We start from the raw sequence: 216,337 nt of genomic DNA, 5'->3' as shown, positions 1-216,337 counted from the left end.
TATATTTAATTTACTTCCCAATAAATTTTTAAAATTTCCCTGAAAAGTCAGTAAAAAAATCTCAAAGGTTTTAACACAGTCTGCTATTAATACCAGGGTCGTCAATCTAAACCAGCGTAACACACAGCCAAATGATGGTCAGAACTTAAATACCAGATTTGTAACACATTCCTCTGATTACTTCACATGATTTCTCAGGGATGCTACATATTGCATTTTTGAAAGGGTCAACAGAATCACAATCTTCCCATGCTCAGCTTTTCATCCTAATTTTAATTAAAGCAGGTACACACTGCAGTAGATCTGCAGCTGACTTACACTGTCAGGCTTCCCACCACAGGAATATTAACAGTGGATGGGGCCCGTGGTCAAAACATTGCATAACAGATACCCTACACAAAGCCAAGAGATTGAAAAATAGGGAGGGATATCCTCACCCCACAGAATTTTTCCTGTTGATTTCACATCAACTTTTTGAGTGCACTATTAATTCAACCATTGAGAGTCATTTGCCTCTATTCAGGAAGATTTTTAATCCACTGAGAGTAACTTGCCTCTGTTGAGGAAGATTTTTAATACTTCCAACAATATTAAAGGTTTCCAAAACAAAGGAAAATGGTACACAGTACCACTGGGTTGCTAAGGCTTAGCATATTGCTAATTTTCTGTCTCCAGTGTTAAAATTAGTCATGAAAAAGAGACCTACACGCTTTAAAGAAATAAATTATGAGGTTGCAGTGGCAAAAACAGTACAGGTGAGAAACTGCAAAAGGGCCTCAAAATAATTTTATACCTAAAGATGAAACTCTCCCTTCAGAAATTTCATTTCTGGGATTCAGCCATAATACTGTATCAGAGGAAAAGGTCACAGCAGATAAATGAAATAGAAATCATAATAGGTTTTTTACTCACTAAGCAAAACATCTATTCCTTAAAATTCCAATTTACATTATTTTTAACAAACAGGTCATGAACTGAGTATTCCGAGCATGAAAGATAGACACAGGAAACCTTAGGATTGTGCCAAACTGATTAGTAAAAACATTTACAAGAAATTGTGATCTCACAGACAACAGGGAGAACTCAGAACAACTTTATTGACTCAACAGACACCAGCCCAGTGGAAATCAGTCTCTCACCCCAGAACTGTGCTCTGACACTAAATCTGAATTTTCCTTTTCCAATCCCCATCCACCTGCTAACACTACAAGTACATTTACTTCCAGTAAGGATACCAAAAGTCTTTCTGGTTAAGGTTAAGCATTTGCAGCCACTCCATGACCTTGTGGAGGACAGAAGAGAAAAGATCTGTGTTTTGTAAGAAAATCTGCTTCCCTGGCTGCTGTTACTATTAATTTTCGTGCTTTCCTTTCAAGAGCAAGCAGCCTCCTCAATACACACAATGCCTGAGGAGAGACCCTCAGCAGAAGGTAAATCCTTGTCATATTCAGCCCAGGGAGACCCTCTGGTTCCCGTGTGCTTTCTGTTTCAGTAGTAAGTACTTTGATGCAGCCTGGTGCTGTTTGGAGGTTCATCACTATCTGCCAAATGTTTTTTTACATTCATTACAATTTAACAGGAAAGTCATCCTTGCTTGGGCCTCTGAGCCTCTGTGCATTTCTACAAACACCATGCATTAACACTTGCCAGGTTCTAATTATCAAGCACACATTGAGACCCTCTCTGGCACAAATGACAGTTGAATATCCTCCTTTAGGATGTGAAAAATGTTATTGCCAAAAACTTTAGGGTGCATGACCAAACATGGACACCTCAGCTGCCAGGAGGCTCACTGGGGCAGTTGGCATGCTTTGCAAGTGTGACAAAGCTGAACGCAAATGCTAAAAATAGAGTTTGAAATTTAATTAGGAAGAAAAAAAGGCCTCCAGACAACAATGGTATATTCTCTATCTTGTGTGGCTCAATATAAAATAAAGGCAATTTATGAAAGACAGTGGGGCTGCAGCCTGTTGGAGCTCATGGTAGGGAACTGACGGCAAACACATGGGAAGATGTGACAAAACATACACCCTCATCAGCAAGTGGAACGTAACAAGGAGTGAGTCACATCCAACTCCAATTGCATGTTATCGGTTTCTTGAAGCAAACCTTGGAAGAAAAGACTGCTACAGGAATGACAACCATCATCAGAAGTTAAAAACACTTTTACCATGTGACTTTCGCATTTTGTAGAGAAATGTAATTAAATGAATAGCTTCTTCATTCATTGCCAGTTACTGGAAATGCATCTATTGAAACTACCTGGTCTATTAAATCATTAGCCATGCCTATGTGATATATCTGCCACCTGGCCACAGGAATTGCAACAGCATTGAAACATTTCCCTCAAAGGTCAGTAGATCATTAATTGTAAAAATGCTCCAGCACTTCTGTATCCTCCATATATCTTTGAGCACCAAATTGTTGTGGCTATTGTCAGAATTTTTGAACAGTAGCTCTGAATCTGATAGGAAGAGGGTAAAAAATTGTCAGGCAAATGCAGTTCCCATGAATCATGTAATGAAGTGATGGAACCAAACTCACCTCATTGAAAGGTATAACCTGGGCTGCTGTATGAAATGCAGGTAAACAAAGGACATCTATGTCAGAACTATTTCTACTTCTTTTTATGAATATTAAGTTTACCCAAGAATATTCTGAAAAAATATCTACACATCTCCAATAACAGTGATAAAATATATTTACTAGGAATCTTATTATTAATTTGTATCAGCAGAATTTCCTTAAGACAATCACAAAAATACAAAATAAATTATTTTAAAATATGTTTAAATCTACGTCATGTATCTAGGAGCTTCAAAACGTATCTACCAATTCATTTGGCTAAATTAAGGGAATTATTTTCTATTAGCCATTCTAGGCACCTTGAAATAGGTTTTGTGTCTTTTGAAAGCTGAGTTTGATGCAAGGGAAACTGGTTTTGGGTTATTTGGCAGAAACTACATTTCTCTACAGTACTTGAGGGTTCATCTGTCTGCCAAAAGTGATTTACCAAATACTTTGTCCTGGTTACTGCCTCTGCCATGGGACTCTACCAAGAAGGCATCATCACATGGAGGTTCCATGTACAAATACCTACCCAATATCATTCTCTGTAGATAATTCTAAATAGGAAGATATCTGGATGGTGATGAACAATATGTTTATATTATTGCTACTGTGATGAACAAATCATTATTGACCCAGCACTTCTCCCAAGACTCCTCTTCCCAAGTCCTTACAGTACTTATCATAAAATTTATGTAGTTACATATTTTACTGCATAAAATAATGAATGGTGTTAAAATAGTGGATTCATTGCAGGGAAAGTAGCATCCATGAAGCTAATGGACATACTGAAAAGCCAATAACAAATATCTTTGCTTAACAAAATGCTTTGTTTAGATCATGTTTTTCATATTGTGCTTCTGCACTAGTCTGCCAAGCAGATAGTATAAAACAGACTCATGACTCATTCATAAAGTACAACATACAGGATCAACACTCTGGTATTTTCAACCTGAATTCAAATCAAGAAGATCTCATTTCAGTGAAAAAAACCCAACAAAAACCAACACACCAAACATCCTTTATCACCTGAATAAGAATACAGAAACTTTGTCCATCATTCCTACATTCAGCCACAATCAGGAAATTAGAGACTACAAGAAGATCAAAGGATTTTATTGCTCAAGGTACCAAACACTATTTTCTACAAGTTTAATTCCACCCCTCCCCACCACCTTACTAATACCCCTAAATAGCTAGGTCAAATTTTATGAGGAATAATTTTAAAAGCTGGAATAGTTCTCTCTGGAATAAAGCCATCTGTTTGAAGTGCTCAACTGCAAGATCTGAAACGCTTCCCAGCATTTTTTCACTTCCCAGATGTACTGTAAGTTCCAAATATCTGAGCATAAAGTGACAGATTTGCACAGTTGCAAGGGAACTTCTGTTCAGTAGTAAAGCAGAACTGAGCAGTAAGCTGTCAGATACAGGGGATCTGAACAAGGAGGGCTGCTGCTTTGGCTTATCTATGTTTTGCAATGCCAATGTTCTGTTTTTCATGTATGTGAAAGGTATCCACAAATGCAGACACTTAATTTGTGCAGTGGGTTCTCTTTAGGTACAGATTGCATATATATCGCATCTTCCCACAGAGCCAAGCTACACTTAGAGAATATGAGAGATGATCCTTGGCCTACAATCATAAATCAAGACAAGGGAAAACTGATAAAACACTGTTGAAATACCATCAAATCCATCCTACCTCTGTGATCAGCTAACATCAATACACTGCTCAACATGAAGGTATTAACCAGCAACACAGACCACTGCATACAGCTCAAAAATCAATCACTCTTAGGAAGACTTGTTAAGGAAATTATGAACAAAATTATTTGTGATTAGGAAATACTGAAAATTGTAGAAATGTCAACCTAAAAGCCTCCTTGTTTCCTTTCATGATGCTTCTAATCAAACGCTCCTCTGATTAAACAGCTAATGAAAATTTCAGCCTGCTATGATAATGCCTAGTGCCAAGCCTGAAGAGGAAAGCTGACCTGAGAATTAGCAGAAAGAACCAGTTTTGAAGATACAAGTTTTCCTTTATTATAATGAATACTACTACCTAGTTTGGAGAGAGTGCTTTTCATAAATACATTTCAAAGCACCTGCGCAGAAATAAAGGGCTGGAAGATATGTCAGGAGATTATTTGGTCCAACCCATATCACTAAGATAGGGTGAACACACTTAAGCTGCCTTGGCAAACATTTGTCTAATGTTTTCTTTTAAAAATACACTTGTACAAGTTACAAGGATTTCAAGGTTTCATTATTTGTATAGTGTTAAAGGTTCTTCTGGATTTCTTTTCTAAATCTTTCTCACTCGGTATGAGACCCATATCCTTCTTTTTGCCCCAACACTGGCTACAAAAGCAACAAACAGCTGTCAGGTTATCTATAGAAAAAATTTAAGCAAAGATGCCCCATCTTAATCTTTTTTTCTCATTAAAAAGTTCTTTTCATCCCTTAATCATAGCTTTTATTTTCTTAACATATTAAGTTTCTTCTTGCTGGTTCTTCCCAGTCTATTTTTATTTCTATACTTCTAAAGTGTGGTGCCAAAGATAAACTTGGTACTCTCAAAATGTACCACTTTATAGAGTGATTACGTCAGTGGTTGTGTTGCTCACAGCTAAATTAAGTCACCAATAATATAACCCAAGTTGCCTGGACAAAAAACATACTACAGCACATTATGTGCTTAGAGGTTTTTTTCGACAGGTTGAGAACGGTGACTCTAGGTGCAAACAAGGCAAATAAACAACTTGCTTGAGGATCGTTCTGGTCATACAAGTTAGATGGGTCTGCAACACACTGAGTCCTCTTTCTTATTAGTCTATATCATGCTTTTGTCTTGAGATTATGTCCCTCCCCTAATCATACTCTTTTGTGATTATTTTAGTTGAACTACTGCAGTCAGGAAAGCTGCCTCAAGAGGACAACTTTTAACCAAGGAGCTACAGCAAAGCCAGGAGCAGGAACTCAAGCTAGTTGGAACTCTAATCCTTCATCCCTTGGCCTGCATTGAAAGAATATTACATTCATTTTACATAACATATATATTTGAATACATATGTATTTAGTGGTTTCACACTTCCTTTGTCTCTATTTTAACTAACTTTGATACATTAACTTTGAATAACTTGCATAATCCAACCACGCAATACCAAAGAATGAGAAATCTCTGGCTTAAAAGGGAGCTGTACAAAAAGTAATTTCTTGAGCACTTATTCATGGATGGGTCAGGCAGAAAACAGGCCAGATTCAGGAAGCAGAGCAAAGCTAAGAGCACAATAGAGACATTGTTCATGGTGTAATAGAAGGTTATGATATTTGGAAAGATGGAAACATTAGACTTGGGAAGGTAAGGGAGGAAAAGCACTAAGGCTCCACGTTTGCTATGTTATACCAACACTCCTGCCACTCTCTTTCCTCACGTCAAACCTGATGCATGGAAAAATGCCCAAGGGCCCCAGAAGGTGTTTTCTTCTAACTAGTGCTCTCTGAGGCCACTGACCCTGACAGAGACTTCTGTGAGACCAGTAGGCAAGGGATGGCGTTCTCTCAAACTCCTGAGAGTTCTTCAGCAGTGCTTACACACACACACTGGTAATGGCATATTCTGTACAAAGACTGGCACAGCTGTTAAAATTCTCAGGCACCCGCATTGAGCATCAACTCCCTCTACTGTAAATACATTGGGATAAGTTCTTCTGTCACCCCACTGCCCCCCAGAATGGTCAGATTTGACAAAAGTGCTACTCTGAAGTGCTGTGACTAAGACCACTGGAAAAATGGAGCCTGTAGAACCGGCAGACAGGAAGACAGCACAGATTTTTCTTTTCAGTTCTTGTGGTTATGATAATTGAGTTTTCAGTCTTCTTGTATGCTGAATATATCCATCACTAGTTTGTCTCAAAACTAGAATAAATTTCATGATCTTAATCTAATATCTTACAAACAACTGTAGGCTACAGTCTACAGAAGAGTCTGCTGTAGTAACTGCAGTCCTGCCTTTATTAGCCATAATATTAATTTCTGACAGAAAATATAACGGTGTGGACCTCAACCTCTGCTGATCATTTTCCTAATTATGATGTTTTGTCTTCCTGAAAAGGTTAAAATTCTGACAAGTTTAATATCTGATGGCTGTGTCTATCTATCTGACGGCTATTCTTGGTTCCAGCAGAAATCAGAGACATTTGCAGCACAGCTCAGTAACATAGCTCCATTAATTGATAAGATTTACTCAAAAGTATGACTTGAAAGAACAGAACTATTTGCTTAGTCCAGACTGAATTAAATTAATAGTTTAAACATAAAAATAGAAGAGTCTGGCTTTTTTAAGAGAAACGGAAATATTTTTTGTTTTGAAATTGACCTTATTTTCTTAATGTTAGACTAAACAAAAGTTTAATTTAAGATTAAACCAGTGCCCATGGTTTTACTCAGCATGAAATCCAATTAAACGATCAAAGTATCAAAAGTCAGCCAAGAGATCAACAAAGATGAGGACAGCAGAGAGGCTCTGAGAATTGCCCAAGAGTGGATAGTCAGAGTCTGTAGTGAAATTTTTATGTAATGGAAAGCAAAGACACAAGATCAGAAAGAATCCAAACAGTCTGAGAAGTGATCAATAGCCTATCCATGAAAATGGCTCATTTATTGATTACAAAAGGGAGAAGGAAGGTGTTAAAGTTTTAAGTCTGGGATAGAGAGCAGAGCACTGAGATTCCAGTTTGCTTGAATGTTGAAGAACAGAGACAAAGAAGAAGATGACAGAGTGAACAGATGAAAATATGATCAAGGAAGGTTAACTCAGAGGACAAGGATGCATCAAGGGGATGGGCTTAAAGCACTGCAGGAGCACTGAAAGCTAGCAAGTATCTCCAAGTAAGGAACCTGAGAGACAGACAGAGCTGCCCTAGACAATAGGAGAAAGGGATAGGAGGCCAGGACACCATCATATCTGGTGACAAGCATGGGTTGGAGAGATTTCAAAAAATACCCAAGCTTCTCATGCCATCCTTCCTATATGCTGTAGTACAGATGGTCACATCTCGTCCTTAGCCATGGGCCTCTAGAGCCCCCAAAGACAGATAATGAGAGAACAGGGATAAAAAACAGAAAGTCAGTTTGATCAACTTAATGCTTACTTTGATTGGAACGGAATAGTCAAAGCAAATAAAGCTGCTTTGAAATAGGAATTGACAGGACAAAATATAGCAACTGCATGAGCAGAACTTTATGAGAATTATGCCACAACTCATTAATCTGTATCACAGTAATGGTGTTACTTTAAAGTTAACACCAGTATTTCAAAGCAAAAGGTCTTCTGGATCTCTAGCAACTCTGCAAACCCTTTACAGCTAATCAGTATCATTGCTTCAAAGGAAATTAAACTGTCTCCACCCAGTAACTCTAGTGGCATTTGATCTACAATTGGCTTGAAGTTAAAAATTAATTACCCTTCCAACATATTGATTACATGACTATAAATATAAAAGCAGCAGCCCAGAACAATGTACACTGACCCTCTGTTGAAACAGCATGTTTGTTTTCAAAAGGAGCTAATTAAGACAAGTTCCCGAGGAGAGGCAGCAGTAAAACTAAAACCAACAGTGCCATCTAGTGCATTGTTGTGGTCAGAGCGTCACACAGAATCACATAATTCTTTATTTCAGTATTTCCTAATGCTTACGAAAAAGGACTGGTAAATTAATGCCACACTCTATATGCTTATGAGGTCCCGAGGCTTACCAGTGGGAAATATATAACTTCCAGGCAAAGGCAGTCTTATGTCATATTTACATTTGTATTATTAATGAAACCTCACAGTTAAATCTACTTAGTAGAAATTAATTTAGTGACTGTGAGTTAACTGAAATAGAGTTCTACATTGACATTCTCAGGTTCTAAATAATTTTGTTTCAAAACTACTACACTGAAACACTTCTCTTATTTTTAGATGTTATCTAGGCTGAGAGGAGTTGTTCAGCCTGGAGAAGACTCCAAGGAGGGCATACAGCATCCTTCCAGTATCTCAATGGACCTACAAGAAAGCTGGAGGGGGACTTCTTACGAGGGTATGGAGCGACAGGAAAAGGGAGAATGTCTTTAAACTGAAATAGGATAGGTTTAGATTAGATATCAGCAAGAAATTATTTACTGTGAGGGTGGTGAGACAATGGAATGGGTTACCCAGAGTAGCTGCAGATGCCCCATCTGTCCAAGTGCTGAAGGCAAAGCTGGATGGTACTTTGAACAACTTGCTTTAGTGGAAAGTATCACTGAACTCTGCAGGGGCAGGAAAAGCAGCAGGGGGAGGGTGCAAGTAGGTGATCTCTAAGGTCTTTTCCAACCCAAATGATCATCTTTATAACATGCACTAAAATAGATAAAAATTTCTGCATATGTTTCAAAGCTTTTTGTTAGAATCACAGAATATGCTGAGTTGGAAGGGACCCACAAGGATCATCCAAGTCAAACTCCTGGCCCTGCACAGGACAACCCCAAGAATCACAGCAATCCCTGAGAGCACTGTCCAACTGCTTCTTGAACTGTCAGGCTTGGTGCAGTGGCCACTTCCCTGGGGAGCCTGTTCCAGTGCTTCAACCACCTTCTGGGTGAAAAATCTTTTCTTAATATACAACCTCAACCTCCCCTGACTCAGCTTCATGCTGTTTCCTCAGGTCCTGTCACCGGTCACAAGAGAGGAGAGATTAGTGCCTGCCCTTCCTCTTCCCCTCAGGAGGAAACTGAAACTGCAATGAGGTCTCACCTCAGTCTCCTCCAGGCTGAACAGACCAAGTGACCTCAGCCACTCCTCATACAGCTTTCCCTCAAGGCCCTTCACCATCCTTGCCCCCCTCCTTTGGACACTCTCTCATAGCTTTATATCTTTCTGATACCGTGGCACCCAAAACTGCCCAGAATATTCAGGGTGAGGTTGCAGGAGTTCAGAGTAGGGCTGGCCATGCTGAGCCTGATGCACCCCAGGACAGGGCTGGCCCTCCTGGCTGCCAGGGCACTGCTGGCTCACATTCAGCCGGCCATCAACCAGGACCCCCTGGTCCTTTTCTGTGGCTCTGCTTTTTAGCATCTCATTCCTCAGTCTGTACTTACATCCAGGGCTCCCTTCCAGGTAAACAGAATACAGATTTGGCTCCCTTTTCCAAAGCCCTCCCACTGTATCTAGCGTCATACTTGGCCCTCTACACTAGATTAAAGTACATTCATTGTCAGCTTTTAATATAGATTGCCTTAAACCACAAAAGAGACCCTAAAATTAAGGCTGTATAACCTGCAGCAGGAAAAGAAAGATTACAATCTATGCCAATTGCCTCAGATTCCCTTCTACCCTAAGGACTCATATTTCAATGGGGATTTTTGTACCTAAAGCCTGGTATCACTAATCTTTAATCCATAAAATAGAGTGTCAGGCACATCTCAGTTGACATTGGGCACACAGATGTGTGCAGCATGCACAGAACTCAATCACACATCCTTCAGACTTTGCAGCTTTATTCATCAGCTTCTCCCTGACATCAGGGGAATTAGTCCATTGACATTCACTGAAAACACTATTTGTTTTGGTTTCCCTTTTGTTTTATTTTGGTTGGCCATGAGAAATTCCTGCAAATGTTAAAATTCAAAACCCTTGGTATGACACAGACCTGGCCCATTTTAGTCTATTTCCCTCCACCTTGCACCATGGGCAGGATCAGGCCCTCACCACTGTCCATCTCAGCCTCTGCCATGAGCTGGGCTGGTCAGCAGCATGTGATCACCAGGCTGCCCACTGTACACACAACAAAACCCCAATTTTCCCAGGTTTAGAGACTTTTGTGGCTCAATCAGGGTTAACAGACCATTTTGAAATGGTAATTTTGAAAAATCCTTCCCTGACTCCTCTTCCACAAGAAGAAACAGGCTATATTGCATGGAAACTGTGAAGAGCAATATGCCATGAAAAAAATTACATGAGACCTGCCTCTCTTTTCTCCCTACCTTCCTGTTTCCCCACTCTTTTCCTAGGTCTTCTCTTTCTTCCCTTGCCCCCAGGAAAATTCCCAGCAGACAAGGCAGCAAGCTGTGGTGGAATCAGCAGTCTGATGTGGCTCAGAGCAAAGACTGTGACTAAAAGGAATGTAAAGCCAATCCCAGAAACAAGCGGCAATAAAGAGCCAAAACTATGAGAAATTAGCACATACAGGTCTAACCATCATGTACTACACAAGGGAACAGCCAGAAAACAATGCATGATGACACAAGTTGTATGAGGAAGCTCGACTCAGGTACAGCAGTTCTGTAAGTAAGCTCAACCAGGTTTGGAAACTGCTCTTCTTGTCATCGTGGTAGCAAGCAACACCGGAAGGCAGTGGTCCACCTGTGTCTTATCTCCTCCACCATCTTTCCTTCTAGGTCTTTCATAGGTTATCAAACTCTCATCTTCTGCTACCATTAAATTCCAAGAAAATTCTGTCTTGTCCTGTGTTGCACCTGAAACATCTATAAAGGCACCCTGCTGCTTTTCTTTCCCTCTTTCTCTAAAAATTACTTTTGAAGGCCACAAAAATTTAAAAAACAAATAATAGGGAGACTAGAGAACCCTCTTCATCATAGTAGATGGTGTTACTTTACATATCTAGATATCCCACTTCCGCTTGTAGCTCCTCATCACTTCATCCTACACATCACAACAGAGACATGAGACTTCTTTTTTTTGCTGCATAGCCTGATCTGACATAAGAGACTAAAACCAGAACTTCAAAATTTTACTGTGAGGAAGGAAGTGGAACACAGTATTTGCATTAACTTTCCACAGATTGCAAAAGCCTGAGCTTACCATTTAGAAAGAATGTTCACGAGGCTTTCCCTCCACCTAATACTGATCCATATCAATCAGGAATATCACTGTAGCACAGCAACAGGAGTTAAAACAGGCACAGATAGGTAACAAATGCAATTCTCTAAAAATTGTAAAACTGGTTAAAGCACGTGTGAAATAAAACTTTGCTCGTTTTCATGATCAAAAGCATTTTCTTTGGTTCAAAATAGTTCATCTAGATATTAAAAAATTTTGGTGAGTTATTAATTGCTGCCAAAATACAGTTACAGTTCTATGGTTTTCCATTCCCAGATAGTCCACACAAAATTCTTTCTAAAGTGCCACAAAGAGGAAAATGACAGCATTTTTTCAAAGTGTAATGGTTTATTCCTCTGTGCATTTCTTGAGCTTGTAGAAATAAAACTAGTAAAATCAGACCTTTAATCTTTGTGTTACATTTTCTCTGATTTGCTCTTCTTAAAAAAAAAATTATTTCCTAGAGGGTTGTTGAGGACATTATGGTGGTATGTGTTTTCTCTGGGTTTGCATTAGAGGTTTGTCAATTTTCTTCATGACAGTTGAAGGAGAATGATCCCTATAACCCAATTTACTGCAACAACAAAAAGTATTTTCCCTTTTTACAAACTTCTCGGGAATAAACAAAATTGTTAACCTAATCAAAAACTCATTCCCATTGAGATAATCAACAGTGGACATACTTGGAGGAGGGGTGTACAAATTCTTCCTTTAAACAACTGAATAAGGGTTTGTCAATATGAAGCCTATGAAGTTAGTCACAGCTAAGTTCAAAACAAGCATTTGTTGACTCATAATCCTTGTTTTGAACTTATTAAAGTAATAATACAATGGATATGTAACTTTTTTACACTTCTGATATTAATCTTGCTCTTTGCAACAGACCTCTGTACCATTATAAACCAAATTAAGTGTAAAACTGTGGCCAAAAATTAAAAAAATGTAAGGGGTTTAAGTCAAGCAAGTGGAATGCTATCTTGGGACAATGTAGTCATATGAAACTCAGCATTGCTTCAGACACACTGCCCATTTATCTGTAACCTTCCTTGGGTCCTCCTCATTTAATTTACCTGACCCACAGTTCTCATCAGCTTCAGAATCCATGTTGATAAAATCTTGACTCTCTTGTAGCCTCAAATTTCTATGACAACAGAAAATTGAGAACAATCCAATTACTACAAGCATATATAGGACTACTTTTGCTAAAGTCAAATGGCAAGATAAATTCTCCAGTATCTTTTATATCCAATGGTGTTCACTGCTCCAATGTTAAGAAATGACAGATCTCCCAGGGAAGCACACCTTGGGCTCTAAGGCCACAGATGAGTCTTGACTGCTATAGGCAAATTGCACCACTGTCTTAACCAGCCTTTGATTAAACAGAACACTGCAGAACAACAACAAAAAAAAAAAAAAAAAAAAAAACAAACCAAAAACCAACAACAACAACAACAAAACAAACAAGAAACCCAAACCCACCACAAACAAAACAAACACATTTTAATACATCAGTGTGATTTTATCAATACACAACACGGTAACTGTTTCAATAGCAGATAACAGAAGCAATGTTCCTACATGAACATTCAGACACTGTCCTTGTTTTACAAGTATTTAGCATTCAGGACTTTTATTGAGGTCAGAAGTAAGTGTACTCAGGTACTTACGCTGCATATCATTCAGAGGCCAAACATTCAAGAATAAAATTTTTACTTCAAAGTCCAACCTTCCCTTTCTACTATTTCTTCCGATATGTGCACAAGATCAAAAATTAAGGCCCCACACCACTGCTAAGCAGCATAAAGTACCACTGACTCTGTGGGGCATTTTTCTCTACAGTAGCCTAGAAATTCCCAGCTCTTTACTCACATCTGCTTGAATGGTTTATCTTTATTGAGATTTTATCTATATAAGACATTCAGTTCTACAGAGAGTAAAACAAAAAAGGAATTTGGACTCCTACAGTGAATCTCAACTTCATTAAACAAATCAGCACATTTACCATTTCCTGTTGAAAAATAAAATTGTCAAACAATGTCTCCTTTAGAACAAAAGTAAATAAATCCAGTAGAACACTACACTTCCCTCTTCTTTTTTTTTTTTTTTTTTTTTTTTGTGAAAGGAATAACTAAAAATATAAGCAAGAACCTGGCTTAGTGTGAGGCAAGGAACGGAATTTTTATGTTTTCTCATGAAGCTTTTCAAAATCAGGTGGCTGCTCAAGTCCTGTGAGCTACTGTTCTATTCCTGTAACAGTTTGATGGCTGGGGCAAGCAGTGCTCCAGCTCCTTTGCTCTCCTCAGTTTTTCTTTCTCCTGCTTTCTCAGTCTATCCCGATACAGAGCAAAGGCAAACAAATAGGTACACCAGAAGAGAGCAAGACTGGTTTGGGCTGCAGAAGTTTTGGACGTGTTGTAAGGCACACTGTTATCTTAAGGGTCTTCTTTAGCCTTTATGGGGTGCAGAACCCTTACACTTTGATTCTGGTCTGTTTCCTAATTCCCAGCCTGTCCTCTTCCTTTGTTAATCCTAATCCTGCTCTATCTCCATATTATCAATAGCTATCAATAGGGCATTCCTGATGTCTGAGTAGGAGCTGCAGTAAAGGCAGTACAGAAGTACAGCCCTCTTGGTACAAAGTCCTTTGTGCATAAAGATGTGATTTCCCTCTTTGAGTACAGCTTCCCGAGGGAGCACAGAGCAGTGCTGAACTACAAATTCCTCTCTCCTTTCCTTAGCTTTCTAACTTCAGCTGTCCCTTGTGCTCTTCCCTTAGCCCTTGTGCCTCTTCACTGGCCCATCACCTTCTTTCCTTTTGATGTTCTAACAATAAAAGGGGATTTGGCTGTCATAATACAGGTACCTAATATTTAGACAGCTGGGCCTGAACTCATATAGACAATAAGCTTGTCCTAAGACAGGTGTCTTAACTAGGTCAGATGAATCTCACATTTGGAGTGCTTATTTCTCCCTGTTGATGGAAGATGAGAGTCACGAGCTCAGACTCATGTGTTTATCAGCTAAGTAACAACAATACTTCCCAATAATCCAATTTTAAATACTCAAACCTTTTTACAGATGATTCATCTGACAATGATATTCCCCATTTCATTAATACCCACTCTATCCTCAGTAATTTCCCTGGTACATATTTTTCACTCCTTTTTGTATGCCATTCTCACTGAATTAATTTCATTACATTCAAACTATCCTCTCTGGTATTCTTTCTTCTAAAACATCCTAAGTGCTATCTAAGAAGGAAGCTCAGTATCAGGCTTGCTCTACAGATATACTTGTTAATATTTTCTTCCTGTCACAGCTTTCTTTCCAACACTATTGTAAGGATTTATCATTCAACTTCTCTAGAACAAACCTATTTGCTTTTGCTGCTAAGGATCTCTAAGGTACAAATAGCAAACTGAGAGGTTTGCAAATACTAAGTCCCCAAACATACAGACACAATTTGGTAGGCTATTCCCAAGGCCTTAAGATCTGCTACATACTTGTACATACATACATGCTCAGGAACTGGAGTATGTCCCCTACCAACTCACAGGAACATGAGGATTTATTCCAACACCTATCAGGATGCAAGAATGTGCTTCCCATGGAAAGGAGCAGGCATCAGGGACACAGGCTGCCACGCCTTTCTGGGCACTCCTCCTCTCCTACTGCCAGGAGCACCACCTAAGCCAGGCTCAGAGTTTGGCCAGAGTCCATCCTTGTATAGGAAACAGAATGCAGTACATCCCCCAGGTTAAACAAGTATGCCCCAAATACACCTCTTATGAGTCTGTCCTTTCAGCAGATGCAATAGATAAAATGTCAATCACCTGCCTTGATGAAGAAGAATGAAAACGTTTTGGGTTTTTTTCTGCATTGCTTATATCAATGTTCAGGGCCAGTGCAGAAGGACAGAGGTGTGCTGTGCTAACCACTGTGCCCTATCACCTCACTGCCAATCTTCAGGATGGCTTCAGCATAGAAACTGCACTTCTCTCAAGCCCTATTGGTAGCCCTGCAGGGAGACCTTGCAGTAAGGAGCTCTTTGCTCTACCTCCCAATGCTACTCAAGGGCCATGGGTCTGGCTCTACAGAGTCAATACAGAAAAAAAAGACAGAAGCAGTGCAGAAAAATAGCAAGGTACTTGACTGGTAGCTCTACTACATCTGATTAGATTAAGTAAAATTCAATAGCTGTTGTTTGGGGCATGGGGAGGTGGGTTCTTTTTATAATTTATTGGTTTTTTTCTCTCACTACACTAAACCACATGCTGCTCATCAGTCAGATCTGCTAGCCCATGGTGAGCTTCACATAGTGGAACTAGACAACTGCTACGATATGAGCTAGCTACGGGATATTTTGCTGTTCTGTATGTGATTGTAGTGCAAATTAGCCTTTGATCAATGTGTAGAGACACTGACACATGAAAAAATATGAATTTCATATATGAGATTTACTGGTTGGAAATTGGATGTATTAAATTTAAAACAGCAAGCAGAGATACATGACTTCATTGAAGATGTGTTTAAATTCTAAACTAACTCATGTATTACTGCTATATCCAAAATCACATCTCAGACTTGGCATCCTTAAGCCTCATATCCTGATTTTTTTTCTGCATCTCCAGGATTATTTTTAGTCCTCCTTTAAAATCCCTCTGAAATTTCTATATTCTTCCTGAGAAGACATACAAACACCCCAAAATAACTTTAGTCACAAAATACAAAGTCACATTATTTCTGCATGATTATTCATTTCCCATTAAGTCCTAAGGTCACAGTAAAGTACCTGTAAGGGTACTATTAAGAAGTTTCACATCAGTTTCTACGATGACTACACCATCCTCCTCTGAATCATTCACTTCATTATGTTAGTTTCAGCAAACTTCCAAGAAAAATCTGCTGTAAACATAGTACATCCAACAGATAGAGATATTCATTTATAAGAAAACTGTTCACATTTATCTGAGAAGACCTACTTTTATGAACTATCTTCCTGATAGATGTTAAATAAAGCAATACCCATAGCAATATCCCCCAGATGGCAAATCCAAGGTATGTTAAAAATTAACAGGAGCATTTCACAGACCTCAAGTAGTTACTCTTAAGACTTCTGGGTGGAAGTTATAAAGTACTGTTGCATGACACAGAAAGCTGCACAATGCTGTTCCCTGCTACAGACCATTACCTTTTATTATTGAGTCCAAATAATATATGTAAAATGTTCAAAATCCAAATATCCCTTAGATGCACATTTTCTGTTCTATACTTTACTCTAAATCTAGCAATGGTCTTATTAAACATTAGGTTTGGTTGTCATTTATCTTCTTCCTGACATAATACACTACTGTTCATTATCTTTATCCTCCATGGCTTCAGGTATTTTTAAATCTTTCTTCAACTGCCCTGAACCAGCCAAGTTGTCCAACCTATACATTAATTATTCTTTACTTATTTTTATTTACATGTTTTCATTATGTACTGACTTTTTTGGTGCCATTATAATACCCACATTTGGCTTAAACACCTTATTGTCCAATTTCACTTTCTGTCATTTTCACGTGACAATCCTCTTAAAGCATCTAGAGTAACAGCCCTGAAAAATCCTACAGGGATAGGCATGTTTTGATCTACTGTGCGTTGGCAGCACTTGTGCAGAAATACTCCTGCAAGAAAGACAGACGTGGATGAAATCCATAGCCTAAGAAGATCCTTTGGCTTGAAGCTGGCTACATTCACACCACTAACCATGACTGATGGAGGTGTATCTCAACACCTGTGATTTTCCCATCAAGGGTCAGCTTTTCCTCATTCATCATAGCTGAGGTGAAGTACACTTGCTGGACATTAAGTTGTAATTTTAAATGTTACCAGAGTAACCACTAGCACAGAGGCGATCCTTGCAAGTCATCGGCCCAAATCCCTGTGTACCTGCGACGTCACACTGCTGGATGACATTCTTCACAGTTCCTGACTGGAGGTAAAAAACTTCCAATATACTTATTTTTGTCCCACTGACCTCATTCCATGTGCAATCTTCTACAGTACAAACCACTTCACACATTTCTCTGTCGCTGATATTAGACTGAGCTTCCCACAAGCTCTCCCAGCCCCTGTGAGGTGCCCGGGCCTCAGGCCCAGCATCCACGGACCCGCACGGAGCACCGGCCACGGCGGGGGCTGAGAGCCGCCTGAAGGGAGGCTGGAGCCAGCTGGGCGTCGGCCTCTTCTCCCGGCAACCAGAGACAGGACAAGAGGACACAGCCCTAAGCGGTGCCAGGGCAGGTTTCTTTTGGATGTTAGGAGGAATTTCTTCACAGAGAGCGCGATTAGATATGGAAATGGGCTGCCCAGGGAGGTGGGGGAGTTACCGTCCCTGGAGCTGTTTAAGAAACTGGATGTGGCACTGATGCCATGATCTAGTTGAACAGGTGGTGTTCCTCATAGGTTGGACTCGATACCTGAGGTCTTTTCCAACCTGATTTTGTGAGTTTTACTTGTGATTACCCACAACTCCAGTTGCTGTTCAAACCCTTCCGGGATCGCTCGCTCCCGCTGGGCCCCTCCACCCCGGGGTCCCAGGGTACCCCCCGCTCCCGGCCGGCCCCTCCGCCCCAGGGTCCCCGCCCGCCGCGCGCGCGCACAAGGCACCGCCTCCGCACGGAGCGCGCGCGGGTCCCGCCCTTCCTGCCGGGAAGGAGGAGCGGGAGGGGGCGGGCGCAGCCGGACGGGAAGATGGCGGACCTGGAGGAGCAGCTGTCCGACGAGGAGAAGGTAGGGATGGGTGGATATTCTGCGCCGAACCGTGCCCCTCTCTTGTCCTCCGTCCCTGCGAGCCGGTGGGGCTCCTGTTTTCAGCGTGGCCGCACAGCCGGTTCTGGCCGCGGGAGGGGCGGGCGGAGGGTCTGGGGGGAGGCCGGGGCAGGGCCGGCCCGGCCCGGCCGCATCTCCCGCCGCGCCTTGTACGGCGCGGACCCGGCGGGGGCGGCGCCCGGGGCCCGGCGGAGGCGGCGGCCGCTGTGCCGGTCCCCGCGGCCGCCCCCGCCCGGCGTGCGGGGCCCGGGGACGGCAGGGAGAGACAGAAGAGACGCGGAAGGGCTTTCCCTTCCCCCACCTCCACTTCCCGTTCCCGAGGCGCCGTGCCCGTGCCGGCCGGCTGCTCCGAAGCGCACGCCTGCCGTCCCCAGGCACCCCCGCAGGCTCCGGGAGGAGATGGGATACATGTGATTTACGAGAGGAAGGAGCTGTGGGGATGATGAAGGCTATTTGGCTTCCTGCTACGAGGCAGTAATTGGGGAAGTGTGAGGTCAAGGAGCAGAGGGACTGTGTTGGCGAGATGTACCATGTACTCTTCTTGTGGCATTTGGAAATTTAAATTTGAGGTAGATTTTTCCAGAGAAGTCTCAAAAGAAGCAGGATGTTTTGTGAGACCTGTTATCACTGTTCCTTGTCGTCCTCTGTAGGATCCAGCTTTATGGCAGCTGCCTGTTTCCAAGCTAGGGTGTGGTGTTTTGTGTACATGGTGCTGGTGCACTGCTCCTGCCTTTATGTAATACATGCTGTTACTGACTTTCCACTTTAAAACTTAATTTTCATTGCTGTGGAAGTTGTGAGGTGACTCAAATCTGGAAGGCATTAATAAATGATGTTTCAAACTTATTTGAAGTATGTCTAAAATATCTAAGTAGTTACAGTAAAGCAGATTTTCTGTTTAACCCTGTTTTATAACTAGAGATGCACTGATATGCCTATGGGTACACAGCACCAATTTCTTGCTATCCTCTTCCCAAGACGTTTGAAGACTGCCTTCCTCTTCTTAATTCACATTTCAATGCCACCTCTCTGTTGATACAAGTAGTAATGTGATGCAGAAGTATAAGTGGTAATTTCGTTTTTTCTAGCCCCTTATAGAAAATAAAAGTAACACCTATCAAGTATGTTGTTCCAGAAAGTATGCAAAAAATACTTTGACTACAAGTTATCTTGACATCACTCAGTGGTTTAGATTGGAAGGGATCCTTGGACATCATTTTGTAGGGTCATCTAGAGCAGGCTACTCAGTACCATGTGCAGATGGCTTTTGGAAATCTCTAGGGATGCAGATTCCACAGCCTCCTTGGACAACCCATGGCAGTGCTTGGTCACCCTTGCAGTGAAAAAGTGTTTCCTTGTGCTCAGATGGCACTTCCTGTGTTTCATTTTGTGCCCATTGCTTCTTGTCCTGTCAAACAATAAAAGACAGAATGACAGTTTTATCTTGTATGATCTTGGAAGCACCGCCTGTGCTTTTTTGGCTGATGGAGTTAAGTTCTGAACTTTGTTCCACTCACTAATTTCATTTTTTCTTTTCTGCAAAAATGGGTGCAGAGACTCAGAGACTCTTCCTGCCTTGGTATAAGTGAACAGAATGAGCACTCCTCCATTGTAAATTTAAATTGATTTCTCTATCAGTCCCATATAAAATTGACTGTCCTGCATGAGTGGAATTTTCCAAGCCTGAGAGTATATTCTATTGGCTAAGAAATTAAAGATGGATAACACTGTAAACTCATGCAAAATATACATGTGGCAATATACATGTGATACCTTCAGATTTTGTTTCTGATGCATGAAGTTGTGCTGTTCTTGTACAATAAAAATGTTATTTCAAGTATTCCGTTTTACTGAGCTTAAAAAAGAATCAGCTGGACAGCATTTGACAAACACACCCTTCTCACTCATCCAGTTGGGACTATAAATAAGTGCAGGAGTAGGTGCGAAGAGGCATTTCATGAGAAAGAAATCACGTTGCTCCTTTATATATTTTCTTCCCATGATACAGAACTGATATTATTGAAGGCTGATGCATATGATGGTGGTGATGTAGTTTTGTAGATAATTTCAGTAGAGACATTACTAGAACCCTGAAAGTCCTAAAATTCAAGAAGGAAAGAAGGTGAACCAAATAACAGAACTTGTTGGTCTCAGACTTGTAATAATTATGTATGAGCACAAATAAGTAGGAGATCGAGTGATGTAATGATGGGACAAGTTCAGAAAGGTCTTTGATTCATATTTCATGTTTCATCAAAAGATTTAAGTGTTGCAAAGGCAGTAAGCAGATCCATGTACCTTACTATTGCTAGATTTATGATTACTGTGTTTAGCTGTAGCATAATTCAGGTTTAAAACTCACAATGTTCAGTATTACTGAGAATATAGAAAGGGGCATAATTGAAATAATGGAAAACAAGATTATTACAGTTCAGGTAAAGAATCTTTAAAACCAAGGAAGGAGAGGAACTAGAAAGAGCATTTCAATATTCAAGACTGCATAAATGGTTTTGAACTCAATCTTGTCCCTTAGATTCACATTTTTGAAGATATTTTTGAAACTTTGTTTTTCTTTCAGTGATGCAGTGAGTGTGACAATAAATTTGAAGAAGCATTTAAAAAGAAAAAAGACTATTTGTAACAAATAAGGTGTGTAAGATTTGTGTAGATCCAAAGATCTGAAGTTGGACCATTGTCAGTGAAAGTTACAGGTTTTAGCATCCAGGAGCAGCGATTTTTCAGTGCTAAAGACAGCTTTTGTGATCCAGAGTGTTTTGTAGTTGTGTTACTCACATAGGTCACTGAAAGTTTAGAAGCTTTTAGGTGTGTTGAATAACGTAAGTTTGTTTATCAATTCAGTTTGTTTATTTAAAAATGGGGTGTGAGAGGTGGAAATCTTGAAGCCCTGAAATCTCAAGCAACAAAGTCATCACTTCTGCACTTTTCCTATAGATAATGCATCATCACTTAACAAGTTTTGAATGCAATACCTATTTATGTACATGGGATATTTGATGTAGTTTTGTTAAAGTCTAGTAACCATTTTTGCAGTTCCATTTCAGTCCAGTTTAGTTAGAAATTGTTTTCTTACTAGCTACAACAAACTAGTAAACACATATAAAATATTTCAATAAGCATATTAGTGGGAATATTAAAGGTACATGAATATCTACATGAATATAGGCCATAATTGATGAATGGTTCATCAAACCGTTGATTAAATTGATTATGATTACTGTAAAAGTTGCATTTGCTAATATAAATATTCATTTACAAACAATGGCGCAAATGAAAAACAGCACAAAAACTATTTAAATCATAAAACATAAGCAGTGTTCTCTACTCCATTTTTGGTGACTTGAAGGGACATGTTTTCTGTAGGTTTGGTTGGGGTTTTTTGTTTTTAACATGAATCTACAAAGCACAGGAGTTAAATAGATCTGTATGACTTGAGATAAAGCCTCAGAAAATCAGCATGCCTTCAGGGAGGAAAGGATAACACATGAAGTTTTTAAATACTAAATTAGCTCTTACATTCCTCAAAATGCTGAACATAATAAATATGGGAATTGTCAAACATTTTTTTAAAAAAAGGAACTACACCTCTTTCAGTAAGCTTATATCTCAGTAGTTTCACTTTTTCAGAAAGATGGGTTTGACAGTGTGATTCGAAGAAGACTTCTCTTATAATGAGGAAGTAGTCCCATCTGTGAAAGTGAGCCTGGATGGCTTCCAGGTATTTCCTGGTGCATTGGGTAACTTTGTAACTTCTTAGATTCGTATATTTTAACACCTAATTTACCTAATAAAGTTAAACTAAGCTCTGTGGTATAGTTTTGTCAGATTAAGAAAAACCAATCTCTTATGTCAGTGCTTTGGAATGAAAAATTTGTGCCAGTAAAATGAATCTCTCACCTGTAATGCTATCCTTAAAGCATAATACAGTGAAAGCAGATTGCACTTACATGTATGAGCCCACCAATGTGGGAGGCTCAGGTGCTTTTCTCAATGCAAATACAAACTTTTTTCCTAAAACTGCTTTGAAAGCATTAGCAGAAATTTTGACAGTAAAGATGTTACTTTTCTAATTTACATGTGTTAAAGAAATTCTAGTGCTCTACATCACTCATTTTGAAAGGATTGAGATTTGTGTCTTTCAGAATTGTTTCAAATGAGGCTTGGAGATTGTAGATGAGTAGGAGCTGCATTTGAATAACCTTTTCCTGGGTATAATTGCACTGTAATCTATAAAGTAAACTTAAAGTCTTGCAAGTCCTTGATAACATTTTGGTGGAATTCTTCAGTAAGAATGAGGAAGTTAGGAGGGCCTTTAAGACTGACATGTAATTTTGAATATTGGAGGCCTTCTAAGATCTAAGATTTTCATGTCCATCTCAGGATATATATGAAAATGTCTGTGAAGATAATGTGTTGTCTTGAGTTAGACTTTTGGTTTGTTTGGTTTTTTTTTAACTAAAAATTCATCAATACCATTGAGATTGAATAGACAGAATAGATATTTGAATCACTTTCTTGGGAAGATGTTAAACACTGTCTGAAGAAGCAATCATATACTATGTGTGTAACTGCAAATAGTAACTTGATTTACTTCTGCAGTCATACTGGCTGGAGGAAATTTCTGAAGGTAACTCAAATACTGCTTAGTCAAAATGAGCCAGCCTAGATAAGGTTGCTTAGGGACTTGCCCTTTGAGTTTTGGGTATTTCCAGGGACAGAGACTGTACTGGCTCTATGGGTGGGATGTTGCAATGTTTGTCTAAGCCCATGGTCAGAAACTTTTCCTAATTTTTAATTGTTGCAACTTGTGTACTGTGCTGCTTGTCTTTCACTGTGTACCTCCACAGTAAGTTACTGTACAAAAGCAAAATTGTTTGTCTTTCTGACAAGTTAAAAGTACTTACTTGAAGCTTGAAGATGAATACAAACGAAACCTGTTATTATAAATAAAATATCAGTGATTTCTAAAACTTCAGGTCATATATTCTTTCCTTAATACTAGTTCAAAGAAAACAGGTACCCTTTGGGGATTATGACTTCTACCGTGTTAAGGAGTATTCATAATGCAGTGGCACCTCGAGACCATCAAAAGCCCCCCTCTTGCTGTCTTTGTTCAAAATTTGTTGCAGAAGCTTGCTACCTAGGAAACCTAATAATTCAAGAAGAAAAACAAATTGAATCAAAAATAGAGTAATAGACAAGTTATTGGCAAATACAGTGATGAAACTGGAGACAATAATTTGAGATGTAATAGATACAGTTCTGTTGCCTACCAATACAGTCTTCAACCTACTGTTCTGCTGAGAAATTCTGTTTTCTGTTGGTTTCAATTTTGGCAGTCAAAAAAGGGTTTTAGCTGCATTATTTAGCAAGCCCATGTATTTTTTACAGGCAGCCGTGTATGCTGTTCACTTTCAGGTTCTGGAAGTGGAATGTAAACGAGTTTAAAGTGCTCGTTGTGAAATGAAAGCAGGTTTTTGAGCATGTGGCAATTACTTTTTTAATCCTTGAGTAAAAAAGCTTCTGAAATGTAAAATACTTCAAATGCTTTCTTAGCTTGACAGAAGGCCTTAAAACCATGAATAGGTAACTTTGAGAGAGAATTGTAAGACACTGGAATTGGGAGGGGGAGACATAACAGTTAAGATGATGACTTATTCTGTCAGTTTTCATAGAGCAACTTCTGTTACGTTCCTTTTCTCTCCCCGCTGCTGTTGAATCTGGGCTTAATGTCCTTGGGGTGCCTCATTATAACAAATAATCTTGGGACAGGAGAAAGAATCACCTTAAAAACTTGGACTTTGTAGTAGAACACTTCGTGAATATTACCCAAGTGCTTTTTAGCTTAGTGGATACCGCTTTGTAAAGACTACTGAGAAAGGGAGGCCTCCATGCTGCAACTGAGGATCATGTGTGTTGATGTCTTTGTAACAGGACATCTCAAGTTTTTGTGTGGGAGATGACACTGTTGGTTTCTTGCTTTGTGAAGTCTTAGTTAGTCATTTCTAATACCATTTACTTTTCAAATAAAAGTTAATGCTTTTGGTTTTCATTAAATGTAAAATTTTACTACTTTTTCAGTTTCCAGTGAATGACTTGCAAGGAAATAATTTTTTATGCTGCTGATCTGTTGTCTATCTAATCCATAAGCTAAGTATGCAGTTCCTCAGCTGTTATTGTATATATTTATATATAATTATAAATAGTTGTATATAATGTATACATTATACAGTATATACATAATAGCTGTATATAAATATATATAATAAAATGTTTTGAATTTTATATACTCAGGATTAATAAAAGTAACTGCAGAATAACATGGGGGAGATTTATCTTTAATTTTTTTAATGGTTAGTCTTGTATATTACCCAAGTAACATCCATTGCTTTCATATTCCTTTCTGCTAGCTGGGCATGATAGAATGACTCTTAGGAGTCCTGTCTTGAGTTTGGGTTTTTTTAATCCTTCTTAATATGATGTGTAAAGTGATTTTAAGATGGAAACTTCTTATGATATTTAGATACTCTTCTGCTGAAAGGCCCTACAGTGAAGAATCCACCACCTTTCAAAGTGGTTATTTTTTTGAAATTAAATCTCATTATTCAAGTCAGGTTGTCAGGTAGAAAGGATGCAATGAAATTAGCCCACGTTGTGTAAGATTCACTTTTTGCACCACTGTTAATTGCTGGTACTGTTACATATTCTTAAATACTTGTGTATTAAAAATAACTGAGGAAAACAGATTCTCCAGTGTTCTCCAGATGCAATGCAGCTTTAAGCATTACAATTAAGGAAATGTCTGTTCAGTTGCAGCCATAGGTATGGAATCTGCCCCTCCTTTCCTGTGCCACAGAACCACATTTTTACAGAGTTTTTTCCTTAGCTCTTCTAGAAGCAGAAGTGAATTGGACACTACTGTGAATTTTCAGTTGAGCTTGGTAGGAAGGTAGTTTCAACATTACTTTTATATTCATTCCCTTTCTACCAGAGTCACTGTCTTTGTTCCATGTTTGTGTGAGATGATGCATGTTCTGGGATGCTCCTTCTGAAGTTATATCCATGGGTATGGTGAGGTTTCATAAGATGCTTTGAAGGCAGTTTCCTACTGACATGGGGTAATCCCTTTCTCAAATTTTTGTTCCCAGAGCTTGTCCAGCTGTTTGAAGGCTTTTTTTGCCTCACTAAACAGTTAGCAGCAGGAAGCAATAATTTTTTAAAGCTCTTTTTTAGCTAAATTGGTTGCTATCTCCTTGCTACCTTCTTAAGCTATTCTTTACCTACATCAATTTGCTTGTCTGAATACTTACAGAAACAGATGAGCAGCGATGATACATAGGAGTTTGTAAAAATACTGGTGTAACATCTTGGGAAGTACCTAACCTAAAGACTTAATGAGCAATTGGAGGCAGTGCTACTAAATATCTAGGTGTCCGCAGGGTAAGCCAGTTGCATTTTCTTTAAACACTGAAGGGTTTGCAAAGTCAAAAACTATGTTGATGTTTGGATAGAGCTTTTCAAGCATTGTATCTTGCAAGTACTTGAACCTTAGACTGTGCTCCTTAATGTGTTACATATATCAATGCAAAATTCATTTTGAGTTGTAGATGTCAGAGACGTTTTTCTTTATAAGGAACAACAAAGCTGCATATTGAAAAATCATACAGCTCAAGCTGAACTCAAATCACAAGTTTGAATCAAACTCAGAACTAAATAAAGCTAGATAACTGTTATGTCCAGTATGTCCAGTGAGTACAAGCATTAATCCCTTTTTTTTAGTGTGACTGACTTACAGATATTGAGAGAATTCAAACTTGCCTTATTTAAATCAGTCAGCGTTAATATTTATGTGACTATGAGCTAAATGTGAGAAAACCCTGTAGCTACCTGTAAATAGACTTAAGTGGGTCAAGACAAACCCATTTGTATAGTTGCAGACAGGTTTTCAACAGGAGTTACACAGAAGGCATGACTGAGAACAGAGCTCTCTAGACTCTACTGTTCCTGGAGATCCCTTCTGGATGTGGTTTTTTTTTTTATTTTTTTTTTCTGCCAAACACAGGTTTCTGCGAGTGGGAGATTTATTGTGTGTTGTAAGATAGCGGGGGTATCCTCAGGAATCCAGAACATAAATGCATGATGTACAATGTTTTGAGCCTGCTCTAACAGAGCTAAAAGTAACCTGAGGAAGCTCTTTTTAGTCCCCTGTGATTAGCAACAAAGTTGTCTTTCAGTGGAAATTATTGTGCGAATCTTTTGCACGCCCTCCCTCTTCCTCTTTTCCCTCCCCGCCCTCCCAAATTTCATGCAATTTCATAGGTAAAAAGGGCTTTTAGTATCTATTTCTCTATTTAATTTTTATTGCTGTGGAGCAGTGAACTTTAATCTGAGTGTAGAGGAAGAGGTGGGTCTCGCTGCTGCAAAGAGTGCACAGCTGAATTTCTGAATTTGAAATAAGAGATGTGTAGGAAAGAGAGTAAGTGTAAGTTTCCCAGGTTTCACAGCATCCTGCTTATCAGCATGTTTTTTCTGTGCAGCATGGATGTTGATTGAAGGAGTGAGCTGTCAGGGTGCCTAGCAAATACGACTGTGAAATAACTGTGTTTCAGTCGAGTTAAAAGCGGGGCGGGAGGGAGGAAGAAGAACGGAAGAGGGAGAGTTTTAATGTCTGTGTTACTGTCAGATGCACCTTAGCGCAGTGCGAGGCGGAGCTGGCAGTGGCCCTGCAGTGGCAGCAGTGACCATATATAGGCACAGAGAGCGCACAAGGTCGGGCTCCTCCGACCACTGGCGCTTCTCGTGCCAGGAACAGGAAGAGAGATCTCGGGGCGTTTGAAGCTGCTATGTATAACTTCTTCAAAATGAAGCAAACTTCAGAATGTCGTAGGCTGGAAAAGATAGAGAAGTAGGATTTCTCTGTGTACTTGATGGGTATCGTGCATTGAGAAAAATTAAATTGTGAATTAAAGGCAGAAGTATGGGAAAAAAGATAGATTTAGCATAACCGCCACCATTCTGTACATTGCTACATTGCTCTTTGCTTGTGTAGTCTGAAAACTGCATGTATTGTAACTGAGTATAGGCATTTGTTGAGAGACCAACTGTTTTAATCTCTAGCAGAATAAAGAATTGGGCATAATGCCTAATAATTATGTTCATCATATACAACAATCCTGTCCTTTTCTCTTTTGCTGGGCTTCTCTGTATGAATTTTTACCTTAATTGAAATAATTTACTTTATAAAATCAATGAGGTTGTAGGTTTGATATACTTTTAACTGATGTGATGGGTAGCATTTGGCTTCACTTTAATTGTGAAAGTAAATCTTGCAAGCTCTTACCTACTGAGAGCAGACTTCAATTTAAGCAAGACTGGGAGTGGTGTAAATGTGAAAACTGGATAGAGAGTGGTTGCAATGGGGAATGCTTCCCTTCTCAGTGTTTTAGAAATCATTTTCATACATGTTTTTTAAACCTGCTCTCAGCTTCTGTATGATTTGTCCAAATTAATGCTCCAAACTGTACAAAGACACGATTCATAAAAACATGTATAAATCAGGGGGTTTTACATTCAAGAAATTTAATATAGAAAATAGGTGATTCCTTACATAGGTCTGTGATAAAAGCTGGGTTTTTATAAACCACTGGTAATCAGATGTTCTGGATTAGTGGTGTCTGAAGTTTCTTGCCACTCTGAAGACTTGAAGCTGTAACTGTCTGTAAATCAAATCTACATCAATAAAATACTGTCTTAAACTTTAGGTAGTGTTTTGGCTGTAACTACAGTAATAAGTGGAGAAACTTCAGGTATTTTATGTGTGAATTTTCTAAAGGAAGACTCAGCTGTAACAATTCTTTGTTACTTGCTGATACGTGTGTAAGTTTCTTGTACTGTGTGTAAGGGTGCAGTTCTTTTGAACGGAAAAAGATTTTGTCAATTGGATTCTTAAGATATGATGTTTCTGTTTTGGCTTGCTCAAATCAATTTTTAGGAGTCTCAATGCATTGAATAATCAGCATTAGTTGCAATTGTAATGCACCTGATTTGTTTTCTTAAAACAGTTTAAAGAGCAGTTTAGCTTTTTGCCTGTCACTTTGTATTACAAGTTATGTGCATTTTTAATTTATCTTTTTTTAGTTGCCATGAACATCATATTTTATATGGACTATCCCTTTGTTTTAATTGTGCTTTCCCAAGTGACAGCTGAGCCAGAGGCTTTTTGCTGCCAAAAGGGGGAGATATTCATCTCATAGAGGCTCATGGAAGTGTATTCATTTATCCTTCAGTATCAGTCTGGGTTTGAAAAACAGAAGCCTCCTTTACAGCATTTATTTCTGGGAAAATTCAGTGTCAATAAATCTGTAAGTGCTTTTCAGTTCTAATGTGTTAAGTGAGACTACTGGATTTAATTCTTTTATATGAGCTTCCTGTATATAGGCATTGGGGAAATAATGACTTTATCAGATACTCATCACAGAGAAGTTAATTCAGTTTAACTGCTGAAGGAAAGTGGATTACTTTTAAATTGGCTTCACAAAGGCAGATTAGTAAAATATGGAGAGTGTCTTAGCTGATGCACTCAACTTCTGAAAACACATTAGATTTTTTGCTTTTGTAGGCATGAATATACTTTATACTTGATGAGGTATTTATTGCAAATTTGCATGATTGTGTTTTTCTTTTCTACAAAAAGTATCATCTATGATTAATTTTCACACCAAAAAAACTATCAGTGAGAAATTGAATTTACCGGTAAAATGTTTGTAAAAAGTAATGTCTAGGTTGGTGTGTCCTGAGGACATCTGTTACTACTGAATGCTTTTGAATGAATGTTATTTATAGTATAGCTAATCTGATTGATAAGACTGATAAGAATAGTTTTTACTGGTAATGAAAAACATAAGCAAAACTAGATTTATATTACCAAAACACATGAAAATGTGGTAGTGGTCCAGTTTTAGTATAGACCTAATGTCTCACCTTACAGATATTACCAGTTTAAAGCATGTGGTCTTTCAGGGTGCAGTTTGGGCACCCATGTTTTGCTTAATTTTGCTTCTATAGCTGCTGCCTGCCCAAAACTGTTATTTCACAACTCCAAATATCTCCAAGTCTTGTTTCTTTGCTTGCCCAGAGCTAACCTGGCCTTGGCAGGGGTATGCAGTCCTGTTCACCTGAAGTCAAGGAATCAAGAAATTTTGTACCTTCATCTTGAGCTGGGAGTCAGCCAGGTGATAGTCATGCTGAAATCTTGCTTTTCAGGGCTGATCCCTGACCCTGTTAATTGGTGTCATGGTTTAACCCCAGGCAGCCACCAAGCCCCACAGAGCCACTGCCCCACCAGTAGGATCAGAAAGAGAATCAGAAGAGTAAAAGCAGGAAAACTTACAGGCTGAGATAAAGACAGTTTAATAAGGAAAGCAAAAGGCGTGTATGCAAGCAAAACTGAACAGGGAATTAAGTCACTACTTCCCAGGGGCAGGCAGATGTTCAGCCATCTCCAAGAGAGCAGAGCCCCATCACATGTAAAGGTGACTTGGAAAGTCAAATGCCATCACTCCAAAATCTCCACCGCCTCCCCGTTCTTCCCCCCACTTTATATATTGAGCATGATTTGACGTGGTGTGGAATATCCCTTGGTCAGTTTGGGTCACCTGTTCTGGCTGTGTCTCCTCCCAACCTCTCATGCACCCTCAGCTCCACTGCCAGTGTGTCAGTATGAATGCAGAAAAGGCCTTGGCTCTGTGAAAGCCCTGATCAGCAACAACAAAAACAGCTATTATCACCACTGTGTTCAGCACAAATCCAAAACACAGTCTCCTACTAGCCACCGTGAAGAAAATTAATTCTGCCTCAGCCAAAACCAGCACAATTGATCATTTGCTAAAATGTGCTGGTGATAGAAACTTGGAGCCTGTCTTCTCCTTCATAAGTACTTTAATAATACCATAGATTAGCTTTATTTCATATTCTTTATATTACTTTGGCTTGAGCATTGAGCTGAGTACTGTGCCTTGACTTCAGCAAGATGTGGAGGAGTGTGCGGATTGGTGACTTGGATAATGTTGGTAACACAGGTAAATTTACATTCTTTTAATTCAAAGGAGACAATCCAGGTTGTGTTCCTAAGCAGCCATAGAAGAAGGTGCTCTGGCCTCTCTGTGTGTCTTTTGAGAAGAGTGAACTCTGTGGCATTTATCTCAGTATAATGCAAATTCATGTTTACATTAAAGGAGCAGTTCTGATGTAGGTATCTGAGGTAGTAGACAAGGCTATCTGCAATCCAAAATGCAGCATTTAGGTTAGAAAGTTGGGAACTGACAACTTTTCCATTTTCTTTATCCAGCTCTGAATGGTGGTGTGATCTTAGTGATCTGAAAGCTGCCTGGGCTGGTCACATAGGATCTCATTAGGGTTGAACACTGCTAATGAGGCAGCTAAGTGGTCTCCCAAGACTTTAACTTGAACCACCTCTCCTGGAGAGCCTTGTCTGAAATTTGGGCCCTGTCAAGGAGCAGGAGCCCAAACACTGGTTGTATTGCTACCCTCAGTTGTAAAAGCAGTTTTCTTGTCAGTTCAAGAGCTCTAGCATGCTCACACAGTTCTTTTGTAGTTTCAAATACAAAGAAATGTGTAAATGTGGTTCTTCGTTCTTTGGTTATTTTTGGATATTTGTTAATGAAATGCGTGTTTCTCAAACACATTAATTTCAAACAGTGCTCCCAGACACTGAATCTTCCAGCTCTTCATTCCATGGATACATGATAGAAGGTGTTGGAAAGGGAAACTCTGGTTCAGGTAGTATCCTGTATTTGAATAACAACACCATATCAAGGATGCAAGAGAGCTTTAAGTGTCTGGGAACTTGGATAACTGCAAAGGATAGGAACTTCTGCCAGGTTAAGTTAGGGAACCAATGTTTAGTTAGTTTTTCTAATGGGTGCCTCTAGCAAGGGGGAAAAAGAATTACTGAAAGTATGTCTGCTAAGTGACATTCTGCAAGTAAGGTAATAGTTGAGAAGTTTAAATGTTGTTTCACATTTAGAAAGTATTTTTGTGGGGTTTTTGCAAAAATATGTGTCTGTAGCTGTGTAGTTAACCAGCTTGGGGACCTGGTCTGAAAAAAAGCAAGAGCAGTAACTTTCTGATTTTGCACTCTGTGCTGTTGTACAAGGGCTTGTGCAAGCAGAAGAGAGAAAGCCAGGGGAGGTGTGCATACTTTTGGTGGAAATACTGGCTTATGCTGTGTTTTCTCTGCAAGAAGTTGTGGCTGAAAGCCATTAATGACTAATTCAGATCTCAAGGGTTTTTTAAGCTTTATCTACTGGTACTGTGGTATTAAGAGGTCTTAGGTAGATGCAGGTGAAATTACAAGCTTTAGTGTCTATGCAATGTTTTTAAGCTTAATCTGTCAGTTTGGACCTTCTGAAAAGTATAGAACCATATGATACATGGTACAATTGGGAGAGGCTGTGAAGATCAAATGCATCTTCATCATGCTTTTTGTCTCCCTTGGATTGTGTATTGATTCCCAGGCATCCATGGATTAAAAGCTGATGTAGATTGTGAATATATTATTGATGTTATATTCATCTTTTCCTATTTTCCCGTAATAGAAAACATGAATGACTCAATTTCACCATCTGCTTCCATCACATATGATCTCTAATCTGTTTGAAGAGATGGAACTTTATAGTCTGTGTTTTTAATAAAGACCAAGTAAATTAAATAATGGGAACAAATATGTGGGAGTTGTACAATTTCATGTCTGACTGTTAAAACTACATAATGCATAACTGTTTTGAATAGGAATGAATGTAACTACATAAAACCACATGATTGTTTTTGTATTTAAGGTGCGTATAGCAGCAAAATTCATAATTCATGCTCCTCCTGGAGAATTCAATGAGGTGTTCAATGGTGAGTATCTGTCTACTCTGTCCTTTCATTTAAGGCATCTATATCCAAAATTGCATTGCTGATTACTCTTCTGAATTTCATGTGGCTCATATTGTAGCAGCTCCCTCACTGTAAGGGCTGGTTTTGTAGCTGGGCATGATAAGCTTTGCAGTCACAAGACAGCTTGAAGTTTAAATGCAAAACAAGGGAAGCACTACTTTTTTTTGTGATGTGAGAACAATCTTTGTCTCTGTTTTCAATGAGTCATGAGTTAACAGTTAAAAGGGTTTCTGTTTAGAACACACATACTCTTATTTTTTATCTTTGATAAACAATAATATTTTTCAACAAAAATTAAACTAGCTGACATTAAAATTGTCCTTTTTTTTAAGAAGGAATATCATTACAAATACTTAACCTTGAATACACAGAAGACTACTGCCTAATGCCAGTTGTGGAAAGAATATTAATCTTCTTCAAACATTTCTAACCTTTAAATTCTGGGCACATTCTATTTTACTGAGTGTATTGGTAAACTGAAAGGAAACTTAAAATAAGCTTCTTTCAACTATTGTTGTCTGAACTTTACCTAAGATGTTATTTTTTAAAAAAAATTTTGTTTGTCTGCCATCAAGATATTTGGGCATACATATAGTACAGAAAGGCAGGCTTTATAATTGTGGCTTACAAATGTTCCTGAAGCTATTCAAGTAAAAAAGTAAATTTGGTATACTAAACCTGTAGTCAGTGTCAGACTGGAGAGAGTTTAAGTGTATTAAAGAATGCAATACTTTCACAAGTACCTTGTATTTTGTTAAACTGTGGCCAGCTGATTATTATTTAAAATTAATTGCCACTTCATTTTTGAAGTGAGTATCTTACTAACTCAACTTTCTGAAGATTGTTACAATTTCTTAGAGTAGTACTGCTTATAAACTTTATTGTTAAGCTAAGTCATAGTTGCGACTACCTGCTCAATACCAGAGTACAATGTGTTTGAACACACATAGCAAACATATGATCACAAATGCCTGACCAGTATTCAGTGAGATTCAGGCTGCTGTCTTAAAAAGAGAGAGAAAGCTTTTCATTCCAATTTTGTAAATTGTGGGTTTGGTTGGTTGGTTTTGTGTGAGGTTTTTTGAGTACACAAGGTGGTTTTTTTCTTTGGGGTATTTTGTGTTTTGGTTTGGGTGGGCAAATTTGGTTTATTTCAGGAGGGTTTGCTTGTTTGTTTTTTAACAACATAAAATATATTAAAAATATTCCATTTTTTTTTCTTTTCACTTGAATGATATCTTGGAAATACTTAGAAGAGGTTTAATATGTTCTGGTGAGACTAATGATTGATTTATTAATGAGCAGTGAATTAAATTGTTATTAAAACAGTGCCTAGTAAAGTCAAGTGCATAAATAAGAAATTTGTTGCACAATAAACGTTAAGTAATTTTGAGGAGAGTGTTGACTTTATTCTGTATTCATGTTTCTTGAATCATGGTAGAAAAAATGGTATTGTGCTGCATAATCCTCTGCATAGGAAGTGTCATTAAGGAATGAGACTAAAAATGGTAAGGCTTAAAAACCAATAAGTTCAATGCATACCATATCAGTGTCATCAGAATACAGTAACAATAATATAGTGTGAGAGAGTTGGTAATACACATTTTAACGGGAACTTGGTAGAATTCTGTGCTGTTCCCATTCAGAGTTTCTCTAAAAACTCAAAAGATTGACAGATTCCTAGACCCTGTAGAATACAGATTATATCTACTTGCCAGATTGGCTTGGAAGAGATCCATTTCTATACTATTATTTTTATTTTATTCAGTCAAAATTATAAAATATGAAGCAATAAATTTCCTACCTAGTAATCTCTGTGGGTAAGGAGTAGTTTGGTTGTTTTCTTTTGTACAGTCTGTTGACATTAGTTATGTGACTGAAACAAGTTTCTGAGTTACCTGTACTTATATGTTATAAATACCTCCTTTCAGATGTTCGGTTGCTGCTTAATAACGACAATCTTCTCAGGGAAGGAGCAGCCCAGTAAGTACCACATGTCACATACTCAGTTGCATAAAAGTAAGATGTTTATTCGGTAGGACTTGCATAATCAGTAAGCGGTTCGTTTCAAGGTGTGTGCTTGGCAAGTAAAACCCTACTGTGTGTGTTGGGCATCTTAAAGCAAGATTAAACTCTCAGCAGAGGAGAGATCTGTATTGTATCTAATGGTTAGAGCAACTTTATTTTCTGTTTCATGGCAGATGTTACTTGAACATCTGTAAGATATTGCATCCTTAGACCCTACTCCTGTATCAGAACATCCTACTGTACTTCCATTCAAAATTAGTTTCATCTGTGAGAGTGGAGATATGTTGCTTAGTAAGTTGATTCCCTGTGGAACTCAAATTTTATCTGTTCCTCCATTTTCTATGGGTTACTGTAAAGCTTAGATGTTTCTCTATATCAGGTTACTTCTGAATATAAATTTTTGCGTAATGGTGGTTGGAATCTGTAATACAAACACTGAACCAAAGTGATTCCAAGAATTTTTGGCCTGCAAGGTAAAGTATAGATATATTTTTTTAATGCATCATTGCCCAGATAATTAGCTATTATTTAGATTCCTTAACTGCTACTAAGGAAAAAATTGTGCTTGATGCAAGCTTTTGTTGGTTTTTTTCTCTTGTAGTGCATTTGCACAGTACAACTTGGACCAGTTTACTCCTGTAAAAATTGACGGTTATGATGAACAGGTATGAATAAAATTAAATACTTGCAATGTTCCTTAAACTGTTAGAGATGTTCTGGTATTGGAACAGTTCTTGGCAAGAAAATTGGAAGAAATTCATCTTCCCTACCAAAATGTAGAGATTGTGCCCCTTCAATAGTACCAGTACCAGTCCCATAAGTTAATCACTCAGGGGTATCTAAAGAGCTTGAAATTTCAGTTTGCAGTGTAGCTGAATTCATTGTTTTGTAGCTGTAAAAACAATTTGCTCCATCTTTAGTAGAAGACGTGAATTTCTGTCTTGCACTGCTTGTTGCAGTAAGAGGGTAAGATTAAAGATTTGTTTTTCTGAGGCAGTGTACCATAATTGTCTTCTCCTCTCTTGCTGTATGCCTGTTTTGTTTAAAATGTAAGTCTTTGGGTGTGATTAAGCTCCCATTAAATGTAGGATATAATTAGATTTGACATGGCTTTTTTTTTTTTTACTGAATAGCAAACGTTATTAACTAATTTTATAATTTAATAAATTATATTATATATATATATAAATGAATTAAATTTTAACTTAAATTTTATAATACAGGTTTTGATAACAGAACATGGTGATTTGGGAAATGGAAAATTTCTGGATCCCAAGAACAAGATTTCTTTTAAATTCGATCACTTAAGAAAGGAGGCTACTGATCCTAGACCCCATGAAGTTGAAAATGCCATAGAGTCCTGGAGAAATTCAGTTGAAACAGCAATGAAAGCATATGTGAAGGAACACTATCCAAATGGTGTCTGCACAGTAAGTGCTAAATTACATAACCACTGTACTACATAGATAGATAGAAATTTTAAAAGGGTGCTATTTGTAAACCAGAAAGGCAGTTTTGACTTTTGGGGCTTCATGAGAAATGCAGGAAAGCTTCAAAAATGTAATGTTTTAGCTATTGGGTTATTAGTGGGTGGTTACTGCAGGTCATAGCGAAAATTTACCTCTGCATTTAAGCATTTTGATTCAAACTTCTTAATTCATTTTGACATTTTATGGGCTACTTCAGGTTGATCCTGCTGATCCTGGCTATCTGACTGGTTGCTTAGAAGGGGAGAAAAATTCCATGAGAAAAAAACATCTTTCTTGGCTTGGTTTACTGACAAAACTGTCTTAGTAAAGCAAACTGGCATTGCTCTGTCATATCTCCTATATATCCAAGTGCTGCATTGCTCTGTCATATCTCCTATATATCCAAGTGCTGCATTCTTACCACTAGAATTGATGGTTCTGATAGCTTCTTAAAATAAAACTTCTTAGTCTGGACTAAAATAGTATTTGCTTACTGTTACAAGCCCTATAACTATTTAAATCTCAGTAAACGGATCTATTGATGGCTGTTCTGTGCTTTATATTGATGTGACAGAAAAATTGACTAGGAGGGAAAAAAGTAACTCAGCTGCTGAGTTAACAAGTTGAATTGGATTCCCAAGCAGTAAGATGAGTTCCAGTTCCTGTAAAGGAAACCAGATTGGATGTTTGCTGAGATAATTTTTAGTACTATTTGATTTGGGGGGATAAAACAGAACAGAGGAATAAACCCACCCTTTTTGCTATTCTATAGGTGTTTCAATTGTCATATAGTTGGTAGAATAACTGGTGTTTGAAACCCAGCTGGTAAGAAGTATATATTGTCTCAGTAGTCACTGTTATAAGGCTTAGAATTCCTGTAGTGGTGGAAAAAGGGGTTTTCAATATATAAAATTTAGTTAAGATGACTGACCTTCAGGTTTTTTAATCTTAGATTTTCTCTGCATTGTAATAAATACTTTATTGTTTCATATACAGAATATTATGTATAACCATAAGGGTTATAAAATAAAATTTTACAGTTTATGTAACAATAGTAGAACCAGATGTATAAGCAGTTTGAGCAAGGTCTACTCAAACTTTCACTCTGTTCTTTTTTTCTTTTTTTTTTTTTTTTCCTAATCAAGGTGTATGGTAAAACAATTGATGGACAGCAAACCATTATTGCATGCATAGAGAGCCATCAGTTTCAAGCAAAAAATTTTTGGTAAGTTTCTATATGTCCACAGACAGTAAAATAGAGCAAACTGAGTAAGTGCCATTACACTGATAATCCTTAGTTCAGAGAGAGTGGATGCATATCTTGTATGGAATCCTTCCTCTCCCTCCACCCCGCTCCCAAGTTTTTCTGCCAAAACTGTAGAAATCTCTTTCTTTGTGATAAGTAAAATGGCAAACTGTGTACCTGCATCTCTTTTGCAGAACTTTGCAAAATTCCATGTCACACATGGGACATATGTGATTAATTTTCCTGTTTATCACAGTGACACCAATACTCATGGCTGTAGAAACTTAATACAGTTTCTTTGGCTTGTTTTCATTCCTTTGTGACCAACAGAATAAAAACAGCTTCTTCTAGTTTGAATTTCTCAGAGAAAGAAGGTGACCAAAAATCACTGTATGGTGGGACTTGAGTTTGGGGTTAGACACATAAAGGTGGTTTTGGATGAAATAAACTCTTACAAACTGCAGCTTTTTTTGGGTTTTTTTTTTTTTTTTTTCTTTCTGGACTTGGTTGAAGGATGTTTTCCACAGTCTGGAGTGAACTTCGGATTGCTCCATACAGGAAACTGGCCAGAGTTGACATAAAATATCACAGTATCAGGAATGGGTTTAAGAGGTTATATCCTAGAGATAGTTTATATATGCAGTTGTCAGAAGAAAGCTATTTCATTATTTGGTTTGCTGTTTTGCATCTGCTTGCAATTTATATTAGTAATCCCACAAGTAATGAATGGAAGTTCAGAAATCTTTGGGTTTTGGTTTTGAAGGTGGCTATTACATATCCACAGTAATTTCAGCATGTGTATGTATCAGTTAAATTATTTTCCCAGTACACTGATTTTTATTGAATTTGCATAGCTAATAAATATTTTTTTCTTATTGACTTAAACTTGACTAGTTAAGTCTGCATGTTTTACTCAATATTAGAAGTAACTTGAACTAATACTGGTTTTCTTTTTAGTTTGGAAGAATGAATGAATTTTGATATTCCAAACAATGAATTTTGTAGTCTTTAAAGAAGATGAATAGATATGCAGCCTTTTATAGATGGAGAAAACATTTCTTGACAGTTTTCTTCATTAAAGTTATGGTTGGTCATCTATGGGTAAATATGACCATATTTTTAAGAGTTTTTCAGGGGCAGTTAGACTCTAATTCTTGTTCTTAGCAAGTTGTAATAAGTGCATATTGGTTTGGAAGTTTTAGGGATGGAGGAATGGATTCCAAGTTAACCAGATTCCTGTTATCCAGCTGTATGGCTGAATACTCAGCCCAAGCCATAGCCACTACTTACTCTCAAGGTGTTCCAGCTTTGTAGGCATTTGGAAGTCCATTGGCTAACTATGAGAGTAAGTTTGTTGGGTGATGGAAAACCAATATATACCAAAGAAAAATACTTTGTGATTATTTGAAATACTATCAATGTAGTAGGATAGATGGCTTCTTAAAGAAAGAAGAGGAAAGTTAACCTCTTACAAAACATTCTAAGTCAGCTGAGTTAAATAAAAAAATGGTGTTTTTACCTTAGAGCATTTCCTATAAAAAAGTCCTTCAGAACTTGAATTTTTTTTTTATTTTTTTTTTTCTAATAGAAACTTAAAGATAAAAAGGATATCCTAGAGGGGAAGCACTGTGGTGATCTTAACATCAAGGGACCACAGAGTGGCTGAGAAACAAACAAATCTGTTAGCTAGTCATTGAATCCCTGGCGTTAAAAAACTAGAATTGTAGCTAAGGTATAATCCAGCACGTAAGCTTTCTCATAATTAGTGGGTCAGTCTGTGAGGCTACTAGTATTTGTGTAACTAAGTTGGGCAACCCTTTCTGTTTTCTTAGCAATGCCAACAAGCTTCTGAATTGTCTTAGTCTATATTTTCAGTGATAACTTGAATATTGTCTGAAGTAATGACCAATGGCTTTAGAGTTGAGTTACCGTTGTTACTATCTAAGATGTGTCATTATACAGATTCATTAGTAGCTCTTAATATTTTATAGCTTTCTCAGCCTTTGTTGAATACACTGGAATCTACACCTCACATTAACAGGATTGGAACACTTTCCTTCTTGAAGTGTGAACAAAAGACAAATCATGGACTGCTGCAGTGCATTCTTAATTCAGCTCTATAATACTAACCTTCTAGTCCACTAACCTGATAGCTAAATAAGAAAATGTCTAGTTTACAGGAAAGAGGTCAGGTGAAACTACACCATGCTGTCCCCATACTGTTTTCCAGGTGTTTGAGACACCCTTTAGGCATTTTGGCAAGGATTCTGAGGCAAGGATTCCTCCTGAATTGGCAAGGAGGAGATAGTTGTCCTAGAAGGGAAATGCTAGAAGACCTGAAAGGATTAGTTACAATTCAACACTGCAGAAAGTTTTGCTACTTTATTTTTCTTTCCGTTCAGGTTTTTGATAGCCTGAGGTGAAGTGTGGCTTTAGCTGATCTAGTAAGTCATCCAGGTCCTAGAAACAAAATATGGACTGTGTGTGTTTAACTAATACTACAAGAGAGAAAGAACACTGGAGGCTTTAGGTATTTTCAGAAGTTAAGTCCTGTTGAAAGGTCCTTAATAACAAATCTCCTTGGTCCACATCAGAAACTGAGGTTAAATATTTTGGGAAACTGTTCTGTTGTTGACTGAGTATGAGGCTGAATCTTTAGGGGAAGATTTTCTGCATGTGTAGTTACACTGCAAATTTCATTCTCTGGTTTCCTTTTTACTTAGTTGTATGTTGGGATGTTTTTCATGACCAGTGGGGTGACATCCAGTTTCTTTTTACTGTTTTTTTTTAAGGAATGGCCGTTGGAGGTCAGAATGGAAGTTTACAATCACCCCTTCAACCACTCAAGTGGCTGGCATCTTGAAAATTCAGGTATGCTTATCTCAAACTCTGTCCTGAGCCATAAAGTCTCCAGTCATTATTGAGGGAGACTCAAGCCAGTGTATCAAATATGTCAAGAGAAAATGGGCACCCAATAAGCAAGGCTGCAATGCTCATTCACTTAAGTGTTACTAACCTAATTTGCATATTTGTCTAATCCTTAAAAATATAAACTATGTGTTTCATGTAGTGATTCAGAGGACTTGAGAAGGTGTATTCACCTCAGCTAGGCATGTACCTATTTGGTTTCCTGTTGAATTCACAGTGAGAGAAGCTTTTCCTGAGGATAGGTCTGTTCTGAAGTAGAAGTTTTCTTTTTTTTCACTTTAACTGATAATGGGATTTTTTTTAATGTTATCATATTGTTCAGAAAGTTGGAAACTTTTGGTTTCACCCATTACACCATCAGAAATTTTTGAGTCTGTGTCTTCTTCATTCAGAATTTGGCTTTCCTGTTGGCTTTAGGGCATTCAGAAGGGAGGAATTCCAAGCAGGCAGAAGTCTTGAGACCAAAGGAAATCTGACTGTCATGTGGCAGGCAGGGAGACTCAACTGCCTGGATCAGTTCCATGTCACATACATTGCAGCAGTTTATTGAAACAATTCTAGAATCAGGAACTAGTAACTTAGTGCAGTCTGACTTTCTGTGTGCCTTTTTTGTTGTTGTTTTTTTTTACAAGGCAGAGTCAGGTTTCTTTTCTTGCTGTTTTTGTGCACCCATGAGTTTTGCTTGACCTTTCTGCTCAGTGATGACTGCAGAAGGAAGATGCAAAGGAATGTTTTTCTAGCCTGAGGCTAGGATGTTAATTTAGGATGTGGTAGCTGTGCTCAGATTCACCCAAGCAGCGGGACCCTGAATCTGCTTTCCCATGCTGGTGCTAACATTTGGAAAGATAGTCAAAATGTGAACAGCCATTATTATGTTGTCAGATCACAGCAGTCATGGTAAGCAGGACCTTAAGTAACTTCAGGGCTTCTCAAGACTTTGTCACTTAAATCCAAGTTACAGCAAAGCAGGTGTTTTCTCCGCAGCATGTGCTTTTCATTAAATGTCTTAAGAGGTTTTCCAGAACAAGGAAGCTGGTGTCCACCTAATTCTTGTAAAGGTTAGGGCAGCAGCCAAAAAAAGTAGTCTGAACGAGGAATTCATTCAGGTTCTAATCAGCTTTTTCATTTGGGCACCAGATGATTTTGTCTTTTAGTACTATTTCACATAATTAATCAAGTCATTATTTATGTTCATTATAATGTGTGGGCTGGAGAGTGATGAAAAATTCTACTTTATGGCTTGCATAGAAGCTATTTATTTCACCAATGACTTTTGAAATCAGTTTTAAATTTTTAGTAATTGTGTACAATTTCTTCAATGTGGGAGTGCTCCCTCTTCACCTCACAAAACAAACAAAAAAGAGCTTTAATTTTTTTTTAAGGAGCAAAATATTTTTCTAGAAAATGAAGTCTCTAGAGCATTAGTATAATTTTAGAGTACTGAAATTTCAGTGTTATTTCCAAAATCTTTGACAGCAATACACTGTCAAATTGTTGCTCTGTTTCTGATAAGACCTTTTATTAATAAGTTGGGATAAACTGCAGCATCACCTGCTATGTTCAGGTGTCTCCAGTATTTTTAAGATCATTTGCACAGTTTCTTTCTTTTTTCTTAAATTCTGTTAACTCTGATGTTTGAGATTTTTAATTGTCACAATCTCTTCTGTATAGTTTTCTTTAATTCTATGTAAGAGGAAAAGCAACAGCAGAGCCTTTTACTAAAACTACATCCCTGTGGCATTTAACATGCTCCAACTGTGCATGGAAAGCAGTGATAAGTGTACTGGTTACTAATTTTATCTCTTAGATAATTTGATATTCTCATCCCTCCTTAGTTAACCTTTCCAAGAGGTTCTGTTCATAAACATCCTCCTTCTTGTAGTCTTCTGAACCCAGACCTAGCATTCTAGAAGGATGCCAGCAGTGAGGTATAGTATAGAACTCCTATTTCGTTCAAGATATAACACATCCCAGAATTAAATTTGACTATCTCTGTTAAGCTTTTAGGTTTGAGTGTTTGCCAAGAATGTGACTCAGTTACACAGATGTTTGTGCTGTGTTGGCCTCAGAGCACAGGGGAGGTTTGTGCTCTCTGCAGTGAATCGTAATGGACAAGAGGGAGCACTTACATTTCTTTGGGTTCTGCTGCTTCACTGGGAGTTCTTAGAATTGTGCACTGAGTAAGCACTTCTCATCTTTTAGGAAAATAATCCCAAAACAAGTATTTGACAAGAAGCAAAGTAATAATTTAAGATGAATCATAGGAAATAATGTTTTACTCATATAGGAAACCTTTCTGTGGTATTACAGCTTCCTACTGTGTGTCATGTTTTTTCTGTTATTTATGAAGTTTGAGAGTCTTTTGCACATATGATAATAATGCATAGGAAATTATACTGTTTTACATATATCTCATATATGCAATGAATCTCAAAATTATTTTATGTTGTCTAATAGGGTGAGACACAAATGTTTAATTTTCTCATAGCATCAGCTGTGTTGGCTATCTTGACTTTGATAAACTTGTGAAAAATATTCAAAGATGCTTATTTAAATGTCACTGACCCGCATCAATTTTTGGTAATGCTCACATGTAATTTTATATATACTTCCCGATTTTTAAGCTTTTCAGCAGTTTTATTAGGAACTAAAGGTTTTAATATCTGTCCCAACTGTATTTAAAAGTAATAAAGTTAGCTTGGGTGGAGTTTTAGTGTTCTCCTGCAAAATAAACTGCATTTCAAGAATAAATAATTTCATTCTGCTTTGCTATCTAACCTTGGGAACTGCTTTGTCTAGAGAAATACCAGCTTTTGTTATGGGAAATACCAAGCCCATACAGAGCTAGAAAGGGAACCTTAACATTGCACTGTTCCTAGAAAGCTGGGACATATTGGGGAAGCAGAAAAACTTCACAGTACTCTGAAAGCTTCCCAAAACTATTTTAATTTTAAATGTATCTTTACCACTTCAAATGGTCTAGTCTATTTCAACAGTTTCTAGTAAGGTCACATAAATAAGATGTTGTCATCTTCATGATGTTAACCAAAACCTAAACTTCTTTGCTTAAAATACTACTTAAGGAACATCAACACAAATTATATTTCCAGACTAGCTTCTTCAGTATTCGCCCTCAAAAAATAATAAATTCTACATTATTTTAGTTTTCCTATTTGCTTTTGTTCTGTAATATTCTGTACGTGGTTTTGACTGATTTGTATAGATTTATTACCATGGTAAACACAACACTTTGATTTTTCTGCATGTTGTTGATCTTTAAAATTAATTTTGTTTAATTTTCTGTAGGTTCACTATTATGAAGATGGTAATGTTCAGCTGGTGAGCCATAAAGACATACAAGATTCTCTAACAGTGTCTGTAAGTGACCTTTAAGGACCTCAGTGGGTATATTGAAATGACTTTTTAATTTAAAAATAGAAGAAAGCTTTAAAAAAAGCTCAGAAGTTTGTTCTTCTAAATGTATGGGAATTAATGTTCAAATTTACAGATATTTTATATTTAATATTTACTACTTCTACCTAACATGTAGCTACTGCTTAAAAAAAAAGTAAAAAAAATTAATGTATGCTTGCATGTGGCTTATATAAGCTACATTATCTTTGATTTTAAAGCTTTAATTAGCTTGTTGTCAGTCTTCCTGGACTTACGTTGTATTTAAACTTCGGTCTGCAGAATGACCTATAGAATTATTTTTTTAATATGAAGGAGGTTTGAGTTAAAACAACTGACTTTAGTAGAACAGTCTCTAGGAGATTGTCTCCTTTGCTTACTGGAAGAAGACCAGTATGCTAAAACAGTAAACAAATGGTACCAATTGAGAAGCAGTGGTGGGTATTCTCCATTTTCTGTCTGTAACTGGTGCTGTCAGTCTTGTTCTGTACGAAAAGCGCTTTCAGAGATGGTTCAACCTGAGAATCATAACACACTTCTTATTTAAAGCATCATTTTTTCCAACTTCTTGCCATATGGATTATTATAGTAAAGAGGAGCAAACAATAGAAATAAAAATTGTTTGGAAATAGTACCAAATCTTGTATCTTTTAAGGATTGATAATGTTCCACCATGAAAAGCTACTATTTCTGAAATAATGTCTATAATGGCATTTATAAGCGATAAGATTTTCTGTTGCAGTGTTTTCTAATAAAATTTAAGACAGTGAGGTTAAGCTGGCAAAGAGAAATCATAAAAGTGAACAGTAGAAGTATTTTAATGATAACGACTAGCAGTGGCCAATTTGGCTCAATAGCTCAATTCATCAATAAAGAACATTGTTTGTTAATATAAAGCAAGGCTTGTTGGCTTTTCAGTTGCAATAGCACCATAAAAAATGAAGGAATGTGGTGCCAACTGATAACAGTTCTGGAGCTGTAGATATAAAATTACTTCAAACTCCCCGGAAAAAAGGGATCTATTTAGTCTTTCATTCAAATAAGAGTTGCTTCAGGGAAGGTTATGTGGATGCAGTTCTTCTGTCAATAGGTTTTGCTTCGCTTAATGTTGGGAAGAGACTTAATCCTGTTTTGCAATTCAGTAAAGCAGCAGCAGACTGATAAGCAGGAAAACATCTTTTACATAACTTATCTGAAACAAAAGCAGGGATGCTGCTGGTTACCATTTTTTAACCTTGGCTGTGAGCTTCATAGAGGGCAGAGGTGTCTATAAGGCCTCTTGTATAAGAGGTTAGAACTTCTGAAATAAGAAGTTCTTATTTCACACAGAAGAGATGGTAGGCAGCTTAAAAGGAGCCTCAATGATTGCTCTTTTTTGTTGTTTGTCAGAGAACCTGTTTTAAAACCATTAACAGGCACAATGTTAATTGTTGCTAGACCTGTGAATACTTTTGCTGAAGATTATTTTCTAATCCCTTGTTTTCCTCTGAGACAAAACTTCATACTTCAGAATTTTTCCTTTCATTAGCAGAGCCTTTGAAAGCATTTTCTTAGTTCACTGAAAAGTCAAAACCTTTTCATTTGTTCGTTTGTTCATCTGCTTGCTCTCTGCCTGCTCCAGCATGGTCTCCTGCAGTGTCCAAGAGCGCTTTCACAGCTGTTAGGTGCAGTTTTACTGAAACTTCAAACCAGTTAGGGAAGCTGTCAGAGTTTTCTCCAAGTCTTTTCCTTTGCAGGAATGAGGGATTACATGGAATAAGAACACTCCTAAATGTCAACAGCTTTTGCAAAAGCACTCTTAAGAATGTCTCCAATGTAAATTGGAAGTTTGGAAATTCATGAACCCTTGCTTCCTGCTGGAGACTTCTTTTAAGCACTTCAGCAAATATACCTCCAGACTGACTGATAGGGGGCATTTTATTTTTAATAAAATCATGCACTTGCATCTCTAAACAGTTTCTTTTCTGACCACATCCTTATCAGTCATGTTGAAATTTGCACTCTTATTTTTGCAAGATGTATTTGCGGATGATTTTGGAATACCAGATATATAAAGTTTAGTGTTTTCCACAGCTTAGTCTCCAGATTCAGGATGTTTAGTGGTAAACAAATCGATTTTGGTTTCTTGGTTATAGTCTGCTGTAGCTTCTGGGTTAGCTGCTGTTCTTGAAGTTTTTTTGAATTTGTACTGGAAATGTAGCATCAATAATGTTATCTGTACCTTTCATGTATGTTTGCAGAGACTTGTGTGGACATTTTTAATTTTTTCTTTTTTTCATTTTTCATTGTTTCATTTTCATTTTTCCAAATGCTGATCTGTTCTGTATGTCTTTTTATCATGCCATAGAATTCTTAATCAAAATATGCCTCATGGCATTCTTTTGCTTGTTACAGTTTGATTTTATTTTTCTAACATCATTGTCATCATCATATGGGATATGCCTTTTGGATGAATGTTGGGTTTCGGTTTAGCCACTGAATGGTCAAGTGCTCTCACCAAGTCTACCTGACATCACTTATAACTATAGGAAAAACATAATCCAGCTGGTTCTAGAATTATACTGTATGAGAGACCTAAATCAAATGCTTTTTTCCTAGAATGAAGCCCAGACAGCAAAGGAATTTATAAAAATTGTAGAGGCTGCAGAAAATGAGTATCAGGTATGTTGAAAGAAATACTGTATTCTCACCCATATTTCTATCATTACCATATACTTAACCAAAGCTTAACCAGCAAGATAAGGCAGTTCCATATGAACAGATTACAGGCTGCTGTGTCTTGCCTTTTCATACCTGGTGATTGTGCTCACCTGTCTAACATTACAAGAGAAGTAATTTTCTGAGAGTAGAAGAGTTCCTTGCATGATTAAGGATCAGCAATTCTGATGTCATAAAGCATTAATGCATTCCATAAGTGAAATTTCTTGTACAGATTCTGTTCAAAGGCTACTCTGTTAGACGGCTTGGCTAAAAATGACTAGCAAATAGGCATTACTTCTTTCAGTTACTCATTTCAAAGTTAGAAAAGTGTAACTGCTCTAGATGCATTCTGCAGAAGTGGACATATGTTCATTCAGGCCAGGTATCTATAGTATGCATTATGTTCAAGATCAAACAATGTGGACTGACTTTAGCATCCCCACAGGATAAACGGTGGAAGACTTTTCTGTCTGGAATTTATGATGTATGAGCTAACTCTGATCAGCATTTTATTCATGCTGCTGATTAACCACACTGTGGTTTGCTGAAAAACCTTGGTTATGACCAGGTTTCTTACATGTCTCATTAATTTTCTTCACATAGAAGAAATCCTCAATCTATATCTAGCAGCTTTCCTTCATTAAATATTATTTCAATTAAGCATGGTTTTATGTTTAGGAAGTAGCAGGCCACGGAGTCACTGAATGTTTTTGTGGCATCCTAGTTCTGTTTTTGACATGTCTTTGTTTTGTATGACTTTGTGTTTGACAGACTGCTATCAGTGAGAACTATCAGACTATGTCGGACACTACTTTCAAGGCCTTACGTCGACAGTTGCCAGTTACCCGCACCAAGATTGACTGGAACAAGATCCTTAGCTATAAGATTGGAAAAGAGATGCAGAATGCTTAAAGTGAACATTGCATGACTGGATCATTTTAGTGTCCTTGTATACAAATAAAAATTATTACAAAAAATATTTGGAACTGTCAAATCACCCAGTCAGCATGGGCTTTTGCCATTGAAAATCACTGTAAGTAGTTTGGTTAGAGCACAAAGCTTAGCTAATTGACTTCTTTTCTTTTTCCTTCCTTTCAGAGGGTTGCAACTTCACTATAGCTGAATATCTTCCTTTAGAGTTTCTGTTGTACCTTTATTTTTTTATAATGAAGAGACCATGCCTTTAGTTTTCAATTACACATTAAGAACAGTTGGAAAAAATATTTTTGCATATGATAACCCTTCCTCTTGCTTTCATGTGAAATGGACAACTTGCAAAATTTGCTGGATTCCTTGTGGAGATGAGTAACATGCATTTCTAGGTCAAGGTCAACATGGAGTTAGCCATAGGTGCTGTTTTTGAAATCATCTGTCCTTTCATTGTATTGTATAATTGGGAAAAGCATTTTCTGTATCACTGAAACCTAGAAGACATACTTGCTAGCCCCATGGTAGCTAATTATTTTTTTTAAAGAAAAGGACAAAGTCTAATGCTGTTTTAAGATTTTGAAGTGAAATAAAAGTACTTACTCCAGAAATGTATTTAATGCTTTGTTCTGACAATTATGAGCTGAAACTCCATCTGCCCTCCAGGTTTTTTTTTTTATCGTAAAGCTATAACTGTATTATAACAAGGCATATTGTAATATATATAATCCTGTACTCATTACTATGTCCGTTTATTTTTTCTTGGATTGAAATGTACTAAAATTCAATGTGACATTAAAATGCAAATTTTCTATTTATTTGAGTATCAGATTGCTTCCTGATATACCCTATTTTTGGTGTTTCTAAATGTTTTCTAAAATTCTGCTTAAAACAGACACAAACTTGTGTACTTAGGGATTGTAATATCATTATTGCTTTCATCTGCATTTAAAAAACATCTGCATATGGAAGTATGCTTAAAACAGGTGTACTTAGCTTCATATTGACTACAGAGGATAGAAGAAATTCCAAGACCAGAAATCAATATATTTGTGCGGAGAATTCTTTCCCTGTTATATCTCATTTTGAAAATGGATGTCAAGTATCTAAAAACACAGACTTCATTACAAATGTGGTATAACACTTCCATGAAATGCATAGATTTCATTTTTAATTGGATAAAAACTTGTTTTACAATATGCTACCTACTTATATGCTCATGATGGAAAATTAAACTGTTTTATTTTTTAGAAGGCAGGTGTTTATGTACACTCCTAAACCAGTAAAGCTTACACAAATGTTTTATATCGTTGTTTACAGCATGATCTAATTACCTGAAACTTTCAAGTTACAACATAGCAAGAGAGTCTAGACTTGTACTGAGTATAAAAATGTACATATGAAGTAGTTTGTTGTTTGAATTTGAATAGCAATACCCCAGTATTCTGTTCTTCAGTGCTCTCTTATACAGAGGTATAGAAGTTCTTGAAACTGCTGCTACTTTACAGTACTAAACTGTATAGTAGAAGAGTGGGATTTGTTCTACCACAGTCTTCCTGGATAGTTGCCCTCTCAATTGCCTTTGTAGTTCAACTCCTGAACCATGTTCTTTTCAAATTAGCTCATAAAACTGCTTGTGAGCTAATAACAAATGCTGAGTCAGACTGTCAAGTCAGTCTGTCAGTCTTAACTAAGATCTAAATACAAACCCTATTGAAGAATTTCTTCCAACATATTTAAGAACAAAGTAAAAAAAAGGCAGTGAATAGACAGGGGAATTGTTAATGGGCATCAGTGGTGCAAATAACTTCTCTAGCTGTTTAGAATGTCACAAATGACCAGAATCAGCACTGACTAAAAGTCAGAATGCTATTTTTCTTACCTGAAATAAAGAGCTAGTTTTAAATATATTCCTAATAAAGAGGTATTTTACTGTGAAGTACTCTATTACTGTATTTCCCTCTCTGTGTGTTCAGTCCTATGATAGTCTTAATTGCTTATCTTGAAAGAATTGCTTCCTTCAAGTTCAGTTCTACCAGTTGGATAACATAAGTAGATCTGTATTACTTATGTTTTTTCTTGTGTTAATTTTTAGTCTGTGAGACAACTTTACACCTTGAATATCAAATTTATTAAGTTATAGCTTCAATAAAGCCATTTGTAAGTAAATCAACTATTCTGTTACTTTTTCAAAATGGTGTGCTGTATCATATTTAGCGGTAATGACTCCCCAAATGAAGCTGAGCTGACTGTCAGCTGAGGTACATGGCACATTTGGAGTTCTTGATTTCTAGCAAAGTTTTGGGCGTCACTTGCACTTTTTTTTTGTTTCTATCCCTACCACTTCTAAATTTTAGAGCTTGCTTGGTAGGCTTTCGGGTATTTTCTGTAGGTAAAGCACTTTCTCAGAAATTTTGCTGTGGCAATTGTCTTAATGTGAACTATTATTTGTTTATATTCTATTTTTAAATATAAAAACAAGCTTTGTATTGTTCAATCTTGATGTAATAGACATTATGGCTTGTAAAATGGACTTGTAAAATGCTTGTGTTTTTGAAGTGTATTACATCTTATGTATCTTAGTGCCCCTTTATATGAAGGAATTTTTAAATTCTGCAAGTAAGCAGCTGTTCTTTGTGAACCTCTGCAACAGGAGTGGCAGTTCGGCTTTCAGGTTCTCCCGAGCAGCCCCTTTTTATATGTCTGTCTTAAAATTCATACTGTGGGTAAAATGAAACTTTAAAATCATTGTAACTTTCATTACATCGCTACTGCTGCTTACCCCTCTATATGCTGATGACAGTTCTGCCATGTAGTTCCACTGGGAACACCGCAACAGAGTTCATTAGGAAATGGTGACTCAGCCAGGGTTAAAAGCATTGTGAGGCATCCTAAGAGATATCTTCTATTTAGGGGATGTCTTCAGCTGCATCTGTGGCAGCAATGTGGTTTGTGCAGTTTGGAAATCCCTCTCATTCCCACATCCCACAGACTGGTTTGGCTGTCAAAGCTGTTTTGGTGCTCTTGAGTTCACTTCCTTTTGGAGAACTCAGAACTGGGACCTGGGCTCTGAGTGTGTACCAGATGCCCTCCAGCTCTGAATGGTGACCCAAATCCATACCAGTGGTTTCTTTCTGGCAGCTTGAAACCACCTACCTATGTGTTGAGGGTGTCTGGAGCTTCAGACAAAACTGGGCCTTCACATTTCCAGACTGTAAATACTGTAGGTATAGAAGTTTCATCAACTGTTCAATTCTGTGGATTTCATTCCTATCATATTGAATTACTTGCTGACACAGACATAGCTGCTGCTGCATTTGTTGACTGGAAAGACTGAAACTGTTCTTCATCTGATGCAAATGTAAACTAGGTTTAGATTAAACTTAGTTTGTTCATAACCTTGAAGTGTCAATTTTTGTGTGAGAGTGTCAACTCTGTACTCTTCTTTTTAAGGGGAAAATTTGCATCAAGTCTTACCCAAAAAGGTCAATTTTTTTCTTTTACAGCTAAGAAAAAGGGAACTGTGAATACTCACTTTATTCCTTCTGTGAAAATGTATGTTTAATACTTGCTAGGTTCTCTCATTAGCAATATTTTCCTCTGTGACTGTGACTTACTTACCTGTAACAGGTATTGCTCAGCATAATGTCAGCCACGTGTTCATCAGAAAAAAGGGTCAGAATGATAATCATTGTCTTCAAGGATACATTTAGACAGCTGTGCATCTTTTCTTTGCATATCAATAAAGTTGTGCAGGGGCAAATCTGTCATGTTTGTTCCTCTTCAGTCTAGAGGAGCATGTAGGGTCTTCTTTGCCTGACTAGCTGCAGTTTGAAATAATGTCAGATCAGAAACAACTTCAAGCTTCTGGGTTGTAAATATACCTACTTAAGTAGGTATGTTGTAGTTGGTTGGATGGTTTGGGAGGGTACTACCATATGTCAACAATGATTTGTAGTAATTTCAAGTTTGCCTTTAAATGTGCTTAATAATTTTCAGTTTCAAGTGTACACTGAGTACAGCTGTTTCAAGCATCAGTGAAAGAAATGAGAGTACTTCCTTTAATAAGTAGCTTCTCAGTATGCAACTCAAACTGAGTTACCCTTCAAGATAATTTCAGAATTTATTTAAAAATAGTAGTATAGAAGGCTGAGCTGCAGCTTTGCCATGGCAATTACCAAACAAGCAGCATTCTGAAAAAGGGTTCAGAAAACTATGCTCACTATCTCTTTCTTAGGAAGTAAAAGTGCCCCCAGAGGCCTTGTTCAGTTACAGTGCAGCAGTGTGCTTGTGGTGTATCTGGAACCTAAGGTACTTTCTTCGAGCACAGAGATCTGAGTTTTAGTCCCCTGAGGTAAAGAAGGGATCCAGCTTCCCTGAAGCAAATGTACTTAAAACTGGCTAAAAGAAAATGAGGCTATCTCCTCTTTTGCAGGTAAAGTGTTTATGAACCTTATTGAAAATTACAGCCGCAAGCTGTCAAGAGCAGGAAAAATAACTTGTCTTTCATTCTCTTAGGCTGCTGTGGATGGAGTGTTTCTTTGTGTCTGCTTGAGCAGCCTCCCTGCCTGGTGTGCAGGGTTTCTTGGGTGGTGGGTGGTGGTGTTGCATCTGTTGCAGAGGCTGGGTACTAAAAGTTAGATGCCCAAAGGTAAAAACATTGAAATTGTTGCTGTTCTGTGAAGGTGCCAGAAGATTGACCTGTGTAGCAAGGGGCCCACAGGTAAGCCCTAGGATTTGGAATGCTCTCATGGAGTGCTGTCGTGCTGCCTTTGTCCAGGTAAGGCAGCACATCCAGTTGTAACTCAAGGTGTGTCAGTAAGATGATAAAAGGTAGAAGGCTGCGATCAATTATGATTTTCTGTAAGGAAGAAAGGTGCCATGTGTTTCCGTTCAGCCACAGTTCCTGCTCAGCCTGTGACAGGGCGCCTGGTGCTGCAGCTCCAAGGAAAGGGGCAGTTCAATTAAAGTTGCACTCCAGGAGCATGAGTTTGATGGAGGCTGGCACAGCACTTGCAGCCAAATCTGCATTGTACAGTGCCTGTGAGCTGCAGCCTCTGCTGCCCACCTGTCTGGGCACATGTGCTGCAAGTGTGGATTGAGCTGTTCTCCCTGTCCTGGCACAGTCTGTCTTAACCCAGGCACAACTAAGGCTGCTTTCCCAAATCCCCTGGTGCCCTTCTGTCAATAACCTGCTATTTAGACAGTGACCTGGGTCTAACCATGCAGTAAGAACTTCCACATAATTTGGAAATTAGGGAAACAGACTTGGAAAAGAAGCAAGGTAATTACTAAATAAATCAATATTCAAAATAGGAACAGATTTTAAAAATATGTACATTTTCAACTTTGCTATGACATGGTTAATATCTGCATGCACACCAGAGTAGAAATTGGAGCTTTCAGGAGCCATTAGCAGTTTTAAACTAAGTAGCAGGAACAAAAATCTGCTTTATTCTTTCCTTTTACATGACACGTGATTGTCAAACCAGCTTTCAGATGCTGTAAAACTGGTAAGCTTTGCAAGTCTGTAACTTCACTGTAACAACTGAAACAATAGGTAGCAAAAACTATTAGCCAAAAGGCAGTTTTGATTACAGATTCCAAAGCTGAATATTCAGTTGCAAGGTTTCTGAAAAATAGTGGTGTGAGAAATCCTTCAGTGGAATGCGAAAGCTTATCTTGATTTTTTTTTTCCCCAGAGTGTGACACCATCAGCTGTATCTTGACTGTATGTGGCAGGACAGGCTTGTCTGCTCTGAAATAAATTGCTAAAGATGATCCTTCCTCTCCAAGTTCTTGTAGGTTTTGGTATTACTAGTATTAAGGTAGATAGTAGGAAAAGATAAATCAACCATCTACCTTTTTTATATTAGCTTGACCTTTTTTATATTAGCTGTGGGCATAAAGAAAGGCTTTTTCCCATTCTTTTTGCAACGTAGTTTATGTATTTGAAGAGCATCTGCAGACTAGCTGTTTGATTAAAGATTGAATACTGCAACTCCAATTTCTACATGAAATCCAATACTCGTAATTAATTTCCTTACATCCTGCTTTTTGGTTTCTGCTTATTTTGAGATGCTTGTTTTTCCCTTCATATTGTTCATTTCAGCCCTGATGATACTGCAGGCTATCATGATGGTAAGCTGGTACTTGGATTTCCTTTTGCTAGAATCTCATCTTGATTGCAATAATATTCTCTAGTATTATTTTCATCAGCTATTAGGAATTTTTATAATAATGCTAAATAAAGGAGATAAAACCAACCAATCAGACACTTCCAGGTATTTGTACCTGATGTTATCCTTCTCTACTGACAAAGCAGGTACTGGAAGTGTACAAAAAATGAGACCATCTTAATAATGTATCTTAGTAATGTGGACCAGTCAGCACATGAATTCTGAACTGAGAGCATCTTGGAATGAAAAGATGGGCTGCTTTGGACTTTTCCAGGGCAATGAACTGAGTCCTTGTTATCTAGGATATTGTGCCAACAACAGGCAACTTGTTTTTCAGTAGGTACTGATGTCAGTTAAAATTGGGGAGTCGAAATGCACCACCCTCTTTTGTGCTAGGAAGCACTTAATATGCTGCTTTCCTATCCTTTTTCTATGGAAAGGAACAGGAATCAATGATCAGTCAGCTGACAAGCTCTGAGGTGCAAGATGTGTTTCTCAGCTGGTGGAAACTGGATGGTAGCTGGTGTAACATCCATGCAAGCATATTCTGTATGTCTCAATGTGTATAGGACAGCTCTCCTCCACCATTTAGCCAGAATTACTTCTGGAGTATCAGAAAAGTGTGAGTCATTCAAGAGCCTGTTTAAAGTTCCTGTAGGCGTGTGCTGAAAGGTTCTTTAGCTGTCCTTGGTGCCAGGAGCTGGCTCAATTATAAAAGGCTAGACCTGAGAGATGCTAAGAAAATAAATGCCATATGCTCATGAAGAATTGAAGTGCTGCTCCTGTTCCAAGGCTTTGCTGCAAGGAAATGGTTTCTGCATGACTGATTCTCTGGGTGCAGCAAAATCTGTTAATCAGTAATTAGTGCATGTCTTTTCCCAGTTCATTACTAAGCTTCCTGAGCCATCATCTTCCCTTTAAGAGCTTGTCTACCTCTCCTTAGCTCTTTCAGCTAGAAACAGTGTGTCTTGCAGTCCTACCAGCAGTTGATATGGTCAGAGTTGTTCCACCTGAATGCAAATGAAGAAGGGGGGCAGTGTGCCAGTATATAATTTCCCAAGGAATAAATCCAGCCACCCTTCACCCTCTTGGTAAGATCCTTTTGGATATAGTGAAGTTGCTACCCAGGTTGTAGCTGCTGACAGAGAGTGGTAACTCAGTGCCTGGTGTCAAAACAGGTGATGACAACACTGAGAAACAGGACAGTAGCAGATGCAATTTGAGCAATCTCACAATCAAGGACTATTGTTCTAGGAATCATGAAAGCTACCAACAAAGTAACATACCCAGTAAAAGAGGTTCCCAGGTTATCTCTAACAGTGGGTTTTCAATGCATCTGATGGGTTTGCTACAACCACGTGGCAGTCCTGTGGTGGAGATCACCACAGAAGGTGAGAAGCAACCATTACTGTATCCTTCTCTCAGAATCCTAGTTTTTTGAAGTAAGGAAAAGCCCCTTCAGTACAGCTATTTGTGCCTTGCCAGCAAGGTTAGGAAATGCTGAGCGCAACAGAACAGAAGTGTTACGGTGAAGCTCCCTGCTTGCCTGCCAGGGTTTTCATCTTGTTCCTCTTCCCTGCTGCCATGCAGAGCAACTGATTCAGTCAGCAGCATGAAGACAAAGTGGCTTCTTTACCTGCACTGATGGTGTCTAAACAGGAAGTGAAGTGAGCCAAGACTGGAGTCAAACATAAATCAGCATCCCTCAGATGATCAGATGTGTGTTCGTCAGGAACCAAAACAGGAACCAAAAAAATTTCTGATGGAACAACCAAGATGAAGATACGCTATTAAAACCAATTAGCCAGAGCAGACTTGGGATTGCCTGTAGGAGAGGCATTCCTAAGGATTTCCAATCTCAAGTGCAGAAGATAAAAGTGTAAAATAGAAAAGATAAAGATTTGAGGAACAGCCTGTATCTCATGATAGGAAAGGCCTAACAGCTAATTTTCAGGAGGGTGAGAGCGCAAGAAAAATACACAAATATCTCTAGTAAATGGAGCCAAAGAAAGTATTTACTTCCTTTCTGAAAATGGCTGAATAGCAGAAGCAGGAATGAAAATAAGTCTTGGTTCTAAGGAATGATGTCTGGGAAGGGCAGGGTATACTGAGAAGGAAAGGAATTGAAGGCTACACTGAGAACTACTACCTTATGCAAGCCTAGAGAAACCCAGATATATAGAAGCACTTTCTCTTTCAAACTGATGTCAGACTAGAGTTCAACAAATGTGATGTTATGAGTGATGTTATCCAGTGATGCCTGAGATCCCACATTAGTGTCTACATTTAGTGTTCTTCCTTCTCAATCACAGCTTTCTGTTTGCAAAAGAGAATATGGACAAAGTCCTTACACAGTCTATGGTACTGTAGTGGCAAGTGTCATGAAAGAAACCATCAGAGAATGAGTAATGCCACATCTATAGCAGATTTCAGTAATAAGTAGTAAATGGGGCCAGGGATATATACAGAAAAATGGAACTGCAGATATCCACTGGTGCTTGGAGTAGAAACACACCTTGTTCTCAACAAGTGGGTGGCGTATGTGGGAAATGCCAATGTTTCCTGGGCTGCAGGCACCCACCTCACTCCTACATCTGTGACAGTCTTGGCTAAAGCCAATCACACTCAGCTGTGTAGTAAATTCAGAGTTGCATGGTAAGAGATAATAAGTAGGCTACCAAATAGCAGTAAGTTTTAATGGAGAAAGTAATTTTATATTGTGCTTACCAACAGTAGCAGGTGTGAGAAGGAAGAAAAATCTTCTCAACCACGTGACCTCATCACCTTACGCTTCTGTGTTCTTCACAATCAGAAGGAGGCTGAACTACAAAATTTTTATATAAAAACATAGATATGTAGAATTAACTTTGGCCAAAGAACACACACTTTATTTGAAAAATGTAGAAGAAAAGATAAAAACTATTGAGATTAAGAGGGGATGGAAGGCCTACTGTGAAATCAACAAAATTAGTGATTAGGTTAGATATTAGGAAGAAATTCTTCACTGGGAGGGTGGTGAGGCACTGGAAGAGGTTGCCCAGAGAAGCTGTGGATGCCCCATTCATTTCTTGGCAGTGTTCAAGGACAAGTTGAAAAGGGCTTTGAGCATCCTCATCCCGTGGAAGGTGGGACAGTGGGTTTGAACTAGATTATATTAAAGGACCCTTCCAACCCAGATTCTATGATAGGATGTTCCATGAAATTTCTTCTTGAAATTATTTCAGGTAACAAATACGAACATCCCACTGCAATGCAAGATATGCCACTGGCAACAGCAATTAACACTAAGCTTTGTTGTGGGTTGTTGGTCAGCCCTGGGCTCTGTACTAGTGGAAGCTTCATTCTCTCTTTCCTGGACCCATCACCTGCCCACATAGGGCCTGAGACAAGCTGCAAGATCTGTCAGATCCTTCTAATGGAACAAAAATATTTTAAAGACAAGGGCTTGCTCTGAAATGCCACTTTTGCAGCCAGGAGACTCGTACTTGAAAAATGGCCATCATGATTTTTCCTTTCCAGAACTTTCTCCTTAACAGACTACATCAGGATCATCAATAAGACTTTGTAAAATGTAATCTGGTACAATGATTGCATCACTACTAAAAGGAGAGGCAGGATGGACTGAATTAAAGGGAAAGGTATTTGGATCTGAAGAATGACTGCTGAGTACAGAAGAAAGAATGCTGTGACCCAGCAAGAACAGACCAAGAAAAACTGAAGAACAAAGGAGGGAAGAAAGTAGAATATGATGAAGCCAACAGACAATTGTTCTATAGTCTAAATTTAAAGACAAGCTCATAGGCACCTTCATCTACCATGTGGAAAGGGTAAGAAGAAGCTCTATGAGGGAGGTTTTCTCAGCAATGGTATACTGGATGGGGGTGGAGAGGAAAGACAAGCAAGCAAAAGAGAAAAGAATTGCATCAGACAAGGCAAAAAGTTATTTTTGTTCTTGATTTTGCAAAGGTTTAACAAGATTTGGCTTGGAGCCAAATCTAGCTGTGGTATGAGTAAATGACATGCCATTTAGATGCTACCTGTTTCCATGGCTCGTTCAATCCCTTCCTGCCTACAGGCAGAGCTGTTCTTGTCCTCTGTAATCATTGCCAGCCTCAATCAGCAATAATTACCTGTACATGATCCGGCAAGGTGACTGCTCAGTTTCCTTCCTCTGAATTTCTGGAGATTAAGTAGAATGTAACTGCCAGTGGATTTCTGTGCTTCTACCAATGCATAGCAGGTAAAGATGCCATGTTGCAAATGCTAAAGGAAAAATAAGCTACACTCTGCTAATTGCAGATTTCAGATGGGAGGAGTTGAGACCTTTTTCTCACTTTGAAATGTCTTTTCATTAAATATAATATGAACACTCACTAAACTGAAGATCACGCTGAACATATTTTTCCTTAAAAAAAAAAAAAAGGTTAAGATAGCAATTAGTGAAAAAAGGCCATGTCTTCTACATCTCCACAAATGCATCTCCGTAAAAAACAAAGAAGAACAAAACAAAACCAAAAAAAGTAGATTTGCTGTTTGGCTTCAGTCCAAGGCATGGATGTGGGGAGCAGTGCTCTTGTCCTTTTCCTCGACCTCAGTAAGGGAGAGAGAAGCCAGTGCTGGTTCCCTCTGGGCTTTTCGCCATCTGTCTCTGCCTCCCTGTTTCTCCCACAGCCTCCCGTGACGTACAGAACATGTGTGGATGCAGATGCCAGATCCTGACTTGTGGAGAGCTCTCTTTTGACCAGGGGCCAACCTTGCAGCTCGCGTGATTCCTTTATGAATGCTAAGCACGTACCATCTTGTACAAATACTGACGTGTCTCGATCCACCAGCTTTTGCAAAGAAGCTTAATAAAATGCCTCAATGAATGTGTGTGTCCACTTCACAAAAAATACCTAAGTGCTCCTGAGGATATTTCCATGGATTTAAAATAACCCCAAACAATTTGCTTTATCAAATGTGTGTGTTTGGGGTGGGGCACTTCCCCACCTTGATGCCTAAGTGTGCTGACAGGGTGAAACTCCTATCTCATTTTCAGGGGAAAAAAGTAATTAGGCAAAAAAGTAGCAGAAGAAAACAGGTTTGGATTTGGTTTGGTTTGGGGGAGTTTTTTTGGTTGTTTTTTTCTTTTTGTTGTTTTTGGAATTTGGTTGGGGGTTTTCTTTCTGGTTATGAAATATTTTGAACAGTACCCAAAAATACTGAAACTCTGCTTTCAGTTGCACTAGCTATCTACCAACACCTTCCTTTGCCCTCTCTTTGCACTGACATCTGATTCTCAACTGAGCCACTTCTAACCTGGATTTTGTTACTTGTCTTGCAATTACTGCGGCAGGTTGGTTGAATTTTTTGTCAGTAAAGATCTTAAAACAACTTTCAGGCAGGCTTTCCTCCTTCCCATGCAACTACCCTGACACATTATACAGCACCCTGTTTTCTGGGAGAGTACCCATAGCCATGGACAACATTTTTGTTCATAATGGAAACAATTTTTTTAAGCTTTTTGACAAGTGGTGCTCAAGGCACATTTGACTTTTCCTCATTAGTATTTGTGGCATGTTTTTAAATATTATGGTCTTTAAGCTGAATATTATTCCTGTAATACTGTAATATCCCACTTTTAGAATGGGGAACAGAAACTTCAGCCTGGGCACGCTGTTCAGAAGTCTGTAGTTGCATACTTTTGCAACATCTTTGTTTTAATAAAAATACATCGATTAAATTGTAAACTAAGCACAAATTTTTATTTCAGTGTTTCTTAGCATATTTTCAGTTCTCTGGATTTTGACTAAGGATTGTGTGTACTTTAGTTGAAAACAGATTTTTGGCCTGTGATTAAGGCATTTTATGCAGACTTTGGTAAAGTGCTGTGTATGGGATCCCATGAACTCTCCTCCAGTGCTTTCACTCACACTGGCACACTGCTTCTCCACCACCGCTGGTTCCAGCTTATACTGCCATCTCCAGTTTAACCCTGATATTGTTTAATATGTAGCTGCTAAATATAGCTAAATAGGTGCACCATATGCTTATTATTTATATGGATGTAAACTCACATCTGGATATAGGCATGCATACGTGTGCATAAGTGTGTTGTTATTTAATGTCTATCTAGATTTAAAAGTGTTGGGATTATGTTTAATGGGATTCAGTTGCTAATGAGCTGGAGGGCAGGGGGATGTCTGGCTCCTTTGAACCAAGCTGACAGTGTTTCCCAGTGCTTACATATGTATGTGGAGCTCGTGTAGGTCTCATTTCTGCCATTGCTGAATGTCCTTGACTAGTGTGCCTGGCCATCTTTTGGCTGCCAAGACCCCATTGCAATCTTATTTTATAGCCAGGTTCCAAGAAGGTTCCACATTATGGGCCTAGAAAAGGTCTCTCATTCTGATCTCTGAAATTATCAGACAAAAGATGTTTTAAAGTTTACTAGAACACCCAAACATTAAAACTCCCACGCTTTGGATCTTGGACTACTTTGGACCCATACAAAGATTGAGTGAGCAAAATTTTCAGACTGGACTTTTGCTGTACAGTGGTCCCATCTCTTCTTTCTTATTTGCCAGGACCCAAGCTCAATAAAATGTCTCTCTTCTGAAAAGAAATAAAACTTCACTGTACCTCATGTATAGTAACTGTCATAGTTTCTGCTTCCTGATTTCATTTAGCAAAGTCATCAACAGTCATATGATGGCAAACAAATCAGTAGTATTTGCAGTTACAGGTATTATTTTGAGGTAGGAACTGAGGCCTTGTGTGAGAAAACTCTAAACAAGTGAGATAACTGAGTGGAAAATTTAGCAGAAAGGTAAAACGCTATTTTCAAAATTATTTGTGTCAAATGATTCACTTCAGCTGTATTCTCTCATATCTTGACTTAGCAAATGAGTGCCTGAAGCCAGATGACACTCAAAATGGTGTCTTTTCATAGTACTGAACAGTTTGCTTCTGACTTGTGAAATGCATATTTCAAGGCTTTTTATTTACTTGGAATTTCATTCCAACAGAACTGAGAGACAAGAGATAATTTGTGTTAAATAGAGCCTGAACAGTGAACTTGCCTTTAATGTCAGCTTAGGTGCTTTTTTAGTACGAACAGCAGAAATGTAATTTGTCATATGAATGCACAAAGCTAGTCATGAGTCAAGATATCCAGCACATAATTGCTTGTCACCTCACACAAACATTTGGATTTGGACACAAGCTTTTTATTTCCTGAGTTTTTTGGGGGGTTTTATTTGGGTTTTTTGTTGTGTTGCATTTTGGGGGTTGGGGGGGGGGGGGGGGGGGTTGGTGCTTTTGTTTGTTTCTTTTGTTTGACTGGTTTTTTTATTTGGTTTGTGCCACTGTTTTTTGCTGTTGTGTTCATTTGCTTGCTTGTTGTTTTTTTGTTGTTGTTTTTTTCTTTGTATAGCACCCAATAAGAAATCCTTATTTTATTAAATACTTTATACTCCCTGTAAAAACACTGGAGATCTGGAAGTGAAACGCATAACATTACTGTAAAGCATTAATAACTTCTGTAATTTCAGGGGAATAAGAAGCAGTGGTGCTTAGAGGAAGGAAGGCATAAAATTAATAACTCTGCTTTAAGTGGGCACAGTTCATAGTGTTTTGAGCTTCTGGTAATACAAGAGATATAAAGAAAGCAGAGCTGGAGGAACCAACACAATTCACTCCTGTCTTCCAATAAAATACAATAGATTGAAAAGTTATTTATAATAAGAAACTTTGGAAAAGCCCTATACACCATCTCTATATTTCATACATAAAATAAATTGGTCATAGTTAGTTTTTTACGATAAGCACTAAATACTGAAAATTAAAATATGTAGAGGAAAATTTATAAAAGTGAAAAATTGCCTACTGCCTTGGCCTTTTTGCTAATACATGAGAAAATGTGAGAGGAATATTTTGATTTATAAATAACTGCATGATTGAATAAGGTTGAGGTTTTTCAGATGTGACCTAATGTATTAAGAATTTCTTCCCTTTATAACTGGAAGGGGAAGCTGAAAAATTTGAAATGCGGTTTTTGTTGGTATGTAATTAAAGTACAAATGGCATTTTATGTAGTTAATCTGTATATTCTAATTTTAAAAGTTTTGTGATTTATTAGCAAGAAAAACTTCAGTCAGTCCTGCACCAATATTCTTATATGAAGACCGTGATCCCTCAATCAGAAGATCCTGTCACCATCAAATGCAGAAGACACAGGCAATGTACCCCATCCAGCTTCAGGTCCTGTAGTAGTCTGGAAGAACAGATTTTGGTGCCTTTGCTATCATGAGAAGGCATTGATTTGTACAGCTACAGAAGTATTTTGGTTTAATGCCGTTGAGTATTATAAACATTCTAGGAAAGCTACTATGTTTTTCTCTGTGATGACTATTTCTTTGGCAGACTAGAAAATCTCAGTCGGAGTTGACTCTACTACCAGTTGGAGACATTTTCACGGATTTTTTGTTCTTTTGGTAATATTTTATAAATAGTACCTGTTTCTTAAGATGCTGAAGAGTGTTATCCTACTTGATACAGACTGTGGAAACACAGGAGAGAGAGAGATCCAAACAAATTGCAGTATGTGGTGCATATTTACTTAAATGTTTGTAAGCTGTGTGACACCAAAAAAAAAAAAAAAAAAAGAGATCAGCCGTGTTTACCGACCTGAATTTTTATCACATTTTGCTGTCAAATATTGTTTCATGAATAAATACCTCATTCATGGAAGAAGCCAAATGCATTTCTCAAAAGTACAATTCAATGACTTGAAGTTTATGCTTCACCGACACTATTTGACTGAGATACATCTCTAGTGGGTGCCTTCCCTGCCCTTGGCAGGGGGCTGGAACTACGAGTGGGTCCCTTCCCACCCATTTATCGCCCTGCGGTTATCTTCAGGGAGGAGAGCTCTGCAGTTCGGGACTCTGCTGGGTGCTGCACACAACAACAACAACACACGCACGCAGGGACTGCCCGTTTCATTATCCCAGCAAGCAGCTCAGAAGAGTCAACAGCAGAAAAAACCATCCTACGCGAGCCCTTTTTAGGCTTAAAGTCCCGTTGCGCGGTGCAAATGCCGCCAGAAAGCATTGCTGAGGGTCGCAGAGATGTGTGTGGGGGAAGTTGCGCGGCCTTTCGGCCCCCGTGCCCCGCAGCCCCCGCCGTTCCCGCGGCGCTCCCGCGGCGGGGCGGGCGCGGCCGGGGCCGGGGCCGGGGCCGGGGCCGGGGCGAGCGCAGGGGCCGAGCCGCGGGGCGCGGCCCAGAGGGCTGGGGGCAGGTCCGCCGCTGCCACCGCAGCACGTCCGCAGCCGCTCGGCCGGAGCGGAGCTCGCAGGAGTCCATTTTAGCGGGCCGGCCCCGGCCGCGGCGGGCGGGGGCAGCGGCGGGGGGCAGCCGCAGCGCCCGGCGGGCGGGGAGAGGCGGCCCGGCCGGCGAGAGGGGGTGAACCATCCCGCAGACACACGCTGAGAGCTCGTGGCAGCAGAGAGCAGCGTTTGCCTTGGTTTCCCCCTACACTCCGTCCCCCCTTTCCCCTCATCATCCCCCCCCCCCCCTCCTTTTTTTTTTTTTTTTTTTCCCTCTTTTCCCTCCAAAAAACATGGCTGAAGCTGGGACGGGCTTTTTGGAACAGCTCAAGTCTTGCATCGTCTGGTCCTGGACTTATCTCTGGACGCTGTGGTTCTTCATCATGCTCTTCCTCGTCTACATCTTAAGGGTGCCGCTGAAGATCAATGACAATCTGAGCTCAGGTAGGCTGTGATCCGCTGCCCCGTGCCCTGCCCGGGGCGGCTCGGCCGGCGGTGCCGCTGGGGAGCGCCCAGCGCCGCCCCCTCGGCTGCTCCAGCGCTGCCTTCGGCCGCTTCCACTGCTCCTATTGCACTCCAGCGGTTTTACTAGCCGGGATTAAAACTTTAACTGTGCCGCTGAGAAAAATTACATCTCAGCTGCTTTTTTTCCGAATGATAAGTAAATAATAGGAGTGCAAGTTGGCTGGAAGATTACCGCCGTTGCGATGGGCTTTGCTTTGGGTGCTCAGACTCGCTAAGGTAGTGTGCCGCTGCTGTACTGAAACAGCAGGAACTTAGGTACTGCTAGCCGGTCTGGACTGAGCACTTAGGTCTTTATATTGAAACTGCTTATTTCTCCTACCCATCTGCTTTGATAATTTAATTTCTGGGCTGCCCACTCTCCCACCCCCATGCTGGAGAAGACAAATTATTTATGGGGCAGATGAGATGTAACCCGTGTGGCATCCCTGCTGCTGGGAAGTCAAACATTATCTGAGCGTTTTTCACCCATCCCTCTGGCCTGTTCTCATTTGATAAGCCTCTGGCAATTCCAGCATCAAAGAAGAATTAAAAAAAAAAAAAAAAAATACAATTCAGCATATGGCAGCTTTCACTTTAAGAATAAACACAATTATAAATTGCTTTTATAAGTTATAAACTTTAAATGCAATTTTGGTTAAATTTTCACAATATGTCTGGACAATATCTTGTTTCTTTTGACATTGCCACATGCTAATTAGAACAGGAAGTAATTATTGTTGCTTGATTCTTAATAATTTATGTAACGCGTACGTCCCAGGTAAACATTGCAGGCCACTCTTGTCAAGCAGAAGTGTCAGAATGCTTTATATTATCACTTGAACTATTGCAAAAATCACAGGCATCCATGTGAGACCTAATCAACCCCCTCTGATTTCTTCCCGAGTTTGAACAAACTACTTCTTGATGTACTTTCTAATTTGAAATGTTACTCTAGCTGAGTCATCTTGGGATTTACTGAAATGTCTCAAAATGCAAGTAAAATGACAGTATGAAATCTTTGAGGAGTTTAAAAACGGCTGCAGAAAGTCCATGAGTGCCTGATGAAAATGAGTTACGAGGGAGAACTATAGGCACAGTATGGCCTTTATGCATTGTCTGTTCCAAAATGGAATTTATTAAAAAAATAGTACTGGTAATTACATGATTGTTCTTCGTTTCCTTTAGTTTTTAAAAGTTTTTGTGAATTAATGAAAACAGATTTAATTTATTGTGGATCATCTTTCCCCTCTAGCCCACCCAGCTAATTACAGTTGGATTCTACTGCCATTAGTTTAAGGTTGATTGTGAAGTACTGCAGCAACTGATGATGTGATTCCAATCATATTTATTTCAGTGATGTGAAAGTAAATGTGTAAATGTTGCTACTAAAACTTCTGTGTGACATAAAGAAATAGTAGAGTGATTAAAAACAGTGACTGGTATTTTACCAGAACAGGATTGGTCTGTTGGTGAGTTGAGGTCAAACAAACTGGTTTTCAGTACCATCAGAGGCAGGCTTAGGCAGCCAGTTAAAAAAAAAAGAGGCAGTTCCACAGGTGCAATTTGTACTTCATGAAATAGCTATTTGGAAAGGTTTTAGAGGTTTACATCAAACACCTTAAACAGAGTCCACTATGGGCTGCTGTGATACGAATGACTAGTGTGGCATGTATGGGAGGGCACCTGCCTCAAGGCCCTGGTGCTTGCTACTGCTGTATGACTTTGTTTTTCCATGCCTAGTGTCAGTATTTTTAAAAGGAAATGGAAAAGCTGGAGGAGATAGTGGAAAAATGATTCCAGGGCTGGAGAGAAGCATCAGAATAAGATTACGGTAAGGTGGTATTGTCATGGAGAGAGAGAGAAAGAAATGGCCTTTTAATAATGAAAAGAATTATAAGAATTGATGACTAAGAGAGGGCAAACTTAATTTCGTCATAATCAGCCTTTGATTTTTAGCAAACTTGAATCAGCTGATAAAGGAACCTTTGGGATTTGCATGTCTGAAAGTCTTCACATCTGACAGTGAAATAGGAATCACTAGTGTTCACGCTGCCTTAAATTGCTTTTTGGCAAGGACAGGGGAGCAAGCTGTGCATCACTGGCAGTCAGAGTCATTGCAGATAGTTTCACCAAATAGAGGGGTGGTTGGTCACTTGTATCAGAAAGTCTGAGTTAGAAGAAGTGTGGGGTCTTTTTTCCATCTTTCAGTGTTCTACAGATGTGCACACCTGAGCATTAGTGCATGTTGGTCATCCAATGTGAGCCCCCAGGCTTGAGGGTCCTCAGTTTGGCCAAGCATAATTTCAGTGTCCTCAGTGGAGTACATTACTGTGATATACCCAAAGGGAAATCTAGGTCTGTCATATAAAAATATTAATGTTAAGTCTGATTGTGGTGTTTCGTGTGGGCTTTTATTTTTCATTTTTTTACTTTGATGTCCAGATCAAATAATAAAATTATGAATGGGAGAGTTTGAACTATTGTACCATTCCATTAGCCAGGAAGGCGAGAGAGGACATTTAATATGCCAGGCTAGAATATTAAATACAGAATAAACAGTTGAGGAAGTGAATGTTATCATCTTATTCCAAAATACTTAAACATGCCTCTTTTATATAACATGCTGTATTTTCTTCCCGTGTCGGCACTTGCAGAACTTCTGAATGCCACACTAATCTGAACTAAGACACACCTCTTCTAAAAATGTGCTTGTTTTTCCGACATAAGAATTTGGATTTCTAGTCAAATCCTAAGAAGGAAAGAGGCTCTAAACAGTTTCTGATGAATTTATTTATCCTCTCAAAGTGCAACAGAAAGACAGATTTAATGACCAGAGCGTTAAGCGACTGGCTTGTGACAAGGCAGACAGGAGGAAACCTCTGGCTTGCCGAGGGTAGAGAAATCAGATAAACTGGTTTCCTAAAAGTGGGAAAAATAAATATAGGGGTATGAGCTCTGGGCTGAGTCTGGCTGTGTTGCTGTCTGTGGAGTATTATTATTCAGCTGTGCTGGAGCAAGGCCCTGTGGTGTTACCAGCTGAGCTGCTAGAGAGGGGAGCCATAGAAGCCTGCAGAATGGAAGAAAAACAAGTAAAGTTGTCCTGCCAGGCCCCTGAGGTCAGCAGGCCACGGGTAACCATGGTTGGAAGAGCAAGACTACATCACCTTGTGGTAGCTAGGACAGAGTTGTTTCCTGAGGAACATGGTATATTTCTTCATTATGATTTTTTTAAAAAATATTATTATTACATTCCTACTCAAATAAATAGCTAAAATTTTAATTAACGTGGGATTTGTGATCAGGTAGTAGACTTCTTAAAGTCCAGCATGTGCAACACTGTGCATGGTGTTGGCCATTTGGAGAGGGAAGAGGCTGGCGTGGAGCAGGGCTGGCAGCACTGGCCATCACCATCACTCACCCCTGTGGTTTGTGTGGCCAGGGCATGAAGTGAACATGTTCAAAGTCCTGTAAATTTAGGACAACAACACTTTCTCTTTGTCCAAGAATCTCTCAGAAGGCACAAAACAGAGAGGTTTTTTTAGTCAGCCTGGCCCACTTCAGATGTGTTCACCAGTGTGTGCATCAGGAAGCAAAGCACTTTGAAAAGACCCATCTTATGAAACTATCTCGTGTTAAACCATGCAAGAAAGCTGAGGGTGATTTCATTAGCAGAAATACTGCGGAAGATGGAGAGATGGAGCCTGCTTCTCAGGTTTGGGCTATGCTGTCTTAGGGTGGTGGCTGCTGTTGGCAAAGCTCATCTCATCTCTCTGAACCTCCCTTTCTGGGCTTCCTGACTGCAGATCTGTACTGTGGATTGGTACTATGTGCCCCAGTAAGCTGCAGTGTGAGAAAAAAGTCACTTTTCATTCCCGTGGTCTCAAATTCAAGTAGCAGCAGAAAACATTTGCCTGTTATTAAAATTTAACTAATTTGACTCTTCTGCTGCTGCTGCTAATTTGGCCATGTGGGTCTGCGTGTGCGCGAGCGGCGGTAACAAAGCCCCCCTAGGACAGAAGGGTTTTTGGGGACTGGACACCTGGAGTGTGTCTGCCCTGGGCTGGGGTGCACGGCTGCAGCTGCTGGGGCCAGCACCTGCTCAGCCTCTGAGGCCACCTCGTGTCCAGGTGCATTTGCTGTGATAGCATCTTGACAGCCGGTCAGGAGGCATTGTTCCCCTTCATAAATTTAAGCTAGTGCAGTTAATCATGAGGGTTGGAAAACATTAACCTGACAAAGGCCAGGGAGTTTCAAATAGTTTGAAAACCAGTGGACAGATTCTTTCTGTTGAATGAAGGACAGTTAGTTTACTTTTGCAGGCTTGCTGGTAATTGTTCGGTTTTCCTTCAAAGCAATCTGCCATCCTCACAATGGGTTTTCCTGTAAGCATCTGCTGTGTGAGCTACAGAAGTGAGTGTGGTAGTGGGTGAGTCAACAGAAAACCTGGAGCAAAACTCTCATGCCACCAAAGGAGATGGAAGAATTCTTAAATCCATGCAAGTGCCATGTAGATTTGTTTGGGGTGTTTTTAACAACTTGACTGTTTAAAGTAAAATTTCAAATGCTTGACCACTTCTGTCAAGGGCAGCATCAATCCTGCATATGAAATTCACAGAATCAGTTACAGACAGTTTGCTTACTGACCTAAAATCACTTGCATTAATTTTTGCTTTTCTTAGAATGTAAATTAAATATTTACTAAATACTGATCTTATTTTCTACTAAGTGGAATTAAATGGTGTTTTCTTAACTGTTGACCCCTTTCTTCAATTGTATCAGTTGCAGCACCACAAAGCATTTGTAGTTGCTGCTGAGCCTCTGGACAGGATTTGGATGTTAGAGGTTTTTTTTTCATCTGCCTTTTTGGGTTTTGCAAAAATTAGTTTTTACTGCTGTAGGCCAATATTCCAGGGGTTATTATAAAACAGGTTTTAACTGTTTTAAGCATGTGTTTTCATCATGGTACTCTTGGAAACTCTCCCTTTAATTTTTTACGGAAGAGATTATGATGTTCATGAAAGTAGTATGTTCCTTTTGACTAAAAGTAGACAAATCTTTGTAGATTAACCTGGACATTCTTAGGGGAAAAGCCATATCAAAACTTACTGAATCAATGCCCAATGGATGCAGTATACAATGATACTCATTTTCTGGGAGTTTTGACATTTCTTCACCAGTTTGAATTTTTGGTTGAGCGAAATTTTTCAGTCAGCATCAGATGCTGGAAACAGAGTGAAGTTTGTAGGAAATGCAAGGTTTTTAGAAAGTACTGTTTTAAGAAGTAGGCTTTCTTACTGCAGAAGCTCTGGAAGATTTGCAGTCAGTACTTCAGGGGAAATGTGTAAGCCAGAGCCTTCAAAATAATATTTGATAACATCTTGAGTGAGCTTACTGTAACGCTGACTGATATACAACCATGGAGGTGTACTTCCAGCTTCTAACTGAAGCTTAATGTCCTCTGTGTGCTGATGAAAATCTGTGGAAATGCTCCTAAAACTGCATATGTGTACTGGGATTTTCCCAAAGCATCTGCTGAATGCCTGGACAAATTTGGCCCAAAAGGATGTAAGCCCCTCATCATTCACAGGAGTCATAGATCCTAATTGTATGAGTGGCTGTGAAAATATCGCCATTCTAAATTAAAGAAAGAACTTAAAATAGATACATTTTTTGTGGTTATTTTGCAAAGAAAATGCAAAAATCTAGATCATAAATTTGCATTTGTGAAGGACAAAAGAAGTGCTAACTGATGTCATTGCCTCAAGGACTGAAAAGAGAGAGAAAAGTACATAGTTCTGAGCCAAGGCTGAACATTAAATGAAAAATAGAAGGTCATGATGCCTGCCTGAGAGCAGCACCTGGCAGGAATTAGGAAGATGATGTTTGATAAAAAATGGATTTTGGAGGGATTGGCCTGCCTGTGTTTTACAGTGGATTCTCTGAGAGGAGCTATGGAGGATCTAGCAAAACCACACTGTTAGCCCAAGGAAGCTCAAGCTGTCCCTCTAATCACAGAGAGGCTTCTTGACAGTAGCTAAGGAGGTGTAGGAGTTTTAGTCTAGTTGACAGACATACAGTGATCTTCCTAAATATTTGGAAGTAAAAATCATGTTAAGTTGTCAGAATTGGGTCCCAAATCATCAGTGAAGAAGCAGCCTGGCTGTGAGACATGCTGTGTGCAGTGTCCTTGCTGTAGTGGAGAGATGCTTGCTTATGCTGTAAACTCTGTGGTGGGAAGAAAGTAGTAGGTACTAAAATAGCCTTTAATATAGAGAAGACAGATCTTTAAAAAGGGGTGGCTGCCAACTGAACCAGAGGAATGCACATGCTAAGTGTAAGTAAGTAATTTTATGAGATTTTTGAAGATGTGTTTTTGGACCCAGCTGATAAGGCATGGTATATTACGCCTCTTCATCTTTGGCTCTCATAGTGCTAAGACCCTCAGTATAACGAGGATTGCCAGGCTCTTCAGTGGGGAAACTGGGAGTGAAATCTATTGGCCCACAGGATAGCTGACTAGTTAAAACACATCATGCTGAGGTTTAAAAACCCCCATACCCAGCTAAAAACAGTTGCTGATAGTGTGCAGGTATGTTGTGCACAGAGGCTCTGACAGTCCCAGATGTGCCAGGACTTTTGTGTGCATGCCAGAGTAGTCCCCACTGAGTCCAAGGTTTCTGTGTGTTGTTCAGTCAGTTGGCAAGCCCTGTGCTTAAGGGAGAGTTGTTTGTCTTGCTGGCAAGTGCTAAAGCAAATAAAACCATTTAAGTGGTGACTTAGGTTGGAGGGCCAAAGCAGTTTCTTCTGGATTGAAGTAATGACGTTGCTGTCAGAAACTCATGAAGCCTTTTGTGTGGCTGTCACAAGAAGTCAGGATTCACCTTTTTTAATCCAAGATTAGTTATTTAAGAAGGTTTTTTATATTTAGCAAAATCTGGCCCTGCTCTAGATACCTGTCAGAATGTTGAATACAACTGAGAGTTCTATTGAACTGTATAGGGAGAACTCAGGCAAAGGGAAATGAAACCTTGATCCTGCAAACCTTCAGTGCACAGGCCCAGGGCTTTACTGCACAGGTAATTAATATACATGAATTCTCAAAGACTTGGGCCTAAATATTTTACTAAGGTACTGCAGTGAGCCTGTAGCAATATGGGGGATAGAGTCCCCAGTCCTTTCTGCCTGAAGGTAGTTTTTCCTCGTGTGGTTTGATGATCGCTCCTAAGTTCTGCTTTTTTTTTTTTTTTTTTTTTTTACCAGAGCTGTTTCAGGAACACACTTAAGGCATCTGTCATAGAATTTAGGGTAACACCTATCCTGGACCTGTGGACAGACTATGAGGTGCTTGTGGGGATGTTACTCCACTGTTGGCTGTTAAAGGGGGTGGCTGAAGGCTCCTTCCACCTGTTTTTAAATTAGCTCTTTGTGGCACTGAAGGCATCTATTGAAAGATTGTGTTATAAACTCCAGTTTGTCCTCATGTCTGTGAAGTGTCATGTGGACCAGTGATGCTGTGTAAATACTAATGAGTTAAAGTTGCTTTGTGAAATCCCAGCACAGACTAATTGGAATTTTTTTGTCTGTGTCTTAGTCGGGCACTGCAGAAGGGCAACCAATTTTAACACTAAGCTGAAACAACAGTAATGCATTTAAAGACAAGAGTTAATGTCACGCTTTCAGCAGACAGAACAAACAAGTTGTAACTGTTAAGCCTGAGGAAAGGGCCTAAATTCAAAGTCCAAATCAAACCTCGCCAGCTGCTGAGAGAAGACAAAGATTTATTATTGTGGAGTCTAAACTGGAGATTTGTCACTGTGGTAGACTCACTGCTTAAGCGATTAAGTGCACTTAAATATACCAATTAGAAGGATGAAAGCTATAGGGCAAAAATGCAATGCAGTCATCTTTAAGATTCCTATTCTGTGTAGTGTGCCAACTGCAACCATGAGAACTAATTTCCAGCTCACTTTCTACAAATAAACTTGGCTTATTAAATGTTAGGTTGAAATATGCAGGGTCTTGTGCACAGTGGCAAGACACTCAGAATTTAAAGCATAAGAAATCAAATTTAAAGCATAAGAAATGTTATCATTATTATCATCTTATTTTGTAAGGCAGCCATTTATTTCTCAAGAAAATATGCTTGTAACCTGAGAGTGTCATAGATGTTGAACTTCACATAACTAAATGTTTTCATGACATGTCCTGTATGTTTGTGCTGAGGGCTGAAAATTGTTTACAGCATGGCTTGGTCTGAAGCAAGGTTATATGATCCACTAATGCACTTAATCTTCCATGTGAAATTTCTTTTGCTATTTTTAATACTGAAGTTAACTTGATAGCAGTGCACCCATCTGGTATGTTTTACACAAATCTCAGCTTAGAGTCCCAGGCTAGTCATTTCCTCAGTTTTCAGAGAGAAGGTTAAACCAGAGCCTGTCAGAGAAGGCTTGCAGCTGGCCTTCTGCACCCCGTGCAGGGGACCAGGGTACACAGAGTCCTCGTGTGAGCCTCAAGATACTTCTTGAGCAGAAGCCAACTTTGTGCAGCAGCAGGATGCTGCAGCTGAGCTGATGAGCTCTCCCTGTGAAGAGAAGGACCTGAGGAGGTCTTGTGCAGGGCTGCACTGATGCACAGTTACTGATCTTAGAAGCCAAAACTGTCTTCTCTATAGTGATTGACTTGATGCATTTATCTGCCTGATCAGAGTAGGCTCCTGTATTGTGCTGCATTGTTATAACAGTGCCTTCTGGTCTCTGTGTCTGACTGTCCTGCTCCTTGGGTCAGGACAAAGGAGGATTGATACAAGCACAAGTGAATCAATTTAGCAGTTAATATTGTCCTACATTCTCCCAGAAATTCTTGTCAAGAGTTTACAGTTTAAAAGTGCTGATGACAGCTGTGTTAGCAGTCACCCCAAAAGCCACATAGTCTTGTGGTAGACACAAGTCCCAAGGAGTTCTGATTAGCTCCAGGATTTCTGAGGGTGTCCGAGCTGCAGGATTTCCTCAGACCTGGCCAGGAGGGTTTGGCCTGTGTTACTGCTGAGTTTTGTCAGTGGCTCCACAGATGGTGGAGTTTCCACCCTTGATGTCCTCCTGAGGAGTGTGTAGGGTCTGTGCTCTCTGGCCCTGGAGAGGTGTACAGGCCTCTCTGGGTCCCCTGCTCCAACACTCAGTCATATTTTACATTATCTTCCTATAAACTGCTGCACTGAAAGATTTTTTTTCAGAACTTGATAATTCTCATGGACAGAAGCTTTGCTCTCACTCTGGCTTGGATGTATTTGTGGCAACAAACATGTTGCACATGTTTGTGCTGGTGACAGTCTCTCCTTTTCCTGCAGAAGCAGCAGCACCACCGTGAAGACTGGTTCCCAGTGCACTTATGTGGGGTCTTTCCTGCCTGTCCATCCCTTATAAGGTTGAGTCAATTGGGTTGTCCTTGCATGTTCTCCTAAAACTGCTGGATGCCCTTGATTCTGCTGGTAGCACTTTATTCCTTCAGTTTTCTGGCCATTTCCTAACTCTCCATCATGTGCCAAGGTAAGGCTTCACTAACTGCCTTATATAGTGTCATTAATCCATCCCACCTTCCAGGGAAAATAGTTTTCCTTCCTGGTTCCTTGCCTTTTGCCCCATTAGCTTTGATATGGTGTTGCTGGCAGCTCATGCCAGGTGCCTTCTGCACCTCTTGGTTTTGGTAATGAAAATACTCTGTAAGGCTCGGTTGGCCGCTCCTTGTGCTCTCCACACTCCAGTGCTCCCAGGCTGGATGCAGGTTTCTCCATCTCCTGTTTTAACTAACTTTCTACGGCACTGTCAGTACTTTACCAAAATCCAGTCATTTTAGAGCTGCACATCTTTCTTGGTAAGAGAACTGAATATTTTTTGTAAAGGGGCACATCTGATTGGTCTGGCATGATTTATTTCTTTTGTGTTTTATTCTATTTTTTCATGTACCTCTATTGCTCAATTTATTGTTATCCTAAAAATTCTCAGTACCTTGCATCTGCATTTTAAAAACAGAAATAAGAAGAACTCTGGCATAAACTGGGGGGGTTTGAACAGTTTATTTCTTTATTTGAAGACCTTAGCTGATAGACTGGTAAAAAGTAGAAAGTGAAATTAAATTTCCATTATTATTTTGAGAAAGTCTGTGTTGCAATTCTGGTCTCCATGAAGCAGTTGGTAAAGTTCCTACTGAGTTAAAGAAATTATAATGTTGCCCCAAGAGTTTTTTTTTTACATTAGTCTCGATAGAAGAGGGTATATAGCATGAATGACTCTCATACACCTCCCAGCAATCTGAAAGAAGTTTGCACATTTGCTGTCTTCCTGGATTTGAAACATGACAGGTATCGAGACACTGAGAACTGATAGCAGTGCAGGTTAAATAAAGGCATTTAGCATGAAAGGAAGTTGACCTGTCTAAACCTAATCTGCAAAATTTCTTAGCTGCTTTTATGTTTAAAACTTTTTAAGCTGTTCTCTTGCCACATGCTTTTATAACTCTCGAAGTTGCAATATAAATTTTCAGTTTTACAGGGTATCGTAGAACTTCTGATGGTGTGATGAATTTTGCACAACATAAGCCAAACCCAGTAATTAATAAATCACTCACTGAAAACTTTGTGTGCTTCAAGTACTATTCTACTCTTATGTAGATCAGGTAGATCTAGAAATCCCAATTTTTCTTCAGGCCAGATTCAAACTGGTAATGACTGATTATGGAATAATACTGTTATTGGGTAATATTTTTTATTTTTGTTTCTGAGTAATACATACAGCAATATACAAAATATGTTCTATGATATAGACTAAAAAGATATTGATATATATTACATTATATATAATATTCATGTTAGTAACATATATGTAATGAAATATATACGTGTCTTTCCCCTTGTGTTTGAGGTTACACCTTTATCCTTTGGGGTGCAGAGTCAGTGATGTGCAGGACTAATTGGCATTGTTTGCTACCTTCCCTAGGTGAGCTATTAATAAGTAAGTAAATAAATGAATAAATATCCTACAAAATCTTCCTTGCAAGTCTGTTCTTCCCTAGGTGTGGTGGAGCTCCTGTTGCCAGATGGCAGCAGCGTGTGGGTCCGGGTGCTGCCGTGCTCTGGCTGTGCTGCTGGGCCCTGCTGGCCCATGGTGTCTGTCAGTGAGAGTGAGAGCAGCCACCCCTCAGTTGTGGTGGCTGGGAATGCTGACCCAGCCTGGGTCACTGGGAGGACAGCTCCCACCCTGGGGATCACCCAAGATCTCAGCTCTTCCACTTCGGGTTATAATCCCTTTGCATCTTGGCAATGGACCCTTAGAGCTGGAGTTTGTGGTTTACTCCAGGCTGAACACTGGAGACTTTCTTAGTCTAAAATAAACAACTAACAATCCAAAAACCAGCCACAGAGAGCCCACAGACAGCTGCTCTGGCCACGAGCTCCCTGGCATGCACAGCCCTGTGTACATTACCATCGTCCTCTTTGCAATGCACACGTGATCCTTCTGCACGGGCACCAAAATCAATAATAAACAGTAAATGAATAACGAGGAGCCTGCCAACCAAAATCTCTCATTTGCCTTCGTGTTTGTTTTCCTTTTTTTTATCTACTGTGACAGAGAAGAATTTAAGGGAAAAGGATGCTGGGAATGATGAAATTTTATAAAGCCTTTTCGTACAAATGCCTTTGTTTTAGGAGCGAGGGAACTTGGTGGTACCCATGGTGGCCGACATTCCCTTGTAAAGCCTTTTGCTGCAGGCTACAGCCGTGGGCTCCTGGGCTTAGTCCCTCAGAAACTCTCTCCTTGTGTAAGCATTAAAAACCCATGGTGTTGATGCAGTAGTCAGGGACATGTCTGGTGTGGGGTGGGCTCTGCAGTTCTCAGGATGTGTTTTTATTTATATACAGAAAGCAGGTTTTATCTGCCTTTGGTCTTTAAGGTGAAGATAAATTCTCATTAAAAGTATCTTTTCTATTGCAGTTTGCAACATTAGTTTGTTTGGGATATGTATTTTAAACACACAGACTGGTATTATGTCTGCAAGGCACTGTTTTCAGAAGCGCCCTGGGTAACTTAATACCTATGCGTTAGTCAGCCATTAGTTTACTTATTAACATGTACTTATTCACGCACTCTTTATTCTAAGCATAGTAATAAACCAAACAATGTTTTTCTAACTGAAAGAAAAGTATTTAATGTCTGATACACAATGTATTAGGTGCATCTGCAATGGCACAGTATTCTTTTATTCGTATGCTAGTGTAATTCTGTACATCCCAGCCGTTGCCTTTGCAGGAAGTTATGCTGTCAGTTTGGAATAAAAGTTAATATTGATGAGAGATGTGAGAATACTGTAAAATAATAATAAACCTAAAATATGTGCCAGTTTAAACAAATCTGGTTATGGTGTTTGCTTTCTGTGAATGCTGTAGTTCAGCAAGAACAGCATTGACTGACTCGGGTTCTCAATGTTGTTCTTAAAATACAAGTCCCTGTGGTCTGATGATCGCCAAGCACTGCATGGCAGTAGAGGGGAAATGTCTGAGGTTTGAATACTGCTCTTAGTTTGTAGTGAACAAAATAAATGGCATATTTACTTACAGAGACAGTTAACATTACTGCTTGGCATACTGCAGTTTTAAGTTTAGTAGAAATTCATTGAATTCATTGAATTTGAAACTGTAGTTTTAACACCCAAGGTGTTCATCATGCAGAAACTAACTAGAAGCCAGTGCACTGGCATTTGAGTCATTCCCATTTCCTAGTGGCTGCTATTCAGCTGAGAACAGTGAGATCAGATTTTTGTTCTGTGCTGTTGGTTTGTGCAAGTTTTTTTTTTCCCCTTGTCTTTGGTGGTGGCCTTCCAGTCCTTTCCTGAGTGCTTGAGCCAGCCCTTCACCGTGTCTTGCCTCAGCTGCTGTAACTAGAATTTGCATTTGACAATCAGTAACGTGGCACAAGTAGAAAAGGCCTTGAGCAGTTTTTGCACTAGAGGGCATCCTTTTAGAGACACGGGAGTCATGCCGGGACAGGGAGAGGCAGCTGTGGCCTGTGGGAAGTGAAGCCTGACACAAACCTGGGCCTGCACCAGTTTCCACAGGCAGCACAAGTGGACAGCCCCAAACATTAAACGAGAGTGGGGGAGCCTAAACTCTGTATTATCACAGAGTAACCCACTGCCTTGGACACAGTCCCATGATAGGTGAGAAATAAAGCTGCAGGACCATCCCACAAGTGATGTAGTTGTACGGCAAAGTCCCAGCCTTGAGCTTCGGAAGTCGGCTTGGGAGGGGGTCCTGTAGATGGCTTCTACACGGTCAGATGAAAGATGAGGTTCATGATGTGTAGATCTCAGGCTACAGAAAGATGAAGGAATTATGATGGCTGTCATAAAGCTGGATTATTTTAAGTAGGACAGAGAATGGAAAATGCAGGACTGGTTGTTGACTGAAGGTGTCTCATTTGTTTTCCTGAAGTGACTGCCACAAAATAAGCTAAACAGCAGGTTAAAACCAGTTGTGGAAAATAACTTTCAATTAGCAGGTGACAGCTGTCATCTGCCCCTCCCTCATTCATTTCTAGTTTACTTTCTCGTGTGAGTTTGCTGTTTGGGTTGCCTTTTTATACTCTTATGGATAGTCTTACTGTAATTCCAGTTTTGAGTTTTCATAGTTCTTGACTTGAGCAGCATCTTACCATACTGACTACTGCTAGTAAATGATGTGTTTAGTGAATGGCTGTCTTCTTGTACAGTTCTCAGTTTGTCCCTTATCTTATTGAATAGCTACTTTTTTGCAATTCTGCTGCTTTATTCTACAGACACTTGCAGTATCCTTTCTCTTTTAACTCTTCTATGGCATAAGCAATACTGATTTTTTTAATCAGTATTAACATGGCTACATCTCCCTCCACAGTCGTGTTTTTGGATAGGTGATAGTACTCATAAGATATAAGTGAACAACAATACAATAAATAAAATATATTACTTATTTCATATTCCTTGCCATTCCTAATATTACATTTTGGTTGGTTAGCGACCCTATTAAAGTCTCTTTTTCTGGCTCTGGATGTAGCTGTTCATGGAGGGAGAGAATTCTGTTGAACTGTGTACAGCAGTGCTTAGATTTTGTGTTCAGTCTGTTGCTCTGTATGGGGAGAGAAGAAAATGCAGTCGTTGTGTTTTAAATTTAGCAACTTCTAGTAATTTTGATGGTTACTAAGATGCCTTTTCCGATTATAAATAAACCACATTGTCTAAAATATTTTTGACTAGACTGAATTATGTCCCAAAATTGGAACAGGCTGAGGAGAGTTTGGGAAAGAAATTACTATTGAGTTTTGCATTCTTAACCGTAAATGGAAACAGAAGGGCATTGACTGACCAGAAGCTTTAATTCTATAGCTTCTCTAGCTAATGTAAAACATTATATACTGAAAATCCTGTCAGATTTAGTTTGTCATGTTTTGGAGGTTCTCCTGGAGGTCTGTAGGTAGTGGAAGGTGACAAGCCCTGCCATCTGTAGCTCATTTGGCAGCCTGGGGAGCACTAAAAGCTGGATGTGAGTAGGTATTGGTGTCCTCTGGGCCAAGCAGAAGAGATAACCCAACATCACTTTCACTGGGAGACCAAGGCCAAGCTGGCAGACACTTGAGGATAATCATGGGTTGTTGCAAAGACAATTTGAGGAGTTCAAGAACTGGACTTCGATGATCCTTGGGCATTCCATCCAACCAAAGATATGACTATGATTTTAAGTCATTGAAAGCAAAGTCTGAGGAATTCAATGTCTTCCTTGCTCAAACTCCTAGGCAAAGGCTGCAAAGTTTGATGAGTAGCTTGGTGGTTATTTGAGCTAAGGAGAGATTTCCAGGGAAAAAACCTAAATCTGGTCATTGGTTTTGTATCTGTCAGAATGTATTGCTTGAGAATCTTGCTTACCTTGCTTCTTTTTATGTATTTCTGTCAAGATTTATGAAATTAGGAGATAGCATGTGGCAGACAGGAGGGTCATTGAGCTGAAGTTACTGATGTAGCTGAATAGGAGCAAACCAGTGGTTTGATATTCTGGGGGGTATCTTTGCCTTCTAAGAGCCTGTTTGCTTTCCTCTGTGTACCATATGTCATCTGTTTTTGTGTGCATGTTATGTGAGTTTTAACATCTGTGAGATGGAAATGAAAGTCTTTCCAGTGTCTGACTAATAAACATGATGGATTTGGGTGTCACTTGTGATGTCTCATTCTGGGGCCGGAACACCTGTCCCGTGAGGAAAGGCTGAAAAGGCTGGGGTTGTTCAACCTGGAGAAGTATCCAGGGGGACCTCATGAGGAGGGCTTATAAGAAAGATGTGGACAAACTTTTTACCAGGGCCTGTAGTGACAGGAGAAGGGGCAGTAATTTTAACTTGAGACATGGTAAGTTTAGATTGAATATAAGGATGACATTTTTTCTGTGAGTGTTGGAGGTATTGGAACAAGGCTCCCCAGAGAAGCTGTGGATTCCCCATCCCTCTAAGTGTTCAAGGCCATGTTGGGTGGGCTTTTGAGCAACATGGTTTAGTGGCAGGGGTCCCTGCCCGTGGCAAGGTGGTGGACTCCTTGAAAAATCTTCACAAACAAGGTACAAGTGTTTTACAGTTTGGGAAATGTCAAATAATGGTGGATATTTAATGTTGTAAAGTCATACACAGGAATGTTTCACCCATAACAATATCTTGACTGTGTGTTGTGGTTTGACTAATTTGTATGATGTAGACATTTGATGAATTTTTCCATTACTCATTTTCTCTAAAGCCACAAAAGAAGTATGCAATACTTGCTACTCCTTCTATGGACTCAAAAGAGTCCATAATCTTGGAAGACATTTCAAACAGTAGGTGTGTTTGAAAAATCCTGCTTCTCTATCTCAAATTACTACATAGGGCTTTATTTTAGGTTAACAGGTTTTTACCAGATATTTTTTCTGCTTTCTGTACTTGATCTTAAAGTTTTTAATCTTCAGCATTAAACAGGAGCAGAAACCTAAGGAATCACTGTAACTTTTTTGTTATTTGAAAATAGGTGAGGAGCTTTTAGGTGTATTTATAAGCATGCATGATATATCCCTCTATGAAGTTATGAATTCCATCTGCTGTATGAAAACCACTGATAGTTGTAACTCCTGTTCTGGTTCACAGCATTTCTGTCTCAGCACAGATGTGATACTTTGTGGACAGCCAGGGCCAGAGATTTTCTGGCACAAGAAGCCAGCAGTTGTTTTCTGCCAGCAAGACCCATGACTTTAGAACGTCTTCTTGGTAGAAACCAGCCATGCTTATGAGCCAAGTTGGATTTCTGCTCTATGAACTGTATGAACAGTAAGAGAAATAGGAGATCCCATACAGATTAGGTCTTCATCCTAACAGACAAAAATGTCAAGATGCTAGAGGACTGCTGGGATTTGAGGTTTTGGGTAAACCCAAAGCTCTAGGATAAGATGAGGTCCAGCTTGTAGGGTGTGTTAGATTCATATTGTTTTTCAAGGTAAGACATTTGTGACTAGAAACATTGTTCTGTTTAGCCAGTTCCTTTGGCTAGATTGCCCCATGTAAGTGCAAGTAGGTCAGTGGCACATCCATACTCCTTCTCTGGGAGACATCTGCCTTAAATACACAGGGCTGCAGGAAACTAGTTTTTTAGCTCTGGGTCTGAAACCACTGGACTCTGGCAGGAATATGAGATGAGAGCTTGTTCATCATATACAAATAATGCAAATTGATTATAAATAGGTTTTCTGAATTAATCTAATTGCAGGTAACTGTGGGGATAGAATTGTTTTTCTTATTTAATGTCTAATTAATGCTGCCATGGAATGTGGGTATCCTTGGGAGCTCTGTGGCCATGGAGATGAATGCCCTTCTTTCAGCAGGTACTCAAACAGGCTCTGGTCTGTGAATGTGTAAGGCTTACCCAAAGGCATGGATCCTCTTCATTGCAAATACATGTGCTTTATTTTCTAATCCTTTCCTTTACACTCACTAAAACACAGTGTTAGCAGGACAACAAAAGCTGTATCTTTTCAACATCAGACTGTCCTGGTTCTGGACAGGAGCAGGATTTATGTTTTGCAATAGTTGGGATAGGGTGTGGCCAGGCCCAAATGTTATTCAGCGCCCTCTCTTGAGTCTGCCAGAGCAGACTCTGTTGCTCTTTAGGAGAGAAGGGGTTACTTTCTATCCAGAAAAGGTGCAGAGGTGTAAATTGTTTCTTTCTTTTATACCTTTTGTTACTAATTAATTGTTACTAATTATTACTAATAGTTGTAGCTAATTGTAATTAATTGTTACTAATATTGTTGCTGTTGTTGTTTATTAATCTCATTGCTGTTTCCAGTTTATATTTTTTTTATCTCCAACTGTGATCTATGCCTTTAGTTCTTCCAGTTGAAGGTGGGGGGAGTGAGAGGCAACTTGGTTTTAGCTGGAGTACTAAATTGGAGAATTCCATTTCTAAGGCATGATGCAGAGATGCTTCATGATTCTGCCCGTGTTGCCTCTGTTAAGCAAATTTTAGAAAACAGTGTGCTTACAACTGCTTTTAACCTCTTCACGGAGTTGAGAGAAAATGCTTAATACAGGTCAGACCACTTTATATTTTGACTGCCATTTAGTTTTTAAATTCCATAGGGCACTATCCTGTTACATTTTTGTCTGAACGGTCTGACCTGCTCACAGTGATGTCAACAGCAACATGAATTAAAAATATGTGTTCATGTTTGGTCATGAATTCGTGGTTTCTGCCTAAGTTTTGTGTGTTTTGCAATAATTTTGTAGGAATAATAGCAACATTTCACATATGGCCTATTCCTACTTGTGAAAGAACCTAAAAATAAAAAGTCATCACAGTAAGCAAAGTCAAAGTCATAATTCAACTAAAGGAAAGAAAAAATGCAGCAATTAAGTGAAACTTTATTTGCAGTAATTTGCAACTTATTTTTTCCCCAGCTGTGCACAGTAAGATACATCTAGTCAATGCAACTAATTTCCTACAAAATCCCTAAGTGCAATGAAGATTTTCATCTGCCTTTGTATTATATGGCAGAAGCACTTTTGTACCAAATTGTAATGCAGTAGTCAGGGAAAGAAGGAATATTTCCTGTTGATGACTGAAAGTTCCTGCCCAGATTCATGATGCAGCTCCATGGCTTTAGCATTTATAAAAACCTAATTTGCAAAACCTTACAATTTGAACCTGACACTTCAGAGCTGACATATATACTCCCTTCCCACAAAATACATCTTTATTTATCAGTTCTATGTGGAAAAAGAAGGAGAACAAACAAGTTCGGTAGAAGCACCAGTCATGTAACCTCATTTTCTGTGCTATGCTTTTAAGAGCAGGTGATGGCATACATACTGATGGTATAGAAGACCTTATCCCTCCCTCCTCATCTGAGATAAAAAAACCTTCTTTACGTTAACAGGCCAGTTGCCATGAGTGAGAATTTATTTCAGAAAGGCAATTGAGTTTTAGACCTATACTACCTCCTAATAAATATTAAACTTTACTTATTTGAAGACCTAGGTCTGTATTGCTCCTAACAAGGACAATGTAATTTAAGCATTCATTTCAGTAGTTGATCAACCATGTCACACTGAAATAGGGTGTACCTTCCAGACAGATCTCCAGCTGTTGATTAGTGCTAATGCAAAGAATCAGTCTTTATCCAAGTTTTTGTTACAGCAGTTTTTTACTATTGTTGAGATTTGAAATGAAGACCTTTTGGACACTTGCTAATATAAACCCATTGTTTGTTTTTTCTGTTGGTGTTGTGAATAATATTTCCCATGAAGGGGTTGAAATATTATGGAAATGATGACTAAGAACATTTGTTTTAAAATATATTATGCTGCATTCTTAGCTGTGGATTTAAAAATAAATTGTCTACTGAGGAAAAAATGTTGGGCATGTTCCAATTTCACAACAAAAAGCGGGGGTGGGGTTAGATACTCTGTACTTGTGCTGAAAAGGGAAAGAGCAGAGATACTGGGTACAGGCATTTCATGGAGACCAAAGAAGTGCAGCTGTATGTCTCGCATAAGGGAAAAGCTTAAAAGACTTTCTCAGTATTTCTGAAAGTCTGTGCAGCTCTCTATATCATAAGAAAAGGAGAGTCAACAGATGGAGTGGCAAGAGCTCCATCACCAGATCAATTTTCTTTTTAATTTAACTTTTTTTTTTTTTATGTTGCTCATTTGAGTTTTATTTATTTTCTGTATTCAGGCTGTGATACAGAGAATTGAGTTTGTCTAAGGGTAAAAGGCCATAATTTGGTATGTTCCATGTCAAATGTAGCACGGGAAGAAACTCTTTCTAGTACTTAAAGCTTCAAGCCTTTGGACATCATCCTTCAGCTTCTGGTTTTAATCCCAGACTTTCATGGTTTGTGTGATTTAAGCATGAACACAACACCTCTCTGTTCTCTTCAGCATTCTCTTGAATATCAGCAATGAAAGGCTTCACTAACAAATGATGTGCATGTGGGTCAGTGTTGGATTGGTTAATGTCTCCAAAATGAAGATACTCTCAAATTCCTTCTATATCATCGTGCATCTGAATCCCATTTTCAGAAGCGTTGTGACTTTCAAGAAAAGCCAATGGTACTTAAATAAAGAATTTCCTTAATAACTTTTGGAAAATGTGTTTGGGTTTCTAAGCATTTCAATGGCACAGCTGAACCAATATTCAAATAAATACATGTAGGTAAGATATGAAGTGTTTTCTGAAACAGTAATAGCAGGGCAATTAACAATCATGGAAGAATGACTGAAAGAAAAATGTATGTACTCCATGCAGAGCACATGGCATAGCTGGTTTTGATACCATTGGATACTGCTTCTTTCCAGGCTGCAATTTCTGTCTGTCTGCAATACATTTTTTTTCTCAATAAAAATCTAGTGGCAGTAGGTAGAGTAAAACAAAGATATGTCTAAAGGTCCTTCTGAAATGAAAAGATCTTCAAGCAGTGCTTTGGATTTTCTGAACACCCAGTCAAAACAGCACGAAACAATGCAAGAAAGCCCAGGGTGCCTTTGGGAAGTGAGTTAGGCTCGGCTGGTTTGCAGGTGCTGGTGGCTTCGTCCTGGGACATGGATGCTTGCTTCACATCCATGATCTCTGCCTTGCCTTGCTCTGGTCAGTTGAATTGGCCAGAGCAGTGCCGTGTAGGGGAAGAAGTTTTGATCAAAGGCTGATCTGCAGTGATCTGAGCTAAAAAAAGGTAGATTGAATGCATCTGGTCATGAAATAGGGTGCAGTCTCTGGTCTGTCTTAGCCCAGGCTAATGCCCTACCAGGGGCTCTGAGGGGTCCTCCTCATGCCTCCTGGTTTGCAAGCCTGTGTGGGCTTCCTTGACAAAGTGTTGCTGAAGTTCATGCACTTTCCTGAAATATGTTGATGCAGTTGAAAATGCTGCCAGCAGAAAAATCCCTCCTTTCTCTTCCAGGGAGACAGTGACTAGGAGGCTACTGAGAGGTATTTATTAGAATTAGACTTATAAACCTGTCATAGTGTAATTTATGCTTTCCTCTCTGTGCAAGCTACAGCTTTCCTGCTGTAAAGATTGTGAGAAGACAGAGAGTGGTCCCAGGCTGAAAAAAACCAAGAGTGTCTGTGAAATCTTGTACTCATATGAATGCTGAGAAAGATGACTTTATAAATATGTAGGAAATAAAATAACAGTGACTATCACATACAAGAAGAATTGTCTAGTTCTTAAGAGGACATGAGTTTTGCCACATGTTAGGGAAACTTCAGGAAAAAGAAAGGAAGAACTCTGAAAAAATATTTGAAAATGTTTGTTTATTTTTTTTAAAGCAGTGACATTTGCAGTGTTGTCTGCATGGCCATCACCATATTCCCTTCCCCAGACAGATCTGTGAGATTGTAGAGGTAAAGAAAGCATTTCAAATTCTTCTTCAGTGTTTCTTTTTTCTTCTTTTTCTTCTTTTTCTTCTTTTTAAAATTTTGTTTTGGTCGTATACATCCATAAGGTTCAGACACTTGTTTTTATCTGATGCTTGGGAGTTTCTGTCCTTTTTTCAGGTTTATTAAGATTTAGTCTCCATTCTTCATTTGAGTTCATGCCACTGTGCTGGCCATGTGGTTAACACATATAAAATCTGCCATGCCATAGTGCAGCCAAAGGAGCACTGATCCTCACCATTTTAGCTGCTTCTCAGAGTTTGTTCGTGGTTGAGGTTGAATGTCTTCTTCCATCTGCTGGAATCTCAGGGACATTACAATGCAATATTGTTCCTGACGCAGAGCGATGAATGTGATCTTTACTGTGGGAAAATTCCTCCGACAGCCGTGCTGGTTCAGAGGAGGTTTGTTGTTGATGCTCTGCTCTGTCACAGGACGTGGCTCAGGCAGCTGTCTGTGCACAGAGGGGTGGCTGATGCTCCCTGCTATATTACTCGGTTGACCTTCTGCCATCTCTTGACATTCTTTTGTGCTCACACCTCAGTCTGCCCTGACTTTGTCTGTCCCTTCCCTGCAGTGCACTTTGATTGCCAGGTCTCTGGCTTTTCAGCACAGCCTGTTCCCTGAAGCTCTCCACCGCAGTCTCGTGAAGATTTGAGATAAAATGGTGTTGCAAATTCAAGTACATGCCTGTAGCAGGGAAAACCTTTGCTGACCTGGGAAATGAACCCAGTCTGCTGTGTGGATTGCTGCCACACAGCAATACAGCAGTGTTTAATTTGGATTCTTCAGTATTTGCTGGAAAGGGCTCTGTATTGCACTGCTGTAATGGCACCAGACAGTCTCTTGCGTAGTACTTTCCTCAGCCTGTTATTTCTCAGGCAAGACCTTTGCTGTCCATTGGTCTGTGAAGACTCCGTGGTCTTTAATAAGAACAAAGTATAGATACGTGGTTTAGCTCCCTGTGAAAGCAAAATCAGGGATTTGAGAAAACTGGGATAGCCAAGTCCATCCTGGGATGGTGAAGGTGGGCTCCAGGGCGTGCAGGGAGGCTCATGATGTGACCATTTTTTGGGGGTAGAGTGAGTGATGGTGACCGATGAGGAGCTCTGGACCCCATCTGGGTCACCTGTCCCCCCATTCCTCAAGTGGTCACTATTCCTTGTCTTAGAAGGAGACTGTGTCTGGACTAGAAGTGGGGAATAGGAGCAGAGAGGAAGAGACTTGCGTAAGGCTTTGGTCATGGCTGTGTAAAAGGTAAGTGCATTCCACAAGGGAGAGCTAACATTTACTGCTGCAGAAACACATCTGAGTACTGTGTATAGAGCACAGATTTGAAATTTGACAAGCCAGCTTCTTCTGGCAGGGTCTGAAGCTTTTAAATAGGAACTGCTTTGGACCTCTTGGGAAGCTGTTCCCTAAGGGAAGGGTCTGGAGGTGAGGGATGTGCTGGGAAGCTCACTGCACTCTGCTGTCAGCACTTCCCAATCAATTATGCAAGTTATAGAAAGGTGGCTTGAGAGTTGTGGGATGGAAGTGGAACAAGAAATGTTTTCTCTTTGAGTGTGGAAAGAAGTAGTAAGACTTCAGAAGGGCAGAAGCCTTCTTAAGGTCCTGCTGGCATCTTGAAGACAGTAAACTCTATGCAACAAATAAGCAAACAAACAAATAAAAGAATAAAATGAAATGTGTGGAAGATGCCTGTTGAGCTCTCTGTCAGCAGTGGGAATCCAGAGGCTGCAGCAGATCCACCTTTGTGGGACTGTGCTTCATTTCCCTGGACTACCTTTGTGCCTTGAGACTAGCAGCTGTCATTTAAGATGCAGCATTCAGGTTTACATTTAAGCAGCACCTTTAAATCAAGATAATTTTTTTAAAGGCTTCATTCAGAAATTACTTCAACCATCATTGAAACAAAAAAGAATGGTTTATATTTCCCATAAGAACTGTACTCTCTTTGAAAAAATAGCTTATAAATACACTCTGTTGGTGTCTAAAGACTATTTTATCCAAAGGCTGGATTCTGCCTGTTTGGAGAACAGCATGTTACTTCTGTTAGTTCCAGAATAATGGTCTGGTATGTAGGAGTACAAGGTGACCAGGGCTGTATTTACTCGTAGCCACATTTTTTGCTGCAGTAAGAACATCCCAGGTAGTGGGACAGGTAAAGGTGGCAGAGATGGCCGAGGGTCAGTAGTGAGTTGAGCAGTTTGCTGTGTGGGGGCAGCCTGTCTTGCTGTGTACTCTTCCCCAAATTGTGCTCTACCAAGTCCATTCCAAGAGCTGATTGCCTGCAGGCTGCTCAGGAGAGCGAGTGCCAAAAGGTGGGTGTGTGTGGCATGGGCTCGCATGGCTGCGTTCAGGAAGCACCTGGCAGCTGAAGGCTAGGTAGCAGTGCATGCAGGGGATCATAAAACTGCTCTGCAGAGCTTCTAAAGGCATGGTTTAGTGAAATTTTGATGGTGAGATATACAGAAATACATTTTGTTGCTGCAGAAGCAGCAAAATGATGCCACAGTGTTTTCAGAAGTCTGGATCTGTCTGATTATGAAAGAAAATTAAAACAGGTGAGGTTTTAATATTCACCCTGAGCTAAAATATGCTGCATCTTAAGAGGATTAAAAGTTTTGTTCATTACCAACAGCATATTAATTCACCTGTCAACTGGAAGAAAAGAACAAGAGTGTGATTAAGATCATATTTTCTCTGAGGTCAATGGTGCCTTAAATTAAGGAAATTCAGAAACTCTCAGTTGTTTCACAACAAAGGTAAATAACCAATCTAAACAGTTGTCTGATGAAGAAATTGAAGAAATCTTACAGTTGAAGAAACAATAAAAATACTGTAATTTAAAAAAGATGTAGAAACCATTATTTGGTTCTGAACAATTATCTGTCCCATTTAGTGTGCAGTTCCTCAGAGTACATTATGGAAAAGTCATTAGTTTGGAAAATCAAAGGTTCTTATCATCTTTGTTTATCTTTGGAAACTTCAAAAGTCCCTGACACAATCTGTTTCTTTGGGCTTGATGACATGGAAATATTTAATCATGCCATCACTGCCTGTTTTTTTTCCTTAGACTGCAGTTGAAAGGTTTATTTCTATACTATTAGGTCTGCAAAAGTGTCCTGTTACTATTGCAGTTTATATATTTTTTAAAGATGCTAAAAGGGGGAAAGCAGACACTTCCTATGGCTTACAGCTAGCATTAATATATTAAAATCTCTTTATTATGCACTCTTAAAACTAGTTCAATCTAAGCATTATTTCAGTCTTAATTTGGCAAAAGTCAAGAATTGTTGGTTAAAATTTTCACTGTAGAATGTTCCTCACAGAGGTGTATATTTTTGCTTCTGCATTAGGGAAAGGCACAATGTTGTGCTTTTAGATCAAGACTTCCTGCTCCTTTATTATTAAAATATTTATATTTATTAGTAAATATTTATATATATGTAAATATTTATTAGTAAAATATTATTATATATTAAATATATGCAATACATAGAGTACATTTCTTCTTCTTCTTCTTCTTCTTCTTCTTCTTCTTCTTCTTCTTCTTGCTGTCATTGTTATTATTATTCTATATATATATATATTTTACATATTTTTATATCTGTATATAAAAACTTGCTTGCTTTATGTCCTTTTGCCTCAAATGCAAATTACCTTGACTCAAATGCAGTGATGGACAGAATACTTTTCTGACATTAATAGTCTTGGACAAATCAGAATTTTCACAAAATTTCAGAAGCCTGAGAAATACTTAGCCCTTAAGGCTGAGTTTCAGTTTGAGGTTAATTCCAAAGACATGCAGAAAACTTGATAGTCAGATTTTAGGAAAAAGGAAGACAGAACCCAGTTGTATATCTATCGGCTTTAAGTACCATTATTGAAATAAATAAGCATATTGTTGTAGCCTTGTTTTTATCCAATAGCATAGTAGTCCTTGTCTGTTAAGAACTAGTGAAGCACTCTGGTTTAAATTTTAATAGCAATAAAAACCAAGAAAAATGTAAAAGATTTTGAGAAAAAAAGTGCTTTTCCTGCAGCTTTCTAGCCAGAAATTACCCCTTTAGAAAGCTCCTGCCCTGGAGACATCTGGCTCTGTAATAGTACACGTAATTCTGGTGCACTTTGCAGCAGAGCTGAACTGTGACTGGCTATTGCAGCAAGATGTTCCAGTTCCTTTCTGGCTTCCACAGTGAACATGCAGCGTTGTGTCTGCCTACTGCCTGAGCCAGGGTGGGCCCTTGCCAAAAGACACGTAAGGGACGTTTCAGCAAGGAGGATTTTAAACTATTTCATGCTGTGTCACAGGAAAATAAAAGTTTTTGGCGTTTCTTTGAGTAATGGTTATCTACCTAACCACATTTAAATTGATGTTAATTCAAGATAGTAAATGACACTGAAAAGTCTGCAAAGGATTAGTTTCCTGGTGAAACACAAATTCACATATGTGTTGCTTTCAGTTCCATCGGTAGTGCAGGGATAAAGTGGAACCGAGTGAGCTTTTTTTTTTCCATAGACTATCTTGTATAAAAATAATTGCTCTGATAAGAAGCAATGTTAAACTCATGATTAAAACACAGTGGTACTGCTCACTGAGGTCTTTTCCACGGGACCTGACTTCATGCCAGGGGAGTCTGTATGTGTCTGGCTGGTTACTTGATAATTCATAGCCTTTTCTTATTCACATAACTAACCCTTTGCTTTTCCCTGTCTGTAGTGTGTTGTATCAATTTCAATCAAATGCATCATTAGCAACAAAAGTAACGAAGCCTGTAAGTCTTGTTTGTACCAGTTTATAAGGAGATGTGAAGGTTGAGGTCTGAAAAGGTGCTGTACTGGACTGCATTCATCCACTGTACAGTTTCCAGCGATGTTTGGTGTGAGGTAAATACACAGTAATCTGTGTTTTATTTTGCAGTATATTTTCTTGAGAATTTTTGTGTAAAAAGGTTTTCACAAGATGTGATTCTCATGCTGTTTGACTGAAGTGTAAGGGACTCACAAGCCTCTGCCCTTGGGGTGCCAACAGGGGCAGCCTTAACCCACTGAATACAGGAGGCAAGTCAATCCTTGACTTGAGTTTGTGCTTTGGCCAATCACCAAACCATCTTCTGGGAAGGATAAGTGGTATCTAACAGTACTTGCTGTAGTGTAAACAGAGCCAGAGGCTCAGGTGGATAAATAACACTGACAACAAACAGCAGTAACCAGAGTTGGTGGCCATCTAAAGGCTGATGGGTTTCAGGAGGCATCAAGGAGGGATGTTTGGAGACAGTGTCCCCACCCTGCAGGCTGAGCAGAGCCATATGCTCCTACTTTGCTGCAAGGTGAAGCTCCTCAATGGCTTTATCTGGTTTGATAACTGGTTAGGTGGTGTTAAGTAAACAAATCAGGTATGTAGGAAGGGCCACAAACACTTCTACTTGAAGAAAAAAATGTGTGTCCATGCTTAAACTTGTTAGGAGGTAGCACGTCTCAGATGGCAAGGAAAACTTACTCTGGTGAAGTGATGCCTGCTGATTTTAACAACTTCCTGTATCTGCAAATTGTGCTCAGCATGACCTTCCTGCCTGGGCTGATGAAGTTGATAAACTCAGTGTGCCACCTGGTACTGGACAGAAGCCCTTGAATCTTTCATGGCATTTAGGGAAGAGAAGTGTCACAGTGCTTTGAAATATCAGGAGATCACTGGTGTAATGGAGATCTCTGCAGCTGCAGGGGGCAGAAAGGTGTCCCTCTCAGCTGAAAAGCTGCTCTTTAGATTACCTCATCAGTCTGGGATCTGTTCGAGGGGAGCACCCATAGAAGAGGCCACAGTTTAAAGCAGGTTTGGAGTGCAGGGATCTAAATTTTTTTCCTTGAATTATGACATTGGCATAGCTATCTCCTTTTCCAGTAGTTCCCCTAAACTCCCAGGTGCACAGGAGGCACTTCTGTGATACCTGAGCTGCTCAAACCTTACTTACTCTGAGTGTGCTCTCTTTGTAGTCAGTGGAGAGAAATGGGCACTGCTGAAGTTGACAGTTGCTGAACTGAGAACAAAACTAATCTAGAAAATCAGTGCTCTCTAATGGTGATGGCCAGGACTGTCTTGGGGATGGATGTTGTGGAGATTGGGAGCTGTAACCTCCATGTCTCCTCCCTCTGTTATGCTGTGAAATACAGCAGCTCTGAGGGTTCCACCACTCCAGGGCAGAGGCCAGAAAGGGTGATACCAGCACCCTGGCAGTGTGGTCTGCTCAGACCCACTGTTAGTACCGAAGTTCTGAGAAACTTGAATATTGTAATGTCTGATCGTGTAGTTGTCATTAAATTGCCAGTGTCACTTCCTGTCTTGCCTGTCTTGCGGTGTTCATTCACTGACCATCTCCAGGCAGGAGGAGTAAGCTGTGGTTACTGGTGCTTCATTATGCTTTGGCAGCACCGTGGTGTGCTGTGAGAGGAACCCTGTGAGCCAGTCAGTGATGTGAGCTCCTAGTAAAGGTCTGCTCTTTGTGTGCTAAGATGAGTTTCCACATGGAGTTAGACTTGGCAGTCTGTGCATTTTTCCTTTGTGCCAGGTGAGGAGGCTGCTGGTGCAGTTCACCATAATGAGGAGGGCGAATGCCACCACCCTTTCCATCTAATTTTCCTCTAATTGTCTACGTAAGGTTTCTAATACCATAACTAAAAGCCTAACATTTTGTCTAGTGCTTTGTTCAGGAGAGCTTTTCCAGGATGTCTGTTAAGTTCAAGAGACTTCTTCTCCTAAAAGCCAGAGATAGAACGTTTAAGTGCGTTGCTGGGGCTTCCTCTTCACCATACACATGTTCCTCAGGCTAGCACCTACCCACATAAGTCTTATAACTTGTAGGATGTTGCTTTTCCAGGAGGGGTTTATTCTGTTGTCGGGTGTTCAGCAGATGAGGGTGCTGTGCTGCTTGGTGAGCCTGCAGTCGGAGCCTGATGGATGGACCTCAGTGCTGCTGTAACCTCACAGCGATCACAGTGCAGGATCAGGAGGGCTTTGGTTGCTTTGCTGACTTATGGAACCAATTCTTTGTCAAGAAAAGCTATGATAATCAAGTTATCCAAACATTTATTAGTTTTTGGTTAATATTTTTTTATTCTGAGAAAAGTATTTTAGATCTTCAGTCTGGGGTTGGCAGTGAATGGAAGTAGAGTGGAACCCCTGGAGTGAGGGGCTGGGACACCACCAAAATGCTGCATTCTGAAATCCTTAAATGTGCAGTGCAGCTAGTCAAACAGCTTCCAGTGGACTTGGTTTCCCTACTGACTGCAACTGTGTTATATTTATGGCTGCAGTATCAGATCATTCACTGTTATGCATAGGAGTATCCATATAGGAAAGTAGAAATAAAACTCACAACTGAATTTTTTCTCATGGCTATATTATGGATTCCTTTATATCTGCTAGGAAGTATGCTTAACACAGCACTCACCCATCCAGCAGGGACTTGATTACCTTGTTTCGTGGGTATTCCCTTGTAGGCTTAGAAGTCCATAATTTTTCCTGCATTTATGGTGAAATCATGGCTATTTCTAATATCAGATTGAATGTTCACACTGTGTTTACTCAGGCTGAGAAGTAATCTAAATTTGATCTTCCTCTCTCAACAATCAAACTTTCTGCATAACATGAAGGTTTTACATTAATTAGATCAGACATTATTAATGCAGATTTTAATGCAATGTTGGCAATACTTGCTGCTTCTCTAAGTCTCTCTGACTCATTTTTATACCTATAAATTGGATATTTGTGTTTATGTGGGGCACACATGTTCCCTCTGATGCCAGTTTGCAAGTGATTTATTATGAGTTGGCCTTAATCCTAATTTTTGATCCCTCAGTCACATAAAAATCATGACAGTTTGTTTATAATCCTTTTTTTTAATTTGTTATCCACCTCTGTTTGCTCTGACATTAGAAACTTTCATGTCTACCTCATGTGCAGGCCTGTGGCATAGATCCTTGGAAATGACCTGAAATCAGGATCAAAAAAAAAAAAAAAAGAACCCAAAAAAAACCCCAAAAAACCCACCAAAATATTTCAGTGTATTCCCCTCAGTGCAGAAAATAAACACCTTGCTTTTCTTCTAATATTTTATTCTTATAGAAAGCTATCTAAATAACCAGTGATTTAAATTAATTTAACAAATAACACTGAAGATTTATTTGCTTCCTTTGTTTCTAAGTTCTCTTTGGATCATACTGGAAGGTAGTGTGTCCTCCTGGAACATTTGTCAGATGCAGTAGCAGCCCCATTTCATCACACAGTTGCATGCATTTGGGACAATAAACTGCTCTCAGAATTTAACAAGACATTAACATGCTCTGATGAGCCATGAGGTTTGATGTTACTGAAAAAATAACATATTTCATTTGGGTTTGATATGTCATTTGCACACTGGGAGTAGATTGTCACACTGTGTTGGTAACTGTCTTAGATATTCATGGGTTAACAGTTCTGTGCTTAAAAGGAAACTAACCAAACTGAAAATCAAACAAACAAACAAAAAAATATGAGAATCACCATCCTAATCTCTTGACAATATTATACAAAAAGGTGAACTGTACTCTGCCACTTACAAAATGATTTTAGCCTTTTTTTCCAGTCTCACACTGAATGATGTAAGGGAACTTGTTGAAATGTGACAATTCATTCTGTATCCTCTGCTGCAGGGAATGGGAATACCATTCTGTTCAGCTACTCCCTGATACTAGGTGCCAGATATGCAAAGAAATCCAGCTAGACACCTGCCCATGACCCACAATCTCAGTTGTACTCTAGAATTAGGCGCTTAAGCTGGGCTCATAGATTTTATTTTTTTCTTTCTTATATGCATAAATGTATATATGAATATTCTTATATTCTTTCCATACAGTTCTCTGTGTGTAATACTCTACCATTTCATAAATACTGGAACTTTCTGTCCATTAGATGTGCCTCGATGGCTGGGTGGCCTGGGAGAGGTTACTCTTTTAATGGCTGAGCATCTACTGGGTGCTGCCTCTTGCTGCCCCTGGTGAATGGCTTGCAGTAATCATGTACAGAGCTGTGGTGAGGCGAAGATCTTCGCTAAAAGACATGTTGAAAGGCATGACAGTAATGTAATAATTGATTATTATGGTCCATTGTATCTCTTTTTTGAAAAGCATTCTCTCTTTTGAACTTCATCTCTCAGGTAAGGACCAATGCAGACATAATGATATTTTTGGTGGCAAAAAGTACTTGTTCTTCAGTCTGTCTTGTTATTTGTGTGTGTATGCATGCATATGTTCACTCAGAAAGCCAAATTTTTCTAGGCATTAATTGTATAAAAGTGGTGAGGAAAAAGAATTTTTACGTGAAACAGGGTTACATAATGCAATATGGAGTGCACAGAAATATTTTAAAAATCAGCACAAGAACAAATAAAAAGAGAAAAACATCCCTGTAGTCTGTGAATTAGTCTGGTATAAAATCCTTTGTCTATGTTGAACAGGACAAACATCTTAACTTCTTTCCTGCCAGCAGTCTCCTTCCTTTCTGTGCCAACATAACAATGGAACGGTATGTTGCAAAGAGAGAATGCGGGTGGAAAACCTCAAACAAAATATGGTAAGACCAGGCTATGAGGAGAACACCAAGGACTTCAGACAGTTCAGATGTTCAAAGATATTCAAAGATATTTTCCACTGTCTGGCTAGCCAGTCCCTTTGTCTCTCCCTGTCTCAGCTGCCTGGTGTGGTCCTTGTCAGCCATCCTTACTCCCCGAGCTGCTCCTGGTTGTCCGCGCAGCTCCCTGTGGAAACTTGCTGGCATTTGCACAAATGTAGCACTTGAGAGATTTCATTCCAGTGGAACATACCTTTCTTGGCTCCACTTGGCTCTGAATGCTCTGTAGTCCAAGCTGGCAGACCCCACCGGACCTGTGCCCTGCTGCCAGCTTTGCTGCTGGGAAGGGCTTGTCAGGGCTGTCCTCCATCCCAGCTGGCCATGGTCCCTCTCCCTGTTGCCACAGCTCCAAAATTGCCATTTCTGGGACACTGGCTTAATTCAGTGATGGAGGTACTGGAAAACCCCTTTGCACTGGGGTACTGATGGTACAGCATCAGTGCAGGGTATTTGTTTTGGTTGCTTGGAGGGTTGTTTGTACCTTAAATACATGCCCCTGTGAGATGAGAAGCTGAAGTTGTTGCACCACACTGGATTACATTGGTGTAATCATGATGTCAACTTTTTCGCCAAAGATGTTTGTTAAAGATTATTAGGGTCAGCAAAGTTGAGCAAAGCATAAAGCCAAAGAGCTGCAGTTCTGTAACACATGCTGCTGTTGGATTTAATTTTTCTTCTGGAGCATAAAAAAACACCTTGCAGTATTTTGTGGGTACCATGTTAATCAATAATCGGTGTGGCAGCTGTTGCCAGAACTGACAATACCTACAGAAGCTGGAGACTGTCACAATGTTGCTGGGGGGGTCTCACTGCACTTTTAGAAGGGAGCTAACTAACATTACTACTAGCAAAATAAATTCCTTTTGGAGGCTACTGAATGGTCTCAACTCATTGCAGTCACTCAGAGATTTCCCACAGCACATTAAATGGATTAAGTTTTTCAATGTCTTAAAAAAAATATCAGTTTCCAGGCATTAAAAAGCTTACAGAACAAGGGACCTTGGTAAGGAATGGCAAGTTTAACTAATAAAAATTGTTACCTACCTTTGAGGTTTATTGAGATTATCCTGTACTTCATGTCTAGAGACTTGAAGGTGTGGGACCTGTTCCCCTGCCCTGGGGAGGACAGAGGTGAGAATTCCCTTGCTGCTCAGGGCAGTAGGACAGGAGAACATCACAGGTGGGATGGACTGATTTCCTGCTTCCAGAGTTTCTCCTGTGGAAAAGGAGGTTAAATGCAAAATGAAATGTTTTTCTAGTGACAAGCGAGAATAAAGATTTATGCTTTAATGGATCAGCATAAGGCACGTGTACAAAGCTGCCTCTGTTTGTAGCTCAGATTTCCTGCTTCCACTGTTGTTATACAGAGAAATTACTCTAAAGCAGAAATTTACATCAGTATAAAAAATTCAACATTTCATTATCCAGCTTCATTATTAGAACTCAAACTGTGCTTTAGGGCTTAGACACACGTGTCCTTACAAAACAAAGTAAAATAGGAGTATTATTTTTCTACACTGATAAAGTAAGGAATAAAGAATATCTGCTCCAAGAGCAGCAGTGATTGAGAAGCACATCCCTTTCTCTGGAAAATGTGAATGTACAGGAGACAACTTTGCATAACATATATTGCTGCTGATTTAAATATTTCATGCTGGTTTATGGCAGAATGTATGGAAGTACATTGTAAATTAATCTAATACTTGAGTAATGTCTTGTGAACATTGTAAGCAAATCACAGCAATGCTGGCTGAAGATTTCCTTTGACCTTTTCTGTACACTAATTACATTATCTTCACTGCTGCATAAGAAATAAAATCCTTTTCTTGACCCTTCTTTATAGAATAGACCAATAGCAACATTCAACATTGGAAACAGAAATCCATAATTCTGCTAGCAAACTGAAAGCTTATGGTCTTAAAAGAGCAGTAGGTCAGAAACAGATTTTAACACTTTCTCAAAGTCATTTGACAAAATGTATTAGGTAAATTTGAAATAATTTCAGAGAAAGTCCTTCCTGTGGCTTTTAGTGGGTCACCTTTCCCACAAGGCAACGTACTGACCTGCCAAGCCTAAAACTAACAAAATAAATTATTATGAAATCCTTCCAGAGATACTGCATGGTTTGTTTGGACTTTTCAACTACCTATATGCGTCAGTGTAATGAGAACTTGGCAGAGGGCCTGGGCTCTGTGACACCTTCAAGGATGTTGTTGGAAATGCCCTGAGGTTTTGTCTCTTCCTTGGAAACAATGCTGTGGGAAGGTCAGATCTGCTCATCAGAGCAGAACTTATTCTTCAACCATTGCATGAGTGCACTTGGGATTTTTGTTCCAGAGACCTGTTTTTAAAGATGCTTGGAGGCTTACAGATACATAATAGACACATTTCTTCTGTGAACTTGCCTCAGTTGCTGGAAAGTCCAGCCAGAGCTTAGTTTGTTTGATGCACTGAAGCTTCTTATCAACCTGTTTTGACCGAAGGAGGTGTTCACTGCTCTAAATAGTCAAAATAACTAGTTCAGTTCTGGGAACAGCAAAACCTTGTCAGAGAATTTGTGCCACTGTCATGGTCAAAACCAGTTCGGACATGGCTTCATGGTGTTGTGCATCCGTGCACGTGATTGCAAATAATCATGACAATTGAACAAGCCAGGCTAATAATTCAGGTGCTTAAGTACAGATTTGAGGACATCTGGTTAATTTAAGACGTCTGAGGGTTGTTTTGAGTCACTATGATTATGAGCACTGATGTCCTGTCTGCTGACAGAGACTAAAATCTGCTTAGAAAGTGTGTTGTGAGATGTCTCACCACAAGATGTGGCCTCACTCGTGACTTTCTTCCAGCAATGAAATACAGGTAAACATGTCCATGAGCTTGGTGGCCCTAACTATTCTTATGGTGTGTACAGAACACAAAGTCACTGTTCAATATGTAGAATGGAAAGCAGGGAAACAGCTGAAAAGCATTTTGTGCCAGCACATGTTACTAGGAGAGTAGCTTGGTGTGCCTTGTAGGTGCCCCCCCTGCTGTGGGAAGCACAAGATCAGGCTCTGTACAGCCCCTTGCACTCTTTCCTGTCTCTCAGCACAGGGCTGTGCAGGGTGCATAAGGATGTTTTTGGGCATACACACCCTGTGAGCTTGGGACCATGTTCTCCATCCCCAGGAGCAGAGGGACTGGCCTGGCAGTGACCTGCTGTGGCTCTGAACCCCATATGTTGCTTTCCAGTGTGTCCTTCAGGGTGCAGTGGTCCCAGCCAGCCCCTCCCTGCTTCCCGATGGTTTCAGCATGCTGATCTCCTCGGGTGGCTGCCGGCCTTCAGTAGTACTTGTTTTACAGGCCTGCTGCTCATGGTGGCTTTGGCTATTCTGCAAACAGCACAAACCCCCCTGCAGAGCAGCAGGAGTGTTTGGGAATGGTTAACCCACAAAAACTGAGAAAAGGAGAAGGAATGGTTGCTTGCCTCTAAGTGCTTCCCTTAATGGACCTGCATCTATCTCCTTTCTCCTCATCCACCAGCAGTACTTTTCAGTGTCTGACATCTTGGGAACTGCATGTACATGTTCAGTGAGATTTCACAGAAACTTTTCTTGGTTTTGCCCCTTCTGGACAGCCATTCTACGGATGGTCCATAATGCCTGGTAGCCTCCAGCCGTCCTGCTTGGCTGCTCTCACCAGCACGAGATGGGCGATTCCTTTTGTCTGTGAGAGGACTGAAGGAGCGAGATTAGGGCTTTGTTTCTATGTTTGAACATTTTTCAATTACTAAATGTCAGGAAAAAAGAATAGGCTCAGCGCACTGAAAATCGCACTTGCAGATGCACATTAGATCTAGTTGGTTTTGAAGAATAAAGAAAAATTAGGGACAATATTTCTTTGGTTGCTAGGATGCTTTTTTATCATTGAATTCAGCGTGCTTTGGGGTTTTTATTTTTATTTAGATGTGTGACTCATTTATTGTGGTTAGAGCATTGTTACGGTGTGTTCTGACAATAGAATTAAGTAAATGAGATAGCTGGCTAACACTTTGATGTGAAGATTAGGTGCGGAGTGTAGACTGGCCCAGGAGTTTAGTATTTCTTTGAAAGAAAAATAATGGAGCTAGTGATAGAAATTTGGGGTTATTCTTTACTGAGAACGCTATAAGTGGTATATACTGGGACATTTGTCCCTGAAATTTATTCTGTTTGCACAGAGACACTTTGCTTCTTGTGCAGCTGAGAAAAGGAGCGTGAATTCAAGACAGATATTTTCCTGCTAGCTTTACAGTCCCGGGTGAGAGCTTTAGCATCACAGAGGGACATACACGTCCGGCTCTTTGTCCTGTGCTTTTAGTGAGAAAGGAATTCCCATGTGAACGGCTGTGCTGTGTCCGAGGCCGCTCCGAGCCCCAGTGTTAGCAGCAGTCGGTCTGTGCAGTGTCCTGACGTCATCCCGTGTGTGCCTGGGCTCCGCTATTGTCTCGGGGCGGGCAGGGCTGCCGATTGCAGTGTCTGCTGCCTGCCGCCTCCCCTGCCTGCCGGCAGCGCTCGCAGGACGCCGGCCTGCCCTGACATTCGGATTTAAAACAGCAGCTCCTGCTTCTTTGCTTCCTGAGGAAGGACCTTCACTGCGGTTGCAAGGAAAAGCTGTCTGCGGTGTTGAGGAGAGGAGGAGAATCTGGCAGCTTGGATAGCCTGGGCTGCATTGTCTGCCTTCATGACCCCCGCTGTGTAGCAGTCTCATCCCTTCGCTCATACACTCCTTCTGTCTTCCACTCTTTTTTCTTCTCTCCTTCTTGAAACAGCAGCATCTGGGGCGAGCCATGTTTGGCACTGAATCGTCATGTAAGTAAATGCATCCCGTTTACATCCTTTTTCTGTTGAGAGCAGGGCTTGTTTTACCCCTGCTGTACCCGCCGCACTCGCATTGTCTCTGCCGCAGGTCGCTGGCTGAAAGCTGCGGTCCTTGCATGTTTATGAAGGGATTAAAGATGCTGGAGGGGAAGCATCTACCTCCCAACTGCGGGTGCATCCTCGATGCAAGCAGCAAGGCAGCCTAGGGCTGTCAGCGCTGCTGAATTCAGGCCGCTGGAAGATTGGGGGGAAAGGCAGTTTTGCTTGAATGTGTCACTTGATAAGATCGCATCTGTCAGTGATCGGGAGTTGCAAAGACTCTGATGAATGCGCTACTCAGACGGTACATTTGGGGACTGAGAATGCTGCAGTATTAGATGGGCAAGAGCTGGGGGAAAGTGATTTAACCAGCAGGAAAGGACTGCTGTCTCATGTCTATCTCATTTACTTCATTTTTGTTTCTGGGAAAAAGGAGGCTTCTCTGCAATCCCCTCCCCCCCCCACCCCACCCCGTGACTGCAGAATCCGCAATTAAATTAGGTGGAATTCTAAATATGAGGTGAAAAATGCAAAATAAATTTTTTTTTTTTTTTTCTTCCTCATCTTTGTGCTGGAAAATCTTAACTGAGGCAGTCTGCTGTATAATAGCAGTGCAGATGCATGTCATTGAAAGCAAGCCAGTTTTGCTTCAATGGGAACAACAATTACCTGCCTGGCAAATCTGGCTGCGGAGGGAGGCTGGGGGTTTATGTATAAATAATGTTGCTGGTGACAGCGTGGCTGTGTGGAGACCAGTCTGATCCAGTGATTATCAGGTGACCAAAAAATAGAAAACAGTTGGTTCCCGCTGTATTTTGTGCACAAAACAATACTGTGTGTTGAAAACCTTTCTCATCTGGATTATGAGGCAATGGCTTTTGTAGAGCATTGTCACCTCCAGCATGGTGTAATGTCTCCACACTTGTAGGCTGGGACCTGTTCTGCACCTCATCTCTTCCGAGGAAGTGCTAAGAGTATTGGGATACCTCACAGTTATGCCTTCCTGGCCGTAGAACCCCTCGCTCCCAAAGGGTTAATTAGTCCTGTGGCCAGGCTCTGGCAGCTCCCCCCTCCTCTGCCACAATATCCAATCAAGGTCAAGCAGCATAGAAACAAAATTTGCCTTTAGATTTCTTTTGTTTAGGGACGCATTTTTCATGCACAGTTGTAAACATGTCTGCAGCTCTGGGTCATCAGAGCATGAACAGAGATGCCAAATGTCGTAGCTGCATCTATTTCACCCTGACAGATCTGTGAGCCCCAGTGTCTGTGTCCATGAGCTCTGCTTCTGCAAAATGCACGAGAACAGGCTTTGAGATAAAATCTGTGCCCTACTTGCCCCCTTACAGAAAGCCATAGTATGTGCTCAGATTGTTCAGTTTTGTTCATTTTTGTGGTCCTTTCTTGGTTTACAAGGTGCTTTGGTTAAAGTCACTGGGGTTATGCACCAGCAGCTGTGGCTGCTTTTGTTTCCATGGTTCCCACAATTTAGAAAAGGGCAATGGGAGTTTCCATAACAGCCACTACCAGTTTCCCAGAAGGGTCTAGAAACATTTCTTGCATTTAGAAATGGGATTAAGCAGAACATGTCTCATTGCCATCAATGTGAGCAGAGGCTTTGGTCAGTCTCTGCCTGAACTCTCTGGCCAGATGAAGAGCAAGGCAGTGTGGTGGCCATCTCCCCTGTGCCTCTGCTGAGGCCTGAACCTCCAGCCCAAGAGTTCCTGTTCAGGCTGGACAGGCTGTCCCATTGCCTGCTGCTGGCAGGAGTGGGGAGAGTGGGGTCACTGGTGCTGCCCCGCTCACCTGCCTGTGCAGGGCAGTGCTCCTGTAACCAGCCCTGCCCACAGCACTGCCAGAGGAACAGCGGCTTTGCTTTCAGAGAAAGAATCTAAATTACTTCAGTCAAAATGCTAAGAGGTTACTCTCCTCCTGTCTTCTTCAGATTTCCAGGCTGTCAAATGATAATAGTGCTACTAATTGTTAGTGTTTCTGTCTGGCTAGAACATCAAACAGGACAAAATAAAAAAGAGTCAACATTATTTGGACATTGGAAATATAACAAAAGCCATTGCTGCTGTTGCTGTCCAAAAAGCATGAAATGAGCAGATTACAGTTTTTTTAATCCTGCTGTTTACACTTAACATTTAGGATTTTTTTTCTCTCTGCTCTGATCAGAAAGCCAAGAAAAATGGTTAGAAGCAAATACTGGTTCAGAGAACCTTTAGTCTCTCTCAGTATCAAAATATTTTAAATGTCAAAACAACTGCTTTGGCAATCCTGTTTTATTCTTTTTGCTTTTAGCAGCAGTTAGCAGGGCAGTAAAAGATGGTCTGAGAGTCTTTGTAGGAACAGGCTTATCACCTCCTGAATGCAGGGAAAGACAAACAGCCAGTGACAACAGCTCATAAAGAGGGATAAGGCAGCAGGCAATGCACAAACAGCTGCTGACACTCCCAGTGCATGATGAGCAAGGTGTGTGCAAATATGTGTAAAGCAAAAATCCCCTAGAAGTGTCTGTGCAAGGGCACTGTGGGAGGGTGGGGTAGTTGCCATTGGGTTGTGGTCAGTATTTCCCATTTTCTGTAATCCTCACAGGAAACATATGTGCCAGAGACACTTCATCTTCAGTGCTTTTGTGCTGATCCACTGTCAGACACAATGCCAGGGCGGTGTGGGGAGCTGTGTGCATGGGGGGCAGCTTTCCATCCCATGCCACCGCTCCTGCTGACCTGAAAGACTTGTCTGCTCACCATAATAGTTTCACATTCTGTAGGAGGTACTCTGGTTTGATAAAAATTGAGAATTAAGTCTTTTTTAAGGTGAAATGGTGTAGGGCTGCACCAAAGCAGAGAAGTGGTGGACCTCTGAACAAATGGTGAGGTGGTCCCCACAAATAGAACACCTTCATCTCAGGCAGAAGAGCCTAGCAGAAATAACCAGCAAGCATGCCTTGTCTAACTAAGAATACTGGCAGTTGCAGGCCTCTAGGAGAGACAACAGAGGCAAAAATTAAACTGAACTGTAAGAGCAGCCACAGCCAGTGGAGCTTACCAGTGCTGGGAGAGGTCAGGGAAATGCAGCTCCACCACATCTGACTGCATTGGTAAGGAACGGGACAGGATGCAGTTTAGAGCCTGCAAAGCAACTAGAGAGGCTCAGAGAGCCATTTCATGAATGTCTGAGAATATACACCATGTGTGCTTCAGTTACCCAGGGAAACTCAGTATGAAGCTGTGAGGAAGGGAATCACACAGGTATGTCCATGGTGCTTCCCCAGTGCTGTTACAAAGCCCCAGATGTGTGCTGTCAAAGTCCCAGGTGATGTTCTCAGCACTGCTGCATTTCTTCATGCTGGGGCTTTTTAACCTAGCAGCAGTACTAAACTGTTGTAGGGGGCTAGTCTGGGAAATGCTCTTCCAGCATGGGCTGTTTGGGAGATGCTCATGGTGGTCCCTGTCTGGTAGATCAGCAACTGCACTCTGGAAAGCAGAAGGATTCTGAAACAGAGGAGACCTGACCAAAGGGCCAGAGAAATACAAATCCAAAGGGCAAATGGAGCTTTCCTCTGCTGCAAGGTTAATTCTAGAAGGCTGCTCTCTGTGGGAAGGCTGAGGACTATTGTGGGGATTGGGAAACCTTGCTCACTTAAATGTACCAGGAAAAGCTTCTGTGCTTGTACCAGGCTCACTGTACTGTCTTCTGCTCTGTCTGTTCAGGAAGTGCTTTTGTTCCTAGACACTTTTGTCCCCAAACTATCTTCCAGCCAAAATGCAACAAATGGGAAAGTTTAAACTAAGTTATATGATCTTGTGGCATCAGAGAAGTAGTCTTAGTGCAAAACAGCAGTAGAGAAATGGGAGATCTTGGCATCAAACATGGAGATGAAGGACAATCTGATCACACCATCCTGGGTGATGTTCCTGCCTCCTCTGTTCCCAGCACCAGTAACTCATCACAGCTGTGGGAGAACCAACCAAGACCTGACCATTCCTGCAGGGAGTTGGTTTTGAACATGTTGGCTCTCCAGGCTTCTTCATGGGGTGGTTAGATGAGCAGTGGCACAAAGAAGGGTGAGGCATGACTGTTGAAATTCTGGTGCGATAACAGCCTTGGTGAGACTGAGCTCCACCGAACCAGCAGATGACCAAAATGCTCCTTTTTTGGACATAACCAGCCCACTCTCATCCTAAAAGGCTGAGAGCAGTTAACTACAGTGGCAATTCCACAATGATGTTGGTTTCTCAGGCAACAGTATGCCAAAGAGAGGTTACAGAAAATACCAGAAGTTGCAACTTTAAACCAGTATATGTAGCTGCTGAAGTTCCTATTGTACCCCATTGAGTCAGGGCTGTTGAAAATATTGCAGAACCAGGTCAAAGAAAGGCTTATCTATACCACTGTCAAATGCCAGAATAAACCTGGGTTATGAAAGGGGTTGAGGTTACAGGAGCTCTAACAACTTCACAAAATCATCAGTGAAACTTTAAGATACTTGGAGAGAAAATGTAGCCTTACGTTGCTCTTACATCTTGAGGTCGATCTTGAGGATCGACTGCAAGCTAGTAGTGTTACTTTCTAAATGAATGCATTTTTTAAAAATACAAACCTGAGATAAGAGAGGGTTCTCTAAACTCCTTTGTTTTAAACACTTTTGTTAGGTGCCTGAGATATGGTTGGCAAAGGCTTGACTGCATGCTCGGAGGACAGGGGCTTGTAGCCCACGCCTGCTACTCAGGCAGCACCAATGGCAATTTGAACTTGTGAATTGTTGAACCTGTGTTGAGCTGTTCACAAGCAGGCAGCTGTCCTGAGGGTTTAAGTGCACTTTCTTCTCCTTCTTCTCCTGGCCTTTTCTTCTCCAAAAACCAAAAGTGAGCTGAAACATCTCACAGGCTGGATATGACTCGTGAATTTGACAGTCTTTGGTGGTTTGTCTCTTGCAGCCCTGGATCACCTTTCCTATCTCATCAGCTTAGAAGTTTCAAGGATCTGATGTAAAGTTACTGAATACAGTGATAATTTCTCAGGTAGCTCTGTCCACACAGTTTCTGGAATGAGGAAGAAATCTGAAGATAAATGAAGGGAATTTGACAAGCTTTTCTTCAGCTTGTGAAATTTTTGGTCCTTGCCATTAGCTAAAAGCATGAGCTATAATTAGTGGAGGAGTCTGTGGTTGTTCGAAGATGACAAAAGGTCTTTCAGATTTCAAACAAAAATCATAAAATAGTTGAGATATGAAGGGACCAACACCTCCCTCAAAGCAGGACCAATCTCCAAGTTAGAGCCAGTGATAGAGATGAGCTCAATCAATCTGCATGCTTGCAAAATGGTATGAGATCAAAACAAACTTCAGCTTTGACCAGGGTAATTTACAGAACCAGAAATAGGGAAAGATCTTTATGACCAAGGACGCCTGAAAGATTATTAGAGTCCCTTTGGGCTGTGTGACCCAGATAGGAAGAGCAGTACATGCAGTGAAGACTCATATTATTTGAGCTGGGGTAGAAGCAGTAGTGTTCCATGTAATTTGGGGATAATTAATGGGTATGCCTAACAAAAAATTTTATTCACAGAAGAATCTAAGCCATCTCTTTTCATCTGAGCTAAAATGCCCTGCTTGATCCCTGAAGCACCAGGAAAAGGTCTGTGAAATGCTATGAGAAGAGCATGTGCAATACAAAGACAGAGTATTCCAAATATTCTTGATAATGGATTTCTTTCCCTTGTGGAGAAAATCACTTTGATATGAGATCATTGTTTAGACCCTTGCATATGAAGATGACTGTGTATAATATGAAATTAAAGGATCATAAAAATGACAATATGTTCCCTATTGAAAAGGATAAGGTGCTATATTAAGCAAATAAGCTGAACAACTACAGAGAGAAGCACTTGTTTCCCACAGTCTGGTGGAGCTCAGTGAAGAATTGTCTGACTTTGGTGTGTTTGGTCAAGGTGAACTTAGACATCAATATAAGATGCCTAGAATCTGTGAGTGGAAGAGAACCCATATTCTGCCTAGACCAAGAAATGTGACATTGCTTCCCAGAACTAGATGGGAAGTATTTTAGAACTTCTTAGGGCTCTCAAAAATTTCATTTGAAAATGGGATCTTGAGGTGTTTTGATAAGTACAGGAGAAGAGAAATTCTTGTGAAACTACATGGCAGTGATACAAAATTAAATTATGATATTTTGGACCTCCTTTGAGAAATAGAGTGTCTGGGAAGGTCTTCCTCTGTGCATGCTTTGAGAGATGTTGAGCAGACCCTTAAAACGTGCTACATCATGTTTCAGCCTAGAGCAGGAGTCTAAGGAGAAAATGACACAAAGTTGGTGAGCTTGTCAGAGAAAATATATATATACACAGCTATACTGGGGGTTTTCCACACTTGTATAGCCTTTAGGTAGCTCTTTTAAAGGTTTGTATGAGCAGGGAAGAAGGATGAGAGAGAGTAAGAATGAGCTCTAGAAGAAAGTGCCTTGTACTTAAAGGGTCTGTAGCCTAAAAAGCCATGAGGAGATTTTGAAGATGGTCAATTGAAAGATTATCCACCTCTCTTAACCTCTCCTGTTTACTGTGCCGCTCATTAGCCCAGTGATTTTGCAATTTGCAGTGGTTATATGATTTAATAGATGTCATCACTCTAGCAAATGCTAGTTTTCACATTGCCTCTGGGAACTAGTCTTGGAAAGCTGTTGTGTATTTGGATTTCCTGCTGCATTCTCTCGAGTGTGGAAGTACCCATATGGTAGTACATGAACAAGTTTTAAGAGGACTGAGTCTTGATGTTGATGAGTTGTGGTTGTGCAAATGCAGCAAAAGGAAAATGTACTCAACTGCCTATTTTAAAAGTTCATGGATGGGAGTAGAAAAAGGAGACCAGATATTTTTTTACTTCATGTGTTAGCTGCACTTTTTTACAATGAAGTAAGGGCTTCTGTGATGAGGACAGCACTAGAAAACAAGTTCTGAGAGGAAGGGCATCTATTACAGCTCCAGGGAGGTCAGAAAATGGCAGCAGACTCCACTTGTAAGACCTCTGCTACAAGAGAAGGAAAAACTGCTGTAAGAAGATACCATCCCAGGCAGAACCTCAATTGCATAAATCACTGGTTTACAGATACCTAGCAAGAGTCACATTGATTCTGAGCTGACATAGCGCAGTGAAAATAGTGCTGGTCACAAAAGAAAATCATCCCAATTAGGAATACTGAAAGATGCTAAAAAGATACATTTAACATGTACTAAAGGAGCTGAATGTGGAAAGCATTGGCACCACTAACCTTTCTTCCTGTCAGCTGCATTCATTGCTGTCATTGGTAAGGTATCTAGGACTGTTGCAGTGGCAACAGTAAATTGTGCCAGTGTATTTTCATTGGGATAGGTAATAATGAGTCATTCAAACCATCTGCTAATAAAATACTCTCAGACTGTTTAGGTTATCAAAGAGAATACAGTAGCTGAGAAATGTCAGATTAGCTGGCAAAGAAACATGGCAAATTTTGTGTGAAGATTCCACATGCTTTGGCATCCACAAGGACATGAGGCCAGGCAGTCCATCTGTTTTATAGGCTGTAGATGGAGGCAAAGGTCTGCTAAGGGTTAAGTGAGCTGGAGAAAGCATTCCTCTGACTCTGTAACATGTATCAGCCTGGCTATTCTCTGCATCCTCTGCTGCTTGCACGGTCTGCAGTGATAACTCCAGATAAGCTGTACAGAGCAAAGAGGGTGATAATCAGGCTGCCTGTGTGATTGGATGGAGAAAAGCTCCAAATGATGGAAGTGAGCAGCCAGATAAAAAGCATCAAGATCTGAACTGGAAGCATCACAATCAAGAGTGGAAGTTCCTCCAGGAATCCACCCAAGTGTGAGAGGCCAGACACAGGAACATCACACAGGAGGATACAGTGTCCTTGGTCACAGGACAGAAGAGCAGTTCTGCGCTAGTACCATCAGGAGCAGATTCCTCTGCAACTGCTGACCTGCTAGAGATGTCTTTCTGAGGCTTTGGAATGTGATATTTCTGATAGCGTGAGGGGATAGCAGTGGGATGAAGAATTTCTCAGGTGTGTTAAATAAGACACACTACCTCATCTTTAGTATCATTTGCAGTTACCACTTCACAGTGGGACTAGGGGGTGCTGCCCCAGCCCACAGGGATACAACAGCTAGGATAGAAGGTTAAGTTGCCTGCTCAGGATAAAGCACTAGTGGTCTGTCACAGCAGGGGAGGTCCCACAGAGAATGGGCATTCAAAGGCCTTTACACAGGACCTTTTCTAAGTGTACCTTTATAGGTATGATTATTTTCATAACCGGGGTCCTTGCTGTGTGACACCTCCACAGCAGGGAGGTGGCACTGCTGTGGCCATTGCATCACAGTGACTGTCTGGATGCAGAGGGACATTCATTTGGTTGCTCTGGGGCATTGCATGTATGCTAAGGACTTAGAGTCTGTGGGGCTTGGCTGCCTGTCAGAGAGGAATGAAGCTGTAGATTTAATGAAGCTGTAGATTTCAAACCAGTGCTCTGTACTGCAGCAGTTTGGTGAACTACGTGCCTGGCATTTAGTTAGGTTATGTCTTGTTTGTGCGTCTATAGCGACATTCAATTAATTCTTCCGTAAAATACAGATAAATATTCACAAAGAGTTATACAAAAAAGAGGGCTTATGTTTGGGCTTGCCATCCTTAATAGTATCCCCTTAAATAGAGAGGCTCCCCTGGGGGAACAAAGCAATATGACTCTCTAATGTGGAACGTCAGTGCAGCCGCTGTCACCGTCGAATGAGTGCTGCAGGCAGCAGCTGCTGTCTGCAGGCTGGCAGCAAATATGGGTGTCTGCATTTTCAGTTATTCTCCCCTAGGCCACGGCTTTGTATGTGCTCCTGATTTGGTTTGGTTTACAAAGGAAGAAAGAAGTGTCTTTATGTCATTGTACAATCCAACTATGGACAAAGGAGTTAAAAAAAAAATCTGCCAGTTTTTGTTTATGTATGTAATATGTATGTACATTTATTTATTTGCTTATTTATTTTACTTTGACATCTGTAGTTAATTGAAACTATAACTGCCTTGTTTTTAACACACTAGTTTAGCAAAATTAAAGCATTTTTTTACCAGTGAAGGAAATCCTGAAGCTGTCTCACCATATAGCATATCACTGCTGATGAGAAGCTGTGGTCTTCCTGCTTCTTGCCAGGGAGTGCAGTACTCTGGCAGGCAGTAAGTCTTGTTATTATTGTACATGGGTACACCAAAAGTTTACATTAATACAAAAGTGGACTATGCTTTCATCTCCAGAAGCATTTCAGACACACTGACACAGCAGTGGTGGAGGTGTATCAGAGACGCCATGGGGAAGCCTGCATTGCAGCTGACTTAGGTGTTTGCTGCCTTATGTGCAGGTCAGGGAAGATCATACTGCTGAGCTGGCTTTCAGAAACTGGAATTTCGTCTCTGAAAATCATCTGCTGCATGTAGCCAGTTGCTTTCTAGGGATTTTTGGTTGGTTGATTGGTTGTTTTGTTTAATAATTGGTTAAAAATCTGGTCATTAGTCCTGTCTTTATTTCTGAAGTTCAGTCAGAAAATACCTTTCAAAGGAAAAGTTGCACAGTTCTTTCAACAATTAAATTCTAAAACTGAATCACAGTTGTCTGTCAAGGACAGGGCTGTCCTTTTGCTTTCTAGCATCCAAACTCACAGGATTGGTCTGATTAGATAATTTTGAAGAAGAAAATTAGAACAGCCAGTCAAATAATAGCTAAAGTTATTAGTGATTATAGCCAGAATGAAATCTAATCAGAATAAAGTTCTAAACAGTAATCTAACACTAATATTAATCCATGAAAGACTGATGAATGAGATAACCATGACAGGACAAGAACGTGACAGGTTCTCCCTTTGTCCCTCTATACTCAGCACTGGTGAGGCCACAACTTGTGTCCTCAAGTCCAGTTCTGGTCCACTCCAAAAAAGACATTGAGGAGTTGTCCAGAGAAGGGCAATGAAACTGGTGGAAAGTTGAGAGCAAAATTCATATCAAGAACAACTGAGGAAGCTGGAGTTTTTTAACCTGGAAGAAATGAGGCTTAGGGGAGACCTTATCACTCTCTACAACTCCCTGAAAGGCGGGAGTAGTTAGGTGGGGGTCAGCTTCTTTTCCCAGGCAAGCAGTGACAGGATAAGAGGGGATGGTCATAAGCTGGGCCAGGGGAGGTTCAAATTGGACATCAGGGAGAATTTCTTCATGGAAAGCATTGGAATGGGCTACCCATGGAGATAGTGGAGTTACCATGCCTGGAGGGGTTCAAGAAATGTCTGGACATGGCACTTAATGCCATGGTTTAGTTGACAAGGTAGAGATTGGCCAAAGGTTGGACTCTGTGATCTTGGAAGCCTTTTCTAACCTAAATGATTCTGTGGAGAAATAATTGAAACATTATAAAAATCACCTTATTTTCCAACATTTCATTTGCTTTCATTCTTTGCAAGAAGAATAGAGATGGCTATGAGCAAAAGTAGAGGCAACCTCCTTTGTTCTTCATAAAGTTGCTTTTTCCAGGGCCTTATAAATGAGTCCAAGGTATAAAAAAGCCTTCATGGACTTAAGATTTATCTTTGCAAATGATTTCACACCAGCTAATAGGATGCTAATTTGCAAAAAAATTCAAGAACAGTGGTTGTTGCACTGCAGTTGAGTTTTACACTTGCAGCTGGTCACCTTTCCTTTGGGGACAGCATATCAAGTGGGTTTGAGCAGTGAGAAAATTGTACTTAATTAGTGGTGAAAATATTTGTGCTGGGTTCTTAAGAGCTTTGGATGATTCATGAGATCAATCTTTTCTGTGATTTCTATTCTCAGAAATAGTACATTATCTCTTACAAGGTTTATCTGGATGTGTTCTTACTTAGGTTTAAATAAAAGTGTGACTTTTTAAAAGAAGTTTAATTAAGATGGTATAAAAACCCTACAGATTCTCAATTAGGACTAGACTGAGTTAACGGGGTGTGGGTTTAAGGTTAATTGAAGTAAAATTTCTTAGGTAAAATAAGAATGCACATGAAATACTGTACAATACATACTACATCAAAACATGCATGCAGGTAGGTCAATTTACTAGTAGCAATATTAGAATAAAAATGTAGTAGTATTAGAGTAAAAATGTCAATGTGTTTTATTGTTTTTGTTTATAATGCCTTTCATGAGTCTCCTTGTAGTTTTCAGAAATTCAAGATGAAATATCACCTTGTTTCCTGTGTTCTCAGGTTTCTTAACAAGCAGGAATGACCTCTAGTAAAGGGTTTCAAGTTCACATCTGCCAAAGATGAACTGCAGTTTCTAAGCATAACAAATAGCTTTGTTTTCTTTCATTTTGCTGCTGTGCACTCAGCCCTTTGGTGGTATTTCTGCAAAGCAAATCATACATATTTGGAGGATGCCAAGAAAATGGGTACTAGGAAGTGTTAATTGCCCATCCTGTGGATAGGGCCATCCTTACCTTAGATGGTACCCCCTTGCTGGTGGGAAGGCCTTGAGATGTCTCTCTTGATCCATAGTGGCAGGGCATCAACAGTTCTGAGAACGTAAGATGAGAAAAGCCGCCTTAAATTTTTGAGGACGTTATCTGTAATAGTCAGCACTTAAGCCATTGTCCAAGGTAGTATAAAAGTTACTCTTTATATGGAACAGCCTACTGTTTATGTACTCTTCAGAAGTTAAATACTAAACTTGAGCTGGTTTTAAAACTTACGAGATTCTGACAAAACCAGGAAGTGAGCACAAAATATACTTTGCAAGCTGTTGCAAAGTCAGTCACAGGTGGCTGATCTGGGGAGTCTGAAATAAACTGAAGAGAGGGGTTGGAAACCTGAAGGAAGAGGTCAGATCATCAATTTTCTTGAACAACAAAAAAATTGAAGTGTGATGAGCTAGAAGAGCTTTTTCCAGGAAGTCAACAACATGGAAGATCCTGGAATAGTAAATTTTCAAATTGTGGGTGATTTGGCAAGTGTAAGAGCTAAAATCTCATATGCCAAATAGACACACTTACTGTATATGTGTAAAAGAGGGGGGAGGATGGGAGAAAGGAGGGGTGAGGAGGGGTAGATATGAGCAGGTTTGATGGTGGATTTCTTAATCCTGCCCATTCTTCTTTTCCCATGAAGAAACCAAGAGACATCCCTAAAATGTAAAATAGAAATGGTTGAAAATGCTGGAAATGCTATTTAAGTAATTTTAGTGAATAAGGCCATTTTAGAAATTAAAAACAAGACATCAGTCTCCCTTTATTCTAGTGTCTAGATGAGAAGGTGGGTGGCAGATGATTTGCCTTACTAAATGCTATCACACTGTTTTTGACTGCCATAGGAGCGTGGATTCATCATGTCCATAGAGCCCTGCCTCTGCTTGGGGTAGGAAGATGGGGCAGAGTCTCTAGGACTGGGGTGGTGCTAGAAACTGCAGTGACTGAGATGATCCAGGGCTGGAGGGGTTGACACAGCTCCTACTTTATTTTATAATCTTTCAGTTTGGGGAGGCAAGTTCTGTTTTCCTTCCCTGATGACGGCTGATGGTTTCTTCTGTGATTTTCTCTAGGTCAGTCAATGCTGACTGTGGTCTGTTTTACTGAAAGTGCCAATTAAGTGGCTGAGTATTTGCTTTTCTTCCCAGATGGTTCCCCCTTCAATACGGGAAGCGATCTGCGGTGTAGGAGAGCGGGCAGGAGCGCAGGCTGTGTTCTTGCTCCCATCTCGCTCAGCCTGCTGTTTGAAGCTGCGTTAGCAGTGGGATGTGCATCAGCAGCATAGTGAGAAAGAGCAGGACTGGGGCCAGGTGGGAGCTGGGGACAAGAGAAACCACCTGATGCTGTTTTGTGTGAGCCTGGCTTGTTCCTAATCCTGCTGGCTGTTCAGCCTTGATGGTGGCAATAAGCTGGAGCACCAGCTGTGCCTTCCCATGGGCTGCCATGCTACTTTCAGCTGCTGTGAAAATGAGGTGTTTCCATTTTTTTCCTTTCTCTAATAAGCAAATGAGATGTATTTATGCCCTATGTAGTGATGCCTCCCCTTCTTTTAGCTCCATCTATGGTAAGATCCCTTTCAGTCCTTTGCTTCCTTTAGGTCTAGCACCTTGTAGTTAGGGTAAATAACTGAAAGGCGCTGCTTATTGACAAGATTTCCTGCAGCTTCCAGCTGCAGCACTGGCATTTTTATTCAGAACTTGGATTTTTGGGCATAGGCTTATTCACTTATTCACCATCATTAGTATGGCCCCATAGAGATTTTCCTTACTGCATAGAAAACTATTTACTCTGCAAAATCTGTTATTTTCAGAATGTGTATTACAAGCTTCCTGAGGAGCCATTTTCTCAAATATTTCTATTTTCCTCAATTTTCTTCCCTATTTTTCAGAACTCTGATGATGACAGTGGAGAAAATGACCAAGGATGCTATGTTTCATGTGCTGTATGATCACTTTCAACATCTGGTGTTTCAGGTTCTTCCTGGGCATTTAGTCTTTACAGTCCTCACCTGTACAAAACACAATGCCCTCCTTTGTATTAAAGCCCATAGAGCATGCCAGAGAGGTTGCCTAAGCATAAAAGGGTGCACTAAATTAATTCAGTAAATCTATAAAAATATATTTATCAGTTTCTGGTGGACAGATCTGAGCACAGAAAAGCAGCATAATTTGCTACAGAGAGGGCTTATCTAGGTGTCTGGCATGAATGAGTCAAGGTGTCCAAAGTATATGTAGCCAGAAGACAGTATGTATTTTCAATTAAAAGATAGGCATTGAGTATTTTGAAAGTAGGTGTAAATTTCCTCTGAAGCTAAAAGGCTTCATCTTTTTTGATACAATCCCTGAAATGGTAAGAAAGATAAGTAAGATCAAAACAAGCCTATCCTCTCAGCAATGGGAAGCAAACAGACATGTACAGAAAATAGTTACTGCTATCTATAACATGGCCTTCAGTTATTTGGCTTGGAGCAGTCTATTGTATTTTTGTCCCATACCTGTCACTTATTTATTTGTTGCTCATGACTGACTCCCAGCACTGCATGTGATTTGGCTGGTCAGGCTCAATCTGATGCAGAGCATTTCTTAGACACTAGAGTTACTCATTTTGTCCACTACGAACACATCTGACTGGTCTTCAAGCTCCATGCTATGGCCACTCTGGTTTGTGCACTTAGAGTTCATGACATGTTCCAGGAAATTGTTGTGTTAGTTTGTTAAGCACCTCATTTTGACTTCTCATCAAGTCCTGTTAGGTAGTTAAGCTTTCTGCTAAGTGGGATTTTCTGGTCTCTGAGTGGACTGAGGACAGCCGTCTTTAATGGGTAAGGAAGAGAATTTGGTTCTTCAGCTACAGCTTCACAGCTGGAAGCACTTTCGCCCCAATAAATCTCTGCACAACACAAAGTTGGAACTAAAAACAGTGACTTTAAATGTAATCATTTCCCAAGCAAAGACATTTTAGTCATTTTCCAATCAAATTTAGCTCTGATCGGCCAGTGGATGTTTCCGCTGCTGAATCCTACTTTGTTTCTTAGTTTAATTTCAGATTGCAGGAAAACAGTGATTTTGTCATTAATTTGATCCTATTATTTGAAGTAAAACAAATCAAAAAGAATCTGTTTCAAAATTGGCTGATTATTTTAAATTATTACTTTTTAGCAATTCTTTTTCATTCATCAATATTTTAGCTGGGTGTTAATGTAATATACCTTGGAAAAATACCGTGTAAGATACCTTGGTTGAGATGTCATTTGTACACTTAGTTTATAGTTTTTCATCATACATAAATGTTATTCTGTCACCATTAGGATCCTGGATGGCAGAGAGCTGAGTCAGGGAAAAAGATGCGTCTTCTGAATAAAGGTAGTCAGGTGCTTTCTGAAAAGCCACAAATCAGATAATCAATCAGATAATTGCCTTATCCTGTGGGCTGGGAGTGCTGAGTTTAACCAAATACATTCAACACTTTGAAATACTGTTGTGTCAGTCACCCAGGCTGGGGTCATTCTGTCCCACGTACGTGAATGACCTAGGTTTGTCCTGTTCCTGCGCTGTCTTTCTCCAGCTACAGGACTGGGCCAGGGACTGGACTACCTGGATCTTGAAGTGTTACCCTTTTGAGTCTTCTGTCATTTGTCCTAATCACATCTTTCTTCAGCATTTGAGCATTGTGTTTTCAAGATGATTCCCTTGGTGGAGCGTCTTCAGTATGTGCGTGTCAGAAGGAATACTACGTTTTTAGTCTTTGCAAATTATTTCAGGTGTGCTCCCAAATGTACATACTTAGTGTATTTGTACTTTTATACACGTGCTTTTAAATAGCAATGCTAACTCATTTTTATTTGTGGGTGGTGACACAGTTGAAGAATGCAAGATATAAAAAGGTCGTTTGGGGCTCAGACCAGTTACCTAAATGAGGCAACGAGAGGCATTTCAGATGCCATGGAAATTTCACCTGGCCACCAGCTGTTAGTCCCTGGGCTATTCTGTGTGTGCTTTGTGTCAGTGTGTCAGCTACCCTATGCATCTCAAACACCTTTGGATGCACCTGCTTAGACAACCAAATTGAGCTCTTTTTGTCATCAAGGGCTGTCATTTTTGTATTCTAAAGAGATCCAGTCATGTTAAGCAATGTGGGAATCTCAGATTCCTGAGTAACTGCAGGTTCTTGGGGGTCATTTGTTTGTGTATTGTTTTGAACAGCAGAGAGTGAAAGTCACAGTGATGGTGACAAACTTGGACTCTGGCAAGGCGTGTGTGTCAACTGTTGCCGTGATTAACAGTGGCTGCTCAGCAGCCAGGCTCAGGACTTGTGGAACATGCTGTACTCAAATTATCTGGCTTAGAAATGCCCTCCACTTGCCATTTGCAAGCAGGGACAGACAGAAGACAAACATTTCTTTCCCTAAATATGGAGCTTGTTACAGCTTAGTTGCTTGGCAATCCACTTGACTGTAAAATAAGCAGACTATTAAGCAATGCTACTGGTTTCCTTCCTTCTATGGCTTTGCAGGATATTCTGTGATCTTTGTACCGCTACAGCCTTTGCAGCCATCTGTTTAACTGCAGTGGGGATAACATGCTGCTGCCACAGGCCTGTCTTTGGGGAGAGAAGCTCACTGCATTTTCAGGTGGTTCTCCTGATGTTTTTTTCTCTATATGACAATGCATTTCTTTCACACTGCTTTCCTTTCTTCTTCTAAGCTTTTTGTCAACATGTTGCTGCTGTCTGTAATTACACTTGGCACTAGGAGAAGAGGAGACACTGATTGAAGCAACTGCCTGTGCCTCCCCTATAGATTCTCATGTATTAATGATTACCATGTATTATATATATATAATGATACATCTAGATACCCTCATCATTTATTTCCCTTAGACCAGAAAAAAAATTATTCTTTCTCAACCCTGTATTGACTGAATAGTAATTCTAAGTCCTTCCTTAGTGGGAAAAAATTGAACTAGCCGCTGTCAGAAAATACAGCCATTTCCATATCAGATTATACTTTTATAGCATGAATTTAAATTTACTTATCTCCAATGGTTCTTAGACTTTAATTTTGTTATGTCTCCAGGGTGCAAAACAGGGTGTTCTTGTTAGAAGTTTTTTTCTTGAAAATAATACTAAACATAATTTCAAGAAGATGGCATAATGTGTGAGAAAGGGTAATATTTTAAAGTGTAAGAAAATGTTAGAAGTCATACAGCTATGTATTAAAAATCTACAATATATATTAAAAAAAGCTAAAAACCATCAGGCATCAGAGTGACTGGCTTATTCCCAGCATCTGCACTGTGAGAGAGATCCATAAAAGGCAGAAATACAGAGAACAGTAGTCAATCAAGCAAATTATTATTCCTTAACAACTGTTTCATTAGTAAAGATTCTTGTGAAGTATATTAACACCAAATGAAATCAACTGAGCAGATGTGCAAAATAAAGAAATTGGGTCTGAAACAGATGGGTTTTGTCTATCAGGCCTGTCTTTGCCTGGAAATAGGGCCTAGATGATGCTTTCTTCTGTTTAATGTGTATGACTGTTTACCAACATGCAAGGGCAGAGGTATCCAAGAACTGTTTGCATGCATGTAATGATCCCCCTGCATAGCATAACACCATTATGGTGGTGACCACCTTCTGGAGGCAAAATTAGTAACATAGCTTTACCTGGATGTGAGTTTTTTGGAATTGTTAACCCTATCAGGGAATTGGTAGAGTTGGCAGATTGTTAGGGTGAAACCCTAGTGCTGTTAGCGTCAGTTGCAAAATTCCCTGGCTTCAAGATGAGCAGGTAGCTTTCCCCTGTGACTCCTGTCTAAGATCAAACACAGACTCAGTGTTCATCAGTGATTCTCTCTATATAAGTTTTCCCTTCAAAAATGTGAATTTATTGCCCACTGTTCAGCAATGCATTTTGAGATCTACAATGGAAAGGACATGGAAGTGATAAGCAAAATTTATTAGAAGAGATAATCTCTTCAGATCACTTGTTACAGTTGAAAAATAACAAGTGTATTTCCAACCTGCAAGCCTTTCTGAAACAGAAGTCATGTCACTGGCTCCTGTTTCTTCTGAGTCATAGAGCCTTCCTTTTGGACATCAAGTTTTGGTATGTTTCATGTCATGGCTGCAGAGCTTTTATGATTGTGATGGCCTGAAGACAGAAATGAGATTAAGAAAGAGATTACAGTCACTTCACTAATTCTTTACCAGATGTCATTTTGTCTGTTCAGATACTGAAATTTGTTTAGATTTTCCTGGATCTGTCCTTTTTTTTTGGGCAAAATAACATACCAAATATTGAAGTACAATGGCAAATTGCAAAGATTTGTAAACATGCTTAGAATGAGCAAAATGGGTATTTAGGCAAAGACTGGGTGATTTTGGTTGGCAAGAGCTGCTGAGTTCTATCAATTTCCTTGTATACCTCCTTTTAGTCCTGTCTCATGATAGGCAAGCACCAGTTCCAAGTACTGCAGATATAGCATACTCTTCATACTGGCTTTTCATCAGTTTTTCATGTTCTATGCTAATGTGACTAAAGAAAACAAAACCAAAAAATCAGCAACTGGGATGTCCTGGCTATTTCCTGGAGTCCCAGTTCTCCCTGCAGTGTGCATATGTGACTTCATTAATAAAGTCTCCTTTATTAGATATCCAGAATTTATTCTCCTATTAGTTTTGGATTAGAAAGCACCATTATTATACTGCAGTCTATCGCTGCACTTAATCCCACTTTAGAAAGTAGCTTCAGACCAGACTAGAAATCTAAAAGTAGAGCACAGGATGAGCATAATGAAAAAGAGAGCCAAAGTTTTGTGGTGCACTTCTGTCCCTTTAACTCTGATTGTTTCAGTATGAAACTGGACATAATAATGGGCTATTTGTGCAGGATTAGAAAGAGTTTTAATTTCTGTTTGTTAGGTGTTCTGAGCATTGAGACAAAAAATGCAAGTCCAGTGGACAGTATTTATTAACTTTTTATAAAATCCTCATCAAAATTATGACTGTCCTCATTTGTTACAGGCTTTTACAGTGCTGTAATTTAAAAATTTAAAGTAATATCTGTATCAAAATAGATAATACAAGCCTAGTTTGTTGGAAGATTTTTTTCATTTATTGTTGTATGAAAGGCCAAAATATAGCAAGTACATTACTGAAAACTTTTCTCCAGAAGAGAAAACAGACAAACAGATTGGGAGGAAAAAAATCCCTTCTGTAACATAGGTTATCTTTTCCATTTAATATGAGAAGTTCTCAACACAGTCTTTTTCACTTCACTGGGAAGAAAAACATGCCTGTTAAGGCCTTATATTAGGCTGACAATGTACTTTTACTGTGAAACAAGACAGTAAATTATCCTATTTTTTATGATTCAGAAAAAGAGATGTGAAAATACTGCTCGAGGCCATGAACCTAAAAAAACACTGAGTGACTGCACTCAATGACTTGTATGTATTACTGGGCACAGACCTGTACTGAAGCTTTTGCTATTGGAGCAAACAGCTTTGGAGCAGTTCTTGAACTAAATCCAACAACCAAAATCTCATTAAACCCCTCAGTTTAAATAATAGTACAGGCAAATGCTTGGTGCTGTGCACAAAGGTTTAGCTGCTGAGCTGCTGGTACTCTTAGTTAGAGATGGAAAGCTAAAACCCTGGGCTGGAAATCTGCTCCTTGTAGTCAATCTTAAGCATAGATTATTTGGGAAACTGCCTGGAGAATCTGTGGCTTAGCATCACATGAAAGTGGAGGAGGAGGAAGGAAAGCTGAAGAAAGGAAAAAAAAAAATACAAGAAGTGAATTTTGGCTTTTCTAAGATATATTTTAACAAGTACTCTTTTGGCATTAGAAGGTGGGTTCTAATGAATCCTACTGTGTCAGTCTTTGAATTGTGAGTCAGAAGTTACATAAGGTGCAGCACATGTGATTGGTGAGATGAGCTCTCGCCGTGCAGTTGTGTTTACCCTGAGTGGTGGATCCTGACACCTGCAGCTACATCTCTGCTCCAGGCAGCCCTCCCATGAAGGCTGTTGTGCCCAGGCAAGATACTCTGTGGTCTGTGGTAGAGGAGCAGAGTCAGACCTCAAGCCCTTTGGCACTGAACTGGTTTTAACCTCTTTCTAAGCTCTTTCTAAAGGAGGGAGTGATGTGGCTCTCTGATTCCCTGGGAGTCCAGCTGAGTCTGTTGGGATGGGTAGGAAATGACAGTGCCCAGAAGATTTTAACACAAAATATAGGAAGAGTAGGCAAAAATAAGGCATGTGGATTTTCTAACAGACAGAAGTGAGGACAAACACAAGGCAAATTCTGATTTCAACATCCATCAGGTTTTAGGGCTCCCTTTCAAAGCAAAGGTTCAGTAGTACAGAGGCTGCCTTGCCTCAAATCAAAAGAACCAACTGCTGCTGCGTCTCCAGGTTCTCCCGGTGAATTAGCACCCCTCCAGGAATCCCACTGCCTTCACCCCACCAGGCAATACAAAAATCAATTATGGACTTTATTCTTGCAATAGAGCATTGGCAGTGATGGTTTCCTTTTGTTCAACAGGGTTATTTTCCTTCAAGGTGAAGGAACATTTTATTCATCCTTTAAATAAAGTAAACATCTGTATTTCCTGATTAGATCCCTTTGTCCTTAAATTCTGTTCATCAATCACTTCTTTGTATTTCTTCCCAGCTTTTTTAGCTGAACTACAGGGACATCTGATTTCAGGGAAAGCTTTGCAAAATAATTTACTGGGAAATTGTTATGTGTCAGTGGTAACTTTGACTAGAGTTTTGCCCATCAGCATTCATTATACATTTGGCCCACCATTGTTTACCATACAATTGGATTTTAGAAGTGGCATCTGCTGCTGAACTCTTCAGGAATGGATGCTCTCATCTGTTCCTGTCAGAAAAGACAAAAACAGAGGTTTTGCACTTTGGCTCCTTCTCCTTTTGAGACCGTCTCCAATGCAGTGGAATGGGAGGGGAAAGAGGAGAGGATAAATCTACTGTGCTGTGTTTGAATGACATTGCAAATTGAAACTAAATTGAGCTAAATGATAGAATGAATAATTTACAAGTCAAAGAGGAGGGAACTGCAGTGAAGGTAAGGAAGTGGATGCAAGAAGAGGCTTTTAAACTACTGCAGCATGGAAGAAAATAAAAATGGCCTTGTGAACTGGACACTGGTGTGCTGGGGAAATTAACTTGCAAAATGCAGGTGTGCCCTGAAGAGATGGAGGAACAAATAACTCAGTCCTTTTAATACATGTGACCACTTCAGGTCATCTGATGTACAGACAGCACTTTGGTTCCACTGGGCTCAAGCAAAAGATCTTAATGGGCCCATCTGCCAGCAGAGGCTCTGCTTTCCCTGGCAGCTCTGTGCAGGGCTCCTGGTGATAAACAATTCTAAAGAAAGGGAGTATAACTGTGGTGACAAAGTTATGTCTGCTCAGAGCAAAACAGGAGAATCAGTAGTGGTCTACTCAAAAAGAAAATTATACATTTCAAGACTGTCAGTAGAGAATCCAGACATTTCATTTTATTTGACAATTTTGCTTTCCTTTTTTCTGCTTATTCAATCTTATCAGTGAGGATTTGGCAGAAGTTGCTTGCCTCCATATGAAATAAGTGTGAAACTGCAGGATAAAAGCTCTGTTTCCACTTTGCAGCTGAGCTCAAGGCAAGCTGTGCTGCTTGGTTCCAGTGTAGTCTGCATGGAAGGAGGTTCTCCAGCCCCTGAGTCCTTGTGCACTGCAGTGAAGAGGTCTTTTGTAACCATTCCTCAGGAGCTTGTTTTCAAACACCCAGGCAGCAGGCTGTAACCCAGGAGGATTTGCTTTAATTATTCACTTGAATATCTGTGCTACATATTTACATGTAATTTTGCCTCAGTGGTGCTCAGCTTGCCTAATTTGCCAGAATTTCCCAAAACTTGAGTATGGGAAAAATGTCACTGGCCTTCCATGGCACTTCAGTTCTCCTCATACATACTCATGTAGTCATCATTTTTTCACAGCCAAGCAGCATTGATGGCAGTGCGACTGGCAGATGGGGCAGAGAGAGCTTTAGCTTTCTAAACAATGTTCTCTTGCCCTTTTTTTCCTTCCTTTACCTCAGAGGAACAATCAAGCATAGGATTAAAAATGTTTCCTTGTTTTTCAAAACCAGTAAGAGCAACATACTTAAAATTGCTGCAAAAACCGCTGCAAGTTGTCTGCCCAGCTCTGGTTTGAGACTAACTAATCTCTGAAGGATTTCCCTATTCAGTGGTATTAATTTAACTTGGGAAAACTGGCAATATTAAATTGAATTGTGAAAACTCCTACAGGAAAAAAAACCAAAACAACAGCTTTAGGGAAAAGATAATGATTCTGTGCTATTTATGTAATTATAAAAAAAAAAAATATGATTGTATTTCATGAGCAACAAACCTGGAATAGTTTCCTAAGAAGTTTTACTTTTCAGAAAAAGGCAAACACCATTTTGGCGAAGTCTAGAAGCTTATTATAATATTTCCATTTCAGGACGTGCATTTTTCCCACAAAGCCATGTTCATAACTCATAAGGTAAAAAAGACCAGATTTATTTATTTAGTCTAAAAATTAAGTGTCCTTAGGACAAAGAACTTGTTAATGGGGAAAAAAATGGGTTTTGAAAAACAGTTAAGTATTTTTTTCAGTGTTACATTTCGCTGAGAAAACTGTGAATGTTTTTGGGAAAGGGTTTATATCTTCCTTGAAGTATTCATGCAACAATAAACAAATCTTGCCCTACTCCATGTCAGACAAGTACATTTTTTAATACAGCTACAAGATGGTAACATCTCTTGATATCATTTCAAGCTCACACACCTATGGTATTTCCTGCCTTTGGCTTCTGCTACCAATATAGACTCTGAGCTTGGGTTTGCTTCGCAAGCTGTGGTGTGCTGTTTCCTTTGGGCAGTAAAGCCTTAACAAGCCCAGATGGTTTTCTTTAATTCCCCTAAATGATGATGTTTCCTATTTTCAAAGTTTGGGATCTTCTTCTGCAGTGGAAGCTCTTCACCATGGGAAGGATTAATTGCATAATATGAAGAAGAGCTCTTTCAAGGGGCCCATTCTTTAATAGTGCCAGTGTTGTTTGGGCTCAGAGAAACCTCCTTTGGGGAGCTGTTTTTCTTTTTATAAAGTAACAAAGAAAAGAGGGAGATCAGAGCCAAATACAGGGAGACCCAAACCCAACACAGTAGGTTATATGTAGCCTTCACTTTTTCTGCTAAAAATGAGTTTTTCAGTCTGCAAGGCTGTATTAGTTTTTTTTTTTCTAATCACCTTTACATACTCTCTCATACTCTATTTTATCTCCCAACCCCTTTATATACAGTGAAAAGCAAGCAAGTCTGCTTCACAGACCACCATGGTGTCCTGGGACAGACTGGACCTAGATCAGGTCTGCTGGAAAGTACTGGATATAATGCCTTCCTTTGGATACAGTCAGCTATTTCAGAGGGTGACACCACCAGGATCAATCCTTGGAAAAGGCCACAGCAGTTCACTTTTCTGGAGTTTAGGAAGTTGCTACATGCAAGTGAAGAGTCCAGTAGGGGGGCCAGAAATTAGAGCAATGAAGCTCTGCTGATTTTGCACACAAAAGGTTACTTAGGTCTCTTCCCAAAGCACAGTCAGGGATCCAAGGCCCCAAAGCACTGCATTGAAAGACTGCAGGCAAGCCAGCCATGAAGCTGGGAGCCAAGATCTATTGCAAGTTCCATGTTGCTCCAGTATTATATATATCCCTAAACACGTCTCTAATGGGCAATTCTAGCCAGAAAGTCAGCTGCCCTCTCGGTGGTATTTCATGCTTTGAATAATGAGCAATAGGGGTTTTGTTAGTCATTTAAATGCTACAGTTCCAAGTGCTTAAACACACTTAACAGGTTCTGAATCTCTCTGTTTCTGAGCCAAGTGGCATTTTGAAAAGCATTAAGGTAAGTAGCCTCCTACAATAATTTTGCATTCCCTCTTTGAGCTTTCTGTGCCAGAGCCCATTTTGAATGTTGCTGTATTGATTTTGGTATTCTGCCACTCTCAAAGTTTTGTTCTGGATTTTTCTGTTGAAGCAGTTGCTCCTTCAGATCTGTGTTCAGAGGGGAATTGGTTCCACGTGCCACACACTTGGAGGTCACTTTCCTCCTACTCTCCCTCAAAAGCCAGACAGAAAGTTGGTTCCTGACCACAGATGTAAGGGCAACTGGGAGTGGATGGGAAGTCCCCCAGCTGTTGAATCCTTTTGCATGTCATTCCCCTACCCAAAAAACCCCTAGAAACTTTTGGTACTTCATTTAGAGAAAACATGGCAAGTTTCAGCTTTAGAGACAGTTTTTCCAGGGTGATCTATATAGGTCAAATTAATGCACAGCAGCAAAAATTCCAACGCAGTGATTATCATAATTAGCCACCAGCATCTCAGGATTAGCATAGCCATGGTCACTAGTCCTAGATACACTAATGTGACCAGAAGAGGAACAAGCAGATGTAAGGAAACCACAGCATTTTGATGGGCTCTGTTTGCACACAGCCCATCACAATGACCTTCTCTGGTCGTCACCAGGTGCAGTGATGAAGTAGCACTCAGTCATGTTTGGAAATCAGCAGAAGCAGTGACAGCCACATGTGCTCAGGTCTTATCAACCCTAGAGAATGGAAAACTGAACTCCTGAGTTTGAGTCCTGCCTGCAAGTCCTTCCCTCCCCCATCCTGTGGTCCCTCCTACCTGTATGAGGGGAATCACCTCTGAAAAGATTCACTAATTTTAAACAGAAGAAAGGAAAATTAAAGAAGACTTTTGGACTGAATGCTGCTTCAGTTGTTTTCAGCCAATTCAGCCACGGTCATGTTTGGAATTAAAACCATCAAATATTCAGTAAGAAAAATAGTGGGTGTCTTGCACTGCCTTTTCTCATGGGATTTCATCAAAGGCTAAACCAAATAATATCATTATTGTTAATGAGGTAGACTAAGTGGCATTTAATTTGTCTTCTAATGAAACAAAGCACACTTTAAAACTGTGGACAGTCTGGTTTTGTCTAGCAGACACACAGGACCTTTAGAGAAAATGCACTGGGGAGACTCATTGCCTATGGGGGACAGGAGGACCACCCCAGCCACAAGATGATAATTTTTTGAAAGTCTAACTTCATGCTATATGTCCATAAGTCTGTGTGAGAGAGGTGCTCCCTCAAACCCCACTTCATCATTTGCTTTGCATTTGGTTGGAAATTCTTTCTCTAGAGCTCATTCTACTAAAAATCTTTATTATGCAAAATTCCCCCCCTGACGTTTGTCTCATCATCAGTCAGGTCCTGAATGCAGATTGGAGTTCTGTCTGCAGAGTTACTGTAGAGCCTTTTCCATTTTAATAAGGTTGGGTATCCCAAGAGACTGGTAGACAATGGAGATTATACAGTACTTGTCAAACCTGCTGCTGTGCTTTATTTGAAATACCCCAAAATGGAGGCAAAGAGGTAAAATTTTTCCACTTGCCTTGTCTTCTTTTTCTTTTGGTACAATTACTGTGTGAGTCACACAGTGTTAAGAATATTTTGAAGTGGAAAGCTGATTATTAGATACATAGCAATAATGAATAACACTTGATGGAAAAATCATTTTCCCTTTATTTTTGTGCCACATTACCCAGGCCATCAATTACTGGAAAAAAATATAAATCCCTGCTTCAAATAGAAATTTAACATAGGTTGAAATTTCTTATAGGAGAAAAACAGCACAAACATCTTATTGATTTTGTAAGTAGATGAGTTTTCAATGACAGGATAATGGTATCAGCTATTGTAGATCTCCAGGGAATTTTCATGACATTGCTGGCTCTAATTATGAAAGTGTTTTCTAGTCACCTCTATTCCAAGAAGCACCTTGCAGTTTCTTGTATGCAAAGAGATCAGCATCTTAGAGATTCTCAAAATAGATTTACTATATAGAGTCAGGCTGCCAAGGTTAGAACAGAAATGTCTGGAATAGAATATTTCTCCAGAATTAGAAAAAAGGAAAAAAAAGTTTTTTTTAAAAAAAATGTTTCTTCAATATGCAAATTTCAGCCCAGTTTTCTGATTTTTTTTTTTCATTGCTGAGACAATTTTGTTTATTGCACAAATCATGGTGCTCCTGTCTGTATGCCTAGGAGTGCAACACACAAGCAAGGATGGAAAGTGTAGCACTGCTCGTATTTGTTGGTTTAGTGCTCTATCAAATCCTGCCTGGAACAAAAGGAGGCACAAAAGGAGGCTGCAGGGCAGCTGAGGGTGCTTTGTTCATGTGTCTCTTTAGTCTTAGCATGGGAATAGCTCTTCCAAGAGAGGTTCCTGGACAATGGGAACCCATGGGATATTTTCTCTTTTGTGGAATGCTGGTAAAAACTTTGTATGGTTTGTCTCTCTAGAGTAGATTAGCCTTTGTTATCTGTGGCATTGGAATTAATCACTGTGGCAAACTTTTAGTTTAGGGTATTCTTTACATAGCTAATGAACTAACATCAAAAAGATTTAATGGTGCAGTTACCTCCCTGAGTGTTGCATGAAAGAAGAGGGCAAAACATACCCTTTCCATTGAGAGAGCTGTACGGATCTGGTAGCTGGAACAAAAGCCCTTAATTTTCTTAAATGACTCTAGATAATTAGGTTTAGTAGTTGGTTTTTGTTTTAATACAGCTTTGAAAGGCTAAACTACATAAATCTGTGTAATGCCTCAGAATAATCAGCAGTTAAGGTAACAGGTGTGTTTAACTTTGCAAAGAGTGCCTGTCCAAACTGGATAAAGATCTGTCAGTTCAGTTACATGAATGGTTAGTTGCTGTTAAGAGAAATCTTGAAATAGGAATTTCTTTGAACACTTTGGGCTGCAGAGTGGTAAATAAAGTGGGTTTTTTTGCAGTCTTTAAGTACACTTTTGCAATGAAATACATTACTATTGATTTTCAGTAGAGCCCAATTGCTGTGCACCCTAAATTGAAGACCTAAAAGACTTTAAAACATCTACCTGATAAACTGTGCAACAGCCATACTCTTGCCCTACTCCTGCTTTCTCTTACAAGTGTGTATCCAAGAGAAGGCAGAAGATGTCTCTGCATAGTGATACTCTGCAGTCTCCTGAGAGACCTCTGGGGAATTCATCCCCTTTGGCTGTTGCATCCCATCAGGATTTCCTTTGCTTTTGTGTTTTGGAATTTGGTGATACACATGCTGGTATGTGTGTGATTAGAAGAGGAAACCTCAACCTAACTGTGAAGGTGCTCTCTCCAGTATCTGGACTGGTTCTGCCTACAAAGACATACATCACAAATCTGAGAGCGCTTCCTCATGCAGTGCAATGCTGATGTAAAAACTAAGACAAGGATTCATGATTCTTGAAACTAAATCTGCAGGGGAGATGTGTATAATGACAGTGTTTCAAATCAATTTGCAAGAACCTGATTTTAGAAGAATTAAAGCTGAAAGCATTGTAAGAGACTTTGACTAACAACCAAGCAACAACATGACTTTATACATCCACATCTGTAAAAATCTACTCAGTGCATCATTGCTCATCCTTGATGCCTCATTTTTATTTGACCAAGTCTTTCCTTTCCGCTTGTACATTATTAATATCACTAGTCTGCTTTTAGCATTAGGACACAGTGGTGGTCATAAAGAAATGCACAGTATTTCAGTACCTGATAGCTAAGGGCTGCAAGGGAAGTGGCTTCTCCCTTGTTTTCTTTAAATTAAAATGCTGTGGGGGTTCTGTTGGTTTGGGGGGAGGAGGTGGGTGGGTTTTTTAAGAATGGTTTCTGCTGCCAACTATCAGCAAATCTTGGTGTTCATGCAGCATGCTCTGTAATTAACAGAAGCTGTGTAATTAACTCATGTCACCATTGCATTGTGAAAGCAAGAGCAAATGTCCCTGTCCCTTGGCAGGGGTAACTATGTGACAGAAAATTTGCATTATAATAGTGGCTTGCATTCAGGAAAGTTGATCTTTTCTTCATAGTTTTACTCTCCCCAAATCCAGGGTAGGGAGTCTATCATCTCAGACAAATGGAATAGCAAAATACTATGCTTGGGTCTAGTTATACTAAGTTTGCTTTAATATTTAAACTCCCAAGACAAAATGTCTTCTTTGGGGTATAGTTATAGTGCATTTTTTGTCTGTCTAACCTCTCTGCTCCTGAGACACAGTGTAGGTGTTGACCATAGCAGGACATTCTGGGAAAATAGAGCTGGGAATGGGAACCTTTAGTAGCACCTTTTGTTAAGGGTTTAATAGCTTGTGAGAAAAGGCTTTGGGGTGTATTTGATAGCAAGGAATAACTTCTGGACACCATCTCTTCCCAAATGACCAAAGCTGTTATTGTTGGGAGTCTTATTTCTCACAGTGAAAAGGTACTTCTGACATGCAAAGCATCTCTTGCTGAGGTAAAAATAGCCTTTGTTTACATTCATGTTGTGTGAGTCATTTCTTGTGTCTTTTTTTTCTTTTGCTGTTCTTCCCTCTATCATCTTCTTTCTATGCCTGATAGTATTTATTGCCATTCCATTTTTTAATTTTTCTTTTAACCCATCTCTGTATTTCACTAGTCTACCTCTAACCTGGTTTTCTTTTCTCTTTCCCTTCCCAAGTCACAATAGAGTGCTTTTTTGTCTCACAGATCTGGTTTCCTTGATGCACCTGTATGCCCTTCTGCCCTCAGCTCTGTGTTGGTTCTTATCTCTTATCAGTTACATTTCCCTGTATACTACTCACAGTGGGAATGAGCAAACTTACTGTAACAGGCTGAATGGCTAATGCACTCTGAAGGTTGCAGGAGGTTAAGTCCCAAAAGCTCTACAGCCAGCAAAGACTAAGTCCTGCTAGGAATGAGACAATAGTTTTGATCAATCTAGTAACTTTTGGACATCGTAATATGAATATAGACTTGGCATGGAAAAGCAAGCCAGCACAGATCATTGTGTCACTTTGGCCTTCAGATATTTAACATGTTAGCATGCTGGGAAGCATGATTAAGCCAAATTTGTTTGCAATCCTCAGGCAACAATTCTTTTGGGAAGAGATGGACTAAATTTAGTAAGATTTGTTTCAGTTTTCTGTGGTGGGTATAATTTGCTCAGTGGGCAATTGGGTTGAAAAGTGGAAAGAATATTAGTCACCATTTTCAAAACTCTTTGTTTTTCAGTTATAAGTAAATGAACCTGAAAGTTTTTGACATGTAACTGGTCCTGTGTTTACTGCCATCTGCCTTTTCTTCTCTTTGGGCTGTGCTTTGTGGCTGAAAGCCTCTCCTCTCCCATCATACCCAAATTTTCTCCAGAAGACTGTCCCCACTCACTTTCCCTTTTTATTGTGTTTTTCTATTGAAAGGGAAAACCTGCATTTAAGATGTGGAAACATGGAATAGAGAGTATGATGGTCTTCAGTCCAGAAAGTTTTATTTCACTCATTTGAAATATCTGTATGGGCAGAACTTTGATTATGTAGTTAATCAGAGTTGAAATAACAGGAGGCTTCTGGTACATCACCATCTTCTCTCCCCTGGGTTCTGATCCAGGGGATCTGTAACTGAGAGCTACAGACCCCTGGCCATTAGCACAAGCTCCAGGCATCCGAATGTGACTCACATTCAGCCTCGTGTCTTTAGGACAGGACTGGATGGTTGAACAAAGTGAGTGGTCAATCTGGATTTCCTTGTGCACAGGTAAGACACCAGCTGTCTCTGCCTGAGAAATTTTTTCAAGTTTTGAAAACAAAAGAAGGAAACTGCATAGCATCTGCAACAGGTAAATGGAAAATCTCTCTGCAGCATTTTTAAACTTTTGAATGCTTACTTCTTTGGTAATGTCTTTAAGAAGTCTGAAGAAGTTAAAAAAATCTTGGTAGCTTCCCAGGGAAAGTCCTGGTAATTGGTAAAATACTTTGGTTTTTCTGAGACAATACTCTGTGCTAGCTTTAAATTTAATGGGGTTTGTATTTATATTTAGCTGGAGACTATCATAGTATCTGATGCGTAATTCAGCCTGGTCCTAGTGTGTTTTCTGCAAAGTAAATTATAGGCAACATTCTTATGAGGGAGGGGTTGAGAGTTCAGAAAGTTTAGGTACAAATTGTTCAATTAAAGCCAAGAATATGCAGCATTTCATACTCAGAGAGGGAAAGTTTATACATTTAGTAAAATAAGTTTATTGAACTTAATTTTGCCCTCTTTGCTGACACTTTGGTAGTAGATGGGTTCTTCATTGCTGCTACCACTGAATTGAGGAGCTTCATTAATCCAAGCAGAGGCCCCTGTGAAACAAGCCAGTCACTGCCCTGTCTTCTGTACCCTGTTGGAACAGCAGCCTGAATGTCTGGCTGCAGTGAAAAGAAATTAAATAGCTGTGTCAAAGGTCTCCAACGATAGGTTTCTTAGCATGTCATCTGTCTGAGGGATTTGGGGCTCTTGGCACTGGTGTTCAAAGAGTTTAAATCAGTCTGGATACCAAGCAAATATTACAGAGGCAGAAAGTGCAGCAGAATTTCTTAGAGACTCAAATATAGCCATGATGACTTAAGGACTGATAATGCACTAAAAGGGCTATGTACTATAAACTTTTATATGTTTTCTGGCAATTTTCTCTTACAAAATGAACTGCTGTACCCAGTTATATCTTTATGTATTTATGTAAGTTAATTTATATATTATTTATTTATGCATAATATTTTTATTTAACAAGGTTATTGAGATATATATAATTGTACCTGCATTTTGAGGTAACAAAGAAGTGCCATAAATGATATCATCCCATCTTTGCTCGATCTGTTTGTGTATATGATTTATGTTACATTGCTATTAAATTTTTATTTGCACCTTACTGTACACTTATATCACTTCACATTCAGATGTAGGTAATGGGGCTGTCATTTTAGTAGACCTGCATGTGGGAATAGCTGCTAGTTTGCAGTGCTCCCTCCCCTAGTGACCTTCTAATGTAATTAACTGATGCAGCAGTTAATATGATACTTTCAGCAGTTCAACCCCAGTATTTTCTACTGTGGTTCCTCACATGCTTGAATTCTGAATGCCTCAAGACCTTGAAGAAATTTAAAAAGCAACAGTGTTTTTTATCACCTTGAGTGATACATTTTACGTGTTTCAAGGATTTTGTTACTTGAAATATACCCGGATTTTCCTCTTGTGTTTATTCCCAGGTTCAGAACGAATCACAAGTATTGCAAATGAATAATATATATATAACATGAATGAAATGGCATCTGCTTTCAAAAACATTTCAGTCACCTCTTTTGGTTAGTCTCAACTGAAAATGTTAGATATGGCTTTTGTAACTTGTCGGCTGTGAATTGAATAGGATGTAAATTCATCTCTGTGAGCGTGCACAGTTAACAATGAAATAACAGTCCTTCCCTAGATAGTATACAGAAGGATGAAATGACTTAGCAGTGTATCTTAGGCACTTCTGAAAATGTAAATATGCCTTTGTCTGGATGTCTCAAGTATTATTAAAATGAAAGCAATAAAGAGAATGGAAGAAAGAGGGGATGGATATTTCTAAGGCCAGGAGTCTCTCATAAGTAGACATGTTTGGCTTTTTTAGACAGAATTTATATTTATTAGGTCATGCTGTTTTTCTTTAGAAAAATACAGAACAAGCTGTACTAACACACCTAAAATAGATCATTCACTGTCAAAAGCCAAATAATTTGGATTGAACAGTAATTTCAAACAAGCTGCCACTGTAGGAGTCTAGATACTCATTACTTGCCCTTTTTAAGTCCTACCAAGTTACAGACAAGAGATTGTATTCTGAACTGAATAGCTGCAACATCTTCCCTTTGTGAACAGAAATAATTAGGCATACACTGGAATTCAGAAGAAATGACATACAGCACTACTTTTTGGTGGTGATTCTACCTCGCTTCTTTATTCTGCAGTCATCTGCTATTGTCTTCAGCTCACATTTCTCAGAAATCTATCTCTGCTCCTCAATCCTGCTGCATCATCAAGTGGAAATACAGAAGAAAAATACTGCTATCCAAATTTAGGCAGATGAACAGGTAGCATTATCTAATGTCTCTAGTTTACTACAACACACTCAGGAACCCTAATTCCACTGGGAGATGGAGATGTTGGATATTACAGTGATTTCTTCAGTGTCAGAACGCTGACTGTAAAGAAATGCTCCCTTTTGGATAATGATATATTATCACAATGCAAAAGTGGATTGATTTTTACTCTTGAGATTAATTATTATAAGAACTAGGCCTTGATGTAGTTTCCACTGAAATGATGATTGAATTCTCATTGACTTCAGAATAAAAATAGTCGGACCACACATGCTTAGTTTTACTGTTTTGGAGATATGTTTCTTATTAGAAAGTATTACCTTTTGTTAATAGTATTTATGGAGACAAAGGAACTGGGAGAGTAGCTAATAATTGGCAAAAGGTGATATTTTTCATAATGAAGATTCTTATATTTAATGAGTGGGAAAAAGAATGGCCAAAGGATTAGAGAAATGCAGTCCAGATAAACAGCTCTGGTCATTGAGTGCATGTGTATCAAAACTACCGAGTTATTTCCATTATCTGGGAGTCTGGCCCATAAAATCTAAAAGCATCCAGCACCATATCTGTTCACCTTTAGAGTTCCTCTGACTAAGCTGTAAAAGTGAAGAACTGCAGCAGCCTATAGTAAGGAGGATAAAGGAACATCAGTATATGTGCAAAGAAGAAAGCAGTAATACTTGTGGAAATTACAGATAAATAAAATCCAATCTTCATTCACATCTGAGAGCTTCTCTATAAACCAGTATATATTGCTTGTAAAAGAGTGGTGACAGAGGAAAGCTAATGTTTCCTATGAGCCTTATTCAATGTACTCCACTGATGAGCTCCTAGAGCTAATTTGTTGAGAGGGCTTTTCCAAGTGGGGATGTATTTCCCAAAACAATTTTTATGGATGGAAGTCAGTAAAATATTTAAAGCAAATAGACTGTATCCTTACTCAATGCTTGTGTGGAATCTTCACAGTAGACTTAGATGGCTCACGACTTTGGAAATCAAGTTACCTCCAGGGTAATGGGAAATTTTACTAGAAAAAATTCCAGGATTCCATAAGCTGTGAAGCTGTGGTGGGAGAGTGGAAGAGAAACCTCCTCTGTAAAGTCTCTTGCTGCCTGGCTTTTCATGTTATTGTTGGCACTACAGTAGCGCTGTGTTACAAGGTGGAACACAGGCATCTATATCCCATCGTAGCATATCCTCTCTCAGGCATATCTTGACCTAAGCAAAGGTAGTTTCACTGGCAGCCTGAAACTTCTCCAGTAACATAGTTTGTGTATGTCTCTGGCTTATATTTGCATTCCAAAATGAGGAATGTTTCTCCTAAAAGAGCCTCGTTAGTTGGTGAAGCCAAAGCTATTTCAGTCCCTCCATTCCTCCTCGTACTTAATAGGTGCTGTGGCTGAAGAAAGCCTGCTTTTATAGTCCTAAAAAGAAAGGGAGGCAGGGGGGCAAGGAAGGCAGGGCAGGGCAGGGCAGGGCAGGGCAGGGCAGGGCAGGGCAGGGCAGGGCAGGAGGGAGGGAGGGAGGGGGACAGTGTACCTGTGTTGCACACAGCAGTTTTGAGAATGTGGTGCTGATTTACTCTAGCTGAGAATCTGGCATCCAATGCATTTGGGAAAGAAAATACATAATGATATTAAAAACCACCAGATTTATTATTTACTATATCAGCTTGGTGCTTAATGCCACTCCAGTGGACTAGGAAAGGACAGTTCTATTTTAACACTTTAAGCTTCTTCAAGGAAAAAAAACAGCTCAGAAAATAAGCAGCCAAAACCCAAACAAAGCAGCCGAATTGCAGAGTTTAATCTCTTTTAGTGATGCATTTTTTAAAAACTTTTTTTTTTACTGGTCTTGGAAAGTGAATCATATGTTTGATTGTTTGCATTCTGCTATTGTTGTCTCCTCTTCATTTTTTGGCTTTATATAATTTAATTTCTGCTAGGTATTATTTATAAAGAGAATAGAATGAACTGAGGGCCTCACACCTACATATCCAGGCCTTTTAGCAATATTTTTTAATGACTAATATTTTGCTACAAGCCTTTTAAATTTACCTGCTAAACTATTGTCAGTTCTCTCTGCAGTCCTGGATGGATGTACATGTACAAATACATGTGTGTGTGTATACATATAAATGTATATATGTATGAGAAATTCTTTGGCAGTGGTTGAGACCAGTAGGGTTGTTTACAGAAGGTATTCTAACCCGTTATGTGCTTTAAGGGAACGTTTTCATTTGTGGAAGATGAAAGTGATGGAAAGTTGTGTTTTCTTTAAACATCTAGAATTTAGTAGAACTCCAGTTCTCTCTAGTAGCTTCCATAGAGTTATCAAAACCCTAGAATATTTTATTCTCTTAAGGCCAGCCACATGAATTTTCTGTGGGAGATGAGCGTGATTACCTGGTGATTTGCTCAGCAGCTCTCAAGGTGGGATATGACTAGAAAAATCCTTTGGATTTCCAGAAGCCCATACAGATGGAATTGCTCACCTGACTTCTCTTCAGCCCTAGATTTCAGATAATCCAGGCAACTATCATGATTTTTATTAACAGAATATTCTTACTAACAGAAGGCTAAATAGGTCTTTTTCTAATCATTTATTCACTCTTGTCATACTGAGTGCTTTAGCAGCTTCGGAGCAGTAGAATGAATTAGGAAAATGTAATTATGTTCTACTTTGTAAATGAGGAACCAAGATAGTGAGAAGTAAAAAGCTTAAAAAAACTTCATCAAGACCTACAGGATGCTGAGACAATTTTGAATGCAGGACATTGAGATAGACTTCCCTGATTTCTAACTGCAATTGAGTAGCAAAGGCATATAATAAAATGTTTCCCATATATCATGAAAATCCTAAACTCTATGTCAGTGGATCACTGACTGAAATAGAAAAGTCCCAGACATGTGTGCAACTGTTTTCCAATGCCTCGTGATTGGCTTTGTTGTGAAAACAAAATTCTGCATGTGACAGTCTAATGCTCTACTTTATCACATGTTAGGCAGATGGAACAGGATGTTATTTTAACTGTCTTTTTTGTCAAAGCTAAGGTAATAACTTACCTGCAGTTGGGAGGAGGAAGGGACACATGGAGAACATGTCCTGCTCTTGTACTCACGGTTTCCTCTCTTTTCTTTTTCAGTGAGTATGTTTTTGAACACATTAACCCCCAAGTTCTATGTTGCCCTGACAGGCACATCCTCATTAATCTCGGGACTTATTTTGGTAAGTACTATGTCATTAATTCTCTATATCTATCTATATCTATATCTATATCTATATCTATATCTATATCTATATCTATATCTATATCTATATCTATATCTATATCTATATCTATATCTATATCTATATCATACATATATATCATCTATATCTATATTAAATATCATTAATATATTAGCTATTCATATCACTTTAGAATTTGATTTTGATATCCAGAATTGTATTTTGGGCTTCATGCAGATTAATAGGTATCTTTTTTTCTTCTGTTAACTTACAATTCTGCAGCACATAAAATTTGTCTTTTTCTGTGGGAATGAAAAAGAAAGAAGTTTGAGTGCTGTATCTTTGAAGATAAAATTCTTGAAGAACAATATGACTCACCAACAGCCCTACAGTAATTCTTAACAAGTGTTTGCACATTAAGTGCTTTCCTTGACAAGTACTACAGAAATGATAAAGGCCAATAAAAGGGAGAGGAGGAAAGGTACCAACTATCTCAGCCCTTTCAGAAACATACAGCAGGACTTACTAGAGAAACACCAGTCCTGGTGCTAGGATTCCAAGGGATGATTATTTCAGATCTTCACTTCTAAAGTCTTTCCCAGTACATATCTGCCTATTTGCTTACATGTCTGTACTTTTAAACCATTTAAAAAGCCCTCTTCCCATATGTAATTCTTGAAGGCTTCTTTATGTAAATTGATGCAGTGGAGTGAATCACAATACTATCACAATGCAGGAGTCCGAAGTAGAGCATTTGCTTTGAATTTTATTAAATATCTTCTTAGAAACAAATGGAGATTAAAAAGATAAGAACTAACAGGGTGTGCATGTATATTATTGTATATGGCCTGTTCTTGTTTCCTCACTGCTGAGAGTTGGCTTACTGCTTACACAAATTAATAGTATAGCATAACATAGAATATAACAGAATGGTCATCTAGCCCAGCTGCCAGATGACTTAAGGGCTGACCAAAAGTTAAAACATGTTTTTGAGGGCATTCTGCAAACACCTCTTAAGCACTGACAGGCTTGGGGCATCCTCCAGCTCTCAAGGAATCCTGTTCTAGTGTTTCATCACTTTCTCAGTAAAGATATTCTTCCTGATGTCCAGTCTGATCCTCCCCTGTCACAGCTTTGAACCATTCCCATGAGACCTGTCTCTAGATAGCTGGGAGATCACCCCCTCCCTCTCCACTTCCCCTCCTCAGGGAATCATTGCCTTTGTCTTAGTCTTAGTCTTGTTCTTTCAAGTTGTATGCTTTTAAAATCTGCTGTACACAAGCTATAGACCCTCCTTCACCACACCAGACTAGGCATGTAACGGGGGCACCAGTAAGACCATGTGCAAGCTACTGCAGTGATAAGTGGAAAGAGGAGAGAGAGAGAGAGAAACGTGGCTGGAGGCTGGTTCACATCAGATCTACTAATCTTAGAGAAACCTGAAAGCAACTAGGATCCTGAACACTATCAGTTTGGTTATGGAAATCCACACCTCTCACTTCCACATCGCCTGTAGCTGATGTAGATAAACAAATGATCATCCTTGACTACTTAATGCCTATGAGACTCTCATCACTTAGATGATTTCGGGTATAAAGCAGCAGGTGCACTGCTGCTGTGCTTGCTCTGAGTTTCCTCATAGCAGAAGGCAATTACCTAATGTCTGCACCTTGGGCATTCATCAGCCTTGTATAGATTGAGCCCCAAAGCACAGGACAGAGTTCCAGAGAGATCAACAGAACTTTCAGAATATGAACAGGAGCCAGACCTTTAAGACTTGGATTCAGTTCAGCAGAACTCACTCAAATGTACAGGAGGAAAACAATGTTACATTCAGCACTGTCACTCAGAAAGAAGAAAATGCTGGGCCCCACCACCAAGATGAGAAGGATCGAGAGAAATACCATAGTTTTCACAGACACAGTTACGTGTTTGTTGCTATAAGGCGAAGACAGCGGGAGGAGGTGGCAAGACAAAGACAGTTTATTTTTTGCCCTATTGAATTACATTACAGAATCAAACAGGAATAAAAACTTTAAAGAGTGACTAATTTACCTGGAACTAAATTCATCATTGTGAATCTACGTACATTTTATACTATAGTCATGAAGGCAGTTTCTGAGGAATGAGCTCAGCAGGTGACTTGGGAGCAAGAAATTTCTAAGTGCTGTATTTTGATGGAAAGTACAAGAAGGAAGTGACAAGAAGTACTCAAGACTAAGATATGGAGAAGGGGCAAAAGGACACCAATCGAAACATCTCACAAAGAAATCAGATTGAGCCTTAACCAAAAGAAACCGCTTAGTATTGCACGAAAAAGTCTGTTATGAACAAATTGAAGAAACAGTGATGTAATGGAGGTGTAGACACAGAAATCAGACTGAAAGCCTTTTTTTTTTTTTTAAATCTTCACTACTGCTATCAGTTGTGGTTTGCTGCTCACCTTCCTAAATGTGAAAAAGGTATATGTGTAAGAGGCAGGTAACAGCCAGGAACCCCAGATTGTAGTGACCAGTGCTGAGAACATGTTTTCTCTAAATTTGATAATGGAAAAAGAACTAAGCAGATGTGGTCATGGAAAGAAGAAACTGCAAGTTGAACAGATCACGCAGCAGAAAAGACAGCTGATTAAGTTCTAGTGAGGTAGTGCTAGCTTCTCATTACTCCAAGTCTGCTTCAGCTTAATTATTTCTTAATCTTGCTGTTTACTAGTGGCCCAGTTTTACACGCTGTTTACCATCACTAGTAACATGATGAATTGCCTGCCTTGCCACACACATCAGACTACACAGCACCATCAGTTCTAAAGGATTCTTAGTCCTGTTAATGGTATAAAGTGAAGTTCCTTTATAAAATAAACATTCCCTTGTCAAATCTACATCACTGGGGTACTTTTTAGACTAGATGTACTATTACTGCTTGGAATTTTCCACCATATGGGCTGGCAGATTTCTTTCCATTATCAGCTGGCTGCAGTTCCTAATCAGAAGGAGAAATCACAGCACCACAGGTTATTAAAGAATGGAAAATTCCATCATTTCATAAGTGTGGTAACCGATGGGAAAGTGATTGCTTTTCCTAACTCATGCTACTAAATCATGAAACAATGAATGCAAAGTTTGGGCAATTAAATACTACATTACTCCTTCACAAAACACTACACTCCTGTCTTATTTTGTCTCTTACTTCGTTTTAATTCTTTAGGTAAAATTCTATCCTTGCTGTAGGCAATATGACTTAACTGAAGCAAGGATTTCAGACCTTATTTCTTATAGATCAGAACTATACGGAAAATACTTTTCTATGGCATGCATTTTCCTTAACCATTACTTGACTACAGCACATAGTAGTGTGTAAAAAACTGAAAAGTTGAAATATTCACTTCATCTATGCACTGTTGTAGGCATCAAAAATAAGAACAAGATTTAATCCACAGTTGCATTAGAAATACTGTGTTGGACACTTGGTTCCACCACACTTACTTTCAATCCAGTAAAATACAAAGTGCTGTCTCACAGAATACAATGAGCTGCACTGTATTCGATGTCTGGGAGGCTGAGGTTTTCCACAGGTAGGGTAATAAAATGGTCATGAAACACACCTGACTTCCAATAAATGCTGTGAACTAGAGCTGTGTAAATGTCACTGAGATTTCTAAATAAAGCCACATATTTAACATGCAGTTATCGCCAAAGTTGCTCAGCAAGCGTGTGAGGCACTTGCACTGCAAACTTAGAGTCTCAGTTCTAACAAAGCACAGGTAGAAGTGAACCTCAGACTTAAATCTCCACCAAGAATTAATTCCTTGTTATTCTACTTCTGAGCTTGCACACTTACAGTAGTAAGTGTCCTCTTCTATACAATGAAAAACATTCTGCAATGAACAAATACCAGGCCTTTCAGATGCAAGAATTAGAAAGCCAGCCTACAGAGGCAGAGCATGAGTCTACACACTGCCTAGCACTGAGCAGCTAGGCTGTTTGCTACTGCCCAAGTATGTAGCATACTGTCAGAGTCACAGCCTTTTGTAGCCAATGGTACCAGTACAGGACCTGAGTAACACAGAAGGGCTTGTCTTATTTTCTGTAGATACTAACTGATCTTCTGCTTGTTTCACTACCTTTGTGTAGTCTGCTGCAGAGGGGCAGAAGAGTGGCTTGAGTTCTGGGTGTTGCCACAGACTCTGTGAAAGTCTGACAGTTGTGCAGGGACAGTCTTTGTGGACAGAAAAGCAATATATGGTAACCATTCAAAGTTTCTGCTCTGCTCAGAGAAGGCTCACATGTTAGTAATGGCAGAATCATTGTAGGGAGTTCCTAAGAAATTGAAAACCCTTGCCAAGGAGCAGATGAGAGAGGAAGGATCTATTGGAAGGTAGGCTGTAACCCAGACCACAGACAAGAAAATGGTATTATAACTAGGTGGGGTCTACACAGTGTGGAGAGAAGTAATACACTTAATGTAGGCAATATATTATTTTCTTTTCGTTTCTGTATTTCCAGAGGTGGATGAAGTAAATAGCTATTTATTTTGAATATGATGCCCACTAGCACTGTATGTATGTTCTCCTGCTGACACTTTGAGATAAGACAAATGGGGGTTCAGTAACCAGGAGCAGAGTCTAAGACGATGCTGAGTGGGTGTATTTAATCCAGAAGGAATGGGGGTGCTTATCCTTCAAGGCTGTCATTAAGGACAGTCAGCATGGTCAGAGGCATGCTGTTTCCTAGATCCAACATGGGCAGGACTGGAGGATCTCCTGGAGTCACTGGCTACTTCTGACAGCTAAATAAAACAGACCAGCAGCTTGCTTTGCTGAAAGGCAAGTAGCATTGTATAGTCACACTCATATGAATAAACATTCTTGCCTCCCAAAACATGAATGACCTTTTCCATACTGTCTACTGGAAATAGCCCCTGGGCTGTAATACACCTAGAACATTTGCAGTCATTGCCTGGCAGAGTTGACACAGGTGCCAGCAAACAAACAGCATGGATTACTTGAGCTAAACCTGTGCTGTGGTTCCTTTTATTTACAAAATAAATATTTATAAAAAAAACATGGAATCAAGTCTTACTATCACTATGCTGTTCCTCCAGAGAGTAAGTTTCCTATAAACCCATTAGATTGGTTGAAGAGTACTCCAGGTCTACTCCTCTGAGATCTGAAAGTCTCATTACAAGGCTGAAAGAGAAATCTGAGCTGTGGAAGTTGCTGGCAAATGAAATCCCTCACTGCTTCTGTTGAAGACTCCATACACAAACACTAGGAGGGAATGACAGAGTGTTTGCTCTAAGAGAGGATGGCTTCTCAGATATGAGAAACAGAAAAGCACTATTCAAATCATTGATAGCCATTGCACCAAAACCATCCCTTGTGAATTAATTTATATATAATGGAATATCTGTTCTGAAAAACTGTGGAGGAAGATCAGATCTGTTAGAGAAGTGATGCAGAATATATTCATTACTACAGAGATAAATAAAATTATCTGGGATTGTTTGTATGTGAGAGCAGAGATAAAAGAAGAGGATGGCTATAACATTTTCATTGCACAGGGGAAGAGAAGTGCATTAAGAGGAAAACATGTCCAAAATCAAATACTCCTATATTAAGCAATACCTATACCAGATTAAAAAATAAAAATTCCAATTTGCATTTCTTAACATGCAACGCTGGACATGTTCAGAACAGGGGTTTAACTTGTGAATACTATGGTCCCAAAAATCCCTTGAGGGTTTGGAGATGTTTTCATCTGATTCAGTTTGAAAGCACAGGAAACAACTAGAAAGACCCCCAAGAAGTTTGCCACTGCTGTGAAGGGGAGATCACTGAAGATGAGCTCCCCTCCCACTGTATGTATATGACAGAAATGAGGTGGCTTTTTCTTTCAGAAGTGGTGCCGAAATTACCTTTCTGATTAATTTCCTTTCTACTTCAGATCTCTCTCAATGGGTAATTAATCCTAATAGTAATTTATTCTATCAGATGATCTCTCATCTGCTGAACTGTCAAAAGATTGTTGACTTTGCATGGCTTTCAAATGGATGATGCAGTTAGAAGTCAAATTAGATTTATAGAAATCAGGTTTCAAACCAGATGATGCTGTCTGAGAAAGATGCAAAAATTCTCTAAAGAGAATTTATTGTTTTGACTTAAGTACCAAATTACAGATTACCTCCTCATACATGCTGAACAAATCACTCCAAGCAAAAACTGATGATGATGATGATGATGATTTATGGCTTTAATTTCTAAGAGACTATATGGATTGAAATCTGGTTGATGTTTCCTGGCATTGGATTCATTCAACATAGCAAATATTTTTTAAAGCTGCCTTAAACAATTTAAGAGCTTTAATGCCATTTTTAAAAATAAATAATGTATTTGTAAGTCTAAGGAGGCAGACTTACAGCTGTGTCACATGTGTGTTTCTGTCACTCAGCTGAACTGTAGCAAAGACTATATTTATATATATGTACATTCTTTGTGATTGTCCCCTCAGTTTCATTGATATTCAGTGTGACAGCTTTCCAGCTGGTATATATTTGTGCAGGACAAGTGGGCTCAAGTGTGCTTTTGTGCTATTCACTCCCTCTCTGGGTTTTACTGACCTCATCTAAAAGCTGATCATGATTGAAATAATGAGCAGGAATTTGTTAGCACATTTTGCAAAGCCTTTTTTTTCCTCTCTTAGAGAAAGTACGAAGCTTGTTAGATGTGGTCTGAGTTTTGCATGGCCAGACTGGCAGCTGTGCTTGAGTCCCTGACTTAGGCTGTAGTGAAATTCTGAGTGTCCCTTGCCTCAGTGCAATATCATAATGTTTCATTCCTAACACCCTCTACCTCTGAGACTTTGGACAGGTAGAACTGTGGCTTTTGTGCCTTGATTTGTTCCAAAGTTTTCAAAGATAGAACAGCAGATCTATGACTGTATTTTATGGCCTTTCTCTTATGGTCAGCCACATGCTTATGATGCTCTCTTAAATCATAAGATATAAACTTTAACCCCTTTAAAAAGTGTGGTGTGCCTAAGAGCATGAGAACAGCTAAAACCTGTGCCAGCTCCCTATCCACCATCTCCAGCATTCAGAGGCAGTGGTGCATGCCAGGTGAAGCCTATCAGCAGTGTGGAACAAGTGTTCAGTGACACTGCAGCAGCATTCTGTCCTTGGCACTTGCAATTTGCACCTGGGTGCTGCTGCAGGCACATGCCGGTGGAACCAGAACAGTGACAAATGCACTTCAGAATCTGTGTAAGGAGGAACTGTCCAGGTTGTGTGGGTTTTTGATGACTTGAGTGGGAAAGAGCTCACAAAGATAGGAATATGTTGATGCTCTGGTTTCTCTGTGACCATCTGTTTATCTTCCCAAATGCTATGTGTTCACATAGTCCTTCTATCTTCTCCCCGTCAAACTGCTCCATTCTTTCTCGTTGATGTCTCCCAGAAACTGCATTAGATTGTTTTGGGGAGTGACCTCCAGAGCTGCCATGAAATCTTGTGTCAACTCATCTCAAGTAGATACCAGCTTAATTCCCTTTCACTCCTCTGCAGATAGAGTCCTTCAATATGAGTCCTCTAGATGCTTTAACAACACATTGGAATTTAGGGGAAGTCCCAGTGCAGAATGCATTGGGAGCATCTTTTGGAGAGAAACATTTTCCTTCTATGTCAGAAAATTTATTTCCCCCCCCACTTTAAAGGGGGTGCAGTAAAAAGTATGTCTTGTCTACAGACAATCCAATCTCATGGAGACAGAAGTAATTTCAGCTATATAAAGAGGTCAAGAGAACTTAAAAACAAAAAAAATATTGAAGGAGGAAGTGTGTGAAGCCTGGCCTGAGCTTTCCTGGAGCAGGCAGACCCTGAAGAAGCCTTCCAGAGCTTGCTGTCTATTGGCTGACCCACCAAAACCCGCCCAACAGCACACTGATGGTGGCAAAGATGTGACCACAATCCTTCCCCTTACTGTTGATTGTGCCTAGTAGCAAGAGATTTTATCAAAGCTTTCAGTACTGGTGTAACACATGGAGATACCGAGGAAAATGAAAAGGGGGGAGATTGTTCGTTCCCAATTATTAGTGCAATCAGTATTACAAAGTCCTGCCAAATTTCTCAAACTCCTTAGATTTGCTTTTGTTTCCCATGATATGTAGATGTTTGGGTGATGATTCAAGTGCAACTTAAGTTATTATTCATTATAAGCATGTGTTTTTTTACAATTTTTACAGTCTAAACCTTTTCCATATTTATATGAAATAGTCTTCCAGGTTTATGTGGTTTTCTGAAGTATGTGTATTCTTACTGAGTAATATATTTTGTGGTGATAATACCACATATATGTTTATGTGTATAACTTCAATTACAAGGTGTTCTCTTAGGCTGTGAAATAATTTTCCAAGTAGAGCTCTGTAAATAATAGAGGTTTTTTATTATTTGCTAGCTCAACCAAATGCCTGAAAATAAAATTAATTTGGAGTCAGTCAAAAAAAATAAAACATAGTTCAGCTAGGGGAAAAAAATTGCTAAAAGGAACAGGATTCAGCTTCCTGGAGTCTGTTTGGAATTTTTAAGGTTTTTTCTAACTTTTTTTTTTTTAACTTTTTTTTTTATTATTATTAAACTTGGTGAATGTCTTTGGAAGCATTTAGTGAGGAAACAAGCAGATCTGCTTTACCTCACATTCCCTGTAGAGGGAGCTGAGGCAAGGCGAGGCGGATTCACCCGTGACTGCAGCATCCCATCGGCGTGGCTGATACCGGGCCAAGTGAGGGGTTGTGGGGGGGACGTGGGGGCTGTTCTCGAAGGCAATTTAAAGGAAGAGGCCTAGCAGCTGAAATAATTTGAGGTTATTTGTTTTTTTAAAAAAAATAGATTGAAAATAATTGCGTTGACAAGATTTGAGATTCTCCACCTAAAGTCGGGTCTCGTTTAACTTCCCCCGTGTTAACTCCGGGCGGGGAGCCGGGGTGCGCGGGGAGGAGGCCGCGGGCCCGCCGGAGCTGCCCCCTCGCTTGCCGGGCTGCGGCGCAGCGCTGAGGCGGGAGCGGGCTGGGGTCGGGGCCGGGAGCGGGCAGCGGGCTGGAGTCGGGGGCTGGAGTCGGGGCGGAGGCCGGCGGCCCTGACGGCGTGTGTGCTTTGCAGATCTTCGAGTGGTGGTACTTCCGCAAGTACGGCACCTCCTTCATCGAGCAGGTCTCGGTGAGCCACCTGCGCCCCCTGCTGGGCGGGGTGGACAACAGCGCGCCCAGCGCCGCCAGCGCCGCCGGCGGGGACGCGGACTCGAACCGCCAGAGCGTCTCAGGTGAGCGGCGCCGCGCTGCCTTCGGGCTCCTGCTCCGGCCCACGAAAAGGCCGAGCTGCCTCATCCATCGCCAACTGCGTCCTCCCGAGTTCACAGACTGTGTCTTGCTCGGGCTGCGCGGTTAATGCATTTCTTTTCTCCTTGTTCTGAAAGCCCCGCGAAATCGGACGTGGCCTTTCTGCAGTGTCCTTTGTCCAGCGGAGGGGCTGGACAGAGAGAGGCAAAGAGATTAAAGGGCTGGAGTATCTCTTACGAGGAAAGGCTGAGGGAGCTGAACCCGTTCAGCCTGGAGAAAAGACAGATGAGAGGGGACTTCATCGGTGTCTGTGTGAAGGAGAGAGGGTGTCAAAGGGATGGAGCTCGGTGATGCCGAGCAATAGGACAAAAGGCAGTGGGCAAAACCTGATGCACGGGAGCTTTCACCTGAATATGAGGAAGAACTTCTTTACTGTGCAGGTGAACTTGCACTGGAACAGGTTGCCCAGAGAAGCTGTGGGGTCTCCCTCCCTTGAGATATTCCAGCACTGTGTGGATGCAATTCTGTGCCGTGTGCTCTGGGATGACCAATTTTCTGATTCTGTGATTCTAAAGGCAGGTAGTATTTTTGCTGAAATAATAAGTAATAACAAAGTTATAAGGACAAAAAAAAAATCAGCCAAGTCAGAAATGCTCATCTGGTTTTGCATCACTTTTTTTTTTTTTTTTTTTTTTTTTAGATACTGTATGTAGTATGTAAACAGCATTGGGATTCCACCTTAGTAAGTGGAAGCTTGGTGACTTTTAACAGCTTAAAGGCTTGTTACGTTCCTGACTCTGCTATGGCTTTGATCTGTGACTTTGGGCAAGTCCTAACATAGTCAAGCTCTTTTAAAAGGCCTCCAGTTTAGGAGGCATGATTTCAGGCGTTTGTGGCCTGATTTTTACAAGCTTCCAGGCATTCACAGCTCCTACAAGTTTCAGTGCAAGGAGTGAAGGTGTCTGACCCGAAGTCATTCAAGCCTGAGGCACTAATCAGGTGCCTGGTTGCCTGGGCGATGTTTCCTCTGAGAGACAGACCAGCCTGCCTAAAATGATCAAGCACTGAAAGCACTGAAGCCCCCAAGCACTGAAATCTGTGGACTGGAGGAGCTGCAGGGGAACTTGTGTCCCTAGTTGGGTGTCTTAGCTGCCTGGGGAGAATGAATTGAAAAATTAGCCCATAAGTGATGAAAATGCTGTTACATTATTGCTTCTGGCTTGAGTGGGAGATACTCCCTGTTAAAGTCAGGGCAGGAGCATCTGGGTTTGCGTTCCTCATCTGTAAAACGAAGCTTATCTGTCTCTGCCCTAGATTGGTTTATAGGCCATAATCTTAATATTGGAAATCAATTAGGGGTGTGCCCCTAGAATCAACTACAATTGTATTAAATTTATTTCATCTGCAGGCCTTTAGAATATATCAGAATTTACAAGTGAAGAAAAGTGAATGAAAGGAAAAAAAAATCATTTATGGAGAAAACGTTGTTCTACAGCAGAGCTGCCTTTGTCTGTATCTGAGAAATTTTTATCTCTACTCCTCAGTGTGCATGAAAACAGGCAAACAAAAATTAGCTCTGAACTTACACGTTAAATAATGTAGGTGGCCTCACAAAACCTGTTATTTACTGAGTAAGACTAGTCAAGGAAGCCTCCATATAGCACAGCAAATTCAGCTGCTGTCACTCTCATCTGAAGGGAGGCTGTGAATAGCAGCACTGCATGGCCCAAGATATTAGATTTGGGTGAACTGGCAGAAAGCATGGGATGGCTTAGGAACACCTGTGTGCACTCATCAGTGTGCTCAGTCACTTCAGTAGCTCTGAAATAACTCCTGTCATTTTAAAGCAGAAGGCACAATATTTTGACTAATGAGGTTCACACAAACATCTTGACATTTTTGATACAAAGAAGTAATCAAGGATTGTGTTTGCTTTCAGTGCATTGACACTGACAGAGACTCTTGGTGTCTCTGGACAGTGTGTCTTAATGGCTAGCCTGTTATTTGTGCCTTCAGAGAAGTATCAGTGCTCAAAAAGTGATCATGGAAAAAGCCTCTGAAAGGTTAAAATAAGGACACAGTTAGGTTATTAGTTTGTAATGTAGCAGAAAAGGCAATCTTTTTGGTTGACCATGCATTAACACTGGGATAGTTCTTTTGCTGTTCAACAAGATGGAGATGGCTTTTTCTCTTGGCTCACCACGTGTTCCTATGTAGATGTTTGACTATGGTAGAATGTTGCAGTAGGTACCTTTGCGTTTAGAAAGGCAGGAGAAATGACGTTGTACTGAGACCATGGTGTTTGCAGATACCAAGACAAAAGGAACTACAGAACATCATATTTAATTAGCCACACAGCCATAGCATCACCAGGACATGAAGATGGTAATAAAAGGCCCTCTTCACCTCTCCTTTTTGTTCTCCAGTTCAACCTTTCCCAGCTACAGTGCCAAAATATTTCATGCTTTGGATAAAGCATAACCACTTGAATTCAAATAAGAACAAAAAGTGTCACTGCAATCAGATAGTTGTTACCCATCTCATTGGTTGCAAACAGAGTAAGTCAGCACATTGAATTATACCTCTGGAACTGAGGAGTCTGATGTTGATTTAATATTTACAATGGTTTGAAAGTCATATTATGTAAAAGCTGTCAGATTGAAGCTTGTCAAACAGCCATACCTTCTGGCTGCACAACAGAGCAGCTGAATGTCAGTCAAGCACTTCTGCTGAGTAAACCAGTGGAACTTTCTAATATTAGCTGCCTGCTGAAATGGGTACTTGAAAGATACACTCTTCCCTAAAGCGTGCCTGTTCCTGTGTCTGTTCCATGCATATGCTGGGTAAGCAGCAAACTGGGGGCCCACCTTCTATTCCCCTTCACTAGTTTATGTGTTGCTGAGGGTGTCCTTCTGTTACTGGGAATAATTTATGTCAAATGCTTTCTGTCCATGTCACTGTAGCCCCATACTCAGATGTAGGAGCTATGTCCATGAGAAAAGAGGAGGCCTTGACTTGCTGTTCAGTACTTCTTTTTCTAACAGACCAGGCATAAAGGGAACAGACACATTGTTACCATAAGGACACCCTTCAGACTTAATCTTCTGCCAGAAAACTGTTGGTTTGATTTCTTTAGAAATGATGTAACAAAAATTTGTAGGGAGAAATGTGCTGGTTAACATTTTTAGTGGAAAGCACCCAGTGAAATGCTGGAGGGCCAGTGCTGCTGATGAGTTTCTGCAGAGAACCATGTGAGGGGTCATCCAGTTGCAGATCTGAGATGGAGTGACATGCTGCCTCAGTGAGTCTTTGTGCAAATAGTGGAGTTTATTCTGGTCTCACCCTCACTGGAGTGAATTGTCTTTGTTGAAATTAAGAGAATAAATCTGGTGTTAAATTAAAGGAAAATCCAGAATCAAGACTTCACTGTTTCAAAGGCTGTACAATTTGATTATATTTTTTTAATTTTTGCTTTAAATTACATTGTTGATTTCCATATCTCTTACTTCTTGTAGTGTGAAAAAATCACATTTTTTCCCCCAAGGAAAATTTGTAAAATGTTTTTAATATTCTGAAACCTTTGCAATGCAGTCAACTTTCCTCTGCCAATCAATTTCAGCATCTGCTTCTATCTTAAGTAAGATCAGCAGGTATTTCCATGGATTTTATTTAACAAACTAAAGAGGAATCAAATTTGGCAACTGTAGCTGAGATTCATGGTGATTTACAGCATTAACTGGATAGTGATGTTTTTCTGGAGAAATAATAAGTCCATAGGGACTGAGTTAATTGCTATTTTTCAGTGCAATAACCCAGTGGGATCCCTCTTCAGTTCTGCATTATGGTAAATGTGAGTCCTGGAACTAATCAGTATTATCTTTTCATGTGGCATTTGGGGCTTTGTTAGTGGTTATTTGTCTGGAATGATTGCATTTGTTGACACTAATTTATAATTAAATTATTATTTAAGAAAGAAGGAACAGTCTGATTACTTTCATCTCAGTGCTCTTGATGGTTTTTTCATTTGCACCTATAAAAATAAGCCATTCAATGAGGCTCATTGTATGGTAACTGATGTTTTTTGTAAACCTCAAGTACCACTGTAATTTGGGAGAGATTCATTATGTGTATGTCTGCTTCTTCCAGAATGCAAAGTCTGGCGAAATCCTTTAAATCTGTTCAGAGGAGCTGAATATAATCGGTAGGTGCTGCAAAATTACATTTTTCAGGCATAGTACTGGCTTAAGGAGCTTAACTGCTTTTCCTTTAATCTAACTTAAGAGATGAAAAAACAAAATCAACTTTGGATACATGCACTCATGTCAGGTTTTCCTGTAATTCATAAAATGTTTCTGAATTAAAAAGGAATTTAAATTCATGCTGATGCATTTTCTTATTTATCTAATATTTTTTATTTCTCCAATTTTTGGCAACCTTATTAAAAAAAGATGGAGTAACCTAAGCGTGTTGTACCTGGTGTTAATGCAGCAATTCTGTTCAAATCCATTATAGCAAACAAACCTAATGAATTCCATATAGGTTTCATGGGGTTCTAATGTTTGAATATATGTGTTACCAAGTTCCTTTGTGTACTTTCCCACATCCTTACTTCCTTAGGCTCAGCTACCGTTGCTCCATCACAGTACTGTGAAATGCAGTGTATATGGGGTGGAAGGCTGGCCAGGTGTATTTACTTGGCTATGCCCATCTCAAAGGTCTAGAATTATTTTCTGGATTTGTTTTGCCAAGTGTTACCTCATTAACCAAAATGTCTCCTTGTTGGCACATTTGCAGGTATACATGGGTTACAGGAAGGGAGCCTTTGACTTACTACGATATGAATCTTTCGGCACAGGACCACCAGACGTTCTTTACGTGTGACACAGATCATTTACGGCCTGCAGATGCTAGTAAGAGACCTTGTGCACAAATGCTTTTGCTAATAGATTAACAACTGATTTAATCTGATGCAAGGAAAATGCAGTGAGGCATCAGTTCTTTTGTGTAGATAAGAAAAGGCAAAAGTTTGATCATGCTGGGGAACCACTGTTATTGAATTTATAGAATTCTAGGTCTGAACAAGTGTCTATATATGTAAATGATCTAATTTATGTTGCTGTGTTGTTTTGCTGTGTTGCTGGAGTCATTCAAAATACCATTTAAAAGTGCAAAGGCTTGTTCCTTTCCTCCTCTATCTTGCAGTGGCTTCAGGCATATATACCTTAATTTGCCTCCAGTTGCAGTGCAGTAGGTTGCGTTATATTATTCAGGTTCCATTTAGCTTACACTGACAGAAGAGAGAGAGCTGATACAAAGTTTGAGACCTGTGTTTCATTCCCTGATGTAGTTAGGTCTGTAAAAAATGGGAACATCACATTTACAACTGAATTTGTATAAGCAGCTTTAGTTGTGTTAAGCCTGTACCGTGAAGTCCACACACAGACTTTGATTCTACTAAAAGTGTACAACAATTATTTCAGTTGTTAGAATTTGCCTTTGAAGAGATAAATCTTTGTCTCTTAGGAAGGGAGAGATAGTAATAGTTGGGTGCTCCATTCTGAAGGCATAGTAAGGTAGGAGAGCTTATTGTGATTTTTTGACACTTGATAAACAATAATCCTATTTTCTGAACTCAGTGGTGTAATTATGAGGTGGTAATATTAGCCTGGAAGTTGAGTTCCATTTAGCATTCACATAAAGCAATAGCACCATAAGGAGCTAGAATAAGAATCCCAACTATCCCTTTATTGTTTTGTTCCCTGTGGAATCTACTACACCAAGATGAAGTAGCTGTTTGTCACCTCTATACTTGGCACTGCAGACAGCCTGATCTCTCAGCCAGACTTTCTCTGGAAAGAAGTTTAATTAAATGAAAGAATAAGAAAAACACTGAGTGTTTGGGACAAAAGCTCCTGTTTGTTATGTATCTTTTTGAATGATCATTGAACTGTATGAAGTACTCTATAGTGAGTTAGGCTGAGATCAATAAATTCTGTTGTTACAGTGCAGTAGATTCTCCTTGTTAATCCTGTAATAACTGATATTTCTCTCTTCTCCTTTGTTTATTGAATAGTAATGCAAAAAGCCTGGAGAGAGAGAAACCCTCAAGCCCGAATTTCTGCAGCACATGAAGCTTTGGAATTAAATGAGTGAGTGACAATAACATTAACACTTATTTCCTGTCTTTTAAAAATCCATTCGATGATATTTTAAGGCCAGGGGTTTGCTATAGTAATTTTTAGCCACAATTACAGGCCTATAAAAGGAAAACCTACAAGAGAAAGAAAACAGCACAGCTGCATGTTGTGCTAGCTATCCAGAAGATCCTTACAGTAGTGATGACAATGGGAGTCTTCCCATTGATGTCAGCAAGCTTTGGAACAGCATAGAAAAATGGTAATTAAGTTACCTCCTGATGAACATATGAAATATGTATTTACAGGATGGAGAGTTCCCTTTTGGATTTCTCAGTTGTCAAGAACAGAAGCAGGAAAGAAGAGACTCATAAACACATTCTGAAATACTCATTTCATAGTATGAGAGAATATGATGTAATTTGCTGTGACTTTTGGTTCTTGAGTCTTTTATTTCTTCAATGAGAACTGTATTTTGAGATCCCACAATAAACTCAGTGCTGTGATGATTTACTGGTATGGCAAACTGTATAAATGTTGCTAACATGCATAAAGGGAATCCCTTAGGTTGCTGAACTGAGATTTCTACCTTCTAAAATTCCATAAACTGGTGTTTTACAGATTGTCCTTCATGTGTTTAATCAGAAGAAGAGAAAGAATTGTTTTTTCTTGTTAGGGATTTAACATGCAGCATAAAAGGGGAAAGTGAGCTGTAAATCTGTCCTCCTCACATTTCACAGAATTACAGAATGGTTGAGATTAGCAGGGATCTCTGGAGGTCAGTATCTAACCCCGCCCTTCAAACAGGGCCACCTACAATGCATTGCAAAGGACCATGTCCAGCAGGCTTGACAACTTCCTTGTACCAGTGCTCAGTCACCTTTACAATAAAAAAAGTGTTTCTGATGTTCAGGGGAAACCTCCTGTGGCTCATTTTGTGCCCATTGCCTCTGGTCCTGTCACTGGAAGCCACTAAAAAGAGCCTGGCACTTTCTTCTTTTCCCCCTCACTGCAGGTATTTGCAAACTTTGACAAATTCCCCCCCAGGGCTTTTCTTCTCCAGACTGAAAAGTCCCAGCTCTCTGAGCCTTTTCTCATATGTGAGATGCCCCTAATCACCTTCATGGCTCTTCATTGAACTCTCTGCAATACATCCATGTCCCCCTTGTACTGGGGAGCCCAGGAGTGGACACAGCACACCCACATGTGGCCTCATCAGGGCTGACTAGAGAGATCATCCTTCCTCTCTAGGGGAAGGATCAACTCCCCCAACTAGAGTGGAAACACTAGTGCAGCTCTGCTGCAAGGGCACATTGCTGGTTTGGTTTTTGCTTGGTCTGGGGTGGGTTGTCTTTGCTATTATTGTTGTTTTATTTTTACTACTAAATTTATAATCCATTCTTTTTATATAACAGGTGATACAGTTCTATTGATTCTTTCTATATCATTACAGTAAGGGATATGGTTTATATTAAAACACTAGTGCATAAAGCTAGTCTTGATTTCCAGAAGGAGTTTTAGAGATGCAGGCTCAGTGAGACAGTGCTTTACTTTCTGGGACAGTTGTCGATGTACAGTGTACTCAAGGGCTGAGTGAGACAATATCTAAAAATGAGTTATGGTGTTGTTGACAGAATATTTATTCATCAGAATAGTTCATCAGAAAGGTACATGGACAACATTTCATTACCTCTGTATTTAGAACATCCTTGCCAGTCTGCAGGTCTTCATATAGTTTTTACTTCATGTACCTTTCTCATGGTATTTCCTCTGATATTTTTGCAGGTGTGCTACTGCTTATATTCTCTTAGCTGAAGAGGAAGCAACAACAATTGTAGAGGCAGAGAAGCTGTTCAAGCAGGCTCTGAAAGCTGGAGAGGGCTGTTACAGGCGCAGTCAGCAGCTACAGCACCATGGTGCCCAATATGAAGCCCAACACAGTAAGTTTTACAGGAGGGAGAGATCTTCCAAAGAGTTCTTTGGACTTGGGATTTTGGGATTTTTTTTTTTTGTTTTCCCCCTAAGAACTCTACACTCAGTGTTTGACATTGGCTGGAATGTGGCCCTAGAGCCAGACTATTCTGTTTTAGTGTTTTTGCTTGATTCTGTTGCTGAGCTGTCAATTTTCAGATTACGGAAACAAAATAAAGGATGTGCCTTTATTTTGTTATGGCAGAAGATAATTTAGCTTGTACTTAGCAGGAAAAAAAAGGTGTCAGAGCCAAAGAAGTATGACATTCAGAAAAAGCTGAGCATCCTTTAAAGAAGTTGCCTTTAGCCATTTTGCAAACCTGGGCTCATACTGTGAAAAGGCAGTATAGAATGGTGGAAACAGGGGTGAATTGATGCTTTGCCAGAGCTTTTTTCCATCAGCTCTGGGGGCAAATGCTTACACTGTGTTGTTCTGTGTAGAAGTTAATGAGACCCATTAGCCAGTGGGACATTTGAAGTTAGTTGCATTTATTAAGAAAGGTCACAGAAACATAAAATTTAACAACTGGAATAATAACGTGCTTTAATTGAAAGTCTAGATTTTTGTTACTTTCTTAAAAGTTTTGAATAAGCAGATTTATCTGCTGTGCTATTTATTAGATACTTCTTAAATCTAAGAAAATATGTTCACTGACTGTAAACGACCAAAAGATAATAAAGCAAACAGTCAAGGTTATTTCTAGACTATAATGGATACCTTAGGCAAAAATAACTCAAATTAATTACATAAATACAAGCACTGTCTTACTTTTGGGCATCTTCAGGTTTCTGAGGACCTGATTTCACAGCCTCTGGCTATCTTACGTAATTTGAAGATTACTGATAAAAACTGTACATAGTAAAATTGTCTGGTTTTAAAAGCGTATGCAAGTCTATACCTAAAAACCCGAGGTTTCATAAAGCCTGGGGGTAGTATTTTAAACATTTGTTGGTTGTAAAATTACATTTAGGCTGAATTGTTCATTTTCGGTGAAAGTAAAAATATAGAGCAGCTGAGCCCTTGAAGCAATTTTTGGGCTCTATAAGCTGAGCAGGTTTATGGTTGTGTGTGAAACCTTAATTTGTGCACTCAATCCATCCTGTGTGCAGCAATTCTATGAAAAGTACACAATAAGTAATTACTGAGCAATGTCACAGTGTTTTTGTCCAAGGTAACCTGGGAAAGTTTGTGCAGGCAGACACAAGTATGGTATTTCTGTAACCCATGTGTACTAGGTGGCTGCCGTCATCATCAGATTTGACATCCTGAACCTTCAGTAGTGCTGCAGAGGAAGTAACCCATTGAATCACAAAACTAAGTGCATTGTCACAGAGCAGGGAGGCTGAAAAGTGACTTCCAGCTCTGATTGTATCTTCAGGAGGGGCTAGATCATCCCACTGTTCTGTACCACTTGGTCTGCCCTTGAAAATGTCAGTGTGCACCCCCAGAAATTAGAGAATCTCCAGCATCAGATGTTGCCTTGGACACAGGGGCTTCTCGTAGAATATTTATGATTATATGCTGGATTTCGGCATGGTTTATGAAGGTGGAGAGGAGAGACTGTGGAGGAGAGACATGTGCTGCAGTTCCATGGTTCTGAGAAGTCTTGCATTCCATTTCACGGTCTTCAGAGTTAATTCTGGGATGAAAAGTGGGCATTTCATCTTTTAAAGGTGAAATACACTGTAATGTCTTGAACAACAACATATTGTTCTATGTTTCTGTTTATTCATATATTTCACCTCCTTCATAAAATATTTTGTTAGACCATAAACAGTAAATAATAGCTTTTAAGAATAAATAATGACTTTGAATACCCAACTTGCCATCTTTCAAATGGTGATAGATTATAGGAAGCAAGGGCAATTTTATTTTTAAGGTTGCTCATGTTAGGCATCTCAAGTCATTAGCAACCTCAGAGAATTTTGGCCTGAAAAATTATCTTGATATCATAGTAAATAGATGACTTTTGACCATTCCTGTTTAAAATCCTGAAAAGAAGCTTAAACTTAAATGTATACCTCATAGCACACTACATAAACATGTTGAAACAGATGTAACTAATAAAATTGTGTATTAAATATATAAGAATCAATAAAGAGATAAGGAATTAGGTAATAAAGAATACAGCTAAAGAAATTCTTCTCTCCTTATTTATTTTTTCCTCTAAAGTAAGTCCTTTCGAGCTGCTGCTTAATCTATTTGAAAATTTTAATCACAGCTTTAGAATGATTTGTAGGTACTTGGAATGTTTTCAGCACACATGTTTTTCTTATTATGAAAGGCTTGAAAATGCTAGGAATAGGCTAAAATCGTTACAAACCACATGCTATACACAGAGATAATTTGTAGCAGGTGTCTTACATTTTCATGATTCAGTAATTTTATAGATGATTATCTGTCTATTCATTTCCTGTTGGTCAAGAAGTATTTTAAGAGCTTACATTCAAAGCAAATGAGAAGTGAAAGGAGTAGGAATTCTCCAAGAGAATAATTATAACTGCTGTTTAGTTTCTGTCATCTTTGCTGTTGAGGAATCTTCTGGCACACAGGACTATCATATCTGAAATATATTAATTTGCCATCTGTAATTAGTGGTGTGAGGAATTTGAAGATGATAATTGGGTAATGGGTAAAGGCTATAAACAAAAAGTTCAGAGTATACTTCTCTTCTAATCATTAAGAAGAAGATTGTTAGGAGGATGAAGATTTACTTTAATACATCTTGTTAATAAACATGTACATAACTGTACCTTCAGATCTGCTTATATTTCACTAGTGCAAGGCCAGCCTAGAAGTACCTATTTATACCACTGTATATCTGGATTATTTCCACTGATTTCAGTGCTATTATGGCACATCTACATCTTCAGAATTTGGTAATATTTTATTAAAATTCTTGTGAAGGCATTGATAGTAGTGAGTAAGAAGAAGATTGAAAGTAAACTGTGTTTCCCTTTGTGTTGGTATACTAAATGAACCTTTGTTTTATCTTTTTTGTCTTAATGCTGTTTCTTTTTCCTCTTACACAGGAAGGGACACCAATGTGTTAGTATATATTAAAAGAAGGCTGGCAATGTGTGCAAGGAAGCTGGGAAGGACCAGGGAAGCAGTGAAAATGATGAGAGATGTGAGTTTGGATTTCTTTTGCACATGTGATTTACATAATAGTAGTATAGATATGATACATTTTATATTAGTTAGCAAGAATTAACAAGCAAGCATTCCTGCTTCATTCAGCACTGCTGATAGTTCTTTTGTATGTGTAATGTTCATAAAGACTAACTTAAGTGATCATTTAATTATAAGGTTATGAAAGCAACATCAAATACCAGATGGATGGTTACCCATGCAGACTGAATTTCCCATCCTGGTACATGTGCAATGAAGTGCGGTCTTTAATTGTTTGATCACTAAGTTAGTAATATTTTTTTTCTGAGCCATGTGGTGAATGCTGCTGACTTCATAAGTGGGTCTTAAGTATTCTGTTTTCTCCTTCAAAGCTGCAGTTTGGCTCTATTTGTGTCACACTATTCAGCTCTGAGGACAGTGTTACTTCTTAATGCAAAACCTATCACTGAAAAGTCAAGCCCCAAGTAATGAATCTGTAATTAGCTGAACCCCCTCTGAGATAGGGGCTGACTATTCTGTCTCTGTAGGCAGGGGAGCTACCAATTACCAGTCAGTAAGCTGCAATGCTACAGACTTGAAACACTGAACAGGAGCTATTTCGGAGATGGCAGAAGGGGCAGCAGTTCACATTAGGCAACGTACATGTTTAAAATATGTAAAATACTCAAGTTTAGATGTAGCAGTGGATGCCAAGCATTTCTTTCAGTGATATTCCCAGGATGCAGATTAGGATCACAGTTCTTTGAGAAGATGACTTATATTACCTGAGGTAGCAAGCCTGTGACAGAAGGAGGAATGGAGCCCTGCAGCTCTGGGCAATGATGGTAAAACTGCCTCCCAGTTTCCTTTGTTTCTTACACTTCATATTCCAGCTCCCACAAAAAAAAAAAATAAAACAGAAGAGATTAATCCAGCAAGATACATAGTTCTGTAAATTGGGATTCAGGTGTTAAATTTTAAATGCACAAAATGAAATCCCAGACCTGAGTGAAGCACCTGTAACGTGTTCTTTAGGCAGCTCTGATGAATGGTCCAGGAACCTGCCTAGTGAGGAGGGAAATTCTTGTTACATGTCAGTGGGAATTTTTATGTATAAAGGAAAGCGACTTTCTCTGGAGCTGAGGCACTTGCATCAGGGGCAATAGGGCAAATGTGTTTGCCAGCTTGGAATCCAGGACTCCTCCTCCTGCAGCTGGAGCACTCATGAGTATTTTTTGAAAACACTGAGCAGAGTTCACTGTAATAATGCAGGTTTTCATCCTAAATATCTACAGATGGCAAGTGGTGAGTAACTTTGTTTTCTGACTCTTGCTGAGACTCTTCAGGCACACAACTCTCAGTCTCCAGAATCACTGGAAACCCAGACAAAGGTGTTGAAAAAGAGCTTGTCAAAAAACCAGCCATTGTACAGCTAGGAGTGTGAGAAAGAGGGATGAGGAAGAAGGACCTGATTTAGCAGTCTTCTGGTCAGCTGGGAGAATGTTGATTTCAAAAACATTGTTTTCAGTCCAGCCAGCTCCGCCTATTCTTTATGAATTTTGTTACACAAGCACTGTGGGATGAATACTGAAATGTTTTTGGGACAGACATTGGAATTCTAAGTTCTGGCATTAATACACAAGAAAGATAAAATTTTGAATTACCCATTCAAATATCACACATCATAATTATGGCAAATTCTGGAGCTTACTCTGGGCTGCTGAATGTGTTTTGTGATTTGTAGATAGGGCTATGGGGATACTCTGTGAAGCATTCTTCTGCTGATGTCAATATGTATGGATAGCTGTGTATGCAGAACACTTAGTTTGGGGACTTGGGTGGTCTGTCTAGTCCTAGGTTTCTTCTGCAAAGTGAGAAACAGTTTTGATTAGTGAATGACTTATTGTTTCACTAGAGATAAAACTGTCTGAAATTAATAAGCAAAATAGAAAATTGTTGAAATTAAGTACAATGTGGATCTCAAGAAGCAGCAATAACAGGGAGATCCAAAGCCATCAATTATTAGACACTTGAAGAACAGAAAACACTCAATGTTTTGAGTCTTGTGAAAACACAGGAATGTTTTGTTAAAATGAAAGGACTGGATGCAAGACAAAGAAGGTATAAAGATGCAATCTCATCTTAGAGAGTTTCAACTCAGATCAATGCATTCTGTGTTTTTCCACATACAGACACTGAGACAAATCCTCAGAACTGGATTTAGATGCCTCTAGAGCTCTTCATTTTAAGCAAGCAGAGCTGAGAATTATCAAGTCTCTAGATGTAATATTAAAGCAGTAGTAACTCTAGGTCACAGCTCCAGTACACTGGGAGCAAGATTAGGGTCAAGTCAGCTTTGCAGATGCTTCTCTTAGACTGGCTTGGAGCTACTTATTTCTGATGAAGGCATATTCTCCATTTCTTCATAGAAGTCATAAATAGTACACTTACAGAGAGGTTTGAAGAACATGAATCTGTCATTGAAGGTTTCTTTGTGATTGATGAGGAAGGAGATGAATTTATTCATCCTAAAAAGAATACGAAGAATATGTTGGCTAGGGACTGCTGAATCTAACATTAGGGAACAGAGGGCGGAGGTCCTGTTTGTGTTTGAAAGATTGAAAACAGGTTTCTCAAGACATGGAACATGATGGAAATGAGGTGTTAAGAGGTTCATGACACCATCTGGGAAATATGATTGGGATGTAGTGAGTCTTTGCCACTTCGAAAAAATAAAATATTTTGAGAGTGTTTAATTTATTGCATATATGAGGCCATCTTGAGGACATTACTGATGGATTAGATTGTCTTGCTTGAGAAAAGACTGAGATTCTACTTAAAGCACATTAATGGAAGGAAATTGAGCTGCTGGTGACTTAAATAACAGTTAGATTTTATGGTTATATACACTGCTGATAGGAAAATCATATTTCTTAATATTATATTGAAGGTATTTAAAACCTGGGGCTTTTTTTAAAACTGATTCTAAAAACTGTTTAAAATCAAGGGTGCTTTAATTTTAAAAAAACTGGGTGGGAATTTCTGTTGCTTTTATGATTGATTTTGAGATGGTATTTTTTTGCTGTCTTTGCTGCTTGGATGTAATTCTTTCAGTTGAGTTGAATTAATGAGAATTACAAACCTGTTGTTTCCATGGAGGCATGTGATGGAGTCATACATAGGTGTTGCTTTTGCTTGTATTTCTGATGATAATTATTTACTATATTTTGCTATAGAAACCAGCAGCTGTCACTATTTGTATATACTGAGTTAACTTGTGATCTCATTTTGATTAGTGTATTGTTGGAAGAACTCCAATGTAGTCAACAGAATTATTCCAGTTTTATTATTGTTTATGCAGAGCATGATATGGTCTGTGAGGGAACTAGATTGCTTTTACTGCCCCCGAGGAGAAAGGCTACAGTGTTGGTTGTTTTATTTGTTGTGCTGATTATGTTAGGAGGATTTTAGGTAGTTTGTTCTAAATGATGTTGGAGAATGATGTTTAGTGTGTGCAGAGGCGAAAGGCCATAATGGTGGCTGTGAGTAATCTTCAGTATACCTTCATGTTGAATCTTCTTCTTGGACAATGTTGCAAGCCAGTAGTGGTAGTGAGCAAGGGTAGACTTTTGTGCCACCTGATTTCCATCTGCTCTTTTCAGATTCCCTCACCATTACAGTGGAAGAAAACAGGAATGTGCTAGGTTTGCATTTTGTGTTTTTCATTGATTGAAAACAGAGAGGATGTGGAGGGTATCACAAAGGCACTTCCCTCTGCTTTGTGGGCAACTGAATCAGTGACATCACCACTGAATTCAGGAGCAGGCCAATACAGTCATTTTTTCTTAACTGGATCTACTGGAATATCCAGATGAAAAAGTACCATGAAAGAAAATGAATTGTCAAATTAATTGGAGCTTCTTGGGATTGTTATAGACAACATTTGGTGGAACAAGCTTTAATTGAAGGGAGATGTATGTTTATAGAAGAGAAGGGTGGCAGGCAAAAGGTATGCTAAAAAAAAAAAAGGTATGCTAAAAGTGGAAGTTCTTAATTGCTTCCTCCTTCAGAGAGAAGATGAAAGAAACTCATTCTAGAGTGTATTTATCTCCTGCCCCATGGGCATGCATTCCCTTGAAGATTGCTTTGTGTTCTTATTTAGTATATATTACTGAGACACAGTGGAATTGCAGCTTGCTCTGTGCTCAGCAACTTTGTTCAGAATTGAGTGAGGGCTACGGAGAGAAGACGGTCTCCAGGTCTTCCTTAAGTCTGGAGAAGGATAGAAAGAAAAACACTTTTACAGGATCAGAAAAGTGTATTTTATTTCTAGTATTAGTCATATCAGCTGAGAAATTATTTTCCAGATCACAATAAAGGATCTAGAAGTCTGCTTCTACATCTTTAGCTCTGAGAACCTTGCTAAGGATATTTCAGTTGAATGGGCTTGTGTGTTCATCTTGGTGCTCACCTGCAGTCATTAAATGCATATTTTATGCCACAGAAGACACCTAAGCAGCTAGTATTGTCAAGAGTGCTGCATGATTATCCACTGACTGCATGAAAAGTTGTGTGAACAGTTGGGCTGCCCTAAGCATCTGAAATAGTTTGAGAGGTTATGTCACTTGAAGGGTTTGAAAGGGTACTCAGCCACACTAAATCAATTCTAATGATATGGGTAGGTTGGGTTTTTATCTCCTTCTGATCAGTTGTATTAGAGATTTTTGCTGGTGTGATAGTTCTGCAAACCTAGCATAATTTCTTGGCAGCTTCTTTTGCTGAGCTTTGAATGAGGATTTCTATTCAATATTCTATTGAATTCTATATTCTTGTGTGCATTGCTGATTACTTCTTGAGTAAGACAAATACGTAGCAAGAACAGTGTTCTGCACCTCAAATTATCAAGTTGTGTGAACAAAGAGAGTATTTATTCCTAATAAAGATGTTATGATCCCTAGCAACTTAACAACACAATTTCTGCAGCTACTTGCATCGTCAGCTGCTGTCTGTCTCTCCCAAATGCTTCTGTGCTTGAGGCAAGGATTAGTGAGTCAGACTCTTTGGCTTGTGTTACACAGGTCAGGTTAGGCAGGCTGCTCTGTCTTGAGTGGGATTCTAGTTTTATTAATATCTGTAGCAGTTGTTTAAAGTACCATTAATTAAAATTTGAAGGGAAAGTACTTAGTTCAATGAGATGAAATGTTATCTCATAGATTTTACTCTTCTTTACTACTACTGTACTTGTACATAAATTTTGCTACTCTTGTGAATGGTGAAATTTTCCAGTCTCCACCACAGAGTGATATTTGATATCTTCAGTTAATCCTTTTTCTGATACACAAGCACTGCAATAATGGCAAGTGATAAATGCTAATTTTAACATTTTCATATATCTGTATATTCGAATACAGTTTGTTTGGTCACAGATTCACATGGTGTGGCAAGTGGGTAGAGCAAGTTGGAATATCCCTCATTTCAGTGGGTCTTAAAATGGAGACTTCCGTGATTGCCCTAGTGATGTTTATCCCTTCCTTTATCTTCATATGACTCAGACCACTCACTTTTAGTCATGATTGTGATTCTGCCCAGAGTTCTCAAAAGCTAGAAATTTGGTGACTGCTACCTAAACTGACAATAGTGTTTCTCATATAAATTACAGGCTTCCAGCATTGTCATTCTATTAAGATAGAATGCAGTCACATAGTCTTGGTGGGAGCCCTGGTAACTGGATTCCTTTTTGTCCACCATCTTACATCACTCCATATTCAGAGACTTTTTGTCCTGGTTTAGGGAAAATTTGGGAAGAAACCTCCAAATGGGATCCCTCTAGAAAGCAAATTCAAGCGGCCCCTCCCCCAGCTGGTTCAGGAAAAGATTTCCTTGGAGAAAAGTGGAAAAATTTTTGTGTTTAAAAAAAAAGAAGAGCTCCAAGAGCTGTGATGTTCTTGCATCACATGAATCCCACTCACAATGAGAAAGTGGTGGAATGAGTTGTACCTTTAGGACCAGTAATTAGACTAATTTTTAAGCATCTGACATTGGTAAGAGGGCCTCTTTTTGTGCTAACTTTACTGACAGTGTTTCTGCCCTTCTATTCTTGCCAGGTGAGCTGGCCAGGAGAACAACTTAAGAATTAGTGTATCTAATTAGATATCAGAAGGTCAATATGGAGTGACATGTTGCAAATGCCTCAAGCCCAGGGTGAGCTTCAGTCAGATCTTAGACATCTGAAAGGTCACCTGCAGAGACAATGAAGCCCACAGAAATGGAGGCTTCTGCTTTTCTACTCAGAAATGGCTTGAAGTTCAGTTAACTTGTTCAGTTAACAGATTACATATACCAGAAAGCAGTTTATGCAAAGCATAAAATGAAAATGCCAGTGCTATCCATACTGTGTGCTTGGTCCTTCGGTTTTGGTGGACACTTGGGCCTGAAAGATGGTAGCCTCGGTCATTCTTTTTTTAGGAGATAGTTTTCCATTTCAGATACCCACTGCAGGAACATATGCATTAAGGTTGTAACAGTTTCACTGTTTGCATTGAATTTCCCTTGTTCTCTTGTTGTTTCTTTATTTTGAGATAAATTCACACTTCCTTTTTATGAATGCATTCAATTGAATACATTGGTCTGGCAAATGTTCCTGTTTGTTTGTGGAGAAGATAGGAGTTCAAGCAGCAATGAACGATTGCATGCCCTGCCCATAAAATTTGTGACCATGCATACAACCCTAATGCAAATGGAGAATAAATGTATCAACAGAAGGTTATATATATCATTATTCATTTGTCCACTTATCCACCTTTCCCTTGAGTCCTGGGGTCTAATTGTAGGCATAAGCTGCAGGTTATAGTGGGTTTCTACATAAATAATGTTTCTTGGTTAATTGATTCATGATGTTAATGTTGTCACAGGGAGAATAATGGATGCAGACATTAAAGCTACATTTCTTGAAAATGTTTAAAAAATTAGAACTAAATGAAAATGCCAATAATTGAAATACTGTCAGTTAGGGAATCTTCTTCAATAAAAGTCCTTTGGGAGATAAAACTTGTTCCACATCCAAGAAATCCAATGTGGAATTCTTTGTACCATAAGGCATTTTTTCTGATCATCATTTTTTCATATCCATCACAAAATCAGTGAACCTACACCCTGTAATGTGAATTGAAGTGAGTCTGGTAATGGGCTGCTTCTGGGACTAGTGTTCAGATATGTTTGGATTGTATCAGACTTCTAGAATTTTTCTGCAAGCTTATATTCCCAAAATATTTTGCAGTATACCTAATGACTCTTTCAAAGAAAAGCAGCTCCACTTTCTACACCTGTACCTATTTGCCCCCAAACACACAGAGGAATTGAAACAGAATATGTCCTAACCCAGCTCCAGGTCTGACTTTGACTGCTAGAAAGTATTTTGACCAATACAAGCTCCAAGTAAAACCCTTGTGAACATAGATTTGGCGTGATATGTTCAACAGCCATTAGAATATCCTCATGTTGTAAGGAGGGAATACATTTATAGCCATGTGGTGTCTGTTTTCACACAGTGTGAAAATTAGTTTAGCTCAGTGGAACACTTCTCTTTAATGCCAGCCAAGAAACAAACTAACTAATTTTACAGGGGCATTTTTACTCCTAAGTAGTGTATATGTGAAATGCTGTAGTGGCTCTGTGGCTCAGAAAATCTTGACTGCTGAATTTGATGGCTGTCTCTTGAGGTCTGAAGGTGTGGAGAAAGATGATAGCAGAGCCTTCATCTTGTCTTCAAGTGAAGTGCTTGCCACTCAAATAGAATTATTTCTCAGGTTACAGTAAAGAAGTAAAAATAATTAAAAATTATAAACCAAATGATTTGGCAAATACTGGTCTATAACTTTGCAGAAAATAAATCCTTGGGTGCAAAGGGATGTCTGTACCTCTTAAACTGGAGTCCAGATTAGAGCTCAGTGATGTACGGATCTGGGGAACTCAAGGGTGTGTTTTTCATCTTGTGTTCAGGAATAATGTGCCCATCTTTACATCTCTGTGAGGAGTATGAGCCAGCTCCCCTTCCATCTGCTAGGGAGGGGAGCAAGCTCGGTCTGCTCCCCATTGCTCCTCAGCATGACTCAGTATGTGGCCTGCCCTGACCAGTCACCAGACCCGTGTGGCAGTTTTTTTCTTCCCCAATGTTTGCTTTCCCTATGAGACCTGAAAGATGACCTGCCATAATATCCTTCTATCCAAGTGGCTTTACTTTCTGGTAAATTTATCAGTAAACAAATTTTTACTGTGGCTGGAAATTATTTGCAGTAAGAACTAGAAACTCTACATCCAGATATGACAGAGAAATGAGTTCATGTCTTCTTTTTATTTTTTTTTTTAATAGCAAACATGCTGTCATTTATGCACAGTCAGTGTTCAAGTAGCTGAGTGGTCACTTAGAAGTGGGGTTTTTTTGAGGCGGGAGTATTAGTTGAGCTCAATATTACTGAGTTGGACTTGTTAACGCTTGACCTTTCCCAGATGAAACCTTTATTAACACTTTCCAGTTTGGAGACCTGGCAGTCCAGACAGTGACCTTTATTCCTCTGCTGTCTGAGACAGGCTTTATCACTTTGACAGAACCTAATTAAAATAGGAAAAAAAATAATTACTGAGTGATGTCAGTGAGAGGTGGAGAACCAGAGTAAGAACTTTTATTGGCCAGAGTACATCTATAACTAGCTTCAGCTCTTCCCTTTTCTTCACTGATGGAGGGAATGTTATTTTGCCAGCCGTTATTCATTCTCAATGAGCAGGGATAATCTTTCTTAATCCCTTAGAGGGGTTTCTTTGCAAGATGTTCATTCTGAACTTTAAATAACATTTATGTAGAGCCAGATTCTGTCATGCTCTTTCCTGCCAAATAGTAGCTTCCTCTCTTAAAAATGCAATAGTGAGTAAGGACAAGAATGAAGAGAAGAAGACTTAGTGATGGATCTTTAAGTAATGAATCCAACTATGTGAAGTTTCACCTGCACTTACTTCTCTTCACGAACGACTTAAACTTTTTCTTTTAGTCTCAACCCTTCCACTTAACTTAACATGAGCATCATGATCTCAAGATCTGTAGTCTTTTTTTTTTTCTTTTTTTCAATGGGGAGAAAAGCTTGCAAACTATGCAGTTTTGTTTGTGCTCTTTTTCACAGGTTCAGCTCCTAACAATGAAACCAGGATTAATGGTCATCCCCATGCTATTAACATTAAAAGTTCAGTGACCTCTTTCAGCTGCTCTCTCAGTGATCCTGATTCTCACCAGAAATTTATATCATCAATTAAACAAAACACTGCCATTCATGCCTTTCATCTTCTAATAATCCTGAAACTGCAGCAAAGTCAATGCTCTTCCAGGCAGACAAATGTAGAGTCTTAAAGTCAGAGTAGTTCTTCCATTAGTTTATACCAGACCATTTCACAAGAAATAAATTCTTTGTGCATTTCTTCTCTGTTTACCTGTTAAAGTCTCTTTCTTAACAGAGTGAAGAAGCTCCAGTGCATTACCTGTTTCTCATTTTTTTAAGTTCTTGGTGAATATCCATCCCTCTTGTTTCAATCCTTTTTACTTTTATCTTATCTGTTTGTGAGATTAAGATTTGCTGGTTCTCATCAGCTTTGCTGTTTACATCTTGAAAGGTAGGTCAGAGTTTTCAGATCTGGCTTACTATTTTCAAATAGAGAAGGCCAATGTTGAATCATACTCTTTACTTGGCATGTTACAGTATTTCTGTTCTCATAAATCCTATCAGAGAGGCTGCAAAATTTAGTATTTCCCTGCAAGTTCCTGAGAAGCAATGGTAATATCAGCTACCCCAGTTCTTCACTGTCAGGGATATTTTTGTGCTGAATCTACATCACAAAAGCAGTTCAACAACCATGAAGGGGACACAAGGAAGTAAGGATCTTTTAACACTTTAGTTCTTTAGAGAATCACTCTGACAACAAAAAATACTTTTTCATCAATTCTGCTGTAAAAAACATTGATGCTTCTTATAAGCGTGACTTAAAAAAAGAGATGCAATTGGAGTATCAGCTTGAGCCATTCGAGTCTATAAAGATATTGAAACTGAGGATATCTGAAACCAAAACCCGGTATCTCTCAATGGCTTTGTTCATAAAGTAAAGGCATTTACAAGTGAAAAGATTAGATTATTTGAATTCTATATTATATTCAGTTTGTCATGTAAGATGTATTCCTTAGTTACCGTGTTTGATTTGCATATTTTTATATCCTATCCTTTCCTATTGTTGCTGTCCTATCTTTTTTTCTTTTTTCTTTTTTTTTCATTTTTTTCCCTTTTTCCCTTTTTCCCTTTTTCCCTTTTTCCCTTTTTTCCCTTTTTCCCTTTTTTCCCTTTTTTCCCTTTTTTCCCTTTTTTCCCTTTTTTCCCTTTTTTCCCTTTTTTCCCTTTTTTCCCTTTTTTCCCTTTTTTCCCTTTTTTCCCTTTTTTCCCTTTTTTCCCTTTTTTCCCTTTTTTCCCTTTTTTCCCTTTTTTCCCTTTTTTCCCTTTTTTCCCTTTTTTCCCTTTTTTCCCTTTTTTCCCTTTTTTCCCTTTTTTCCCTTTTTTCCCTTTTTTCCCTTTTTTCCCTTTTTTCCCTTTTTTCCCTTTTTTCCCTTTTTTCCCTTTTTTCCCTTTTTTCCCTTTTTTCCCTTTTTTCCCTTTTTTCCCTTTTTTCCCTTTTTCCCTTCCCCTTTCCCTTCCCCTCCCCTTCCCTTCCCCTTCCCTTTCTCCTTTTTGTTTCCCACAATTGCAATTGTGTTCTAAAGTATTTGCAAGTACAAATCAAATCATATCAAGTATCACATACTTGATAATATGGTTGCATATATGTAAACTTCTCTCATTTGATGTTATTGTGGTTTTTCCACTAATATACCAGAAAGGTGCTGGATTATGTACTACTGATACACTGAAGCTACATTGGTGAGGATTCTTTCCCAGAACAATAACTCTTTTTCACTTTGAATAAACCTGTTGATTGAAGGAGAGTTATGTGTTTAGATAGCTGAGTTGTTGGATTTGACTAATTACATCCTATAGAAGCATGTCTTGACAAGAAACTGACCTAGTATCCATTATGAGCTCAGAAATTTGAGGTAATAGTGAACTCAGGGAATTAATTAAAAGCAAGGGGAGCTGAGGAGTTTTAACCTGGTGTTGTTTATTTCAATGCATTTTGAACAAGAAACCCTTCTCCATTTAATAATCTAACCCTTTCATATGTTATTGATTGTAGTTGATGAAGGAGTTTCCCCTGCTCAGCATGTTCAACATCCACGAAAACCTGCTAGAGGCTTTGTTGGAACTGCAAGCATATGCAGATGTCCAGGCAGTCTTAGCAAAGTATGATGGTAAGTTCAAATACCTATTTCTATTTTCTGTAGGTGATACACACAGATAAAATATATTTAAGTCAAACTCCTAAAATTTAGAAAACATTGTAATTAAATTCTTAGGCATGAGCTTCATACATGCCCTTACACAATATTTTATCCAAAGATTAAATACTGTGCATTTTTTTCTGCCAAGGCATGCTGAAATCATTGTAGAGGGTGATGGTACTCACTAGCAGCGTCCCTGTGCTTTCTTTGTTTTCTGTTGATGTTTAAAGAATGACTGTTTAGGTTCTGCAGAATTTTTATTGCATACTATTCAAACCTATTCTGAAGAAAAAATTATCAGTTCCCCCATGGACTTACCTGTGAATGTTGACTTAGTAGCATAGAAGAAGACACTAATTTAACCACATAGCAGTCTAGAGAGTAGCAGACTTCATGTCTTATAGGGAAGCCTTGGAAATCTCTGAAGACTAGGTGGACATTTTATTATTTGTTTTGTTTTGTTTTTCAGTAAATATTGGTTTATGCAGCATTGCAACTCTTGATGTTCAAATCACAGCTGCTGGAGTTCTCGCTCTTTAAACTTGAAGATACCAGGGTTTCAGAGAGGCAGAGGGAGAAGCACAAACTGGCACACTTTGTTTAGTTCAAATTAACTGTGTTTTCCTCATATTGCATAAAAACTTGTTGACAAAAACAGGAATACAATTCAGTTCTCCAGAGCAGCATTGCTCAGCCTGCACAGTGCCACTCTTCCTCCTCTTACTGCAGTCCCTGGCTTACTCAGTAGCCACTTTCCAAGTTCTGCACCAGGTCAGTGAGGGAGCCTCCAGCTGTCAGTTTCCTATTGTGTTGCTACACAGTCTTCATTCATCCTCAGAAAAGTGTCATTCTATGCACTGGCTTATGGGAGTTTATGAAAGGAATATTACATAATGATATAACTAGAAATGAGATCATAACCTGCATGGATCAAACAGCTGACTTAAGTGAAACCTATGTAGCCTTAATTTGATGTTTCTTAACTCTTTTGCCAGGTTGATCTTGTAGCTTTTAAAATGTTATTAACTGCTAGGTTTTACTATCTCTGATGTTCTTTGATCAAAGGTTTTAAAGCTTGAAACATCCACAGTTTTGGAAAGGATAGATGGACATTACTTAAGCTACTGTTATATAAATGTCTACCATTATGGACACTGGAACCTATATCCACAGTGCTCATTTCTCTTTCTCATGGATTCTTTTAAGGAATTAGCTGGTCTTTTGTCTCATTTGCTTACTGAATTGTCTTCTCTTCTGCATGCTCAGTTTTAGCTTTTAATTAATCCCACTTCCTACTAGAGGCTCTTTGTTCAGCCATTACCACAGATTCTCAGTTCCATTCTTCTGCTTTTCCTAACTACCTATCCAAATCTTCTCTTCAGGGCAGTGATGGTCAAGATACATTGCCATCCACTTTCCAACTTCTGTCTTAATATCTTTTCCATCTGCCCTTTTCTCTGTGGCTTCTGCCTCCTCTGTGTTTGTTATTCTCTGTTGCATTGTCTGGTTGCCAAAAAGCAGAACAGTAAGAGCTCACACAGAGGCCTCTCGCTGTCAGCCCCAGTACTTGGGCCCATATCATCACACAGCCATGGCAAAGGGACAGGGCACGTTCACTGGAGTACTGAGACCTGTACTTGTTGAGCAATGAATCTTTGGATGCTATAGCCAAAAAAAATGCAGTAGCTCCCACTGAATATGTGCTAACTGCTTTCTTCCAACATCTTATAACTTAGGAAGTTAAGGTAAATTTAAATGAGGCTCATAATAGAACACTGGCTTAGTACTAACATGATCACCCTGCCAGATTTCAGACTCCTGTGTAGACTGTGGCAGACTTGAGGCTATTTAAGAAAAAGATAAATAAGCAGCTGATTACAAGCAAAGTTAGTGATAATCACTCCTACCAGTTCTAGTTTGGAATGTTTTCAACTCTTTTTGGAGTCGAATCATTCTAAGCTGAGCTCAAAATGTCACCCAGGCCCTTGAGTACTGCCATTCAGTAGCAGTAATGACTCAGGGAGAGATCTTGGTTGTACTTAGTCTGGTTGAAGAAACTGGCAGTTAAAGTAACATCAGAGTCTTTCTAGTAGCTCCTTGTATTTCAGTAATTCCTGTGACACTGGGAGAGATTTCTGTGTTCTTTATTTTGCCATGTTAAAAACCACGTGAGTAGAAATTCTGGTTTTTCTTCCCCAGGCATCGCAGTATGTTGGCACCTTCTAGTCTGCAATGTAGTTATGAGGTAGTAGTCCTAGGAAATAACAGAACTGTGACAGAACAGGGTATGCTCAAATCTCAAGACTAAATTCCAGTGCAAGGTCTACGCTGGCATACTAAAAACACTGATCCCTGATTTTAAACAATAACCATGGCAGCACTTTATGTCATAGAAGCCGATAAAACTTGAAAGTGTGTTTCATTTTCTCAAAAGCATCTGATAGAGTCAAAACAAATGAGACTTTTAAAAATCAAGCTCTTACTTTGGCTGTTTGAATACAGGCAGTTTCAGCTCACACTTTGGTATGGTGTGCGTATGCACTAGGTTTGTGAAAGGACTCAGCAAACACAGGCTTAACCAGTATAACCCTTACAGTTCATAAGTCTCAGAAGGCCTGTCTCAGGGAGTCTCAGCTCATTTTAGAACTCATCAGCTTCATGTGTTGTAAGATTTATTGGAAAATAAAACACTGAACTCATTTATACTTTCCTATCTGCAGTTTCTGTTGGTCCCACTCCACTGTTTTTTTTTGACTAAGACCAAACCTGATTTATTGTATTTTGATAACATATGAACAAATTATTTCCTTGCAGTCTGCTCCCACCCTGGGCTAAAATGTTGGACCACATAATGTGAAACCTCAGCCTCTGCTAGCAGATGCACTGCTTTACCAAAAGCCATGTGTTAAATTGTGTTTATATTATGTACCTGGCAACAGAGCTGATGTCCATACTCATTATTCATGGAAAAAGAGTCTCATTAGTGGAACAGCATGCACTGTTGCTGAGCTACATCATTATGGTTTCAGAGTTCAGTGTCTGTCAATAGAGTGAGGATGACCTAAATACTGTTGAATTCTGAAAATATTTTTGGCTCTGATTTAACACATATCCATGTTATTTACAGCAGAAACAGTTATGGCTGCGGAAGTTGGTCTGCTTGTAGTGATGCTTAGAGCAACTGATTTATTAATTTCCTTGGGCAGCCTGTTGCTTTGACAGATATTTAGTGGTATCTGGGCACTGTGTGAAAACTCAAGACTTTTCTGGCAATTTAAAGTCAGATTTAGAAAGAATGGATGCCTCTGTATTTAATCTTAGTGATGCAATGGTTCCTCTCTAAATCTGTCTTTGCTTTCATTTTTTAAAATCACAGTGTTTTCCAGTGAGACTATAAGCCTTCTGGTTTGTAGGATGAACACCGTAGACAGATTCTTCTCTCACATACCCCTTTGCAGAGAAGGAGAAAGACCATGTTGCCTTGCCAGAGTCCAAATGTGGATGTCTTATCTCATTCTGCTCTAGAAGATCTCATTCTGCTCTTTGCTTTGACACTTCTTTATTTGGTAACAGTTTGTTCAAGCAGAATCCTGCTTAAATTAGTGTTATATCAAAATGCAGGCCTTCGAAGAAACACTTTAGAAATAGAGATTTCTTTTTCTGGAATACTTTTAACTCAGTGAAATCCAAACAGTTACCACGGAGAAGTGATTTTTCTAAAATGTAGCCTATTCAGGGCTACTTTCTTTTCTCTTCATTCTTCTGTCCAATTTCTTCTTGTTCTTACAGATTATGCATGTAAATTCTATTTATAAGGAAGGCAATCCTTTTGTAGAGAGTTGCAGATGAATCAATTGCATGCAGCCTTCAGTTATGGATAGCTATGGTCTCCAGGGGTTTTGTTGATAGTTTCATGACTTGCCATATTTATATTTGACATTTTGGAGATATTCTACCCGGTGGAGCTGACTGGGTAGGTGTTCTAAGTGCAATGAAGAGTTTTCTTCCAAGATGTAGCAAGTGGCAGTATGGAAACAGGCATTCCCTCATACACCGTATTTTATAACACATTTGTTTCTTTGAAAGAGGTATCTTAAGAGAATGTTCCTTTTAGTTGTGGTTATACCAAAACCTAATCTACCTTTTCCAAGAGACACAAATCAAGACCTCCAGTTTGTGTAATGGTAATAGAAACAGAGAACAGTTTGTCTTTGTTCCTATCACATCTTTTCAAGCTTCTGTCTGCAAGAACTGATTCCTTTTCTCCATATCAAAATCACTTGTCCCTTCAGCTAGGTTTCAGCATCAGTTCTGTGTCTGTTCATACCATCTGGTTTCTTTTTTTTTGCTGTATGATTCTAGGGCATATTTTGTTTTTCCTATTTGTGCGAAAGCACAAGAAATATAAAGTATTTGTACTAGTCTTGCTCTTTTTAACTTCATTTGGCAGAAACTATTCCTTCCCCTCTACAGGCATTTAGGATTGAACTCAGTCAAGTTAAAGTGGCTGACACTTGCTTGGTCACCGATAGGCATGTCAGCAAGAGTGGCATATGAAATGTTTAAAATCAGCAGTTGTGTATCTTTCCATATCTGAAGAGTGTAAGTTGTAGTTGTGGTCATGGCAAAATAAAGACTCCTTGTATGTGCTGCAATGGTTTTCCCATTCTAACATAGTGGCCATTTATGTTTGGCTGGGGTGTTTCCCACTACTGAGAAAGAATGCCAAAAGTACAGAGAATCGGAACTGGTTTTCATAAGCATAGTTGTGCTCCCTCCAGCATGTTTTCTACTACATTTTGTGGGAAAATGGGATCAGTTTTCTAATGGGATATTAGATGTTTCTGATAGTATTTTTCCCCTGATGTTCAGCTCATACTTTTCTTTAATGATTGCCATCACACTACTCTTGTTTTTAACCACTTGTATCAGCTTAATTCACTTCCTTTCTAAATGTTTGTGTCTTTATAGATAACTGCATCTCTATTCTGTCATCACTGATCCAGCCTGCACATATTTATTTGCTAGAGTGCTTTCAATCGATAAGTTTTTCCTACCACCTGTGCAAAATAGGGAATACTTCGTGAATAGTGACTTATATTTTTGCATTTATTAATGACTAAAGCAATTGCAACATGCCTGTCTCTTCATGTTTAGAGCCTGCTGCTGACTTAGTAGGGAATGTTCCATCATTCTGTATCCAGATTCATAACTTTTTGGTTTAGTTGCTATTGATAAGAACAATAGATCCTGTGACCATTTTAGATGATACATGGCATATTCTGCATATCCATAGCGTCTTTCCATTGGTTCAGTCTCATAAGCAACTGCTTAAGAAGCAAATTAATAAATTAATAGTAAAAATTCACTTTCCCAACCCTCACCATACATGACTGGGGCTTACTGAAAGAAAATGCTTATAAATTTAGTCTAGATTTTTGTATTCTGTTTAATGATACAAGCAATAGGAAAGAAGGAGAGCCTTTTCTAGATTGACACATCAGTTTCTATTAGGCAAAAATGTCCTGATGGATTTGACAGATGAATAGCAGTCACATCTTTCAGCACATTGTGGGAGCTCCCCAAGAACTCACAGGAGGGTGGGAAACAGAGTGTATGTGAAGATATTTTGCCAGATGGCTCACAGAGCTGGACACAGTCATTTATTAAAACTTTGCTTTGGTTCCTGACAGAGTACATATCTCCTAGGGCTAGTTTGGATACTATTCCCTTGCTAAATTCAAGTTGTTACCAGACATAATTGTTTATGCCTCTCTCTAAAATATCAGGGTGCAGTTTTGGAGATGAAGCCAAAATTATATGAGGATTTTAAAGTATCATAGTCATAGACCAGCATGTAGCAGGACCAAATACTTACGGTCTAATATGTAACAAAAAAAACCACTTTTGAAAGCAAGCAGGCATGGACCTATTAGGGCTGACTCAGTTGGACTAAATGATGTCCAGAGCTCGCTTCCAATTCCAACCACTTTCTGATTCTGTGATAAACATTTGTATCTATTTCTTCCATTGCTAGGGGTCTATAGGTATTATCCTCATACAAATGCTGATTGCTCTCCAGGAGCATAGTACTGGAAGAGGCCTCCTGGGTGAATCAGGGCCCCTGCTGTTGCATTCCCTGCATGACGCTGCCACTTCCATGAGCTGAGCAAGCTCCATCGTAGAATTAGTTGGTTCTGCCCCACTGTTCTACCTGGAAATCTCCCTCAAATGTTTATTTCACAGAAACTTCCTTTTAATCTGTGGCCTAAATTTAATTCTGAACTCTTTATTCTTGTGCCAGTGTTGTCCTTAAGCAATCATTCTCTCCTGGTGTTCTGTGTGAGTCTGCATAGGAAACAGTTGGATCTTCTCTCAGTCTTTATTTCATTCGGTTTGATACAAAAACAGTCCAGTCCTGTTTGCTTTTGTTGTTCTTGACCATGGGTGATCAGATTCAAACACAACATTCTCTGAGAAATCCCATTTCATTTTCAGAAAGGACTCACATGGTATATCTGAGCCTTAGCTCATCTCACCACATTCCTCTTCCTTGCAGATGCCAGCTGTTCACTGTGAATCATCTTGCAATCTATATGCACAGATGTTTCCAACTCAGGAACACTTACTGTCTGCTAGAAGAAAGTGCTTTGTGATACTGTGTTTTTTTTTAATATATTTAAAAGGCATTTCTTTTTACTGGAAATAACTTGTAACTCCTGATAACTTGGTGTAAAGAAGATTATTGTATGTGTTCAGAAATATTTTCTCTTCCTGTCCTTGAAGGTCTGTTCATGCCTGTGTCTGTAGCTGTCTTCTGTTAGTGGAGTAATTAACGTATCTGTCATCCAAACTGCTCAGCATGCTGTTGATTTTAATTACTTTAGTCACTACAGCTGCATACTCCAGTGAAATTATAGCTGCAATATATTATAGGGAAACATCCAGCAGGATCTGTACATCTCATGCTTGAAGTGCAAGTGCATAAAAAGATTATATGATTTAACAGGTAGCCATTTCAAAGTGTTTCAGTTGTTCTGGCAATATTTTCTGTCTCACAGAATAACATTGTGCCTGGTTACTTGGTTATTAATAAGAGAAGGATGGTGACTGCTGAGATATGACTTGCTTGTCCTATTTAACTCCCTTCTGGAGCCTTATCTTGCTAGGCACATGAGTTCAGGGAATAAAAAGTGTCTGTTAATCCTAAAGTAACCAAGTTATGGTATTTTTTTTTTTTTTCTAGTCAAGTTTAATGACAAATCAAGGGACAGATAGTTTCTCAGAGCAGCAGTCAAATCAGCTGCTCCTCACTTCTACAGTGGACCTACTTCACTGCCTTGTGTTTTGCTGTGCTGTGTTTTCTGTTCGCTATAGGAAGTTACCAACATGTACAGAAGGGTTTCCAGAATCCAGCCTTTAGTGGGTTTGGTTTGTTATGGTTTGGGGTTTTTTCATGTAGCTGTAATCTTTAAATTTTTAATGCTGGAATATTTCAGTCTCAATATGTGACTGCTGGGTAGATCACAGAATCACAGAACAAGCTGAGTTGGAAGGGACCCACAAGGATCATCAAGTCCAACTCTTAGCCCTGCACAGGACATCTCCAGGGGTCACATCATGAGTTTAAAAAATGTGGAAGTCAATTCTCTGTAACAGTGAGAACAAATATATCACTCAAGTCTGTTAAACAGCATTTCTCTCTACCTTTTGAATGCGTTGTGCCAATTTGCTGGTAGAAAACACTTATAAATTAACTAATGGGTTAAGCTGAGTTTATGGTTCCTGCGTGTCTCTGGAAGAGGATAAAATGGCCTGAGAGTGTCTGGTAAATGTGTGTTTTGATCCAATATTTTCTTAAGAGGCAAAACACCTTATTTTACTGTTGATCTTTAATTTCAATCAATCTACTGGTTGGTTGTTTGCAAATCAAATTCATTATTATTTGAATAGCTGTCTTAACTTGTATAGCTGCCACATACTCATATTAGACAACTGCTTTTCAGTGAAACATGAAGAATAAGATAGCCCTCACCTATTACTTAAATATTTTTTGAACTGTGGAAAAATTCAGGTATTCCAAGTTACCTATACATTTCTATATGAAGTAACAAATTCTTTCCTTATGTCTCTATCATGTCACCCTTTGAATTAGTCCTCTAATGAAACTAGGTGCTGTTTAAATAGCAATTCCAGAGGTCATTAACACACATTTTAAAACCTGTATATCAGGTGAAAATTTAAAAATCCATGTAATGTGGCAGCATAAGTCCCAAGATGAGAAAGTATTCTGAGTTCACGTACTAATTTTTTGTATGTCATGCTTACTCTTAAGTATCAATCAAACACTTTTCTTTCTGCATGCTTTTAAGTTTTCAAATGTTTACTTTTTTCCTTTCTTTTCAACAGATATAAGTTTACCAAAATCAGCAACAATATGTTACACAGCTGCATTGCTCAAAGCCAGAGCTGTCTCTGACAAGTAAGTGCTTAAGAACCACTGTCCAGCAAAATTCCTGATCTAATGTAAGACTTTTCTTAGCTGAGCCCACACCCTAACAATCTGCTGATTTAGCAGGAAAATTAAGACCTGCAGTAAATTGATAAAATTACCTTATATATAAAAAAAATTGTAGTGATCAAATATTGCACTTGAGATACTAAGGAAGAAGAAAAGAAGAGAAATAGCATAAATTCAGTTCTTGTTTCAGTTTTATATATACTGTCTGGGTGAGCTTTGGCTTCCTAGATAGTATAGTGAAGATGCAACTGAAAAGGGTTGTGTGGCTGAATCTCTTCAACTTTGTGTAAACCTGAGCACAAAAAGGTAACAACTAAATGTGGATGCACTGGTAACAATGTCATTTTACAAGTACTGTCAGCAGACTAAATAGCAGCAGGTAGATTTAGCATTATTATGTCAGGGATTCTGAGAGGTAGATGACGTTCATATTTTTAGAGACACAAATATCTGTTCATTCCTTTTATGTTTTTCTCTTGGGTCTCAACCTTCCAAGGTGCTGAGCACATCTCTTTGATGCCTGTGGACTTGAGAGCACTGGCCCAGTCTGAAAGGGTGCTCAGCTCCTTGTGAGATGGAGCTCAAAAATCCCCATTCTGCTCTCAGATGCCTTCACACAAATCCCAGGCAGAGTTGTGTCTGTGCACCTGAGGGTTGAATGCTCCCTAAAGTTCAAAAGCAAGTGGAGTGGAAAGCCATTTTCTTGACTGACATCCTGACAGTTTTTGCTTTTAAAGTGTATGTACACATCAAGATCTAAGTAATTTTCTTTCATTCTTTTTATCCTGTAGATCGCCAGTACCTACTGCAACATCTTTCCTCCCTACACAGCGACTCCAGCTTGGGAGGGCAGGGCTAAGGTTGTCACAGCTTTCCCTGTGGTGTCTGCCTGCCAAGTACAGCTCTGGAGTTAGCCGTGGGGTGTGAGGTGAGAAAGAGATTGCATGGTCTGGTTTTTTATTCACTGGGGCAGATGATTTGCCCACAGTTTGGGCATGCTACCCTCAATGGTGCTGCAGCCAGTAGACCACCTGCTACTGCTGCTGCATCGTGCTTCCATCTCACCCTGACCCAGGGGCATTGGGTTGGGAACCTTCCTAAAACTTCCCCAAACCTGTTTTTAATAGAAACCCTCCAACAATAATTTGGCATTGGTTTTTTGGGGGTTTTTTTGGTCTTGTTATTTTTCCTTTTCTTTCCTTTTTTTTTTTTCCTGCAATATTAGCCTTGAATATGCCCCTAGCAAGGTACCTAGAGCAAATTTAGATTAGTGACAGAGAAGGGACTGTTTGAACTGACTTTCTGCCATGATTAGATACAAACATGCTTTCCGCTTCTGCTGGATTTTTATTGGCCTTGATGTAATAGATCACTCAGAGATTCCACTTGCTATGGAAGTTTGGAGAGCATAGGAAAATTACTCAGTTTGGTTACGTGGGCCCATGTTCTAGATTTCTTTTCTAACTTTTTGTTACTAGCATTTCTGACCTAATGTGTTTGTTTCTTTGCTTTTGTAGATTTTCTCCAGAGGCTGCCTCAAGGCGAGGGCTGAGTACTGCAGAGATGAATGCAGTAGAAGCTATACACAGAGCAGTAGAATTTAATCCACATGTGCCAAAAGTGAGTATTGAGAAAACATTATTGTAGCACTAACATTGCTGAGGATATAACTCCTGATTTGTGTGTTAGGATAAAGGAGTGATGTTGTGGAAAAGAGAGCAAGCAGCGGAAGGGGAAAAAAGCTGATAGTATGCACAGTTTTTTCATTTGCAATGTCACATTCAGGACTGTGCAACTTGAAATTTTAGCTGACATGGATTTCACCAAATGCTGTGCTGCAGGCAGATCATGCATAAAGATACATTATTATTGATAATATATATTAATATATGATTATATGTAAGAAAACGGTTTTGGCATGCTGTACAAAAGAACCTATCTTTGGATTTCATGGTGTGCTTCATATAAGTTGCATTAGTAATTCCTTATGCAGCAACCTATCATTAAGTTCTGAGAGTGCAAAGCTCAGAGATGAAGAATTGCTGAGAACTGAAAAGTTAAAAAAAAATGGATTTGTGTTCCAATTCCCATACCTGCTCTCTGAGGTTTGTATCTCAGCAGTAAGAAAGTTGCTGAGAGGTTGCTAAAGGCAGATGTTTTTTGGTAACTGGACCTTTTTGGCCTCTGAAATTCACCCCACAAACCTTTAGGCTAGCATTGCTCTTTTGAAAGCAGGCAGCAGAAAACTGGGATGTGTTAATAGAGGGATCCTATTTATTAGGTACAATTGAATACCAGGTGTGGTCAAGATAAACCCAAACCCTCTTCCATGTGTATACATGGATTGCAGAAAGTTAATTCTCTTGCATTGCAGGAATTAAATGTTTTCTCTTTGATCTTTGTCTCGTAATCCAGCCACTAAATAGCATGATGTAGCTGTCTGAAAGTTACACTGTTTGCTTAATAAAATCATCTAGACTTCCTCTACAGGCACTGGAAAGAATGAACTGTCTTGGACATCTTTAGACACACTTTTCCTCCTCAATGTTTCTACATTGACTATGAAAGGAGTAACTCTTTTCCAGTAAAGGCCTGATTTTTAGACAACAAAGTTTAGGTGTGAATGAGCTCTTTTGTAATATTAGGTGAGCTTCCATTTATGTGCCCTACTATAAATGGAAAATATAATATAAAGCTTGATTCCAGGCCTTCTCTGTTTACTTTCTTCCATCCCAATGGCTCTTGCAACAGCACAACCACTGGTATTTCTCTTCTTCCCAGCTGCCAGTTTAACTCTCTGCGTGAACCTTCATATTTTAATGAAACCCAGTTGGAGATCTTGCCAAGGAAAAATACCAGTTTAGCCTGTCATGTGCAATTCTTGGGAGCCTGTTCCATTTTCCTCACTTATCTCCATGCTACTGATAAATGTTTCCATTACAATCGCTTTTAGCAGTTTGCATACTAACATTCCCATATTAACACACAGTGTTTTCATCCTCTATAAATGAATGGCTTTGCATTTATGTCTTTCACCAGCTACCTGAGTGGGGATCTTTTTGTTTTAGGTCTGTTTCTAGGACTGTTAGGCTGTTTCTGGGACTGGTTTATTCACTGTTCAGAGACAGAGATAGTGCACTGGCCTCTACTTCTATGCATGCTCCTTATGTCCATCCTGCTATTGTCTCCAGGCTCTGTGCTGCCATAAAACTGAGATCAAATCTTCATTTACTACCTTTTTGCTTTTTCTGTTTCTATTTCTACTTAGAAATACCAAAGACCTTGATGTTCTTTGGTTTGACCTCCTCTTCAAAATCCACTTTACTGTAAATTGTGGCATTTGCTCCATAATCTCTGCACTTCCAGACATCCAAAATCCTGCTTTTCTTGTAGATCAGTACTTTCATTCATCCTTTATCACCTCCTTCTTTTTAGGCAGCTTCTGCTTAGGTGGCTGTTCAATAAGAGGCTGAATTTCCTCTCACAAGTATGCCCATGTGTGAAATGCAGGTTCTATATTATTTTCTCTGCTTTTGCTTTAAAGAAATTCCAGTCCTCTTCCTCCTTGAATTCATGTTGTTAATTTATTCCCTCTATTTTTTCAAAGTCCGACACTCTGAAATTGAAAACCTTTGTGAAACATAAATTACCAGGATGACAAGGTAGTAATAGGAGCAGACTCCAGAGGTTTTTATAGTTCACATTTTAACATTAAACCAGAATAGCCTAAAAGAGATTAATAAACAGCAGTGCTGATTTCACACTCATTCCTGCTGCTCTTAGCTAAAGGATATTAAGGTGTGGAAGTTCATTTTTGGTTACAGTTTTACACACTGTGTGGATATTACACCTCAGTTTCCACTCAGTTGTAATTGAAGTCATATCCCATTTGTTTTTAATGAAATGGGGATAAGTTTTAGCAAGCAGCATCACAAAAAATCTTACAGGGCCACAAAACTAATGTGTGTTCAGAGCTTCTCTAGGATTTAAATGTTAATGAGTCTTTTATTCAGAGTGAGGAACAAATAAACTGAAAATGTGACAAATTATTTAACATACTGCACAAAAATTTAGGAGTTAAACAGAGACAGTTGTGTTTCCACTGAAGCTGTAATTCCAGAGGAAGGGTATCAGGAAGAGTACATCATTTGTGGAGTAGTTGGGGAAAAAGGTATATCTGTACTCAGACATGATTTCATCAATATTATTTATATATGTGTTTGGGTCTTCCCTACTTGTATGTAACAGGACTATAAAAAACTAATGCTGATAATCTACCACAGCTGTCTCTTGGACATTTCTCAGTTGTGGAACACCCTTCCTGAACTGATCTGCAGAGGTCTTTCCCTTCATTCAAACTCCCCCTGAAAAGCACCCCCAATCTCTTCTGTGATGTGTGAGAGTAGAGGTATTCATTAAAGAGTAAACAGATCATGGTCCATGTATCTGATTGTTAGAAGTGAGTCAAAAGTATGTCCTGCACACAGTTGTATGAGTTTGTTTGTAAGCCAGGAGCTGAGTTGAAGAGAGTCTCTGCTGAAGTATGCTGCATTTCAATCAGAGAAGTTAAATATTGATACTGCTTTAAGAAATAATAATTTTGTCCATAAACAGTCTCTAAAAAGGATGTCATAAACCATTGACTTAAACACTTACAAAAGATTCATCTGTTCTCTCTTGCATCCCTTCTCATTTTTTTCTGATTTATTTTGATTTTCTTGGTAAGAACTGTGTCTGTCCGTATGCTTGTGTGGTTTCTAGTAAGTTGTAGTTGCTAATAGAAACAAATAATGCAAACAAATTCATAGACCAGATGGGAAATTAATCTGTTCCACACACCCCATGATATTACAGAGAAACTATGTGAGATATGTTTGAGAGAGTTTTTAACTCTTCAGTGAGACAGTCATTTGTTGCTGTATTTCCAGAAGAAAGGCCAAACTTCTTAATTACCATCAATTCAATGAGAATTTGAAAGGTGACCTAAAAGTGGCTTCCCTGGGCATGTAGAAACCAGTATTTTGGAACTTTCTTAAGCTTATGCTGTTCATCCCACTGGGAGGAGGAGAGTTCTTATTCAGACAATGTTAAATTCTCATATTCTGGCCTGGAAGGATGTTGTCACAGGTGCAGGAGTGACTGTTGCCTGTTTGCAACCTGACCTGTAATTTCAGAGTCAAATTGCACGATTGAGGAAAAGAAGGAAACCTGCCTGAGTTAGGTTGATTTATTTTATAAAAGGTCACTGAAGTAATGTGGAATGCTAAAAGCACTCCCAGCAGGAGATAATTAGGAGCCAGAGAGCTGTCAATATTGTGAAATAGATAATGTATACTCTATTGATTTAAGCAAGAGAAGTATAAATTCCACCCTGTTGCACTTCATGTGTACAAGGTGCATTGTCGTTTTCCAAATGCTCATTAAAACACTTTCTTGTACAGCTACAGAATGGCTGTAGCTGAGCTGCATCTATCACAGCGGTGTGTAACTGGCCCAGAAGCCCTCTGTAGAAGTACATGAAAACTACTGTTACATTTGTAACTCCTAAACATAGGTCTTTGACAAAAGAGAAGGTTAGATTAGAGGAAGAGAAGAGAGAGATCAGACAAAGCTAAAAAAGGACAACAACCCAAAAAAGTAATCCAAGCCCGCAGTGACGAAGGACTAATTGAGTTATCTCATGGTGGCAGAAATCATTGTGCAGTTCCAGTATTTCCTTCTAACTTCATTGAGGCTGGGTCATAGAATCATCAAATCCAAGAAAATGCCAGGGTTGGAAGGGACCCACAAGGATCATCATGTCCAACTCCTGGCCCTGCCCAGCACCATTCCCAAGATACCATGTGTCCAAAAGCTTATTCTGCCAGGCTTGGTGCTGTGATCACTTTCCTGGAGAGCCTGTTCCAGTGCTCAAGATGTCCTGTCACTGACCACAAGAATGAAGAGATCATTCTGGCTGTTTGTTTCTGAGCTGGCTCATTTTGTGAAGAAACATGATAAGCCCAGATGGTGATGGCATTTTATTTCTTGTTCTAGTTAAACTTCTTCATTTGTTCCTGAAAAACAAATGCAGTTGGAGATGTGTTGGTCTTACCATCTAGATTTCCTCCATGAATGCCTAGCTCTTAGCTAGGTTTCTTATTTAGCCTGTTGTTTGATTCTCCCTCTGAAGTGGAATCATGCTTGGGTTTAGAGTTCTGTCAGGATGACAGAGGGGTCCCCTCTTCCCTGTGTGTTCAAAGGACTGATAAAGTGAATTGTCACTTAAATTGTGAATGTTGTGATTCAGTCTGGGTGGATGCCAGTGTATCGGGGTTAGAATTATTAGGGAGTCTGTCAAGAGATGTGGGTTACTAGTATGAATTTTAGTGTTATGATTGGATTTTGTGTCCCTGTTAGTTCTGTGATAACAAGGGCTGTGCTCTGGAATAAGGCCTTTGGAAATTTTGAGATATGAATAGTCAGATTCCCACCTGAAGTCTGTGGTGGCTCAGGAGTAGAGTGCACCTGTCTAGCCTTTGATGAAGTGCAGCAGCAGCCCCTTGGAAACTACAGTCAGATGTCTTAGACTGATTTTCCCAAGAGGTGAAGATGTTTGTTGCATGCAGAAGACCATCAGGACTTCTATAGTTCACACATTATATGGGCAGCATGAAGACTACAGCTCACTGGATGGTTTTTAAGGAAAGATTTTAATTTTTTATTATGTAGTTAATTTGATTGGAATTTGTCTGCTTGTCCAATACAAAATGTTTTAGGGGGACTGTGTTGGTTTCACAGACAACCTGCTAGAAGCCCAGCAGATTGCTGGGGCTCAGTCCTGCCTCTGAAAGACCAGACCAGCAGCCTGTAGTTACCAAAAAGGGGGCTGCCCTTGGCTGTCTCCCTGAGCCCTGCCAGCAAAACCTCCAGGAACTCAAAGGCCCTCCGGGCTCCTGAAGTCTCCTTGAAAATGGATATGATATTCTAGGACATCAAGACCATCCTAATTTTCCTGGGCAGTCATATCTCTCCTTCCATAATAATCAAGCCCTACTTACAGCTAAGCAGCTTTTTGGTACCCTTTACTGATATTTAGAGAACTTAAGTAGATGGAGGCCTTCAGGTACCATCTCCAAAAACCATTTTTTTGTGTACTTGAGAAATTTAATCTTCTTTGTTTTGGAAAGTGCCTGATGAGAACTGTACAAAGTGTTCCAGACAGGGTCTCTCTGGGGCTGTGAACAGTCAGTGTTCCTGCTGGAAATGCTTCCAGGCTAAATTAATTGACAGTTCATATGCCCAAGAGGTGTGGCTGACATTTATGCATAAAATAAAAACATCTATGAGTCACAAATGAGTCTTGAGCCACCTATCAACTTTGTGTGTGGGTCTTACTGAGTATCACCAATCCAGGTTATGGATTTTTGTTTGGGAAGGTAGCTGTGATACAGTAACAAGGGAGGAGGGTTTCACATTTTTCATCTGAGGCACTTCTAAAAATAATTTCTTTCTGAAACTGAGAAAAATGCAGACCGAAGAGTCAGCTTAACTGAGTGAGGACTAAGCTTGATTGCAAGTGTCAAGATATATATATATCCTTCCATCTGGTATTTCCTCTTGGTTTCTTTTTAATTGCTGAAAATAAGCAATACATAAGAATCAAAATAACACATTTACTTTTAATGCTCCTAGAAATACAACATTCCTTCCTGGTTTTTCTGTCCCCACTTATAGTGACATGTCATTGGGTTTGTTGATGTTTTTTTTCCTTTGGTTGGAACATTTGAATATTGAGAACTTATTTTCTCATTTAATTTTGCAGAAAATATGGAAATAAGAGTTTAATGTTCTAAATTAATAAGACAAGTAGAAACCTGCAGCTCTTGCAGCTGTATTCCATTCTGCTCAAACAGATATGTGTTTTTAAAAGGGTGAGGCATTCATTAGGGCAGTGAATGTTTGCTGTATCCATGTAAGCCTGACAGCTCCCTCCCTCTTGTCAGTTCTTTTTTCTGTTCTATCATCCTTAATCCCCTGGTTTGCCTACTAAATTGCAACTTCCTCCGTTAATCCACCTGCTCTGCAACTCTCTCGGGTTTTTCTGAAAGGCTTTAGAGAAAATCCAAGTATCACACTCAACTACTCCCACTGCTAATTCAGTTTCTCCTCCTTTAATAGTGACCCATGTCAGAAATGTGATTTCTCTTTGAGGTGTTTATTTATTCTGCGGGACTGATAGTTCTGTGTTTTGATCATGAGCTCTCCAAATCTTTTACCTGCTTGACAACTCCTTCAGACAAAGGGGTGACATGCTCTAGGACATCCTCCACAAAATCATTGGTGCTCATTTCCCTCTGTCCTTTTCCTTTCCACAAGGCTGACTTTCAGTCCTCATTCCTTTCTTTTGCTTTCTTTTCTGCATCAGCACATCCTGTTCACAAAAGTCAGCATTTATCATGGGTTGTGCAAGGCTGACACCACCCATGCCTCCCTTTCTCCTCCTGGGTGCCTGCTCTGGGAAGTTGTCAGTCCCTAGGTCCTGTGGCCTCCTTCCAGACCAGGCTGTAGCACAGGGTGAAATGGAGGGGCTGTGCACTCCCTCCTTCAGTGCCAGTGATCACCCATACCTTTCCTTTCCCAGCCTCATGCTAGGGCCTGGCTCACCTGCTGCCTTTTGTGTTGACTTGAACAGTCTGGTGGGGAGAACATTTGATCTTGGGCATCCTGGAAGAGAGCGACAGTTTCCCTGTGCTGCGGTGAGCAGTCAGCACACAGCTGGGAAATGTTACACTCCTTAGGAGAGCTGACAGGAGCTGATTCAGCAGCTTGTTTTCTGTCTGGTACTCCTTCTCCTGTAAAGGATGCCATCTTTACCCTCTGCTGTTTCTTCCCCCTCCACTAGCTGGAATGCAGTAACACCAGTGATGTCTGCTGAGCTGCTGTTAGTTGTCTGTCTAGTTAAATGTTAGTCTAGCTCATGGATTGAGGAGGGAGGAAAAATCACCTGCTTGAATCATCTGCCTTTTCCTGTGTCATGAACCCTCTGTGTGTTTCATCTGCTTCTGCTGGGTGGGGGGAGCCAGTTACGGGAAAATTTTCTGTGAAAATTGCTTATGTGTTCAGTCAGTGAAAAATTTCATTTTAATGATACATTCAACAACTATTTCTAGTAGCAAGTTTAAAGGTTAACACCTTTAAAAAAAGGTTTAAAAGGTTACTTTTACCCCCATCCCACCCTGGGAAATGAGGCGGTTGTTAAATTATGTAACATTTTTACTTTGTAACTTGTTGTTAGCTACTTTGTTGGCTGCCAAGCTTGCATATTCATAAATCTCACAACCAGTTAATGGCAGTGCAGTAAATGCAGCAACCTGTGTGCAAACCATGAGTGCTATATGTTTCCTTATAGAAAAGCTTAAAGTCTTCTTTTATTATAAACATTTTAAATTAAAAAAGCTCTTTTAATTAAATTCCATTTTCTGCTTTGAGACCTTTTTTTCATCTCCTTCAATAAAAGAGATGTTTACTTTTGAATGTCTCTGTAGTCCCCATACTACTGCTGTAAAGCATCTGACAGCTTATCTTAGTGTTTGGGAATAATTCAGTAGCTGTCTTCAAGCTGGTGATGTTACACATTTGATGAAACCTTATGAGAAAAAGTACTTTAGGGAAATAGACCTTCCAGTGTGCATTACAGAATTCCAGTCAGCTTTCTATGTTTTGTATTACCTCTGCAATAATTGTGCTCTGCTTTTTTCTTTCAGTACCTACTAGAAATGAAAAGCCTAATTCTGCCCCCTGAACATATTCTGAAGAGAGGGGACAGTGAAGCAATAGCATATGCTTTCTTTCATCTTCAACACTGGAAAAGAGTAGAGGGGGCATTGAACCTCTTACACTGTACATGGGAAGGCAGTAAGTAATCCTCTTTCTTACAAAGGAGCTAATCAAATGTTTTTATTGAATGTCATGAAAAAAATAATAGTTTTTGTCAATTGAAATATTTAAAATGTGAACTGAAAACACAAACCATTTAATGAGTAAAATAATGAGTATTGTGTTTGCTGTGTAATACTGAACAAAATTTCCCAACTTCTTTGAGACGTATTTTCTTGTTCATGGATAAGGACATAAATTATTAACTTATTTCATTCCAGGGTTGTAGAGATTAGTTTCAAAGTGAAAGTATATTCAGATTGGACATAAACAAAAAATAGGGGTGGTGAGGCACTGGAACAGGTTGCCCAGCGAAGCTGTGGATGTGCCACCCCTCCAAGTGTTCATGACCAGGCTGGGTGGGGCTTCAAGCAGCTTGGTCTCGTGAAAGGTGTCCCTGTTCATGGCAGTGGAGTTGGAACTAGATTATCTTAAAGGTCACTTCCAACCCACACCACTTTGTGATTCTGTGAATGCTTTGATATTTGGAAATGATGAGTGTGCCTCATAGACAGGTATATATTAATGTGTAGTATAAAGCAATACTGTATTTTATTATGGTTTTTTTTCAACTGACAAACTGGAGTGAATTCAATGAAGGGTTACTGGGATGCACAGGGAACTGGAATCTCTGGACAAAGGAATATGGACAAAATGTTGAGGAAGCTGGTTTTGTTCAACTTGGTTATGGTTCACCCTTATGGTGGGTGAAGAGTGTTGGAGTCTGGAATACAGAGTGTGTGCCCTTGTTTCTGATACTTAGTTATAAGATCCAGGAAAACACTGAATTTCATATAATATGAAATTCATGAGCATGTTTTCATGGTGATACATGAAAACAAATGTTAAAGTTAGATGGAAAAAGCTAAAAGTGTAAGTGTGTAGATTAGAAAGCTTTTTTAAACCACTGGGTGAAAAAGTTAGAGAACAGGAGACAAGATGGAGGATTTAGGGTGTTGTATCTTGTCCCTTCTTCTTTCTTCTTCATGTTCTCCTAGAGGTTTTTGGGTAATAGTAAGTGATTGGACAGAGAATGCCACAGTGCAGCACACAGGTGATGGGTCATTGGGTCATTAAGAAAAATAATATACGTGTTTATTGTTAATTGGGTAAAAATAGGTATTAAAAGAACTGCGTATTTCAGGGCCATTTTGTGCACAGACACGAAGTGTGCCACAAGGCTTTGTTTGTACCATCAGAAGAAAGAAATGTATCAGATTGCAAAGATTAACCTTGTGTAGCCAGCCTGGAGAGACCTGTTAAGTTTTGTGATCACCTCTTAATAAACACAAGAAACAAGATTCTAACGAGGTCAGGAGTTTTCTTCAAATCATAAGAACTAAGATAAGCAGGGCTCCCCACAAGGGAGGATCCCAAAAGAATTCAGTCCAAAGGAGGCTGAAAAATCCAAGAATAAAAAGAAAAATACGGAAGAGATGCAACAGAAACAGAGAAACAGAAAAAGGATTTTTTAGAGAAAAGTTACAAAGAGATGATCCAATTACTGTCTTCCACCACCCAGTAGAGAGATGATATGGAAGACAGAGTCACAGTCTTCACAGAATGGCCCAGAATAAAGACAAGAAGCAATACACACGAGTTCAAACCAGATAAATTTAATCCAGACCTAAGAAACATATTTTCATAGTGAGAGGGATCTGTGGGGTCTCCCACCCCAGAGATACTCAGAGCTCAGCTTGACATAGTTCTGGGCAATCCAACCTAACTTGGAAATGACCCTGCTTTGAGTGGGAGGTTGGAGTATATGACTTCCAAATCTTCTAATATATCTTATCCTGTCTTTGTGATGTGTTTTTCTACCAAGTTTCAGAGAATTTAAAAGTACAATTTAAAATCGGCCTTTGCTGGCCTATTTTCTGATGCAGTTTTTCCTTTTTGTAATCTAGTTCCCTGTTTCTGCTCTGCTTTATTCTGTTCTTTTTCATCCTCTCTGTATGTTATTATACCAGTTTTTTATTGTGTGTGTTTCATCATTTTTTGTCTTCATTTAGCTTTGATAGAAAAGATAGTTTGTTACTATTATAATCCCTGTAGAAATGCACTTAATACCTCCAGTGTAAAAGTGATTTACTGTCTCAATTACAGTATGGAATGACCTGAACTTGCCTAATTTGCAATGTAGGCTCCCTGAGGATGCACTGGTTTTATTTCTAGGTGTAGAGAACACCTTGCTCAGTAATCCATACCAGTGCTGCCTGGAGTTTGCTGTGCTGCATTGTTCTCTGTCACATCTGCTAGCTCTTCTCCCATTATTTCTCCCAGTCTATTATTTTCTCTGTCATAGGTTCATTCCCAATGGCTTATTTTCAGTGATTTGCTTTTTACGCAGTGTTCCTTCTCTTCTGGATTATTGCAGAAGTCCTTTAGCTCAGGGTTCATTATTCCATCAGGAAAGCAGTATTTTGCAGGGAATCCTGAACAGATCTTCATTTGCTTTGTCAGGCTGGGGAGCCCCTAAAGAGCTTTGTACCAGGACCAGGTTTTGGCACAGGAGTCTGCAGTCCTCCCGCGAGTCATCTGTGCCTGATGGCAACATAGGGAATTCTCATCTAGCTACATTCCCCTTCTTATTATCGCCACATTCAGCAATCTGAACACGTAATTTATTAGCTAATAGCTGTATAATAGCCTGTAAAGATGTAAATTAATATCATTGCATAACTTCTGCAGAAAAATCCATAATTCATTTTGTACAGTGATTTCAGAAAAATACAAACAGTGCACAAGTCCTCAAAATTTTTGTTCAAATTTTGCTCAGACATGAAGACAAACAAGGGTTCTAATGGTTTCACAGTGTCTAGTGCAATAATCATAATGTTTGGTCTATATCTTGGCATCTCTGCATAACTAAGTGAAAACCAGTGAAGAGATGCCAGGGAAGTTAAATGTAGTTAAATATTAGTTTTAACCGTCTACATATAATACATGGTCAATTGCCCTCTTTCTTTCTACGTGTTTGTAGGTATTTTATTCATAGTAAAACTATAAAAGTCCAAGTGCCACCACTGCATTTGGGCCAGGTTCTCTGTACAGGAAGTCTGTAGTTTCAAGTGTAACCAGGTTTCAGAAGTGTCTGGGGTGATGGTTTGTCACGATTGGTTTCTAAACTTGTGTCAAAATTCCTATTGTTGGCATGAAGAGAAACCTAGGGGTTCCCAAATGCTCCAGTAGCTCTTGCAGCAAGTACGTGGGTGAGTGGCAAACTGCCTCTGTGCTGAGTCAATTCATGTAAAATAGGATCAGATAATACTGTAGGGAGTAAGGCAGAGAAGTAACTACATAGACACAAATTGATCCAGATGAACCACAGCACTTCCTTCCATGGCTGATAACGTTGCTAAATAAAGCTGTTTTGCTGTAAATATCCCATGATCTCATGTTAACCATGACTGCTTAAACTGAGTAAAATCTATCCAGACATTCTTCATGTGTTTTGTAAAAACAACATCTTTACCTCCCTTTTTTATTTTGATTAAAATCTTAATATTACTGTGGCTTAGGGTAAGGCAGAAGAGGCTTGGTTGTCTGTTTCAATATTAAGTCAAATTGGAAGGTAAAACTTGTGTTAGGGATTTTGAAGAAATGAGCACTGAACATCATGCAACATATGTTTTTGTACAGACACTCAATTTGTTGCGTGTTAAGATCATACACAGCTTGGATTATTGTATTTGTACTTGGCTTTTTGGGTTGCTATGGAGAGGGATAGTTAATGCTGGAAGAGCATTACAGCCCAGGTTAGTTTAGAATCTTTCAAGATCTCTGCCTTCTTTACTATTGCTTTAAAAGCAGCAATCAAGAAAAGATACAACAATATAATTTCACAAAAAAATACAGTTAACATAATTTGAAATGCAGTGTGCACAGCTGAAAATATTGGGGGACTGTATATTTAAACAAATTCTTAAGTTGCCTTGTGAGCGAGAGATAATGGAGTGTTATTGTGTGGCAGTGGGCTGTACCTAACAACTCAAGTGTACAGTGCTTCTAGGACATCTGTTGGGGAAAATATTGCTTCAGTGACTGATGTTCATAGGAGTAGTGAGAATAACACATTGATGACATTTTAACAGTGAAAATAATATATAGGATAATGGAAAAGGATGCCTTGATTGCAAAGCTGTATTTCAGTCAAGTATTCTGATGTTTCCATAAACCACACTCAGATGGCCTATGACATCAGCACCATCAAGTTTTAGTAATCCATTTCCCTCCCTCTCTGTTATTATTTTCAATTTTAAAAATTCGTAAGATTAAGTATTATTTAATCCATGACCTGAAGATTTATATTGGAAACCTGACTTGATCTGCTGAATTTAGAAAGAATGCATGAGAGGAACATGGGTTTAATAATTTAGTATTAATCTTTGATTGCCGAATAGAAAATGAAAACATGACTGTGTTGGAAAACTGGTCCTCAGAGCTCGTGTCATCAGTGTTACCTGGCTTGCTAGAGTGTGATGGAAAAAGAGTAGTGTATTTTTACCATGAAAAACTCGTATTATTTTTGATGAACAGAGACTGTATTGGTCTGACTCTACACACTTGGTTGGTAATTTTTTGTAGGCTATACCTGTTATATCAGATGCACTTCCTTCACCTGAAATTTAAAAATTCTGCAGCCTAAAACCCTAAGACAAAATGTGTAAATTTGCCTATGGAACTGGAAGTGTAATGGGCTTTGATTATGCAAACATTTTTGTATGCCCTTGTAATGTGATGTCAACTGACGTTCATGAACATTGTCTCAAGAGTAAAAATAAACATAGGAGTTTTGTGATTAAAAGCTCAATGTAGATTTCTATTTTGGCACTTCATTAAGCAATTTATATGTTGTTTACAACCAAGTATAAATGTTTTGTCTATGTTTGTTTTTCAGAATTGCAAGTATTCGTAAGTGTGACTTCCACACTCACAGTGACTTATGCACCATGTTTTCTTTTCAGCTTTCAGAATGATCCCCTATCCACTGGAAAAAGGACATCTTTTCTATCCTTACCCTATTTGTACAGAAACTGCAGATAGAGAACTACTACCGTGTATGTTCAACTTTTTCTTCTTATGATTGACACTCAAGAATTGTTTACCCGAGTCTTGCGGCACTGGTCTCCTTTGATGCCTTTTAGATTGAGTATACTGGATTAGAATAACCAGATTGACAGTGAGCCTTGGAGTTCCTGTGATGGTTCCAGAGGCAGCTTCTCAGCATAGGTCATAACAATTCACTGTATTTATTATTTTTGACAGCTTACAGATAGGGAGAGAGATTACCAAGGAAATCCAAATCAGTTAGTTCTTGCTATTCTCTCTTGCCAAGACACTAATCTTTCATCTAGGTTAACATCCCATCAAACCAAAAGTACAGTGTCAAGGCCTTGTTAATCTTTGGTATGCGCACTGGCTGCTTAAATTCTGAGGCAGGATCCAACTTGTTTGAGGACAGCTGGATCATTACTGCAGCTAGTACTCATGACAGGCTATGTATGTCATGTTTTCCAAGAAGCAGTCTTAAATAGCAAGAAGGGGTTTTCTTCATGTTATGGCATGTGTACTGTTATGAAGAGATTGAGGTGAAGTCATCTCTGTCAATTTTATGTGGGTTGATGGTGTGTGTTAGGGAAGTGCCAGCAGTGTTCCCAGATACGGATATAAGGAGAGATCCAGCCCTCAAGAAGTGTTACAGTGCAGGTTAATGAGACTCATTACATTGCATTCAGTGAAGCACAAGAATGCAGAGGAAGAGCCAAAGCAGCCAGTCTTGCAGTTACACATCATTCCCACATGTGTTCTCTCTGTGGGACTTTGTGTGAGCACAAGTGGAACACACACAAGTTTGCAGGGTCAGGGCAGAGGAGGCAAATTAAAGTTGATCCAAGGAAGAAGGTTCTTCTCTCACCTTTTTTCTCCTTTATTCAGAAGGAATAAAGAAAAATTTGTTCTGAACGGTAAAAATGAAGCCTGCTTCTGCTGGGAAGGCTATTTTTGAGGGCATCTGAACCCTTTGTAGTCTTTCATTCGGAACCTCCCTGTTTGGGGCTGAAAAAGGTGTTGCCTCTTTTTATAAGCCTACATGAGTAAACATTAGGTGAGAATAATACAGTGAAAATCCACTCATTGCAAGTCTCTCCTTTACAGCACATTCTTGCTTGTATTACGCAGAAATCCTTGGCAACTGTCAGTATCTCCCCACCCCATTATAATCATCCTAATTATAACAACACCTCTCACAGTGCTCTGCTTGCTTTACTCAGAGGGATGCTGAGCTGGGGAGGGTGAAGTGTCAGGAGATTTAGGAATGACAAAGTCATGCAGAATAGCTCAGCATTCTCTTTTTAGATGCAAAACTAATCATTCTTGTCAAATGTTACAAGCTAACAGTGAGACTCTTTAACAGGGTGTGCAGGCAGTGTGTTCTGCTCAGGCAGTTATGGGAAATGCCTTTCACTGCAAAATCTCCTGGGTTAGAGGAGGGAAGGGTTTAGCATACCATGACAGACACAGGTGGGTTAGAGGGGTGTTGCATACTTGTCCACACCCTTTAATTGTGCATGTTTTATGGGAGAGTCAACTGGAATTATATCAGAACACAACAATTGGACAGGCCTTCTAAATTAAAAATGTCAATTACAAAACTTTTGCCCTGACTGGATAACAGACTGGAACAGCAGAGTTGAGTCTGTGTGAAAAGGCAGTGCAAGAAAAGCACAAGAGATCCTAGACTTACAAAGTCCACGTTCTGGTATTTCTTATCTCTATTTTAAGTCAAAGAGGACAAAATCTATCCCTACTTCTTTTTTTAACTGGTCAAACCAGCAGACTTAAGAGTCATACATATTTTTAGTTTATAATATTCCAATTTAAACTCATTAATTCCTGGTTTTGGTTTTGAGAACCACTCCACTCTGGATAAATGCAGTCATGAATGTTATCCTGCCATGCTACCCTGTGTTTATGTTGTTTGCAAGTACAGAGATTGGAGCTGATCACTGAAGCAAAGAAAGTAGGCAAAATGGAAGAGTAATGCTTCATATATATGAATAGCCATAGAATTTGAGTATATGGAAAGCCTTGTGATTGGTCCTATATGAGAAAAAAAATGTTTCCAAGTTTGCATTTATCTTGACCATAGCTCTAAACTATAGACTGAAGGAGTGAAACAGACAGGTGAGAGTCCATCCAACCTTTTGCCAACCCAGAGGAATTTTCACCTTGAATCTGAGCTGCCATAAAAGTTTAAGGGATATATCCTTCTGGTAAAATATTCATTATCCTCTTCTAACCCTTTTAGTCATCTCAGTGCTGCTTTTCCCAAAGTCCAGTGAAGGATTTTTCATACCAGAGTCAAGGGAATTTCTGTATTCCTATCAGTGTATATTAACAAACATCTTAAAAATTCACTGTTTATTTAATTTCCAAGTTTTAAAATACATGCATGTAAGTCCTGCTTTTAGGATATTTTTTCTTGCTCTGCAGATAAAACACTCAGAATTTACAGTTACAAAGATTGTAGTTTTACAGCCTGCTTTAGCTGCTCTGCAGCAATGCTTCCATATGGTTGGGCTCACTGCTGCTCCTGGGCACATGTTGCTGCACTCTCCATGTATCAGCATTAGCAAACATGCAGCCATGGGATTAATTAATGATGTACATTAAAATAATTGGTGTTCTATTTCTAAGTCTGTTTTCTGGGATTAGCTGTTGCAGAGCTGCTGACACAAGGAAGACCAAGTAACATGTACATAGCGCCAGAGTTAACCAGTAAACCAGATCTTTAGAGAGAATTGCTTGGCAGAGACAAATGACACAACAATAATATCCTTAGATGCATCAGACCTTCCATCCTCTTCTTCCTTCAAAAGCCTCTTTGTGTGTCTCTGGTTGTTTAAACTATGTAAGAACATTGGTTTGTTTTGGTTGGTGTTGTGATTTGATTTTTTTTTCAATTTATAATGCCTTCCCCTTCTCATATCTTTTTCTGCAGCATTTCATGAGGTTTCAGTTTATCCCAAGAAAGAGCTTCCCTTCTTCATCCTCTTCACTGCTGGACTCTGTTCTTTCACAGCCATGCTCGCCCTCCTGACACATCAGTTCCCAGAGCTTATGGGGGTCTTCGCAAAAGCTGTGAGTATTCTCTGCTGCTGCTCCCTTCTGGTAAATAAAGACACCAGTGAGGAAAAGCTGAGCTAAATACTGCCAGGTATTAAATATCTGCATATTCAGAAGCATCAGTCCATATCTGAGCAGGGAGACTCACACAGCTGTCAAGGCTGCTAATCAGTAAGACACAGCTATTTGTATTTTCTGGTTTATATGGCTCTCTTGGTAGGTTTGATGTCTTGTGATTCTGCCAGAAAACAGGCTTAGTGGGAGAAGTGTATTTTCATATATCATCCCCTAAATAAACTAGTAACAGCTTGCAGAATCCCTCTATTTTGTGTAGAGTCATAATGGCTGCTGTGATGTCCAGTGCAATAGAAACTCTTAGTATGGGCAGAAATAGAGTGTACTGTTAACCAGGACAAATTTCTGTGCTTTTCCCCTGAACTGCCAAGGAGGAAGTAGTCTCAGTATTTCCCTCATAACTTTTCTGAACCAGATTCAGACAAGTCTCTCCTAATTGTGCTTTTTTAATCCACCAAGGATTAATAAATTTTGGAGGATGAGGGGGGAAAAGCCATGAATTATCCTAAACTAAACTTCTTTCTTTGCAAAACCAAGAACATCACTGCTCCAGCATGCTAGGAGATGAAAAATCCACTAACAGAAAAGCTCTAGGATAGTAAAGAATTCATTTTCCAGTAAATACTGAATATCTTCCTTTGTAATATATTTTCTCAAATATATTCCTCTCTGTTCTAAGTCTCATGTTTCCAAACTGGCCTCCTGGCTTTGTTTTTAATGTCTTTGGTACTTTTGATTTGGGGGTGTAGGAGGCCAGGCTGAAAGGTTTTGGCAAATTCCAGATTGTCAGTACTCTTTCAAACCCTTCTGCAAAGGGCAAAAGACTCCCTTTGCAGGGGAGCCGGGTGTTCTGTTAATCCAGGCCTGTGAGTGATGGAGGTTTGGTACAGCAATGGTTCATGCAACAAGAATTTTCTTTCATTATCTCTAGAAGACAGAAAATAATATCAGTTGTAGCAGAAGATACTTCTTCTCTCAGCAAAAAGTGCTGAAATATTACTCATTCTTGTTTCTTGAGTCTGTACATAGGTGTTAGGTAGACAGTAAGTATTTAACTTGGGCATATGATCACAAACTTCTCTGTAAAGCTTTTCTTGTATTTGGTGGTTGGGTTTTTTCTGTTCTGTAGTTACTGAAGTTACTGAAATGTATGACCCTTGTTTAGCTCTTTCAATCAAATCTTTAGTTTTCTGATACTGTCACAGTTGCAGATCCCAAATCTGTCCCTTTTTGCCTTGTTCCTGTACAGCCTTGTATCCTGAACAAAGACTATATGCTGGCAGCACAAGGAGATTTTTTACCTAGTTCTGCTGCCACAGGCAGTGAGCTACTGGCATTGGAGAAAATTGGAGACTCTTTTCATTAAATTAAATTAAATTAAATTTAAAATTTAATTTTTAAATTACCTGGCTCTAATGGCTGACTTGATTTCAGAGAGATAATGGAACTGGTGGCATGTTGGTAATTGTTTCTCCATGGTTTGGAGCTTGCAGGTTCTAAAGCTAATTGGTGAATAGAATCAGACCAGAAGGATCTATTCCCCTGATGTGTAAGTGCAGCTGCCATTGGTGTTAATATTAAGATAGATACCCCAAGGCTCTGAATGGGAACGAGTAAAGCTTATAGTTAGTAAGCCCAAAGAACTAAAAGTGAGCTACATTATGTGCATAAAGCTGGCAAAATTACTTCAAACTTGTATGATGAAGTTATTGTGTCAGTTAACATGTATTATGGCTTGTTCAGCTGTATCTTGATCTTCATAAACCATGCAGCAACTGAGGTTTTTCCATGGGAAGGACAGAATTTAAGAGCCTGGGATATTTATTTAGTAGCTCATAGAAAGGCTTCAGTTCAGAAGGCTCATTTTTGTTGTCTGCTCTGGGAAAAGTGTCCCAGGTGCATGAGACTGAAGAAAATCGTGGCAGACATCTCTTTGAAATGCAGCTGTATCAGAATAGAAAAGGTTGGGCCAGCCCTGATTCTTCCCTTTCAGATTAGGGAAGATCATTTCATAAGTAACTAATTCCCTAAATAGCTCAAATATGAATGTGCTGTTTCTGTGGCTATGTTCATGGAATTACATATTCCTGTCTGCTTGGTAGTCATTGTGATGGTGCTATATTACATTGTGAAACTGTGCAAGTATGCACATTATGTTGTACCTGGAAATAAGTTTGACTCTTCCATCAAATCCAGTTCTACCTTAATATTTTGTCAGACTAAGTAACCTTAAATTAACAGCAGATTTTTTAGCATTTTCTCTAGGCTCGGAAAAAACATTTTCATAGCTTGTGCTTTTAGTTTTTGCTGATCTTTCTAACAAAAGGCTTATGGAAGTCAATTAAGAAATAAATATAGGCAAAATTCTGATTGCATGGCTTGGATAAAATTGCCAGGCCACAGTTACTAGTATCAAATTTCTTTAACATGCAGAAATTTACTAATACCTGGGAAATCAATAAAAATATGTAAGTGCAGAGTCATTTGTAACAATAACAGTATATCTATTAACACAGAGGTCACTATATAATTCAAGTCAACAGATGTAGCTAAAATGTACTGTCTAGTTAAATTTTTAAAATAAGGCAAACTTCAGAAAGACTAAGTTTTTTGATTTCATTTCTTTGTTTGCCTGAGATCACTCACATGATGTGTCTCAATATTTCCTGTGTGATGGATGAGACCGCAGTTCAGCAGGTGGGTTTGCCCTGGGAGGCATTTCATCTGCTTGAACCTCTAGAGATGCTGAGGTAGGGGACACATGGATCTGATCACTGGGACTGAGCACTGAATAGTCAGTTTCTCCATGAAAACACCAATCACACTGTGGAAAAGCTTGAAAAGAGATTACATGCATATTTGAATCAAATGGTGCTATTCAGAAGGTGCTACCAGAAAGCAGCTTTGAAGTAGCCAGGTTGATGGTTTTCTTTTCAAACACAAAATAATAATAGAAACCAGGTCTCTGACCACCCCTTCTGCCACCCTGAATTCTTACTCTGCTGGTGCTGCTTTTTTTGATCTCTGTGCAAAAAGACAGAGTCAAAAGGAAATGCAAAGCAGTTAAAAAAATCCCAGAACCAAACCCTAAGAAGAAACCTCAGTGTGTATCTTGGGTGCTGCCAGCAAGCTGGATAGGCATCTGCTCCTGGGGAAAGGAGCACCAGGAGCATTCCAAGGGCCAGCACAGGTACTGTTACATCACCTTGCACAAGAGAGTAGGTGGCATCCTCAGCTTCTTGTCTGCAAAGATTTTGCTTGGACTTTCTGGAAGTTAAGTTTTGGTATCCATGAATTTAAATGTATTTTGTAGACAATTGATTTTCCCGGTGGAGAAAAACTTGGCTTGTTTTAAGCTGCTGATAATTTGCTGACTTTTTTATAGAATACAATCAACTACTTGAGCAAAAGAATTCCTATGAATTGCAATAAAAGTCACTGTCAGGCAAATTATTCTTATTTCACTGATTTTACAAGTATGTAATTTGCAGTACTTAAAACCAGAGGGAATGTTTGTCCTTGGGCTAAGCCACTTGCAACAGAAAGAGCAGTCTCTAGGACTGGGTAAGTCAGTTTTTCATTGATTCAGCTGTGGCTCATGCCATACAGCTTGACCTTTAGCACCAGAACTGAAATACCTGTTCTGCTTCAGTTAGTTTTTTTTGACCTGTGCTTACGACAAAATGACATTACCAGTGGTGGTGTTACCTGGTTTTCCGATGATGCACAAGTTGTCCAGGATGTAGTGTCTGCAGTGTAGGCAAACACATCAAAGAGGAAAAAAAAGAATTAGAGTGCTTACTATTGCCTTTAAAATGCATAAGCATCATAAATGATGTGCCCTCTTGTACACATATAGGGCCCCAGCATAGGTGTATGTAATGTTTAGAGTTGAACTGCAGGCAATGTAAATCACAGTTAATATGTATTTCTCAAATGTATTAATAATTAATTAAAATTAATATGTATTTCAATATATATTTCACGACTGTTTTGAATACCTGAATTCTGCCTATGTAGCTGCCAATATTTTTTTCCTGAGATAAAATGTTCTCCATCTTGATATTTTTTCATACGCCTGTCTGAACACTAATATATTGAAGTCTCTTTGAATGTTGTGTTCTGTAATAGAGAGAGGATGTTAAGATAAATTTTTGTCAGTGATGCAGAGCGTGTTAGGATAAATTACAGTTAGTGATGCCTCAGATCTGTAGATAACCCTGAACCATTTTAAACCTGAACCTCAAGGCAAGCTTTTTGTCTCTGTGAGGTGGTCTGGCAGATCCCTGTTACGAAAAAGCCTCTCTTCAGTGGGTCTTGGGTTAACCTTTTGGTGGCTTCAGTATGAGCTCCAATCTAGGATGTGAGATGTGTGAAAACTTTCACAGTTCATCACTTTGATCTTTGTAAAAATGAGGCTCTTGCTTTCTTTGCTGCAAAATCCAGAAATCTCTGTATATGCAAGGCTCGAGAATTTAAAAGTCTTTATGTGTGAATTATGTCATTTTTATCATGCTGGAGGACTTTACCAAGGAACACAGCAAGAATATCTTATCTTATTGAACAGCTTTCTCTTGAGATGTATTGTCTCCTGGATTTTGTTCTGAATGTGTATCTGATTTCTTTGCAGTTTCTCAGCACCCTCTTTGCCCCTTTAAATTTTGTGATGGAAAAAGTAGAAAGTATCCTGCCCTCCAGCCTGTGGCACCAGCTGACAAGGATCTGAGGGAGCATGCCCGCTGACTGACTGCCATGACATCTTCTGTGCCAACTTTTTGTTGACCACAAGAAAGCATGATAAAAAGGGAAGCAGTTCTAAGACTTAAAAATTCTTCATGGATTGTCTGTTCTCATATAAAAACTGTTTTGTTGTACAAAATACATTGATGTTAGGTTCTATTATATTTTGCCTTCAGAAAAGAAAAAAATAAACTTTTGTGTATTGTAGCATTGCTGTCTTTTGACTTTTTCAGAACACAGATTCTACATTTTGTTTTTTAAACATGTGGCATCTGTTTCACGGTATCTAGGGTGTAGCTATACATTCAGGTAATGAAACATACTAATAATGTTATAATTAAGCAACACTGTCACTGCCTTTTCTTTTGGAGTTCAGTTAGGGTGAGGCCCTCACTTCTGCAGTCTAGAGGAGGCTTCTAGACAGTTAAAGCTCCTGCTTAAAGCAGCTTTAGGCTCTCCAGGCAGTTTGGATGGCACACTGGGCTTCCGATTCCCTTCGCTGCACAGAGGTCACTGTATCCTCGTTTGAATTTTCAAGCCCATGTACTTGACAGATTTTCTTCACACCCCAGTGTTTCAGGTACCTTCTGAAGGCTCATTAGCAAAATGAGTGTTCATGCACAATTAATAGAGAGGCTGGTGTTTCACTATTAGTGCTCACCTCAGGAAATCTTATCTTTGTGCCGTGACTGTTTAGACTAAGTATTCATTTATGACATAGCCACTGTCCATGGAAACTTCCGAGGCCAGATCTAAAATGCAGATTTTGATCTGGAAATTGAAGCAAATAGTCCTCTGTCAGGAATTAAAAGTGCATCCTTACAGATGCCTCAAGAATTGGTTTTCCAGCTGATCTTCCAGATAAGGAAGCATAACCCTGATGCAGAGGATCAAAAATGCCACTTTACCATTTCAACTTTGCTGTTGCTCTAAAAATGCTGAGCAGTTTAAGGGACTGTGGTCCCTAGCAGATAGGTTAGTTAATCAATGAGGAAATGAGTGAGCAGAGACAAAACTCCCAGTACTAGAACAGGTATAAAAGGAAAGTGTTTCTCAACAATAGAAGATGCATTATTTTTTGTTCCCTTGATCGCAGACACATTAGTCTAGTAGAAGACAGATGTTTGTTCAAGTGAGCACAAGTACCATGTAAATACTGCTGTGCTATGAGATTTAAAAAAGGCAGCCCCATTCTAGAAGCAATCAGCTGTAAGAGTGAGACCTGCTAGTAGTTTGGCCTTCTGTTCAAAGCTACTATTATCTGTGTAGGAATTACTATCTGTAATAGTCTGATAAATAAGAATGCTTAACTCCTGGAAGAATCACATCCTTTCCTTGAACTATGGGGAATATTTGAGAATTCAAAAATATCTTTATGCAATTTTATTTCTACTATTTCTAGTATCTATCTCCCTAATAAACAGTAATGTGTCATGGATTTTTTATCTAGAAAAATCTCTCTTTAATTATAATTCTAGGCATCTGGAAGACTAGGCAAAACAGACAAAAGGATTTTCGTTTTCATTGGGCAGAGTTTATTGCCTTGGGCTTTGCTGCCTCTGACATGTTTCCTGTGAAGTTCAGTATGGCTTAGATGATAAAGTAAACACAGCCCATGATTATAATGATGGAAAGCCTCTGGCTTAGTGCAGAGATGAGCCTTGTGGAAATCTGGTTCAGATAATAACTCATCTTCAAATTTAGGGGTGGAGAAAGCTTTTTAACTTCAAATGTTAGCAGTTCCTGATTTTTTTTCTTTAAAGACAACTTAATAGAATTTGTATGCACATTATCTCTTTACACTATAACCTGCATAGAACAAAAAAGGAGAGGACCTCCCTGGGAGTGCCAAATCAATCTGGTCCCCTTCTGTCCCTTCCTCCCACTGGACAGATTTACAGCTGCTCCCTGGCAGGAACTGCACTCAGAGTGCTACACCAAGGGGAGAGCTGCAGCTTTCCCTCTCATCATTTGGTGTGTATGCTCAACATACAGACTGTTTTTCCAGACCATGGAAGTCCTTACCCTAGCAGAAAGGAGGAAGGTTATCAGGAGTTTTGCCACGTTGAAGAAACCTGCAGAAGCTAAGCATCCAAAGGAAGCTGCACCTCTTGCACACGCCACACACACCCCTTGGCTGTCACCCTGTGGTGGCCCTGAAAACCTCAGTGGCTGTAGTTACAGCAGATTGTAAAATGTAGCCCTAGCTCCACCCAGCCTCCAGCAGGGCTCCTGCCCAGCTCCCACCACAGAGGGAGCTGTCAATGTATTGATTCATATGCATTTGCTCGTTTCTCACAAGAGAACTTTATGAAGTTGCATCCATTTCCCCAGGCAAATGAGCTGTTACACAAAAGAAACAACCCAAAATCACGTTTGTGGTTACAGCCCATGAGCTGCCTCTGTCTTTCTGATAATAATATCAGAAATTTCTATCATTTGAAGTGGCAGGTAAAACCTGCAGGCTGAGACATGTGACCACAAAACCACTTCTGCCCTTGGATGCAGCCACCACCTGCATAAAGCCCTTCCCAAGAGTGCAGGACAAACACCATGGTGAAGAGTGAGTATCGGTACATTTGTGCTGCCACAGTGGAGTAAGAGCTAGTTTTTCTTAGCAAAAGCACCCTCCCCAGATCCAGATCTTCACTAATCCTCAAACATTCCTCTTCCCCTTGCCACCATACACTGAACAAGCTGGACATGAAGCCCGCAGGCAGCAACCAACAGCTGTGGTGTGGGCACGCAGCTGGATGCCCTTCAGCAGCTGTGCAGCACAGGACCAGAAATGCAGCCTTTTACTTCTAATTCACATCTGCAAACAAATACACACGGGGATGGGAGGCCAGGATGAGATACTTTCTGTTATTTTTCCAGGAAAAGAAAAAGCAGCAATCTCTCAACCTTCAATGCCCACATGCCCTAATATACACCACCATTGCTAAGTCATTCCTCATTTTCCATGTAGTAAAAGAAAATTAAACTTTTTTTTTTACAAGATTTCACCTATGACAGCCAAACACACTTTTTAGGGTAAAGTTTGCTGAAAATAGTGGGGAGGGAGCAATCCCAAAATGCTTGGCAGGCTAACGGCTTTTCAGGGCGCTGCTAGATCCTGAGTTCATGCAGCAAATTAAAGGGAACTCCCTCGAGAAAATTGGACTGAGTATTTAAAAAAATAATCCTACAACCTTTAGCTTCAGCTAACATTACTCTGACACTAAAATGTCTACCCAGAGACAGCTGTTTCCTCTTCATGACTAAATACATGAATAAATTTATTCCATAGAACAAAACTACAGTATTATTTCATTTGCCATGCCTATTTCTGTTTCTTCTTTTTTTATTTCCTCTTTTATTTCCCCTCTTATATTCTTCGTTGGATTTGCTTAAGATCATGGAGGGGCCTTTCTAGCGATATTTAAATCTTTGAGTGTCTTTTGCCAATAAGAAACAGAAGAAGTTTCTGGGAGTGCATTCCTTTGTGGAAGAGGCAGCAGAAATGCCTACAACTGTAAGAAGTCTACCCTGAGCTCTTAAAAACCCCAAAAAGCATAAATCCAGAAAAAACTGTCATCAAGTAAGTGACCAGCTTAGCATTTACCCATTTGTTATGCTGTGAAGTATTGTGGGTTTCCTCTGGTGAAGCAGTTTTGATGCAGGCATTGCATCACGGTTTATCACATGCCCCAAATGGGAACATCAGCCTGCTGTGCACACCTGAGTGGGCTTGCTGCTGGACAGAGTGACAAAAGACACCGAAAAGGCCAAGGGACTCAATGCCCCCATTGTCCTGGTCCTACTGGTAAGACCAGCCTTCAGGAACCACAGGTCTCTGATCCAGAGGAAGGTTTGGAACAGGAAAATGTGCCTTAGCGGAAGAGGACCAGGTTTGGGAATAAAAGTTAATACACCTTTAATACAGTGACTCGAAAACACTTTATCTGGGACTGCAGAATTCAGGTGAGTTGATTTTTCTGGAATATTTGAGAAGAGATCTGATTTCATTACCCTTCATTCAACTACCTAGAACAAGTTCTCTTGTAAGAATGAGCCTTTTTTCTTTTTTCCAGAACATTAAAATATTTTCAGTTTTATTAAATAGGTTCTTTTAGACCACTCAGGCTCCCTGAATCTTTAAAAAAAAAAAAAAAAGGCTCTAAAAGGTTAAAAATTATTATACTGCTTTTAAATTCCTTAAGGCTTAAAGTATGATATTGTTGAGGCTACAAACTACATGTGGATTTCATTTCGCAGTGAAATCCCAATAAAAATTCTCCTTGGAGCTCACCTTTAAATACAATTAGATATGAATTTTTCCTTATCCAGCCCAGAGCCAGAATTGGCAGCAATGAAGAGGCCAGCAGTATAAGCCCTGAGCTGCCTGTGGGCACATAAATACACATTATACATACACTGCACGTGCAGGGACACGTGGGCAGGGCTGTTCCCAACAGCAGTTGGTTTTTAGACAGAAGTGTGATGATTGTTACCTCTAGCCATGATCATTTCCATATACACTAACTGAAACATTATCTCATTGTCCAAAAAAGAACTTTCTGGAGCCTCCTAATCTTTTAACACCAGCTGTGCCTTCTGGAGATGAATTGCCCATTTTAATTATATAAACTTTTTTTTTAAAGCCTTGCAGATGTAAATGACTGCTCCCTCAAGACCACTTAATGCCAAACACCCTTCTTTTTAAATAGTCTTTTAAGAAAGTTCCAAAACCAGAACATACACAGAGTATTCACTTTATTGCCCTGGTTAGCTACTTGGATATTATTTTTTCTTGCACTGCTTGTACCTGCAGGGTTCTTCCAGTCTGTTTTGTTTTCACATGGAAATTTCACCTTCATCTACAGTGTGTTCTATCACTCATTCAACCTCCTTTTCCTATGTTACTTTTTCATTACCTTGCCTGTCTCTACTTTTCATGGATTCTTTTTCAGAGCCTTATACTTACTGGTACAGAGCCCATTTTTCTTCTGGTTCATGTTGCTGGTCTCTGCCCTGAGGAGAGACAGCTGGTCCCTCTCTGACCTGGTTCCTTTCCACCAAGGCTGCAATTTCTGGGCCTCATAAGCCTGCACATCTTTACAGCAACTTGTTGTTTTGTGCTGATCCCAGCCCAGCATATGGACCTGGCACAACCTGTAATTGCCTCCACTGCAAGCTAATACACTCCAAATCATAGGCATGTAGCTTTGCAGAAAATATGCAGAAAAAATCTAATTCAAATTTTGCCATCTGAGTAGAAAGTATAATTTTGAGCACATTTAATAGATCTATTAACTTTAAAAGAACATAGAAGCTGGTAACTACTTTAGAATCCAAGTCATTACTAAGGCAAGGCATTTCCTTCTCCAACACTGTTCGTAAACATTTTTCCACTATTGTGTAGGTGAAAAAGTGGAAACCTTATCCTTAGGTAGTCGAGTGTCCTGTACCCAGATTTCACTAGGGTGAAAAACCATTCTCTTCAATCCTTCAGGTCAGGAAACAAAAAATCCTCAGCAGTTAATATTCATTACCTTTTAAAAGCTTTTAAGGCAAGTTTTCACAAACATATAACTATGACATTTTCTTTGATTCCAATAGTTCATCAAAGTGTTGTGGCTGAATACATCTCCTGCAGTTTCCTTTGTTTTAGGCCATGGGCCAATTCCTGCCCCACAGGAAGCCACAGTGGGCTAATGGTGGCCAGGGTGGCCTCAGGTGGCCACCTTACTGGAAACTCCAGTCCACTAGGGATGAACAAACACCTTCCAGTTAAGTTTTTCACCAATCTGGCTGCAAATTTTCTTTCATGGGGAAATCACCAACCAGTGCTCAAAGTCCTGAGCCATTTGGTATCCAGGACTCAACTGTGACCTGCCCAAGATCGTTCAGAAGATGCTTGAGCAAGCCCAGTCCATGCAGCTGGTGGTGGTGATCTTGTAAAAGTGCCGTATTTTCTATCTTCTTGTGTTCCTGATGGCAGGAATGAATTGCCACTCGGATTCTGGAGGAGAGTTACACAGTAGTTGGAACAGTCCTGGCATAAGTACATCCTTCCAGAGCTGCATCAGTTCATGCGGAGACAACTCTGCAGCAACACTGTCATGCAGAAATGCGAAGTAAATGCTGCAGGGTTTATATCAATTTTTCAGCAGCTTCTGTGCAATGAACAACAAAGGCAAAACAGGCATAAAAGTAAAAACGACCTCTGATGCATTCCCTGCGTGGGCCAGGAAGGGCAAAGGCTGTGGTCCTCACCCATCAGTAGCCTGTGCGTCATGTCCGGGAAATCCAGCCAGCGCTCTTTGGCGCTTTGCAGGTGTGAATGTCCACCACCTCCAGGCAGTCCTGGCAGCGCACAGCACAACACCAGTGGAATTTGCACTCGCATTTTGTCATCCTGCTGACGCGGGAGGTGTCGTAGCCTCTCCCGCAGCACATCACTTCACAGCTGTCCATGCCACGCGAGGTTTGGTTGCACACCCGACCAGCTGTCCCAAGGGACCCTGCAAAGGGAGCGCAGCAAAGGTCAGGAGGTGGATTTTAAGGAAGGACAGTAAGCATATGAAAATAGGCATAGGAGACAATTTGTGATGTATTTGATCCTTTAACATCATATCACCCAGGATTCAATATCAAGCCAGAGAAATGCCTATAAATGTAAAATGGTTCCCATATTTCCCCTAGGAATCAGGCCTGGAGATGAGGAGGAATAAAATGGATGAAATACTTAAAGGGTCTGCCTGATTCTGTTAATATCATCGCATTTTGCTTCATCTTTCCCTGGCACTTTCTCCCCCTCCAGAGAGCAGACATCCTTCCCAAGGCAGTCCTGCTCCCTGAACCTAGGACTGTCTGAAATGGGATGCCCAGGTGGAGCATCCTTGTGGTGCTTGGGATCTCATGGGCTTCACTGAGGAGCTCTGGGTGTGCAGGAAAGAGAAGACCACAAAGTTTGGTGGTTGCAAGGGACTCAATGGGTAAAGTAACTGTGCTGCCAATGAATAAAGTCTTGCAGAAGTGAGTGCAGAAGCATTTGGCATCACTGTTGTGTCCACCCACAGGCCCCATTCCACCCATTCAGGTCTGTGTGGGGTAATACCAAGGGTTCTTCTCTCCTTTCATGAGACTACAAGAAACTTGTAATTACAAATTACAGTCTGCTGTGGACAGAAAGAAGGAGACGAACCATACCACACCTTGTCACGTTCTTGAAACACTCAGGAGGAGTGGCTGAAATGCCTGCACCTATATCCACATGGCGTAGAATGTCTCTGTAAGGCGTATCTTAGTCCAAACAGTGACTGTACTGCATAGGAACCACTGTTCATCTAACACAAACTGATTTTAAGGTACATTTTAGGATCAATACTATACCTGCTGACAGGTTATTACCACCAAACTGAAAACTTTATAAAAATTAATTGCCTCATCCAATTTCCTATGTATAGCTATTATGAATCAAATGCAGATATATCCAAAAAATGAACATTCTTCTTACATTTTCCATAGACCTGATTATAACTCCATTCTCGTCTTGGGCAAGGTGATATTCCCTAAGTAAAGACTGTGGTCAGTAAATTAATGAAATATTTTACAATGTGTATTTGCAGGTGCACACCAAACATGACCAATTTACATTCTTAAGGAAAAAAAATACATGCAAATATTAATTAAAATTTGAACGAGCTAGGATAGCAAACTAATCTTAATTAATGAAAGTGTAAACTGCAGTTAAATTGTAATTATTAATAATTTAAGCTGAATAAATTCCAATTTTCTTTTTTTTTCCCCTATGGTGGATTTATGGTTGTATGCACTGATGCTGCTGTCTCAAAGCAGTTTATAACATACAAGTCTTCACTGTGTCTCCATCCCTTGCTGCCTCACCAGCATCAGGAAGACTTACATTATATGGGGGCTGACCCCAAACCACTAATGAATGCAATGAGGGATCTCAGGAACCCGACCAAAGTCACCTTCTCAAACTGTTTTTTCATGGGATTGACACATCACCCAGCCTCTCAGCCACAGGGGTGCAAATTTTCCTCTTTTTGCACCAAATTTAGGACAGTCTTCAACTGCTGTCCTGGAGAAGTGCTTCAGCCCCTAGAACACATCTCAGCTTCCCTCCAATGGCCTAGATTCCTGTCTTTATTTAAATATTTCAATATTCATTGGGTAGAGGTATACACCCAGGGAGCTTCTCTGTGCAGTGGCTGGCTCATGTCTGCTGCAGGCAGAGCAGAAGGGTGTTGGTGGCCACCGGCCACCCAGCTCAGCACAAGTGCCCACAGCCACCCATCCCAGAGCCACGCGCCAGCCCCTGGCCCTGGCTCAGGATCCTGAGCTGCAAAGGTGCTGCCAGGCCACCCCAGAGGGAACTGACAGAGGGAAGAGAAAACACACTGAATGGAGCCAGAAAAATGCAGCCTGATAAATCCCAAATCTCCTTTGGGATCTGAGCATGTTCATGCTGCTGCCTATGGACCAATGCTCTGCCTAACATCTCTGGGGAGATGGGCTTTAAAGTAAGCCCCTGGTATTTGGGGGAGCATCTCAGTTGGCTGTAACAGCCAGTGATGTGGTGTATCAGGGACACCCTGCACCAGGAAACCAGCAGTAACTCCTTCTCCTGGCCTGCTGTCCCTATAGCTGGTGCCAGATCCCCTGCAGGAAGGCCCGGAGAGGAGAGGGTCCCCCAGCAGTGACCCACATGGGCACACTCTACACCCAGCAAGCCCTCAGCCGTGCAGTTCTCCCTTCAGAGCCAGCTGCACTGTAGCAACTAATGGCATATGTGATGCCAAGAAGCCTTTCCCAGATCTTTTTTTCAGGAATCACTCCATTATGGGGGAAGAGAGGCTTCCAGTGGCCCCCAGTGCCCCCAGAGGCTGAGGAGTTGGCCATGCAGAACTACATGATGCACCTGTGGTCCCACAGGAAGCCTGTGGCAGAATAAAAGCCAGATCCTGCTTCCCACTCTCCTCCATCCACGATGCTGAGCAAACAGCTGGGATACCTGAATGTAAGTTATGCTGTTTGTGTCAGCCCGCAGCAATATGCATCACAGCCCAGGCTGTGCAAAATACAACCAAATTCACAGAAAGGGTTATTAGACACTGGAATGGATTTCCCAGGGAGGGGGTGGAATCACTGGCCCAGGAGATACTTAAGGAAAGACTTGGTGTCACACTTAGTGCGTGATCTAGATGACATGGTGTTCACTCAAAGGTTGGATTTGATGATCTCAGAGGTCTTTTTCAACCTAACTGATTCCATGAAGAACCTTTAAAGGCACTTGTCCTGCTCTCTCTGCTCAGACCAAAGAAACAGTACAAAGGCCAAGCTTGTGACCCACATGATTAACATTCTGTATCAGAAATTCACACTAGTGGAGGAAAAACAAAGCTGCCCTCCACCTCAGCACAACTCCCAACCAGGAGCAGAGTTGGGCTGTGTCATTTGGCTGCTGGAGGTGAAGGAAGACCCCATGTTCCCCCACATCCATCAGGAGCTGCTCAGAAAGGTTTGACCACATTCCACAGCCCAGGCACAAGTTAGTTTTCATGTTAAATGTCCTTATTTCCAGATGTAAGGGGAAATCACACAGCACTAAAGGACAACCTAAGCAGGATGCATCCACTGCTTTCAACAGGAGTTTTGCCCTAGCTTAAAAAACAAAATTATTTCAGACAGTCAGAAACTGGTATCATCTGATGCTGACCACAAAACATCAACATTTACTACACAGCTAGGACAGGAGACTTAACAGGATTAATCCACAGATTGTGACAAAAGTGAAAACAAGCTCATATGAAGGCTTAGTTTTTGAGCAAAACCAAGCTTTTTTTAAAGTTCAAACAGCATCTTCAGAATCTCTGCAGCTTCTCTAGTGAGAAGGAAAATGAACTATAACCAGCAGTGAGGAGCCAGACAAGTTACTGCGCTCCTTGGCAGGCCCAAGTGATGAAGGCAGCAGAAGACACTGCACAAAGTAAGGCAGAATTTTCTGCCTGCTACCTGCAATGCACCTCCTCAGCACTTACAAGGCAGGAGTAGGTTCTAACTTGTAAAAAGTTCTTGTACAACCTCTTTGTTTTCATTTCAAATGTTGGAACTGCCATGCCTACACACATTCTACCGGCCAAAACATCCACAGCTTTTCATACTGCCAATTTCACAGCCTGTACATCAAGTCCTTTCTTCTTGGTTTGCACAGTTATTTTTGGAAGTCAACATGTGTTATGTTGAAAAATATTTTCTTTCCATTCTTAAAGCCCTAAAATGTATTTATTAGTATATAATGAGAGCTTTTTCCTTCAACTTCTACTGATTAAAATCTGGTGTCAAGCAATAACATCAATTATTAGACTTTCACACACACACACATACACAACAAAAGCAAAAAAAAAGTGCAAAACCAGTGAAATACCCAACAATAGTTTCCTCAGAAGTGTTCTTGGGGAAAAAATAATTAAAGGAAATGTTCACACAAAAGTAGCTCTGAAGCTACTGGATCTTATGGACAACACCCAGCTCAGAAGGGTTGGAGAGAACAGGCAGTACACATTGGAGGCAGCTTTGTCTGGAGGGGCTGGGATTTCCCAGGCCAGCACTAAAGAGATGGCCGTGTGTTGATAAAAACAGAAGTTTACATAGGATGATTTTTAAAAGCTCTCTGGGATGTTCTGTCTCTGTTTCTATCTAATTTTGAGTATGAAGTTGTGAGCAAAAATTATTTCAGCAGTTATGTGTGCACAGTTAAATTAATTTTGAACACTCCTGAAAAATCTCCATTTGGTCCTTTGTGAAATATTAAGGCAAGAAAAGGGGTGGTCAGGTTATTACTTTATCTTGCTATTGAGTTACTATAAGTGATTTCCTATATTACACCCCTCCTGAAATCAATTACTCTTTTCCTTTCTAGAGAAAAAACAAACAAACAAACAAACTACGTTTTGGGGTGTTCCATGTATTTATGTCCAGCTGCACCCTCAGAGAGAATGGTAGATCCAGGGTGGAAGCTCCAGTGGGGAAAGAGAAGGTATCTGTTTTTTTCCTGGGTATGCTGCTGATGGCAGAATCCTTGAGCACTTTTAACTCCCTGGTTCCTATGTACTAGCACAATCAAGCCACAGAGGACATTGGCCTGGACATTTTACAGTTTGTGAAGTTGTCTCCTGGTCAAGTCATGATGCTTCATAAGGTTTGCTCTGTGAATCCTTCATTCAGCTCCAATACTAACCAATCTCCAGATAATTTTTTTTTTTTTCCCTGAAGCACTAAATTGCTTGAATTCCCTGGAGACTGAAAGGCAGAGCTGTATTCAAGGACATACATTGTGGTATTAGATTCAGCTGACACGGAGATGCTCCCCACCTACTTCCAAACTCAGACTTTCATAATCTCATTTCATTTGCAGTCATTTAACAGGGCTGGCACTCTGCAATGCTCAACAAGGCAAACCAAAAAATGAAAAAAATGTGGTGCAGCTACCAAAATCATCTCACTCAAAGCCAGATCAGGTTGGTTGTGTGGTTCTTTCTTTGCTCCATGCAAGCAGCATCCCACAGGCCATCAAAGGTATACTGCAGTTTTCTAAAAATATGCTCTTCCAAACAACCACGTTCTCTGAATTCCGGGCAGCAAAGAAACACCACCTCAGCTGCAGCCTTACACTGAGCTGAGCCAAAAAACATGTCAGACTTTGCCATCTCTGGCCAGGCTTGCCAGTGTCTGGCAAATGCACAGAGTACACTATGATGAAAAATGCCCACTCTCCTCCACAACAACAAGACTGACAGAAGAGATTAGGCTTAGTACAAAGATATTATTAAATGGATTTTTGATTTAGAACTGGGTAGTGTAAAAGTTCTTTTTCCAGGGGAAAAGAAATCATGTTTTTTACAATGAAAAAAACGTAGTCTGCAAAGTTAATATCTGCATGATTCCACAATATGCCCATTTGTTCACATGGATTAGACTTTGCAGCACCAGCCACTATTCAAGGAATGATTATGTGTTCATGCAGCAAATAAACATCCCCTGCCAAAATAATAAATAACATTTAAAATGATGCTGACGACTTAACTAACCAGAAACACTGTACAATGTAATTGTACTGGATAAAATTCTGGATTCATTGAAGTCAATACAGTACATGACAAGGAATTCACATATTGTTCTTATTTAAGTACAGCTGTTTTGAAATGTTTATTCCGAGCAAACTTGGATTGTAAACACACAGCAGTGCCAAAAGGAGTTGAGCTGTACTGCTATCCAGATACTTAAGGATTTGTCATGTGGGGTGCAATCTGGTCCTATTAATTAGTTCCACAACTGCTCTCATACATTACTCAGTCTGCCTCTCTTTTCCAAATTTCTGGTTTTCTAGTTGCTAGTTTTTAATTTCCACATCAGGAAATACTATACATGGGTCAAGAGCAGTCAACAGGATTCCTGGTGCTTGGCAATGCTTTGAATTCTATAACACTAAGTGTGTCTCTACTGAATCTCTGAAGCAGGAAAATCCAGTGTTAAGAGCAGCACCAATACTTTATCTCTTCCCACGGGGTCTGGCACAACTCTTCAAAAAACATGATGGCTGTCATGGACAGAGCCAACACTGCCTCTTAAAGAGGAATAAACAGCTGTGTCACCCAGCCAAGCGTGCTGCATCCCACTGGCCTCTCCCCTTTCATCCACCTGCAGTCCTCCAGCTGCCTCACCCCATGTTACCCGCAGCTGCCTTGACTGGTGCAAGCAGGGCTGGGCTGGCACAAGCTGTATCTCCCACGTTAGATGGGGACACAGTCCAGTCCCACAGTTCACAGTCACAGAGAGCTGTGGGAATGTGCAGATGAAGGAGGGCACCACTGTGTTAGCATAACGTGGAAGGAAAGCAATGCAACAGGAGGTGGCATTACAGGGACACCATGGGACTTGGGGCAGCTCTGGAGTAAGCTGTGTGGCACAAGAGTGAGTGTGGCTGTGCCCAGTATGGACCTGCCTCCAGAGCACAACTCAAACTTGCACTGAAAGCAGCTGTGCCTTACGGCAGCTCCAGGGCTCTATAGCATCTGGCAGAAACTGCTGAATTATATTAGAACAACTGGCTGTTGTACACCTAGAGACATCAAGGAACTATTGTGCTTGTACTGAGTTCTTCCAAAACATCTTCTTTCATGTTTCCTGCTGGTTATATGCATGGATTTATATATTTATTTATTTTTATACATATATGTGTATGTGTGTGTGTGTGTGTGTGTGTATGTATATATGTATATACACATATACACACACTCTCAGTAAAATTATAATTTTTGACCTTTGAAGTACAAATGTCTTAAATAAAAGCATTCACATGTAATGATAGAGGCTTACCTACATCCCTGTCCCTGATACAGTAGTCTGGAGAGCTCTCAAAGTATACCAGGTCATTCTTAGTTGGCTTCTTAAATTTCTTATTAGCCACAGTGAAACCTGTGCCATCTTGATTCATGACCACCTGAATTGCTCCATTGTATTTCTTCCACAGATAATCTCCTGTTTTCCTAAAGTCTGCCATGGCCAGCCAGCAGGTCCTTAGAGTACACGATCCACTCACACCGTGACATTTGCACTCCTGTTTCAAAAACCGCTTCACAGCCTGTTTAGAAATGCACAGGTAAATGTAAATATACACAGGTAAAACAAAGTGTACTTAATTGCTTCTCAGCCCTTTTCCATCCATCCTGTAGTGCCAGGCCTGTGTGATGGCTCTCCAAATTACGGTCTGTAGTGACACCCACTGGTAGCATCAAGTCATCCCCATGTGGTTGGTCTGCTCGGGGTGCTTTACTCACCGTACACACAATCCTCCCATCGGTGGGCTTACCTTCCTGCTCCTGCCACTCATCACAAGGATCGAGGTGATCTATAGTGCTAGGACACACACTGGACAGGAGGAAATTATCAGAAACGGCCAGAATCATTCAGCCCCTTGGGAGGCAAAGGTGCCCCCTTTCCCTATTGTTCCAGCCGCAGAATCGCCACGCTGACTCTCTGACCCTCTCCAGCTTCATGAAATTGCCCTTTACCCTGAACAGTGTTTCAAATATTGCCCAGAAATTCATAGGCATTTCATATTTAAATTACTTTTAAATGACTAAAGCATTGTACCTGGGCTAGGCATCAGATCTATGCTGAATTTCAAAATACAGTATACTTAAAATGCTTATACAGCTTTAAACAAACATTCTAGAATAAAATCTTCATTAGTTTGCATTGGAGAGATCGCCCTTATCATTAATTTAACATCTGGATAGCATTAAAGCCATTTCAGCTTCATCTCAGACATTTAAGCTATCTGTATGATGTTGGAGAACAATACATGGGTTCATAGACAGTAAATAATTCATGCCCATACATAATTATGTAGATATTTGATTTATAAATATTATGCCTTAAGGGTTCATGAAATAGGAACTTTTTAGAGTTTGTACAAGAGGCATGTCATCATGGGAGGAAGGTAAGAGAGAAGAAATCTCCATGATTAAAAGTGAGATTGATGCACAGTGGGGCAGCCTTTTTTAGTCAAGCGCTTAGTAATAACATGAGAATGTATTATAAAACAAAATGACTTTTAATTTTCTTTCCAACTTGTAAATGATATGACTACTTCAAAGAAGTCACTGGCATTCCCACAGCCCCACTTCATTGCAATATCACAAATATGGGATTTAAGCAGATGTTTGGTTTTAATTATCTGAACAGAAATAAATTTAACTATTTGTATTTTTAAAACAACTTGCTGGAATAGTGGAAGAAACACATAAGGAATGCAGATCTCTTTTTTCAGTGATGTTCCTATACTGATATACAGCATATTATGTTCTATTATACAAATGGCAGTATTATAAATATTTGTTCTATTTATTTTTTAATTAACACAGCTGGAATAGTCTTGTTTTAAAAGAAATCTATCAACACCCCTTTTGGGGGCAAGAAAATAAAAAGGGCCCAGATGGTCTTACCCAGGTCAAAATGCCAGGCTTGTGGGCAGCTGAGGTGGTGAGATCCCTGCAAAGCTAAACCTACACTACACTGCACTGTGAATATGAAACAGTGTCTCTGGCCAAAAAGCAAGCCCTAGAGCATCTGAGAACATATTCATTATTTTTAATTGAATATATTTATTAAAATTTCTTGACCTTTCTCTAAAAATCTACCTTACCAGTACTACCTTAGTATTTGGCAGAGGTGTTTTTTAAAACTTTATAAGATGCTCAAATACTAAAGAAAGGACTTCCCATCATGAAACTTACTCACCCTTAAAATAAATCTTTGTTTGTGTTGTAGACTTCAGCCTCTTTTGGACAGTAACATAAACATGACCACAGTACTGCATGTGCCTATCACTGATCTGAATAACCTCATCTGCCTACATTAAATATTAGTTACACCTGCTGGCAATAAACAGCAAGGAGGAAAGATGCTGAAGAACAAAAATTTTTCAGGAAAATCATCTACTTGCAGTACAAAGAAAGATCAGAAAACAAACAACTTAATTCCTACTAAATATACATTAAAGAAAACCAAAGATAAGACACAAAAAGTCTATATAAATAATTCCAGAAGTGCTCAGTCTACACAATAAAACTTTTTTCTCTATTATTTCAGATGTCCTGGGAGCAGCAAATTTTTAACATGTTTTAAATAATGAAACAGCATACTCCAGTCTCATGCACTATTCTTACTTTTTATAGATACCACCACAAAATGTTAGTGCAGATATTCCTCAGCCCTTGCACCAGAGATGGGCAACACACCTGGCAACTATCCTACTTATCTACAATGTGAAAGTAAAGACTCTTTCAGCTGCAATTCAGGAATGGTATTTTCATAAAAAGTTTAGAAAAGGGATTGTAGGTCATGCTCCAAGGACATTGCTTTTTCGGAGGGACATGTATTTTGGATTTATTTTCTTAAAAATTGAAGTAATTAGCTTTTATCTCTGCTCACTTTGTGATTAGGTTTACGATACACAAATATAGAAGGGCAGAATGGACATTTTTCTCAAGAGTTATTTTGAATTTGCTTTTTGTCAAGCCTGTTCTCCAGTGTGATCTTCAGCCTCTCTTAGGAATTTGTATTCTGTATTTACCAAAAATAAAACTCCTGCTTATCTAAGAACTAGGCTGAAAACAAGACCTCCATCCAAACTGGTCATGCAGCTTAGACTCCTGCTTAACTTTCCACACAAAGAGCGACTGAATTGACTCCAACAGGAATACTGTTAGGCAGTCTGTTTGTAGATCTGTCACACAGAACCTCCAAGGCAGACAGAAACAGCAGCTCAGGCTCCTGCTCATCCCATATTTCTTCATAACTGCTGAGCCCAGACAGCAGGGGCCAAGCATTAACTGCCCCAGAAACTAGAGTGTTGTCCTAGAACATCTCTAGGCATCTACCTTCCTTCCTACCTTCCTGAACACCCACCTTCCTTCCAGCTCTGTTGTTGTGAAGGTTCATCAGCGCCCTGGCATCTTTTCCTTTCCGTTCCTTGGCATCCACAAAGGCTCTGGCAAATTTAATGCCATAGTCAATGTTATCACTGCAGCCACCCCAGTCAAAATGGCCCTTGCTGTCCTTGGCAGAGCCTTTCTTCTTGGGATCACAGGAGCAGGATTTCAGCTCCCCTTGGCTACATGCCCTGGTGATGGCAAAAACAACTCCAGCAGAGGAGATGGCGTGGACGAAAGCAGATTCTCGACTACCTGAAACAAAAAAAGTCACTTTCAATATCATTGGGGTATCTACTTTGAGTGGCTGTCCTATATCCAGACAGTTAGTCTGGACTTTTTTGCAGAGTGAAAGATAAAATAGGCTGAAATCACACAAATGCACATTCCCTGGAGCCAGAATTAGTCATGGCTTAAACTTGGACTCCTCCCTGGTAAAATTCATCAATATAGTGTTAGAGTTGGAAAATATTAAAGATTTGCTTCTGATATTGATTAATATATTTTCATGGATCAGTTGTTTTATACAGATATGTGAATAGGACAGCTGGCATTCCTATCATGTTTCAAGAATTTAGAAGAATATATTAAGTGCCATTTGAGAGATAAGTTTAGGAAATTATTAAATAGGGAAACTAAAACATCATGTATATTGCAAAATACTGCAAGTAACTCTTGAAACCAGATTTTCCTCTCCTGAAGCTCTTGAAATAGACTTTCCTGCTTAAAACATGCTAGGGAGAAAACCTGGGTGTTATCTTCTGAAAAATAAGTTAATATTATGTTTTCTGCCTAGAATCAAGCCCGTAACCATAATTCATACAAATAAGTTCCATTAAATCAATGGCAGTGCTTGTGTCATACGTGAGGCAGGATTTGGTCTGGCAGCTGTGACTTCTTCATGCCAGCTGCTCTGGCAGCTTTCCCATCTCCTAATCAAGATATTTTATTATACCAAAGATTACCTGAATTTGTAGACTATGCCCACCCTTAGGTGATTAGGTACATATTTCAATGTAATAATTGCTTTTATTTTAAGATTTAGTAGTTTGCAATACAAAGCTACATTACACTACCACAAATCCATTTGTGGAAATGGAATATTTTCCTACTTTTAAGGTTTTTAGCATAGGAAGAATGACAAGTAGATTTTTGTGCAATATCTTGCACAAGACTTGCAGTGAGAAGGACCTCTTTGCAGGGCTTGTAAGCCTTAAGTAATGTTAGCACAGTAAAAGAAGACCCCAAAGACAAATGTTAACTGTGTTTTTTTTATAGGGGCAGACTTACACCATAGAACTTATTATTTAGTATTTCAATTGCAGTAGCACCAGTATGTTTAACTTACAAATGAACTGAACTTCCACATGCTGTGCAAGCCTTTCACAAATGGCAACTAAAAACTTACAAAAGGACTGGGAAAACCATGCTTCCTACACTGCCTTCAAAACCAGGCAGAAGTTACCCTGGCTTGTTACAAATCATGCTCTTTTGAAGACTTATTTCTGAGAAAACTTATTCAGGAATATCAAAAATTTGTAAAGTGTTAATTAAAAAGAAACACTTTATTTTGTTGGAAAAGGTTTTTTTGAGTTTATTGAAATTATTAATTTTAATAGAGCACTATCTTGCTACATTTCCATAGCATTCACAGCCTGATCAGGCTCACTGCAGAGCTCAGAAGCCTGATGCTGTCATTCTCTCAACATGAGCCAACAGTGAAAACTTCACTTTTGGAAAAACTGCATTTTTCCTTTTTTTTTTTTTTTTAATAGCCTCATCATTATTAGGCTATGTTCTGCCAGACATGTTTTCCTGAATATCAGAAAAACCTCATTGAAAACTTCAGCCGATGGGTGAGGTTACTGGTTACTCACAAATAATTGCTGAGGGAACATGAAGCTGGTCACAGGAACCAATGGCTAACCAGCAGAGGAACCTAGTGCAGAATGAAAATCCCCCTGCTTGGGTCAGCACCGCTATCCGCTATTCTCCTCTCTGGGGAATGGTCCCAGGGTACCGTCCTACTGCCCTCCAGGCTGCTCACAGCTCAGGATGCTGCCGGGAGCATTCCAGGGACTCAAGTGCCAGGGCAGGGCCAGCCCCACCGGCTGCACACCAGGGAAGGCCATGTGCACAGGGTGTGGCACTTGGGGAAAGAGCTGCAGTTAACAGGAACCTCGGCACGTTTATCCCCCGGGTAAGGACATTCTGACACAGGAACAAATCCTGCCATTTCTTTGAGTCGAAAGGGCCACATTTGAGGTTTGAAGACTCACTAGGCTGCCTTATTCCGACCTCCAGATGACACCACCACCCTGCTTACCCATCCTCCCTCAGCGCGGGAAGCACAACGTAGTCCTCAGTTGCTCGGAGTCTGCACAAGCCCGGCTCACCTCTGTCAGATGTGTGTGCCCTGCCTCTTTCTCCCCCGGAGCCTGACCTGAAATGTCGCGGTGCCTTGGCGGGCAGTGCTGCCCCGGCATGGGCGCACAGCCCTCAGCCCGCACACAGCACAGCCCTGCGGGACTGCTCCCTGCTGCTGCGCTTTCCTCAGGAAACGCCGCAGCGGGAAGCGGCCTGCAGGAGGGATTGAGGGATTGAGGGATTGAGGGATTGAGGGACTGTCTGTCGTCTGCCATCGCAATGCACTGGGCTCCTGTTCGCACCTGAGCTGCCCCTTTCAGCAGGCCCCATCCCGAGTACTGCTATCCTGAGGCTGGGCTGTGATGGAAAGACTTCTGTCCTGCTGCCACATTCTCATACCTCAATTTCCCTGTAGGCCTTAATATGTGGGTTTGATAGCCATTATACACCAAAAAAAAAAAAAAAAAAAAAAAAAAAAAAAAAAAAAAAAAGAAAAGTCGGTAACTGCAGAGCCAGCACCGAATATGCCAAAACCTCGCATTATCTCCCTGATTTCATACAGGTTTTTAAGCAATACAGACCTTCACGTTATCATATATGCTGTTCTGTTGTCCCTGAGACCCTAAAATTACTCTGCATGTCCTCTTCCTTTCCTCCTGAAATGTAAAACCAAGACCACGGATACAGGTGGATGGCCACCCTTCGCATCACTCCCGCACACTGCCCACGGCTGCCAGCTCAGAACAGCCCCTCTTGAGGTTTCTCAAACCCTTTGGAGAAACACTCGTACCCTCACGCCGGCTCTCCACACCCCGTTTCCCTCGGCCCGCGGAAGCTGCAGGCCGCAGCCGCGCCCTCGGGCAGCC

At 39.6% G+C, this 216,337-nt stretch overlaps 3 protein-coding genes across 10 annotated transcripts in view; 2 read left to right on the top strand and 1 right to left on the bottom strand.

The window, feature by feature from the left end:
* The first annotated feature begins 17,996 nt into the window (after positions 1–17,996).
* Positions 17,997–50,331, top strand: CAPZA2 (capping actin protein of muscle Z-line subunit alpha 2). Its single transcript, XM_086887040.1, has 10 exons — positions 17,997–18,208; positions 32,122–32,185; positions 34,156–34,207; positions 34,854–34,917; positions 35,476–35,682; positions 36,867–36,946; positions 39,760–39,838; positions 43,202–43,273; positions 45,905–45,967; positions 46,778–50,331. Exons 1-10 carry the CDS (start codon positions 18,170–18,172, stop codon positions 46,916–46,918), a joined length of 861 nt encoding a protein of 286 aa, XP_086743166.1. The 5' UTR covers positions 17,997–18,169; the 3' UTR covers positions 46,919–50,331.
* Positions 50,332–62,512: 12,181 nt separating this feature from the next.
* Positions 62,513–196,806, top strand: ST7 (suppression of tumorigenicity 7). 7 transcript variants are annotated; one of them, XM_086887031.1, is made up of 15 exons: positions 62,513–62,864; positions 133,192–133,274; positions 142,425–142,584; positions 146,747–146,801; positions 147,395–147,510; positions 148,674–148,749; positions 150,520–150,674; positions 153,739–153,836; positions 165,074–165,188; positions 173,628–173,700; positions 175,257–175,359; positions 183,486–183,636; positions 188,625–188,717; positions 191,660–191,799; positions 196,490–196,806. In XM_086887031.1, exons 1-15 carry the CDS (start codon positions 62,714–62,716, stop codon positions 196,583–196,585), a joined length of 1,665 nt encoding a protein of 554 aa, XP_086743157.1. In that variant the 5' UTR covers positions 62,513–62,713; the 3' UTR covers positions 196,586–196,806. The 7 variants fall into 7 exon arrangements, with proteins under 7 accessions (XP_086743157.1, XP_086743162.1, XP_086743159.1 ...); XM_086887033.1 differs by lacking the exon at positions 62,513–62,864 and adding an exon at positions 63,140–63,161; XM_086887032.1 differs by lacking the exon at positions 62,513–62,864 and adding an exon at positions 97,975–98,387.
* A 2,632-nt stretch (positions 196,807–199,438) lies between these two features.
* WNT2 (Wnt family member 2) overlaps positions 199,439–216,337 on the bottom strand; it is a 19,670-nt gene continuing 2,771 nt past the window's right edge. For both annotated transcript variants that reach the window (XM_086887038.1, XM_086887039.1), the window contains exons 3-5: positions 213,082–213,359; positions 209,986–210,250; positions 199,439–203,105 (exon numbers count right to left, since the gene is read on the bottom strand). In XM_086887038.1, coding sequence (XP_086743164.1) covers positions 202,876–203,105; positions 209,986–210,250; positions 213,082–213,359 — 773 coding nt within the window. In that variant the 3' untranslated portion in view covers positions 199,439–202,875. The remainder of the gene's footprint in view (positions 203,106–209,985; positions 210,251–213,081; positions 213,360–216,337) is intronic.

The sequence above is a fragment of the Cyanistes caeruleus genome, chromosome 4 (assembly GCF_971803275.1).
Source record: "Cyanistes caeruleus chromosome 4, bCyaCae1.hap1.1, whole genome shotgun sequence".
In the NCBI taxonomy this organism is placed as follows: domain Eukaryota; kingdom Metazoa; phylum Chordata; class Aves; order Passeriformes; family Paridae; genus Cyanistes; species Cyanistes caeruleus.
The sequence above is the reverse complement of the archived record's forward strand: the minus strand, read 5'-3'. Positions and strand labels throughout refer to the sequence as shown.

What these genes read in the sequence shown, in the direction of transcription:
- ST7 (XM_086887031.1), top strand. Translation starts at nt 62,714, where the DNA reads ATGGCTGAAGCTGGGACGGGCTTTTTGGAACAGCTCAAGTCTTGCATC. An exon ending in CAATGACAATCTGAGCTCAG is followed by an intron (nt 62,865 to 133,191) that starts GTAGGCTGTGAT and finishes TTTCTTTTTCAG; the next exon opens with TGAGTATGTTTTTGAACACA. An exon ending in ACACTGTACATGGGAAGGCA is followed by an intron (nt 183,637 to 188,624) that starts GTAAGTAATCCT and finishes TTTTCTTTTCAG; the next exon opens with CTTTCAGAATGATCCCCTAT.
- CAPZA2 (XM_086887040.1), top strand. Translation starts at nt 18,170, where the DNA reads ATGGCGGACCTGGAGGAGCAGCTGTCCGACGAGGAGAAG. An exon ending in AGCTGTCCGACGAGGAGAAG is followed by an intron (nt 18,209 to 32,121) that starts GTAGGGATGGGT and finishes TTTGTATTTAAG; the next exon opens with GTGCGTATAGCAGCAAAATT. An exon ending in TTTCAAGCAAAAAATTTTTG is followed by an intron (nt 36,947 to 39,759) that starts GTAAGTTTCTAT and finishes TTTTTTTTTAAG; the next exon opens with GAATGGCCGTTGGAGGTCAG.